This window comes from Brachyhypopomus gauderio, chromosome 15 (assembly GCF_052324685.1).
Source record: "Brachyhypopomus gauderio isolate BG-103 chromosome 15, BGAUD_0.2, whole genome shotgun sequence".
NCBI lineage: Eukaryota > Metazoa > Chordata > Actinopteri > Gymnotiformes > Hypopomidae > Brachyhypopomus > Brachyhypopomus gauderio.
The window spans coordinates 12,175,482-12,463,839 of NC_135225.1; the positions used below are offsets into that span (position 1 = coordinate 12,175,482).

At 42.5% G+C, this 288,358-nt stretch overlaps 5 protein-coding genes and 2 long non-coding RNA genes across 27 annotated transcripts; 2 read left to right on the forward strand and 5 right to left on the reverse strand.

Annotated features, from left to right (window-relative positions):
• Window positions 1–85,404: 85,404 nt before the first annotated feature.
• On the reverse strand, window positions 85,405–86,093 carry LOC143476887 (uncharacterized). The gene is made up of 3 exons (XR_013121413.1): window positions 85,911–86,093; window positions 85,636–85,762; window positions 85,405–85,543 (listed from the first exon to the last, which is right to left on the reverse strand). It is a non-coding gene; the product is annotated as an uncharacterized LOC143476887 (long non-coding RNA).
• Window positions 86,094–87,501: 1,408 nt separating this feature from the next.
• LOC143476737 (uncharacterized) lies at window positions 87,502–88,713 on the reverse strand. The gene is made up of 2 exons (XR_013121374.1): window positions 88,079–88,713; window positions 87,502–87,780 (listed from the first exon to the last, which is right to left on the reverse strand). It is a non-coding gene; the product is annotated as an uncharacterized LOC143476737 (long non-coding RNA).
• Window positions 88,714–93,353: 4,640 nt separating this feature from the next.
• LOC143476548 (uncharacterized) lies at window positions 93,354–118,091 on the reverse strand. 2 transcript variants are annotated; one of them, XM_076974779.1, is made up of 6 exons: window positions 117,580–118,091; window positions 100,945–101,024; window positions 100,691–100,802; window positions 99,773–99,843; window positions 99,227–99,308; window positions 93,354–94,645 (listed from the first exon to the last, which is right to left on the reverse strand). In XM_076974779.1, the coding sequence occupies exons 1-6, from the start codon at window positions 117,848–117,850 to the stop codon at window positions 93,864–93,866; spliced, it is 1,398 nt and encodes a 465-aa protein (XP_076830894.1). In that variant the 5' UTR covers window positions 117,851–118,091; the 3' UTR covers window positions 93,354–93,863. The 2 variants fall into 2 exon arrangements, with proteins under 2 accessions (XP_076830894.1, XP_076830893.1); XM_076974778.1 differs by having other exon boundaries at window positions 100,691–100,805; window positions 117,580–118,089.
• A 4,884-nt stretch (window positions 118,092–122,975) lies between these two features.
• gab1 (GRB2-associated binding protein 1) lies at window positions 122,976–176,730 on the reverse strand. Of its 14 annotated transcripts, none has more exons than XM_076974934.1 (14): window positions 176,038–176,730; window positions 175,818–175,944; window positions 144,647–144,944; window positions 141,940–142,156; window positions 141,562–141,648; window positions 140,126–140,772; window positions 139,403–139,497; window positions 138,934–139,237; window positions 136,694–136,786; window positions 135,192–135,285; window positions 133,643–133,802; window positions 130,386–130,514; window positions 129,852–130,003; window positions 122,976–125,184 (listed from the first exon to the last, which is right to left on the reverse strand). In XM_076974934.1, the coding sequence occupies exons 2-14, from the start codon at window positions 175,887–175,889 to the stop codon at window positions 125,037–125,039; spliced, it is 2,496 nt and encodes an 831-aa protein (XP_076831049.1). In that variant the 5' UTR covers window positions 175,890–175,944; window positions 176,038–176,730; the 3' UTR covers window positions 122,976–125,036. The 14 variants fall into 14 exon arrangements, with proteins under 14 accessions (XP_076831049.1, XP_076831051.1, XP_076831048.1 ...); XM_076974936.1 differs by lacking the exon at window positions 133,643–133,802 and adding an exon at window positions 132,616–132,691 and having other exon boundaries at window positions 129,852–130,006; window positions 176,038–176,726; XM_076974933.1 differs by having other exon boundaries at window positions 129,852–130,006; window positions 176,038–176,722.
• Window positions 176,731–179,547: 2,817 nt separating this feature from the next.
• Window positions 179,548–191,345, reverse strand: usp38 (ubiquitin specific peptidase 38). Its single transcript, XM_076974932.1, has 11 exons — window positions 191,084–191,345; window positions 189,662–190,390; window positions 188,888–189,023; window positions 188,590–188,719; window positions 188,314–188,415; window positions 187,796–187,954; window positions 183,901–184,094; window positions 183,605–183,698; window positions 182,964–183,070; window positions 181,396–182,704; window positions 179,548–180,675 (listed from the first exon to the last, which is right to left on the reverse strand). Exons 2-11 carry the CDS (start codon window positions 190,341–190,343, stop codon window positions 180,514–180,516), a joined length of 3,075 nt encoding a protein of 1,024 aa, XP_076831047.1. The 5' UTR covers window positions 190,344–190,390; window positions 191,084–191,345; the 3' UTR covers window positions 179,548–180,513.
• A 6,603-nt stretch (window positions 191,346–197,948) lies between these two features.
• smarca5 (SNF2 related chromatin remodeling ATPase 5) lies at window positions 197,949–210,191 on the forward strand. Its single transcript, XM_076974872.1, has 24 exons — window positions 197,949–198,253; window positions 199,958–200,083; window positions 200,249–200,415; window positions 200,910–201,010; window positions 202,112–202,212; window positions 202,329–202,508; window positions 202,660–202,815; window positions 203,184–203,315; window positions 203,566–203,634; window positions 203,774–203,883; window positions 204,141–204,367; window positions 204,720–204,841; window positions 205,059–205,211; window positions 205,449–205,581; window positions 205,721–205,869; window positions 206,012–206,131; window positions 206,226–206,333; window positions 206,442–206,555; window positions 206,706–206,828; window positions 207,137–207,269; window positions 207,355–207,473; window positions 207,906–208,118; window positions 208,313–208,423; window positions 208,855–210,191. The coding sequence occupies exons 1-24, from the start codon at window positions 198,179–198,181 to the stop codon at window positions 208,918–208,920; spliced, it is 3,108 nt and encodes a 1,035-aa protein (XP_076830987.1). The 5' UTR covers window positions 197,949–198,178; the 3' UTR covers window positions 208,921–210,191.
• Window positions 210,192–210,597: 406 nt separating this feature from the next.
• On the forward strand, window positions 210,598–224,445 carry LOC143476983 (uncharacterized). 7 transcript variants are annotated; one of them, XR_013121434.1, is made up of 7 exons: window positions 210,598–210,752; window positions 211,030–211,101; window positions 214,786–214,943; window positions 217,474–217,531; window positions 218,479–218,547; window positions 219,582–219,639; window positions 224,226–224,445. XR_013121434.1 is itself a non-coding variant. In XM_076975415.1 (7 exons), exons 2-7 carry the CDS (start codon window positions 212,755–212,757, stop codon window positions 224,320–224,322), a joined length of 546 nt encoding a protein of 181 aa, XP_076831530.1. In that variant the 5' UTR covers window positions 211,804–212,216; window positions 212,529–212,754; the 3' UTR covers window positions 224,323–224,445. The 7 variants fall into 7 exon arrangements, 1 of the variants encoding a protein (XP_076831530.1); XM_076975415.1 differs by lacking the exons at window positions 210,598–210,752; window positions 211,030–211,101 and adding exons at window positions 211,804–212,216; window positions 212,529–212,860; XR_013121435.1 differs by lacking the exon at window positions 211,030–211,101 and having other exon boundaries at window positions 214,745–214,943.
• Window positions 224,446–288,358: the final 63,913 nt, after the last annotated feature.

The window sequence follows — 288,358 nt, forward strand, 5'->3', positions numbered from 1 at the left end:
ATTATGTTGTCTATTATTTTATAATTTATTTCATTATTTTATTGTGTTTGTTTTCTTTTTATCTTTAATTTATTTTAATATTTTATTTTTGTCTTCTTATCTTTGCTTCCTTTTAATGTTTCTTTTTAATTTATTCTGTAAAGCACTTTGAGTTGCATGTATGTATGAAAGGTATTTTACAAATAAAGATTATTATTATTATTATTATTATTATTATTATTATTATTATTATTATTATTATTATTATTCCACAATCAAAGTACATCACATTACAGGTTCTGAGTCCATTAGTAAGCCCTCATAAGTTAATCAGAGGAAAGGTGCTCTCACACTGCAATCTGCCGTGCCACTTTCTAGCCAAAGGAGGACTTTATATACTTGATCATCCCTGGAACAAACCACTGTGACCACAGGTAGGCAAAATGCATGTTCACATACATCATTTAAAGCGTTAAATGTTCATGTTTACATATATCAACTATACATTACACACCTACATGGTCATTCAATATCACTTACATAATATGCATGGTCAACCTCACCATTTAATTCCGCTTAGTTCTTACTCCTCCCCCTTCCCCCTGGAATGTCCCGAGACTGCATGCGGTGTTGGAGCGCACCTTCCGATGCCATTTGCACTCTGTGACGTTGGTAAGGATGCATTTCTTGATATATCATGTCCAAGTCCAAGATCTATCCCTTACTGGGTCTCCAGTGAGTAGAGGAAGTATTACCAAGCATGTTAAGTCATTATGTCCTGCCTTTTAGTTCCGGTGATGACACCATACCGATACCGGCATCGCATACTTATACAGCAACAAACATCTTTTCCAACTAGTCACAGCCTGGAGAGTGGTGGCAGCCAACTGCGCACAGTGTACTCTCAACCTAAAACCACAGGTCATGGGGTCGCAGAGATCATGTGAAATAGATGTCAGGGCAGCAGGTGCTGGGCCTCGGAGCTGAAGTCCATTTCCAACAGGCTCGCCGTGTAGGCCAGGTACGTCAGTATGCACGCCTCCATGTCCTGCTCCTCTGAGGCATCCAACAGTGAGATAAATTTACTGGTATCCTGATACTCCACTTGATACCACTTTCTTGTTGGGGTACTAGATGTTGCAGGACTCTTTGTAATCCATACACGGCTTCCTGGATGAAGTGCTTGCCAAACTCCTTCAGAATGGACACGTAGTCACTGTGCAGTGTAGTGCCATTCTGAGAGTGAAAGGCTGAACTGAATGCTTGCCCACTGAATGTGGCAGACATGGGTTCAGACAGCTCCTCATGACACTGGAACTCATTGATTACTGACACCATCATCATGGCATCATCATCACCATCATCAAGTTTTTCTGTCTACAGAAAGAAGGAGTGGGAGATAGCTGAGCCTAGGAGTTGACTTTGTAGACCAACAGCTCTTCATGTCAGCTAGCACCTGTCAGCAACAAAGGACTAGATAAAGTATTACAATTGAAACATGACTGCATTTATCATGTATCCCATAACTCCATATCTAGCAAACATTGAAAAGCAACTAAATGTACTAAAAAACTTAAATGTTGTCAATATAAGGACAGAGTCAGGTGCAGAGTATGTGTGAAAGCACAAATCAATGGGACAAAAATAATGTTGTGTAATGTGTATGTCACAATTAAAGAGCAGCCTGAAGTGGACACAACATTGGGCAATAGTGACAGATGAGTCATCCTGGCAGGGGATTTCACTCAAACAATGGACTGTAGACCAGAACCACATGAGGTCAAATCCTCTACAGTAAATTTGTCAGAATGAAATCTGTGATTGAAATTGATTAATTGAAAAGTAAAATTTCCTCAGTGTGTGTACAGGTCCAAACTAAATTTTAAATTTTAAAACCTTAAATTTTAAAACTTTTAATTTTTTAACTTTTAACTTTTAACTTTTTCAAAGTTTTACACTATTTTCTGTGTGAACGTTGTTGGACCTTTATAACAAAAAATGTATGCAAGATTGGACATAAAATATAAATTGTCAAAGAAGAAATATGGATTACTTGGACTATGTCAGTGGAGATCAACGAGTATCACCAGCTAGACAAGTTCTTGCAAACTGAAATGACTCATCGCAGCATTTGATGACATTAGTATTTGAGACAATTTCAAATGCATAAATTAAATTCCATGGAGATTGTTTCACTTTTGAAACTCAGCCTTTCATATGTGACTCAGGACATTTTGTACCAGTTTGTTTCCAGAGACTCATTACCATTAAGATTTTTGGCATGTGGTACCTTTCACTCTGAAACTGGATTTATGTGGTGTCATGGAACTAACACTGTGTAAAATTAGAGTTTGCAGAGCATTTGTTAATTAAGAGAACAATACATAAACATCTCTGTCACTACAACCCAAATTACAATGTACAAGTTTGAATATGGGATGAATATTGGAACTTTGAGTCATAGGCTGCATAGACGGTGCGCATATTCCCATAACGTGTCCCTCTGCTCCAGGTGCTGGGAAATACAGGAACTTCAAGAACTGGTTTTGTATATATATCCAACATGTATGCACTCCACAGTTAGTTTTCAAATATGGATGCATGTTGGAAAGGTGCTACTCATGAATCCCAGATTTTTCCTAACTCATCCATGTATACTCAGTTTGAAAGTGGAGGTCATAATGCATTAATGCATGCTGATAGTGGATATGCTCACAGGGATGTTTTGTTGACACCATACTTCCATCCAACAAGCAGAGCAGTGGCACAACATCCAGGTGTCTAGGAGAATGCTTAGTGTTTTCGAGGAGACAGCTGCAAATAGAGAAATTTCTTGCCATGGTCAGCATACCTGCTTTGGTATATGGGCTGCATAAGTTTGATACAGCTGATTGCCCATCTTGTGACGCACAGGCCCTCAGCTGATATTTGGGAAGTCTTTGTTCCACTGATAAAGTTATGAAACCGGAACATACAGAGACTGTGCATAATCTTTAGCAAGATGATCAGTTGCTTTCATAAACAGGGTCTATGTTTGAAGTGTGAGATTTAAGCTCGCAAATAGAAATACAGCTACTAAACAAGAGATTACATATCAGATGAGTTATCTATCATGAAGAACCAGAAGAACCTGGCTCATGCCAGATTGTGCCAGTATTATGTATTATTGAGAATTGCTTTCTGTGAATAGAGTGAGAGATTGGCCATCAGCCAAAACGCTGGTAATGGGCTGAGCAAAACATAGTCTGAGCAAGGTAAATGAGATAATTCCACAAAGCCTTTGGCAGAAACAATTTCATATTATGTGCTATCAGAAAGCATCATAAATGACCCATCAGGATAGAGATTGCAAGTAGAGCTTGGGTCAGGTATGTCTTTCAGGTCAGTTTTGTAATTGTATCAAGCAATTACACGGAAGCACGGAAAACACAAGGAGAGATAGATCCATATTTTGTGTGCGAAATGTACAAATCACAAAATGTTTATTTTCAGAACAAAGATCACATAAAAGGGAAAGGGCACATAGAAGAGTCATAGAACAGTCTTGAGTATCTGTAGAGTTTAAATAATAATGCTAATGAATAGTGATGATTCAGTAAGTGTGTGACTGGGGGAGTGGCTGAGTGCTGTAATTGATGTGGGTGTGCTAAGTGTGATAAGTGACTGTTGGCTGGATACCGGCCAGGGTGTGGCAGTATGTTTTGACTGATACAAATGTTATTACGTACATCTGGCTAATATGACAGCCTTGTGCACAAGCAAGAAATATGTTATAAGATTTGTGAGAATTCCAAAAACAAGGCACCAAGGCAGTGAGTGCTGGTAGTTTACCTGATTTAGATTTTAAGGTTTTCTAACACATGACCAGGTAAAAATGGAATAAAATGGGATAAAATACACAAAAAATCAGAACTTGCTCTGAACTTTGTCAAACAGTAAAATAACAGCATTTCATAATATACATATTTTAGATTTTTAGTTAATGTGTGTTTTCTGTTTTGTGTGTTTTCTGTTTTGGGGGTTTTCTTTGAACATTTTCACATTAAGGTTATTTCTCACGGACAAATCAAGACAAGAACAATCCATGCAAGCTGACTCATTATTGTATACTCCACTGGATGATTCAAATTAAAATTGTTTACATTATTCAGCTGCCATCTTACATTTGTCATAAGAGCACCATCATTCGTTGTTATAAACTTACAGAACTGCATATTTGCCATTCACACTGTCAAAATGATCCCTGTCTTGAAATATATATCTGTTCTATTAAAATGAAATGAAAATGATAGGGCACTATAGTTGCACCTATAACCACTCCTTTTAATGCCTTTGTTTTAAGAATGTATCCTACCCGACTTATTCTGAAGACAAAACGGTGGCGAGTTATCTGCATCACATCGGTTATCTGTTAATAGCTATTGGTTAACATTGGATTGTTATGGCTTTGGAAAATAAGACAAGGTAAAATTTCATCTGTTTTTCATTTTTCTAATTGTTCAGTTTTCCAATTGTCCTTTTCTCACATGAATCAAATTTAAAGCAGTGACAAATTATGAATTTATAATGAACATTTTCAGATTGTTATCCAAGTAACATTGATAGCCACAGTGAGTAGAAATGTCAGTGATATGTGATAGGAATAAGAAACCTAAATTAATTCAGCTTACAACACCAGGCCATGTTTGCCAAGGTTTGTTTTAACAGTTGATTTTAATTGATTGTAGATATATTCACAGCAATTAAAAACAAACAGCAAAACTTTTAAATCATGTCATAAAACTAAAACATTAATCTTGTTGTATGTTTGCAGGTATGGCAGTACCAGAAAAACACACTTTACCATATGTAAGTAAAATTTTTTTACATAACTAGATGCTTATCCAATATATATGAATGATGTAAATCCTTTACCTTTAAAATGCAAACAAAATCACAAAGTAGTTTTTATCCTGTTTAATTTAACATATTGTGATGTCCAGCATGGACTTGGGCTGTAAGCTAATCAGCAAGCATAGAGTGTTACAGCACTGACTCCTGTGATGCTGTATACCTCTTCATTGTCCTTATTAGTTAAAAATCAAAAAGTTGTAAACTGTGAATTTGTGTCAGGGTTGGAAACACAAGTGGGAACAATAAAATTCCCTCGTCAGAATCCAAGTAAGGGGAAATCAAGGCAGCAAAAAGAAACAGCAAAGTAACACTAAACCAGGGGTCTCCAACCTTTTTGGAACTGGGAGCTACTTCTTGGATACCAGTTATTGCGGAGGGCTACCGGGGGGGGGGGGGGGGGGGGCGTTGAACGAAAGTTGTTGAGTTTGGGGGGTGGCGAACGAAAGTTGCGTGTGCGAGTGTCAATTGCTAAGCGGGAAGACCGCTAGCAACCACGGACAATCTATAATAGTAGCAAAAACATAAACGATGCAGCGCTTTGGTGCATGGCGCTATAGTGAGCTATTTTTAAAACAAGCCCGCGGGCGACTCATGACGTGGGTGACCCCTGGTTTATTCAATATTGATGGCAGCCTAACTTTTTGATTGACAGCTAAAGCCTGGTTCACACTACACAATTTTAGGCTGGTTTTTCAGTCGCCGACTGAAATAATAACGAAAATAATATATAATATTATAATAATATAATAATAAATAATAATAATAACGAAAATGTGGAGTACATGTACATTGTTTTTTTCTTCTACGTGGTGTTGCTGGTTCTGTGGAGAGTTTCGTTTTCGTGTTCTCGTGTTTTTGGATGGCAGCCAGATGAGTCGGCGATTCCCCAGTCGTGTAATTCGTGAGCCTGCGTCGCCATTCATGTAGTGTGGAAGCCACAACAACTGAAAGACTCCCGATTACAGCACAACCAGTCATGTAGTGCGGACGGCACAAAAACCTGACGACTGAAAAGTCGTGTAGTGTGAACCAGGCTTAATTGAGCAATAGAACACGAGAGGGAGTGTGTTATCGTGAATATATGTACATGCCGTTACTTGACAACGCGTCCGCGGAGTGATACAGAGAATGAGAATACCGTGCTGTTATCACACATATCTGAGTGTTAGAAGGGGAGGGACAACTGTAAATTTTGATTGGACATAAATTTAAGTAGATTTCTCGATGGGATCATTTAGGTTTACAAATTTATATGTAATTCATTGGCCCTTTGGCGAGCTACTCGGAAAGGGGTGGCGAGCTACTGGTAGCTCGCGAGCGAGTTGGAGACCCCTGCACTAAACTAACAAAACAGTGATAAACACAGAACTCAAACAAGGAACCAAGCTCTAGGAAAAAACTAAACTAAAACTAAACCTAGACACTACAAAATCTTTTGCGTGCCAAGTACTTCTTACATCTGTTTACAACAACAAAAAATAAATAAATCCATAACTAAATTATAACTAACATAACTAACCCTTTCATCTCCTAAATTGACCAATCTGAATCAAGACAGACCTGCCAAAAAAGTTTGGAATCAAGTTTGAAGGTCAAGAACTTCATTGCGCATGGTACATCTTTCATTTGGTACAGGAAGCAAGATCAAGAATTCACTTGCTATTTTTCCAAGGTTTTAACTCTTGTGTTCTACAAAGACATTCCAGAAAAAAATATACTAAAAAGGAGTCACCTTCCTTGACTCACATATGAGTTTAAGTGATATCCCATTCCTAATCTATAGGGTTCAATATGACAATACATGGTCCAATATGGTCTAACCTTTGCCGCTAGAACAACCGACTCTTTTGGGAAGGCTGTCCACAAGGTTTAGGAGTGTGTTTATGGGGATTTTTGACCATTATTTCAGGAGTGCATTTGTGAGGTCACATACTGATGTTGGACGAGAAGGCCTGGCTCTCAGTCTCCATTTTAATTAATTCCAAAGGTGTTCTATCGGGTTGAGGTCAGGACTCGGTGCAGTAGAGGTGTATTCAACTAAGGATTTTCATAGTCGAATCTGATTCGTCAGATTTCCCCTTTAGTCGACTAATAGTCGAATCGGGGTTTTTTTTTTAATCTAGAGCTCCTTAAACAGGATCCCATTCTCATTCAGGACTTTTTTCCACTTCAAAGTAAAAACCTAAAACACTCAGATAAATGAATAAACAAGGTGGGTTGGTTTTATTCAGCTTTTATTTATTTACTTATTTATTTTTTAATGAAATGTTAGAGAACTGTCACGGAACAGCTCCGGACCCTTCCCTGTGGGCGTGTCATTATGTCGTCTGCGTGCAGTTATGTCCATGTTTGTACTTCCGTGGGTGTGGGTTGTTTGTGAGCTTTGTTACACCTGTGCCTTGTCTCGAGGTCACGTGGGTCTGTGTAACTTACCTATTTAATGTGTGTTCGCGCAGTGTGGTGTGCTCGTCTTTGTCTAAAGCTACGTGTCAGCGTGAGTGAGTGTTTGTGTGCTACTTGCGCTCGTTATTTCGTGTTGTGTCCAATAAATGTTGATTGTGCACCGTAAACGTCGTGGTGTCTGCCTCCTGCACCCAACGTTACAAGAACATTAACAAAAAAAAGTCACCGTCAGTGCGCAGTGTGCATATCGAACTGTCAGACAGGCACTGTAGTGTGCAAAATGTCAAAAATATTTTAAATAAAATATGCTTGCCTGAAAATATAAAAACAATTGCCACACAACAGGAAAATTAATTATACGTAAAGGTTCAAGTAACGGGGTTTAAAAAGCAAACAACAACAAAAAATGTTTATAGGCCTACTTGCCGAGATGCACCGCGACGAGACGACACGACTGAAACGACAAACGGCTGATCTGTTTTTTTTTTCGCCTTACGCGTTTTAAATGGTATGCCATGTTGGTTGTTGTGCAAAATGAAAGACGTTGATGACATAACTTGCACTTGTACTTTGTTTAATTAATCTTTATCTTTTTCAAAATACTTTTGAAGTTTTTTTAGTAGCCATTATAATCTCGGTAGATGCTGTGGCATGTTCAGCTCTGCTCATTTGGATTGTGCAACTGCAGGGTGTGATTTATTAATGTGTAGTAAGGAAGATGCCTATTGTTAATGCACACATCATTTTAAAATATTTATTAACAGAAATTATGATGATTTTATTTGACAGAAGGCTATATATAACGAAAACAAAGACATTTCATGTAACAACTAATTCTTAGCAACATCCTTGGTCACCCCCATGCAGTTAGAATGGTACATTCGACTATGACTTTCCTAGTCGACTAGGGGGTATAGTCGACTATAGTCGAACCAGCGACTATTGCAGGTCACCCCTACTGTACAGGCCAGGCAAGTTTATCCACACCAGCCTCTGCCATCTATGTCTTTATGTTGGAAGAGAAAGGGGCCAGCTCCAAACTCTTCCCACATAGTTGGGAATGGAATTGCCCAAAATGTCTTGGTATACTGAAGCATTCAGAGTTCCTTTCAATGGAACTAAGGGGCCAATTATTAAATGAATAATACTGTTTAATACAGTAGTGCAATTAGAAGGATTAACAGCCTCCATAAAGGGAGCGACTGAATCATCAACATATAGAGCATAAAGTTTGAAAACTGTAACATGCTTTTTTAGAATAGTAATATATAGTATATCATTGCAAATCCCCTTATTGGAGAAATTCTTGCTTAATTCTTGCTTATTAATATGGATACTCAACAGGCTTTTTGTTAAAAAAGAGCAATGCTATTTTTTCCAATGTCTAGTGCATGGAATGTGATGAGACACACACAACCTGAATAGGGTTTGGCACACAAAGAAAATGTGTAACATACAAGAACATAAACAACAAACCATGCACAACAACAGGGGACACTGTCCTTGTCTATTTGCATTTCATCCTATGAAAGTATCACTGTATCATATGGGTTTAACAATATATGCATGTAAAGATTTCAGGTGAAAAAATGGACCTGCTCAGAATATTTAATTGTCTGTGGGTATTCTCCATCATGTAGTACATAAAGTGATACAATAATGGCATGCATACAATATGCAAGTGCTTCATAAACAATGACTTGTACAACACCACTCTCTTTTACCAACCAATATGAAATCAATTTAGTTATAAGGCTACTGGCCAATGGACACAAAAAGCTAACCACAGCAAATCTATGAATATAAATTAAAACACAAGTTAATCATAGCTTGAAATTGTTTTCATGTGCCAAATTGGGGCACACCTGTGGCAATTGCTAAATGGTTTCCATAGTCTGTGCTGGTTTCTTGTAGGTTCATGTTGTGGGCAGATTGTGCTGGTAGTGCTGTTTGCAGAATGATAGAAATGTTATAGGACACAACTATGAATTTATTGAAGGATAAAATGATATATGATGATTATATAAAATCAAGATATATAATTATACGAAAGGGTGATTTTAGTTGACTCTTAGACATTGGGTGCTGACAGCCTCAGCTTGGGTAGTAGCCCAAATTGCTTCGACAAACTGGTCACTCACGTTTGCTGAATTGTTGCCATCATTGTCTGCTGCAACTTGTGACATTTGGAAGATTTTTGTATTTCAATTTCATCATTTTTGAAATTTGAATAGCATTTTACATTGCTATTCAAATTACTATTGAACAATAGTAATATGATGTTTACTATTTATTATGAAAGTAGCAGAGGAGCTGATATTGCATTGTACTACATGTGCTGCACACTGTTGTCATTACTTTACAGGGAATTATAATCTAGAATTTATAAAAGTATAGTCAGTTCTTAGAAGATTGTATACTTTACCTTTATGTCACTATGTATATGTATATGGCTAAGCAGATGGATGGATGGCTGGATAATATAGTGAGGAGGATAGTGAGATATATGCAAGAGCCAGGTGCTAAGATGAGATGGCAGCCAAGTATACTGAGGTCCAACTAGAAACCTATGTATCAGAAGGTAGAAAGCACAGAGTTGAGCCTCCTACTGGACCACAAGTGAAGTATAAGTGTTTTGAAGCGTTTTTTTTTTTTTTTTACATAATAACATTTTGGCAGCACGCCTCGTGAAGAGATGTGGGGAAATTTCATATTCAAGTTCATGACTTGTTCATTAGCATCTTACAGTCTGCTCTGGGGGTAAACTTGCTTGGACGATTACTAGACTGGAAATAGTAGTGCGTTATATTACTTGTTACCGAAAAAAGTGGTAAGATTACTGACATCACTGAATACATGTTTAAAAATATACAAGCTTTCATGGGGTGTCCTAATTTTTTCACATGACAATGTCATTATGTGTATTTCTGTATGTACATCATTCAGAAAGATCTTACAATCTGAACAATCCCAGACATCCTGTATTAGTTTGATAAATATATTGTCTCCTTACAAAATATTACACAGAGCACATATTATACCAGCAAATTAGGTGTATCAGAAGATGCAAAATAAAAATGGGAAATCATATTTATCATATGGGCTGATCTTGAACAAAAAAATGGTAGTCTAAATTAGGGGTGACCTGCAATAGTCGCTGATTCGACTATAGTTGAGTATACCCCATAGTCGACTATGAACGTCTTTGTCGAATGTACCATTCTAACTGCATGGGGGTGCCCAAGGATGCTACTAAGCATTAGTTGTTACATGAAATGTCTTTGTTTTCGTTATATTTAGCCTTTTGTCAAATAACATCATCCTAATTTCTGTTAATACATATTTTTAAAAGATGTGTGTGCATTAACAATAGGCATCTTCCTTACTACACATTAATACATCACACCCACAGTCCAAATGAGCGGAGCTGAACCCGCTACAGAGTCATCAGCATCTGCCGAGATTATAATGGCTACTAAAAAAACTTCAAAACTGTGGGAGTATTTTGAAAAAGGTAAAGATGAATAAAACAAAGTAAAGTGCAAGTTATGTCATCAACGTCTTTCATTTCACATGACAACAACCAACATGGCATACCATTTAAAACGGGTAAGGCGAAAAAAAAAAAAGAAAAACAGTTCAGCCGTTTTTCGTTTCGGTCGTCTCGTCGCGGTGCGTCTCGGCAAGTAGGCCTATAAACATTTTTTGTTGTTGTTTGCTTTTTAAACCCCGTTACTTGAACCTTTACTTATAATTTTTTTGCTCTGGTGTGGCAAATTGTTTTTATATTTTCAGGCAGGCATATTTTATTTTAAATATTTTTGACATTTTGCACAGTGCCTGTCAAAGTTCGATATGTGCACTGACGGTGACTTTTTTTGTTAATGTTCTCTAACATTTCATTTAAAAATAAATAAATAAATAAATAAAAGCTGAATAAAGCCAACCTACCATGTTTATGCATTTATCTGAGTGTTTTAGGTTTTTCCTTTTAAGTGGAAAAAGTCCTGAAAAAGAACGGGATCCCGTTTAAGGCGCTCTAGAAAAAAAAACCTGATTCGACTAATAGTCGACTAAAGGGAAAATCTGTCAAATCAGATTCGACTAAGAAAATCCTTAGTTGAATACACCTGTAGTCTAAATAGATGATAGGTCTTGTCTACAATATGAAAAACTATTATGTACCTGTAGCCCTGAACTCTTTAAGAGAATGTAGGAGCTTGGATCTGTCATGTTCACTTGTTTACATGTAATTGACTGCTTGTGAAAAAATTCTTTATTTTTTGGCCTCTAATACATGTATATTTTTGTATTGGAATGTCGTAATAGCATCTGACATTTTGCTAAAATATCATTCTTTTTTAACAGTGTGGCTATGGGGAATATTTATTGGGATTACATCACCAACAACAGTGGCTCTAACCACAACACCAACAGCATTGATGACCGTCACAACAACCAATGCAGAGACTACTGCATCCACACCACAGTCAACAACAGTATCCACACCAATAACTCCAACAACTTTACCCACATCAACTTTATCACCAAGTACAACGTCAATAAAATCCTCTTCCAGTGAGTCCTCAACAACTACATTGAAAGCAGTTTCCACAATATCTCCTCTGACGGCATCGAAAACACAGACAACCTCTGCATCCACACCAACAGAAGCTCCAACTACATCACGGAGTAGCACATCAGAAAAACCAACAACAACGGAAAGTTCAAATTCAACCGCAAAACACATAACTACAACGTTGTCAACTTCCACTGCTTCCACATCACACACCGCAACTACCACAATGGCATCTCCAACCACATTGCCCACTTCCACTGAATCGAATCAACAGACAACCATTCTAACCACAACACCAAGACCATTGACTACCGTCACAACAACCAATGCAGAGACAACTGCATCCACACCACAGTCAACAACAGTATCCACACCAACATCTCCAACAACTTTACCCACATCAACTTCATCACCAAGTACAACGTCAATAAAATCCACTTCCAGTGAGTCCTCAACAACTACTTTGCCAGCAGCTTCCACAATATCTCCTCTGACTGCTTCGACAACACAGACAACCGCTGCATTCACAACAACAGAAGCTCCAACTACATCACAGAGTAGCACATCTGCCACACCAACAACTACGGAAAGTTCGACTCCATCCACAACACGCATAACTACAACGTTGTCAACTTCCACCGCTTCCACATCACACAGTGCAACTACCAAAATGGCATCTCCAACCACATTGCCCACTTCCACTGAATCGAATCAACAGACAACCATTCGAACCACAACACCAACACCATTGACGACCGTCACAACAAGCAATGCAGAGACTACTGCATCCACACCACAGTCAACAACAGTATCCACACCAACATCTCCAACAACTTTACCCACATCAACTTCATCACCAAGTACAACGTCAATAAAATCCACTTCCAGTGAGTCCTCAACAACTACATTGCAAGCAGTTTCGACATTATCTCCTCTGACGGAATCGACAACACAGACAACTGCTGCATTCACATCAACAGAAGCTTCAACTACATCACAGAGTAGCACATCTGCCACACCAACAACTACGGAAAGTTCGACTCCATCGACAACACGAATAACTACAACGTTGTCAACTTCAACCGCTTCCACATCACACAGCGCAACTACCAAAATGGCATCTCCAACCACATTGCCCACTTCCACTGAATCGAATCAACAGTCAACCATTCGAACCACAACACCAACACCATTGCCGACTGTCACAACAACCAATGCAGAGACTACTGCATCCACACCACAGTCAACAACAGTATCCACACCAACATCTCCAACAACTTTACCCACATCAACTTTATCACCAAGTACAACGTCAATAAAATCCACTTCCAGTGAGTCCTCAACAACTACATTGCCAGCAGCTTCCACAATATCTCCTCTGACTGCATCGACAACACAGACAACCTCTGCATCCACATCAACAGAAGCTCCAACTACATCACAGAGTAGCACATCTGCCACACCAACTACGGAAAGTTCGACTCCATCCACAACACGCATAACTACAACGTTGTCAACTTCCACCGCTTCCACATCACACAGCGCAATTACCAAAATGGCATCTCCAACCACATTGCCCACTTCCACTGAATCGAATCAACAGACAACCATTCGAACCACAACACCAACACCATTGACGACCGTCACAACAACCAATGCAGAGACTACTGCATCCACACCACAGTCAACAACAGTATCCACACCAACAACTCCAACAACTTTACCCACATCAACTTTATCACCAAGTACAACGTCAATAAAATCCACTTCCAGTGAGTCCTCAACAACTACATTGCAAGCAGTTTCGACATTATCTCCTCTGACGGCATCGACAACACAGACAACCGCTGCATTCACATCAACAGAAGCTCCAACTACATCACAGAGTAGCACATCTGCCACACCAACAACTACGGAAAGTTCGACTCCATCCACAACACGCATAACTACAACGTTGTCAACTTCAACCGCTTCCACATCACACAGCGCAACTACCACAATGGCATCTCCAACCACATTGCCCACTTCCACTGAATCGAATCAACAGACAACCATTCGAACCACAACACCAACACCATTGACGACCGTCACAACAACCAATGCAGAGACTACTGCATCCACACCACAGTCAACAACAGTATCCACACCAACAACTCCAACAACTTTACCCACATCAACTTTATCACCAAGTACAACGTCAATAAAATCCACTTCCAGTGAGTCCTCAACAACTACATTGCAAGCAGTTTCGACATTATCTCCTCTGACGGCATCGACAACACAGACAACCGCTGCATTCACATCAACAGAAGCTCCAACTACATCACAGAGTAGCACATCTGCCACACCAACAACTACGGAAAGTTCGACTCCATCCACAACACGCATAACTACAACGTTGTCAACTTCAACCGCTTCCACATCACACAGCGCAACTACCACAATGGCATCTCCAACCACATTGCCCACTTCCACTGAATCGAATCAACAGACAACCATTCGAACCACAACACCAACACCATTGCCGACCGTCACAACAACCAATGCAGAGACTACTGCATCCACACCACAGTCAACAACAGTATCCACACCAACAACTCCAACAACTTTACCCACATCAACTTCATCACCAAGTACAACGTCAATAAAATCCACTTCCAGTGAGTCCTCAACAACTACATTGCAAGCAGTTTCGACATTATCTCCTCTGACGGCATCGGCAACACAGACAACTGCTGCATTCACATCAACAGAAGCTTCAACTACATCACAGAGTAGCACATCTGCCACACCAACAACTACGGAAAGTTCGACTCCATCCACAACACGCATAACTACAACGTTGTCAACTTCAACCGCTTCCACATCACACAGCGCAACTACCACAATGGCATCTCCAACCACATTGCCCACTTCCACTGAATCGAATCAACAGACAACCATTCGAACCACAACACCAACACCATTGCCGACCGTCACAACAACCAATGCAGAGACTACTGCATCCACACCACAGTCAACAACAGTATCCACACCAACAACTCCAACAACTTTACCCACATCAACTTCATCACCAAGTACAACGTCAATAAAATCCACTTCCAGTGAGTCCTCAACAACTACATTGCAAGCAGTTTCGACATTATCTCCTCTGACGGCATCGGCAACACAGACAACTGCTGCATTCACATCAACAGAAGCTTCAACTACATCACAGAGTAGCACATCTGCCACACCAACAACTACGGAAAGTTCGACTCCATCGACAACACGCATAACTACAACGTTGTCAACTTCAACCGCTTCCACATCACACAGCGCAACTACCACAATGGCATCTCCAACCACATTGCCCACCTCCACTGAATCGAATCAACAGACAACCATTCCAACCACAACACCAACACCATTGATGACCATCACAACAACCAATGCAGAGACTACTGCATCCACACCACAGTCAACAACAGTATCCACACCAACAACTCCAACAACTTTACCCACATCAACTTCATCACCAAGTACAACGTCAATAAAATCCACTTCCAGTGAGTCCTCAACAACTACTTTGCCAGCAGCTTCCACAATATCTCCTCTGACGGCATCGACAACACAGACAACCGCTGCATTCACATCAACAGAAGCTTCAACTACATCACAGAGTAGCACATCTGCCACACCAACAACTACGGAAAGTTCGACTCCATCCACAATACGCATAACTACAACGTTGTCAACTTCAACCGCTTCCACATCACACAGCGCAACTACCAAAATGGCATCTCCAACCACATTGCCCACTTCCACTGAATCGAATCAACAGACAACCATTCGAACCACAACACCAACACCATTGCCGACCGTCACAACAACCAATGCAGAGACTACTGCATCCACACCACAGTCAACAACAGTATCCACACCAACAACTCCAACAACTTTACCCACATCAACTTCATCACCAAGTACAACGTCAATAAAATCCACTTCCAGTGAGTCCTCAACAACTACTTTGCCAGCAGCTTCCACAATATCTCCTCTGACTGCTTCGACAACACAGACAACCTCTGCATCCACACCAACAGAAGCTCCAACTACATCACAGAGTAGCACATCTGAAAAACCAACAACCGAAAATTTGACTTCAACCACAACACGCATAACTACAACGTTGTCTACTTCCACCGCTTCCACATCACACAGCGCAACTACCACAATGGCATCTCCAACCACATTGCCCACTTTCACTGAATCGAATCAACAGACAACCATTCCAACCACAACACCAACAGCATTGATGACCGTCACAACAACCAATGTAGAGACTACTGCATCCACATCACAGTCAAACACAGCATCCAAATCAAAACAATTCAAAGGATTGACCATTTATAATACATCCTCTCCACAGAACAGCACTACACGAACAAGTCCACTTTTAACTAATTCAACATCCTTCACATCACCAAAATTAACATCAACAATATCCAATTCTACAGCATCTTACTCACAGGCAACCACACTGATTGTTCCAAATGCATCCACAAGATACATAGTAGCAACAAAATTGAAAACATTTGCTGTATGCACAGTACAGAAAAAAGAAAAAACACATACAACTCTAAAGACTTTGAATGTATCCCCACCAAAAATTCCCAATACATCTCCAACAATAAACACAAACCCACTGATTGCTTCAAATACATCCATGAAATTCAAAATGGCAACAAGATTGAAAACCTCCAATATATGCAAAGTACAGAGAAAAGGAACACATTTGCAGATTTCAGTTGCAAGCACACAAAAAACATCATCCACTCATTTGTCAAATTCTATTGCATCCAAAACAAGAACACCTAAAAAAAATGAAAAAAGTGAAAAGAAAACGTCTGCTGTATGCAAAGTACAGAAAACAACTACATCCTCACAAAAGACAACCACAGCATCTACACAAAAAACATCCAAACATTTGGCAAATTCTATTACATCCAATAAAAATGTTACAGGAGAAAAAACATTTGCAGTATGCAAGGTACACAAAACAACTACATCTATAGCATCTGCACCAACAACTGCAATGTCAGTGATTGCTTCAAATACATCCACACATTACACAGAGGCAACAAGATGGGAAACAACAAATGGATCTACATCAAAGACCAAATTTATAAGTTTGCACAATGCTGAATCGACACAAGAAACATCATCCAGTCATTTTCCACACTCTCCTTCATCTTCACCAAAGATAAATGGAGAATCTACACCAACAACTACAACAGTGATTGCAGTGAATACCTTGAAATCACAAAATATGAGCCTTTCCACTTCAACTGTATCAAGAAAAAGAACAATAGCCACTTCTTTGACCATTTCCAATGCACCCACAACACAAGCATCTAAATCTATAAACACTTCAGCTTCATCTGCACCAAAAAGACCCTCAGGATCTACACCAACAACTATAACCATAGACATTGCTTCAAATCCCTTAACATTACAGACAACAGCAAGGCATTCCACATCATCTGAAACAACAAAAGAACTATCAAACAGTTTTTCGACCATTTCCACAGCAACCACAACACAAACACCTAGATCTAAGACCACTTCAGCTTCATCCTCACCAAAGCCACTCTCAGAATCTACCGTAACAGCTACAACTGCTGATATTGCTTTAAAGCCCTTAAAATCACAAACACCAAGTGTTTCCTCGTCATCTGCAACAACAAAAGAAATATCACACACTTCTTCGACCATGTCCACTGCAACCACAACACAAACACCTAGATCTAAAACCACTTCAGCTTCATCCTCACCAAAACCTCTATCAGAATATACCACAACAGCTACAACTGCTGAGATTGCTTCAAATCCCACACCAACAACTCCAACAACTTTACCCACATCAACTTCCACACCAAGTACAACTTCAATAAAATCCACTTCCAGTGAGTCCTCAACAACTACATTGCCAGCAGTTTCCACAATATCTCCTCTGACGGCATCGAAAACACAGACAACCTCTGCATCCACACCAACGGAAGCTCCAACTACATCACAGAGTAGCACATCGAAAAAACCAACAACAACGAAAAGTTCAACTTCAACCACAACACGCATAACTACACCGTTGTCAACTTCCACTGCTTCCACATCACACAGCGCAACTACCACAATGGCATCTCCAACCACATTGCCCACTTCCACTGAATCAAATCAACAGACAACCATTCCAACTACAACACCAACACCATTGATGACCGTCACAACAACCAATGCAGAGACTACTGCATCCACACCACAGTCAACAACAGTATCCACACCAACAACTCCAACAACTTTACCCACATCAACTTCATCACCAAGTACAACGTCAATAAAATCCACTTCCAGTGAGTCCTCAACAACTACATTGCAAGCAGTTTCCACAATATCTCCTCTGACGGTATCGACAACACAGACAACCGCTGCATTCACATCAACAGATGCTCCAACTACATCACAGAGTAGCACATCTGCCACACCAACAACTACGGAAAGTTCGACTCCATCCACAACACGCATAACTACAACGTTGTCAACTTCCACCGCTTCCACATCACACAGCGCAATTACCAAAATGGCATCTCCAACCACATTGCCCACTTCCACTGAATCGAATCAACAGTCAACCATTCGAACCACAACACCAACACCATTGATGACCATCACAACAACCAATGCAGAGACTACTGCATCCACACCACAGTCAACAACAGTATCCACACCAACAACTCCAACAACTTTACCCACATCAACTTCATCACCAAGTACAACGTCAATAAAATCCACTTCCAGTGAGTCCTCAACAACTACATTGCAAGCAGTTTCGACATTATCTCCTCTGACGGCATCGACAACACAGACAACCGCTGCATTCACATCAACAGAAGCTTCAACTACATCACAGAGTAGCACATCTGCCACACCAACAACTACGGAAAGTTCGACTCCATCCACAACACGCATAACTACAACGTTGTCAACTTCAACCGCTTCCACATCACACAGCGCAACTACCACAATGGCATCTCCAACCACATTGCCCACCTCCACTGAATCGAATCAACAGACAACCATTCCAACCACAACACCAACACCATTGATGACCATCACAACAACCAATGCAGAGACTACTGCATCCACACCACAGTCAACAACAGTATCCACACCAACAACTCCAACAACTTTACCCACATCAACTTCATCACCAAGTACAACGTCAATAAAATCCACTTCCAGTGAGTCCTCAACAACTACATTGCAAGCAGTTTCGACATTATCTCCTCTGACGGCATCGGCAACACAGACAACTGCTGCATTCACATCAACAGAAGCTTCAACTACATCACAGAGTAGCACATCTGCCACACCAACAACTACGGAAAGTTCGACTCCATCCACAACACGCATAACTACAACGTTGTCAACTTCAACCGCTTCCACATCACACAGCGCAACTACCACAATGGCATCTCCAACCACATTGCCCACTTCCACTGAATCGAATCAACAGACAACCATTCGAACCACAACACCAACACCATTGCCGACCGTCACAACAACCAATGCAGAGACTACTGCATCCACACCACAGTCAACAACAGTATCCACACCAACAACTCCAACAACTTTACCCACATCAACTTCATCACCAAGTACAACGTCAATAAAATCCACTTCCAGTGAGTCCTCAACAACTACATTGCAAGCAGTTTCGACATTATCTCCTCTGACGGCATCGGCAACACAGACAACTGCTGCATTCACATCAACAGAAGCTTCAACTACATCACAGAGTAGCACATCTGCCACACCAACAACTACGGAAAGTTCGACTCCATCGACAACACGCATAACTACAACGTTGTCAACTTCAACCGCTTCCACATCACACAGCGCAACTACCACAATGGCATCTCCAACCACATTGCCCACCTCCACTGAATCGAATCAACAGACAACCATTCCAACCACAACACCAACACCATTGATGACCATCACAACAACCAATGCAGAGACTACTGCATCCACACCACAGTCAACAACAGTATCCACACCAACAACTCCAACAACTTTACCCACATCAACTTCATCACCAAGTACAACGTCAATAAAATCCACTTCCAGTGAGTCCTCAACAACTACTTTGCCAGCAGCTTCCACAATATCTCCTCTGACGGCATCGACAACACAGACAACCGCTGCATTCACATCAACAGAAGCTTCAACTACATCACAGAGTAGCACATCTGCCACACCAACAACTACGGAAAGTTCGACTCCATCCACAATACGCATAACTACAACGTTGTCAACTTCAACCGCTTCCACATCACACAGCGCAACTACCAAAATGGCATCTCCAACCACATTGCCCACTTCCACTGAATCGAATCAACAGACAACCATTCGAACCACAACACCAACACCATTGCCGACCGTCACAACAACCAATGCAGAGACTACTGCATCCACACCACAGTCAACAACAGTATCCACACCAACAACTCCAACAACTTTACCCACATCAACTTCATCACCAAGTACAACGTCAATAAAATCCACTTCCAGTGAGTCCTCAACAACTACTTTGCCAGCAGCTTCCACAATATCTCCTCTGACTGCTTCGACAACACAGACAACCTCTGCATCCACACCAACAGAAGCTCCAACTACATCACAGAGTAGCACATCTGAAAAACCAACAACCGAAAATTTGACTTCAACCACAACACGCATAACTACAACGTTGTCTACTTCCACCGCTTCCACATCACACAGCGCAACTACCACAATGGCATCTCCAACCACATTGCCCACTTTCACTGAATCGAATCAACAGACAACCATTCCAACCACAACACCAACAGCATTGATGACCGTCACAACAACCAATGTAGAGACTACTGCATCCACATCACAGTCAAACACAGCATCCAAATCAAAACAATTCAAAGGATTGACCATTTATAATACATCCTCTCCACAGAACAGCACTACACGAACAAGTCCACTTTTAACTAATTCAACATCCTTCACATCACCAAAATTAACATCAACAATATCCAATTCTACAGCATCTTACTCACAGGCAACCACACTGATTGTTCCAAATGCATCCACAAGATACATAGTAGCAACAAAATTGAAAACATTTGCTGTATGCACAGTACAGAAAAAAGAAAAAACACATACAACTCTAAAGACTTTGAATGTATCCCCACCAAAAATTCCCAATACATCTCCAACAATAAACACAAACCCACTGATTGCTTCAAATACATCCATGAAATTCAAAATGGCAACAAGATTGAAAACCTCCAATATATGCAAAGTACAGAGAAAAGGAACACATTTGCAGATTTCAGTTGCAAGCACACAAAAAACATCATCCACTCATTTGTCAAATTCTATTGCATCCAAAACAAGAACACCTAAAAAAAATGAAAAAAGTGAAAAGAAAACGTCTGCTGTATGCAAAGTACAGAAAACAACTACATCCTCACAAAAGACAACCACAGCATCTACACAAAAAACATCCAAACATTTGGCAAATTCTATTACATCCAATAAAAATGTTACAGGAGAAAAAACATTTGCAGTATGCAAGGTACACAAAACAACTACATCTATAGCATCTGCACCAACAACTGCAATGTCAGTGATTGCTTCAAATACATCCACACATTACACAGAGGCAACAAGATGGGAAACAACAAATGGATCTACATCAAAGACCAAATTTATAAGTTTGCACAATGCTGAATCGACACAAGAAACATCATCCAGTCATTTTCCACACTCTCCTTCATCTTCACCAAAGATAAATGGAGAATCTACACCAACAACTACAACAGTGATTGCAGTGAATACCTTGAAATCACAAAATATGAGCCTTTCCACTTCAACTGTATCAAGAAAAAGAACAATAGCCACTTCTTTGACCATTTCCAATGCACCCACAACACAAGCATCTAAATCTATAAACACTTCAGCTTCATCTGCACCAAAAAGACCCTCAGGATCTACACCAACAACTATAACCATAGACATTGCTTCAAATCCCTTAACATTACAGACAACAGCAAGGCATTCCACATCATCTGAAACAACAAAAGAACTATCAAACAGTTTTTCGACCATTTCCACAGCAACCACAACACAAACACCTAGATCTAAGACCACTTCAGCTTCATCCTCACCAAAGCCACTCTCAGAATCTACCGTAACAGCTACAACTGCTGATATTGCTTTAAAGCCCTTAAAATCACAAACACCAAGTGTTTCCTCGTCATCTGCAACAACAAAAGAAATATCACACACTTCTTCGACCATGTCCACTGCAACCACAACACAAACACCTAGATCTAAAACCACTTCAGCTTCATCCTCACCAAAACCTCTATCAGAATATACCACAACAGCTACAACTGCTGAGATTGCTTCAAATCCCACACCAACAACTCCAACAACTTTACCCACATCAACTTCCACACCAAGTACAACTTCAATAAAATCCACTTCCAGTGAGTCCTCAACAACTACATTGCCAGCAGTTTCCACAATATCTCCTCTGACGGCATCGAAAACACAGACAACCTCTGCATCCACACCAACGGAAGCTCCAACTACATCACAGAGTAGCACATCGAAAAAACCAACAACAACGAAAAGTTCAACTTCAACCACAACACGCATAACTACACCGTTGTCAACTTCCACTGCTTCCACATCACACAGCGCAACTACCACAATGGCATCTCCAACCACATTGCCCACTTCCACTGAATCAAATCAACAGACAACCATTCCAACTACAACACCAACACCATTGATGACCGTCACAACAACCAATGCAGAGACTACTGCATCCACACCACAGTCAACAACAGTATCCACACCAACAACTCCAACAACTTTACCCACATCAACTTCATCACCAAGTACAACGTCAATAAAATCCACTTCCAGTGAGTCCTCAACAACTACATTGCAAGCAGTTTCCACAATATCTCCTCTGACGGTATCGACAACACAGACAACCGCTGCATTCACATCAACAGATGCTCCAACTACATCACAGAGTAGCACATCTGCCACACCAACAACTACGGAAAGTTCGACTCCATCCACAACACGCATAACTACAACGTTGTCAACTTCCACCGCTTCCACATCACACAGCGCAATTACCAAAATGGCATCTCCAACCACATTGCCCACTTCCACTGAATCGAATCAACAGTCAACCATTCGAACCACAACACCAACACCATTGATGACCATCACAACAACCAATGCAGAGACTACTGCATCCACACCACAGTCAACAACAGTATCCACACCAACAACTCCAACAACTTTACCCACATCAACTTCATCACCAAGTACAACGTCAATAAAATCCACTTCCAGTGAGTCCTCAACAACTACATTGCAAGCAGTTTCGACATTATCTCCTCTGACGGCATCGACAACACAGACAACCGCTGCATTCACATCAACAGAAGCTTCAACTACATCACAGAGTAGCACATCTGCCACACCAACAACTACGGAAAGTTCGACTCCATCCACAACACGCATAACTACAACGTTGTCAACTTCAACCGCTTCCACATCACACAGCGCAACTACCACAATGGCATCTCCAACCACATTGCCCACCTCCACTGAATCGAATCAACAGACAACCATTCCAACCACAACACCAACACCATTGATGACCGTCACAACAACCAATGCAGAGACTACTGCATCCACACCACAGTCAACAACAGTATCCACACCAACAACTCCAACAACTTTACCCACATCAACTTCATCACCAAGTACAACGTCAATAAAATCCACTTCCAGTGAGTCCTCAACAACTACATTGCAAGCAGTTTCGACATTATCTCCTCTGACGGCATCGACAACACAGACAACCGCTGCATTCACATCAACAGAAGCTTCAACTACATCACAGAGTAGCACATCTGCCACACCAACAACTACGGAAAGTTCGACTCCATCCACAACACGCATAACTACAACGTTGTCAACTTCAACCGCTTCCACATCACACAGCGCAACTACCACAATGGCATCTCCAACCACATTGCCCACTTCCACTGAATCGAATCAACAGACAACCATTCGAACCACAACACCAACACCATTGCCGACTGTCACAACAACCAATGCAGAGACTACTGCATCCACACCACAGTCAACAACAGTATCCACACCAACAACTCCAACAACTTTACCCACATCAACTTCATCACCAAGTACAACGTCAATAAAATCCACTTCCAGTGAGTCCTCAACAACTACATTGCAAGCAGTTTCGACATTATCTCCTCTGACGGCATCGACAACACAGACAACTGCTGCATTCACATCAACAGAAGCTTCAACTACATCACAGAGTAGCACATCTGCCACACCAACAACTACGGAAAGTTCGACTCCATCCACAACACGCATAACTACAACGTTGTCAACTTCAACCGCTTCCACATCACACAGCGCAACTACCACAATGGCATCTCCAACCACATTGCCCAACTCCACTAAATCGAATCAACAGACAACCATTCCAACCACAACACCAACACCATTGACGACCGTCACAACAACCAATGCAGAGACTACTGCATCCACACCACAGTCAACAACAGTATCCACACCAACATCTCCAACAACTTTACCCACATCAACTTCATCACCAAGTACAACTTCAATAAAATCCACTTCCAGTGAGTCCTCAACAACTACTTTGCCAGCAGCTTCCACAATATCTCCTCTGACTGCATCGACAACACAGACAACCGCTGCATTCACAACAACAGAAGCTCCAACTACATCACAGAGTAGCACATCTGCCACACCAACAACTACGGAAAGTTCGACTCCATCCACAACACGCATAACTACAACGTTGTCAACTTCCACCGCTTCCACATCACACAGTGCAACTACCAAAATGGCATCTCCAACCACATTGCCCACTTCCACTGAATCGAATCAACAGACAACCATTCGAACCACAACACCAACACCATTGACGACTGTCACAACAAGCAATGCAGAGACTACTGCATCCACACCACAGTCAACAACAGTATCCACACCAACAACTCCAACAACTTTACCCACATCAACTTCATCACCAAGTACAACGTCAATAAAATCCACTTCCAGTGAGTCCTCAACAACTACATTGCAAGCAGTTTCGACATTATCTCCTCTGACGGCATCGACAACACAGACAACTGCTGCATTCACATCAACAGAAGCTTCAACTACATCACAGAGTAGCACATCTGCCACACCAACAACTACGGAAAGTTCGACTCCATCGACAACACGCATAACTACAACGTTGTCAACTTCAACCGCTTCCACATCACACAGCGCAACTACCACAATGGCATCTCCAACCACATTGCCCACCTCCACTGAATCGAATCAACAGACAACCATTCCAACCACAACACCAACACCATTGATGAACATCACAACAACCAATGCAGAGACTACTGCATCCACACCACAGTCAACAACAGTATCCACACCAACAACTCCAACAACTTTACCCACATCAACTTCATCACCAAGTACAACGTCAATAAAATCCACTTCCAGTGAGTCCTCAACAACTACTTTGCCAGCAGCTTCCACAATATCTCCTCTGACGGCATCGACAACACAGACAACTGCTGCATTCACATCAACAGAAGCTTCAACTACATCACAGAGTAGCACATCTGCCACACCAACAACTACGGAAAGTTCGACTCCATCCACAACACGCATAACTACAACGTTGTCAACTTCAACCGCTTCCACATCACACAGCGCAATTACCAAAATGGCATCTCCAACCACATTGCCCACTTCCACTGAATCGAATCAACAGACAACCATTCGAACCACAACACCAACACCATTGCCGACCGTCACAACAACCAATGCAGAGACTACTGCATCCACACCACAGTCAACAACAGTATCCACACCAACAACTCCAACAACTTTACCCACATCAACTTCATCACCAAGTACAACGTCAATAAAATCCACTTCCAGTGAGTCCTCAACAACTACATTGCAAGCAGTTTCGACATTATCTCCTCTGACGGCATCGACAACACAGACAACTGCTGCATTCACATCAACAGAAGCTTCAACTACATCACAGAGTAGCACATCTGCCACACCAACAACTACGGAAAGTTCGACTCCATCCACAACACGCATAACTACAACGTTGTCAACTTCAACCGCTTCCACATCACACAGCGCAACTACCACAATGGCATCTCAAACCACATTGCCCAACTCCAATAAATCGAATCAACAGACAACCATTCCAACCACAACACCAACACCATTGACGACCGTCACAACAACCAATGCAGAGACTACTGCATCCACACCACAGTCAACAACAGTATCCACACCAACATCTCCAACAACTTTACCCACATCAACTTCATCACCAAGTACAACTTCAATAAAATCCACTTCCAGTGAGTCCTCAACAACTACATTGCAAGCAGTTTCCACAATATCTCCTCTGACGGCATCGACAACACAGACAACTGCTGCATTCACATCAACAGAAGCTTCAAATACATCACAGAGTAGCACATCTGCCACACCAACAACTACGGAAAGTTCGACTCCATCGACAACACGCATAACTACAACGTTGTCAACTTCAACCGCTTCCACATCACACAGCGCAACTACCACAATGGCATCTCCAACCACATTGCCCACCTCCACTGAATCGAATCAACAGACAACCATTCCAACCACAACACCAACACCATTGATGAACATCACAACAACCAATGCAGAGACTACTGCATCCACACCACAGTCAACAACAGTATCCACACCAACAACTCCAACAACTTTACCCACATCAACTTCATCACCAAGTACAACGTCAATAAAATCCACTTCCAGTGAGTCCTCAACAACTACTTTGCCAGCAGCTTCCACAATATCTCCTCTGACGGCATCGACAACACAGACAACCGCTGCATTCACATCAACAGAAGCTTCAACTACATCACAGAGTAGCACATCTGCCACACCAACAACTACGGAAAGTTCGACTCCATCCATAACACGCATAACTACAACGTTGTCAACTTCAACCGCTTCCACATCACACAGCGCAACTACCAAAATGGCATCTCCAACCACATTGCCCACTTCCACTGAATCGAATCAACAGACAACCATTCGAACCACAACACCAACACCATTGCCGACCGTCACAACAACCAATGCAGAGACTACTGCATCCACACCACAGTCAACAACAGTATCCACACCAACAACTCCAACAACTTTACCCACATCAACTTCATCACCAAGTACAACGTCAATAAAATCCACTTCCAGTGAGTCCTCAACAACTACTTTGCCAGCAGCTTCCACAATATCTCCTCTGACTGCATCGACAACACAGACAACCGCTGCATTCACAACAACAGAAGCTCCAACTACATCACAGAGTAGCACATCTGCCACACCAACAACTACGGAAAGTTCGACTCCATCCACAACACGCATAACTACAACGTTGTCAACTTCCACCGCTTCCACATCACACAGCGCAACTACCAAAATGGCATCTCCAACCACATTGCCCACTTCCACTGAATCGAATCAACAGACAACCATTCGAACCACAACACCAACACCATTGACGACTGTCACAACAAGCAATGCAGAGACTACTGCATCCACACCACAGTCAACAACAGTATCCACACCAACAACTCCAACAACTTTACCCACATCAACTTCATCACCAAGTACAACGTCAATAAAATCCACTTCCAGTGAGTCCTCAACAACTACATTGCAAGCAGTTTCGACATTATCTCCTCTGACGGCATCGGCAACACAGACAACTGCTGCATTCACATCAACAGAAGCTTCAACTACATCACAGAGTAGCACATCTGCCACACCAACAACTACGGAAAGTTCGACTCCATCGACAACACGCATAACTACAACGTTGTCAACTTCAACCGCTTCCACATCACACAGCGCAACTACCACAATGGCATCTCCAACCACATTGCCCACCTCCACTGAATCGAATCAACAGACAACCATTCCAACCACAACACCAACACCATTGATGACCGTCACAACAACCAATGCAGAGACTACTGCATCCACACCACAGTCAACAACAGTATCCACACCAACAACTCCAACAACTTTACCCACATCAACTTCATCACCAAGTACAACGTCAATAAAATCCACTTCCAGTGAGTCCTCAACAACTACATTGCAAGCAGTTTCCACAATATCTCCTCTGACGGCATCGACAACACAGACAACTGCTGCATTCACATCAACAGAAGCTTCAACTACATCACAGAGTAGCACATCTGCCACACCAACAACTACGGAAAGTTCGACTCCATCGACAACACGCATAACTACAACGTTGTCAACTTCAAGCGCTTCCACATCACACAGCGCAACTACCAAAATGGCATCTCCAACCACATTGCCCACTTCCACTGAATCGAATCAACAGACAACCATTCGAACCACAACACCAACACCATTGCCGACTGTCACAACAACCAATGCAGAGACTACTGCATCCACACCACAGTCAACAACAGTATCCACACCAACATCTCCAACAACTTTACCCACATCAACTTTATCACCAAGTACAACGTCAATAAAATCCACTTCCAGTGAGTCCTCAACAACTACATTGCCAGCAGGTTCCACAATATCTCCTCTGACTGCATCGACAACACAGACAACCTCTGCATCCACATCAACAGAAGCTCCAACTACATCACAGAGTAGCACATCTGCCACACCAACTACGGAAAGTTCGACTCCATCCACAACACGCATAACTACAACGTTGTCAACTTCCACCGCTTCCACATCACACAGCGCAATTACCAAAATGGCATCTCCAACCACATTGCCCACTTCCACTGAATCGAATCAACAGTCAACCATTCGAACCACAACACCAACACCATTGCCGACTGTCACAACAACCAATGCAGAGACTACTGCATCCACACCACAGTCAACAACAGTATCCACACCAACAACTCCAACAACTTTACCCACATCAACTTCATCACCAAGTACAACGTCAATAAAATCCACTTCCAGTGAGTCCTCAACAACTACATTGCAAGCAGTTTCGACATTATCTCCTCTGACGGCATCGACAACACAGACAACTGCTGCATTCACATCAACAGAAGCTTCAACTACATCACAGAGTAGCACATCTGCCACACCAACAACTACGGAAAGTTCGACTCCATCGACAACACGCATAACTACAACGTTGTCAACTTCAACCGCTTCCACATCACACAGCGCAACTACCACAATGGCATCTCCAACCACATTGCCCACCTCCACTGAATCGAATCAACAGACAACCATTCCAACCACAGCACCAACACCATTGATGACCATCACAACAACCAATGCAGAGACTACTGCATCCACACCACAGTCAACAACAGTATCCACACCAACAACTCCAACAACTTTACCCACATCAACTTCATCACCAAGTACAACGTCAATAAAATCCACTTCCAGTGAGTCCTCAACAACTACATTGCAAGCAGTTTCCACAATATCTCCTCTAACGGCATCGACAACACAGACAACTGCTGCATTCACATCAACAGAAGCTTCAACTACATCACAGAGTAGCACATCTGCCACACCAACAACTACGGAAAGTTCGACTCCATCCACAACACGCATAACTACAACGTTGTCAACTTCAACCGCTTCCACATCACACAGCGCAACTACCAAAATGGCATCTCCAACCACATTGCCCACTTCCACTGAATCTAATCAACAGACAACCATTCGAACCACAACACCAACACCATTGCCGACTGTCACAACAACCAATGCAGAGACTACTGCATCCACACCACAGTCAACAACAGTATCCACACCAACAACTCCAACAACTTTACCCACATCAACTTCATCACCAAGTACAACGTCAATAAAATCCACTTCCAGTGAGTCCTCAACAACTACTTTGCCAGCAGCTTCCACAATATCTCCTCTGACTGCTTCGACAACACAGACAACCGCTGCATTCACAACAACAGAAGCTCCAACAACATCACAGAGTAGCACATCTGCCACACCAACAACTACGGAAAGTTCGACTCCATCCACAACACGCATAACTACAACGTTGTCAACTTCCACCGCTTCCACATCACACAGCGCAACTACCACAATGGCATCTCCAACCACATTGCCCACTTCCACTGAATCGAATCAACAGACAACCATTCGAACCACAACACCAACACCATTGACGACTGTCACAACAAGCAATGCAGAGACTACTGCATCCACACCACAGTCAACAACAGTATCCACACCAACATCTCCAACAACTTTACCCACATCAACTTCATCACCAAGTACAACGTCAATAAAATCCACTTCCAGTGAGTCCTCAACAACTACTTTGCCAGCAGCTTCCACAATATCTCCTCTGACTGCTTCGACAACACAGACAACCGCTGCATTCACAACAACAGAAGCTCCAACTACATCACAGAGTAGCACATCTGCCACACCAACAACTACGGAAAGTTCGACTCCATCCACAACACGCATAACTACAACGTTGTCAACTTCCACCGCTTCCACATCACACAGCGCAATTACCAAAATGGCATCTCCAACCACATTGCCCACTTCCACTGAATCGAATCAACAGTCAACCATTCGAACCACAACACCAACACCATTGACGACCGTCACAACAACCAATGCAGAGACTACTGCATCCACACCACAGTCAACAACAGTATCCACACCAACAACTCCAACAACTTTACCCACATCAACTTCATCACCAAGTACAACGTCAATAAAATCCACTTCCAGTGAGTCCTCAACAACTACATTGCAAGCAGTTTCGACATTATCTCCTCTGACGGCATCGACAACACAGACAACCGCTGCATTCACAACAACAGAAGCTCCAACTACATCACAGAGTAGCACATCTGCCACACCAACAACTACGGAAAGTTCGACTCCATCCACAACACGCATAACTACAACGTTGTCAACTTCAACCACTTCCACATCACACAGCGCAACTACCAAAATGGCATCTCCAACCACATTGCCCACTTCCACTGAATCGAATCAACAGACAACCATTCGAACCACAACACCAACACCATTGCCGACTGTCACAACAACCAATGCAGAGACTACTGCATCCACACCACAGTCAACAACAGTATCCACACCAACATCTCCAACAACTTTACCCACATCAACTTTATCACCAAGTACAACGTCAATAAAATCCACTTCCAGTGAGTCCTCAACAACTACATTGCCAGCAGGTTCCACAATATCTCCTCTGACTGCATCGACAACACAGACAACCTCTGCATCCACATCAACAGAAGCTCCAACTACATCACAGAGTAGCACATCTGCCACACCAACAACTACGGAAAGTTCAACTCCATCCACAACACGCATAACTACAACGTTGTCAACTTCCACCACTTCCACATCACACAGTGCAACTACCAAAATGGCATCTCCAACCACATTGCCCACTTCCACTGAATCGAATCAACAGACAACCATTCGAACCACAACACCAACACCATTGACGACTGTCACAACAAGCAATGCAGAGACTACTGCATCCACACCACAGTCAACAACAGTATCCACACCAACATCTCCAACAACTTTACCCACATCAACTTCATCACCAAGTACAACGTCAATAAAATCCACTTCCAGTGAGTCCTCAACAACTACATTGCCAGCAGGTTCCACAATATCTCCTCTGACTGCATCGACAACACAGACAACCTCTGCATCCACATCAACAGAAGCTCCAACTACATCACAGAGTAGCACATCTGCCACACCAACTACGGAAAGTTCGACTCCATCCACAACACGCATAACTACAACGTTGTCAACTTCCACCGCTTCCACATCACACAGCGCAATTACCAAAATGGCATCTCCAACCACATTGCCCACTTCCACTGAATCGAATCAACAGTCAACCATTCGAACCACAACACCAACACCATTGCCGACTGTCACAACAACCAATGCAGAGACTACTGCATCCACACCACAGTCAACAACAGTATCCACACCAACAACTCCAACAACTTTACCCACATCAACTTCATCACCAAGTACAACGTCAATAAAATCCACTTCCAGTGAGTCCTCAACAACTACTTTGCCAGCAGCTTCCACAATATCTCCTCTGACTGCTTCGACAACACAGACAACCGCTGCATTCACAACAACAGAAGCTCCAACTACATCACAGAGTAGCACATCTGCCACACCAACAACTACGGAAAGTTCAACTCCATCCACAACACGCATAACTACAACGTTGTCAACTTCCACCACTTCCACATCACACAGTGCAACTACCAAAATGGCATCTCCAACCACATTGCCCACTTCCACTGAATCGAATCAACAGACAACCATTCGAACCACAACACCAACACCATTGACGACCGTCACAACAACCATTGTAGAGACTACTGCATCCACACCACAGTCAACAACAGTATCCACACCAACATCTCCAACAACTTTACCCACATCAACTTCATCACCAAGTACAACCTCAATAAAATCCACTTCCAGTGAGTCCTCAACAACTACATTGCCAGCACCTTCCACAATATCTCCTCTGACTGCATCGACAACACAGACAACCTCTGCATCCACATCAACAGAAGCTCCAACTACATCACAGAGTAGCACATCTGCCACACCAACAACTACGGAAAGTTCGACTCCATCGACAACACGCATAACTACATCTGCCACACCAACAACTACGGAAAGTTCGACTCCATCGACAACACGCATAACTACAACGTTGTCAACTTCAACCGCTTCCACATCACACAGCGCAACTACCAAAATGGCATCTCCAACCACATTGCCCACTTCCACTGAATCGAATCAACAGACAACCATTCGAACCACAACACCAACACCATTGCCGACTGTCACAACAACCAATGCAGAGACTACTGCATCCACACCACAGTCAACAACAGTATCCACACCAACATCTCCAACAACTTTACCCACATCAACTTTATCACCAAGTACAACGTCAATAAAATCCACTTCCAGTGAGTCCTCAACAACTACATTGCCAGCAGGTTCCACAATATCTCCTCTGACTGCATCGACAACACAGACAACCTCTGCATCCACATCAACAGAAGCTCCAACTACATCACAGAGTAGCACATCTGCCACACCAACTACGGAAAGTTCGACTCCATCCACAACACGCATAACTACAACGTTGTCAACTTCCACCGCTTCCACATCACACAGCGCAATTACCAAAATGGCATCTCCAACCACATTGCCCACTTCCACTGAATCGAATCAACAGTCAACCATTCGAACCACAACACCAACACCATTGCCGACTGTCACAACAACCAATGCAGAGACTACTGCATCCACACCACAGTCAACAACAGTATCCACACCAACAACTCCAACAACTTTACCCACATCAACTTCATCACCAAGTACAACCTCAATAAAATCCACTTCCAGTGAGTCCTCAACAACTACATTGCCAGCACCTTCCACAATATCTCCTCTGACTGCATCGACAACACAGACAACCTCTGCATCCACATCAACAGAAGCTCCAACTACATCACAGAGTAGCACATCTGCCACACCAACAACTACGGAAAGTTCGACTCCATCGACAACACGCATAACTACAACGTTGTCAACTTCAACCGCTTCCACATCACACAGCGCAACTACCAAAATGGCATCTCCAACCACATTGCCCACTTCCACTGAATCGAATCAACAGACAACCATTCGAACCACAACACCAACACCATTGCCGACTGTCACAACAACCAATGCAGAGACTACTGCATCCACACCACAGTCAACAACAGTATCCACACCAACATCTCCAACAACTTTACCCACATCAACTTTATCACCAAGTACAACGTCAATAAAATCCACTTCCAGTGAGTCCTCAACAACTACATTGCCAGCAGCTTCCACAATATCTCCTCTGACTGCATCGACAACACAGACAACCTCTGCATCCACATCAACAGAAGCTCCAACTACATCACAGAGTAGCACATCTGCCACACCAACTACGGAAAGTTCGACTCCATCCACAACACGCATAACTACAACGTTGTCAACTTCCACCGCTTCCACATCACACAGCGCAATTACCAAAATGGCATCTCCAACCACATTGCCCACTTCCACTGAATCGAATCAACAGTCAACCATTCGAACCACAACACCAACACCATTGCCGACTGTCACAACAACCAATGCAGAGACTACTGCATCCACACCACAGTCAACAACAGTATCCACACCAACAACTCCAACAACTTTACCCACATCAACTTCATCACCAAGTACAACGTCAATAAAATCCACTTCCAGTGAGTCCTCAACAACTACTTTGCCAGCAGCTTCCACAATATCTCCTCTGACTGCTTCGACAACACAGACAACCGCTGCATTCACAACAACAGAAGCTCCAACTACATCACAGAGTAGCACATCTGCCACACCAACAACTACGGAAAGTTCAACTCCATCCACAACACGCATAACTACAACGTTGTCAACTTCCACCACTTCCACATCACACAGTGCAACTACCAAAATGGCATCTCCAACCACATTGCCCACTTCCACTGAATCGAATCAACAGACAACCATTCGAACCACAACACCAACACCATTGACGACCGTCACAACAACCATTGTAGAGACTACTGCATCCACACCACAGTCAACAACAGTATCCACACCAACATCTCCAACAACTTTACCCACATCAACTTCATCACCAAGTACAACGTCAATAAAATCCACTTCCAGTGAGTCCTCAACAACTACATTGCCAGCACCTTCCACAATATCTCCTCTGACTGCATCGACAACACAGACAACCTCTGCATCCACATCAACAGAAGCTCCAACTACATCACAGAGTAGCACATCTGCCACACCAACAACTACGGAAAGTTCGACTCCATCGACAACACGCATAACTACAACGTTGTCAACTTCAACCGCTTCCACATCACACAGCGCAACTACCAAAATGGCATCTCCAACCACATTGCCCACTTCCACTGAATCGAATCAACAGACAACCATTCGAACCACAACACCAACACCATTGCCGACTGTCACAGCAACCAATGCAGAGACTACTGCATCCACACCACAGTCAACAACAGTATCCACACCAACATCTCCAACAACTTTACCCACATCAACTTTATCACCAAGTACAACGTCAATAAAATCCACTTCCAGTGAGTCCTCAACAACTACATTGCCAGCAGCTTCCACAATATCTCCTCTGACTGCATCGACAACACAGACAACCTCTGCATCCACATCAACAGAAGCTCCAACTACATCACAGAGTAGCACATCTGCCACACCAACTACGGAAAGTTCGACTCCATCCACAACACGCATAACTACAACGTTGTCAACTTCCACCGCTTCCACATCACACAGCGCAATTACCAAAATGGCATCTCCAACCACATTGCCCACTTCCACTGAATCGAATCAACAGTCAACCATTCGAACCACAACACCAACACCATTGCCGACTGTCACAACAACCAATGCAGAGACTACTGCATCCACACCACAGTCAACAACAGTATCCACACCAACAACTCCAACAACTTTACCCACATCAACTTCATCACCAAGTACAACGTCAATAAAATCCACTTCCAGTGAGTCCTCAACAACTACATTGCCAGCAGCTTCCACAATATCTCCTCTGACTGCATCGACAACACAGACAACCTCTGCATCCACATCAACAGAAGCTCCAACTACATCACAGAGTAGCACATCTGCCACATCAACAACTACGGAAAGTTCGACTCCATCGACAACACGCATAACTACAACGTTGTCAACTTCAACCGCTTCCACATCACACAGCGCAACTACCAAAATGGCATCTCCAACCACATTGCCCACTTCCACTGAATCGAATCAACAGACAACCATTCGAACCACAACACCAACACCATTGCCGACTGTCACAGCAACCAATGCAGAGACTACTGCATCCACACCACAGTCAACAACAGTATCCACACCAACATCTCCAACAACTTTACCCACATCAACTTTATCACCAAGTACAACGTCAATAGAATCCACTTCCAGTGAGTCCTCAACAACTACATTGCCAGCAGCTTCCACAATATCTCCTCTGACTGCATCGACAACACAGACAACCTCTGCATCCACATCAACAGAAGCTCCAACTACATCACAGAGTAGCACATCTGCCACACCAACTACGGAAAGTTCGACTCCATCCACAACACGCATAACTACAACGTTGTCAACTTCCACCGCTTCCACATCACACAGCGCAATTACCAAAATGGCATCTCCAACCACATTGCCCACTTCCACTGAATCGAATCAACAGACAACCATTCGAACCACAACACCAACACCATTGACGACCGTCACAACAACCATTGTAGAGACTACTGCATCCACACCACAGTCAACAACAGTATCCACACCAACATCTCCAACAACTTTACCCACATCAACTTCATCACCAAGTACAACGTCAATAAAATCCACTTCCAGTGAGTCCTCAACAACTACATTGCCAACACCTTCCACAATATCTCCTCTGACTGCATCGACAACACAGACAACCTCTGCATCCACATCAACAGAAGCTCCAACTACATCACAGAGTAGCACATCTGCCACACCAACAACTACGGAAAGTTCGACTCCATCGACAACACGCATAACTACAACGTTGTCAACTTCAACCGCTTCCACATCACACAGCGCAACTACCAAAATGGCATCTCCAACCACATTGCCCACTTCCACTGAATCGAATCAACAGACAACCATTCGAACCACAACACCAACACCATTGCCGACTGTCACAACAACCAATGCAGAGACTACTGCATCCACACCACAGTCAACAACAGTATCCACACCAACATCTCCAACAACTTTACCCACATCAACTTTATCACCAAGTACAACGTCAATAAAATCCACTTCCAGTGAGTCCTCAACAACTACATTGCCAGCAGCTTCCACAATATCTCCTCTGACTGCATCGACAACACAGACAACCTCTGCATCCACATCAACAGAAGCTCCAACTACATCACAGAGTAGCACATCTGCCACACCAACTACGGAAAGTTCGACTCCATCCACAACACGCATAACTACAACGTTGTCAACTTCCACCGCTTCCACATCACACAGCGCAATTACCAAAATGGCATCTCCAACCACATTGCCCACTTCCACTGAATCGAATCAACAGTCAACCATTCGAACCACAACACCAACACCATTGCCGACTGTCACAACAACCAATGCAGAGACTACTGCATCCACACCACAGTCAACAACAGTATCCACACCAACAACTCCAACAACTTTACCCACATCAACTTCATCACCAAGTACAACGTCAATAAAATCCACTTCCAGTGAGTCCTCAACAACTACTTTGCCAGCAGCTTCCACAATATCTCCTCTGACTGCATCGACAACACAGACAACCTCTGCATCCACATCAACAGAAGCTCCAACTACATCACAGAGTAGCACATCTGCCACACCAACTACGGAAAGTTCGACTCCATCCACAACACGCATAACTACAACGTTGTCAACTTCCACCGCTTCCACATCACACAGCGCAATTACCAAAATGGCATCTCCAACCACATTGCCCACTTCCACTGAATCGAATCAACAGACAACCATTCGAACCACAACACCAACACCATTGACGACCGTCACAACAACCATTGTAGAGACTACTGCATCCACACCACAGTCAACAACAGTATCCACACCAACATCTCCAACAACTTTACCCACATCAACTTCATCACCAAGTACAACGTCAATAAAATCCACTTCCAGTGAGTCCTCAACAACTACATTGCCAGCACCTTCCACAATATCTCCTCTGACTGCATCGACAACACAGACAACCTCTGCATCCACATCAACAGAAGCTCCAACTACATCACAGAGTAGCACATCTGCCACACCAACAACTACGGAAAGTTCGACTCCATCGACAACACGCATAACTACAACGTTGTCAACTTCAACCGCTTCCACATCACACAGCGCAACTACCAAAATGGCATCTCCAACCACATTGCCCACTTCCACTGAATCGAATCAACAGACAACCATTCGAACCACAACACCAACACCATTGCCGACTGTCACAACAACCAATGCAGAGACTACTGCATCCACACCACAGTCAACAACAGTATCCACACCAACATCTCCAACAACTTTACCCACATCAACTTTATCACCAAGTACAACGTCAATAAAATCCACTTCCAGTGAGTCCTCAACAACTACATTGCCAGCAGCTTCCACAATATCTCCTCTGACTGCATCGACAACACAGACAACCTCTGCATCCACATCAACAGAAGCTCCAACTACATCACAGAGTAGCACATCTGCCACACCAACTACGGAAAGTTCGACTCCATCCACAACACGCATAACTACAACGTTGTCAACTTCCACCGCTTCCACATCACACAGCGCAATTACCAAAATGGCATCTCCAACCACATTGCCCACTTCCACTGAATCGAATCAACAGTCAACCATTCGAACCACAACACCAACACCATTGCCGACTGTCACAACAACCAATGCAGAGACTACTGCATCCACACCACAGTCAACAACAGTATCCACACCAACAACTCCAACAACTTTACCCACATCAACTTCATCACCAAGTACAACGTCAATAAAATCCACTTCCAGTGAGTCCTCAACAACTACATTGCCAGCACCTTCCACAATATCTCCTCTGACTGCATCGACAACACAGACAACCTCTGCATCCACATCAACAGAAGCTCCAACTACATCACAGAGTAGCACATCTGCCACACCAACAACTACGGAAAGTTCGACTCCATCGACAACACGCATAACTACAACGTTGTCAACTTCAACCGCTTCCACATCACACAGCGCAACTACCAAAATGGCATCTCCAACCACATTGCCCACTTCCACTGAATCGAATCAACAGACAACCATTCGAACCACAACACCAACACCATTGACGACCGTCACAACAAGCAATGCAGAGACTACTGCATCCACACCACAGTCAACAACAGTATCCACACCAACATCTCCAACAACTTTACCCACATCAACTTCATCACCAAGTACAACGTCAATAAAATCCACTTCCAGTGAGTCCTCAACAACTACATTGCCAGCAGCTTCCACAATATCTCCTCTGACTGCATCGACAACACAGACAACCTCTGCATCCACATCAACAGAAGCTCCAACTACATCACAGAGTAGCACATCTGCCACACCAACTACGGAAAGTTCGACTCCATCCACAACACGCATAACTACAACGTTGTCAACTTCCACCGCTTCCACATCACACAGCGCAATTACCAAAATGGCATCTCCAACCACATTGCCCACTTCCACTGAATCGAATCAACAGACAACCATTCGAACCACAACACCAACACCATTGACGACCGTCACAACAACCATTGTAGAGACTACTGCATCCACACCACAGTCAACAACAGTATCCACACCAACATCTCCAACAACTTTACCCACATCAACTTCATCACCAAGTACAACGTCAATAAAATCCACTTCCAGTGAGTCCTCAACAACTACATTGCCAGCACCTTCCACAATATCTCCTCTGACTGCATCGACAACACAGACAACCTCTGCATCCACATCAACAGAAGCTCCAACTACATCACAGAGTAGCACATCTGCCACACCAACAACTACGGAAAGTTCGACTCCATCGACAACACGCATAACTACAACGTTGTCAACTTCAACCGCTTCCACATCACACAGCGCAACTACCAAAATGGCATCTCCAACCACATTGCCCACTTCCACTGAATCGAATCAACAGACAACCATTCGAACCACAACACCAACACCATTGCCGACTGTCACAACAACCAATGCAGAGACTACTGCATCCACACCACAGTCAACAACAGTATCCACACCAACATCTCCAACAACTTTACCCACATCAACTTTATCACCAAGTACAACGTCAATAAAATCCACTTCCAGTGAGTCCTCAACAACTACATTGCCAGCAGCTTCCACAATATCTCCTCTGACTGCATCGACAACACAGACAACCTCTGCATCCACATCAACAGAAGCTCCAACTACATCACAGAGTAGCACATCTGCCACACCAACTACGGAAAGTTCGACTCCATCCACAACACGCATAACTACAACGTTGTCAACTTCCACCGCTTCCACATCACACAGCGCAATTACCAAAATGGCATCTCCAACCACATTGCCCACTTCCACTGAATCGAATCAACAGTCAACCATTCGAACCACAACACCAACACCATTGCCGACTGTCACAACAACCAATGCAGAGACTACTGCATCCACACCACAGTCAACAACAGTATCCACACCAACAACTCCAACAACTTTACCCACATCAACTTCATCACCAAGTACAACGTCAATAAAATCCACTTCCAGTGAGTCCTCAACAACTACATTGCCAGCACCTTCCACAATATCTCCTCTGACTGCATCGACAACACAGACAACCTCTGCATCCACATCAACAGAAGCTCCAACTACATCACAGAGTAGCACATCTGCCACACCAACAACTACGGAAAGTTCGACTCCATCGACAACACGCATAACTACAACGTTGTCAACTTCAACCGCTTCCACATCACACAGCGCAACTACCAAAATGGCATCTCCAACCACATTGCCCACTTCCACTGAATCGAATCAACAGACAACCATTCGAACCACAACACCAACACCATTGCCGACTGTCACAACAACCAATGCAGAGACTACTGCATCCACACCACAGTCAACAACAGTATCCACACCAACATCTCCAACAACTTTACCCACATCAACTTTATCACCAAGTACAACGTCAATAAAATCCACTTCCAGTGAGTCCTCAACAACTACATTGCCAGCAGCTTCCACAATATCTCCTCTGACTGCATCGACAACACAGACAACCTCTGCATCCACATCAACAGAAGCTCCAACTACATCACAGAGTAGCACATCTGCCACACCAACTACGGAAAGTTCGACTCCATCCACAACACGCATAACTACAACGTTGTCAACTTCCACCGCTTCCACATCACACAGCGCAATTACCAAAATGGCATCTCCAACCACATTGCCCACTTCCACTGAATCGAATCAACAGTCAACCATTCGAACCACAACACCAACACCATTGCCGACTGTCACAACAACCAATGCAGAGACTACTGCATCCACACCACAGTCAACAACAGTATCCACACCAACAACTCCAACAACTTTACCCACATCAACTTCATCACCAAGTACAACGTCAATAAAATCCACTTCCAGTGAGTCCTCAACAACTACTTTGCCAGCAGCTTCCACAATATCTCCTCTGACTGCTTCGACAACACAGACAACCGCTGCATTCACAACAACAGAAGCTCCAACTACATCACAGAGTAGCACATCTGCCACACCAACAACTACGGAAAGTTCAACTCCATCCACAACACGCATAACTACAACGTTGTCAACTTCCACCACTTCCACATCACACAGTGCAACTACCAAAATGGCATCTCCAACCACATTGCCCACTTCCACTGAATCGAATCAACAGACAACCATTCGAACCACAACACCAACACCATTGACGACCGTCACAACAACCATTGTAGAGACTACTGCATCCACACCACAGTCAACAACAGTATCCACACCAACATCTCCAACAACTTTACCCACATCAACTTCATCACCAAGTACAACGTCAATAAAATCCACTTCCAGTGAGTCCTCAACAACTACATTGCCAGCAGCTTCCACAATATCTCCTCTGACTGCATCGACAACACAGACAACCTCTGCATCCACATCAACAGAAGCTCCAACTACATCACAGAGTAGCACATCTGCCACACCAACAACTACGGAAAGTTCGACTCCATCGACAACACGCATAACTACAACGTTGTCAACTTCAACCGCTTCCACATCACACAGCGCAACTACCAAAATGGCATCTCCAACCACATTGCCCACTTCCACTGAATCGAATCAACAGACAACCATTCGAACCACAACACCAACACCATTGCCGACTGTCACAGCAACCAATGCAGAGACTACTGCATCCACACCACAGTCAACAACAGTATCCACACCAACATCTCCAACAACTTTACCCACATCAACTTTATCACCAAGTACAACGTCAATAAAATCCACTTCCAGTGAGTCCTCAACAACTACATTGCCAGCAGCTTCCACAATATCTCCTCTGACTGCATCGACAACACAGACAACCTCTGCATCCACATCAACAGAAGCTCCAACTACATCACAGAGTAGCACATCTGCCACACCAACTACGGAAAGTTCGACTCCATCCACAACACGCATAACTACAACGTTGTCAACTTCCACCGCTTCCACATCACACAGCGCAATTACCAAAATGGCATCTCCAACCACATTGCCCACTTCCACTGAATCGAATCAACAGACAACCATTCGAACCACAACACCAACACCATTGACGACCGTCACAACAACCATTGTAGAGACTACTGCATCCACACCACAGTCAACAACAGTATCCACACCAACATCTCCAACAACTTTACCCACATCAACTTCATCACCAAGTACAACGTCAATAAAATCCACTTCCAGTGAGTCCTCAACAACTACATTGCCAGCACCTTCCACAATATCTCCTCTGACTGCATCGACAACACAGACAACCTCTGCATCCACATCAACAGAAGCTCCAACTACATCACAGAGTAGCACATCTGCCACACCAACAACTATGGAAAGTTCGACTCCATCGACAACACGCATAACTACAACGTTGTCAACTTCAACCGCTTCCACATCACACAGCGCAACTACCAAAATGGCATCTCCAACCACATTGCCCACTTCCACTGAATCGAATCAACAGACAACCATTCGAACCACAACACCAACACCATTGCCGACTGTCACAACAACCAATGCAGAGACTACTGCATCCACACCACAGTCAACAACAGTATCCACACCAACATCTCCAACAACTTTACCCACATCAACTTTATCACCAAGTACAACGTCAATAAAATCCACTTCCAGTGAGTCCTCAACAACTACATTGCCAGCAGCTTCCACAATATCTCCTCTGACTGCATCGACAACACAGACAACCTCTGCATCCACATCAACAGAAGCTCCAACTACATCACAGAGTAGCACATCTGCCACACCAACTACGGAAAGTTCGACTCCATCCACAACACGCATAACTACAACGTTGTCAACTTCCACCGCTTCCACATCACACAGCGCAATTACCAAAATGGCATCTCCAACCACATTGCCCACTTCCACTGAATCGAATCAACAGTCAACCATTCGAACCACAACACCAACACCATTGCCGACTGTCACAACAACCAATGCAGAGACTACTGCATCCACACCACAGTCAACAACAGTATCCACACCAACAACTCCAACAACTTTACCCACATCAACTTCATCACCAAGTACAACGTCAATAAAATCCACTTCCAGTGAGTCCTCAACAACTACATTGCAAGCAGCTTCCACAATATCTCCTCTGACTGCATCGACAACACAGACAACCTCTGCATCCACACCAACAGGAGCTCCAACTACATCACGGAGTAGCACATCGGAAAAACCAACAACAACGGAAAGTTCAACTTCAACCACAACACACATAACTACAACGTTGTCAACTTCCACTGCTTCCACATCACACAGCGCAACTACCGCTATGGCATCTCCAACCACATTGCCCACTTCCACTGAATCGAATCAACAGACAACCATTCCAACCACAACACCAACACCATTGACGACTGTCACAACAACCAATGCAGAGACTACTGCATCCACACCACAGTCAACAACAGTATCCACACCAACAACTCCAACAACTTTACCCACATCAACTTCATCACCAAGTACAACATCAATAAAATCCACTTCCAGTGAGTCCTCAACAACTACTTTGCCAGCAGCTTCCACAATATCTCCTCTGACAGCATCGAAAACACAGACAACATCTGCATCCACACCAAAAGAAGCTTCAACTACATCATGGAGTAGCACATCAGAAAAACCACCAACAACGGAAAGTTCAACTTCAACCACAACACGCATAACTACAACGTTATCAACTTCCACTGCTTCCACATCACACAGCGCAACTACCACAATGGCATCTCCAACCACATTGCCCACTTCCACTGAATTGAATCAACAGACAACCATTCCAACCACAACACCAAGACCATTGACGACCGTCACAACAACCAAACTTTCTGCATCTGCATCAACAAAAGAATTATTAGCCACGTCCTCGAACATTTTCACTGCAACCACAAGACAAACTCCAAAATCTTCATCTTCATTCTTACCAAAGACATCCTCAGAATCTACAATAACACCTGCAACAACTGAGATTGTTTTAAATAACTTACAATCAAAAACAAGTATGTCCACCTCATCTACATCAACAAAAGATTTTTTTGCCACTTCCTCGACCTTTTCCACTGCAACTACAGCACAAACACCTCAATCCAAGACCACATCAGCGTCATCATCAACAATAACACCCTCAGACTCTACACCAACAACTATGACCATTGAGATTGCGTCAAATCCCTTAAAATCACCGACAACAGCAAATGGTTCCACGTCATCTGCATTATTAAAAGAAATATCCACTTATTTGAAAATTTCTACTGCACCCACTAAACAAACACTTAAATCCACGACCACTTCAGCATCATCCTCCTCAAAGACATCCACAGAAACTACCCCAACAACTTCTAACATTGAGATTGCTTCAAATCCCTTAAAATCAGAAACAGCAAGTGTCTCCATGTCATCTGCATCAACCAAAGAAATGTCAGCCACTTCTTTGACCATTTCCACTGCATCCACAAGACAAACACCTAAATCCAATATCACGTCAGCGTCATCCTCACCAAAGACACCATCAGAATCTACACCAACAAAAACATCCATTGAGAGTCCATCAACTGCTTTAAAATCACACAAAACGAGTGTGTCCTCTTCAGCTGTTTCAAGAAACGAAACTACAGTCACTTCTTCAACCATTTCCACTGGATCCACAGCCCAAACACTTACATCTATAATCACTTCAATTTCATCCTCACCAAACACATCCTCAGCATCTCCAGCATCAACAACTACATCCATAAAATCCACAATGGCAATAAGATTGGCAACTTTAAATGCATCTCGACCACAATCACCAGTAACTTCTGTGTCCACACAAGAAACATCATCCAGTCTTTCTCAACATACATCTACATTAGCTGCATTCAGTACACAGACAACCTCAACAAAACCAACAAAAATTGCCAGTAAAGAATCATTCACATCACAAATAACCAGTTTATCATCAGCAACTGCCAAATCTACAACAATGTTGTCAACTGTCAAGGCATTTATACAAAATCTTCATACAAACACCGGCCATGCATCTGCAGAGTCAATTACGAAATACCCAAGCACCAAATCTGAGGCATCAACAACAACAGGAGGAAATCTGTTGATCAACAAAGTTGCAACAGGAACAATATCAACAGTGTATGTTTAATTTAATTTCATTGAATGATCAATAACATTAAAATTATTCAGAATGAAATGTCATCTTAAAAATGCTTTGCCTCTATAGATTTTATTCAGCCGTGGTCAACACCAAACTCGAATTCAGCTCGTCCTCTCTCATCCCGAGTGCGAGTGTGGTCCTCAAGGCTACAGACGATCTGCTAAATTCTCGACTTACAAACATCACTACTTCTTTGAAAGTGCTGAACTACACCTGTCAGCGTGGGTATCCTTTTTCAATTTGCTCAATATTAATAAAATCACTCTTTTCACTGTGCGAGCTGAATGGAATCTACATTCGTATAATTCACCCTGAATGACTTTTTTTTCCACAGCAATTACAAATACCTCCTTTGCTGTCTTCATCATATTCAGTCTCAACAATGTCAGCATGCCAGACAGCACTAACCTCACCAACAATCCATATGACATTTTGCAGAATCTTATCAACGACGCAGTGAGTATAGAATATTGTTCAAATAAGAATATTGCTGCAGTTACATTTATCAAGATTTTCTGTTGTCTTTATAAATTTCCACATGTGATTAGCGGATGCAATACAAATATTACAAATTTTATATATATTTTTTGATTATAATGTATTTTACTGCCAAAAAAACACTTTACAAGTATTAAATTGATAAAAAAAAAACATTTACAATTGTTCCAGTATTGATAACAATCTCAATTTCAAGTCGAGTGAACAGTTTTAAAACTCCAAATGTTTACAACTACCTATTATCGGAAGAATAACTCAATGAGCCATTTTTATTTATCTCCAGCTAAATACACTTCTGAATGAACCTACTGCAACACCAATTAAACCCCAGAACTCTTCCTTTGTGTAAGTTTCACTCACTGTACATTTTGAAAATAGCCTCTTTCTACTATTACCATACAGTCAATCTATATCTTTTTCCCCCATCTTCTTTTATTAGAAATTTGGGAAATGAGATTAAAGGTAACATGGAGTACAGCTTCCAAGATGGAGATACCATTGTACCTGTCAGCTTCCTGAAAGAGCTCAAGAGTCAGAGTGGTAAGTTACATGACAGTAACTTTTATCTCCACTCGTCCTCCAAGAAATCATTTATTTTTATGTACTACTTGTCAGTTAATGTTCTTTGTTTGTAGTTTCACCTACACCAGTTCCTACAACGTCCACAAGCAGTCTGGTGGTGACTTCTGTAACAGCCCCCTCACTAATGTATGCGTATATTCTTATTTTTATTTTTATTTGCAACAGAATTGTTTGTTGTGAATTATAAGTGAAAAAAATCTTTCAATGATATCTTGGCTCTGTAGAACTTATTCAGCCGTGGTCAACACCAAACTCGAATTCATCTCGTCCTCTCCCATCCCGAGTGCGAGTGTGGTCCTCAAGGCTACAGACGATCTGCTGAATTCTCGACTTGCAAACATCACTACTTCTTTGAAAGTGCTCAACTACACCTGTCAGCGTGGGTATCCTTTTTCAATTTGCTCAATATTAATAAAATCACTCTTTTCACTGTGGGAGCTGAATGGAATCTACATTCGTATAATTCACCCTGAATGACTTTTTTTTCCACAGCAATTACAAATACCTCCTTTGCTGTCTTCATCATATTCAGTCTCAACAATGTCAGCATGCCAGACAGCACTAACCTCACCAACAATCCATATGACATTTTGCAGAATCTTATCAACGACGCAGTGAGTATAGAATATTGTTCAAATAAGAATATTGCTGCAGTTACATTTATCAAGATTTTCTGTTGTCTTTATAAATTTCCACATGTGATTAGCGGATGCAATACAAATATTACAAATTTTATATATATTTTTTGATTATAATGTATTTTACTGCCAAAAAAACACTTTACAAGTATTAAATTGATAAAAAAAAAACATTTACAATTGTTCCAGTATTGATAACAATCTCAATTTCAAGTCGAGTGAACAGTTTTAAAACTCCAAATGTTTACAACTACCTATTATCGGAAGAATAACTCAATGAGCCATTTTTATTTATCTCCAGCTAAATACACTTCTGAATGAACCTACTGCAACACCAATTAAACCCCAGAACTCTTCCTTTGTGTAAGTTTCACTCACTGTACATTTTGAAAATAGCCTCTTTCTACTATTACCATACAGTCAATCTATATCTTTTTCCCCCATCTTCTTTTATTAGAAATTTGGGAAATGAGATTAAAGGTAACATGGAGTACAGCTTCCAAGATGGAGATACCATTGTACCTGTCAGCTTCCTGAAAGAGCTCAAGAGTCAGAGTGGTAAGTTACATGACAGTAACTTTTATCTCCACTCGTCCTCCAAGAAATCATTTATTTTTATGTACTACTTGTCAGTTAATGTTCTTTGTTTGTAGTTTCACCTACACCAGTTCCTACAACGTCCACAAGCAGTCTGGTGGTGACTTCTGTAACAGCCCCCTCACTAATGTATGCGTATATTCTTATTTTTATTTTTATTTGCAACAGAATTGTTTGTTGTGAATTATAAGTGAAAAAAATCTTTCAATGATATCTTGGCTCTGTAGAACTTATTCAGCCGTGGTCAACACCAAACTCGAATTCATCTCGTCCTCTCCCATCCCGAGTGCGAGTGTGGTCCTCAAGGCTACAGACGATCTGCTGAATTCTCGACTTGCAAACATCACTACTTCTTTGAAAGTGCTCAACTACACCTGTCAGCGTGGGTATCCTTTTTCAATTTGCTCAATATTAATAAAATCACTCTTTTCACTGTGGGAGCTGAATGGAATCTACATTCGTATCATTCACCCTGAATGACTTTTTTTTCCACAGCAATTACAAATACCTCCTTTGCTGTCTTCATCATATTCAGTCTCAACAATGTCAGCATGCCAGACAGCACTAACCTCACCAACAATCCATATGACATTTTGCAGAATCTTATCAACGACGCAGTGAGTATAGAATATTGTTCAAATAAGAATATTGCTGCAGTTACATTTATCAAGATTTTCTGTTGTCTTTATAAATTTCCACATGTGATTAGCGGATGCAATACAAATATTACAAATTTTATATATATTTTTTGATTATAATGTATTTTACTGCCAAAAAAACACTTTACAAGTATTAAATTGATTTAAAAAAAAACATTTACAATTGTTCCAGTATTGATAACAATCTCAATTTCAAGTCGAGTGAACAGTTTTAAAACTCCAAATGTTTACAACTACCTATTATCGGAAGAATAACTCAATGAGCGATTTTTATTTATCTCCAGCTAAATACACTTCTGAATGAACCTACTGCAACACCAATTAAACCCCAGAACTCTTCCTTCGTGTAAGTTTCACTCACTGTACATTTTGAAAATAGCCTCTTTCTACTATTACCATACAGTCAATCTATATCTTTTTCCCCCATCTTCTTTTATTAGAAATTTGGGAAATGAGATTAAAGGTAACATGGAGTACAGCTTCCAAGATGGAGATACCATTGTACCTGTCAGCTTCCTGAAAGAGCTCAAGAGTCAGAGTGGTAAGTTACATGACAGTAACTTTTATCTCCACTCGTCCTCCAAGAAATCATTTATTTTTATGTACTACTTGTCAGTTAATGTTCTTTGTTTGTAGTTTCACCTACACCAGTTCCTACAACGTCCACAAGCAGTCTGGTGGTGACTTCTGTAACAGCCCCCTCACTAATGTATGCGTATATTCTTATTTTTATTTTTATTTGCAACAGAATTGTTTGTTGTGAATTATAAGTGAAAAAAATCTTTCAATGATATCTTGGCTCTGTAGAACTTATTCAGCCGTGGTCAACACCAAACTCGAATTCATCTCGTCCTCTCCCATCCCGAGTGCGAGTGTGGTCCTCAAGGCTACAGACGATCTGCTGAATTCTCGACTTGCAAACATCACTACTTCTTTGAAAGTGCTCAACTACACCTGTCAGCGTGGGTATCCTTTTTCAATTTGCTCAATATTAATAAAATCACTCTTTTCACTGTGGGAGCTGAATGGAATCTACATTCGTATCATTCACCCTGAATGACTTTTTTTTCCACAGCAATTACAAATACCTCCTTTGCTGTCTTCATCATATTCAGTCTCAACAATGTCAGCATGCCAGACAGCACTAACCTCACCAACAATCCATATGACATTTTGCAGAATCTTATCAACGACGCAGTGAGTATAGAATATTGTTCAAATAAGAATATTGCTGCAGTTACATTTATCAAGATTTTCTGTTGTCTTTATAAATTTCCACATGTGATTAGCGGATGCAATACAAATATTACAAATTTTATATATATTTTTTGATTATAATGTATTTTACTGCCAAAAAAACACTTTACAAGTATTAAATTGATTTAAAAAAAAACATTTACAATTGTTCCAGTATTGATAACAATCTCAATTTCAAGTCGAGTGAACAGTTTTAAAACTCCAAATGTTTACAACTACCTATTATCGGAAGAATAACTCAATGAGCGATTTTTATTTATCTCCAGCTAAATACACTTCTGAATGAACCTACTGCAACACCAATTAAACCCCAGAACTCTTCCTTCGTGTAAGTTTCACTCACTGTACATTTTGAAAATAGCCTCTTTCTACTATTACCATACAGTCAATCTATATCTTTTTCCCCCATCTTCTTTTATTAGAAATTTGGGAAATGAGATTAAAGGTAACATGGAGTACAGCTTCCAAGATGGAGATACCATTGTACCTGTCAGCTTCCTGAAAGAGCTCAAGAGTCAGAGTGGTAAGTTACATGACAGTAACTTTTATCTCCACTCGTCCTCCAAGAAATCATTTATTTTTATGTACTACTTGTCAGTTAATGTTCTTTGTTTGTAGTTTCACCTACACCAGTTCCTACAACGTCCACAAGCAGTCTGGTGGTGACTTCTGTAACAGCCCCCTCACTAATGTATGTGTATATTCTTATTTTTATTTTTATTTGCAACAGAATTGTTTGTTGTGAATTATAAGTGAAAAAAATCTTTCAATGATATCTTGGCTCTGTAGAACTTATTCAGCCGTGGTCAACACCAAACTCGAATTCATCTCGTCCTCTCCCATCCCGAGTGCGAGTGTGGTCCTCAAGGCTACAGACGATCTGCTGAATTCTCGACTTGCAAACATCACTACTTCTTTGAAAGTGCTCAACTACACCTGTCAGCGTGGGTATCCTTTTTCAATTTGCTCAATATTAATAAAATCACTCTTTTCACTGTGGGAGCTGAATGGAATCTACATTCGTATCATTCACCCTGAATGACTTTTTTTTCCACAGCAATTACAAATACCTCCTTTGCTGTCTTCATCATATTCAGTCTCAACAATGTCAGCATGCCAGACAGCACTAACCTCACCAACAATCCATATGACATTTTGCAGAATCTTATCAACGACGCAGTGAGTATAGAATATTGTTCAAATAAGAATATTGCTGCAGTTACATTTATCAAGATTTTCTGTTGTGTCTTTATAAATTTCCACATGTGATTAGCGGATGCAATACAAATATTACAAATTTTATATATATTTTTTGATTATAATGTATTTTACTGCCAAAAAAACACTTTACAAGTATTAAATTGATAAAAAAAAAAACATTTACAATTGTTCCAGTATTGATAACAATCTCAATTTCAAGTCGAGTGAACAGTTTTAAAACTCCAAATGTTTACAACTACCTATTATCGGAAGAATAACTCAATGAGCCATTTTTATTTATCTCCAGCTAAATACACTTCTGAATGAACCTACTGCAACACCAATTAAACCCCAGAACTCTTCCTTCGTGTAAGTTTCACTCACTGTACATTTTGAAAATAGCCTCTTTCTACTATTACCATACAGTCAATCTATATCTTTTTCCCCCATCTTCTTTTATTAGAAATTTGGGAAATGAGATTAAAGGTAACATGGAGTACAGCTTCCAAGATGGAGATACCATTGTACCTGTCAGCTTCCTGAAAGAGCTCAAGAGTCAGAGTGGTAAGTTACATGACAGTAACTTTTATCTCCACTCGTCCTCCAAGAAATCATTTATTTTTATGTACTACCGGTCAGTAAATGTTCTTTGTTTGTAGTTTCACCTACACCAGTTCCTACAACATCCACAAGCAGTCTGGTGGTGACTTCTGTAACAGCCCCCTCACTAATGTATGCGTATATACTTATTTTTATTTTTATTTGCAACAGAATTGTTTGTTGTGAATTATAAGTGAAAAAAATCTTTCAATGATATCTTGGCTCTGTAGAACTTATTCAGCCGTGGTCAACACCAAACTCGAATTCAGCTCGTCCTCTCCCATCCCGAGTGCGAGTGTGGTCCTCAAGGCTACAGACGATCTGCTGAATTCTCGACTTGCAAACATCACTACTTCTTTGAAAGTGCTCAACTACACCTGTCAGCGTGGGTATCCTTTTTCAATTTGCTCAATATTAATAAAATCACTCTTTTCACTGTGGGAGCTGAATGGAATCTACATTCGTATCATTCACCCTGAATGACTTTTTTTTCCACAGCAATTACAAATACCTCCTTTGCTGTCTTCATCATATTCAGTCTCAACAATGTCAGCATGCCAGACAGCACTAACCTCACCAACAATCCATATGACATTTTGCAGAATCTTATCAACGACGCAGTGAGTATAGAATATTGTTCAAATAAGAATATTGCTGCAGTTACATTTATCAAGATTTTCTGTTGTGTCTTTATAAATTTCCACATGTGATTAGCGGATGCAATACAAATATTACAAATTTTATATATATTTTTTGATTATAATGTATTTTACTGCCAAAAAAACACTTTACAAGTATTAAATTGATTTAAAAAAAAACATTTACAATTGTTCCAGTATTGATAACAATCTCAATTTCAAGTCGAGTGAACAGTTTTAAAACTCCAAATGTTTACAACTACCTATTATCGGAAGAATAACTCAATGAGCCATTTTTATTTATCTCCAGCTAAATACACTTCTGAATGAACCTACTGCAACACCAATTAAACCCCAGAACTCTTCCTTCGTGTAAGTTTCACTCACTGTACATTTTGAAAATAGCCTCTTTCTACTATTACCATACAGTCAATCTATATCTTTTTCCCCCATCTTCTTTTATTAGAAATTTGGGAAATGAGATTAAAGGTAACATGGAGTACAGCTTCCAAGATGGAGATACCATTGTACCTGTCAGCTTCCTGAAAGAGCTCAAGAGTCAGAGTGGTAAGTTACATGACAGTAACTTTTATCTCCACTCGTCCTCCAAGAAATCATTTATTTTTATGTACTACCGGTCAGTAAATGTTCTTTGTTTGTAGTTTCACCTACACCAGTTCCTACAACATCCACAAGCAGTCTGGTGGTGACTTCTGTAACAGCCCCCTCACTAATGTATGCGTATATTCTTATTTTTATTTTTATTTGCAACAGAATTGTTTGTTGTGAATTATAAGTGAAAAAAATCTTTCAATGATATCTTGGCTCTGTAGAACTTATTCAGCCGTGGTCAACACCAAACTCGAATTCAGCTCGTCCTCTCCCATCCCGAGTGCGAGTGTGGTCCTCAAGGCTACAGACGATCTGCTGAATTCTCGACTTGCAAACATCACTACTTCTTTGAAAGTGCTCAACTACACCTGTCAGCGTGGGTATCCTTTTTCAATTTGCTCAATATTAATAAAATCACTCTTTTCACTGTGGGAGCTGAATGGAATCTACATTCGTATCATTCACCCTGAATGACTTTTTTTTCCACAGCAATTACAAATACCTCCTTTGCTGTCTTCATCATATTCAGTCTCAACAATGTCAGCATGCCAGACAGCACTAACCTCACCAACAATCCATATGACATTTTGCAGAATCTTATCAACGACGCAGTGAGTATAGAATATTGTTCAAATAAGAATATTGCTGCAGTTACATTTATCAAGATTTTCTGTTGTGTCTTTATAAATTTCCACATGTGATTAGCGGATGCAATACAAATATTACAAATTTTATATATATTTTTTGATTATAATGTATTTTACTGCCAAAAAAACACTTTACAAGTATTAAATTGATTTAAAAAAAAACATTTACAATTGTTCCAGTATTGATAACAATCTCAATTTCAAGTCGAGTGAACAGTTTTAAAACTCCAAATGTTTACAACTACCTATTATCGGAAGAATAACTCAATGAGCCATTTTTATTTATCTCCAGCTAAATACACTTCTGAATGAACCTACTGCAACACCAATTAAACCCCAGAACTCTTCCTTCGTGTAAGTTTCACTCACTGTACATTTTGAAAATAGCCTCTTTCTACTATTACCATACAGTCAATCTATATCTTTTTCCCCCATCTTCTTTTATTAGAAATTTGGGAAATGAGATTAAAGGTAACATGGAGTACAGCTTCCAAGATGGAGATACCATTGTACCTGTCAGCTTCCTGAAAGAGCTCAAGAGTCAGAGTGGTAAGTTACATGACAGTAACTTTTATCTCCACTCGTCTTCCAAGAAATCATTTATTTTTATGTACTACCGGTCAGTAAATGTTCTTTGTTTGTAGTTTCACCTACACCAGTTCCTACAACATCCACAAGCAGTCTGGTGGTGACTTCTGTAACAGCCCCCTCACTAATGTATGCGTATATTCTTATTTTTATTTTTATTTGCAACAGAATTGTTTGTTGTGAATTATAAGTGAAAAAAATCTTTCAATGATATCTTGGCTCTGTAGAACTTATTCAGCCGTGGTCAACACCAAACTCGAATTCAGCTCGTCCTCTCCCATCCCGAGTGCGAGTGTGGTCCTCAAGGCTACAGACGATCTGCTGAATTCTCGACTTGCAAACATCACTACTTCTTTGAAAGTGCTCAACTACACCTGTCAGCGTGGGTATCCTTTTTCAATTTGCTCAATATTAATAAAATCACTCTTTTCACTGTGGGAGCTGAATGGAATCTACATTCGTATCATTCACCCTGAATGACTTTTTTTTCCACAGCAATTACAAATACCTCCTTTGCTGTCTTCATCATATTCAGTCTCAACAATGTCAGCATGCCAGACAGCACTAACCTCACCAACAATCCATATGACATTTTGCAGAATCTTATCAACGACGCAGTGAGTGTAGAATATTGTTCAAATAAGAATATTGCTGCAGTTACATTTATTAAGATTTTCTGTTGTCTTTATAAATTTCCACATGTGATTAGCTGATGCAATACAAATATTACAAATTTTATATATTTTTTGATTATAATGTATTTTTACTGCCAAAAAAAACACTTTACAAGTATTAAATTGATTTAAAAAAAAACATTTACAATTGTTCCAGTATTGATAACAATCTCAATTTCAAGTCGAGTGAACAGTTTTAAAACTCCAAATGTTTACAACTACCTATTATCGGAAGAATAACTCAATGAGCCATTTTTATTTATCTCCAGCTAAATACACTTCTGAATGAACCTACTGCAACACCAATTAAACCCCAGAACTCTTCCTTTGTGTAAGTTTCACTCACTGTACATTTTGAAAATAGCCTCTTTCTACTATTACCATACAGTCAATCTATATCTTTTTCCCCCATCTTCTTTTATTAGAACTTTGGAAAATGAGATTAAAGGTAACATGGAGTACAGCTTCCAAGATGGAGATACCATTGTACCTGTCAGCTTCCTGAAAGAGCTCAAGAGTCAGAGTGGTAAGTTATATGACAGTAACTTTTATCTCCACTCGTCTTCCAAGAAATCATTTATTTTTATGTACTACCTGTCAGTAAATGTTCTTTGTTTGTAGTTTCACCTACACCAGTTCCTACAACGTCCACAAGCAGTCTGGTGGTGACTTCTGTAACAGCCCCCTCACTAATGTATGCGTATATTCTTATTTTTATTTTAATTTGCAACAGAATAGTTTGTTATGAATTATAAGTGAAAAAAATCTTTCAATGATATCTTGGCTCTGTAGAACTTATTCAGCCGTGGTCAACACCAAACTCGAATTCAGCTCGTCCTCTCCCATCCCGAGTGCGAGTGTGGTCCTCAAGGCTACAGACGATCTGCTGAATTCTCGACTTGCAAACATCACTACTTCTTTGAAAGTGCTCAACTACACCTGTCAGCGTGGGTATCCTTTTTCAATTTGCTCAATATTACTAAAATCACTCTTTTCACTGTGCGAGCTGAATGGAATCTATATTCGTATCATTCACCCTGAATGACTTTTTTTTCCACAGCAATTACAAATACCTCCTTTGCTGTCTTCATCATATTCAGTCTCAACAATGTCAGCATGCCAGACAGCACTAACCTCACCAACAATCCATATGACATTTTGCAGAATCTTATCAACGACGCAGTGAGTATAGAATATTGTTCAAATAAGAATATTGCTGCAGTTACATTTATCAAGATTTTCTGTTGTCTTTATAAATTTCCACATGTGATTAGCGGATGCAATACAAATATTACAAATTTTATATATTTTTTGATTATAATGTATTTTTACTGCCAAAGAAAACACTTTAGAAGTATTAAATTGATAAAAAAAACATTTACAATTGTTCCAGTATTGATAACAATCTCAATTTCAAGTCGAGTGAACAGTTTTAAAACTCCAAATGTTTACAACTACCTATTATCGGAAGAATAACTCAGTGAGTCATTTTTATTTATCTCCAGCTAAATACACTTCTGAATGAACCTACTGCAACACCAATTAAACCCCAGAACTCTTCCTTTGTGTAAGTTTCACTCACTGTACATTTTGAAAATAGCCTCTTTCTACTATTACCATACAGTCAATCTATATCTTTTTCCCCCATCTTCTTTTATTAGAACTTTGGAAAATGAGATTAAAGGTAACATGGAGTACAGCTTCCAAGATGGAGATACCATTGTACCTGTCAGCTTCCTGAAAGAGCTCAAGAGTCAGAGTGGTAAGTTATATGACAGTAACTTTTATCTCCACTCGTCTTCCAAGAAATCATTTATTTTTATGTACTACCTGTCAGTAAATGTTCTTTGTTTGTAGTTTCACCTACACCAGTTCCTACAACGTCCACAAGCAGTCTGGTGGTGACTTCTGTAACAGCCCCCTCACTAATGTATGCGTATATTCTTATTTTTATTTTAATTTGCAACAGAATAGTTTGTTATGAATTATAAGTGAAAAAAATCTTTCAATGATATCTTGGCTCTGTAGAACTTATTCAGCCGTGGTCAACACCAAACTCGAATTCAGCTCGTCCTCTCCCATCCCGAGTGCGAGTGTGGTCCTCAAGGCTACAGACGATCTGCTGAATTCTCGACTTGCAAACATCACTACTTCTTTGAAAGTGCTCAACTACACCTGTCAGCGTGGGTATCCTTTTTCAATTTGCTCAATATTACTAAAATCACTCTTTTCACTGTGCGAGCTGAATGGAATCTATATTCGTATCATTCACCCTGAATGACTTTTTTTTCCACAGCAATTACAAATACCTCCTTTGCTGTCTTCATCATATTCAGTCTCAACAATGTCAGCATGCCAGACAGCACTAACCTCACCAACAATCCATATGACATTTTGCAGAATCTTATCAACGACGCAGTGAGTATAGAATATTGTTCAAATAAGAATATTGCTGCAGTTACATTTATCAAGATTTTCTGTTGTCTTTATAAATTTCCACATGTGATTAGCGGATGCAATACAAATATTACAAATTTTATATATTTTTTGATTATAATGTATTTTTACTGCCAAAGAAAACACTTTAGAAGTATTAAATTGATAAAAAAAACATTTACAATTGTTCCAGTATTGATAACAATCTCAATTTCAAGTCGAGTGAACAGTTTTAAAACTCCAAATGTTTACAACTACCTATTATCGGAAGAATAACTCAGTGAGTCATTTTTATTTATCTCCAGCTAAATACACTTCTGAATGAACCTACTGCAACACCAATTAAACCCCAGAACTCTTCCTTTGTGTAAGTTTCACTCACTGTACATTTTGAAAATAGCCTCTTTCTACTATTACCATACAGTCAATCTATATCTTTTTCCCCCATCTTCTTTTATTAGAACTTTGGAAAATGAGATTAAAGGTAACATGGAGTACAGCTTCCAAGATGGAGATACCATTGTACCTGTCAGCTTCCTGAAAGAGCTCAAGAGTCAGAGTGGTAAGTTATATGACAGTAACTTTTATCTCCACTCGTCTTCCAAGAAATCATTTATTTTTATGTACTACCTGTCAGTAAATGTTCTTTGTTTGTAGTTTCACCTACACCAGTTCCTACAACGTCCACAAGCAGTCTGGTGGTGACTTCTGTAACAGCCCCCTCACTAATGTATGCGTATATTCTTATTTTTATTTTAATTTGCAACAGAATTGTTTGTTGTGAATTATAAGTGAAAAAAAATCTTTCAATGATATCTTGGCTCTGTAGAACTTATTCAGCCGTGGTCAACACCAAACTCGAATTCAGCTCGTCCTCTCCCATCCCGAGTGCGAGTGTGGTCCTCAAGGCTACAGACGATCTGCTGAATTCTCGACTTGCAAACATCACTACTTCTTTGAAAGTGCTCAACTACACCTGTCAGCGTGGGTATCCTTTTTCATTTTGCTCAAGATTAATAAAATCACTCTTTTCACTGTGCGAGCTGAATGGAATCTACATTCGTATCATTCACCCTGAATGACTTTTTTTTCAACAGCAATTACAAATACCTCCTTTGCTGTCTTCATCATATTCAGTCTCAACAATGTCAGCATGCCAGACAGCACTAACCTCACCAACAATCCATATGACATTTTGCAGAATCTTATCAACGACGCAGTGAGTGTAGAATATTGTTCAAATAAGAATATTGCTGCAGTTACATTTATCAAGATTTTCTGTTGTCTTTATAAATTTCCACATGTGATTAGCTGATGCAATACAAATATTACAAATTTTATATATTTTTTGATTATAATGTATTTTTACTGCCAAAAAAAACACTTTACAAGTATTAAATTGATTTAAAAAAAAACATTTACAATTGTTCCAGTATTGATAACAATCTCAATTTCAAGTCGAGTGAACAGTTTTAAAACTCCAAATGTTTACAACTACCTATTATCGGAAGAATAACTCAATGAGCCATTTTTATTTATCTCCAGCTAAATACACTTCTGAATGAACCTACTGCAACACCAATTAAACCCCAGAACTCTTCCTTTGTGTAAGTTTCACTCACTGTACATTTTGAAAATAGCCTCTTTCTACTATTACCATACAGTCAATCTATATCTTTTTCCCCCATCTTCTTTTATTAGAAATTTGGGAAATGAGATTAAAGGTAACATGGAGTACAGCTTCCAAGATGGAGATACCATTGTACCTGTCAGCTTCCTGAAAGAGCTCAAGAGTCAGAGTGGTAAGTTACATGACAGTAACTTTTATCTCCACTCGTCCTCCAAGAAATCATTTATTTTTATGTACTACCGGTCAGTAAATGTTCTTTGTTTGTAGTTTCACCTACACCAGTTCCTACAACATCCACAAGCAGTCTGGTGGTGACTTCTGTAACAGCCCCCTCACTAATGTATGCGTATATTCTTATTCTTATTTTTATTTGCAGCAGAATTGTTTGTTGTGAATTATAAGTGAAAAAAATGTTTCAATGATATCTTGGCTCTGTAGAACTTATTCAGCCGTGGTCAACACCAAACTCGAATTCAGCTCGTCCTCTCCCATCCCGAGTGCGAGTGTGGTCCTCAAGGCTACAGACGATCTGCTGAATTCTCGACTTGCAAACATCACTACTTCTTTGAAAGTGCTCAACTACACCTGTCAGCGTGGGTATCCTTTTTCATTTTGCTCAAGATTAATAAAATCACTCTTTTCACTGTGCGAGCTGAATGGAATCTATATTCGTATCATTCACCCTGAATGACTTTTTTTTCAACAGCAATTACAAATACCTCCTTTGCTGTCTTCATCATATTCAGTCTCAACAATGTCAGCATGCCAGACAGCACTAACCTCACCAACAATCCATATGACATTTTGCAGAATCTTATCAACGACGCAGTGAGTGTAGAATATTGTTCAAATAAGAATATTGCTGCAGTTACATTTATCAAGATTTTCTGTTGTCTTTATAAATTTCCACATGTGATTAGCTGATGCAATACAAATATTACAAATTTTATATATTTTTTGATTATAATGTATTTTTACTGCCAAAAAAAACACTTTACAAGTATTAAATTGATTTAAAAAAAACATTTACAATTGTTCCAGTATTGATAACAATCTCAATTTCAAGTCGAGTGAACAGTTTTAAAACTCCAAATGTTTACAACTACCTATTATCGGAAGAATAACTCAATGAGCCATTTTTATTTATCTCCAGCTAAATACACTTCTGAATGAACCTACTGCAACACCAATTAAACCCCAGAACTCTTCCTTTGTGTAAGTTTCACTCACTGTACATTTTGAAAATAGCCTCTTTCTACTATTACCATACAGTCAATCTATATCTTTTTCCCCCATCTTCTTTTATTAGAAATTTGGGAAATGAGATTAAAGGTAACATGGAGTACAGCTTCCAAGATGGAGATACCATTGTACCTGTCAGCTTCCTGAAAGAGCTCAAGAGTCAGAGTGGTAAGTTACATGACAGTAACTTTTATCTCCACTCGTCCTCCAAGAAATCATTTATTTTTATGTACTACTTGTCAGTAAATGTTCTTTGTTTGTAGTTTCACCTACACCAGTTCCTACAACATCCACAAGCAGTCTGGTGGTGACTTCTGTAACAGCCCCCTCACTAATGTATGGGTATATTCTTATTTTTATTTTAATTTGCAACAGAATAGTTTGTTATGAATTATAAGTGAAAAAAATCTTTCAATGATATCTTGGCTCTGTAGAACTTATTCAGCCGTGGTCAACACCAAACTCGAATTCAGCTCGTCCTCTCCCATCCCGAGTGCGAGTGTGGTCCTCAAGGCTACAGACGATCTGCTGAATTCTCGACTTGCAAACATCACTACTTCTTTGAAAGTGCTCAACTACACCTGTCAGCGTGGGTATCCTTTTTCAATTTGCTCAATATTAATAAAATCACTCTTTTCACTGTGCGAGCTGAATGGAATCTACATTCGTATCATTCACCCTGAATGACTTTTTTTTCCACAGCAATTACAAATACCTCCTTTGCTGTCTTCATCATATTCAGTCTCAACAATGTCAGCATGCCAGACAGCACTAACCTCACCAACAATCCATATGACATTTTGCAGAATCTTATCAACGACGCAGTGAGTATAGAATATTGTTCAAATAAGAATATTGCTGCAGTTACATTTATCAAGATTTTCTGTTGTCTTTATAAATTTCCACATGTGATTAGCGGATGCAATACAAATATTACAAATTTTATATATTTTTTGATTATAATGTATTTTTACTGCCAAAAAAAACACTTTACAAGTATTAAATTGATAAAAAAAACGTTTACAATTGTTCCAGTATTGATAACAATCTCAATTTCAAGTCGAGTGAACAGTTTTAAAACTCCAAATGTTTACAACTACCTATTATCGGAAGAATAACTCAGTGAGCCATTTTTATTTATCTCCAGCTAAATACACTTCTGAATGAACCTACTGCAACACCAATTAAACCCCAGAACTCTTCCTTCGTGTAAGTTTCACTCACTGTACATTTTGAAAATAGCCTCTTTCTACTATTACCATACAGTCAATCTATATCGTTTTCCCCCATCTTCTTTTATTAGAACTTTGGAAAATGAGATTAAAGGTAACATGGAGTACAGCTTCCAAGATGGAGATACCATTGTACCTGTCAGCTTCCTGAAAGAGCTCAAGAGTCAGAGTGGTAAGTTACATGGCAGTAACTTTTATCTCCACTCGTCCTCCAAGAAATTATTTATTTTTATGTACTACTTGTCAGTAAATGTTCTTTGTTTGTAGTTTCACCTACACCAGTTCCTACAACGTCCACAAGCAGTCTGGTGGTGACTTCTGTAACAGCCCCCTCACTAATGTATGCGTATATTCTTATTTTTATTTTAATTTGCAACAGAATTGTTTGTTGTGAATTATAAGTGAAAAAAATCTTTCAACGATATCTTGGCTCTGTAGAACTTATTCAGCCGTGGTCAACACCAAACTCGAATTCAGCTCGTCCTCTCCCATCCCGAGTGCGAGTGTGGTCCTCAAGGCTACAGACGATCTGCTGAATTCTCGACTTACAAACATCACTACTTCTTTGAAAGTGCTCAACTACACCTGTCAGCGTGGGTATCCTTTTTCAATTTGCTCAATATTACTAAAATCACTCTTTTCACTGTGCGAGCTGAATGGAATCTATATTCGTATCATTCACCCTGAATGACTTTTTTTTCCACAGCAATTACAAATACCTCCTTTGCTGTCTTCATCATATTCAGTCTCAACAATGTCAGCATGCCAGACAGCACTAACCTCACCAACAATCCATATGACATTTTGCAGAATCTTATCAACGACGCAGTGAGTATAGAATATTGTTCAAATAAGAATATTGCTGCAGTTACATTTATCAAGATTTTCTGTTGTCTTTATAAATTTCCACATGTGATTAGCGGATGCAATACAAATATTACAAATTTTATATATTTTTTGATTATAATGTATTTTTACTGCCAAAGAAAACACTTTAGAAGTATTAAATTGATAAAAAAAACATTTACAATTGTTCCAGTATTGATAACAATCTCAATTTCAAGTCGAGTGAACAGTTTTAAAACTCCAAATGTTTACAACTACCTATTATCGGAAGAATAACTCAGTGAGTCATTTTTATTTATCTCCAGCTAAATACACTTCTGAATGAACCTACTGCAACACCAATTAAACCCCAGAACTCTTCCTTTGTGTAAGTTTCACTCACTGTACATTTTGAAAATAGCCTCTTTCTACTATTACCATACAGTCAATCTATATCTTTTTCCCCCATCTTCTTTTATTAGAACTTTGGAAAATGAGATTAAAGGTAACATGGAGTACAGCTTCCAAGATGGAGATACCATTGTACCTGTCAGCTTCCTGAAAGAGCTCAAGAGTCAGAGTGGTAAGTTATATGACAGTAACTTTTATCTCCACTCGTCTTCCAAGAAATCATTTATTTTTATGTACTACCTGTCAGTAAATGTTCTTTGTTTGTAGTTTCACCTACACCAGTTCCTACAACGTCCACAAGCAGTCTGGTGGTGACTTCTGTAACAGCCCCCTCACTAATGTATGCGTATATTCTTATTTTTATTTTAATTTGCAACAGAATTGTTTGTTGTGAATTATAAGTGAAAAAAAATCTTTCAATGATATCTTGGCTCTGTAGAACTTATTCAGCCGTGGTCAACACCAAACTCGAATTCAGCTCGTCCTCTCCCATCCCGAGTGCGAGTGTGGTCCTCAAGGCTACAGACGATCTGCTGAATTCTCGACTTGCAAACATCACTACTTCTTTGAAAGTGCTCAACTACACCTGTCAGCGTGGGTATCCTTTTTCATTTTGCTCAAGATTAATAAAATCACTCTTTTCACTGTGCGAGCTGAATGGAATCTACATTCGTATCATTCACCCTGAATGACTTTTTTTTCAACAGCAATTACAAATACCTCCTTTGCTGTCTTCATCATATTCAGTCTCAACAATGTCAGCATGCCAGACAGCACTAACCTCACCAACAATCCATATGACATTTTGCAGAATCTTATCAACGACGCAGTGAGTGTAGAATATTGTTCAAATAAGAATATTGCTGCAGTTACATTTATCAAGATTTTCTGTTGTCTTTATAAATTTCCACATGTGATTAGCTGATGCAATACAAATATTACAAATTTTATATATTTTTTGATTATAATGTATTTTTACTGCCAAAAAAAACACTTTACAAGTATTAAATTGATTAAAAAAAAAACATTTACAATTGTTCCAGTATTGATAACAATCTCAATTTCAAGTCGAGTGAACAGTTTTAAAACTCCAAATGTTTACAACTACCTATTATCGGAAGAATAACTCAATGAGCCATTTTTATTTATCTCCAGCTAAATACACTTCTGAATGAACCTACTGCAACACCAATTAAACCCCAGAACTCTTCCTTTGTGTAAGTTTCACTCACTGTACATTTTGAAAATAGCCTCTTTCTACTATTACCATACAGTCAATCTATATCTTTTTCCCCCATCTTCTTTTATTAGAAATTTGGGAAATGAGATTAAAGGTAACATGGAGTACAGCTTCCAAGATGGAGATACCATTGTACCTGTCAGCTTCCTGAAAGAGCTCAAGAGTCAGAGTGGTAAGTTACATGACAGTAACTTTTATCTCCACTCGTCCTCCAAGAAATCATTTATTTTTATGTACTACTTGTCAGTAAATGTTCTTTGTTTGTAGTTTCACCTACACCAGTTCCTACAACATCCACAAGCAGTCTGGTGGTGACTTCTGTAACAGCCCCCTCACTAATGTATGCGTATATTCTTATTTTTATTTTAATTTGCAACAGAATAGTTTGTTATGAATTATAAGTGAAAAAAATCTTTCAATGATATCTTGGCTCTGTAGAACTTATTCAGCCGTGGTCAACACCAAACTCGAATTCAGCTCGTCCTCTCCCATCCCGAGTGCGAGTGTGGTCCTCAAGGCTACAGACGATCTGCTGAATTCTCGACTTGCAAACATCACTACTTCTTTGAAAGTGCTCAACTACACCTGTCAGCGTGGGTATCCTTTTTCAATTTGCTCAATATTAATAAAATCACTCTTTTCACTGTGCGAGCTGAATGGAATCTACATTCGTATCATTCACCCTGAATGACTTTTTTTTCCACAGCAATTACAAATACCTCCTTTGCTGTCTTCATCATATTCAGTCTCAACAATGTCAGCATGCCAGACAGCACTAACCTCACCAACAATCCATATGACATTTTGCAGAATCTTATCAATGACGCAGTGAGTATAGAATATTGTTCAAATAAGAATATTGCTGCAGTTACATTTATCAAGATTTTCTGTTGTCTTTATAAATTTCCACATGTGATTAGCGGATGCAATACAAATATTACAAATTTTATATATTTTTTGATTATAATATATTTTTACTGCCAAAAAAAACACTTTACAAGTATTAAATTGATTTAAAAAAAACATTTACAATTGTTCCAGTATTGATAACAATCTCAATTTCAAGTCGAGTGAACAGTTTTAAAACTCCAAATGTTTACATTTACAACTACCTATTATCGGAAGAATAACTCAATGAGCCATTTTTATTTATCTCCAGCTAAATACACTTCTGAATGAACCTACTGCAACACCAATTAAACCCCAGAACTCTTCCTTCGTGTAAGTTTCACTCACTGTACATTTTGAAAATAGCCTCTTTCTACTATTACCATACAGTCAATCTATATCTTTTTCCCCCATGTTCTTTTATTAGAACTTTGGAAAATGAGATTAAAGGTAACATGGAGTACAGCTTCCAAGATGGAGATACCATTGTACCTGTCAGCTTCCTGAAAGAGCTCAAGAGTCAGAGTGGTAAGTTATATGACAGTAACTTTTATCTCCACTCGTCTTCCAAGAAATCATTTATTTTTATGTACTACCTGTCAGTAAATGTTCTTTGTTTGTAGTTTCACCTACACCAGTTCCTACAACGTCCACAAGCAGTCTGGTGGTGACTTCTGTAACAGCCCCCTCACTAATGTATGCGTATATTCTTATTTTTATTTTAATTTGCAACAGAATTGTTTGTTGTGAATTATAAGTGAAAAAAAATCTTTCAATGATATCTTGGCTCTGTAGAACTTATTCAGCCGTGGTCAACACCAAACTCGAATTCAGCTCGTCCTCTCCCATCCCGAGTGCGAGTGTGGTCCTCAAGGCTACAGACGATCTGCTGAATTCTCGACTTACAAACATCACTACTTCTTTGAAAGTGCTCAACTACACCTGTCAGCGTGGGTATCCTTTTTCAATTTGCTCAAGATTAATAAAATCACTCTTTTCACTGTGCGAGCTGAATGGAATCTACATTCGTCTCATTCACCCTGAATGACTTTTTTTTCCACAGCAATTACAAATACCTCCTTTGCTGTCTTCATCATATTCAGTCTCAACAATGTCAGCATGCCAGACAGCACTAACCTCACCAACAATCCATATGACATTTTGCAGAATCTTATCAACGACGCAGTGAGTATAGAATATTGTTCAAATAAGAATATTGCTGCAGTTACATTTATCAAGATTTTCTGTTGTCTTTATAAATTTCCACATGTGATTAGCGGATGCAATACAAATATTACAAATTTTATATATTTTTTGATTATAATGTATTTTTACTGCCAAAAAAAACACTTTACAAGTATTAAATTGATAAAAAAAACATTTACAATTGTTCCAGTATTGATAACAATCTCAATTTCAAGTCGAGTGAACAGTTTTAAAACTCCAAATGTTTACAACTACCTATTATCGGAAGAATAACTCAGTGAGCCATTTTTATTTATCTCCAGCTAAATACACTTCTGAATGAACCTACTGCAACACCAATTAAACCCCAGAACTCTTCCTTCGTGTAAGTTTCACTCACTGTACATTTTGAAAATAGCCTCTTTCTACTATTACCATACAGTCAATCTATATCTTTTTCCCCCCATCTTCTTTTATTAGAACTTTGGAAAATGAGATTAAAGGTAACATGGAGTACAGCTTCCAAGATGGAGATACCATTGTACCTGTCAGCTTCCTGAAAGAGCTCAAGAGTCAGAGTGGTAAGTTACATGGCAGTAACTTTTATATCCACTCGTCCTCCAAGAAATCATTTATTTTTATGTACTACTTGTCAGTAAATGTTGTTTGTTTGTAGTTTCACCTACACCAGTTCCTACAACGTCCACAAGCAGTCTGGTGGTGACTTCTGTAACAGCCCCCTCACTAATGTATGCGTATATTCTTATTTTTATTTTAATTTGCAACAGAATTGTTTGTTGTGAATTATAAGTGAAAAAAATCTTTCAATGATATCTTGGCTCTGTAGAACTTATTCAGCCGTGGTCAACACCAAACTCGAATTCAGCTCGTCCTCTCCCATCCCGAGTGCGAGTGTGGTCCTCAAGGCTACAGACGATCTGCTGAATTCTCGACTTACAAACATCACTACTTCTTTGAAAGTGCTCAACTACACCTGTCAGCGTGGGTATCCTTTTTCAATTTGCTCAAGATTAATAAAATCACTCTTTTCACTGTGCGAGCTGAATGGAATCTACATTCGTCTCATTCACCCTGAATGACTTTTTTTTCCACAGCAATTACAAATACCTCCTTTGCTGTCTTCATCATATTCAGTCTCAACAATGTCAGCATGCCAGACAGCACTAACCTCACCAACAATCCATATGACATTTTGCAGAATCTTATCAACGACGCAGTGAGTATAGAATATTGTTCAAATAAGAATATTGCTGCAGTTACATTCATCAAGATTTTCTGTTGTCTTTATAAATTTCCACATGTGATTAGCGGATGCAATACAAATATTACAAATTTTATATATTTTTTGATTATAATGTATTTTTACTGCCAAAAAAAACACTTTACAAGTATTAAATTGATAAAAAAAACATTTACAATTGTTCCAGTATTGATAACAATCTCAATTTCAAGTCGAGTGAACAGTTTTAAAACTCCAAATGTTTACAACTACCTATTATCGGAAGAATAACTCAGTGAGCCATTTTTATTTATCTCCAGCTAAATACACTTCTGAATGAACCTACTGCAACACCAATTAAACCCCAGAACTCTTCCTTCGTGTAAGTTTCACTCACTGTACATTTTGAAAATAGCCTCTTTCTACTATTACCATACAGTCAATCTATATCTTTTTCCCCCCATCTTCTTTTATTAGAACTTTGGAAAATGAGATTAAAGGTAACATGGAGTACAGCTTCCAAGATGGAGATACCATTGTACCTGTCAGCTTCCTGAAAGAGCTCAAGAGTCAGAGTGGTAAGTTACATGGCAGTAACTTTTATATCCACTCGTCCTCCAAGAAATCATTTATTTTTATGTACTACTTGTCAGTAAATGTTGTTTGTTTGTAGTTTCACCTACACCAGTTCCTACAACGTCCACAAGCAGTCTGGTGGTGACTTCTGTAACAGCCCCCTCACTAATGTATGCGTATATTCTTATTTTTATTTTAATTTGCAACAGAATTGTTTGTTGTGAATTATAAGTGAAAAAAATCTTTCAATGATATCTTGGCTCTGTAGAACTTATTCAGCCGTGGTCAACACCAAACTCGAATTCAGCTCGTCCTCTCCCATCCCGAGTGCGAGTGTGGTCCTCAAGGCTACAGACGATCTGCTGAATTCTCGACTTACAAACATCACTACTTCTTTGAAAGTGCTCAACTACACCTGTCAGCGTGGGTATCCTTTTTCAATTTGCTCAAGATTAATAAAATCACTCTTTTCACTGTGCGAGCTGAATGGAATCTACATTCGTCTCATTCACCCTGAATGACTTTTTTTTCCACAGCAATTACAAATACCTCCTTTGCTGTCTTCATCATATTCAGTCTCAACAATGTCAGCATGCCAGACAGCACTAACCTCACCAACAATCCATATGACATTTTGCAGAATCTTATCAACGACGCAGTGAGTATAGAATATTGTTCAAATAAGAATATTGCTGCAGTTACATTCATCAAGATTTTCTGTTGTCTTTATAAATTTCCACATGTGATTAGCGGATGCAATACAAATATTACAAATTTTATATATTTTTTGATTATAATGTATTTTTACTGCCAAAAAAAACACTTTACAAGTATTAAATTGATAAAAAAAACATTTACAATTGTTCCAGTATTGATAACAATCTCAATTTCAAGTCGAGTGAACAGTTTTAAAACTCCAAATGTTTACAACTACCTATTATCGGAAGAATAACTCAGTGAGCCATTTTTATTTATCTCCAGCTAAATACACTTCTGAATGAACCTACTGCAACACCAATTAAACCCCAGAACTCTTCCTTCGTGTAAGTTTCACTCACTGTACATTTTGAAAATAGCCTCTTTCTACTATTACCATACAGTCAATCTATATCTTTTTCCCCCATCTTCTTTTATTAGAACTTTGGAAAATGAGATTAAAGGTAACATGGAGTACAGCTTCCAAGATGGAGATACCATTGTACCTGTCAGCTTCCTGAAAGAGCTCAAGAGTCAGAGTGGTAAGTTACATGGCAGTAACTTTTATCTCCACTCGTCCTCCAAGAAATCATTTATTTTTATGTACTACTTGTCAGTTAATGTTCTTTGTTTGTAGTTTCACCTACACCAGTTCCTACAACGTCCACAAGCAGTCTGGTGGTGACTTCTGTAACAGCCCCCTCACTAATGTATGCGTATATTCTTATTTTTATTTTAATTTGCAACAGAATTGTTTGTTGTGAATTATAAGTGAAAAAAAATCTTTCAATGATATCTTGGCTCTGTAGAACTTATTCAGCCGTGGTCAACACCAAACTCGAATTCAGCTCGTCCTCTCCCATCCCGAGTGCGAGTGTGGTCCTCAAGGCTACAGACGATCTGCTGAATTCTCGACTTACAAACATCACTACTTCTTTGAAAGTGCTCAACTACACCTGTCAGCGTTGGTATCCTTTTTCAATTTGCTCAATATTAATAAAATCACTCTTTTCACTGTGCGAGCTGAATGAAATCTACATTCGTCTCATTCACCCTGAATGACTTTTTTTTCCACAGCAATTACAAATACCTCCTTTGCTGTCTTCATCATATTCAGTCTCAACAATGTCAGCATGCCAGACAGCACTAACCTCACCAACAATCCATATGACATTTTGCAGAATCTTATCAATGACGCAGTGAGTATAGAATATTGTTCAAATAAGAATATTGCTGCAGTTACATTTATCAAGATTTTCTGTTGTCTTTATAAATTTCCACATGTGATTAGCGGATGCAATACAAATATTACAAATTTTATATATTTTTTGATTATAATATATTTTTACTGCCAAAAAAAAACACTTTACAAGTATTAAATTGATTAAAAAAAACATTTACAATTGTTCCAGTATTGATACCAATCTCAATTTCAAGTCGAGTGAACAGTTTTAAAACTCCAAATGTTTACAACTACCTATTATCGGAAGAATAACTCAATGAGCCATTTTTATTTATCTCCAGCTAAATACACTTCTGAATGAACCTACTGCAACACCAATTAAACCCCAGAACTCTTCCTTCGTGTAAGTTTCACTCACTGTACATTTTGAAAATAGCCTCTTTCTACTATTACCATACAGTCAATCTATATCTTTTTCCCCCATCTTCTTTTATTAGAACTTTGGAAAATGAGATTAAAGGTAACATGGAGTACAGCTTCCAAGATGGAGATACCATTGTACCTGTCAGCTTCCTGAAAGAGCTCAAGAGTCAGAGTGGTAAGTTATATGACAGTAACTTTTATCTCCACTCGTCTTCCAAGAAATCATTTATTTTTATGTACTACCTGTCAGTAAATGTTCTTTGTTTGTAGTTTCACCTACACCAGTTCCTACAACATCCACAAGCAGTCTGTTGGTGACTTCTGTAACAGCCCCCTCACTAATGTATGCGTATATTCCTATTTTTATTTTTATTTGCAACAGAAGTGTTTGTTGTGAATTTTAAGTGAAAAAAAAATCTTTCAATGATATCTCGGTTCTGTAGAAGTTATTCAGATGTGGTGAATACCAAACAGAAATGTTCATTCTGAATTGTCAGTGAAAATAACTTTCTGTGATATTTATGCAACATACATGTTCATTTCATGTAATTTCTGTGTAATAAATGAAGTATTGTCATTGAATTGTTTTCCCATGTTTGTTCCTCCAGGTCTGTCTTACCAGGCACTCCTTCCCCACCTACCTCAATTCCTCAGAACACTGCATTTTCGTAAGTATATTATTCCTAAACTGGATCTCCCTTTTTTCATTTTTATTTACTACATATATGAAATTAGTCTGAGATTATTTTCATTGATATGAATGTTCATTCTGAATTATCAGTGAAAATAACTTTCTGTGATATTTATGCAACATATATGTTCATTTCATGTAATTTCTGTGTAATAAATGAAGAATTGTCATTGAAATGTTTTCCCATGTTTGTTCCTCCAGGTCTGTCTTACCAGGCACTCCTTCCCCACCTACCTCAATTCCTCAGAACACTGCAATTTCGTAAGTATATTATTCCTAAACTGGATCTCCCTTTTTTCATTTTTATTTACTACATATATGAAATTAGTCTGAGATTATTTTCATTATAATATGTTATTTCATTTTATGTTTGGCATCACTTTTTTATGTATAGAATATTGAATACTAATTAATCTTGCTTTCGTCCTTCAGAAATATCAAAGTGGAGATTTATATTTCCGTGGCATTTATGAATGTACCGACTGTTCCTACTTATGATCAGATAAAAGCCGCCTATGCTAAGTTAGACTCAAGTGTCAGAGCAAAACAGGAAATCGCACCCCTAATGCTAAATGACCCTGTGATTATCCAGAACCTTACCTACGAAAGTGAGTCTCTTTCCTGTTCTACTGTGTTGTATATAAACAAAACTGTCAGTGATCCTGAATAAGTTATGTGTAGGTTCTTTGTAGACATCCATTATTTACCAATGAATGACCTCAAATAACTAATACAATTTCAGAAGTCTGGACATCTCAGCATTTGTTTATCATGTGTTGTATTAATCTTCCTCCTCCCTTTTAGACACCAGCACCTCATTCAACATCACCTTTGATTTTGGAATCCACATGATCATGTCTAAGAGCCCTGAAGTGAGAAATGAAACATATACTTTCATTAATTCAACCTGCTATGACTTGGTGAGTGTCAGCCACATCTAATAATTATTATGCATCTTGGAATTTGCTTTTCATCAAAATAAAAATATTGTTTATTGTATAAAATCATGTAATTAAATCTTACTTATTTTCAGCTGAACAAAATAATGAATGCCCGTAGTATACAGCCTACCTTTCCACAGCCCCGATACTTGTAAGTTATGCTCTATATGAATGGAATACTTCAATAACTCTATAAGAAGCTTAAAGAGATAAAAGCTTAACTGGATACTACATTCATGTGGCAGAGATTGTCCAAAATTAATCTAGCAGATTAACACTTATCAAGAGCAGGCAATTCTTCTTTCTCTGAATATACAATCTATATAGCAGCATCAGTGTTACTACAATACATGTGTAAACGGCACAAGATTTTAAAATGGCAACCACCGAGTGTAATGTTAAATGTTATTAAATGTTCTTAAAAAAGAAAAGATTACAAAAATACATAAAGGAGTGAGATAATTATGGCAAGTGGCTGAAATGCGTAAGAGATAAAGGAGCCAAGGCCAAGTGCACCGTACAGCATCCATAATTTTCTATTAGGCTAGTTACGGTGGAATTTGTGACATCAAACAGCACACATTGGGAGAAATCATAGCGAGACACTACAAAGGAGACAGGGAGAGGGAGCACACTAAAAAGTTCCTTATGCATCTAACCCAGATCTGGTTGATAGGTACCAGGGATGCTTCTTTGAAAGCTACCAATTACCTCACACAGAGAAAAGCTGAACTACAGCAAAAATTACTCAAATTACTCAAACTAGTTTTTACTACTTTGTGGAAGAAACTATCATGTTGAGTGTGTACATGCGATTTGAAATGACAATATAAGAATATTGTAACTTTCTGCGTGGCGCAGAACAGGGAGGCGGACACAAACGCTGAGAAGAGCGAGATTTATTCATGGGAATATCATACTCATCGTCACTTAACCAGTCCGGGTTCAACACGGGAGGGCAGTCCGAAAAACAAGCAAAGACGGGCATGACAAAACAGAAACATGTAACGAGCAAAGACTAAAACCGGGAAACAGACAACGGGCAATAGAACAATAAAACATCCAACATCCAAAACAACCGACGAGGGACAAGGGACACTCAGGGACTATATATACAGAACTTTAAACAGGGAACAGGTGAGGGCAATGACACGGGGGTGTGGTAACAAACAAGGAATCAAACGAGCAGGGCGGGATAAACAGGCGAGGAACACAGACACAAGGGAACCCGGAGTGACAGCTAGGAGAGGGGGCGTTGCCATACGTTACAAATATTATAAATAGAATATAAAGCAAAAACATGCCTGCAAAAGATGCCACAGTTGAGCTTATTCCAAACAGTGCCCACTTTAATACATAAACTAAACAAACACATAAAATAAATAAAATGCAGGGCACACAAACAGGACACAGGCGTTTCATGCAGTTGACAAGCGCATACACATACTCTGCTCTTGTCGATAAAACCTCACTCTGAACTGAATTCAAAACTTGAGAGCCCTGAAAGTAGTATTTATGGAAATGTAAGACAAATTTTCAAAACTTATATCCCATATTGCACGCACACACACACACACACATACAAATAGATAGATACACAGATTTTTTTTCATTTAAATTAAAATTATAATGCAGCATATTATGGTTCATACTGTATAATATAAATAGCAACATTTGCGTGTCACATAATACAGCATTTGTATATACTGTATATATGTGGTTTATTATACTTTATTATCATAAAGTGTTAAAACTATATATTTTAAATAGCCTAAATAAAACATTTTGATAATGTTCCTATGATGGTGTTCCATATGACCCATCATATTTCCTAAAGGTGAAACCCTACCATTTGCTTTTTTTAATCAGGTCTTGTAGCTGTGTTAAACCGTTAACTTTAGTTTTGTTTATTTTTCCATTGCTTCCAGGCAAATTAATTCGACGATTTTGGCTACTTTGAATTACGTCTTTAACCGGGAAGATTTCAGCTCACCAAGTCCATTTCTTGATCTAATACTTAAAGAAAGTGGTCTAGCATTTATCATCCCACCTCCTACAACTACACCTGCCGAGTTCCCATTAGTCCTCAACACCACAAACCATGGAAACAGCACTGGGGGAGCCTGGTGGGCCCTGGGCATCATTATCCCCTGTAGTATAGTCATCTTTCTTGTACCATGTTGGATTATACTCTGTGTAAGTATAATAAATAGCTTTTAAAGTCATTATCATGTAATCTATATGCAAGATAGATAATATATGGCATTAATTAAGATCTTACAAATCTTTTTTCCACAAATTTACATATGGATTAATACAAATTAAATAAACATTATTAAACAGTAATATTGAGAACCCACAGAATTGCTATGCTATATCATCTCACTGTTCTATCCTGTCTTTCTCCGTGTGTTTTTCACTGCATGTCTCAGTGTATACTGTGTGGTTGGTGTGCTGCTATAAGGAGGCGCTACAAAAGAAGACGTTCCTACAGTGTCCAGTACTCAACACGAAATGGACTCTTTTGAAAAACTGTCAGATTGCCTTTTCTTTTTCTACTAAAGCAACTATAAGAATCTCTATCTAAATTAATTACAGTTTTCCTTGTTAATTAACAACTTATCTATTTTCATTTCTCAAATCTTCAGTGCTGGTATTTAAAAAAAAGATGTAACAATGTATATTTTTCTAGGATGACATTACTATATGTAATATATTGTTTTATTCTATAAGAATACAAAATAAATTTGACTCCTCCCTTTGGGCATGTTGGTGTGAATGTCGTGTTGTTAATTTTATGTGTTGCACATGTATCTTATTTATGTTCTTATATTTAAGTTTGTGTGAAAGATACATTGTCTGCTATCTTATATGTATCACTGTATTGTCATAAATAAAGGCTTGATATAGCCTACTCTCAACTCAGTGTCCTGCTTACTCACCATTGTTAGAGATAGCTCATTTATTACACCCCAGGGCCTCATCTTGCATAGATTTAACATCAAACATCGACATGAAGCACTGAAATTATAATGAACATTTCTGATATAAAAAAAACCATGTAAATGGATAGTTCTCAACGTCATAGTGAGCATAGATGCATGTGTAGTGGAGAAAGTAAATTTTTTGTACTCCTGTAACAAATCAAGGGGTTAGGCGTGACGCAAACGCAAGTTCTTAGGTAATTTATAAAACAAAGCAAGAGACAGACTACACTGACGAGAACTACAAAGCACAGGAGAATGTACGCAACAGAACACCACCTAACACACACAACCAAACAGAGGGCGGAACTGGACGTAACAGAACCCACCCTCAGGGCGTGCAACACCGGGGCACGCCAAACAGGGAGGGAGGAACGGACACCGGGGACAGGGACAAAATGACGTACACTGGGACCAGCGGGCGAGACCGGGACAGGGACGACAGGCCCGGGGCAGGACGGACGCAACGGGCCACCGACCGGACGTAAGGGAGGACAGGGACAAGGGACGGGAGGCAACACGGGAACGGGACCAGACGGGACAGGGCAGGGAGCCGACACGGGTGGTGGGACCAAGGGCACAGGATTGGAAACAAGGGAAGACCGGGCTTCAGAAGACAACAGGCGGACGACAACGGAGATCGGGACGGGGACGAAGTGGGAACCGAGACGGGTACAGGGACCTGGAGGAAACCACAAGAAACAGACACAGGGACGGACACGTGGACGCGAACAGACACACACACAGGGACCAACAGGAAACCAGGCACGGGACAGGGCAACAAAGGGAACACAGATAAGGGCAAAACAGGATCAACAGAAGGGCCGGCACATAAACAGGATGGCACAGACTCAGTCCCAGGCCCACAGGCGGGCAAAGCAGTCACTGTGGGGACCTGCGCAGTCAGACAAGCGTTCCTGGGAGCCTGTGGGCTAGGAGTCAGGCTGGGGCCTGCGGGGACCAGCAGGACAGGCTGACGGGGCACGGGGACTTGCAGAGACTGCCCGCGGGCAACGGGAACAGGCGGGGTCCGCCCGCGGGCAGCGGGAACAGGCAGGGTCCGCCCGCGGGCAGCGGGAACAGGCGGGGTCCGCCCGCGGGCAGCGGGAACAGGCGGGGTCCGCCCGCGGGCAGCGAGAACAGGAGGCAGAGGCGCCCAGTCGGCCCTGGAAAACTCGGGGGCCGAGGCGTCAGAGGAGACGTCGTCGGGGGCCGAGGCGTCAGAGGAGACGTCGTCGGGGGCCGAGGCGGCAGAGGAGACGTCGTCGGGGGCCGAGGCCGCCGGGCGGACGTCGTCGGGGGCCGAGGCAGCCGGGCGGACGTCGTCGGGGGCCGAGGCAGCCGGGCGGACGTCGTCGGGGGCCGAGGCAGCCGGGCGGACGTCGTCGGGGGCCGAGGCAGCCGGGCGGACGTCGTCGGGGGCCGAGGCAGCCGGGGGGACGTCGTCGGGGGCCGAGGCAGCCGGGCGGACGTCGTCGGGGGCCGAGGCAGCCGGGCGGACGTCGTCGGGAGCCGAGGCAGCCGGGCAGGCCACATCAGGAGCCGGGGACGCGGCCAACGGGCAGGAGTCGTCCGGGGACGCGGCCAACGGGCCGACCTCAACAGGGGCCGGAGCCGCCAGATGGACGTCATGGGGGGGCGGAGCCTCCGGGTCGACGTCATCGGGGGGCCGAGCCTCCGGGTCGACGTCATCGGGGGGCCGAGCCTCCGGGTCGACGTCGTCTGGAGCAGGCGGGTACGCCGGGCAGGCGTCGTCTGGAGCAGGCGGGTACACCGGGCAGGCGACGTCGTCAGCAGGCAGGAACGCCGGGCAGACGACGTCGTCAGCAGGCAGAAACGCCGGGCAGACGACGTCGTCAGCAGGCAGAAACGCCGGGCAGACGACGTCGTCAGCAGGCAGAAACGCCGGGCAGACGACGTCGTCAGCAGGCAGGAACGCCGGGCAGACGACGTCGTCAGCAGGCAGGAACGCCGGGCAGGCGACGTCGGGGGCCGGGGACGCCGGGCAGGCGACGTCGGGGGCCGGGGACGCCGGGCAGGCTACGTCGGGGGCCGGGGACGCCGGGCAGGCGACGTCGGGGGCCGGGGACGCCGGGCAGGCGACGTCGGGGGCCGGGGACGCCGGGCAGGCGACGTCGGGGGCCGGGGACGCCGGGCAGGCGACGTCGGGGGCCGGGGACGCCGGGCAGGCGTCGTCTGGGGCCGGGGACGCGGCCAACGGGCAGGAGTCGTCCGGGGACGAGGCCAACGGGCCGACCTCAACAGGGGCCGGGCAGACGTCATCAGCGTAATTGGGCCCCATGGCCGCCGGAACGTTGTCATCAGAGGGCGTGGCCACCGGAACGACATCATCAGAGGGCGTGGCCACCGGAACGACATCATCAGAGGGCGTGGCCACCGGAACGACGTCATCAGGGGGCGTGGCCACCGGAACGACGTCAGCAGGGGGCGTGGCCAACGGAACGACGTCAGTAGGGGGCGTGGCCAACGGAACGATGTCAGCAGGGGGCGTGGAGACCTGGGTGATGCAGGCGGGTATGGAGACTTGAGGAACACCAGCACTAACCCCTGGGTTCACCCTCCTCCACACACTGCGCTGAAACGAGGGCCGGATGGCAGTACCAGCAAACCTAGTCCGCATTAGGTCACTGAAGCCCTTCACTGTCCATGCGTCACCCAAGCGTCTCGACAAGATTATGTCTGCCCACTCCAGTGCTTTGGACTTTAGTTGAGAGCGCATAAAAAGCACTAACACTAAAAATAAAATAATCAGCGGACATAGTTTCCCCATGGTCTATATCCGGGCACGGAGCTAGAGAAGGCAAAGCAACGCATTTGCCAAAAGCGTCCTTGGTCAGGACTGATTGTATATTATCCAGGCTAGCCCGAAAAGAATCCTCATCACGGGAAATTTCCTCTCTTTCAGGAGAACAAGTAACCTGCTGCATCACTTTAAATTGGTCGGTCATTAGGTAACGAATCAAGGGGTTAGGCGTGACGCAAACGCAAGTTCTTAGGTAATTTATTAAACAAAGCAAGAGACAGACTACACTGACGAGAACTACAAAGCACAGGAGAATGTACGCAACAGACGACAGAACCACTAAGAGACAGAACTAATCATGATAAACTACGAAGACACACACATACCATACGACAGAACTAGAAACCACGGAGTACCAAACAAACAATTAGCTACAAACGCTCATGGTACAAATACAAAACAACTGTAAAGTCAAACAGACAGCATCTATCAATAAACGGTGAACATGACAAGAAAGACAAAGCTAAAGGACTAACTAAACACAGAAGCAAACACTGGCAGGTGAAACAAAACCACAGAAGGGAACTACCAAACACAGGGAGACTGAACAGGAGGCCAGAAACAGACACAGAGCACAACTAGAACATTAGCAGAAAGGAGAACCAAGTCAGGAAAAGGGGGAAACATGGAACTAGACCACAGAGTACTCACGAAACACAATGACCGACACGGAGGACTGAAATAGATGGGATGATATACTCTGAACAGGGGAGTGAAACGAGATTCAGGTGTGGGCACTCAAGACGGGGGGGGGGGGGGGCAGACATGAGGGAAAGCACAGAAACAGGGAAACTAGGCGGGACCAGGGAGGAGGGCGGAACTGGACGTAACAACTCCCTTGATCTGAGGACCTACAGATCACAATCACAGGAAGAACATCCCAGAATAAAGTTTGAGAAAATAACCGACTCTGGTCCCTTAATGTTTCTGCAGCATGAAGTGAAAAATGCCAAGAAAGGTTTTCTACCCAGCACCCTTCTGCTGGGGAGATCCAAAATTCACAACCCCCAGAAGGACAGTTCCTCATAAAATTTGAGGAACAAATCTTATCTTGACTCTCCAGATTCACCACATACCGCCTTCTTTCTCTCTGAAATTCATTGATAACCAAGGAGATAAATTTTAGAGATTTTTACAACTATGTTCCAAGACAGACACTGGATTATAATTAGTGATGGGCAAATGAGGCCTTATGAAGCTTTGAGGCTTTACTTAGAATTGTGCCAAAAATTATTTGAAGCTTCAATGCTTCAGTATAAGTAATAACAGTGACATCTGGTGGTAATCTGAAGCCATAGCAGCCACTCAAGCATAGGACCTCACTGTAACACTGAGACGGCTTCAAAAACCATTTCAACAATAAAGGTTTTAAAAATAGTATGGTTTGTTTGTTTTTTCATCACAATACATTACACAAAATTAAAATAATTATAAGCACTCCCCCAGAAATATAATAAATGGTGTTTCTATGAGTAACACAGACAAAAGATTTAGGCAAGATTTTTATTGAGAAATAAAAACAGATGTCTGTTTCAGTCAGCTCCTTTTTTGGCTGACTGGTTCTCCAGCTTTAGAAAAAATACGTCGTCAGCAGGCAGAAACGCCGGGCAGACGACGTCGTCAGCAGGCAGGAACGCCGGGCAGACGACGTCGTCAGCAGGCAGGAACGCCGGGCAGACGACGTCGTCAGCAGGCAGGAACGCCGGGCAGGCGACGTCGGGGGCCGGGGACGCCGGGCAGGCGACGTCGGGGGCCGGGGACGCCGGGCAGGCGACGTCGGGGGCCGGGGACGCCGGGCAGGCGTCGTCTGGGGCCGGGGACGCGGCCAACGGGCAGGAGTCGTCCGGGGACGAGGCCAACGGGCCGACCTCAACAGGGGCCGGGCAGACGTCATCAGCGTAATTGGGCCCCATGGCCGCCGGAACATTGTCATCAGAGGGCGTGGCCACCGGAACGACATCATCAGAGGGCGTGGCCACCGGAACGACATCATCAGAGGGCGTGGCCACCGGAACGACATCATCAGAGGGCGTGGCCACCGGAACGACGTCATCAGGGGGCGTGGCCACCGGAACGACGTCAGCAGGGGGCGTGGCCAACGGAACGACGTCAGCAGGGGGCGTGGCCAACGGAACGATGTCAGCAGGGGGCGTGGAGACCTGGGTGATGCAGGCGGGTATGGAGACTTGAGGAACACCAGCACTAACCCCTGGGTTCACCCTCCTCCACACACTGCGCTGAAACGAGGGCCGGATGGCAGTACCAGCAAACCTAGTCCGCATTAGGTCACTGAAGCCCTTCACTGTCCATGCGTCACCCAAGCGTCTCGACAAGATTATGTCTGCCCACTCCAGTGCTTTGGACTTTAGTTGAGAGCGCATAAAAAGCACTAACACTAAAAATAAAATAATCAGCGGACATAGTTTCCCCATGGTCTATATCCGGGCACGGAGCTAGAGAAGGCAAAGCAACGCATTTGCCAAAAGCGTCCTTGGTCAGGACTGATTGTATATTATCCAGGCTAGCCCGAAAAGAATCCTCATCACGGGAAATTTCCTCTCTTTCAGGAGAACAAGTAACCTGCTGCATCACTTTAAATTGGTCGGTCATTATGTAACGAATCAAGGGGTTAGGCGTGACGCAAACGCAAGTTCTTAGGTAATTTATTAAACAAAGCAAGAGACAGACTACACTGACGAGAACTACAAAGCACAGGAGAATGTACGCAACAGACGACAGAACCACTAAGAGACAGAACTAATCATGATAAACTACGAAGACACACACATACCATACGACAGAACTAGAAACCACGGAGTACCAAACAAACAATTAGCTACAAACGCTCATGGTACAAATACAAAACAACTGTAAAGTCAAACAGACAGCATCTATCAATAAACGGTGAACATGACAAGAAAGACAAAGCTAAAGGACTAACTAAACACAGAAGCAAACACTGGCAGGTGAAACAAAACCACAGAAGGGAACTACCAAACACAGGGAGACTGAACAGGAGGCCAGAAACAGACACAGAGCACAACTAGAACATTAGCAGAAAGGAGAACCAAGTCAGGAAAAGGGGGAAACATGGAACTAGACCACAGAGTACTCACGAAACACAATGACCGACACGGAGGACTGAAATAGATGGGATGATATACTCTGAACAGGGGAGTGAAACGAGATTCAGGTGTGGGCACTCAAGACGGGGGGGGGGGGGGGGGGGGGGGGGGCAGACATGAGGGAAAGCACAGAAACAGGGAAACTAGGCGGGACCAGGGAGGAGGGCGGAACTGGACGTAACAACTCCCTTGATCTGAGGACCTACAGATCACAATCACAGGAAGAACATCCCAGAATAAAGTTTGAGAAAATAACCGACTCTGGTCCCTTAATGTTTCTGCAGCATGAAGTGAAAAATGCCAAGAAAGGTTTTCTACCCAGCACCCTTCTGCTGGGGAGATCCAAAATTCACAACCCCCAGAAGGACAGTTCCTCATAAAATTTGAGGAACAAATCTTATCTTGACTCTCCAGATTCACCACATACCGCCTTCTTTCTCTCTGAAATTCATTGATAACCAAGGAGATAAATTTTTGAGATTTTTACAACTATGTTCCAAGACAGACACTGGATTATAATTAGTGATGGGCAAATGAGGCCTTATGAAGCTTTGAGGCTTTACTTAGAATTGTGCCAAAAATTATTTGAAGCTTCAATGCTTCAGTATAAGTAATAACAGTGACATCTGGTGGTAATCTGAAGCCATAGCAGCCACTCAAGCATAGGACCTCACTGTAACACTGAGACGGCTTCAAAAACAATTTCAACAATAAAGGTTTTAAAAATAGTATGGTTTGTTTGTTTTTTCATCACAATACATTACACAAAATTAAAATAATTATAAGCACTCCCCCAGAAATATAATAAATGGTGTTTCTATGAGTAACACAGACAAAAGATTTAGGCAAGATTTTTATTGAGAAATAAAAACAGATGTCTGTTTCAGTCAGCTCCTTTTTTGGCTGACTGGTTCTCCAGCTTTAGAAAAAATACGTCGTCAGCAGGCAGAAACGCCGGGCAGACGACGTCGTCAGCAGGCAGGAACGCCGGGCAGACGACGTCGTCAGCAGGCAGGAACGCCGGGCAGACGACGTCGTCAGCAGGCAGGAACGCCGGGCAGGCGACGTCAGCAGGCAGGAACGCCGGGCAGGCGACGTCGGGGGCCGGGGACGCCGGGCAGGCGACGTCGGGGGCCGGGGACGCGGCCAACGGGCAGGAGTCGTCCGGGGACGAGGCCAACGGGCCGACCTCAACAGGGGCCGGGCAGACGTCATCAGCGTAATTGGGCCCCATGGCCGCCGGAACGTTGTCATCAGAGGGCGTGGCCACCGGAACGACATCAGAGGGCGTGGCCACCGGAACGACATCAGAGGGCGTGGCCACCGGAACGACGTCATCAGGGGGCGTGGCCACCGGAACGACGTCAGCAGGGGGCGTGGCCAACGGAACGACGTCAGCAGGGGGCGTGGCCAACGGAACGATGTCAGCAGGGGGCGTGGAGACCTGGGTGATGCAGGCGGGTATGGAGACTTGAGGAACACCAGCACTAACCCCTGGGTTCACCCTCCTCCACACACTGCGCTGAAACGAGGGCCGGATGGCAGTACCAGAAAACCTAGTCCGCATTAGGTCACTGAAGCCCTTCACTGTCCATGCGTCACCCAAGCGTCTCGACAAGATTATGTCTGCCCACTCCAGTGCTTTGGACTTTAGTTGAGAGCGCATAAAAAGCACTAACACTAAAAATAAAATAATCAGCGGACATAGTTTCCCCATGGTCTATATCCGGGCACGGAGCTAGAGAAGGCAAAGCAACGCATTTGCCAAAAGCGTCCTTGGTCAGGACTGATTGTATATTATCCAGGCTAGCCCGAAAAGAATCCTCATCACGGGAAATTTCCTCTCTTTCAGGAGAACAAGTAACCTGCTGCATCACTTTAAATTGGTCGGTCATTATGTAACGAATCAAGGGGTTAGGCGTGACGCAAACGCAAGTTCTTAGGTAATTTATTAAACAAAGCAAGAGACAGACTACACTGACGAGAACTACAAAGCACAGGAGAATGTACGCAACAGACGACAGAACCACTAAGAGACAGAACTAATCATGATAAACTACGAAGACACACACATACCATACGACAGAACTAGAAACCACGGAGTACCAAACAAACAATTAGCTACAAACGCTCATGGTACAAATACAAAACAACTGTAAAGTCAAACAGACAGCATCTATCAATAAACGGTGAACATGACAAGAAAGACAAAGCTAAAGGACTAACTAAACACAGAAGCAAACACTGGCAGGTGAAACAAAACCACAGAAGGGAACTACCAAACACAGGGAGACTGAACAGGAGGCCAGAAACAGACACAGAGCACAACTAGAACATTAGCAGAAAGGAGAACCAAGTCAGGAAAAGGGGGAAACATGGAACTAGACCACAGAGTACTCACGAAACACAATGACCGACACGGAGGACTGAAATAGATGGGATGATATACTCTGAACAGGGGAGTGAAACGAGATTCAGGTGTGGGCACTCAAGACGGGGGGGGGTGGGGGGGGGGCAGACATGAGGGAAAGCACAGAAACAGGGAAACTAGGCGGGACCAGGGAGGAGGGCAGAACTGGACGTAACAACTCCCTTGATCTGAGGACCTACAGATCACAATCACAGGAAGAACATCCCAGAATAAAGTTTGAGAAAATAACCGACTCTGGTCCCTTAATGTTTCTGCAGCATGAAGTGAAAAATGCCAAGAAAGGTTTTCTACCCAGCACCCTTCTGCTGGGGAGATCCAAAATTCACAACCCCCAGAAGGACAGTTCCTCATAAAATTTGAGGAACAAATCTTATCTTGACTCTCCAGATTCACCACATACCGCCTTCTTTCTCTCTGAAATTCATTGATAACCAAGGAGATAAATTTTAGAGATTTTTACAACTATGTTCCAAGACAGACACTGGATTATAATTAGTGATGGGCAAATGAGGCCTTATGAAGCTTTGAGGCTTTACTTAGAATTGTGCCAAAAATTATTTGAAGCTTCAATGCTTCAGTATAAGTAATAACAGTGACATCTGGTGGTAATCTGAAGCCATAGCAGCCACTCAAGCATAGGACCTCACTGTAACACTGAGACGGCTTCAAAAACCATTTCAACAATAAAGGTTTTAAAAATAGTATGGTTTGTTTGTTTTTTCATCACAATACATTACACAAAATTAAAATAATTATAAGCACTCCCCCAGAAATATAATAAATGGTGTTTCTATGAGTAACACAGACAAAAGATTTAGGCAAGATTTTTATTGAGAAATAAAAACAGATGTCTGTTTCAGTCAGCTCCTTTTTTGGCTGACTGGTTCTCCAGCTTTAGAAAAAATACGTTCACAAGGTACAGACGATGCTGGTATGCACAATATGGATTGTTTGGATATATAGTCTTTTGTGCAGCCCAATATTTTAGTGGGTCCTGTCCTCAAGCCAGATGTGGCTCTTTCAAATATATACAAGACAGAAAAAAGGTCATTGAATGACAGAAATACATTATTCTGCCGTTTCAACAGTAATTTTAACATGTAATACCTGTGGATCTCAACAGTGGCACTGGCAGATGCACTGCAAGTATGTTGCTGGGACTGAACATGATTGTCCAACAAAGCCCACAAGTTCTGTGATGGTTCTGGTTCAGGTACATTGACATTTCCTCTCCTTCTTGATCCATAAGTCCAGCACACTCCCGTGTTAGCCTGTCAACAGCGACGTGTGCATTTGTAGAGTTGGTGAAAGCTATTTTCTTGAATCGGGGATCCTTTAGTGTCACCAAAGAGAAGGAGGTGACTTTTTCCTATCCACTGAATTTATCATTCAAATTGATTCTTTAAGTGCTAGCAATGCCTGGACCCATTCTTGCACATTGTACTGCAACCAAATGCTTCAACATTTTACAGATCGGAATTGCCTTTGAACCGGACACTCTTTTCTCCTCTGACAGTTCAACAGTTTCCTGATTTAAAGGTTGCAGTAGAGTCAGGCACTGGTTGATACTGACAATCATCAGTAGTGAAATGTTCACTGTCTATGTTAAGTGATGCCAAGCCAGCCCCCAATGGTTCTCTTTGCTCATACAGCCACTGTAGCATTGCATATGTGCTGTTCCAACGTCCACTTCCTGAATCAACTTCATTTGTGGCAAACCCATGTTGATTTGAACAACTTCTCCATTGCAGTAGTGCAATTTAAAGTGTCCCACTATTTTACAGGCCCTACTTTGAATGTTTTCCAGCTCAGAGGTTTGACCAAGGGACTTTTTCACAATCAAATTCAGCATGTGGGCGAAACAATGAATATGTCGCAAATTCGGCTGGTTGATGCTTGCAACAACGTTGTGGGCCCCATCTGTAACTATGCCACAGACCTTTTCCCTGATTCCCCACACTGTCATCACATTTGCAGCAACCTCAGTGATATAATCTGCTGAATGGCTCTTTGGCAAATACGGTACCCCTAAGAGAACAGTTGCCAGATCCAAGTTCTCTGTGATATAATGGCATATTATTCTGAGGTAGACATCCATGCTAATGGAGGTCCACATATCTGCCATCAAGCTGACAGCTGAAAGCCTTTTCTTTGCCTGTGGTGTATCTGGCATCCACCGTTGCCTTAACAGCTTTGTGGCTTGGAATGATCTAGGATGGGTCAAAGATTTGGATACAATTCCTAAACTCTTCATCCTTGATCATCATGTCCACCAAGGCCTCATCCAATCTGTCTTTTCTGGACACTGTGTAGGAGAAATTTGAGAGTAAGTTTCTACATAGAGTATATAGCAACAAAGCAATTTTATATAGTATGTATACATACTCATCAGCTTACCATCAGGAATTCCAGCATTTGCAGTGGCATGTGTTCCCTCGCCATCATGCTGAGCACACAAGTGTCTCAACATGGATGACGTGTATTTGTTGTATGACAACTCTTGTGTATATAACAAACACTGTACCTATAATAATAGAAATAATAATAAATAATGTAACTGCATACTGTTTCATTATTTATACATTTTCCAGGATATTCAATGCTTTGCACACAAGTAGTAGTAATTATTTCTGGGACTTGCATTAATTGTACAATAAAAATTTGAAACATACATTGATAAGTACTGTTAGAAATTCGGCCTTCAGGAATCAGATTCAGGAGTCAGGAGACTGGACGGCTTCAGTGTTGACAAGTTTATTGACACGCAGAGCATGTAACATAAGGTGGAGCACGACCAGATCTACTGGGGTCTATGTGACAAGCCTTTTATACATTGTGGAATGAAAGAGGAGGAAGACGAGGAGTTTAAGGGGGGGTAAATTGGGGATGAAGGTGCAATCTACATTTGGTTGGGTAGTTGCACCTTAGGTTTAAGACATCAAAGCATATACAACAAAGGACATAGGATATACAAACAAAGGACAGAGGTGCTGGGCATGCAAATGTGGGTAGCCATCACACTGGTTGCCCCCACCAGGGGTTGACAGACAGGAGACAATTAAGACAAAGGGGTGAGATCTGACAGACAGGAGATGATTAAGACAAAGGGGTGAGATTTATAAGAAGCATATTTTCTCTCAGTACAAACCAGTAAAACACAAGAAAATATAATTACCTTATTTGATGGAATGAGATCAAATTGATCCCAAACCTTGGATTTCAGTTTGCCAGCAGTAGCTAGCTATCACAATCAAAACTCTACAAACTCACAAAAATGCAAACTCCTCACAACCCAACATTGCTAAGTTATAATGGTGCATCTTAAATACTGTGTTTAGTGACAAACTACTCACCTGTTGTCCAACTCTGAGCCAATGAAACGCACAGGAAGAGTGACACAATCTCTGAAGCCTCGGTATCGGTTGCCCATCATTAATTATAATCTATCCTAGAGGAAGTAATTTGCGAGACCAGTCTACAGATACCAAAATTGCCATCATTCTAACCAGGGGAAGGATCCCTATCAACAATATAAGGCTATCGAGTCTTATTCAACCGTTATCTCCTTAACAGAGTACAATTAATAACTCTGGACTGAAGTTTGATGATCAGGCTAAATCCTTTGTCTATAGCATCTGAACATTGATTTGTATTTGTTATAAATGCACATCTTAGGATACCTCATGTGTTAGGTATTAATGGGGCCTGCCTAAGTACCTTTTTCATTATATAATCATTTATGTTACCCATGCATTACCATGGGTCATATGTTAGCATGTGCTATGTTATTTTGAGATTTATCCATATCCAGGTATTACCAGCAATACCAAAGCTGGTATTGATATTGAGTGTAAAAATATCGATACTTGAGATTTTTTTTTTCTCTTGCACGCACTGACGGCTGCGCACACAGATTCACCAAAGTCTACTCTCTGTCTTTAATGGCGCATTTCCACTAGGGCCTGCTTGGCGCGGTACGGTTCGGTACGGGTCGATTCGCAACGGAACGGTACGGTCGCGTTGTGTTTCCATTACAATGGTGAACCACCCCAATGTGGGTGGAGTCGCTGTTGGCGCGCGGGTTGTAGTGTCGTGACATCATTTGTATACGACCACAACACCGGTCGACGCCCCTTAACACATAGCATTATTGTATCTTATTTATCTTTATCTTCATTATTGTATGTGGTTGCTCTAATTATTGATAATAATTTGGTATTACTCAAACAGGCTGAACACACCCTGCATAAAAAGCATCAGTCATACAATCAAATGAAATCAAACTTTATTATGAAATATAGATATTTAAAGTACAACATATGTAAATAATATAGTTATAGTTTTAAAAAAGTGCAAAAAGCAAATATATACGTATAGCTTTATATGAAATAAATATTTATAGTACTACAAGCAACATTTTGTGTGCTTTTACTGGCGTCTGTCTCGCATGGTGTTCACAAGTTCGCCAAGCACCCCGAGGAAAGCCCGGTTGAAGGAAACATTTTCCGCCAACTCCGCTCGCCTCGTCAGTGGAAGGGGAATCTTGAACGTAAAAAATAACAAATATTAAACACAAGTATTCCTGTGAAGGAACAACGATATAGCGTAACTGCACAAAATGTGTAGCACGTCATCGTTGCTCGTGCTGTGTTTATGGCTACAGCTAACTAGCAACTAGCAAGGCTAAGAGCTAGCTATTGTACAGTAGTGACTGTGGTGGTAACATTAACTACACACACAGCTCTAAATTCCTGCGTTTACAATAGATGCGTTCATATTACGTTCATATTACATCTTTTACGAGCCTAGTAGTAAAACTGTGAAATCACAATACACTCACCATTCTCCGTGGCCTCCAGCACCGACATTGCCGTGTCTGTCCAGCTCTTTCTCTTCCGTTACTGGATGGCCGGTGACCGTATATGACATCCATTTGCTGGAACCATTTCCAGTCTTTGCGGTTTGCTCCGCTGCGTCCGTTATGGTCCTTCACCACCCGGTAATCGCGTTAAGCTTTTTTAGCTTGGACCGACCGGCACTGCTGAACGGACCGCTGGTAGCCATGAGTGGCCATTAGCGCGGAAACCTCGCTAAAAACCTTTACATTTCTAGTGGCCCCGTCCAGTTCGCCCTGGATTTTTTTGATCGCTGATTATTAACAGAAAGGTTTGTACCTCGGCGTTTGACCAGGGAACAGACTTCGCTCCTTGGGTTTTAAAAATGGCTGAGGAGTCCATAGCATAGCGGAGGAGTCGCTCTCCTGACGCAACCTGTGACGACACTCCCTGGCCAATCAGTGTCATGCTGTTCCTCCACGTCACAGAACTGTACCGCTTCGGAACGGTTAGAACCTCGATCGAGTCGGTACGAAAAAAGTACCCAAAGGGGCCGGCTAAACGGGTCCTGGTACTAATGGAAACACTCACAAACCGACCCGTATCGAACCGTACCGCGCCAAGCAGGCCCTAGTGGAAATGCGCCATAAGAGTAGCGCTGCACCGTGTCTCATAGCACACAGCAGCGCACCCTCCACCTGTAAGGGAATTTGTGATTTATTGTCTGTGACTCTCAATCAGAACACTCTGACATTCAGTTTACTCCCTTATCTGTATGTCTGCTCATCAGTTAGAACTTCTCTCCTTCTCCAACTGTCAGCTGTGGCTTTTCTGTACAGGTCCTGGGTCCCAAGGTGCACCTATGGGGGAAGACCCGGTGACGATGAACCTGCAGGACTGATATTTATTAGTAAGCATACTTGGATTTAAAATCACTTAATGGGACAAAGTGATCACTTACATTTGTGGTGATAGAAGAACTGTCATGCATACACCTCACTCATAAGCTGTGTGTTTAAATGTTTCTCCTACCTATACCTGAGGTGGTAGTCCTCTGTCCATTTGAGGAGGGGCTAAAGGGTATATATGGGTGACTGGGGAAATAGAAAGGAAGCTTGATGTATAAGGGGGAGGTAATGGTCCCCTCGTTTTTAATACTCACAATGGTTTGTCTGCAAATAAAGAAAATTACTTTTGATTACTGAACAAGACTCTTGGAGACATTCTTGCGGCCCTTTCTGGGAAGGCTACTAACTACGCGTACTATTATTAAACTTTCCTGCTCTTTCCTGACACCCGTGTCTTGTGAACCGTGTTTCACAGTGCCTGTTACAAACTCTGAGGGCTGAAAAAATTTATAATCTTGATTAAGAAACCTGATGGTCTTGATCTACGTCTAGAGACAATTCCAAGAAAAACCTTAACATCTCATCTCCGCAGCACCAGCCAAACAGCCATGAAGGTTGGCTCAGCCTGGCCCGCCCACTCAGCACTCTCGACGCCACAGTACAGAGTGAGACACCACCGGAGTGTTAAAATGTCTGAGAGGATTTTGTTTTAAGTTGTGTTGAGTGATATATTTTTACACTTCTCTATTTAAGAAGAAAACATAATTGCACTGAAATTAAGAAAATTCCTTATTATTAATTTTTCCTAAGAACAATTCTAATTGAAATGAAAAAAACAAAAAAGCTTTATTTTCCTAATGTAAAGATAAATTTTGTTTTGTTACTGTTCCATTGTTTCAAAACAAAAATTGTGATAATAAAGTATTTTGTTGTCATGTACACTGTTTGGCGTAATGCTATCCAAGGTCTTTGGATCCTTTGGATCAATGAAGCTTAAATATTTAAAAAGTATCGGTGATACTTGCTCTGCATTTACTTGGATTGTATTGGATTGATAACAAAATTCCCAGTATTGCCCACCTCTAGCCAAGAGTGTCAACTAGTTCCAACAGAATTGAGACCGTGTCTGTGCCCCGGGTTAAATTCAATTATAGGAAATTTTTAAGGTTAAGGTTTTAACTAATATTCACACCTCGTATCAAATTATTAGTAGCAATGATCGATTGGAAAATTGGCTTACTCAATATTCAACTTCAAGTTCAAGAGGTTTTTATTGTCATTTCAACTACATACAAAGTACACAGTGGAACTAATCAACGTTCCACCAGGACCATGGTGCAACATAAAGACACAATGCCAACAGAACATAAGTGCAACACAAAGTGTGGACAGACAGTACAACACAATACAGACAGTACAGTACACTAGACAGTGCAGACCGACACTGTAGTGTAAGATTGTAAGTGTAAGAGGTAGGTTTTGGTTTGTGCAGATTATGCCGTGTGCAATACGCAATATATGTGCAAAAGGAGTCCCTGTCGAAGTGAGGTAGTATGTTTAGTGCAAATGCCTTCACCTTGTCACGGATAACTGGTTGGGTGTGTGTGGATGAGTCTGGTCGTGTTGGACCGGATGCTGCGGTACCTTCTTCCTGATGGGAGGAGGGAGAACAGTTTGTGTGATGGGTGGGTGGGGTCATTCACAATGCTGGTTGCTTTGCGGATGCAGCGGGTGGTGTAAATGTCCATGACGGAGGGGAGAGAGACTCCAATGATCCTCTCAGCTGTCCTCACTATTCACTGGGGGGTCTTTCGGTTGGAGAAATTGCAGTTCCCAAACCAGGCAGTGATACAGCTGCTCAGGATGCTCTCTATGGTGCCTCTGTAGAAGATGGTGAGGATGGGTGGAGGGAGACATGTGGTCTGAGAATGCGAGGTGGGGGTGGTATGCGCTGGGGATGTTTGTATAAACAACATCCAGCGCGTTTGCTCCTCTCGTTGCAAAGTCCACTTGTTAATGGAATTTAGGGAGGACTGACTTCGGCAATAATGAATAGTCCATCTGGATGTTTATTTAGCAGATCCGCCTATCCGCTCTGAACGCGGTTAGCCCTGCTAGCTGAATGGCGCTGTCTGGAATGTTGTCGCTAAAACACAGCAGTCTTTGAACTTGTGTTAGAAATTCTGAAACCCTTAAATGGTGAGCACAATAACAGTCAGAAGCAGTTGGGTTAGATAATAAAGTACAATGATTTATTTTAACAAAGCATGGATTAATCCAGAGATCTCAGTTACACACACATGGTGTCTGTTGCAGAGAGCTAATTCCCCACTCCGAACTCTCATCTTTTATACTTTCAATCATCAATACACACGGTGTCCACAAGGTGAACATGAGGTGATCAACTAAATGTGATTGGACAACACATGAAATAATTAACACTGATTTGACAGATGCATAGGAGCCTCTCCCCCCGCATGCCCTCTCCACGCTCGGCATCCACGTGATGGCGTGACAGACTGGGTGTCGACGTAGTCCCTTCCAAGTGGAGATTAGGCGTCTCCAGCGAGGTCAGTTTAGGAACACCAGAGGAACATCAGATTAGGACTAAGCCGAGGCCGTCCAGAGAGAACACAAACACATCTGAGGCCTACTGAAGCAACGAGGATGGCTTCAGTGCCATGATTAACACACGTATATGTAAAAAGATCTCTAACACCTATATCTAATGTGTTTAATGTATACTAAGAAATCCTGACCTAAATGGAAATCATCAAATTTCCATCACAAACTCACACTGGGTAGTTCGCTGGAGTCTAATGTAGTCCAGTTTGTTGTCGAGGGAGCAAATGTTCACGAGGAATAGCAATGGTATAGCCGGGCTCTCTTTGCGATGAGACTTCCGCCGGGCTTCACCATCAGGCAACGCTGCGGTCTGCAGGCCTGGGTCTCATAGCAGGCTGAGCTCTCGTAGCGTCTGCAGAACTTCATCTTGGAGCTTGTTTCCTGTCTAATTTCTCCACTGTGGAGGCGTGGAAGACTCACAGTTCGCTGTGATTGGTCAGTCCTACGCCCTACATTTGCCGCATCGGCGGGAACCAGCATTAAAAAAAAGTCATTGTGTTGATTGGCAAAGGCGATCTATACGATTTCTCTAATTTGGTAGATTGCCTGCGATTCTCCACTCGTCCTCGCCATTCACAATTTTATATCGTCAGATCTCACACTCCTAATTCAGTCAGACAGCTATTTGTTCTGAAACGAAATATAATTAAGTACTTTAGCCAAAATTCCAGCACTTTTCAAACCTGGAACACAATGCAACATAAAAATTTGTCAGGTAAATGTTCCTTCTCCTGTTTTTGAGGGGTATTTCTTTACACTACCACATATCGTTACGGAGAACACTGCAAAGAATGACGTGTAAAACGTGGTCGCTGCTCTCACAGGTTCGCGCGCAGCATGCAGATTCGAGCGCTACAGTCAGACGCAAAAGTATAACTGAGCCAAGAAGAAAGCAAAAATATATATATTTTACTAAGGAAAATAAAAATAGGATAAGTAACTTTAATCTGATTACTGGACTGGAAATAGTAACTCGTTATATTACTCGTTACTGAAAAAAGTGCTAAGATTAGAGTAACGCGTTACTAACGCTTTACAACTAACTGCAATTGTTGGGCCTTTGCACAAAGGCCCTTGCCCATAAACCTTTCAACTCCAGAGTGCTATATACTCTATGTTGGGATATGTGAAAAGAAACATTTCATTGTCCTGTACATGTACACATGCATGATCAAACATAAGCATTCCATCGGGCCTAGAGGTTTGCCAAAAACTGACCAATCAAATCAAAAGTGATGCCATATTATCAGGGATACAAATCTAGGCTGCAACACAACAATCCCAAGTACTTTTGTGCTTATATTGATCTTTTTGAAACACGTGAAAATGTTAAAATCAAGTAGCTACAAAGGTAGTGCAAAGGCCCCCTGCCGGTCGCCCCCGTCCACAGCGGCAGTTGTCCTGTTTTTGTTGCGTTGTGTTCGTGTTATCCACCTCACCTGATGGTCGTTTGTTTGTCTATATATGTCTTGTCTTTGTACCAGTTGACTGCTGGTTATTATATCCTTAATTCAGATCTAGTCACGGTTTTGTTTGTTTGCGCACGTTCTTCATTAAACCCTCCTTTTTCCCTGAGACTTGGCGTTATCGCTTCCATTTTATTTCGCAATCCCTGCCTGTCACAGGTAGAAACATTAAATATCTAATAAGTGTATTGCATCAGGGACCTTCAGATGAAACAGGCACACTATATATCATTACTAAGTATTGCTAACAATTGCTGATCTGCCTGTAATAAATTTGTGTTTGTTTCTCCAGGTACAAAAATAAATAAAAAACAAAAATAAAAAGACTAAGGATCACATGCTACCATTAAGTCATTGTTTATTGGTGCGAAAACCAAATATTCAAAAACATTTATTGAAAAACATTGATAATGGAAATTAAGTACATTATCTGTTAAAGCAGTAAAAACTATATCAAAGTTAAATTAGTCTCAGTTAAAATGTTTGACACATTGGGTTTAAATAAAAACTTTGAACATGATACTTTTGTTCTAAAAAAAAAATATTTTATTTATGTAATTTTTGTCTACGCCTCCCAAATTCCACTGTTTATATGAATGTGCTATAAAACAGACTACTGAAAAATCTATGGTAATTTCTTAAATCGATTGCAACAATAGAACATATGCACATACCTTGCATTTAATTCTTTAGCTATTATACCACCATTTCATCTGCTACAATAGCACATAATTTAATGAGCTGTCAAATGTACACAATTATTTATATACTTAATATCTAATGTAGGCTGCCATGACTTCAAAAATCTAAATCTCTTTGAAAATCCCTCTCCTCTGTTAGTAATCTGGAATCTAAAACTGTCCAACTAGATTCTGATTACTCAGACAGTTCCTCTGTTGGTGTTTCAACAAGCTGTTCTTGTATGCAAATATCTGACCACAACGTTCACAACCAAAAGGCTGCACACGCGTGTGGATCTTCATGTGTGTTTTGAGGTTGGATGATTGATTGAAGGTCTTTCCACACTGAGTGCAGGCATATGGTTTTTCACCAGTGTGAACGTTCACATGCTTCTTGAGATTGCTCTGATCTGAAAACTGCTTGCCACAATGAAGGCACCTAAAGGGTTTCTCACCCCGGTGAATGCTGTGGTGTTTCTTAAGACTAGACGACTGACTGAATCTCTTACCACAGAGGGTACAGCAGTAAGGCTTCTCCCCAGTGTGAACTCTCTGGTGTAAAATGAGAGCACTGGGATGAGGGAAGGGTTTTCCACAGTACTTACACACAAATCTCTCTTTCATCTGTGATGCAAATACTGATGTGTATGGAGTTACCTCAGAATGTGATGCCATTTTCTCAGCCCCAGTTACTTCATCACTGTGTGCAAAAGTTCCATCCACATCAGAAAGAGAGGAATTGCTTATCTGTGTCCCAAAGGGACATGCGGAGTCTTCTGTGTCACCATGCATAAAGTACTCATTGAGGGAGGCCCCTGTGTTACAGTCTGGCCCAGAATAGGAGAGGCTGTGTGTGGCTGTCTCATATCTGCTGCTGTCCCATGAAGCATTAGCAGCAGAATGTAGGTCCGTTTCAGTTTCTGGTGTAGAACCTCCATCCTTAGGACAATTGCCTGGAAACAAAACCAATTTAAAAGCATTGATAACAATATCACATAGTTTATGCAATAGGCCAGAACAGTTTTGTAGTTTTATTATTTGTAGTTCATACAACAGTGCTAAAACTGATTCTGTAAAGGCTCATGAATTCACAAAATTGACAGAAACTTCCCATGTCCACTCTGCTATCAAGTATGCCTTAAAAGGCTATGCTTGATCAGGCTAGGCACCCTGCATCCACTGTGCTACCAATAGAAAAGAAACCCCTGATTGTATGCAATTTGGGGGATTATGCTCTGAGGAAATCGATAACATGTATGTGACACTGCCTCTTTTCAGACTACAGGTACTGACATAATTTCCCAGGGACTACAGGTGCTGTCAAAATTATAACTATATCAGCCATTCCGGATACGAGCATCTGACAAATGCCATAAATGTAAACACTGCAACGCCTTAAGATTTCACAATAAAAAGACAAAAAAATTATAAACATGAACATGAAGTGTTTAAAGATATGAATTTTACTTGCATGCTAATTTGTCAATGAAAATATGTTTAAAAGCACTGTGGCTATGTTCAACGCTGTTATGCCCCTGTGCTGTATATATGTGTGTATGCGTTCTCGTTCAAGATCTAGTCCAGGAAATTGGACTTCCATCGCACCCTAGGAGGACTCTGATCTGTGAGACACACTGGATTTTGAATGTGGCCTGTCAATGATATAAAATCTCACAGTGGAGGAAGATGAAGAGAGCCGGGAGCTGAGAGAACAAGAGAGATTGATGCTGCCTTGCTCCAGGTAGTACTTGTACATTCTGCATCATACACCAATACATTTACATTTAGGGAATTTAGCTGACGCTCTTATCCAGAGCGACTTACAAAGTGCTTTGCATCTGTTCACAGAATGAATCCAAGACAGTTGCATAGATTGGTCAAATCTTGAACGACTTATTTTTGGGCTCTGATTGTGTTTTGAGCTCTTTTTTTGGTCATAACTGCTTCTGGGATGGATCGCCAAATGGGATGGGGCTGTCATGCTAATGGGAATTGGTCTTCGATTCATTCTGGTGGGTTTGATTCCCAGGTCCCAGGCCATGACTGAAGTGCTCTTGAGAAAGCCACTTAACCCCAACTGCTCCCCGGGCACTGGGCTAGGGCTGTCCACCACTCTGGGCATGCGTGTACCTCAACCCCCTAGTGATCACTAATGCTCCTTTAATCGTCATTGCAGGAATCGCCCATTCTTCTTCTGAATCCACCAACCTTTTATCTCCACCCAGAGATGACAAACTATACAAGTGGTATATGATGATCAATATTTTTCTTATTATTATTCATTATTATATGGGGCAGTCATAGCCTGGTGGTAGGGAACTGGTCTTGTGACCGGAGGTTCGTGAGTTCTATTCCCAGACCTGAGGCCATGACTGAGGTGCCCTTGAGCAAGGCACCTAACCCCAACTGCTCCCCGAGCGCCGGGCTAGGGCTGCCCACCGCTCTGGGCACGTGTGATCCACAGACCCCTAGTAATCACTAGCGTGTGTGTTCTAACTGCACAGATGGGTGAATAGCGGAGGACAAATTTCGATTGCAGTGTAAAAAATCACAATTGACAAAATATGGCACATTATTTACATGATTTTCTTGGCAAACCGATCAATGGATAATAATCCAAATCATTAAATAACTGTTCTGTCCATGAAAAAATTTGCTCTGCTTATACGACTCCAAGACTACAAATATTGGTAATGTCACGGTACGGCGGCCCCCTACTGGTCGCCCCCGTCTACAGCAGCAGCTCGTCCTGTGGGTGTGGTGTTGTGTTCGTCCCTCAGGTGGGCGGAGCCCGCGATCCGTCTCACCTGAGGGTCGTTTGTTCGTCTATATATGTCTTGTCTTTGTACCAGTTGACCGCTGGTTATTATATCCTTAATTCGGATCAGTTCACGGGTTTTGGTTTGCGCACTTTACATATTAAACCATCCTTTTTCCCTGAGACTTGGCGTGATCGCTTCCATTTATTTTCGCTCACCCTACCCGTCACAGAATAACCAGCCACTTTCGGAAGCCGCCAGTCTCCTTTACTTTCTCCTTCGTTCGTGGTCATGTCTCGTGGTAAGTGTTTGTCTGCGTGGTGTTTTGTTTGAAGAGCTCCGCCGTGCTTTTGTGTTGTGTGTGTGTGTGTGTGTGTAGTACGGCGAGGACCAGGGCAGTCTGCCCTGAGACAGCTCTTCATGTCCGTTGTTTGTCTGTCTGAAGAGTTTCGCCGTGCGTTTGTTTTGTGTGTTGCACGGCGAGGACCAGGGCGTCTTCCCTGTTATACTCTTCATGTTTTGTGTGGGTGAAGTGTACGTGTGAATGGGCGTGTGGACCAGTGTGCGTGCTCGTGGTGTTATATGTTTAGTGTTTCGTGTGTGACGCGGGTGCCGCTCGTCACTGTCGCCTCGCTCCCCTGTTGTCTTGTGTTTTGTGTGGGGGAGCGACTGCGAACCTGAGCGGCACGTCACAATACTACCGAGCGCGCATGTAAGAGTCCCGTTCGTTCATTGTTTGTACACTGTTTTTTGTTTGTCTAGTTTTTGCGTGTGTGTTGTTCTCGCGTGCCTGTGATATGTTGTATGTAATTCCACACATGCTCCTCCCCCTTGAGTGTGTGTTGGGGGTGGACCAGTGATGGTCTCGTGCCACGGGGAGTGGCACGGAGGGCATCGCTCCTGAGGGAGGCCCTGACCAGGAACGTGGGGGGTTCTCCTGAGCAGGTGAAAGTCCCCTGCTGAGAAGGAGACCCCTCCCCCATTGTAAGGGGGATCAGGGCAGTGCGCGTCTGTGTTTTGTGTTGGTGTGTGTGTGCATTTGTGTTTTATGTGCAGGTGCTTCTCCCTGGTGGTGGATCGTAGCATTCCTGGGCCTTGTGGAGGTCTCCACCAGGCAGGAGCCCCCTTATGTTGTGGGGTGACCGGAGCCCGGTCTTAAAGAGCCCCTCCCTAGAGGGTTGGGGTCCCCGGATGTTTGGGGACCATGGGGCTCCGCTCTGAAGAGCTCCTGCACAAGACGGAGACCCTTCCACGGGGTCCAGGAGGTGACGTAGCCACGCCCCAGGGAGGTAACCTGCACACATACACCCCGGACGGACAAGGAGCCGTGGCCCGTCGTCCTCGCACCTGTGGGGCTAAGCGGCTTAATGCCGGTTAGGGCGTGAGGGCCCTGTGACCGACCGGGCGTGGTTTTGTCTTGTTGACGGCCCAGTCGGTCCAGGGTCCCGCCCAGGTAGGTGAGCTAACCTGTGTTTGTGTTGTGTGTTACAGCTCCGGGACTACAGGGGGTGTCCCTTGTCCCTGCCTGCCTGTCCCTTTGTTTTGTGTGCTGCCGCTGTAGGCCGCACAGCCGGTGGAGGGGAGTGCGGCTTGGAGGGGGGATCTGTCACGGTACGGCGGCCCCCTACTGGTTGCCCCCGTCTACAGCAGCAGCTCGTCCTGTGGATGTGGTGTTGTGTTCGTCCCTCAGGTGGGACTGGTTGTATCAGTCAATATTTTGGATAAACCAATTAAAAACATTTTAAAAAGCAACAGTATTGCACATGCCCTGGACAATGGAGATTATGTTGGATTATGTTAGGCATAACAGTCTCTCACACATATACCATCAGACAAGCATTTATCTAAATGTTTCATAGATTGCCAAGATGTGAGGACACCACATAGTGAAAACTTGATAAAAATGTGACCAATCACCATCATCATTATCACTATGTCTGGTTGATATCATCTTAAAACAGCCACAGTTTCTTTAGAACTCTTAAGATTAATCTGTTGAATTAGGGTAAACATTTATTCAGCACCTCTAAAACTGTGACCATAGTATAAGGGTGTATTCGGACAAGGGTGGAATGCCCTCTCTGGGTCGGGAATGAGTCCTTGCCTCAAGTGGAGGAGTTCAAGTATCTCGGGTTCTTGTTCACGAGTGAGGGAAGGATGGAAATTGACAGGTGGATAGGTGCTGCGGCTGCAGTATTGCAGACGCTGTACCGGACTGTTGTGGTGAAGAGAGAGCTGAGCCAAAAGGCAAAGCTCTCGACTTACGGGTCAATCTACGTTTCGACTCTTACCTAATGTCACGAGTTCTGGGTAGTGACCGAAAGAATGAGATCGCGAATACAAGTGGCCGAAATTAGTTTTCTCCGCAGGGTGTCCGTGCTCTCCCTTAGAGATAAGGTACGGAGCACGATCATCCGGGAGAGGCTCGGAGTAGAGTTGCTGCTCCTCCACATAGAGAGGAGCCAGATGAGGTGGTTCGGATATCTGGTCCGGATGCCACCTGGGCGCATCCATAGGGAGGCGCTCCAGGCATGTCCAACTGGGAGGAGGTCCCAGGGAAGACCCACGACACGCTGGAGAGATTATATCTCTCGGCTGTCCTGGGAACACCTCGGTATCCTCCCAAAGGAGCTTGAAGAGGTGGCTGGGGAGAGGGAAACCTGGGCCTCTTTGCTTAGGCTACTGCCCCCGCGACTCGATCGTGGATAAGCGGATGACAATGGATGGATGGATTTATTATACATAGTAATATAACTGCTGGTAATTTAAGTTTACCGTTAAATGTCTCTGTGTTTTTGTCTTCTTCTTCAACATGCTCCTCTTCTTCCTTGAGAAAGTCATGTGTTTCTTCATCACACTGAAATTATAAGGAACACAAACATGAACAAGAGTCGATACAAGAGATACAGAGTTAAAGACAGATGCAGAGTTAGGGACAAATACAGAGTTAGTGACAGATGCAAAGTTAGCCAAGCAGCTCAGCCAGTTTAGGGACTACAGTGGGTTTTACTAAAGCGACCAGAATCTCAAAGTGTAGCTAACAGCAAACAGCCCTTTTTGTGCCCCCCAAAACCAACATCATACCTAGATGCATGGCATGCACAACTGTCATTCAGTAATAGTATAACTCAATAATTATTATTATTGTAATAGTATAATTCAAAAAGTATAATTCAAAGGTTAAGGTCAGTACCTCATGCTCCACAAACTTGGAACACAGTGGTAACAGAAAATCTGTTTAAATAAAATCTAAATATGTTGTTTCTTTTATAGATGTTATTATGCTATCAAGCATTAAATGCAACCAAAACAACTACAGACCTCTTGTTGACAGAGTTGTTTGTTCTGCTCCAAGGACTTGTCTCTCTCAGCACCTGTGTAGAGTCTCTCCTCTTCATTTGCCGGAAAACAACGATTAACAAGAAAATAACCAAAACACAAACAGGTTGCTACACAGGCACCAATGTTATTAGTGTTTATATAACGTCAAAAAAGGAGTGCAATATGCATGCACCGTGTATTCTCCGTGCGACTACACACACCTAACCATGACATTTTGGTACAAATACACAAACTGTTACACCCCTATCAAATATGATAAAAAATTCTGTGTATTCACGGTAAAGTCTGCTTCTTTTCCTCCCATAGATGGTTTTTGAGCAGTGTTAGATTTCTGTTCTGTTTTTCTAAACTGAAAATGTTAAGATTCATGTTTTTCTCAAATATGTATATGTTCAAGGAGTCTGAGTTTCGTCATGCATGGCACCGATACCTCATACCACATACAACACTCAAATCCAGAAGACAAGTAGCCTGCTTGTGTGCATAAATTGAGTAGCTATTCCCATCTTTATTAATGCAGAGATTTCTTATCCTGTACGAATGGGTCATAAATTTTACAGATGCCCTGTTGTAAAATTGAATTACTCCACTACGCCATGGCTGAAAAGAGCTCAATAAATTCCCTCACTCTAAGCAATACAAATGGCTTTTTGTTTCTCACAAACAAAAAAAATGTTTCTCTATACCTAGTACCTTAAAGTCAGATGGTAATAGTAATAATAGTAAGAATTCAAATAATAATAGTAATAATAATGATTTAAAAAACAGATCAATCCATATACTGAATGGAGAAAATAGTAAATATATTTACAATTTTAGAGGTGTCACTGTATTTCACAGGTGTACACATTTAGAATGAAATATGCACTTGTAAAGAAAGAAAATACATAAACCTACGTTCCACTCCAAGGCTCAGCTCTAGGTCCAATTCTTTGCTCCTTATGTCCACTATCTCTTCCTTAATAATGAGTATATCAGGCTCTCCATCTTCCATATTCTCCACCAAACACTGCTAAAAAAATAATAATAATAATAAAAACAAGGGAATTTTGTAGGCACAGATATTACAGATATTACACATCTTGAATGTAAATTGAATTGTATACTAAATGATAAAAAAAACATAGCTATGTCTTATTTAGAATTTAGACCTTCTGCACTTTGAGAGACTCCATATCTTCTGTGGAACGCTCATTGTCAGATGAACTGATCTTTACATGAACCATTCGCCCTGGAAACAAACAGACTGCTTAAGCATATACAGTCAGTTCTACAGATCCAGACTTAAAGGAGCAGAAAGTAATTTTTACCATGAAAAATAGCAAACAAGATTTATGGAAGTGGTTGTCTTTCATTTTTACATTTTTTTCTATAAAGTGCAGCTTACATGATGAAGACTCAGATTGCTTTGTAGTCCTCAAATAAACCAGTTTATACTCCATAGAGCAAAACTCCCACATGCCATGTTAATAACTTTAGTACAGAATCATACAAACCTCTGGGTGTCAGTATAATGGCTGTTTGATAATATGAAGAATCATCATTGGAAAAATTACATATTACTCCTTTAAGCCTTTTTTGATTTAAAATAAACTCCAATAGAAATATGCCATTGGTACTGCAATTTGATCAAAGACTATACTTAACTCATGTCTGTGTAACAAAAATAGTTGACGCTGTAAAATATTGATGAATAAAGTTTGCACACATGCAATGTAGATACAACCCAATATCATGTATTAATTGGCATTCCTGATGTGCACTGCAGCACAAAAGTACTGTATATAGATAAAGAGTTATTACTTCATTATAAGCATTTGGCAAGCTGATCCTGAACAAAAAACATGCTCAATTAATTTTACTAGCTAACCACAAAACTGGTTGCCAGATGCTCTGCTTGCCGCTAGGGTTGAGTATTGCTGCATCGTCAGAAGATGCTCACTGTTGATTAGCGGCAAGTACAAAAACTTGCATTATCCAGCAAGTCAAATGGTAAGTTCAATCTTTTGATAAACATTTGGCCATCTGTTTGCTCAGTGGATTATACAACTGACTTGTACAGGAGAACGCGTGTTTGAATCAGATTAGAGAGAAAATGTGAATGCAGCTCTACAATCTCTACTGTGACCATCACAGAGACTATTAATCTGATATATTCCACGGTGATCCTTGAGATGATCAGCTATAAAATCAGAAAAACACCGTAGAGAGGCAAGACACAGTAGTTTGTTTTTTGTTTTATTTATAGTTGTTTTATTCCCCCTGCTCTAGTTTTTTTCCTAAATGCTCAGGTGATCTTCCAGAGGCCTGGAAGCTTTGGTGTCCTGCACAGTATCTTAGCTGTTCCCAGGACAGCACTCTTATGGATGAAGATCTCTGTTGTTTCCAGGAACTGCTGGAGCCATTCTCCCAGGCTGAAGGTCACAGCCACTGTGCTATGATTAACTATGAGAACCAATGTTACCTTCACATTTTACATCTAGCTGTTCTCCCAGCCCTTGGTGTTTCCCATCTTTAAATCCAGCCTTTTCCAGCCTTTGGTAGCGTTTCTCCATATCAACTACTATTAGTATAGTTAACTATAGTAACTATTCAACTGATGGTACATACTCTACAGAGGTCTATCATCATCTGATGGTGCCCATTTCTTCTCATTCCCATCCACCTCGGGTTTGTAAGTCTGAAGTACTCACTAAGGACTTTATCATTTGGGGCCATCTTCCTGGAACACTCCTGGATCTTGAATATTTAATCCTGGATAGTGGCTTTGATAATTAATCCCCAGCCCCCCTCCTTCTGTTCAGTGTACAGTCTCATACAGCTAGATTTGTAAATTCTCAGGAATTTCCTTATTATCTGTACCTTGTGGTCTCTTGATTATTGCTATTTGCCTGTGGGATTCCAAGAAACATGTAGCTGTCCTCAACATCTTATGTTTCCTTCAGGTAGTGTTATCCTTCAGTTCTGACTACCTTCCCCTCTTCCAACCAAACATATCCAGTCTGGTGAGGTGTAGGTCTCAGTGATAACTGAGGTGTGGTGCTCTGAATTGTACACTTTCATATAGTCTATAGTCTATATGTGTAGTCTGTGTGTGTGTGTGTGTGTCCAAAGAAGATTCAAGGTGAATAACTGCAGTGTACTGTATTAAAAGATATCAAGATAGAGATGTACACAAGGTTTCCAGAGAAACCGGATGTTTTGGACCTTTTGCACTTCACTGCCATTCTATATCTACGTCTATATATATTTTTTTCTTTTTGTTGGTTATCCATAGATGAATGTTATTTTTGTAAAACATAGATCAAGCTATAAACATGCAGTTAGTTAGTGAAATATTTTGAGAAAAAATATATATTGTTTTTAAGATTTATAACAATATTGCAAGCTCTTAACAGGTGTCATCAGTTTGGTGCCTCCATTTGTCGGTGTTTTACTGAATTAATATCAACTACTAGTGTTTCACTGAATTAAGCATTCTCCCTCCAAGTGCACTTTTAAACCAAGCTATACCTGTTTAAACCCAAACTAGCCTCCCTGATGAATAAGGCTGTACCCAACCCCACTGACACTGTTAATGAAAGATCAGTGCCACCAAGTCCATGTGAGGTTTACACACTATGCTCACTGAACACAACAGTGACTTCCAAAACCATACAATCCATATCGACCTGCCCAGCAACTATGGCCGTAACCAGTCACACTGGCAGTTAACCAGATCCTGCAGAAAGAGAGGATTTATTTCTGATCCTAGCAATAGAGATTTCTATTTTAAGGCTTTCACAATGAGTCTGGTTTTAATATATGAAAAACAGGCATGTCAGAATTTGAAAATGAACGCATGTAAATTAATGGCGTCTTTCACATCCAGTGAAAGCAAGGACCTTAAAAAGCTAGGTTTATACTTTCGCGAGTGACCGTAGCGCGCGACTCCGCACACCTCGCGCGAACCTCCGCAAACGGCGGAAGTGTTCATAATTGTCACATTCTTTGCAGTGTTGTCCGAAACGATATGTGGTAGTATAAAGAAACACCCCTCAAAACAGGGGAAGGAACATTTACCTGACGAATTTTAATGTTGCTTTGACTTTCAGGTTTGAAAAGTGCTGGAATTTAGGCTAACATACTTGAAAATGCTATTCCAAGAAGCGAGCTCATGAAAGCGACACTTATTAGAGTAAGCCTCGCTTGAGTTACCCAAACATTTAACTTCCGTCTAGTTCCGTTCCACAAATGAAATCCAGACACAACCTGTTCCCGCTAATTCAAGCCAGGCTTTTTAATCAGTGATCATGCGCGTGCACACAGTAATTACACAGCCTCACTAATCGATATTCGAAAAGGCAAGAAAATGTCGAAAGAGCTGAAGGAACGAGCAGATATTTTGCTTCTTCTGCTGAACAGGAGCTACTTATACATCTGTATGAGGAATATAAATACATTATTACGAAGAAAGGCAACACGTCCTGTATTCATTAAGTCAGAGAAGCTGCGTGGCAGAATATTGCAGACAGATTAAATGCGTGAGCGTATAATTTAATCCATTCATTGGCATTTTAAAAGTGTTATAGTAAATTAATAATGTTAATTAATCATGCGGGGTGAAGAATGTGGCAGCAGGTCAAGGTGAAATATAAAAATATACTCCAGAATGGTAAGTACAGTTGATTAGTCTAATGTGCAGGAAAAGGTAAAACACCACATTAAATAACTGTATAAAATATTTTAGCAACCAGAAAGAAAACCGCTACTGCTGTTACTGGTGTTGGGCCTCCTGTAGCAGCTATCACTCCTGCAGAAGACCTTGCTTTAGAGCAAAATTGCAGACGCCGCAAAATTGCAGACACCCTCATTTATGATCCAATGAGTTACTAGTTCGCTGTTACTGGCAATCGATCGACCCCCCCCGGTCAAAAACTTACGTTCGCCACCCCAAAATTTTCTGACGCCCCCCCCCCCCCCCCCCCCCCCCCCTGTATATGTCCTGGCGCCGGCCCTGCGCCCCATCATTGTGGAATGTGATGAATATATTAAGGAAGCGCTTAAGCGCAAGGCAAACCTTTCGAATTTGGCGACAGACCGTTGCCTTACTAAGATGTTCTGCATTCCCAACGCTGTACAGAAATGCGCCACTGGCAGAGAAGCGCAAAGTGATCCAGACCGCTTGGGGTTTGGTAAGAGCTTTACTACGTCTAGTGGTCTTAATATATGGCCCCAAAACTTACAGAGATATATAATACTGTGTCTTCTGAACCTGCAGCACTCAAATAAGTAGTCATTCGGAAAGCCCAGTGGATCTGTCCTGTCCTGGAATGACCTTGGAGCTGGTAGCATGAATGCTCTGCACACTACACACGCTCCCTCATCTACTGGATTTTCTACAAATGGGCATGCCATGGTCAATCAGCCTTCAGCCTTCACTGTTAGCTGCTCTTTTTATAGCCTGCATTTTGGATTATTTGTATCACCTGTATGAAAACCTTGGTAAGGTAGTTGTCTGTATCCATTTCCTTTTTGCACCATTAAGTTAACCACACATTTATATTATTTATACTGAACATATGTGAATTGCGGAGTGATATCATTTGCTTGTAATTTGAACACAAAAGAGGAAGTATGGGGATAAATATATACCTAAAAGTATCTTCACCTAAATTACTCAGTTATTATTAATACTTAGGTACAAAGTTTTTTAAAGAATTTTATTTTTTGTGATAAAGTTTATGCTAATGTATGTTTGTGGACCATAACTGTATTCCATTTTACAATGACCTGAATTAAGATTAAACCAGTACATTGAAATGTGCAGAAACCTCACTGATTAACAATGAATATGAAGATCGAAATATAAATAGCATTTGGAAATATAATTATTAAATGTTAATAATAACCTGCAATCATTCCAAACTAATAATTACAGTACTCAATTAAATGTATAAAGATATGATATGCTACATCCACAGCAATGTAATGGATAGAACTGCAGCGGAACCTTGTTCTTCAATTTTGTTTCCCGGATGGTGAGACTGCTCAGCCAATAGAAGCGGTCCAGCTAAGCTAAGCCTCAACTCTAGCCTGGTACAGAGCAGGTTTGTACAAACGTATATGTTGCTGTAGTAACTGATCAAGGCTTAAGTCTAGCCTCTTTCGTGGAACCGAATTTGAGCAAAATGAGCCAGGCTTGTCTTAAAAAGCCCGGCTTACTGAGTTAGCTCGCTTTGTGGAATAGCCCCCAGTTCTCTTGTAATTCCAGGACGAAACATGAGAGAACGTGAAGACGTTAAGATTGGTTGTTCTGAAAATAAACAATCATTAAATAATGTGATAAAAAAGCGAATTATTTCGAATAATTTCGAGTATATGTATAAATATTTAACTTAATTAAGTTTAACATGCTGGGAAATATTGAAATGGACCTTGAAAGTGACGTACAAGTGCTTGAATTCCACCTTGTAAAGGCAAACATGACTTTGTTCATTGCGCTGAGGCGCGCAAAGTTACAAAATTTGAGAGGTGCATGACCTCGCAAATCGACAGCGCGTGAGCCCCTCGCGCACACGCGGAGCCACTGCGATTACGTCATTTTCGCCAGTGATTTTAGTTTAGCCCAGTGGTTCTTAAACTTTTTCTATCATTCCCCACCTCAGAAGAACGGGAAATTCCATGCCCCACCTGTCCCATATCACCCAAACAAAATGGTAATAAAATACAAATGGGGGTGGTGAACGCAATTTGTTGACCGGGGGGGCTGGTACAAATTCATTAAAGGGCCGAATCTAGCCCTGGTTCACACTGTCCCGCAGACATTTTAAACATCCGGGGCTTATGAAAACCGAACAGGCATTAAAACGACAGGCTTAAAAAGGTTCATTTCTTCCAATTGCTTGCGCCCCACCTGCAATACCCATGCGCCCCACTAGTGTGGCGCACCCCACACTTTGAGAAACACTGGTTTAGCCTTTTTTTAGTAAAAAAATTTGTTATGTCTGATGCACTTTCTGCCATTCTCACCGCTGTATGCTGAGTAGCTGAACCGGAGCGGAATCGCGCATGCACGGGTCAGTTTCAGTTTCTGGCTTGCCTTTAACCTATACTAAGCAAACGCACACGGTATGTTAACCGTGCATTTTAATACCGTGGTATACCGTGAAACCGGTTACCGCTGCAACCCTAATGGTGACTATGGATGACAGTAATGGGGACACTGTAGTGGCACCATCTTATAAAAACCTAGAGCAGGGGTCGCCAACCTATGGCACGCATGCCACGCTGGCACGCCGAGGCATAATCACTGGCACGCGCCACACTGGACCAGCATCAGCAAAAAAATAATAATAAAAAAAAATCTCAGACAGAGAGCACAATCCTCCAATCGAAATTGCTCCTCAACGCTCTGCACTCAACACCCGACACAGACCGATGTTTAAATTTAGCCTAATACAAATCAATTAGCCTCCGGTTAAAAAAACAAACCGAGGGCATTTCAGCCCTGGATGGAAGACTATGGTTTGGTGTATGTCAAAGATCGTGCTGTGTTTACACTGTGCTATGACATCGTTGCATGCCCAACTTCCAGCATTAAGAAGCATTTCGAGACAAAACACGACAAGACGTATAAAGACCCCGCCGAAAGAGTCGTTAAATGTGCCGTGGCTAGGTATGGCAAACAGTCCAGCTCTCAAAAAAGTCCGTATTTCACGTCCAGTCCCGGGTTTTTTTTTATATAAAGTGAGGAAATGTCCTGGTTTTTATATTACCTCCATTGAACCATTTAAATTTTAATTTACAGGCACTACGGCTGCACGGCGCTGCGTGTGACATAATCCCTGAGCCGCGTCAAGGCTGGATTATTTATTACGGATTATACTTTCACGAGTGACCGTTTATACTTCCCGCATCACATTCTTTGCAGTGTTACCTGACCAATTTTAATGTTGCTTTGTGTCCCAGGTTTGAAAAGTGCTGGAATTTAGGCTAAAGTGAGGACAGCCATGTTCTTAATCAGAATGTAAACAGCGTGACTGTCAGTACGCAACATGCAGCACCCCCCCCCCCAAAAAAAAAATTTATTTGTTGATAGTGGCTAGAAAGAAATTTCTCATTGACTAGAAATAGGAGCATTTGGACACGCACTAATTTATTATTTTTATAAATTTCAACTGAAGGTGCAAAGTTAATGAAATCGACATTTACTGGAAAAAGATAAATGGAACACTTTAAACCAGACCTGGCCAAACTACGGCCCGCGGCCCACATCCGGCCCGTTGTGCGCCCCTGTCCGGCCCGCGAGAGGCCAATCATAAATGAAACAAATATCTATGTCGTGCGTGCAATACAACTGTGACACTTTTATTTTGAAAGCGCTACGTTTGTGTTAATTCCGTGTGGACGTGTGAGCTGTGCAAGAAACACTGTAGGTGATCAGCGACAAGTTAAGGCTGAATTTACTTTCGGGAGTGAACGTTGCACCTTGCGCGAACCTCTGCAAATGGCGGAAAATTTACGTGACGAATTTTAATTGTGCATTGTGTTCCAGTGAAGTGCTGGAATTTAGGCTAAAGTACTTGAAAATGCTTGAAATTGTAACTGTATTTCGATTCACAACAAATAGATGACTGAACAGGGGGTATTCCAGAAAGCAGGTAAGTAAACTCAGAGTTAACAAAAACTCAGGTTTTCCATTCCAGATCCCGAGCTTAGAGAGAACCTGAGTCAGCTGGGAAATATTGAAATGGACCTTGAAAGTGCCGTAGAAGTGCTTTAAAGCTAGGTTTAAGCCAGGTTTGTACTTGACGCGGCGCGAGGGTTCGCTGATTATGCCTCGTCATGCCAACGGTGGCCTGCGTGCCATAGATTGCCGACCCCTGCTGTAGAGCCTTTGAATATTAAAACCATTGTAGAAATTAAGCTCAGCAAGTAAAGTAAAAGGAGGACGCGATCACACAGTCTCATTGAAAATGTAGGAGTTAATGAATAAATTGCACCAACGCAAAACCCGTGACATAATCCAAATAAAGTTTGTAGACTAGTATTGTTTTGATATAATCAAATGACGATGGAGTGTTAGAGTTATCGGACAGAGTTGATCAAATCAGAGTTAATCCAACTCAATGACTCCAGCAAAGATGTAATTAAACTCTGCCCACGAATTTCTCTTGGCGAAAGATGTACACGGTGAGCATACGATAGCTAGCTAGCTCTCCATTATTATGACGATTAAAAGCAATGCCGGATTATATAAAAAAAATACTGGTCTTCAAACTTTGGATTTGGATTATATTACGGGTTTTGCGTTGGTGCACTTTATTCATTAACTTCTACATTTTCAATGAGACTGTGTGATCGCGTCCTTCTTTTACTTGCGCTCCATTGCTGGTCACATCTGAACTTAATTTCAACAATGGTTTTAATATTCAAAGGCTCTACAGCAGGGGTCGGCAACCTATGGCACGCCGAGGCATAATCAGTGGCACGCGACACGCTGGACCAGCATCAGCAAAAAAATTAATAATAAAAAATAGAGCACGATCCTCCAATCAAAATCGCTCCTCAACGCCCTGCTCGGTGGAGGCGTTTATACTTGGCGATCGATCGCGATATAATACTTAATTTGTGTCCATTTACACCTCCCCTCCGCTAACAATTTACACTCGCCACATATATATATGATGTAAATGATGCAATACGTGCAATAAAGGAAAAAAAAACATTAAAGTGCCGTTCCAGAATAACAAGTGAGAAGTATTTTAAACTTTTATTTAAAAATGTCTAAAGTCATGGCTCTTCTAATGTTTTTATTCAGCTACTTTTGTGTAAGAGCAGCATATACTTCTGTTTAAAGAGCTTCTCCGTGCAGTTTCCGCCTTCTTTTGGCAGATCTGTTAAGATGATTGGCTGCAGTAAAAAATGATTGACAGCTAACTCTGGCTGATAATTGGCTTAATAAAAATTGATTGACAACGAAAGTCTAGTATCTGATTGGCTGCATTCGAAAATGATTGACACATGCTCCGCCCAAAGCATAATTGACCCCCCGCCATGCTTCACAGTAGGCAAGGTGTTCTTTTGTTCATAAGCCTGGTTCTTCCTTCTCCAAACATAGCGCTGGTCCATTGTCCCAAACAGTTCTAATTTAGTTTCATCTGACCACAGTACACTGTTCCAAAACCTTTGTGGCTTGTCCACATGACTTTTGGCATACTGCAGTCGACTTTTCTTGTTCTTTGGAGTCAGCAAGGGGGTGCGTCTGGGCGTTCTGGCATGGAGGTCTTCGTTATGCAGTGCGCGCCTTATTGTCTGAGCTGAAACTTCAGTGCCCACATCTGACAGGTCTTTTTTCAGTTCCTTAGCAGTCACGCGGGGATTTTTCTCCACATTACGCTTCAGGTAGCGCACAGCAGTCGCGGTCAGGATCTTCTTTCTGCCACGACCAGGTAACGTTTCCACTGTGCCCTTTAACTTGAACTTGCGAATGATACTTCCGATAGTGTCTCTTGGAATATTTAACAACTTTGCAATCTTTTTATATCCATTGCCATTCTTGTGAAGAGCAATAACCTCTTCTCTTGTCTTCTGGGACCATTCTCTTGCCTTCACCATGCTTGGAAACACACCAGTAGATGTCTAGAAGGAGCTGAGTATCACAGTCCTTTTAAATCTGCCTAATTGGTGCTTATCATGCTTGATTGCTGCTCGTTGACATCCACAGATGTTTTCAATACCTGATGGAAAACACTGGAATGAACCTCTGTTCTTAGGAGTGGTAGTCGTAAAGGGGTTGAATAATTGTGTCAATGAAGAAATCACAAAAAGGCCATTTAATACTTTATGACAAAAAAAATTGATGCCATCTTAGTTGCATTTAGTTCTTTAACAAGTCCTTGTAAGATTTCATTATGAACACAATTACAAATGTGCACTGAATTCCATAAAACCCTTCGCAGCATTGGGGGTTGAATAAATTTGATCACAACTGTATATGCCACCATTAGCGGAAGTTTGCGTGAGGTGGGCGGAGCCACTGTAATGACGTCATTATTGTTTGTGTGGCCCTCTGACACAATTCAGGTTTCTCATGTGGCCCCTTGTAAAAATTAATTGCCCACCCCTGCTTTAAACATTCAAAACAAGCTCAATAATTTCAAATTGTTTTAAACCCCACAAAATCATGGACGGATTGTCCTGAGTGATAGACTGCATTAAATATCCCGCCTGCAGCAGAAACTAGAAAGGGATCTTTAAATTGAGAGTGATGTGCTGCATGTTTATACTTGATGCGTCGGGACCGGTGAGAGGGTACGCACGCCAAAAATGACGTAATTGCAGTGGCTCCGCCCGTGCGCAAGAGCCCCGTACACCGGCGCTTCGCTAGGTTATGCACCTCTCGAATTTTGCACTTCAGCACAACGAACAAAGTCATGTTTGCATGAGTTCGTACACCTTTACAAGGTGGAATTCAGTTAAATATTTATTAGGGGTGGGACACGATTAAAAAAATTAATCGAATTAATCGGAAGCTTTGTAATTAATTAATCGAAATTAATCGCATTTTAATCGCATTTCAGTATTTAACATGAGAAATATTAATTTAAGTTTAAATGATGAATCAATCAATTAACATAATCATAAACTTCAACATCTTGTTTATTTTTCCACCAGTCTACTACGAAGACCAATATATGTGTAGTGTGCAGAAAACAGTTCAGAACATTGGAAATTCTGACCAAAAATGTTGTTTAATTTAGGGAGTTTTGCTCAGGATATTGGAAGAATTGAAGTAAATCAGAAGATGTTTTTTAATACCATTTTAGATGGTAGACTTTCTTTAATTTCCCAGGCCTCTGCCATAGGCATCTTCATAGTGCCTAGAAGTGGTCTTCTGCATGCTCAAAGCAAATGACTGGATCTTCATCATCTATAGATTCATCATCTATAATATGAGCTGTCACACCAAGATCATTCTTGTTGCTAACAGAGGTCCAGTGATCCCCAGTCAGAGCCACATTTGTGGCACTCTTCACAATAACCTGTTTTAATTCTTTCCTCATCATACAGCTGCTGGATTTTCTTCGACATTGTCTTTCTGGGGTGAGTTTCCCAAAACGTTCTTAGTGCCAAGTACTTCGTCACCTCGTTCTTACGTACAAGGTTAAGAAGTACTTGGCGCTAAGAACGTTTTGGGAAACTCACCCCTGGACGGTAGTTCGTAACTTGCATCAGTTGACGCAATTCGCAGCGCTTCTTGTAAGCATTTATCTTCGACCACAGAGAGCGGACAACACAAATAATGTGATGCATCATGTATAAACGCGTGCGGAGTCGCGCGCTACGGCCACTCGCGAAAGTTTAATCCAGTCTTAATGGTCCAATGAAGGTCATTTAAAAACCAGGACGTTTCCTCACAGGATGTGAATTACGGACGTTTGGTCACCCTATCGTACTAGGAATACATTTAGCAGCTAAATTATCATTACTGACCTGCGCGTTAAGCTGGGCGTACACTGCGATTTTTGGCCCATTTTCAGCCGATTTTTCACTCGTTTCGGCTCAATCGCGTGTCGTGCATCGTATAGTTTACACAGGTAAACGAGGAGCGATTCACACCTCACGACCAACTCCCTATCAGAAATCGCAGCGTCGCAAGAACATCAAACATGTTTGAAATTCAAATCGCTCCTCGTGAGAGTATCGCACTGTTGAAGCAGCTCCACGAGCCGACTCTCCCTGCGATTTAGTCGTACAGTTTGAGCTGGAGCTGAGTACACGATTTAAAATATTGCACAGTGTACGCCCAGCTTTAGCTGCAACATGTTTTGCATTGATGTGGTAACGAAGGGTGGAAGTGCTCCTGTGATAAGCGAACTCCTTCCTACATAAAGTGTAAATAACACTATTTTTGTTTGTACTTCCATCTGAAAGTTTCTTATATTTAAATTTCCCATCCACCAGCGTAGCCTCTTCAGTCATCTCCATCATGATCATCTTATTGTGTGTCCATAATCTGTATGCCCGGAACTCGCGCACTGAGAAACATTCCACGGTGCAAAAGTGTCTCGTCCGTTAAATGCGTTAAAATGCGTTAATTTTTTTTAGTGCGTTAATTTTCCTGTAATTAATTAATCGAAATTAACGCGTTAAAGTCCCACCACTAATATTTATACATATACTCAAAATGATTTCGAAAGAATTCATTTTATCACATTATTTAATGGTTGTTTATTTTCAAAATGCCCAATCTTAACGTCTTTACTTTCTCTCATGTTTTGCCCTGGAATTACAAGAGGCTTGTATTTGTTAACGTAATACAAGAGAACTATTCAGTCAGATAGCTATTTGTTGTGAAACAAAATACAATTTCAAGCATTTTCATGTACTTTAGCCTAAATTCCAGCACTTTTCAAACCTGGAACACAATGAAACAATAAAATTCATCAGGTAGCCTAAATGTTCCTTCCCCTGTTTTTGAGGGGTATTTCTTTATACTACCTAGGGCTGGGTATCGATTCAAATTCCAAGAATCGATCCGATTCCGATTCTGAAGATTAAGAATCGATTTATTTCGATTTAATCCGATTTAATCGATTCGATCCGATTCGATCCAATTCGGGGTTTAGTGTTATTAAAAATGTATTTATTTGAGCTGTTTCCTGACTATGTACAGAAGCAACATGTTAAAACTAGTATTATATCAATATTAATCAGCAAATAGTTACTGGTAGTTGGTAGTTACTGATGGCTGGAAGACTGGTGAAAAGGGTAATCATAAATCTACCTTCAAGAAAGGTAATCCAGGACAATAAACAGAGGACATCTTTGAGGTGTCTATATCTGCAACAGTGGACTCCTACTGGGACACTAACCAGTGCATTATTATTATGATTGAAATAATTAAGAAGTCACCCAAAAGCTGTTGCTACCAAATGCATTTTTATTTTAAAAGTGCTCACACTTAATAAACTGAAAGTATAAAATGTAAACGTGTATTTTTCTTTAAAGTAAGAATATAATAACAGAACTGTCACGTTACGGTCCCCGACCCCTCCCTGTTGAGCGTGTGTTAACGTTGTCTGCGTCTACTCGTCTGCGTATCTCCGCGGGTGCGTCTTGTGATAATCCTCAACTGTGGCTCGTCTCGTCATCACGTGGGGTTTGTGTGGTTTGTCCATTTAATGTGCGTTCGCGCAGCATCCTGTGCTCGTCGTTGTTTGAGTCACACATGTTCTATGTAAACGTGTTTTATGTGCACTGTCTGTGCTTCGGTAAATGTAATAAACATAACGATTTGGAAAGTGCAAAGGATTCTGTCTCGTCCATCGCCTTGCGCCCAACGTTACAAGAGCATTTTTAACTTTTTTAAACTGTAAAAACACTGGGTAAACTGTCAGTGACATGGACTAAATGTAAATAGTCACTGACACTGGATAAACTGTCCTTCTGTTTTTAGATTGCCGATTTGACTATCGTCGTTACCGTCACTGTCCGTCGCCATGTTGTTTTACAGTTAGTTAGACCGAGCACGCCTGCGTGAATTCAGTGACGAGGCGGGGGTAAAAGTTCACTAAAAAATCGATCTTTGGACGTACGAATCGATAATCAGATCATCATATGCGAATCGATTCTGAATCGGAAAATCGATTTTTTCAACACAGGCCTAATACTACCACATATCGTTTTGGAGAACTCTGCAAAGAACACGCCAAGTATAAAATGCTTCCGCCGTTCGTGTGAGGAGTGCGGAGTCACGTGCTACAATCACTTGCAAAAGTATAATCTAGCCTTTAATTAAGCTACTGTACCCCTGCTGTAGGGCTGAACGATTAATTGCATTTGCAATAATTTCGCGATTTTTTAAAACGCAATTGTCTAATCGCACAGGCTGCAATTTAAACTGGTCACGTGACTTGGGAGCGAGCCGAGGACGAACGGAGCAAACCCGAGCAGGAGGCAGAGAGGTGGAGAAGTGAAGTTAACACAGCGCACTTTAACTTGTTGCACAATGGCTTCAGGCTCGACAGAAGCTGACAACTGAAAGTCTAATACCAAAGAGGGGCAGCACATCAGTTGTGTGAAATTACTTTGGCTTTAAAAAAGATGCTGCTCAATGTCAGGTACTGTGCAAAACGTGCCTTGCTACTGTCGCTACGACGCGAGGTAACACTACAAACCTTCTTCAGCATAAAAAAAACACCACAAAGCCTTGTATGATATTTGTAAGGCTAAAATGCCAACGACCAGTGTTGCATCTTCAAATACGCAAAAGTGTTTCTCTGAGCTTATACAGCTTTAGTATGCGGTGAGCAGCGAAATACCGTAAAATCACGCATATAGGCGCAATAAGATTTAAAGCGCGGATGAATCGCAAAAGCGCGGATAGCTTGACCGCGGTCCAGCAGACAGCCTTCACTGACCGAACCGTTTGAAAGCGTAACTCCTTATGGATGTAATTCGAAGTGGCACGCTGAAATAACTCGGGAACTCGGGCAGTAACGGAGTTCATAGTGAAAGACATGATGCCCGTTAATGTAGTGAACAAGCCCGGCTTCATGGCTTTGTTAAACACACTGGATATGCGCTACCAAATGCCCTCACGCACATATTTTAGCCAAGTTGCTATACTTGCAGGGTTGCCAACTCTCACGCATTGAGCATCTTAGACTAAAAAGTTAGTAGTTCACTCTGGCGCCAACCACAGGCGATCGATCACGATATAATAATAATACTTAAATTTAGTCCATTTTACACCCCCCCCCCTGCAACCCTGTATCTGAGCTGTATAAAAAAATGCCGAAACAGAGTTTCCTGAAAACAGTGGAAAAAAATCGCGATTTTAAATCGCTATCGCAATTTATAGATAAAAAATTGCAATTAGATTATTTTCCAAAATCGTTCAGCCCTACCCTGCTGTGCCTAAATGCACACATTGCGCTTAATTAAAAGACGCTCCTCCAAACTTTCCATATGCATTTATTGCATAACAGTACAGAAACTGCCAACCTCTAAGCAGTAGCCGCTCGTCCTTCTGTTGATTGCTTGCTAGCGTAGTTTGCGTGCTTCGCAGTAAAGTGACGGCTGATTTTGTACTCTTTGAAACTGCAACCCTTTTTTGGCATATCAGACATACAGCTGTTAATCGGACCTTTTCTTTGGTCTGCTATTTTTTACTGAAGAGCTAAAACGGCAGCGGGAAAGTTACAATCCAACAGAGGTTAATGTGTCTGGACTAGTCCGCCATCTATTGGGGAAGCGAGGGTATTGCAGGGGAAAGGGTGAAAAGGTTAAATGAATGAGGTTTTTACCTTAATTGGGACAAGTTCGGAGGGCCGGATTAAAAAGCCTAACTGGCCCGCTATATGGCCCGCGGGCCGTAGTTTGCCCATATCTGGGCTACATCCTCATCTGTGCTGCCAAGATACTAAAGGAACACTCCACTATTCATCTTGCTCTTGATAGCTGGTAGATAAAACTAGACAATGCAAAGCTGGAACAGTAGACGCAGATGTATGCAGATGTTCTTCTAGAAGGCGTGTAGATGGCTGCAGCAGAGGTGGCTTGTATAGTTCGACACTGATGGAGAAACGGGTAGCTGAATATTGCATAAATATGAACCATAGTAAGAAACTTGCTGGTGATGGCATTACGCAGAGTGGGGAACAAAACAAACAACAACATGAAGTCGACACCATGCAACAACACAATGAATTACACCATGCAACAACACTGCAGCTACATAGCCTTCGAGATAAATTCATATCGAAACTACAATCTGTTGTGCAGTTTAGACACTGCCATGCTGGTATTTGCCTCTCCTCCATCTTGAATTTATATTTTACTTATATTAATACCTACCAATCCTTTATTCCTTTGGCTGATGTAAACTACATATTTCTAGCAGACTTTCGGGTTTGTTTCACGGCCAAACAGCCTGTACTTGCCTTTCCTTCTTGAAGTCTCTTCTGAAGACCTTATTTCAACAGTGATTTTTTACTTTAAATGTTGTTGCAATGTAAAGCAACCTTGGTTTTGTTAAATAAACTACACAAATCATTATCATATATAAATAAATAGCAAATTATTTTAATAGTGATGTTCAAGGCATGCTAGCTAATAACTTGATAATCCAAGAGGAATACCTGGAAGTATGAGAATTGATAACCAACCATATTTATAACAGTAATAGTAAATAACACAATGTTGTAATTAGTGGTTTAGGCAATTGTGCATTATAAACTAAACACTGTCAAATTCATTGACTATACTCTTGTAAATAGAAGCACCATAAACAAAAGTGTCTGTTGTATAATCATTCTTTATCTAGCTACATGCATTTTCATCGACATTTCTTGCTTCCGCCCAGCACGGGGCTTCTGGCCCTATAAGGGGCTTTGTCCAACCAGAGACTTGTCTGCGGGGCCGCTGCTATATGGAGCCGCATCCATCAATGTAGCTACTCGGAATAAACAATTTAGCTAGGTAGCTAAAAGCGACTGAAAAGTTAAACTAGCTATCGTCAGCTTAGATTGTTAGCTAGCTTGCTTAACATATTCGCCAGAATCATTACTGTACACGTAACTATGCATGCTTGCTTGTTAGCTGCAAAAGGCTTTTGTTCGACGTCAACATTGTTTCGGCACTGTCTATTTTGGTTACCTAGCTAACAATGTGAGAAACTGGTCCTGCCTTTATCTCGCATCAGTTTTTGACAGCGTCAACCATTTCGTTATGGCACTTATATACAGTAACGTTTAGTTAGATGTGTATTTGATGGCTTGGTTAGCAGCTTCGCTTACCTCCCCCCTTGCTACAACCATCTCCTTTAAGCAGTCCGTCCGATTTGTGTGCTCCTTTAAACTTATGTGCTCTTTTATAAAATGACTCTCGGACTTCGATCAATTTCAGCTTTCGTTTTAGTATATTATTCTCCTTCTGACTTTTTAGGATTTCTGTTTGCAATTCATTGTAGCTAACTTCAACAAGTTTACAGATCTCCGCTACAGCTGCGTTAGCAAATACCTCCATAACTGAAGCAATTTGAGTTTGAAATCCTAGAATGCTCGCCATGATGGTGCTGAGGTAGTTAGCTAGCTAACTAACCTAGGTAGGTAGCCAGTCGAGGTTTTTTTTTTAACCAGAAAAAATTATATCTAGGCAATATATGATGTCGATGCTAAAATAATTTTTAGAATTCGAAGATTTTTAAATCAAGTTTAGTTGACTGCTATTTCTTCCGCTCATCTTGCTAGATAACTGGCAACATCAGAAACGACAGAGGAAGCGATGTAAAACTGTGAAGACAGCAACACAAAGGAACGTAGCAGCAAGGCAGCCGGAAGTTCACTATTCAAAAGAAAAGCCTCGAATGAATAATAAAGAATAAACACATATAAAAAGTAATTACAGTAACCAGACATCCCAAGTCTCCCGGAAGCTGCTGGAGTCACATATAATCTCCCGGAATTCAGAACGAGTGACCCGCACACAGGCGACAGACTTTTTTTTCTCAAATCGCGAGTGGGAACCCAAGAGTACCTGGCTGCAGACCTCCAGCAGGAGGCAGCTCCAGGCTGGGGCAGGAAGTGACGTAACTCCAGCGTGGGGCCGGAAACGGGTGTCCATGTATGGATTTACGATTCAGATTATTCAGAATATTGTGCTTCGCGCTTATGTTGATCTATTTATCGATTTATTTTTATATATATTTTATAAAATAACTATGATATTAGCAGAGCCTAGATGAATGGAACTCAAGGCTAAAAATACAGATTAAAACAGCTAGCTAACTATCCATTGGGCAAGGACATTAATTTAATTTAGGAAAGCAGATGAACGTATTGTGCTTAAAAGCAAAAAAACAACTTTCCTCTATATTTCAATTTTTCTACAGTAAACAGGTTTAGCCAGTAAAGACGCTAGTGCAGGAGTCGGCAACCTATGGCACGCGTGCCACCGTTGGCACGCCGAGGCATAATCACTGGCACGCGACACGCTGGACCAGCATTAGCAAAAAAATGAAATAATAAAAAAATAGAGCACGATCCTCCAATCGAAATTGCTCCTCAACGCTCTGGTCGGCGGAGGCATTTAAACTTGGCGATCGATCGCGATATAATACTCTTGTGTCCATTTACACCTCCCCTCCGCTACAATTTATAACAATTTACACTCGCACCCCCCCTCAACAATTATTTAAACTCGCAACACAACTCCACCCCCTATGGGAGGTATTTCCTGCCAATAATAAAACTAAAATGAAAACACTAAAATGAAAATGAAAATACCGTTTTGCCATTTCTTTTTCCATACATGTGTGAAAATATTATGACAAAATTAAAAATAAAATGAAATCACTTAATTTGCAATTTAATTTTTCACTCGAGCACGGGTCATATGTGACAAATATAAAATGAAAATTAAAAAGGAGGACTGGCGCTACCTGCTGGTGATTTTCTTTTTCATTTTCCACTTTTCATTTTCTTTTTCCACTTTTCATTTTCGTTTTCAACTTCACCAGCATGCAAATACATGTAAATGAACAGTAGGCGGAGCTACAACTACAGTACCTCCCGTGAAATCCAGAGAGGGCAGCACACAGCGACATGGCTGACGTTTTACTAGAAACGGCAAATGAGATTGTGAGGTTGGCGAATTGCCAGATTATATATTGCTTAGATGTGAAGTAATCTTGCAGGTTAATAGTGTTGTATGTCGGAATATATGTGAAGTGGTAGAACGCTTAGGGTCTGGAACCATTTCACCTGTGTGCTTAACTACTCAATATGCCATGTTTCCAGTTAGATTTGAGGTATAAAATTATGTAGGTCAGGCTAAAATCAGGTTTCTCTTAGGGAGCGACCTGTTCTTTATGATTCATTTGTTATTTATCTGGTCCACTATAAATAAGGCCTTCAATAAGCCTCTGAACCTTCCCCTGTAAATTCGTTCACTGCTCAATATACCATGTTGTGTGCTTGTATATCTTCTTCCGATTGATTTGTGTTCTAGAACAGCATTTCTGTGTTTTTAGTTTTCAAATCTAAGAATATGTTTCCTTACGTTAGAAATACTGACGAATTCCATAATCATGTACAAATTACATACAATTGTAACGACTTGAAATATAAACCATTTTACAAAAAGGAATGCTTTCCTTATATTTTAATATTTTTTTATACATTCACAAAATCAGTATGGGAAACAATAACCTCTTAATGTATGCTCCTAGCCTCCTATGCTCGTTTGTTTAATCTATCTCTTTTAAACAAAGTGCGCAGTAAACATGCATCGTGAACCGAATAAGGAGCTGCGAATAAGTAGCCAAACGAATCTGAAACTGCGAATAAGTAACCAACTTCAGCGTCGTCTCTTCGGCAACGTCCAACCTAGGCCGACCTCGCACTGAGCGGTTTTCCATGGTCCCCGATCCAGACCCTAAGCGTTCTACCACTTCACATATATTCCGACATACAACACTATTAACCTGCAAGATTACTTCACATCTAAGCAATATATAATCTGGCAATTTGCCAACCTCACAATCTCATTTGCCGTTTCTAATAAAACGTCAGCCATGTCGCTTGTGCTGCCCTCTCTGGATTTCACGGGAGGTACTGTAGTTGTAGCTCCGCCTACTGTTCATTTACATGTATTTGCATGCTGGTGAAGTTGAAAACGAAAATGAAAAGTGGAAAAAGAAAATGAAAAGTGGAAAATGAAAAAGAAAATCACCAGCAGGTAGCGCCAATCCTCCTTTTTAATTTTCATTTTATATTTGTCACATATGACCCGTGCTCGAGTGAAAAATTAAATTGCAAATTAAGTGATTTCATTTTATTTTTAATTTTGTCATAATATTTTCACACATGTATGGAAAAAGAAATGGCAAAACGGTATTTTCATTTTCATTTTAGTGTTTTCATTTTAGTTTTATTATTGGCAGGAAATACCTCCCATACACCCCCCTCCCCGCTCCAATTTTATTTGTTGATAGTGGCACACTCATGTTAAAGTTGGCACTCCATGTCTCAAAGGTTGCCGACCCCTGCGCTAGTGTATTAGTGCTACTGTGAGCTCACTGGTTGGTGAGCTGGTGCTGGAGAGGCACCCAGATCATGTTAAGGTTTAAAACGATTAAAAACGTTAAATAATATGTTACTGAAACACTTTATATTGTTCTGTGTTGAGAAAATTGCTCAAACTAACCCATATGATTTTAAAAAGTGGGTATTCTCTTCTCTATTTAAGATTCTCTGATATTATTTTGTACATTATCTGTAATGTTGATCGGTTGTTCAATAAAACAGTATAATAAAAAGTTGTGGTTTTCATCTGTAATTTGTTTTTGTAAAACAACTATAAGTGTGTGTACATACAACAATACAACATACATACATAATTATATATACATACATAATTTATATATATATATATATATATATATATATATATATATATATATATATATATATGCTGTTCTTCCTTTAGACTTACGTTTGCACATTAGCAGGAAAACTGCAAGTGCATCTTTACAGTTTTTTTCTCACCCATCTTTATAACCTCAAGTATTTTTGGCAGTATATTTCATTAAAAAGGCCATTCAATTTACAAAACGGCAAGCAACCCCCTCACCACCCCAACAGGCACACAATCAATAATATCAAGGTTCTTTTTTTACTTTTTAAATAAATGACAAAATACAATGTGTATCAAACATTTAATAAAACCATGGCATTGACATGGAGGCCCTGTTTGTCAACACATGCTTCCAAAAACAATTCCATGTCATCTCCATATTCAGATTGAAACATGAATGGTTCCTTGGTCTCTGGGCCATCTCCCTTCAGAAGCTCAATGAGGGAATCTTTGCGGTCTTCCTCAGTCTGTATCAAATATCTTTGCATTGTTACATGCCCCCGTAACTGTGTCCGGTTCTGGCTGATCCATTTCACAAAGGTCCCTTACAACTGTTGGCTCCTTCAACAGGAAAATAATCAGTAGGCTACAGTCTTAGTGAAAATCAGAGTGTGTTGCCATAGTTACATTATGTGGAATTGTAATTCAGTTTAGAGATTCTGTAGTGCACTGACTTGATCAACTTCTGCACGCTTGTGTTGTCTAAGTTTTGAGAGCGCCACATGGTGGCCTTGCAGGACAGCACTGGATTCTTCTGTCCAATGGGCAAACACATGGTGGCCTTGCAGGACAGCACTGGATTCCTCTGTCCAATGGGCAAACACATGGTGGCCTTGCAGGACAGCACTGGATTCCTCTGTCCAATGGGCAAAAATTCTGCCAAAGCTTGAAAATAGAAAAGTCCTGATATTGGTTACACTTCTAACATTAAGGATTTTTTTTCAAAGCAATCAAATCATACCTGTCAAGTTCAAAGTTTTCCATTAAAAGCAGGCACCACCATTTTCGCAATGAGGGCAGGTCATTCTGTAAACATACAAAAGTATTTTAGTAGTAAAATTTGCTACATTTGAACATCTTTTGTACAACTGATCCTCTTTAATAATTCCAAAGGTTACTTACAATTGTGTAGTCAAAAGGGGCAAAATTGTGAAGGCCCTCCTTAAACTCCTGGTACCTGTAGATAATGTTGCATTTACAACACCTTCTACTGTATGTTGAAACATCTGTAAGACATAACCACAAAGCATATTCAAGTAAAACAGAAAATTTGAAGAAAACTGTATTTGTGATATGCATGAGTGTGTATCCAATGTATTAAGGGTTTATGGTGGCTCCTATACCATCCTAGGCGGTGGAGTGTTGAGTGTGTGGTATAAAGAGTGCAGTGTGTGTAATGTGCAGCATGTGGTGTGGAATACGATGTATGTGTAGTGTGTGTGGTTGTCCAAAACTTTTGGCTAAATGCAGAAATGCAAATATGTTTTAATAATAGTTTCTGGCTACAGTGGAGTCCAAAAACAAGCAGTGTGGGTGGTGTGGAGAATGTGTGTGTATGTGTGGAATGGCATGTGTGGTGTGTATAGCATGCTCCATGTGTGTAAGGTAGGGGTGTGTGTGTATGGACATACTCTCAATCAGACCCATCATGCTGATTCGAGCATTTCTTGTTACAAGTGCAGACTCTTCTAGCATGGGATTGCCTGGGCATAGTTGGCACATTGTTTCAATGGGCATGAAAGTCGTTGTATTCATTTTTATCCCTCTGTGCCGTGACGTATTTTGGTAGTGTAGACGGATTTTTTTTTTCTTTGAATATGTACCGCACACTCCGCTCAATGGCAATGGTGTCTGTAGATATTTAATCCTCTGTCAACAGTGGCGAGTCAGGTGTGGCGTCTTTCCCTGTCCTGAAGACATCCCTTTGTGTTTGAAACAAATGCCATTTTGCGATGCATTTATGAACACAAGAGGCCCATGGCTTAGCACAGGGACAGTGCCAGGCGTTCCTTTTCAAATTATAGGTGACAAATATTCTGCCAAGCCGGCAAAAGCTGTGTAGCTCAGCCTCATGAATAGAGAAACATATTTGTGACTGAGAACCTTCAAAATCCACCAACACAGAAAGTGGTACATGTGCCATCTCAGCAGCTTTTTGCTTATTGATACACGTCTTAACTTTGGCCTCCCCAAAAAACTTGTGTGACACCATTTCCTTTAGTACATCTTGCATAAGGTTTTCCTCAGTTGGTTTTGCATCCCAATAATTCACAGAGCGGATGTGATCACACAAGCTACCATTTAGTCTGCTCCGTTGAGCCAGCAATTGATACTGTCGACATTTCTCCATCTTACATCTGATCTGATGATCTATTCCCCAAGTTTTTCTTTGCACGTGTACTGGCACAGAAAACCCATGACCAGTTCTCTGAACAGCAAATAATCCATTTTTTTCATCCACACACAAACACTTCAAATGTGAAGCTTGTGTAATGTCTTTTGTTACATCTGTATGCTTTCTAGATATGTGTGTGTTCAAGTTCTTCTTCAGAAGAACAAGACTGCAGTGAGGACATTGTACTGTGTATAGATGTGAAACAGTCACAAGAGCTATAGGTGGATTTGCATATGAATGTTCCACATGTACTAAAAGAGGAGCAGAGGGAAGGGGGGTCACTGGAGGCACCACAGATGCAAGCTTGGTATTGGATGGGGAAGGTACATTCAAAGACTGGTGTGAAGACAGAGAAGAGATCCTTGCTGGAGAAGATAAAGGTGGAAACTGGTCCCTCTCTGGAGGAGATGCAGGCATGGACAGAAGCGATTCCTCTGAAAGAGGAGCATGCATGGAGAGACCTGAGGTACCTGCTGGTTGCGTCGCTAGAAGAGGTGTTTGCATACATGAAACTGAGGTCACTGAAGGTAGTGTGTTCAAAGACACCTCACACAAACACAAGTGTTTGTCCATATCAATCCGGCGTATTACTGTGTTCTGGCAGAAAGCACAGTGAAAATGACCCTCTGTCCGGCATGATAATCTGCATTTTAACAGATGTTTGTCTGTAAGATAAAAAAGAAACATTTTAAAGCATGATGGGAGTAAAATTAAACATCTCTGAAAACCAGAAATAATTACGGTAAATGTGTTTTGTGAAATGTAATTCAGACAATTGCTATGTAAAAAAAGCAGAGATTTTAGGGTTGTGATACATGAACATAAAATAATTTATCAAATTATTTATGAAGTCTTAATCTTGAATAGTGTACATAAGCTAAGTGGCAGAAAGTGTTATCAAATAGTATACAATCCCCTCCACGGTAGATTTTCCAGTACACATTCCATTCGGTTAGGGCATTATCTAAATACAATGTCTATAGAAAGTATTCACACCATATAGATATTTAGACACACTATACCCTGAAAATAAAAAATAAATGATGTCTTACTTTTCGAGCTGTACTTACATATTATAACCATATTCAATATTTTTGTATCCTTCGTCTAACTTTCCACAACTCTATCACAGAACTCTTGAAAGCATCTTTCCAACCTGGTGCTACTAATAGTGAAGTCAATTAGCCTGGTGTGTGATTTGGAAGGTGATTAGTTGAACCTGAGAAAGTTTATGTTTACTCTAATGGGCTGATTACTTATCTAAAAGAGGTATTTTACTAATTATATCATTTTTCAGATTATAATGTGTAAAACCATCTGGGAAGTTAGACATTTATTTACATTTTGGTATAATGTGGCAAAAGGCAAGGATTTCAGTAGAATATGAATTCTTTCTATAGGCTCTGTATGCACATTTAAAAGAACATGGATGATGATATGGCATCATATGGGCATCCACATGTCTGTTGATCTTCCCCTTTGTTGTTGGTTTGAAGGTTGGGCAAAGAGGACAGTGAAACAGTTTTCTGCAACATGTGTTGCATTCTTCGATGTCCGGTTGTACACCAGCATCACAGATAGAAGGGTGCATCTAAAACAGAGTGATTAATAAGATTAATTGGACATTTATTTTATTGAAATGTTATAACATTATCATTCTAATGTCAGCAATATATACAATATATGAAACATTTTATATTGACACCTAACAAAAAAACTACAGTACTGCAGCATACAGAGGGTAGTGCATGAGGTGTCATGAAACTGTGTCCATCAAAAACCCAAATGGATATGCATTCCCATAAATGTCAAATTCACTGACTTAATATAATCTGAAGATCCTTAAACATTTCCATTTGTAATGCCATATTATTTATATTTTTTAAAGCATGGGATAACTAGGACCTAGACCTAGAATAACTAGTGGCGCAGCGAGGTACTGCTGAAAACCTTACTATTGCGTCACTTCCTGCCCCAGCGTGGAGCTGCCTCCACCAGACCCGTCTCAGTGGGAAGGAGAGAGAGGGGGTTCTGATTGGCCTGTTCTCCGCTCAACAACTTACTTATATTGGCCGCTGCCACCCCCCCCCGCTCAGCAACTTAACCTCCGGGGGGGGGGGGGGGGGGGGGGGGGGGGGGGGGGGGGGGTAACCTCCCTGAAATCAACTTTTGCAACTTGGGATGCCTGAGTAACAGTCATGAAAAAAATACATTGAGTAGCTTAAACATATATATATATATTTAATTTAGTGGACAAAGCTTTACAAACCTTAACACGATAACTCGAATTATTGGTTCCAGAACTGTTGGTTAAAAATTTTACAGTGGGCATTCAGGCATTGGGTGGATATTGTACCATAACTGAGTGTCTTTATTATTTTTCCTTTATATATCACCTTTTCTCTTCATTTTTGGAAATAACTATAGAGCAAAAAGTGTCACACTACGATTTGATTTTTGTGTTAGCCATATAGCTAGTTAGCTAACTAGTTGGCTAGTTATATGCGGCTGGTTATAAAATCACTATCACTATAATTTAACAATGACTATTCAAGCATGTAGTTTGTATCTAAGCCAATTGTACAGTGGACTTTGTGCATGTTATACTTCAATATACTATAAACATAAATCTTTTTTTAAATGTCATGTAAATGGACAATTAGGCATGGCTAGACTGAGGCCTGCCATGGAGCTTCAAAGCTTCACGTCCCACCATTTCTGATGGCCAAAGATAACACCAGGCGCCATAATACATACAGTGTGAGCCCTTTAAATCTGACCAATCGGATCCCTCAGGCCTCTTGTTGATTAAAGTGTAAACAGAAAGGCTCTGCCACAAGGAGTAGCAGTGGAGGAGGGGTCCCTAACGATATCATACACCTCAGGATGGTAATATTGAACCAGCCCTGCAATGAGCATTTCTTCTTCTCTTTCATTAATACATTTGCATTCCTAAGTTCTGCCATTTCAGTGAACAGAATGTAAGTATGATTTACATACACTTAATTAAGATATACTGCCCACAGGCACCCTAAACATTTTCTGCTTTAAAATGTTAATTGCATACCTGCATACAAAATCAAGTCAAGATTTTTTATTGTCATTACATATGAGTACAGGTACACAGTGTAACGAAATTTTGTTCCTCCGGAACCGTGGTGCAACACAAATCAACAATACAACAGACGACATAAAGTGCGGCAAATATACATGCATGTCTATACATTGCATGTGCATCTTGCCAAATATATGGCCAAATAATGAATGTGAAAAAACAGAATTGGTAATGTTTTTTCATGTGAAACTTTGCACCTTTATTCGGTGCTGATAGTCACTGACAATGGTCAGTTAAACGTTTTTGAGAGTTAATTTAGTCTCTTGTCCTCTTTGGTGTCACACATGCAGATATATGTGCAAAATAATTACTCTGCAAAATTCCTTGTGTATGCACCATTAGGCCATCAAACTAACTGAAATGATCAAGGCTCCTGTGAATTTGGGAATGCGCGGCAAATACGTTTGTTTAGAGGACACCGAACGCAAGCCAACAGAACTTCCGCGAGCCATCACTCCATAACTGATCCGAGACAATACTGTGAGCCATCAGTAGAGTCGTGCGGCACATGCATTGCTCTTGGTTTGTGGCACGAGACAGCTAAAATCCAGCTACTCCCAATAAACTCTTCTTATCACCCTTTTGACTTGCTCACATACTAAGCTACAGTATTTTATGGTTATTACATTACAGTCAAATGTTGGGGTGGATTTTAGTTGCTATAAATTAATTTGAATGGATCTAGAACTTTTGTCAAATGGTTCACATGGATTGCAGGGCAAATCCTCAACACATTTGGTTATGTAACACGTTAGCAGGCTGAAACGTTAAGACAGGACAGTGTCTTTCACTCACATGCAAAATGCTGTTACTGCAAGATGCAAGTGAGACTTAATATTTTTGCATGGTTGTGCTAGAAAATCCTGAATTTGCTCCCTTGTGCATGCATGGCTGACTATGTTCACTTCATCTCTGCTTTTGAACTTGTTTTTGTTTAAAAATGTGAGGGCATAAGAATATGGAACCCTCACACAATCATACCTGCATATTCCATTCAATACATGTATTTTTTTTTTATCAATTATGGAATTACCAAACGCCTTCACGCTATAGCCTACACTCCACAGTAGCAATCATTCTGACGCAAAGTTGCCACAACACTCATAGTACATAATGGTGTGAAATGTCTGTTTTGCAGTATCAATATTACCCTTGACTGAAACTTTGGAGCCTAACATCAGTTAGACTGTGCCATGTTTAAAGTAATTGAGCTCCGTATGGCCCATCCTACTGCAAATGCTGTATGTTAAGAGGTGGTCATGTGCTTTGTTTTATATACCTGTCAGCAATGAGCACATTTGAAACACTTAAGTTTAATAACTGGCAGGGTTGCCCACATACTTTTGGCCTTATAGTGTATGAGTGTGTGTGCAAGAGGGCAATAACGCATTGAAATATTAAGATGCAGGACTGAAACCAGATTCACTCAGAATCACTCAAATATTGTATGTCAGCTTTTTTTTATTGAGTTTATTTTAAAATGTACATTTTTTCCGATTCATTAAAAAAGATATAAAGCATCAGGAAAATCTGAGGTTTACCTTGCCACAGAATGCTCTTGTAAAGAAAAAAAGAGACAGTATAGAGAGATCTCAATTAAAATAGAAAAGGCTTAAAATGTTTGTGCAGGTCTATACAGCAAAAGCCACTGACGATGTTGCAGCACACATCTGTGTCTCCTTGGCTTAAGAAGTTGGTAGTTAATGAAGCTTAGTCTTATGCACACAGTTAAAGTTCATATAGTCTCTAACTTTAGCTAAAATTACACAACTGATCATATGTACAACAACCAAACAGCAAAAATTGTAATATTAAGGCAATAGGTCTCCAGAAATTATGGAAATCCATCTGAAATAAATTATCAGGATTAAAGTGGAAATAAAATATCAAAAGACCAGTTACCAAAGGAATGAATTATCCATATATAACTCCTGAATCTACCTGACTGGCTTTTTTAAGAAGGCATCATGTACAGCAAAAAGCTGAGTAGCTTCTATCATTAACTTAAAAAAAAAAATGAGAACATCTGTGAATCGCAGGACCAAATTATATGTAGGGATATGTAGAAAAAAAAACAAAATAATAAATTAAACTGGAACTGATATGTTAATCACTTTAGTGAGTACCTGTCTTCTGTAGTCATCTTAAGTTTTGATACCTTGCATTGAAAGATATTAAAATAAAAAACAGAACATAGTGAGCCATCGCTCGTTGTTAAAAGCTATCACAGTTCCTCACTCCATCATTTTTGTCAGACCAATTCATTGCTCCTGACACTCTCTAAAGGTGCAGACTTCTATCCAGCAGAGGTCACACAAAGGCCTTTACATCCGAGATATTCAGTACAAACAAAGGACCCTTTCAGTATTGTACATAACACTTTGCACAGTTGGTTTTGCAGACAAACAGGCAAAATCATTTTAGTAAAATCTTCTCTCCATGTTGCTCAAAACCTTTTGATTGCGCTAGTCAGTTGCACTTGATAACCATTAGAAAAATGGATATGAAATAAACCAGGATGTACCAAAGTTTAAGATTATCATTGAAATAATCAAAAACGGATCACTTCCCACAATTGGAACGCCTACTCATGACCCGGTCATGGCAGTTTTGTGAAATGCAATACTTAAATGTAAAAAGCAGTGTTGTTAGGTTGTAAACCCAGAGAAACCGGTCAACCAGATAACATCAGATAACATTTCATTAGGTTACCCAGGATGAAAGCAAGGGTGAAAATACCCAAACAAAAAAAATCTAATAAAAAAAGATTAGTGGAAGCAGCGAGTCTCCACTTGATACAAATGAAAGTCTCTCACTGCTCTGTTAGCATAGTTTTCACAGGGTGCTCAACCAGCGAGGATTTTGAAGTTCCTTCAGCCCCAACACACAGCCCAGAACATCTTGTTCAAAACTGTCTCTCAGCTTATACACGGCGTTCTCACTGACCAGCTCTCCACCAGACACTTGACTTTCCATCACCTGGGTAGCAGCATCACCGAACGGATTTAGGGGAACTGAATCAATTTCTCTCACAGTATAATCAAGATTTAACATATGGTGGAGGAGGGGCCGGACCTCTCTACCCCTGGCCCGGCAATGCTCCCAGAGGCTGGGCTAGTGTAAGTATTGTTCAGTGTGCTCACTTGGTCCCTTTGGAGGGGGTGTCGCTTTCAGTGGACTGGCGGCCGTCACTCCAGGCCTCGCGGGTGCTCTTCAGGGCCTGTGTGCGCTGCTGGTCCACCACCACATAATCGACCCGTTCGTCCGACACTGCCACGCCAGTTCCAATGCTCTTCTTCTGCACGGCATGGAAAGAAGGCGAGTCATTCTACACCATGGCAACATACTGCATTTCAGAGATTCCAAGGTAACAACGATGATCATTCACAAATACTAACATTTAGACTTGTTTAGCTTCCCTTTTTAAAAATGAACTGTCAAAACAGATTCAACCGAGTTATTCACAGTTCGGAAAATGTGGCAGCAATTATGTGGCAAAAAAAAATATTGGAAAACTGCGCCAACCTTCCAGCATACCAACTCGTGCAAATCTCTACATACTGAGCAGCTCTGATGAAAATCATCCTGTTATACACCAACAATGAGGGGAAAAAAATATTGGAAGCCAATATTTAACCAGCGTCTGTTTTCCAGCACTGGCTGCAATTGTGCCTTACCATTCGAGGAGGAGTGGATTTGCCAGGATCCAGGTCCAAGTCCAGATACTCCACCTGCTTGTCACCTCTGGGCTTCACCATAGGACTGCTACCCCCGTCCATGCTCATGGGTGCTGCCAGTTTCAAGTTCTAAAATGCCCCCAAAAACATACCACTCACTGAAGACTCACCAGTCCACCATTTCTTTTTTTACTCAACCACATTTATTTTGAATCAATATTAAAGCTCCAATCAAGAGCTGTGACTGAGGGGTAGGATCAAATCTGAATATACTATGAGCAACTGCCAGCCACAGCTAAACTTCAGATTGGGGCTTTAATGTTGCACATTACACATAACTAATACACATATCTAATAAGTGGTTTAAGAATAGCTATGATGAGAATGGGCTAAGGAATACAAGACATTAACGATCTAGGTGAGCGTTATGTAGTGTAAGCCTAACTACAGTGGGGAAAATAAGTATTTAGTCAGTCACCAATTGTGCAAGTTCTCCCACTTAAAAAGATGAGAGAGGCCTGTAATTGACATCATAGGTAGACCTCAACTATGAGAGACAAAATGTGAAAAAAAATTGAGAAAATCATTTTGTCTGACTTTTAAAGAATTTATTTGCAAATAATGGTGGAATATAAGTATTTGGTCACCTACAAACAAGCAAGATTTCTGGCTGTCACAGACCTGTAACTTCTTTTTTAAGAGGCTCCTCTTTCCCCCACTCATTACCTGTATTAATGGCACCTGTTTGAAGTCGTTAACAGTATAAAAGACACCTGCCCGCAACCTCAAACAGTCACACTCCAAACTCCACTATGGTGAAGACGACACCAGAAACCGAATTGTAGACCTGCACCAGGCTGGGAAGACTGAATCTGCAATAGGCAAGCAGCTTGGTGTGAAGAAATCTACTGTGGGAGCAATAATCAGAAAATGGAAGACCTACAAGACCACTACTAATCTCCCTCGATCTGGGGCTCCACGCAAAATCTCAGCCCGTGGGGTCAAAATGATCACAAGAACGGTGAGGAAAAATCCCAGAACCACAAGGGGGGATCTAGTGAATGACCTGCAGAAAGCTGGGACCAACGTTACAAAGGCTACCATCAGCAACACACTACGACGCCAGGGACTCAAATCTTGCAGTGCCAGACGTGTCCCCCTGCTTAAGCCAGTCCATATCCAGGCACGTCTGAAGTTTGCTAGAGAGCATTTGGATGTTCCAGAAGAGTATTGGGAGAATGTCATATGGTCAGATGAAACCAAAGTAGAACTATTTGGTAAAAACACAACTCGTCATGTTTGGAGGACAGTGAATGCCGAGTTGCATCCAAAGATCACCATACCAACTGTCAAGCATGGGGGTGGCAACCTCATGCTTTGGGGCTGTTTCTCTGCAAAGGGACCAGGACGACTGGTCCGTGTACATGAAAGAATGAATGGGGCCATGTATTGTGAGATTTTGGGTGCAAACCTCCTTCCATCAGCAAGGGCAATGAAGATGAAACGTGGCTGGGTCTTTCAGCATGACAATGATCACAAGCACACTGCCAGGGCAACAAAGGAGTGGCTTCGTAAGAAACATTTCAAAGTCCTGGAGTGGCCTAGCCAGTCTCCCGATCTCAACCCCATCGAAAACCTTTGGAGGGAGTTAAAAGTACGTGTTGCCCGCCGACAGCCCCAAAACATCACTGCTCTAGAGGAGATCTGCATGGAGGAATCGGCCAACATACCAGCCACAATGTGTGCCAACCTTGTGAAGACTTACAGAAAACGTTTGACCTCTGTCATTGCCAACAGAGGATATACAACAAAGTATTGAGATGAACTTTTGTTATTGACCAAATACTTATTTTCCACCATTATTTGCAAATAAGTTCTTTAAAAGTCAGACAAAATGATTTTCTCAATTTTTTTTTCACATTTTGTCTCTCATAGCTGAGGTCTACCTATGATGTCAATTACCGGCCTCTCATCTTTTTAAGTGGGAGAACTTGCACAATTGGTGACTGACTAAATACTTATTTTCCCCACTGTACATGGTCATTTTTGGCTGTGGAAGGATTAAGTTGATCATATTAAACTGGGACGAACTACCACCTCTCCGGACCAAACTAGCCTGGCATCCATAGCAGCTGCTGCTAAGTACTGATGTTTTGCTGTTTTTTGTGAGGATTGTGACCTCCAGCACATCAGTTTTGAAAATGTAGAGCATGCTAACAGCCCTGCTCACCTCCTCAAAGTGCTCTAGACTTGCCACCTCCCTCTTAACAGGGGTGAGTGGCACCGTGCAGTAGAAGGACTCCTCTCTACCGAGTGGAGGGGCAGGAAGGAGGAGAAAGGAGCAGCAAGAGATGTCATGAGATAAGAAACAGAACAGCAACACAATAGATAAGGAGAGAAATCTGAAGAGAAGCAAAAGTGATAAGAAGCAAATTATTAAATGAATAAATGCACAGCAAAAATAATAAATATATAAAATGAGTGTGGGAAAAGAAAAAGTATAAAACCCAGGCCTACATGTGCCAGTCATGTGAAGGCATGATGTAGAAGAACTATGGATATAGCCATCTCTAACAATGCAGAGCACATCACGCTGCAAAGGTCTGATTATTACCAACTGTGTAGACCAACAAAACTTTCAGCTACTCGCTGTTTAGACAGAAGTATTGATTTCTGACAGATAAAAATTGCATACAGCTTCATATGATAGAGCAGGCCCATGCAAGCAAAGAAGGTACAAAAAAAACTCAACAAAAACACAGAAGAGCAAATGCAGAGAAACGCAAGGAAAACGAGGAGAGGAAGAGTGCGGTTGAGGCAATGCCAGAAGCTGCAGGGGAGAGGAGCCCTTCTGTCTGGATCAGGTGGTGACCTCCAATCACTTCCTGTTTACTGACACCATATCTGTGGACCCGCGGACGCACCTGCTTCTTTACCATGTTGGTTTACGTGGCTGTTTTTTTGCACTTTTTTTTGTCATGTAATTGTATTGTTCAGTGAGGAGGTGAGAGAGAAGCAGAATAAATGTCATCAGTTCATATCTTCTGGGAATGAGCATCTCACCCAAGACTTCAGCACCAGAGAAGACATAATTTTTATGACTCTCAATTAGTAAATAGAAACATTTCCAAAGTGCTGGAAGCAGGGAAACTATGAAGTATGCATTGTGACTGGAATTGACTTTTCAACAAATTGTCTGTTTAAGAAAGACTGTGTCTGAGGAACAGGGCAATGTCTGAGGTGCTGTGGTTACATACTGGTTCATCTGCAGACATATTAGCGAGCTGCATTGCGACATAACTCTCATCATAGTCTTCGGAGTCTGTGCTGGAAGCAGTGCTATGCACCGAGGGTGGTCTGGGAGGCATAGGGAACCTGGAGGGGCTGAGCACCATGACAAACTTTACACTGCAGCTTCTGTACACACACACACACACACACACACACACACACACACACACACACACACACACACACACAAAGCACATACAGGTGTGGCCACAAATGTGCTCTCTCTCTCTCTCTCTCTCTCTCTCTCTCTAACGCACGCACGCATGCACACACACACAGAAACCAGACATTCTCAAACACATTCACAGACAGCACTCATGCCCTTTCAAGTGTACATATAAATTGACTTTAAGCGCTCTCTCTCTCCCATAAATAAAATGTTTGGGCGGAGGGATTTTTCTGAACCTCTTTGGCTGACGTTATTCATGCCAAAAGTAGAGCCATCATAAGGCACACAGAAGAACAAGCACATGTAAACAATAACTCATTTTTAGGGGTGTAACGGTACGTATATTTGTCCTGAGCCATCACGGTGTGCACATTACGGTTCAGTCCATGCACTGTAGTGGAGAATGCGCCATAGCAGTTGTGCAAAGACTGATGAATGTAATGCGGAATGACATTTCAATGACAACCGTAAGCAATGACACACAGGAGCTAGAACACACATCTTATTCTTTCCAAATCAGCTGTGTGGGGGAAAGTTTGGGATAAACTATAACAGCAAGTGATAGACTGGACGAACTAGTTTACGAGTGCGGAAACATATTAACATATTCAATGGCATGACCCAGATGGACAATTATTTACAATTAAGTTTTATTCGACTTTTGATTGAATTTTGAAAAATATCGATCATGTTACACGGAGTCAAATGTAGTCTTAAAGAGTGATGCCCAAGGTTTCCTATTGGGAAGGCAGCAATTGGTATTTGTGCTTAAATAACATAAGAGAATCTTTTCAGATTTTACTGCTTAATACACTGCAGCCTACAAGGGGGCACTATACAACACTACGTGGAGCAAACTGTAACTTGCACTACTGTCCAAAATAAATGGACAGAAACCTAGCCTTATGCATTTGTTTTTGTTGCTGCAACCCCCCCCCCCCCCCCCCCCCCCCCCCCCCCCGTACTGAACTCATACCAACCCAATATATCCAGAATGTGGTGTGAACCGAACTGTGACTTCTATGTACCGTTACACCATTACTCATGATGAACCCTTCTGTGAAACAGTTTACATGATCCTCAGACTCCATGGTGAGTTAAGACAAGACTATAGTAGTGCATGAATGTTAGTTTTTGTGCCTCTTGTCTGAGGCCATGCAGAATGATGCCTTGATGTTAGCTCTTTCAGCAGCAGCCAGCTCTGTGGTGATAAGCAGTGCAAATCTGTTTCACTACATATAGGCGTAATGGCATTAGTCCACAGGTAACCGGCTGATGCTGAAACTAAATGGTACATTAGCTAAACCAGAGGAAAGGATTGGTCAGCTGGCACGATTGACACTTACTCCCTGGCGAAGGTCCTGGTGACAGGGGATCGCACTGGTGTAGTGAACTCCTCACATTCAGGGAGTGGTTTGATGTCCAAAGGGGCCGGCTTGACTAAAAGAGAGGCATCAACATATTGTTACACTCAAAAAAAATAGACAGGCCAAAGAATTCAAGGCACAACAAACACGTTATCTGGCAACAGTATTTTTATAATGTAAATATATTTCTCTTTTGACAAAAGTTTAAAAGGCAAAGTGATTTCTGTGGTTAATTTAGAAATCATTGTTCAGAGAAATACTCAAGTACACACAAAACCTCATCACAAAAACCTGGACATTACCTTTATTGATAAGTCATATCAGCATACTGTATACAGATTATCTGTCCAAGTAACAGAGTAGCAGAGCAATGCCAATGTAAATGTAAAGAGCTCTTCTCATTAACATCCCATTTCACTCAGTGGGCCAAACAGGTCAAGTGTGTGACATTACTGATTTTTGCCTCTAGAGGGAGCCATTGACAAAAGATGAAACGCTAGCAAGCGGTTTTGATAAAGACATATTCATAATCAATGTTTTCATAATCTCAACAATAACGACACAATAATTAAAATCTTAGTCTTCTAAAGTCTTATAACAACATGATGGAAAATGGCCAAAATTTGTTCATAGCACTTCTTAAACCAAACACAAGGCTCCCACTATGCACTGTAGCACAATCTTGAGCCCTACAGCATTAGTTAAGATTATCCAACAATAAGGTTAGGATGGAAACGAGACGCATTAAAAATAAATAAAAATCACTGTCACATGTCCCCTTCCTGTTTAATTTCATAGTATTTAACTCAGCTCGTTAAATACTATCCCAAAGCACCTCTGGGCTGAAAATTGCAAAATCTGCCAACTATTGAGCAGACCACTCTCCCACGGCTAAATGGCCCTTTCTGAATGCGGCCGCATCTGGTGTCAGTCCACCAGGACAGGGCAGGGACTGCACACAGAACCCTCCTCCACCATGTTGGAAAGGCATTAACATGGCAGAGCAATGGCATAGTAAATGTGAGAGGTGCTTATTCATGTTAGTGATTTAAGAGTGAAAGCAGTTCACTATGGTTAGACACTGGTGATGCACACATGGTGAGTGTGTGTGTGTGTGTGTGTGTGTGTGTGTGTGTGTGTGTGTGTGTGTGTGTGTGTGTGTGTGTGAGAGTGTGTAAGATAATAGTAATTAAAACATTATTAGTGTGTGTTTTCCTTTAGCTAAAAGTTGGTAATGAGTTTAGTTTCAACCAAAATCATTTAATCTTCCCGTCTTTGCTTCTGATGTGAGTTTAAAGCATTCAGTTTAAAATGACTTCAGATTTGTACCACATGTAGTTCGATATGCCTCCGAGTTTGCAAGAGGTTTAAGTTCAATACCTCACAATAGGCCGTGTACATTTCTGGGAAGAACTCAGGTGACAGGCCGGCAAGTGGGAACATGAGAGTGGGAAACAGCGGCAGTCTGTCGAGGTACCTACCCTTACGACGTCTGGAGAAATCACCTACGGTTTGAGAGTCGGTTCGCTCGAGACCGACAGTCCGATTAGCTCGGACTATTTTAGGACTCTGACCTGATTGGTGAAAGAAAACTGGGTTTTGTTATACGTCTCTCTTGAAATAACTTGCTCATTTGTGTGTATAATTGTTTTTAAATCATCCTTGTCCCCATGCAACATTGCAAAAGCTTGGCCACACACATCTCCTCTACACTTTCTTACTCTTTCACTGCAGATTTGTACTGCACTGCTGCCATGGCAACGACCCATCATGCACTGGAGTCATGCAACATGCAGGGCTTTCCCTGAAGCGGCATGCACAGTTAGACGTGAGTATACGGCTTGCACTAATGACGCACGCCAGCATCGGCTCCGATGCACGGCAGCGTTGAGGGACGTCTGATTAAATCTCAGCGCACCAAACACACCCGTGGACACGCCCCCATAGGAATGACAGGGCTCACGACAGCAGCAAAGGTCAGAGGGCACAGAGGCCTGCTAGAAATGACGCAGAGAACCAAAGGGAGAAGGTGCACTGTGGCTGTGCACAGGAAAACTTCAGATCCCTGACTGCCCAAAAGACACACACAGGAGTCACAGGAAAGCGCTGGTACAGTGGGGGGGGGAGCAAGCAAAAGAGAGAAGCAAGAATTAAAAAGAATTTTTAAAGGGTGTAGAGCCACAAAGGAGGGCCGAATGGTGTTAATAAAGAAAAACTGGGAGAAAGGAGAGAATGGAGAGATGTGAAGAGGCAGAGGGCAGCGTGAGACTGGTCAGCAGAGTGCCGCGTTTCTCCCAGCCCAGCGCATCCGAGACTGTACGGCATAGCAGCCAGTGAACAAATGCAACACACCACGGGCACACACTCTGCACATCGGCCACAAGCTTGCCAGCAACACACCAGTGCAGCAAGACAACCACCACGCTGAGAATGACGCCGTGCCTGGCCCATGGCTACACACGTGAATCACCATTTTGCAGAAATTAAACCAGAGGTAAAATAAGAGAGGGCAGCACAATATTGCAATATTTATATTTATACAATATTTATGCTGATTATAAAAGGTTGTGATTTTCAAATGAGCCCTCCAGCAAGTCACTTGTCCTATTGCGTGCGCTGTGAATCCTGGCCTCTCTCACACATTCCAGACGCATGTTCTGTGGGGGGTTGTGAAGAACATCACCCATATGACCCAACAAGGAAATCATTCTGGCCAAAGTAATGCAAGCCAGTCTTTTAGCAGGTCACAAAGATTTTCGCCAAACAGGTTTCCAGCACATTTCAATGCAGATATCAAGAAAAAAAAAACACAGCAAAACATCCCCAGTGCAGTCCATGTCATACAGCAAACAACGTTTAATGTGACCATCCAGACCAAAGACAAGCAATAGCTGACAATGTTCATTCTGTCAAAACATTCTGTGCAGGCAGATTTTTTTTTTTTAACACAGCCAGACCACTAGCAGTGACCAAGCTGGACTGAAATTCCCCTTTCTGAGTCTGGCCATCAATGAGGCCTTTGAGAAAGGGACAATGGGGAGAGAGGTGACCGCTCCAGGCCGATCCAACTGCCTCGTCCCCAGGGATCTCAGCAGGGGGGACAATGGACCCTTTCATTGGCCAGGTCAGATGCTAACAGCTAACAAAGGCTAACAGCAAACACAGTCGGGACTGGTTCCACTGTCTGAAAGGTGCCTTTCTGCAGAGAAGTTCTCTAGAGTCGAGGTAGGGAAAGAAGCTGGAGCCGATTAGTCCCACTTTACGTACTGAGAACTGAATTCAATTAGCATTGAATTGAGTTATCTCACGCTGAAATTCATTGCTTTTCTTTCACAAGAAAAGGTTGTCTAGACACTAATGAGGGAAGAGAACTTTATAAACATGGGCCAGCACAAGTTAGTAAGAGAAGTGTAATATGTTAAGATACGATGAATGGGAGAGTTAATATAGCAGTTAAAACACAATGCGGCAAGCATGTTGATAACCACTACCAGATCCAGCTACTGCATAATGACAATATGAATGCACCATGGAAAGATGTTTAAACACATGAAGAAATAATCGAATACAGTGCATCACACACCATTACCATACAATAACCATCTCTAGAATCAGGCCACATACACACAGACATTCATACAGACTCATTCTCTTCATCACACACAGGCACCCACACATCCACCAACATCCACACACCACACACGTCTCCTTCAGAGCTCACCTTTGCGGTCAGGTTTCAGGTTACGGTCGACAGGGGGTGGCTGGCAGTCCGTAATGAGCATGGGTCTGCGTGGGGGGGTTTTGGGGCTCGAGCGGAAGCCCATGTGGGCAGGAGGGGGCACCTGCTTGCCCAGGGAGGGGAACTCCACCGTGCCCGGGGTCATGGGCACATAGTTGGGCTCCTGTAGGGGCTCGGAGAGGCTCCCAGAGCGATGGTGGGATGGGGAGTTGGCACTCATGGGGACATAGTTCTCATCCATCTCCTCCGTTGATGCACTCCCAAGGGGCAGCATGCCTTTGTTTTTCTATAGCAGTTCAGGAACGAGGCAGAAAACAGTGGTTATGCACTTATTTAGACATTCATATACACTGTACGCAATTCAATTGCGTTTTTATTTATGCAAATCAAAGCCCAATAGCCCTATGACCAAGGATAAGGAAAAGCCATGTAAAAACAACAAACGACTCACAAAGTAGTTGTTGAAGTTTTCATTAAACTCAAAGGAGCAATTTCTGTCCGAGGGAAACGATCTGGGTATGTCATAACAGTCTTGAGATCCATAATCTGTCAAAATGAAAAGGCAAAAAAATGTGTCATTTGCAGCACTCCACAGAACTCACCAACGTACTGTGTCGTGATCACAACTGTACACAATAAGAAACGTGGTTCCGTGAACACCTGCGGTGAGAAAGGGGTGAAAACCTGGAAGCCTGAAGCTCTACCCTAATGTACTCCCACTAGGCCTTTACCAAAGTCTTGTGGTGGTAGTGGGAAAGCCACAAGCACTGGCGTGTACCAGCATGTGTAACTGGAAATGGAACTGCATTCCCATCCCACCACAGCCAGAGGGCGCCGTACATGACTTCACACACAGGTATTACTGGATGCATGGGTGTGGGATTTTAATTAACTGGAAAGCAAAACCTGGTTTAAGTGCTGGGAATGTACTCTAACAATCCAGTGGTAATGCATTACCACTGTTTCTCTTTCCTGACCCAATAATGCCATGTTGGGTCAGTCAACCATACTCTGACCTAGTTTTGCTACACTTGTGGGTAATATACCTGCTAAGTTTCCAGAACATTGCAGTAAAATGCAGTTTTGATTAGTAATCTAGCATGTGTTACTTCTGGACAGCTTGGTTTAGTGTGAGCTGGCTGTCCCCTCGGCCTGCGATGGCGTCACCTCTGACCTTTACGGAGACGTGAGGAGTCCGCAGTGCCTATGGTGTTGCTGCGCAGGGCTTTGCTGCTTCCTGATGATGATGGCACGCAGTAGTTGGCGTCCGCCTCAGACACTGACCTCGGCACCGCATATGTGTCCGTGGGCGACCGGTCAGGCGGCACAGCTGGTGCGCCCAGCGAGGGTTTCGGCGGGCGAGGGGGCGGAAGCACATCGGAGGGCACACCCGTAGCCGCCTCCCCCCCGGCCGCACGGGGCACCTGGTAGGTGCAGTTGCTGCCGGGTGTGGGTGGGATGTCGTAGCTCGCAGACAGATTCCGAAACTGAGCTTCGAGGGAGGGTTTTCGAACGGGCGTGTTGAACACGTAGAGGTCGCCCAGGTCACTGTCAGGTCCGGACGGCGAGGACGCAGACTTGGGCAGCAGTACGGTGTCCTGCGAGTAGCTGCGTGGCAGGTGGTAGAGACCTTGTGTGTCCGCTGACAAGCTGGCCCCGCGTGACGGAGGAGAGTCATACAGTCCCATGTGCTGCGAGGGGAAGAAGCCGTTGACCGGGCCGTGCTTGCCCGACGAGGAGGACGTAGGCGTGCGATGGGAGGGGAGGTTGTCGTTGCAGTCAGGTTCAGAGGAGGTAGACTTGGCGCAGTCTCCATGGGCCCTGTGAGAGCATGCAGGACACAAGTTACTTCAGCGCCTCCTCACAAAATGTTAGCAAAGACTCAAATTCCACAACCATGCTGTGAAGAAATAACACAGGGTCGAGTTATACAGGCAGAGCAAACAATGTTGTTTATCTGGAGAACTGCACATGCTCTGAAGATATAAAGCACTAGCCCGGCAGGATTAGTCACTCATCATGCATCATTTTCCTATCGGATGACTCCTGTTGGGATCTGGAAAGCAAGTGTCTATATGTGCAGGTCCAAAAAGGGAATAACGTAGGAGAAATGTGAAGATATTTATAATAGCTTAATATATGAATGTCAACCATGCCATTTTTATAACATCAGCTGTTATATTAATGGGTCCCTCTTAGCCTTGTAGATAATCAGACTATCATAAGGTCACCAAACCATTGCCAGCTTTATGCCATTCTGACATGTATGGATTACATTGTGGTTTTCTATGACATTTTGGATAAATGTTTAGTCAGACATTTAATAGTCTGATGGAATATTAGCATGAATGCTCTTTTCATTTCTACATTGTCTCATATAATCACCACACCTGATGTTCCAATGATCATGCGTGAACATACCTACGTGTGGCAGATGTCCGAATTAACAACCGGTATGTGTAAGGGCTTTTGATCAAGGGTTATTGTTACATGCACAGAATGTAATGTAGTTTAATGTAATTTTATTAATCGTCTCATTTGTCTGTCTCGCTCTCTCACACACACACACACACACACACACACACACACACACACATGCACTGCACTCACAGACTGTCAGCAGGAGCACTCTTGCTCTCACACTCCTCCAAGAGCAGATATTGCTGCTCCGCATCCCTTAGAGAGCGCGCTACAGGACTACATACACGTAAACACGCGCGCGCACACACACACACACACACACACACACACACACACACACCCTTACATCAGTCTATGGCAGTCACAAAAGAGTATGAAGAATAAATAAGTTCAGTGCTATTAGCAATCCATGTGTTACTAATGGAGTTCAGAGGTGCTATAGCACTTTGCCTCGCTCTAAAACGACAAACAAGACCCTTTCCAATGCCTGTTTTCCTAACGTTTACTCTCCCTCCACCCGTCCACGCAGTAATCCGCCCCACACCTGCCTCCCCCCCTCCACCTCACCTGCTGGGCTCAGGTTTCTTGCTCTCGCAGTGGAGCAGCAGCAGGTAGTCCTGGGTGTCGTCCAGGCTGGAGGAGGACTCCAGGTGTCTGAAGCTGACGGGTTGGTAAGGAGGGGGCACAGAGGCCAGTGCGGGGTGGCCCATCCCCCCAGCATGAGGGGGTGTGTCCACCACCTGGGCCCCGCCCACAGCCGCCTGGTGAGACGCTTTCGCAGAGTCTGTAAGGCCCAACCACACGCATGTACTTGTGTTAGGACGTCCTAAAATACACATCACAATACAGGAATTCCTAGAATAAATGTTCATATAACACGCAGAAAGGAAATGCAAGAAAACAACTGTAGCCTTTGTGGAATCTGATGAAATATATTCTGGTCTTTGGAGCAAAAAATCTAAAGCCAGTGATTATCTAAAATATGCATTGGTGAGAGGATTCCAGGGTATTCAGGGTAACCGCCAACCTAGATGCCCAGAGGCAGATGGTGAGGTGGTCGTGTCTGAACAGGGGGGTGAGCGGCTTGCTAGACAGCGCAATGGAAGCAAAGCATTCATGAAGAGAAGTGTCTTCTGTGTCCCTACGCCAGTCCTCAGTCCACTCTCAGAAGACAAAATTTCAGTCTATGAATAGGCATGGAATTCTCAAAGCAAGCTGCGTCTGAGAGAGAGTGTTCCTTCTGATGGCTTTCTTTGTTTTTAGGATTTTAGGTTTTAGTGTCTTTCCCCTTGGGAATAATTTAAATGTTGCACTCACTATTCAAAGTCTACACACCCACACCCACACAATCACCCACTTTGCCTTCATCCTCTATTTGCAGGCTGCCCAATAGTGACGGAGTCAGTACTCTCTCTCCCCATCCTCCTCTCCCTCCCTCGCTAATTCTCTGCCCCTCCTCTCTCTTGTTTTTGAGGTATTGCTGCTGATTCATCCCAGCACTGGGAAAATCCCCCCCCCCCCCCTCCACATTTGCCTTCCTGCCACCCACTCTATATCTCAAGCAGCTAGCTGCCCCACGCTAAGAGCTCTAGACCACAACCCAGACCCTCCTGAGTCTACTGGGGCTGCAGCTACGCTCCTGGGGCTGGGGCCAGGGAGGAGAGCCGTGTCTTTGCCTCCATGAACCAGCAGCTCTCTACTGCCACAGCACAGAGAAAATCAGTTCACATGTGACCCATTAAAGGGTAAATAAGACAAATACTAAACTACTGGACATTCCACAGGACTAACGGAATAATGCAAGTGGCATGCTTTCACAGTTCCAAATGTTTCATTCACAACACACTTACAAACGCTCTGGGTTTTCCCCAGGAGAGTCACAAACTTCAGAAATATAAAACCTCAAATTCAATACTAATGTCAGTAAACTAGAATGGCCATTTTATCCGTATTATTTTATGATTTTGATATGTAAAAAAACAAACAAACAAACCAAAAAAAAAAAAAACAGATGATGTCGCTAAATACTCTAAAGTCCCCCCGCCAGGGTTGTGAAAATCTCTCCACCACGCAGGTCTCAGAGTTGAGGAATATGCAGTACGGTTTCTTGCACTTACCTAAAATAATCTGTGTGGGTGGCCAAACAGAGAAGCTCAGCAGCGAAATTAACGCTACAGAATGTGGGGCAGGAGTGAGGATGTGGGCTCAGGTACTTCACATGGCATTACATTAATTATTCCCACTGTGCCATACATCCCTGTGCCACACATACCATACATGCCAACCTCGACCAGTAATGCTATTGTGCTAAATACATTTGGATTAATTTAATTTCAAGCCTGATATGACTGTGTGCAACCTTGTTCTGTACAAAAACAATGTGTATCTGAAATGTTTTAATTCACCCATTGCACCCCATTTCTCAGAGTTCAAAGCCTAATTCTTTACAAAGATGTAAATATAAGAATATGCATTACAAGTCTAGGACAGCTACACACCACTATGGTTGATCTTGGTGGCTGTGCCACTCCCCAGTACATGAATACCCATAGCCCCGCCACGTCCTCTCCATGCTGCCTGAAGTACGAAATAACACAACTGTCCCTCACAGTAAAGAGTGACAGATTTTCTGTGAATTTGGTGTGATGTTTGGGTAAGGCATGCAGGTGCTCAAACACTGCACATCACAGCATTTTTACAGTGTGGGACATACTCATCACTCAATAATACATTAAGAATAAAATACTATATACAGTGTGGTAATCCGCAATTTCAACACAGCTGCAGACATGTCCGTGTTTTCCAGGAATTTCTGTGCTTCATGAAAGTGTGAATAATCACATGTTCAGACTGCCTCAAACTCGTTCGGACATGATGACCTGGGCTTGGGGGCCTGAGAAGATTAAACCTCATAATGCATTCTGGGAGCCATAATAACAAGGCAACATGCATACACTATTTCAAATAAAATGATTCTTTTCTTTTTTTTTTTGGGGGGGGGGGGGGGGGGGGTCAATAGCACAACCATCGGCATTTCACCACACCTACTGAGACTGCTGGAGAAAGCTGGCAGAAGCACCCAGTACAAGGAAAAAGACGACAGCTCCGAAAGAGTAACTACATCATTTTTGACCAACCCAGTGAATATAATGAAAATGAATATAATCTTGAAAATAATTCAAAATCGCTCATTAATCTGTTAAATGAAAAATGCTTGGCAGATTGTACTGTTTTAGACTCAGGTGTGCTGGGTGCTGCGGTGGGCGTGTCCTACCGTCTGTGTCGGTGGGGTTGAAGCCACATATGTCGCAGATGCAGCGAACCCACTTGTTCATCTCCTCCTCGGTGTCGGCCACCAGGTAGAACACGCGGTCGATGGTCTTGATGTCGAAGATAAAGCTGTGCTCCAGGTCCTTCTTGTTGAAGGTTAGCCCAGCGTCCACCTGTTCGCACAGGTTCAGGTCAATCACGCGGATGGGCTTCTTCACGTGGTCATTCTTGTAGTACTCCAGCACATCGGGGTCTCCGGTCAGCCGCCCACTGCGCAGAACAAACCAGCGCTTCTTCCATGCCTGGGGATGGGAAGACATGAATATCCTTCAGGACATGTCAATCATGTCAAACCACACCCTCCGATATTAGGTACATACATCACATCAGAGGTTCTGCTGAGGTCAAACTCCATTCCCAGACACACACACACACACACACACACACACACACACACACACACACACACACACACACACACACACACACACACACACACACACACACATCTATAAAAAGTGCACACATTGTCCAGTGACTGTGGAAGGGAAGTTGAATAGCCCGGGCATGTGTACCCCGGGAATTCTGGATGTTGGACGAGGTCATGATCCTGGCTCCCCAGCAACAAAACAACCAGCTGGTATTTAACCACTAACTACAAGATTCTGCCCATTTAATGCTACTGTTTTAACTACAGGGAGAGCATTGTGAAAGGGTTCAGCTCTAGACAGGTCATTGCAGGTCAATTCAGGGCACAGTGAAAGAGCCGTTTTACCACAGTCTAGCCAGTGGGCCAAAGCGAGGAAGGAAAGAAGAATGGAGGACTTACAGAGAGAAGGAAGATGAGGGGAACAGAGAGCGAGAGAGAGAGTGGGGGAGAGAGAGCGAAATGATGGAGAAATACAATAGCAAAATAAGGAAAGAGTTAAAACAACAGGCAGAGAAAGGGTCCCTGCACACGGATGCTCACTACTGCAGCTCATCATGGACGCTGGGTTTATACAACACACCAGCAAATCCCCAAGACAGCAGCCACATGCCGACACACACCACACAGAGGGTGGGGTATGAAAACAGTGAAAGAAGGCAAGTCCGTCTCCAGACACTACAGCAGACAGACGATCACACATTGACAGTGGCAAATGAAGAGGAAGGCCAACCTGAATCTTTTTTTTTTTATTCCCGTTATGTACTGAGTGGTCTGTAAATATTAATAGGGGACTGGAACACACCAAAGGTAGAGATCATAGGTTGAAGATTATTGACAGTGGGCTATGAAAAAAGAAATGGGAAATATTTTGATCCATCCAGATGACAGAAGAGGATTGAGAAAAGCAAGATCACAGTAACTGCTGTCACAAAATTTGAAAGTTCTCAAATGATCTGCCCTGTCAGTAATTTCTGTAGACTATGGTGGTCCCGGGGGGTAGGGGGGGGGGAATCGTTTACTATCTCACGATTCGATTCGATTCCGATTTTGGGGGCCACAATTCAATTCAAAATCGATTTTTGATTCAAAACGATTTTCGATTCAAAAAACGATTTGATTTATAAAAATTTCTGCTTAAGTCTATAAAATCTGCATGATCTACTACAGTCTGCTTTGCAAGACAGAATGACAAATACAGAAAACAAAGTCTTTCACATTTAATTAACAAAAATAATGTGCTTTGGTAAAATAAAATGCTTTTTGTTGTTACCAAAATTCTTGAGCTTCATTTTACAAGCTGTCAGGGCTGGCTCGGATGCTGTTCCCCCAGCCGTGGCTAGGGGCACCAGAGTCAGTCCCAGACTATAGGTGGCGTAACCATACGTTCTCAGCCAGTCTCTGCTTTCTCTGTGGTTGCTTCTCGTTTGAAGGTGTCTCGCCACCTCTCAGTTACAGGGTTGGCAACTTTTGACGTTCGCTTAGAGTGAGATTTTAACCTGGAGCCGGTGGCGAGTGTATTTTGTTGAGCGGGGGGGGGGGGGGGCGAACGAAAGTTGTTGTGGATCTGAGGTAAATAAACTGGATATTTTTTTCGGCGTGAGATATCGGAAGTGTGGCGTGAGAGCGTGTGAAAACGGTCAAATGCGTGTGTCTCACGCTCAGTGCGTGAGAGTTGGCAACCCTGCTGTTATGCTTTCTCTTTACTTATTCGAGTATATATCTCCTGCGTCGCTTCCTGACCCATCTCAAGTTTTCCCAATCCTGCATTTCTTCCTATCCGTTTTGCCTATATTTTTGTGAAGGGTTTTATTTTGCTGCGGCGTTTTTTGCCAATTACTTCTTCTGGTGTCCTTGGTTTCCTTTTCGCGTTGCATTTATCCGCGCTGTTTTTTAGTTACTGTTGTTATTTTGTTTCTTTCTCCCGTCTCACTACGGTTAACTGTTCGTTTTCCCGCGTTGTATTTTGTTTCTATTTGCTCCATGCCCTCACGGTTTTGGTTTCTATTCGCTTGCGCGTTGAGTCTCCCGTGTTGTTTTGTTTGTTCGTTCTGGGTCGCTGTGCGCGTTTCCCTCTCGCTAATACTTGTGACGAGTGTCAAATGTATTGCTTTTGCGAGCCGGCACTCGTGTTCACCCTTCTCTATATTATTTCACGCTGTGTGTACGTTCCCGTGCTCACCGTGTTACATACGCCTTGCACACGTGTGTCAAGTTCGGTCTTCCCTGGCATTCGTAAATACCAAAATGAACCCATATTTTTGCCTTAAATGAAGACGGAACAGGTTGAATATCTCTTTCCTCCATCTGTCTTGAAACCTTTCCGCACACGAGTGTGTCCCAGAACCTGCTGCGTAAAGTCTCGCGTAATTTTGTAATTACGTAACGCGACTTAGAATCGATTTTGGGACATTTAAAATCGATTCTGAATCGTAGTAAATGAGAATCGATTTTTGATATATGAATCGATTTTTTGGCACACCTCTACCGGGGGGCATCTGGGCGTCAGAATACAGCTGGGCAGTCTCCCAGATATGGCCCATCTGGGGAAGGCATCACCAGGGGGTAGGAAGCACTCTGGTGGATATTCTGAATTAGTAGCATTAGAGTTTTCTATTGTGGTCAGGCTAAAATAGTCCCACAGTCCCCCCAATGTTCAGCAACAAGGCGGACCAGCACATACCTTGAGGCTGGAGGATTCTCTCTGCTTCAGGTCAGAAAGAGCCAAACCAAATTTACTGTAATGTGCAATTCACCTGTTAACAGTTTTTAGCACCAGGTAAAGTAGATAATAGCAACAGTTTAGACTTCAATCGAAAACGGAATAGAAAAATTGCTAGGTTTGCACATCATAACTATGTAATGTAATGTAATGTGTAATGTGCCATATTTGTCAATTGTGATTTTTTTCACCACAATTGAAATTTGTCCTCTGCTTTTACCCATCTGTGCAGTTAGAACACACACACACACACACACACACACTAGTGATTACTAGGGGGCTGTGGATCACACGTGCCCAGAGCGGTGGGCAGCCCTAACCCGGCACCCGGGGAGCAGTTGGAGTTAGGTGCCTTGCTCAAGGAGACCTCAGTCATGACATCAGGTCTGGGAACCGAACCCTCGACCCTCTGGTCACAAGACCAGTTCCCTACCACCAGACCATGACTGCCCATGTTCCCACCAATGAGTACTGCATGATAACAGTGATATAATTCATATTCTAAGACACTTTATAGTCAGCTGGGTGAGGGTACTGCTTTCTAATTTACATGCAAATCTTATATATTAAGCTTCAATAATAATGAACATAGTGCCAGCCCTAGAGCAAACAACAGAAGGGTTATTCCAGGCTTTAAGGCCATGGCATTTGACGGAAAGCCAATTATACCAAACTTCAGACAACATCACACTCTGCACAAAGGCAACATGAGCAGGGGGAATGCGGAATCTTTGTTGTTTATTTTTTTGCCATCAGGATTTAAAAGAGTTTAACAGTGCTGGCCCCCACCAGCTGTTTTATCATCCACCAGCTTCTCTTTGTAGCAGAGCCAATCTGAACTGCGCTGAGCAGTACCTACTGCTGCCCACCCAGAAGACCAGCCCCTTGCCATGCCATGTTGAAACACACACCTGTGCACACTATGCATCCAGTCTTTGAGGTACCAAAAATAAGACAGGTATTGTGAGCGGGTAACTTCATGTTGAGTGCCTGGGCTGAAGTGGCAGCTATACATGTGTTTGTCTACAGCGGTCTGACCAAACCAGAGCCACCTAGCTCAGACTCCCCCTACTGCTCCAATAACAAAGGAGATCAGATTACACACATGCATACACACACACACTCGGAGAGACAGAGAGGGCAAACACTTTGTGTGTGTGTGTTCATGTTTGTGTATGTGACAGTGTGAACAAGTGTATGTGTGAGAGAGTACTTGCACACATGCTCACATGTGTTCATATAAACACATGCACACAAGTGCGCACACGCACGCACACACACACACACACAAGCACACACAAACAAGCTTCCATGCCCTTTCTGACCAGCTGGTTCTGTCTGGCAGACAGTGGGATGTCTGGAGTATTCTGTGGGTAATTAGCTTTAGAAAATTAGTTTTTGAACTTCTCTTTTGTGTTTATAACTAAATGTGTTGTTGGAAATGGTTATTCTTTGTTGTTTGTTTATGTGTGTGCATGTGCAACATGCATGCACACAAAACCTAGTTCATCGCATTGGGCAAGAACAAGGGGACATATGGCCAGAAGACATTCCTCACAGTGCTTCAAAATGTCAGCTGAACCGCACACGTTACCAGGAATGCTACAGCACAAGAGAACAGAAATTTACGATAAGGAAAATGAAACAAAAGATCAATTTTCATCTGATCATGGCAGGCCCCTCTCAGTTCACTTTAACTTGTGCCACAAGATGAATCATGGGTACTGTAGTCCATCATGTTTTGGAGCGCACTCCAGGAGAGTTGTATGTGTGGGTGGGGAGAGGTGTTGAGCATTTTAGCTGTGCCACAGAACCACTCGCTTGCGTGGAGCAGAGCGACCAGGCATGATGGTGGGAGCGAGACACGCAGCCCCCTCCACCATCTGTGCAATCTCTCACACACACACACACACACACCCACACACACACACTTATGCAGTACAACCCACAGAAATACTTTTACATAATTAATACTAACTCTCTCTCTATTCACACACACAGGCAGGAAACCCACAGTTTACTCTAGTTCAGCTGAGCCTGTGCTGGGCTCAGGTTGCAGTGAATCTGCTCACACAGGCAGGTTTGTGCCCTTCCACTAAAGCAATCTAGCAGCCCTGCTCTGCATTGTTCCTTAATCCTCTCTGATTTACACACATGCGAGAATGCATAATTCTCTCTCACACACACACACACAGATGTATATAAGCTCTGTTCAGCTCTGATAACACAATATATCAATCCTACCTCAAGCTCTAGATCCTGAAAATTGGAGTAGATCACAGAGGGCAGTTTTTAGCCACCTGTTGCCAGTGGCTAGTCCATTCCTTTGGCTGATTTGGGGCCAGTTCGAGAGAAAACCCGTAGCCCATGGAGTAGCAGAGCTGCCCACAGGGCTGGTCCAGGATCAGAGCTCACAGGTGGCACAGAGATTGGCAGATGTCGAGAAAGCAGTGGGGTCCAGTCACGGCTGGTTGCCCAGTCAACACACACAAGTCAATTGAAGTCAAAATGACCCAAGCTTGTCAGAGTCGCAGAATCTAAAACAAACTTGGTGGTGGAGAGAGGAGGAATGAGTGTGTCCACACAGCCCAGGCGAGCAAGATACAGTCCATGGTAGCTGAAGGACAGTGGCGAGTACTCAAGCATCAAGTCCTCCAACTACAAGTGCAATGTTAAGTGTGTGTGAGTGTGAGTGTGTGTGTGTGTGTGCGTGTGCATGTGTGTATGTAAGGACTGGGAGCAGGGACGGGGTGGGACGGAGTAGAAGAGGCCCTCCCAAACGTGGCAACAGCTGTCTCCCCCCACAACACACACACACACACACCAGTGTGTGACACACAACGGAAGCTGGGGGTTGCAGTGTCAGAGGCTTGAAGTGAACAGAGATGCCATTGAGCACCAGTCTAAAGGGGAATGCCATCTGAGCTGAATCACACTGCCATCAGGCATTTTAGACCAGTACTGAAATCAGTGAACAGGAACTCAGTATGGAAAAATGTGCTGGGGTCAAGTATCCCTCTCTCATTCTGAGAGGTCAAGCAGAACCCTCAAATGATGGTTTTTCTTCTTTACCATGGAATGACTCTCTTCCATTGGTTATCTGTCCATCTTGCACCTACTTCCCTGCAACACACATGAAGCCCATCTCTCACAAAGCATCTGGCAACCCCAGAACAGATCTCAAATCAGAGTGGAAGCTGCCCTCCTTCAGTCATGAACACAGATCTGAGGTCAGCTGTTCCCCATGTGGAGAGCTTTTATGGCTCAAGGGCACAGCTCTCTGATAAGAAAGAGCAGCTAGTGTTCAACAACGCCATGCCCCACAGATCTACTTCCCCAACTGCTGCCCCAAATACACACGACCACACCGCTCAGCACAGCTCTGGCAACATAAACTGCATAGAATTCCTCTAAAGGAATTCCATCTTATTTAAACGATGATACCATCATCCAATATTGGAGCTCATTTTGAACGGCCTATGCAATTTAATAGATCTGACAGAATATGTCTGGAATATGTGGAATATGAAGTGAGAAATATGGATTTGAAACAGGATTTTCTTTTTCATTGCATTGCAAAGGATCTGATGACAAGACACATTACTCCAAAATCTTCCTGCTTGTGAACTGTAATGATGAGCATTATATATGCACTTTATACTTTTACAGTAAGAGCATGCTTACTGTTTCATCCTCCTGACGTACACTGGCTGTCAAATTAACAAACAATGTTTAAATAAATGCACAAGTACAGTCATCCACATTGGTTTCTGACTTCACATTAATCTTGTGCGTGTGTGTATTTTGCTCACCATGCTTCTTCAACAAACCTAAGCCTACAGCGTTCAGGTCCAGGTGAACAGCTGCACCTGTCTACCCTAAACTCGGTCCAGCATTACCATTTTCAACCGGTCGCTCTGTCCTGCCGGTTAATTATTAAACTGTTTGCGGAACACAAATCCTGTACATTTGTGAGTACGATTACATCGTATTTCCACAGCACAGCGGACAGCTCAACGCCAAGAGGCCCTTGCGGGGATTTGTGGTCTCTAGGATACCATTGCAGGCGAGAATGTAAGCGTACTGACAGCTGAATCATTTGTAAGTGTTAGATCTGCAAATACGTGCGCGTGCGCATGATTGTACGTGCGTGTCAGAGACCTCCTAGACACCTACCACCAGGGAGACCTCTCCAGTGTATCATAGCAATGTGCAAGACTGGTGTGTAACTTGAGTTCATGAATAAAGCTCTTTCTGTATGATTTTGGCTCAGATGTGGGTAAATGTCTAGGTTGTTTTGTTTTTGTTTTAACTGGGTGTGGTGGGGTGAGAGATCTGCTTCAACACTGAAATTCATTGTCTGCTCCACCTCTCCAGGTATCAGCCTCTCCAGGAAGGAGCAGATCACTGGTTAAACCATAATAGGAGAGGAGAAAAGCCAAGTGGGGTTTCAATATGACCCACAGGATGACAAACATTTATAATACCAGAACTGGTCTGTCAATGCAAGTGCACAGACACACTACCTCACTCTCTCATGCACATGCACACGCGCACGCGCGCACACACACACACAGACACGCCTCCCCCTGCTGCTCCATTCCTGGATGGTATGACATCACCCCTTCTCTCTGATTTCCATCGATTACTCTGCCATCCTCGCCTGACTGCTCTGGGTGTAGCGGGAGCCTGTGGCACACAGTGCTAGAGGGTATTGCTCAGCTCTACACACACACACACACACACACACACACACACACACACACACACACACACACACACACACACACACAGACACACATATGCACTACCCATCCACTCAGAGAGTATTACAGTGGCCTTCGCAAAGCATAGGAAAGCAGACTACTGCACACGCATTGCAGTTAAAGGCACAGAAACAGATTGCTGAAGGCTCAGAGTTAAGGGGGGCACAGTATGCTCATAAAATATTGCAGGTTGCCAAGAGGCTATAAAGGAAGGTACAGTGTGGAAGGTACACAGACATGACAGCACATCTGTGGGCAGAGGACAACCTCAAAACACCCAGATATGAGCACGAGAAATGTTGGTAACAAGATTGAAAAAAATCTAATTAAGTGGGTGATTCAGTCATCAGCAGGCACACACACACACACACACACACACGGAGGGCGTGTTGGGGTGCCTTTTGTGTGGAGAGAGTGTGCTGTGTAAGACATGTTGGGACAAAGTCCTGGGCTGAGTCACACCTGCCACTCTCCTGTTCAACCTCACCCCCCCCCCCCCCCCCCCCCCCCACACACACCCACCCACAACCTCACCCCCCCCCCCCCCCCCCCCCACACACACACCCACCCACACCCACACCCCCCCCCCCACACACACACACCCACCCACACCCACAACCTCTCCTCCTCCTCCCCCTCTCTTCTCAGGCAAGAAGCAGATCTGTCAGGAAGGGTTTATGGTTCATAATATCCAACAGTTCTAACCCCTGAAGTTACTGCATACATGTGAATTTTCCATCTTGTGCAACTACTGTGTCTTGTGATGTTGCTGATCTCATATGAACAATTTATCTGAACTCACTAAACAGAACTGGCTGGTGGGCTCAGGGTACACCCAGCACACAATGTCTGTAATGATTACCAAAGAGATTTCAACCAGCTCTGTTTTAACCACTGCATGCTGAGCAGGTCTTCGTCATCTACTGACAGCAACAGTGACAGGAGTCCAAGCCCAGGTGCATGTCCCATCAGGACTATGCTGGAGTCACATGTTCTCTCTCTTTCTCTCTCATTTAGAGAATTGTGGAGGACAGAGTTACAGTACACTTATCCACTAGTGGCCTCAGCAGTAATGGCTGCACTAATGTTAAAGAGAATATTGACCACATGGCTCCCATGTAGCACCACTCAAAGCTGCAGGGCACAATAAATGAAGAACTCCTAAGAGGAGACACAGCCTGTCCCCATGAGGACTGGCCGGCAGGAGGACAGGAGGCATTCATTCATTCACTCTTCACCACTTGAACAGCATTGGGAGAAATCCTTATAAAAAAATCCAGAAGACAAATACCTCTGGATATTTTGACGCACGCATGCACGCACGCACGCACACACACACACACACACACACACACACCACTCCTCAACCTTTCCTTTATCAGGGACTGTCGCAAACCACTGTGTTTTTCTGGGGCTTCAGTTCTGCTTTAAGCCCAGATCTGCATGTGTTTCCATGCGTGGAGAGACAGACAATATCTGCTTTCAACACTTCACTCTAACACACTGCTGCACTAGACATTTCTGCCCTCAAAAAAAGACAAATAAATGATAAAGAACAAATAAGACTAAAATGTCCATGTGGCATACACATTGTGCATTAAATTGATTTTTAATTGCACATATCAACACATAGACTGTGGAGAACCAGAAAAGAAACTTTTGGAAAGTTCCTAGCTTGGTATTTAAGTGCCGCTAAGTGGGGCTTCCTGGGGTGCAGGTGAGAGTTCACTCCAGCTACAAGACATTTAACGCCATTAACAGTGGACCTCACTGCTCAGATGCATTACTTCCATTAACAATGAATAACAGTGGACCAGATGAAAGAGAAAAAAAAACAGAAAGCATGTAAAATGTTTCAGGAGTTTCATGGGACTCTGAATACCACAACCTTCAACATCCCATAATAAATGACTGCACAGTGCAAGTTTAACTGCACAGTGCAGTGGTTCTCAGGCCAGACGTCAGGGACCTTCAACCAGTCCCCATGTCCTATCGGTTCCTGACGTCAGGGACCTTCAACCAGTTCCCGTGTCCTATCTGTTCCAGACTTCAGGGACCGTCAACCAGTCCCTATGGCCTCTCTGTTCCAGACATTAGGGACCGTCAACCAGTCCCCATGTTCTATCTGTTCCAGACATCAGGGATCTTCAACCAGTCCCCATGGCCTCTCTGTTGCAGATCCATTCAACAACATCCTCAGATTTGTTGCACCAGTGCTTGGTTAGTCAACACTAGGGGTGGGTATCACCACTGATTTCCCAGTTCGATTCGACTCCGATTCACAAGATCCCGATTCAATTCAATTTTCGATTAGATTCGATCCAATTCAATATCGATTCTTGTAGAGAAATTTCAGTTACAATAAAAAGTGTAGTTTGAATGTGAAATGTTGTAATGATACAAGGAACACTGAAACTTTATTAAAATGTATTAAGATATTAGTGTTTATACTGTGAACAGTTACAAATATTTTTTAATATCAATTAATCCACACACTTCCACATAGCTCCTTTACCACAAAAGGCATTGAAAGCGGTTTTGAACAGCCTTTTAAAGTGCAAATTAAATTTTCTTTTTTTAACATGTAACAAAAACATTTATGAACATAGTTCTGAATATTGTAAACATTAAGGTCCAAAAAAAAGATTTATTCATGACTGCTTTCTGACATCTTGGAGATTGTCAAATTTTTCTGCAAGAAAAGGAGCTGATCAACATGTTGAGTGAGACAGCTCCTTTGTGCAGTAACAATATTGCCAGCTGTTGAGAAAACTTCACTGCTTTATACTTGACGCGTCGCGACCGGCGTGAGGGTCCGCGCACCTAAAACGACGTAATTGTGGTGGCTCCACCCGATTACTTCGTGCACCTCTCGAATTTTGTAACTTCGCGTGCGCCACGCTTCAGTGCAATGAACAAAGTCGTGTTTGCAAGGTTCATACACCTATACAAGGTGGAATTCAAGCACGTCTCGCGATATAAAATGCGAGACGTTAAAACGGTACGCATATGCGGGGAAAATTTGCCAATTCTAAAGATCGATCTCAGGTTTAATAAATCGATATCGAATCATTGAAATGAAGATCGATATTTTAAACACACCCCTAGTCAACACTTTACAAAACATTACTAAAATTAACCAGTGTTTGAAGATACAAAATTATGTGCTAAGAAATGCTTAGGTAAATTCTAACTGATCTTGATTAAAATAACCTTGACCTTGAAAGATTCAACCTAACACATATTTAAGGATTTCGGTGTTCACTTTCACACTCTCAGTAGAAAATGTCTGAAACAGGTGCTGGTGTAGTATCTCGATATAGCCCCATCGCCTAAAAGTTTCAAGATGCATTGATGTCGTCATCACAGTCACCCTCGCCGTCAGCGTACCCATGTGCGCCCGTCACGCACTAGGTTAGGGCCCAAGTCCCACGCAACAATGCTGCCCCCAGAGCGCCCCACATGGTCCAGCAGCCAAGTAAGACCGCCAAACTCTGAGAAGGAACAATGGCTTTCTTAAAAGGATCACGCTACACTGTATGAGGCCGGGCTGGTGAGGTGCGTGGCCAACGGGGGAAGGGGCTGACGAGGACCCACAAAACCCCTCTGTGTCTTTTCCAGAGTCTGCATAAATCAGCCCCTTGTTATCCTCAACGAACAAAAAGAAGGGGAAAAAAAGCAGAAAAAAAGAAAACTAGCTGGAATCGGTGCATCTGCAGCTATTTCTGCCTCTGTGTCCGCACATCACAACCCACAGATGCAGCAGTGCTGATGGCCACCGACACACAAGGTGCCTCGACCATCCCAAGGTCATGCGGCTGCTCCTGAAACAGAGGACAGAGGCTCCGCCCCCAGATTTACAGCTGTCGCTCCCCTCAGAGCTTTAGCTCACAGTCCCGAGGTTCTGCCTCGGAATCCTCACTTTCACAAAGCCCCTGGCGACCTTGAGCACTGAATGGGCATGCAGGCACTTCATATAAACTTTATACAAAAAGAGATACAGCACTGTAAAACTGCCGAGGACAGACTGCTGAAGTCTCGAGGACAGATCATCTTTCTTCATGCATTCCAGATATAAACAAGAGGGTGAGGGGGAGGAGTCAGACTCCTCACTTTGCATTCAATTTCAAGACTTGAAAGTGATTTAAATTTTGATTTTTTTATTAAATGTAAAATTGTGGACACAAGGGCACCTGACAATTCTCTGCCCTCAGTGTATCTTTTACAAAGAATATAATAAAGCATACTAGATAACTAATGTTCTAGATGTTCTAGATAACATTAAACTTTTTTGCACCCAATAAATAACAGCAAATCCCTAGCATTCTAGATAATACGTACTAAAGAATATCAGAAAAAATTTAATATTTTTGCAGTCAATAATGAACCATTCTAACTAAAACTATACTTAACAATCTCAGAGAAATGTTCATGTGTCCAGTATGAGAGTATCACCTTTGCATAAATACTTGTGAATTTCACAAGAATTTTCACGAGAGTTGCTATTGCTGCACAGTGAAGAAGCATGTCTGATTAGCAGAATAACCAGCTCCAAGAAGTCATGAGAATCTGCAACAGAAATCCCACAAAGCATCTGGAACCACAGGTTTCCTCTCCGTGTTATTGCTCAACTTGGACAATGTCACACAAAGTCTGAAAGATGCAGAAGTGAAACTTGCAAAAGGGACCACACATTTCTAACACGCTATCTGCCATCTGTTCACTGCAAACTCAGCACTGGAAGAGTACACTGAAACCCAGATAAATTTTTTTTTATTATTTCCAAACGAATTCTTTGCTAAAGTTCAAAAAGGTCAAATCAGAACTCATGTTTATCACAAACACGCAAATTCAATGAAAAGCACTGTCCGTACAAATATACAGCATATCATGTTAAATGTTTAAAGCCTCCTTAATGGGGTAATTTCATACAAATTAACAACTTACTTATATCTTGGTGCATATACCAAGAAAATAACTATGAGGCTTTTGTCAAAGTACAGTCCAGTGCTGAAATGTCATAGTGATGAAATACTGTTCTGTGGTCCCTGGCCCTAAAAGTGCCTTTATTATGTGCTGATCCCGAACACTTAAAGCACCTCCATAATTGTCAGTGATGTGAGCACTCAGAAGGTCTTCAGAAACTCAAGGAGGTGTTTAAAAGTGGGGGCTAGTCAGAGTTCTCCAGCAGTCAGAACTGCTTCCTTTCTCTGAAACCAGCACTGCTGATCTGAGGTCAGTCTGCATCCCACACACACCCCCACAGCCTCTCACAGTGTTGGAGAGAGTGCCGAAATACTGGTACACCATGATATACCACCAAGATCTACTGACACATTCTCACCTTCCTCATCAGAGAACATTAAATTAGAGAGAGGGGTGTGTGGTGTGCACACACACCACAGCTGACCCAGCATGCTCTCAGCATGTCTTGGCAATCAAACAAGACTTTCACACATCCACCACCATCCAAGAAAGAGTGAGAGAAAAGAAACAAATCAATCAATCTGTTGCTCTAGAGTATCAGCATAAAGAAAAAAATGCATGTGGTCTTATATAACTCTAGCAAAGCATTCCAACATCCTGAAAAGATGGAAGACAGTAAGATGCAAAGATGCAGATTTCAGAGTCCAGCAATCAGGCTGTGAGGGTTCAGAGGTGTCTGCTATGCTGAAGGTGTGAGGGGCTGGAGCTTTGGTACATACAACTGACATGATTGGACCGCTCCCTCTTCCTGTGTGGAGTAATCATGTCCTCCCAGAACCTTCTAAACCACCAGAACCACAAAACCCATGGGGTGGGGGATACACAATAGGCATTTCAGACAAACAGACTCAGCAGTGTACGCACACACACACACACACACACACACACACACACACACACACGCGCGCGCGCGCACACACACACACACACACACACACACACACACACACACACACACACACACACACACACACACCCTTTATAAAACAACAGAACAAGCACAGGAGCATGGAAACTCAAGCACATGCTCATTAATACACACACATACACACCCCTCTCTCTCTGGGTTTATGTCCTAGAGTGACCAAAAATGAGTCGTTGTAGAACTCTGTTATCATGTCATGCAAACAAGCCCCATGACTTATCACAACCACAACAATGTAAAGCATTTTCATCTCTGCACTCCAGTCCTAACTGTGGTACTAATGTCTGAAGAGAGGGAGGTGGGGTGTCCAACACTCCTTCAATACCGTTAGACATTCACAGGACATTTGTCCTCTCCAAATTTCTGTCTCTACCAGCTTTGGTCAAGAGTCCACTCACCAAACCTGTTTGAGATAAGCCTACCAGCGCTCATACACAGTGCAGCTCACGTTACCATTTAGCACTGCAACACCTGCAGTTGCATGTATTCACGCATGCTGCCAGACACCAGACACCAAGACATTCAGGACTCCCCTCTAAATGCCCTTTCAAAGGAGCGCCTGCTGCAGCGGAGTCTTCTTCTGACATACACGCTTTATGAAAACCTTTCACACCAACCACTGTGTCTGGAGTAGTGAGAATTGAGCAGTATTCTTAAAACTTGCACAATACAATCTGGCTGTATAAATCCTTAAAACATCAAGAGGGACACCACTGAAGCCGTGGCAAATGAATGAATCCTCTCACCACACTCTCCACTCCTATTTTCAAAAACTTCCAATGTCAATCCAAACGTGCGTGCGCGTGTGTGTGTGTGTGTGTGTGTGTGTGGGTAGGTGGTGGTGGTGGTGGTGTGTGTGTGTGTGTGGGAGTGTGTGTGTGTGTGTGTGTGTGTGTGTGTGTGTGTGTGTGGTCCTTATGCTACCAAGCAGCCAGGTCACACACAAGCAGCCGTACGATGGGCCCAACTCCTGTGAAATGGCCCTGCTCTCTCCCGTCCTCCTGTAGTGTAGGAGTGCATGCAGAGATGTCCTTATCCAACACGCCTCCCCCAATTCAGAATACAATGACATGATATCAGTGGGGATTTGTAAGAAGGAAATTAATATTGGAACTGGATAAGAGCATTGAAAAAAAAAGTCAGCTGGACTTGGACCTCTTGCTAAATACTTGCTGTTGTTTTGGTATTTAGTGCCAGATGTTGAGTGAACAAACCACCGTGGCTACACACAGAATACCTTTGCTAACCAGAACTCGAATGAATCCTGGGAGAAACTAATGTTATGTTACAGCTCATCTCTCCACAATTTGTAGACTTACATTTATAATTACAATTGAAATATGAAATCCCAAATATTCATTTCTACATTAGCTAATACTGAAACCCAACATTTTTTCAAAATAAATGAGTCCACTGCCTACCACTTTTGAGCACCTTTGTTTTACTGTCTGTGTGAAGCACATGAGAGGAGGAAACACACACACACACACACACACACACACACACACACACACACACACACACACACACACACACACACACACACACACACACACACACACACACACACACACACACACACACACACACACACACACACACACACACACACACACACACACACACACACACACACACACACACACACACACCCCCCCCCCTCCTCCCCGGAATTCCGAACCAGGCAACCACTCCACTCCTTCAGAAACAAATTCCAGCTTCCCAACCATGCCAAATACATGACTCAGGACTTTCTTAAGGGAACCTGGAAAACTCCCCACACATTAACATGGAACATGGAATGCAGCATTGGAACATAGAAGGCAGAGAATGAGTGTGAGTGAATGAGTGAGTGAAATGTAGGGGGGGGGGGGTTTAGGAATAAAGGAATGCGCTCTGACCCTAATCCGAACAACCTTGGAGACAGCTGTGTCGTCCCACCCATAAGAACACCCAGCCTCAGAGTCTTTGTTCATTAAGAGAGGCCACTGGAACGAGACCAGCACTCTCACCCATGACGTGTGATAACACAGGTCCTGCCTACACACCAGTCCACGATCACACCCACTCTCTCAAAGACCTGCACACCCAGCTCTGGGTCAACAGGTTAAGATCATAAGGTATAAAAAGGCATCAATGAGTCCATTTTATTTATGAAATTTAAAAACCCACAGAACTGAAGAGGTGCCAAACAGAGAAACAAGAGGATAAAGTGAACCCCAGTCTAAGGAAGGTCAGCAAGGGAGTGGCTGAGCTGAAGACCATCTGCTCGGTGACGTCGGAGGGGAAGACCAGCACCCACAGCCTGAAGAGGAGCTCCAGCTGTGTAAATAGCCCACACTTTAGACAACACCAGAAACACCGGAGAGACCCGCTGTCCGCAGCAGGAGAAGGTGGCCTTACAGTAACCCAGCAGAGAACTGGGCACAACCGCTGCTGTAGTGGAGCATTGTCAGGGTCAACATAGCACTCTGACATATGCACAAGTCCAACTGGCAAGATTCAGCCAGCTAGCGCTCTGACAAAATCCAAAGCATTACTCAGCAATCAGCAGGCAGAGCTCAGCAGAAGAGTTTCCTCCTCACTTGAGTCGGGATTCATACTTTCTGTGCAAGTGTGAGCGGGAGACCAGGAGCCAGCAGCTCAGAGTGAGGGACTCTGAGTTCAGAGTTAAGAGTTCCTTGAGCCTCGGTCCTGTGCAGATCTTCAACTAGCTGGAAAGCTCCACCCAGCACAGGGGTTCAGCTCCAAGACCAGCTGCAAGTTATGAGAGGACAAATCTGGATTTGTTCAGAGACATCCAATGGGTGTAATTATGTTCAAGTCAAGAGACCCTGGATCATAAGATTCCTTAAAACATTAACAGGTAAAGAGTTGGTCCATTCGGCACGCGTCCGCTTTCACCAAGTCGTCCGGCTAATGTTTCATTCCGAATCATTGCCAGTGTGACAATGGAGCAAAATGAGGGATAAAAAGAGTGTGTGAAGGTGTCAGGAATCCTGAAGATGATAGCAGTCCCTGGAGAATGGCCGTGCCAGGTGAATGGCAGTCCCAGGACAGCGGAGGCAGGAGGATGGCATGGGCCTGTCTTCCAGCTTTCACTCCACTGCCCTCCTCTAGAAGCCCCAGCTGAGGGCACAAACACAGGGGCGCAAAGCACCTCCAGACAGCTTGCAGTGGGCTTCAAATGCAGGAGTAAGTGAGGCATTAACCGGGCAGTGGATAGGCAAGGGGGGGGGGGGGGGGGGGGTGCCAGAGGAAGAGAGAGCCGGGGTTTAAACATTAACACAGCATGCATGAAAGAAGGAGCGCAGCAGAGAGAACAGTCTAAAATGGGCACACACACATTCTCTCTCTCACACACACACACACACTCTCACAAACACAAACACTGCAGGAGACTGGAGTTCATTTCCTGCAGTTCTGTGCACAGAGCTCAGTGATGCTCCTTTGATACAGGAAAAGGGGTCTAATTTAACAGGCACACGCTCGCTGATGGGGGGGGGGGGGGGGGTGCATGGTGGGGTGATGGAAGCTGCCTGCAAGTTTCCACTTTGCTGGTGTTTTTATCTTCCTGGTCATCTGTTCCCAACACACACACTGAGAAAAAGACTTCCTGTTTTGCCTCCATTGTCACACTTGTGTGCTACATGGCTGGACACATCTAACTTTAGACCCGTGTGATTGTGTGTGCGCCCATGCATGTGTTTGTAAGGGTGTAGGAGAAAGGGCTGCTTTCTCCATACAGTGGAGCCTCTACATCCTTCAGTGTGTAGGTGCAAAAAGAGGAACACTGGAAGTTGTAAAAGCCTGTAAAAAAAACTCCAGAAACATGCATGTGCTACACCAGACCCACTGAATGGTCTAGGGTAGCCCACCACGTGGGTCACACGTGTTAGCGAGCATAGTTCTCCTTTAAGAGGACATCACAGCCCTGTTTCAGACCTGCCCCACACTGCCAAGGTGAAGCTGTTAAGAGTATGTTCATGTTGTTCACTTTGTGCAAGGAATGTTATTTTAAAATAAAAAGTCTAAACCAAACCTTTTTTTTAAATGGAAACTTAAATATCACAGCACAATGGCATTCTAATAACAGGTACAATCGTTATTCACCATTAGTCCAAAGACAAAGTCAACACCTCAAACTTCCCAAACTTATCCAGGCCCTGGACATGATTCAGATGGACACAGTGTCGCTGAAAATTAGCAGAGCAAGTTTGCATGCATGACTGAGTGGTGCAGAAGGAGCGCACACAGCACCTCAGTACGCCAACAGTCCTGGACCAACAGCACAGAGATGCAGGCGGGAGGAGCCCTCCTCCCTCCACAAGCATAACTCCAACATGGCGGTTCTCAGGAAGGTTTCATCCTACACGAGGAAGGTGTTCAAACCGATCGTGAACCCATCCTCTGTGTATCACGAGGTCGCAAACCTGAGAGAAGCACCGCACACACACACACACACACACACACACACACACACGTGCACGCACACATACTTACATGCACGCACGCCAGCGTTCTCCATGGGGGAGACAATTCTTAAGCATCGCTGGCAAACAAAATGTGCCCCGTACCAAAACAGGATAAGCTCTGGCAAGCTGGCAAACGACACAGTACACAGAGCAACATGAAGCGGATGCGTAGAACAATGTCACTGTAAGATCCCAGCAGGCATTTACCTGTTCAGAGTGGTTGCTACTCTAGAGCAGCGGAGAAAAGCGTGGCTTCGTGCTGGTGGTGCTCCAAGTCTCTCAAAGTTCTCTCCCTTACTCCTTCTCTCATTCTCTGGCTCTCCCTGTAGCCAAGCTGCAACTCCCTGCTCCAATAACCCCTGACCCACAGGAAGTAGACACAATGGACTGAAAATAACGAGGAGGGGGTGGAATGGAGGAAGGGGCAGAGTGAGAGTGAGAGAGGGAGAGTGAGAGAGAGAGAGAGAGAGAGAGAGAGAGAGCGAGAGAGAGAGAGAGAGCGAGAGAGAGCAAGAGCATGAGGCAATCCCCCACAACGATTTTTGAAATCTTTAAAGCAGGGCCGCAGTGAGTCTGCCCCAAAAATACTCACCGGCCCCTGACAGTGCCCCCTATCTTACATTCCCACCTTCATTTCCACACCCCCCTAGCAGCCTGCGGGGTGGGACACTGCCCACTTCACTGCTTGCACAATTACACACTGCTCAGAGGGAACTCCATCAAAGCAGCTGTGCAGCTGGAGTGCAAACCTAAAGGCAAACAAGCCAAAATACTCCTGTGCATAATACTAAAGTTCATTAGTGGTGTGTTCTTTGGATAGACTAACAGTTAAATACAGGCAGCACATATTAGCACAGGCTCCAGGTACTGGCAGTATAATCTGTGGCGGTCCATCATTTGGCTTTAACTAGCATGGCAGAAGCCTCAGACTAAGCCCACCAAATCACATTCTGCAGCCAGGCTCAGCTCGATCACATCCAAATCCAATTGTACCTCGAGAACTAAGGAAGAGAGAGCCACTCAGGAAATGGACAGACATGCCACGGAGAGATAAGCCAACAGACGCCGTGTCCCCGCATGTCCTCAGCACACTTCTCCTGCTCTGATTAGATAAGTGACCAACAACCCCGGTTCTGCTGCCGGGCATCCACCAGTCTACGGCCGTCCGACCACTGCGGCAAAGTCTTTGAAGGGCCGAGCGCACGTGTGGCCGGGCGTGCAGGATGCAGGACGTCGTGGGGGACGCCACTAAACAGACTTGCCTGAGCTGAGCGAGTGGCACGGCCGTCCACGCTTCGTTTGCATTAGGCGTGCCATGCCGGGACAGGCCTTTCTCGGGTGCAGGGCTAAAATCCTCTTCAAGCACCATGCTTTTCGGAGAGCTTTCAATTCCTCATGTTCGGAAGATGTCTAAATGTCCAAACTGTATGTCCAAATAGGTCAGTGTGCATGTCTGGGGTACTCAAGCAGGTGTGTAATAAGGAAGGGCCCTCTCTATTTAATCCAGATATGTCAAATTAATCAATATGGAACATAATCAGTATTATTAACCGTTAGAAGCTTTCAGGCATTACTGGTACATGGCACACATACAGTCAGAGGGGGAGAGAAAAGGAGAGAGATAGAATACGAGAAGACGTAAGCAATGGCAGGGTTGTTTCCCTTATTAAGAGCCTGTGATGTGCTACAGCATACTGACATGACCTGAATGACCAGACCAGGAATGAGACAGTATGGAGGGTCAGGCAACCTCCAGCTAGCTATGTTGGGACGTGTGGAGGAAAAACTGGTAGCATAAATGTAAATATTAAGCTGATCAGCAAAGTAGTCCAGAGCAGAGGCCCCAAATTTCACACAACAGATTCAACACAGCAATTATTGATCAAGGCTTGTCAAACTGCCCATTCTACACTCCAGAAGTGGGTAGGGTTTCACGACCATCAAATTAAACCGACTTGGCCAGAGTTTTTGCTCTTAAGTTCTTCAAAGACATGACCGTTTGGTAGTTTAATATAATGTCAGTCGCTGTGTAAACCCACAACTGAACGGCCTTCATCCTTAATCTTGCCTTTTGTAATCAGAAGGAATCCGACATGTGAAACGCCCTGTGGAAACACGATCAGCATGTGACAAAGCGCAGGTGTTAAACTGAAGCTTTGTAAAAACCTAATTCACATAACAGGAACGCTGAAAAGAGCCATCAGCTCTAATGGAGCTAAAGGCAGGCCCCAGGCCATGGGAGACAGGAGAGCCTTACTTGGAGCAGAGAGAGGTGCAGAGCAGTGCTATACATAGAGCTGCACGGCCTGGCTCCCTCCGCTGCTCCCATACATAGAGACAGACCATAATATCACTGCCTAGAGTGTCACAGCTGCCTCTTCTATGAGCTGATGGAATGCATCTCAATTCTGAACAAATGCACGCACGCGCATGCACACACACACACACACACACACACACACACACACACACACACGCACACACGCACGCACCCCAACCCATTTATAATCCCACAACAATGAGCCAGAAACACATAGCACATATTTTCCTAATAAAACCAATGAGCATTTTTACGACGCACGAGGTTGTAGATCTTTCGGATCAGTGCACGGGACTGCCTGCGCGACTATGTCTGCTCTGAGGGGACATTCTGTAAACTCCGCCCCCACCAGAGAGCTGTGCACCCTTGTGCTTCCCAGAGGTTTGTGGAATCAAACCTATCAAAGCATTCCTCAGCTGTTAGGTGCTGTTGGTCAGTGGTTATGCAGACTTCACACACCCCACAGATTCCCACTTTGAACTCTGAGTTATGGTGTATGGTATAGAACTCTTACGTAGAAACAGTGACTCAAAATAACCACTGCATGTCACCAGTTTCAATTGCTCCATAGGCAGGAGTTTGTTAAAAGAAATTCCAAAGGTCAAGGGTTACAGGCAGGATCTGCCTGGGGAGTACCCCACGGAGCGGTGCGCGTGTGGTAATCGGACCAAGATGGCAATGTGGCATTTGGAAAGAAGGATGACATCACAAATGTGAGAGATGCAGTAATGGAGAAGATACGCATGCGCCCCCCCCCACACACACACACACACACACACACACACACACACACACACACACACACAGAGTCTCTGTTGTCATCTTCTCCTGAATTTGCCCTCTCTCACTGCCCCATGACGCTACCATAGAGGCAGTTAGTCTGGTGGAAAAAGGTCAGTACTGTAGTGGTCTGACTGCACGTGCTCCCGTCGAAAGTCACATGCCTTTGTCAAAGCCGTGGCGTTTGCATTCGACACATTCCTCTGGTCTGACTCGTCTGGGTGCGCATGACCGGAGCAGCAGTCGGCTTGGAAACAATCCGCCTCTTACAGCCCATAGCCCCCACTTGCCACACCCACCAGCCAAAAACCCCCTGGTACCAAAACCTCCTGGTACCAAAACCCCCCTGGTACCAAAACCCCCCTGGTACCAAAACCCCCCTGGTACCAAAACCCCCCTGGCCCAAGATCTCACACAGGAACTTTAGTATAAAACAGCAGCAATGATGATAATAATAGCAACAGCCATATGACACATCTCGGTCAGCCACAACAAATGTACAAATAGGGTTTTTGAGGACGAAAAGAAAAAGGTTGCAAAGTACTTATTATAAAAGGTGAAGTCAAGCATTCTGATCAACTAAAAACAATTGGATTAAATAAAAAAGTTATATGCTACTGACTACTATGCTACTACATTTATGTACAGAATACAAAAATCTCAAACACTACTAATGAGATCCATATGCTTAAGTTATATATAATGTATTACACATGACTACACATAAGTGAACAAAGAAAGCTCAAAAGAACAACACTGATCTGTCAATTCTGACAGGAGCATCGAAAATCCAGTTAGCCAGTGGCACTGGGGACAAGATCATAACCGTGTATAAGACACTGATGGCCTTACCGTGAGCGGAAGCTGTGAAAATGGGTATCCTGGGAAACTCTCAGCTCATCAAATCAAATCTAGCCCATGAGTGTGGCAGCACCTGCTCTCCCTCAAATCCCCAACTGAGCGCCAGGAGACGCTGACTTGACACGCTCTGTCAAACCGGCAAACTGTCCCAGTCGAGCGCAGCCAAGAGTTTGGCCAGAACTAGGAATAAAAAAATAACACACCAGAGAGGAAAACTGACCTTGGAACAGTAGGGTTTAATCCCAGCTCTGTGAGTTGAATGGAGCCGGCTGCTGATACAAACAGTCGGAGTAAATCAGGTGGAGTCCAGCACCACCCGTCAGCAAACAGGGTAGTGTGAACCACTCCTCAGGTTCCAAAGTAGTGCGCACACAAACACTGAAAGGTCTTCACTGGAAGTGTGCAACTCTCTCTCTATTACCCGCGCATGCACAAGCGCACATGCACATTGCAAACACACACACACAAAAAGTATCTGTGTTGGCACCACGCCAGGGCAAAGCTATCGAGCCATGCTGTGCAGAAGTCCTGTAATGCAATCAGGGTGAGTGCAGCACTGTCACAGGGGACCATCACAGAGAGCCCCCCATCACCCCACCCATTTCTACACACACACACACACACACACACACACACACACACACACACACACACACACACACACACAGTTGGCTAGGTGGTAACAAAAGAGGTCAGGACTATGCAGCCTCACATTAAGCTGAGACATTGCGCAGGGCAACAGTGGCATTTCTCAGCATGTCTCTAGGCTGCCCTCTCCTCTGCACTCAAACCCTCCACATCCCTCACACGCAGCCCCAGTACACGCCAGGAACCCCTCGACCACCGGCAGCAGCCGAGCCAAGCGCCGGCCAGCTAACGGTCAAGCAGTGTGCATCTACTGCAACTGAACCACCCCCACTTTCACTCAACCCAGTCCGCATGAGAAACAGAGACTGGCAGCACATCAGCCGACAGACTCGTTTGTCTATGCTACGTCTTCCTTTTACATCCGATCACTTCACGTCGGTTTTCAAAACCCGCAGATAAGAAGGTACTAGGATGACTGGAGGACAAAATATAGGTGTGAAATGTTTTGCAAGCATTTGGAGTATTTTGCCTAGGCTGCTGTGTCCGAGAGTCTGAAGGGGAATGTAAACACAGCCCCAGAACATGGAGACTACACAATTAATCTTTATTGACTGGGATACTATAAAATTTAATGTAAACGGTTGTTTTGGAGTAAACTGCATCTGAGAAATTGACACAGATGTCTAGATTACAGATACATGCTATCTAAAATGACCAGTGAACATACATGTTTAATCATTTTTATGTCATGCTAGTAAATGGTAAAATAATACTGCATTTGTATTTTGTATAGTAGGGTAGGCGGGGTCGCAGGTGTCAACAAAACTCCTATGTGAATATTCATCAGAGCCGCAGTGACAGACCACAGTTCAGCATGGTGGTGAGCTGTGTTGTGCCAAGATACAAAAATAAATGGAGAGAAAACAGTACTGTGTGTGTCGCATACAGTTAATCGTTTTGGAAACAGGCCTCCTCAAGGTCCTTGGCATTCTCTGCTATTCTCCAAAATGTGCAACAAAACTGCAACAATAACCAATGACCCGTAAATTAAAGGTCATTAGCCTTGCTGCAAGCTAGTAGCTACAGGCCAGAAAAACAAAAACATGTTTGCTTGCACACATTAATCTGTTCTTTGTTTGAAAGGATATATGAATGAAATAGCTTATAATAAAAATACATTTCAGACATAAACAAACCACCACAAAACAATGTCAAGAGCGTCAAGAAATTTGTAACCATTTTGTGCAATAATGTAACAACATTTATAGCCATTATAGCCATGGTATGTTTCTCTCTAAATATGCATCCACTTGCACACCAACACAATTTTAATCACTTTGTTTACATCTACACCAGTGAATGATGATGTTTTGCAAAACTGGTGGAGTTTCCCTTTAACTGGGAGCACTGGGCTTTAATTAAAAAACAATGGCCTTTGGCCACTCAGCATTCCAAAGGCTCAGCAAACCTGTGCTGGGGGTGCAAAGCAGGACGTGTATGTGACAGGGGTGGAGAAGACTTGCTGGGAACAGATCACACTCAGCCAAACCAATGCTAAGCCCAGTCGCTCTTACTACAGATACAAGCTCAGGAGGACACGACATCCCAACAAGGCACGAGAGGCAGCCGAGCCCCTGGGGAAAGGTGGGGAACTCGGAACAACCTTCTCAGCCAACATAAGAGTAAAAGAGGCACGTGAAAAAAGGCAAGAGAATGAGAGAAAGAGAGAGATGGGAGAGAGTGCACTCCAGCCATCTGGTAGCCATCAGCAGAAAGAGGGGAAACGATCGCTCCACCACTCAGACACCAGAGAGCATCGGCCTTCTGCTGCACAGCTACTCGAGAGAAACAAAAGTTGAGGGGGTGGAGGGGTGGGGGGGCTGACAGGTCTGCATTCCTGTTCACTGTGGCCTACTGGGAAATGAAATTAAGGCGAGTGCATGAGGTGGACAGACACATATCAAAACAGGTGGAAACGGGTGCATAAAATAACCAATACGAGTGGGTTCAAGTCCATACATAATTAATACAGGTAGGTATGGGCACAAAGATATATGTACTTCGGGACGGGCACAAATATAATAAGTCAGTAAAACTAACAGAGAAATAAAACTACACATGCTCAAGTTGCACTGCTTAAAATGGCACTTGAGCTGTGAATGCATCTGCTAGGAGAAAAGGTCAAAGGGACGGAAAAGCAAGAGCTCCATTAAAGTCATTACTGGATGCAAAAAGTAGTGATCTTATAGTAGCTGCTCACAATTACTTCCCTTAAATAACTCCACGACTTCTCCAGCCATCAAGCCAAATTAATTCAGTCCACTTTTAACTGGAGGGCAGTCTACTCTGGACATAAATGTCCCATTATGTGCACCTAAATTGCAAGCGTTCATGTAGCTTCTGTAGCTGTGTGCTCTGCTGACAACATGGCTTGTCGCAGCCTTGTTCAATTAAAAACAAGACGAAGACAAAAAAAAATTATTACTTTGTTTTTTTACCAGATGTGTCAAAATGTAACTTTCATCTGAAGTAGCAGAGTTTCTAAAGACATATTTATTTAACTTCTGTATTAGACTGATGTAAGTAGAAACTAACGAAATGGCCTAACAGTTTCTAATTTTTGGACATGTGGAAGAAATGCATTTGTCGCCTTGCTCTGGATTCCTAAAGTCGACCAAAGGGACCATCTTTGGCCATCTGTGCATGTTTGTGGGGAGGAAGTATGCTCTGAAAATAGCACTCCTCAAAGTGCACAAATCTATTCTTACCCCATGCACACCCATGACTCCACTAACATATAACAGACTCCAGGGACAAAAAGCACTCCTGTTCTCCCTGGACTTCATCTGTGACCACACATGTAAAAGACCTCAGCATATTAGTGCTGATGTGGAACATGTTACTTCTGCACTCAAATAATTTAATTCATGAAATTATCAAAGACAAAACTGACTCTAGGTCAGCACATCATAAATCATCACAACAGCCAAAACTGGCAGTAAAATGGATCAGACAGCATTTCTCTCACTTCCTGTAATTACAAGGACAACCACATTCCCATCAATAAGAAATAACTGATTCTGATTTAACTGTTTATACAAGCAATATCTCACTTTGAATTAACTGTTTATACAAGAAATAACTGATTCTAAGTGTGTATATAAGAAATAATTGTTTCTGATTTAAACAATCTCCATCTTCGTAGACACATCCTAGTGTATCCTTTCCAGACAGCAGTTTAGTCTAATAAACGCATTATAAGTTAGTTTCCATTTCAAAAGTTTCAAGATTTATTCCTAAAACTGGGTTATTTACATTTATAGCACACCCTGAAGAATGCTACAACAAAGTGAATTCTAGTGAACAATAAAACAGGAGCCCTCTGCATGAGTTCACTGCTCCCTATTGGACCCTATACTATATCTTATCCCAGCTAGGCAAGGACAGAGGCTGAGCAAATATCCCCAGCACATAAAAGAAGACATCTGTTTACAAACTGCAGTAGGCAGAGCTTTTCACCAGATGACAACATGCAAACAGGCGCTGTTTATTCTAGGAGAAACTTAACTTTCCTGTGAGATACACCAGAGCCGATTTCAGTGGTGACTCCTGCATTTATTCAAGACTCCAGATCAGGAGTTCCCAGTTATAGAGCTCGGTGATGGCAACAGGTTTCTGAGAGGTTCAAACCATAAATAAGTACCAGCCAATGAATTCCTCTGAAAATCATGAAAGCATTTTTTAAGCGTGTGCGTAGGACGTTAAGCATAGCGATCATCATCATCGTCATCGACACATTCAGGGAACTGACCTGCTGGGCAGCTATAATTAGCAATGTTCCTCATGTGGTCAGTTTGAGGGCTTCAGATAAACACCAAGGATGACGTTGAAGTGTGACTGATCTGGACGTCAGTCCAGATGTCGCCAGGATAAAAAGTGCTACTACAATACTGAAGAAAATTCTATCGGTGTTCAGACCTGTGAATGATTAAACTGCAAATATCAAGAGATGGCCTCTTAGAAGTTGTCTACAGAATTCAGGCTTTAGCTATTACCCATTTCGTGTAATAAATATGCACAAATCCTGCACATACATAGATGGTTGTGTTTGTGTGTGTGTGTGTGTGTGTGTGTGTGTGTGTGTGTGTGTGTGTGTGTGTGTGTGTGCGCTTGTGTGAATAGCCTCAGGGGCCTGTTCCCTCACACCTGGAACTCACACCTGATACACCAGAATCCCTCTTTTCATCTGCAGGAAAGAGTGTGTGGTCAGAATTTATACCATGTCAACATAAAAGTCCCTGCAAGATGCCAAACTGTCTGCAGGTGCCTTAAAACGGCTTCAGAGGATTGCGAAGCTATTTAACAAGATGACTCGAAATCCATCAGCCCCACCATGGCCATTTGAGGTCTCTGCCACCAACAACTCGGCCATAACTGCTGCTCTGCTATTGTTTATCGGAAGGTAGATCATGTTCCCTGCTAGTAGGCTATTGTTTATGTAAACATGTGGAAATGAGAAAATCCGCAGCAATTCAGCAGAACTCCCACGGTTCTCCGGGCAGGTGCAAACGTGTGCAATGGAGCAGGCACTGTGCACTACGACCTACATACAATCAGGTAGTTAAAGGTTGTATACTGACAAACCCACAGCTCCAACTGGATGTGTTACAAGTGTAGGGGGTTGCCATTGCATTTAAAGGCAACTGATCACTTATTCAAGACACTTTAAAATCAGCTGATCCCTTTATGACTAACTGGAGCTTAGCAGTCCACTTGTACAGTTAAGTATCAATGATGGGGGTCTGTAAGGCTTTCAGCTGAGCCTTTATAACCCAATCATAAGGTTTATGTGCATTGCCCTTACGTTTCCTTTAGGATGTATTCCAACACCTACAAAATGCAACATTCTTCTATGATGATGACTTTTTTCTAACTCCATCATAGCAACACAAGTGTCAAGTGTGGTACAAATAACTAAATATATATTTAAAAAGTTGAAAAAAAGCAGTTACACCAATAGGCTAGCTGTAAATTTTGTACATTAATATTTCATTTTCTTTTCTTCGTATTTGTAACAGGCAGTTAATAATTTATTGAGAAGAGAATCCATTTCAGGATCACTACTCATCATTTCAGATCTGCACAAAACACAAATGGCTGTAAGGGGGGGGGGGGGGGGGGGTGTAGGAGGGAGGGAGAGAAACAGAACGAGAGAATGTAGTGGGGAAAGACAAAAGGAAAGAAAGAGTAAGAGCAACAAAGAAGGAAAGAAACAAATGAATACAAAAAGAGGACCCATGTAAAAAAAAAAAACTGCCTGTACCCACACCTTTCTAAGCCAATAAGTGAAGATACAAATGGCTGTTTGTCCTTGCTCTTAGCTTGCTTGTCTGAGCTAGAACAGGAAGGTTAGGAGATCCCATTTTCACTGCCTAAGCAGATTTACTAAATTCTGCCTAAAGTAAATAAATGAATTAATTAGGTAAAGAAAAACCATTCAACGTAGCGCAGTAAGCTGGTAACTGCCCAGACACCCGCTGCAGGAAGTAAAGGCACCTGCTTGCACCAACAGGAGTAATGGCTTCCGGTGTAGTGAGGTTTGTAAGTGGTTAACAGCTCCTAGTAGCTTGTTGAAAGGAATAAAAAGACAAGAGGAATTCTAGATGACTACTGAAACAGCCTGTTGTATGCCTACAGACAACCAGACATTCCTCATTTCCTTTCTCTCTTACACACAACCCTTCCCCCCACTCCTTATGCATCGTGGGAAAGCTTGATGCTAAAGTTTCAAAAGCTGCAAGAGGAGTGCACAACTGCCCCAAACGCCCTGCCTAAAAAAGTTTTCTGTCTGAGCAACAATAACAATACATCAACCAGAGAGCAACTGACCAGCTCAGAAAACCAAGGACAAAAACCACCTATAGCAGGGCCACACATGTTATATTAAGTGTAATATGTAACATCTAAGAAGGATACAGAAAGGATTTAAGATTCATTTACATTTCTGAGAATCTTTATAATAACATTTGTAATACATTTGGTATTCAAAACTACAACGTGTGGAGTTTCACTACCTCTCCATACAATTCAGAGATTGCACAATTTTTCTTTTCTTTTTTTTTTTTTTTTGGGGGGGGGGGGGGTTCAAATGAAAATAGAGGAATGAAACAACAAAATGAAGAAAAGGTTTCACACGCATGACACCGAGATCCGCTTTTCAAAACTCCACAAAGAACAAAGTGCAAAATGGGAGCTATATTATTCACTCCGCAGATTGCTGGGAGCTGTTCTATCCGGTCTGCAGATCACTTCTGCGAGTATGATTTGGCATGGCGTCGCTGCTGTGGACCTACAAGAGGCTCCGTACTGAAGCGGCGGGTGTGCACTTTGATCCTTCCGGGGTGCTCGCAGTAAACATGCCGGAGACAGAGCCGAGCAGCCAGGAAGGCAGTACACTTTTGACCCTCTGTGCTCAGCAGCATGTGGCCCGCAGCAGTAGAGCTGAGAATCTGGGCCTGGTGCCTGCACTTAAGCACTAACATCAGGCCTGGATCTCACGCTCGAGGCTCACACATGAGCCTATTGGCAGTTAAAAACAATGAAAAATAACTCGCTCAGTTTTGCTAGCGTTTAAATCTTACTGTTATGAATTATGAGAAAGCAGGAGCCCTGTGAAGGAGCCCAGTTCATGGGAGGAAGTTTATGGTGGAGGTTCTCCTGCGTTTCATTTCACCAGATGGACACAGGACATGCTGCAGAAGACTCTTCCTCCAGCTAATGAAAAGGACTGAAAAAAAAAGCTCAGCTTCCTCACAGGTCACTGTATGAGGAAGAATGCTGCACTGTGCAGTTCCAGACAGAACACCGCTGCTCATCACACTTTGCTTGCACTCTGCAGTAGCCGTTGAGGGCGGTGCGTGTCCATGCTCTGTGGGCTGGAGGGACTGTGTGAGCACGTGCACACCAGTGCTAACTGTTACACCACCAGGGCAGCAGGAGGCCCAGAAACGGGGAGCAAACTGCTGCCTTCTTCCTCCAACAGCAACTGGGACTGCAGGCATTGGTCAGATAAATCCAGATAAACAACAACAACTCCCTCCTCCTAAATATCTGGGCCACCATCAGAGCCAGATAACTGGAAAAGTACTGGTGTTAAATATGTCAAGTATGCACAATAATGAATTACACCGTCATCATGCTGCATGATATGAGTATATTCAGTTCTGAATTATTATAAGGCATGATCATGTCAGTAACAAAAGCAACTAAAGTTAAAGAAAAAACAAAACCATACAACCATTCCTTCTGACATTTGACAAGATTCGCTAAATATTGCTCTGTTGCTGGACAAACTGACATTTAATTTTTGTTTAAGGGCATAAAATATGTATGTCTTATTTCAATAACAATTAATTAATTGAATAATTAAGGCTCCTTGTAAAACTCCACCTGATTTAAGAAATGCAATAAAGTGCAGTGCTTGGGCCTACAGAACAGCAGTGACATAGTTGGCTAAGGCTTGATAGCAAGGTGAGTTGGGAGTGATTTCATTATAGATTAAGGAGTTTATTACGTCTAGGAAGCCAGAAAACCCCTTTGCCACAGGTTACAGATGACTGGTGACCATTTAGTGTTAAACACAACAAAGGATAAATAAGAGATGCTAAAATGTTCCCTGTTCACAATTTAAATAATTGATTATACTCATAGCTGGGCGTCAGACAAGACTTTCATAAGGTACAGAGTCTTTCGATTAGTTCATTTACACTTGTAAAATACAATTATTTTATGCATTTATAGTAATAAAAAGGTTACTTCATGCCCTTTTGAACGCGAATTTGAATCTGAATTTCATGTTCTGAACAGTGTTCTATGCGGTGTAACCATACAAAGTGAGCCTGGGTCATGTAACGGGAGGGGGGCAACTCTGGTCCAAGGTAGTCGCGCCTGCGTGAGGAGGCGTGTCGGTTAGGAATTTACCATGACTACACAAATAAAGACTTAGTAATGCCGCCAAAGAATGCAAGTGCCATGCCAATTGTGTGTTTGCAGGGGGTTGGGGTGGGATACAGTGTTTTCTCAAAATAGTAAAAAGACTAATGTTGACAAGTAAACAAGTCCACACACACCCAAGACAGGTTTTGGGGAATGTAACCGATGTTAAAACTATGCCACATTCGTCAGAATTTCGTAAGACAACAAGCTCTTGGGTACCATCGATCACTGACTGGGTTTTTTCTAAGCAGATATTTGCATAGATTTTGCTTGCCGCGCTTTGCGGTTTTCACAATCACAGCTCAGTGAATAAGATTGATATTTACTTACATAACGCCGCAACTTTTTTTCTGGTGGAGACTTTCTTAGCCACCCCGAACAGACCACATCCCCCCCACTCATTTTTCTGGTCTTTTCCGCCCCTTTTAGAGATTTGCTCTGCGAGTTTCAGCCTAACCTGCAAAATATCAAAAGAGAGCGGTAACAAGATCTTGAAGAAAGTTACAGGTTCACGTTTTGATCAAATCCAGCAACACAGCAGGCAAAATACCGTCACTTCCAGCACGTCCAAAGCGCTTCCCGACAGCGACGCGAAACTCTTCGGAAATAATTCCTTCCTTTCGGTGGGACGACGAGTCTGTATCAAACGAAGTGTATCCAAATCTACAATATCCGCGTATATTATCAACCTTTGCTTAGTTCACACACTTCGGAAGTGTGAATAACTCCTGCTTTTCGTTTTCCAGGCAAAACTGCAACAACGAGGCAGCGGGTGACACTCGCCAACTTCGACGTACTGAAAGGGTTGTTTAATTTGATTATTTTAAACTAAAACAAAACATTTCCTCCGAAAACGAAGACACATTTTCCTCCGTTTCCCAAAACATTGTTGTTGCAAGAGTGCTGTGGTATTATTTTAACAGAAATCCTGCTGTTTCGTCGACCTTCCCTCCAGTTTCACTCCCTACGGCTCCTTGATGATTGACATGCATAAACGTCGATACTTTCCCTAAACTCAGCCTCCTCTGGCCTATGGAGGAGGTAGGGAGAAGTCGAACAAGAAAGAGAATAAGGAGTATCACGTCATGGGAAATGTAGTCTATAAGTGTTATCCCGACAATATGGAACAGCGGTGTAATGTCTTGTGTCATTATAGAGTGTGAAACAGCGTAGGCAAATCCTGCATCGGTTGCTCCATAAGAAGCGCATTTGTATACTTAAGATAATGATACCAAGCAATGTCTCGCTGACTAAGAACTTCACACCTTTACGGTCACGTGAAGACTACACTTACCAGAATGCAGTTTGACGATCGCTTGCAGGCATCCCGACCAGAAATCCCAGCCAAACTATTAGAGATACTAACCTTTTATTTTTATCAGTCTTTGAAGACGACATCAAAGATGATATGTCTCGGGAGCTAGAGGGAACGATGATACAATTAATCAGCTGCAACAGCAATTATACTGTGATTCAAAACAAGAAAATGTATTTATTTTAAACTCTTTTTTATTCCCCTGTCATGATACATTCGTAACGATTGCATTCCTCGTAACGCAAGAAGAGAATCATTAGACTGGACTGGCCCCAAATTGCATACTAGGATTTTTCTATATGTAAGACTGGCATTTTTGGAATGGTAAACGCCTTATCCAGTGAACTCTGTCTGCTTAGTCAGTGCTTTTGAAATGTTGTCAGCACAAAGACAACTGCCTAGTAAATATTTAGCATTTTTCCTTTCAGTGAGCATATATCATCCAGTAATAGTCTCTGTGAAAATACTGGATTCCATTTACCAAATGCTCAGTGTATTTCTTATAATGGATTTTTAAAATAAAGGTAATTCCACAAACTTGATATTTTATTTGTATTTTATTTTTATTGGTGGTTGTGGCATTGTTGGGAGTAAGATGTAGAGGTATTGATAACGGCAGAATTCTGTTTATGGGAAGAGGTCCTTCCTCAGCTGTGCTTATGACAGTCTAGTTGACATATTACATAATAAATAAATAAATTACAAAAAATAAACAAAAATATATTGTTAAATAATATTAATTCCATGGAGTTCTAAAGTTCAGTGTAGCTCAGTTCATATATGATAACGCATAATGAATAGGGAAAGGTTGCCAGTATCAATAGCAGCTTACATGTCTCATGAAATTGATCTCAAACAACTTGCAGTGACACAAAGTTACTGATGAGAAAAATCATACTCCCACAAGTCTGCAGAGACATTTATAAAGATCGGGAGCAGAGTAGGTGCTGGACATGGCGAGCTCTTACTTTACTTGGTTCAGAGGTCCAAGCTTTTGCAGAAGATTAAAACATTTATGAGAAGCACATTAAAACCAGTGGCATTTTACATGGTGTGGATGAACATGTGCGAGGAGGGGAGAGTGGCCCATCTGAACCTGGCCATGCCACCCACTCAAAGATCCACTGCACACCATGTATCCTATTCTGTGGTTATGTCTCTCACACCACTAAGAAATAATACCTCACACACTGGTACCACAGAATATAAGGTCCTTGCAACCATTCTCATATTTTTTGCCATGATTGATTTTGCCAAAGCAAATAAATAAACAGACAAGAGTGTACAGAGACAGCTTCAGGTTTCTCACCACCTCCTACTACCTCTTCTACTAGACGGATTATTAAAATGTCATAGGTTAGTGGGAGTGGGCCCAAGTGTTGATGTGTCCTTGCAAAATGGCTGTGAGAAAAATGCCTGGTTCTTGGTTGTTGAATAATTGAGAGCCATTGATTTTACCAAATGGCCTGAGAGGCAGGACGAGTGGTCCTGCTCCACAGACACACACTCGGCCTGCTGGAAAGCTAATGGGTTAGAGGCCGATTTAAGGGCTAACTCCCCCTCCCCCCTCATCCCCCCACTCATCCCGTTTAAAAACCGCAAGGATGGCTTTAGTACATTATACATAATGTGCATTTCCATTAAAAAATTCACCTCAGCTATTTAGAGAGAATGAGGAAGACTGTTCATACATACATATCACGTTTGGCAAAAAGAAATACTTGAATATAAATGTACTTAAAACTCCAGGAAAGGGCTGAAAGGATCAAACGTAATTATCAAACCCAATGGTTTCCTTTACATGGCAAAGCCGCAAGGCGATACCGATGCTGGCATGGGGTATGGGGAGAGATTGCAAGCGGCATGTTCAGGTTTGTGTCAGGACACAAAGGCCATGGTTCAATCAGGAACACTGCCAGAACTCGACAGATTGCTGGCCCCGTGGTGACTCTGAAACATCTCCTAATTCAGTGACCAAAGAAAGAAAAGCCTGGTAACATTTGTCTAAGGGAACATCTGTGTCGTGCTGGGTCTAAAGTGAATTCAGTAGCCAAGTTTGGTCAGTAGTTGCTACTATAAAGCAAAAGGACATTTTTTATTACCATCTCAGATAGAATCTTATTTTTCTTACTCTGAAATGGTGTTTCTTATGTAACTGGTCATAGTGTATAGGACCTTGAGTCTGTATTAGACTGCCGAGCAATCTCCACGCAGTTTAGATTTGAGTCGGCCTTCGCAGACAAGCCGAAACCGTCCAACAGGGCCCATTCACTCTGCAGCCAGTGCTGAGACGGCTTCTTATAGATCTTAACATGAAAACTGACATGAGAAATCTTAAAACCTAGCTCCTGTGCGCTGTTAACATCTCACAACTAATTGAGTCAATGCAACATTCTATTTTTCATGTTCAACAACAATTACTGGTTCCTCTGAAAGGATTGTCTGTGAATCAAGGTGTGGGTGTTCTGGACTCTGTAAGTAGGGGACACCGTCCTTCAGCTTATGCAGCAGATGAGTATCAGCATGGCATGACGCAGTCCACCCAGACGCTGCCATTTCTCCAGCAGATCCAGGACTAATCTGGAACGAGTTGGTGCTCTGGTCTACAGAACAGCAGCACTTTAACTTCTGAAGGTTTTGCTAATATGACCCTGCTGTTTGCTTCAAAAATTGTCTGACAGTCACAGGAAACACTAAAATCATACAATCTCATATGTTCCACATATAAAATGAATCAGACATTGCTTATCCATGAACCTTTACTATTGGAGAAAAAGCATGTTGATCAAATATTAACACTGTACAGAAAGCACAAGGCTTTTTCAGTTAAATTATCCCATAAAATCTTAAATGTTTATCAAAAGGCACATAAAATTACCTTTAACTGAAAAGAAAATAAAGTTCCCGGTAAGCGGAAAATAACTTACTCAAAACAGTATAAACTAACAGTAATATTTTTTGATGACCCTGAAGCCATAACACCAATCCAATATTCCACATGCATTCTCAGAGTTGATGTTTGCCAAAATCTCTTCACACATTTGAGTCGCTTTTTAATTCTATCGAAAATTTAGTTCAATTTCTACTAATCAAACATGTAACTCAAATCCCACAATGGAACAAAAATCAGTATTGCATTCTGTGTAAATTTATTGCATCAACATTAGCTGACTAATCCATGGGTACGTTACTCCACCAATCAGAGCACAGGGGAAAACGCTGAATCAACACTTGTTCAAGTATAATTGGAGTGAGTACAGCAAGAGCATGTTTACATGTTGGGAGGAAGGTAAAGATACACAAAAGTCTCTACATTAACAATCACCAGTTCTTCAATATGTTGGCAAGGGTAGCTACTCAGGGCATGAAGCCCTTTCATGACCTGTAAAATCAAGTGCTTTAATAAACACCTTGTAAGAAGAAAACTAAAAAGACAATATTCATGCAAATCAAATACTTAAAAGACAATTGTTTTTGAGGTGGCAGAATTAATGTGAAACTCAACAAACTGGATTCAAAAGGGAGTCCAGTGTTTAAGCTTGAGCCTATGATTCCAGTGTTTTGTGTGTATGCAGAGAGATAGTGTGTGTGTGTGTGTGTGTGTGTGTGTGTGTGTGTGTGTGTGTATGTGTAGACCAGGCTGCTGACAATACTGAAGCGAAGTATTCTGTGAGCATGTAGAGAGGGAGAGTGTGAGTGTCTGTGTGTGTCTCAAAAGACCAGTCTGCTAACAGTATTGAAGCCTCCTCCCCCTCCCCCACCCGAGGGGCCACAGCTGCCCGGGGGCTCGTTGTCGTCCGAGCCATTGGGCCGGAACGAGCAGGACGCGGAGGCCGTCTGGAGAGCCCGGGTCCTGGCGCTCAGCTCTTGCTCCTGTTAAGAACACACACACAGAGGAGTAAAGACTTCCTGCTACTGCAGAACGGGTTCTCACGTATCTGTTTAAACAACAGGAACCAGTGAATGATGGAAAGGCGCTTTAATCATGCCATGCTAGCTCAAAACCAGCTGAGTGCTGGAATTAAACAATGCTCACAACAGGGACAACGTCAGTGCGGTCACATAACAAAAATCAACAACGTCATGGATCATGATTTCAGATGGACAGGCGTATATATACATTTTGATTTTATTAAAAGCCTTTACAGTGACAGAAAAAAACAGACTCTCCTTCTCCGTATTTCAACACCAAGTAGCAAAGGTTTGATATGCTTATTGTATATACTGCAGAGTGTACATCAGCCATTTTAAGTGGACAACATGATGGGATCTGCTATAATCTTTTTCCTCCTATGATAGTTGAAGGTGATCATTCTGCTTAAAACTGTCACAGGAGAAACCTACTAGGAAGGGCATAATTTATATACAGAACCCATTACCTCCCTCCGGAGGGCAAGTCATGCAACTGTCTGGTGAGGCGAGGCAAGACAGAAGGAACACAATTTTGTACTTCCTTGTAGAATCAGGTGAAAGGTCACCAGTCTCAAAACACTAAGGCAGCCCCATCATTTAAAAGTAAATTGCTAAATGAATCACTCTGAACTGCCCTTTCAATTTACTGCTAAAAATACAAACAAAGAAGAATCCTCTCACCTGTAAGAAGAGTTTGTTGTCTTTGGTGATGGCATCCATCAGGTCTTTATGAAGGGGTGGCTCCCCATTAAACCTGGAGCTGTTAACGGTGCCTCTGGGGGCACCTGGCTGTCCGTCCGCCTCCTGTTTCCTGTAGATGAGGACGTAGGCAGTGTCCTTAGGGAAACGGCTCGTGACGTTCTGCACTGACTGGAAGTTGGTAAATGTCACTCTGCTGTCATTAAACAGGAACCAGTCCCGGGAGTTTTGACCTCCGCAGTTTAGTACATCCTGTGAAGGTGCCACACCCCCCGAGAGCCTGCTGCTGTTGTGAGAGAGACTGGTCGCGGCGTTACTGTCCGTCCCGCTCACGTTCCTCCCGTATGAATAGTAATGACCACTCTCCGACGACATCCCAGAATGCATCACAACAGAACTCAGGGTATAAGGTACCAATTGCAGCCCCGATTCCTCTCCTCCCTCCCCTCCCTCTCTCCGACAGTCCGTGAATCCATCCTCTTCCTCCTCTTCCTCTTTCTGAGAGGGCTTCAGCTTCTTGGCCAGGTTTTCGCCAGCCTCAGGGGAGTCCACTCGCACTGGCGAGGAAGAGGAGGAGAGGGGCGTGGAAGATGAGGGGGTGGAGCCGGGGGGTGGGTGGAGCCTGTGGACAGGCAGCCCCATGCCCATTGGGATGCCCACGTTGTCCAGGATCTTTCGGCGCACGTGGCAGGTGGCGTCGTAGGAGAAGCGCAGCAGTGTGAGGATGAGGTACTCGGGCGCCACCACCACCCGCATCGTCCTCTCCGCCCGCTGCAAGGAACCGCAGCGCTCGCAGAAGTAGCAGTTCTCTTCCTCTAGCACCTCCGGCGCCAAGAAGTACTCCACCAGGTCGGCGAGAAACAGTGCCGGTTCTGCTCCAGGCTGCTCCGGTCCTGGACGCTCCGGCCCTGGACGTGCCCCGTCCCTCGCGGGGCCCTCCGAGCCCTCGCCGCCACCATTGACGGCACCCTGGCCCCCAGGCTGGTCCGCCGAAGTCCGCGCGCGTGGGCCGGAGGGACAGAAGGCCAGTGCCAGGTCTGTGAAGGGCTCCTCCTTCTCAGACAGGCTGTGGCAGTGCAGGCAGCGGATGCCCGTGGACAGACGCCCCCCGAACATTCGCTCCACGAGGGTTTGTCCGTCACACTCCACATCCGCATGTTCTGGATGGAAATGAGGTGACGTGTCAGTCACGTCCTGAGCCAAGCTGTCCTCAGCGGTCCCAGAGTTAGACAGGTGGGGCTTAGACTTTGCCGTCTGAAGAGCTCTGATAGTTCTTTCTTCCTCGTGCAACCTTAACATACATAAGAAAGGGTGCCAAGCTTTCAAAAATGACAGCGCTCTTTAAAAACATATAAAAAATAATAAAAATGAACTGGGGATATTCCCAACAATGCTAATTCAGTGTTGACAAAACTTTATTCCAAACGTTTACCTTGCAAATATCAATTATTTCCCTGAAGCACCAAAAGTATTTAAACACCTATGACATGGAAACTGCATGTCGAGAAGATGTTAGAAACATGACCAGAGTATGTTGGCATGACCAGTACCTGTCTAAAAGGAAGCGCAGATACTCTGAACAGTCCTGCTGGGAGCCCACCGTGAACCAGGGTGGCCGTGAGGCGTCTAGAAAACTCCTCGGTGCGTACGCTGCTCGCTGGTGGATAAGTAAATGATATCGAAATTAAGATATTAATATTACATCTACATCGCATACATTTTCTTACTGGTAACATCACCAAATATATGTGCTATAAATACATCAATATCTATATGTCTATCTATAGTATGTTGTTGTAAGAGGCATTTCTGACACCAATCTGATGATCCATTTTCTCAGGATAACGAAATCCTGTTAAATACACTGTGGGCAAATACTTATACAAAATGTACAACTTCCACACAAAAGACCAAAAGAGGAACTAACTCAAAGTGTAGCTTACGTCCGAAGTAGGTACAGCTCACGATAATCTTCTGTCCTCTTTTAAGCGTTTCCCAATGCAAAGTAATTTAATCATTTTAAGTCCCACTGATCCCCTGCCAGGGCCCCGCGGAAACACCACCACCTCTGAATTTATTGCGACATCATAGCCTCTATGGGGTGTTTACTGTCCTTCTGTACAGATGATGCTGTGGTGCCTCTAAGGACCCCCCCTGCCCCACAACCACAAATGAGAGGAGGCCTACAAACCTGTGTATGAGCCAGGAACGCAAACAGGAGCTGGAGCTTCTTCATCAAGGAGGTCGAGCCATTCAGATGCAGAGATAAGACGTGTCGTCTGAAACTGCAGAAAACAGCCACGATTCACCTGAAAGCACTCTACAAAAGAGCACCACACAGCTGCATTATGGGGGAAAAAAAACCTCAGCCAGAAATAGCAATGGAGATAAAAAAGAACGCCTGCATGAAAAGCAATAAATGAAGATCAGTATGCCACTCAAGAGAAATTACGAGTCTTTAAGTAGACAGTCCTGGGAGGCACCCACTCTGTGGCCATGAAGAGGGTCTGCAGGATGCTGTTCATGTAACATGTGTTGCCCAAGTTCACCAGACCCGTCTTGCCCGTCTCCGACTTGCCCGTGAGCACCAGCGGCCCTGAAGCGAAGGAGTTGGACAGTGACGTCCACGCACTTTGGTTCAGCACATACTTGATCTTCTCCTCGCTTGGTTTGGGCAGATCCTGCAATGGCCAGAATAATTCCAGTAAGAACAACACAAAGGCACACAAGCGGGATATCACACAAGGGCCCGCAGAGAAGGGCAGGGGGGCCACAGTGACTGGGGCTCCTATGATCACGCTTTGGGCCCTGTCTCAAACGGATGCTTTAACTTAATATACCTCACCAGCTGGGCTGTCTCCACCTAGCTTCGTTACCTTCATTTACTCATCTAATTCATGTCTCATCCATGGTCAGGGGCGGACTGGCATACATTGCTACCGGGGATTTCCCCGGTGGGCCGATGGGTTAGTGGGCTGGTGGGCCCGTGGAGGAGCCATTGCCCCGCACTGCGGCCCGTAGTCACGCTGCTGTTTAACGGTGTTATTACCTCCCCCACCGCAGTCAGACTAACCTGCTCAGCGCGCGGCCGCGGACTGATCCTGTAAACACATGAACGAGTTGGACTGGGCCGCAGACTGGGCCAGCTGATGCGGGCTGACGGTATGCAGCAGAGATCAGAAAAAAAACCAACTTGTCCCAGAAAATCCGGGCCGGACTACGAAAACATACAGCAGTTTAAATTGTGGATAACGTTATTTTAAATGTACTGCTGTCGCCTCTGCAAGGCACCATGTACAAATTACCTTAACACAGTTAACACGGATGCAAGTGGCGGTCTTAAAGGTTCCAGAGCACTGTGCACTGTTTTTTATTGAAATTCAATAAAAAATTCAGCTATTGAAATTCTTAGATTAAAACTAATGACCACAAATAGGTAAGAGGAAGAAATACCCACATTAGAGTTGTAGGTTGTTCTTTAGGATGCACTTTGCGTAAAACAACTTGTTTGGTGGTCTTATGATGGACTATTTAAAAGCCACTATGTGGCTTTGTAATCATATTATTGCTGGAATTAATATTGTCCATATGACAATAAAGGCCGTCATATACAGGGGCGCAGATGGAAATTCTGAAGTGAGGGGGACCAAGCTGTACAATATTATATATATATATATATATATATATATATATATATATATATATATATATATATATATATATATATATATATATATATATATATACACATACACAGTTGTGCTCAAAAGTTTACATACCCTGGCAGAATTTTTGCTTTCTTGGCCTTTTCTCAGAGAATATTAATGATAACACACAAACCTCATGGTTAGTGGTTGGGTGAAGCCATTTATTGTCCAACCACTGTGTTTTCGGTTTTTAAATTATAAAGACAACCAAACACATCCAAATGACCCTGATCAAAAGTTTACATACCCCAGTTCTTAATACCGTGTATTGCCCCCTCTAACATCAATGACAGCTTGAAGTCTTTTGTGGTAGTTGTGGATGAGGCTCTTTATTTTCTCAGATGGCAACGCTGCCCATTCTTCTTGGCAAAAAGCCTCCAGTTCCTGTAAATTCCTGGGCTGTCTTGCATGAACTGCATGCTTGAGATCTCCCCAGAGTGACTCAATGATGTTGAGGTCAGGAGACTGAGATGGCCACTCCAGAACCTTCACTTTGTTCTGCTGTAGCCAATGACACGTCGACTTGGCCTTGTGTTTTGGATCGTTGTCATGTTGGAACGTCCAAGTGCATCCCATGCGCAGCTTCCGGGCTGATGAGTGCAAATTTGCTTCCAGTATTGTAAACTTTTTTTTTTATGTAAACTTTTGATCAGGGTCATTTGGATGTTTTTGGTTGTCATTATAATTAAAAGAGAAAACACAGTGGTTGGACAATAAATGGCTTCACCCAACTACTAACCATGAGTGGAAAAAAGGTTTGTGTGTTATCATTAATATTCTGCCGGGGTATGTAAACTTTTGAGCACAACTGTATATATATATAAAAATCTTATAATAATAAGATATAAATAATATAAATCTGGAGGGGCCATGTCCCCAGTGCCATCTGCGCCCCTGGTCATATACACTACGTGCCATGTATAGATTCATATACAGTACACACACACACACACACACACACACACACACACACACACACACACACACACACACACACACACACACACACACACACAGTGGGCCAGTCTGTCAGGAACTCCCGGGCCACTTTTTCTCCCCAGTCCGCCCCTGTCCATGGTCAACAAATGAACAAACAGATCTTAAACTGATCTTTAAAACATGACACATTCATTATTTATAACTCCTACAAATCCTAATACATCAAAAATCAAACGGTACACCAAGACGTGTATCAAAATATGCAGGTTGCATATTAATTTCTTAGTAAAATCCTTATTTGGCCAGTAGCGTCTTAGTGAAATATTATGTACGTTTATTGTGAGCCTAACCATAAGCCTACATTTAGGTCAATGTTACAAGAGGGAAATTCAATCCCAGAAGGGGAGCAGAACCCGAGCAGCTGACATCCTACACTGGATGCTTACATGACAGACTGGGCTTGACTGCTGTCTGTCTGTCGAAAATGCCAGACACAGGAATTTGGTTTTTGTTGAGTCCAAGTCACATCACAGACATTACATACACTTACACACAGATACAGATTTCCATTTGCATCATGGCTCAGAAGATCCTAGCAATGCTACCGTGCTAACGGGGCAGTGCTAAGAGACGGGGCAGTCATGGCCTGGTGGTTAGGGAACTGGTCTTGTGACCGGAGGGTCGTGGGTTCGATTCCCAGACCTGAGGCCATGACTGAGGTGCCCTTGAGCAAGGCACCTAACCCCAACTGCTCCCCGGGCACCGGTCTAGGGCTGCCCACCACTCTGGGCATGTGTGTTCTAACTGCACAGATGGGTTAAAAGCGGAGGACAAATTTCGATTGCGGTGTAAAAAATCACAATTGACAAAATATGGCACATTTAACATTTAACGTACAATAGGGAAATGCACTGGGTAATTCAGTTATAAACTGTGGATATGCATTAGTGTCTGCTTAATACTAAAGACATTCTGTGTGTCTTCTATGATATACCTGCACTCTTTTAGAATAATGTTTTCTGTGCCCTCACACACAACTCTGCTAACCATGACAGCAATGTGATAATTCACCCTTCTGCCAATTAGCAAGCTCTCTGCGGGCAGAATAGGGTGTGACACGTGCAAAGACGATTACCCTGAAGAACATTCTGTTCACATTGGCTGGATCGCTTGTTCAACCGCCTAAGCAAAACCAGCAGTAGCATGCTACTGATGACCTTGATAGATCTGCGAGACAGAAAGGAGTTCCTCACCCCACTTCAACTAACGGTTCCAGCTCCATACTCCAAACAGCAGCCTTGTGAAGACATTCTAGCCCAATGCCATGTCTCTGCTTCACCTTCACCCTCGCTCCCGCCTCTCTTTTCCAATTAACTTACACTCTGTTGTCATTACTTCAGGCACTACTGACTGCCAGTGATACACTAGAAATATTGTGCATTAATTTGCACAGGGTTGCCTTGTACATTCATCTATCAAGTTTAACATATATTGCTTTAAAGGTTTAATGAATTGTGAATAATTCTTCTTACTATGTTTATTCAAATTACAATGTAATTATTTATAGGTGTGGTTTGCTCCGTGTTTTGGGGTTTGCTCCGTGTTTCGTGTGCCAAGACGAGATCAATCCATATGATGAACAGGTGGAAATAACCAAGCCAGTGGTGAGTGTCGTTCATATTCTAAGTTGTAGTTGGCCTGTCAGATCAGCACGAAGTCTGCTCAGACCAGCCCACCTTGATGGCTTCCAGGATGCAGTCGTAGAGGTCAGGGAAGCCAGAGTACTGGGACATCATGCAGTGGATGAGCTCGGCAAACTGCAGGAGGAAGGCACTGCTGGTGGGGAGGCCGTCGGCCTGCAGAGTGCGCACCAGAGGCACCACATGGGGGACCACCTGGGCCAGAACAAGGGCCAGAGCATCTCCGTCAATTTTAACAAAATAATTTATAATCTACCAACATCTGGCTGTGTTACATTTTTTCTGTTCTACTTAGGCTATGGAGAGAAACAACCACAGATGTAAGAGTTAAGCCCACAAGTTTAAAACACACACAAATATTTCCCAAAGGATTACTACCTAATGGATTACTAATAAATTATTTTCCCACTCTTTCTACTGTTGATTGCTCACCACCACTTTCGGTGTATTTTTGGCATTTTTACAAAGCTACTGCCAAATTCCAGTCATCACCTTGAGGGATTAGGTGCCACAGTGTAAAACACAACCAGACGGAGGTGCTATAAACATCTTACCAGATGGAAGGCTTCTGGAGAGTGCTGGAAGCTAAGTAGCATATGAGAGAGGACTGCTAATGCTCCTTGTCTCACAATAGGGTACCATAATCGACTAAAGACCTGCAGACAAACACCACACACAATTATGAGAAATGAGCATAACCGGCCACCCTCTCCAACAAGACTCAACAGCATCAACGTTTATTACATTTCCTAAATGTGTAAATTGTCCCCTATTACTGTGTGTTGCACAAGGATAACAAAAAAGCCTTTGTTTCCTGAGCACTTATTTACTAGTTCAATCTTGAGCAAGGTGACATCTATGAGGATTGTGAACTTCTGCACCGCGGCTAGTCCTTTCAGCAGAGCAATAACCCACGTGTCTACGTGATTGGCCAGTGGCCAAGACAGCCAGTCGATCATCCTGAGAGACAGACAGACAGAGAGCAAGCAAATAAGAGACACAGAGAGAGTCAACCAAGGTCAAAACAGACTATCGTGGCAACACCAGTGAAACAAAAGCTCAAACCAATAACAAGGGCAGCCTCAGAGAGAGCAGATAACCTTCTGAGGAGGGGGGGGGGAAGCTGACCTGCTGAGTGCTTGTGTCATATTGGCGTCTTTGACGTTCTGGTCAGTGGTAAGGCTCTTGATGAGGACTGTGATCATTTGCAGAGGTATGTGCTGCACCAGGCTAGCCAGGGCAATAGACGGCTCGAAGGAGGGCTCTGCAGGAAATCACAGGATGAGCAAATGCTCTTGGGTGCGACAAAGAAGACGCATTACACACTGAGGTCCTCACACAGAGCCCCTGAGAAGTCACAGCGGCCCCCCTGATCCAACTCATCGGCTTTTACTCACTTATTAACCACTGAACTGGTGTGCAAGAACATGGAGAAAACAATAAATTGATCCTGCAGTGTCAGGACTGGAACCTGAGAACTCTTATTACAGGTCCAGGCCATGAGCCACATCAAGTATCTGCAAAGATGGGTCACCAAGCCAATATGCAGTGCCTTAAGGACAAAGCACTGACCATGATGTACATGAGGAGTTATAAATCCAGTAAAAACATATCCTTACAAATAGTTTTGAAAGCACAGTTTGTGAGTATTTGACGTGTGGTGGGATGGGATCATCAGTGACACCTTTGGCATAATTTATTCCTGTTTATGTGTACAGGTTATTCGCTTTTGTTTTTAGAAGGACAATATCCAGTTTCTAACAGATGCAATTAAATGACTTGTCTGTATGTAAACTGTAATTTCAAAGAGTAACTGACTACATCAGCTACCAAATGTTAACTACACATTTCAGTTCATTTACTTTGTGCATGTAATTTTCCTTCATAAACTTCGGTCCTGACCTGTCGAGGAGATGATGGCGAACACCTCCTGCAGCGACGGCAACAGCGTGGACGGCTCCGCCTTCCAGATGCCCTGCAGCAGCGTGGCCACGCGGCTCACGTGTGCCACGTAGCGCCTCAACTCCGCCTCTTCGGCCACGGGGCACTGGAAGTGCGCGAAGGTCCGCACCAGCTGCTGGCAGAAGAGAGCAGCGGCCTTCTCGCGGGGCACGCACTGCGGGAAGTCGCCCAGGAGCGCGGCGAGCCTGGCGCACAGCGCCGGCTCTGGCCGCTCACACACCATGCGCAGTGCCTCGGCACGCACCACCGGCGCCAGCTCCAGCACAGCAGGGCAGCTGATCAGCAGACGGAGGCAGCCGTGCAGGAAGTCCAGGACGGCCGGGTCCCGCCGGTCCAGCGTCCCACAGCCCTGCTGCAAAAGCTCCAGCACATACTCCTTGCTGAGGAAGCGGGCAAACTCATCGCGATGGTAACGCGCGTAGGCCTCCTGCACCTGCACGCCCACCTGCCGCTGGAAGGGGTCCTCGCCCAGAAGGATGAGGCGCGCGGTGAGGTGGTACAGAGCCTGGCACTGCTCCTCGGTCACCTCCTTCTCTGCAGCCTCGACCACCTTCTTCACTATGGCCCTCTTGACGGGTAAGGGGTGAGAGGAGCTCACCAGGGCTTCCAGGATCTTATCCATTCTGAGTTTTTACTACAGCATGGGGTGGCCAAAACATGCAGAAACAGCTGTGCAAATAATAACAATGATCAAATTCAAGTGTTCAAATGCAAAATATGTCTTAAATAATAATTATTTTTTTTATTTACTGGCATTGGTGTGTAACAAAATAATGTCTGAGCATTTCTGAATTAAATAACAGTCATGTTATACTAATTCCCTGTACAGCATTTAAGTGTTAACAATACTGATATCACATGCATGCCACTCAGGAGACGTCACTGGTAAATAGTTTCGCTGATTGACAAGCACAACACACACGTGGGGATTAAGGAAAAATAAAACATACTAAAACACCGAATATCCAAACAGGATTTCTATTAAAGTCCCCATATAAGGAGGCCACTAGCCATGTAACTAGCTAGCTAACATGAACACAGATAACTCAACGATACGGCGCTCACACGTCAGCTAAGCGGCTAACACGGCACCGCTGCTAGCTACACCACTTCAAACAATACATACAAAAAACATTCATGCAAGAACCATTTTGGACTGCTTAGATATGTTAAGTCCATTGTCGATGTGAGTGTGAGTATTTCCGCAGCTGGTGTGCAGCTAACGCGGGTGAGGGCCACACAGGAGCGCCAGGCCGGCCCACGACGTCCGAGACGCCGCACTGACTTAACACAAATGCAGCTGTCTAGCTAACGTTCTTTGTACAGCCCCTGAACATGGACATAATAAGAAACCGGACTCACCAAAATTGGCCATTTCAATATACGTCCGTAAACGCTATCCGTTAACGAATTATTTCAAACGTTAATGTTGAAACGATTCAGTTTAACGCGGTTTCTGTTTTGATTGTAGCTACTCCTGAAACCAGCTGATGAACCACACAAACGTCATTTTCCGGGTCCGTCGATATATGCAGGACCCCATAGTGCTATTAACTTATGCCTTTCCAATATATTATGTCCTATAAGAAAATAAATGTAATTTCACTTGTGTAATTACATCCCAACATATTTTATATTTTTTAATAAACTTATCTACAAGAACAAAAACACAACACACACACGCACGCACGCACGCACACACACACACACACACACACACACACACACACACACACACACACACACACACTGTCATACCTGTCAAGTCTCCCGTTTTGGCAGGGAAACTAACGTATTTTACCCCTCTTTCCTGTTGGCCTCCTGTATTAATATTTTCCCGTAAATCTCCCGTATTATAATATAATTATTTTTAAAAAAGCATTCTATGGTGTGATTTTTGTTTCAATAGTTCCACAAAAGCAAAAGTAAATCCAAGAACAGAAAGTATATGTTATGAATGCAAAACAGAAAAATATATATCAAAAGTATATATTTTTTATATAATTGGTTATTTGAAACTTATTTTCGTTTGCATTTTGACAAGTTTTTGGTTCCATTGTTTTAGTTTTTTTGGATTTTCCCAGTAAGGTCTTTTGCTTCTGGAATCTCTCTTTGCTTCTGGTTCGTTTTTTGCTTCTGACTTTTGGAACACATTTCACGTGTGGGAGGGGCTTAGATGAAGGCGTTCCTCTGCAATCTCCATTGGTCACTGATTCCGGACTGACACAGAGCTCTGAGACCGCCTCTGGGACCAAGCCACGCCCACCCCACCAGCCTCCCAGCGTTTTCAAACATGGCGGAACGCGGTGGTTCTGTTTCACAGTAGCATGTAAACTAAGTTTTACCATAAAAGTTTATACAAAGGTTATAATTAATTGGTAAATGGTCTGTAGATATTGCAAATGTACACTGTATAATAACTACATTAAGCATGGCAGTTAATATTTAGCACACTTCACCAGCGCGAGCTTTTTAAAATTTTAGTGAACTGGATGCAGGCATGAAAATCTGTCACCTTGCGGCGAAATTCGCCGTTTTTGAAGTATTTTGCGGTAAAACAAACTCTTATGAAAAATAGGTAGATAGTAAAATAAGAAACAAGATTTTTTTGTAGTTCTAAATGATGAACCCTGGTATTTTTTACACTCATTTTTGCCGCTGATGTTATTTATTGGTTCATTAAGATGTAATGGTTTTGACTGAGCCATCTGGAATGGCGAAAGCGGCTCGCGTTTACGGATCTGGCTCCATATATTGACAAGACAGGTCAATATTTTTCAGCGCGACATTACCGTGAGAGAAGTCAACAGGGAAGAGCGTGTTTAAAGCTAGCCTTTAAATTATTTTTAATTTAATCGCTGCTGTAGCTTCTGTCACCGTTTTGCTACATTCACAATAGTAGCGACTAGTTACTCGCTCCTCCTGGATCATTCGCTAGCGTCCCCGCGGGTCTAAAGTGAGAAGGAAATTAATCCGCACTCTGCGTTTCAATGGACTACTCTTCTTACTCGCACCCCTCCAAGTTAAAATCTTTTTGTTTTTATCTCTGAGTCGGACAGTGTCTGAATGTCATGTCTGACATGTATTATGTTTAGTATCTCTATGTTCAATGGTTCAATGAATATTGTTCACTTCTTAATAAAATATGGACAGCACAAGATGCATGTGATGTGTGTTTGTGTGTGGTACCTGCAGAACACTGAAAAACAGTGTGAGTGAACAAAGCTGGTTGTATATAGGGTGGCCACTTTTCAGTATTGCTTTAATTTTTGTATTTGGCTTTAATTTTGGTATTTTTTACTATTATGGATTTTACTATATTTGGCATCACCTCTCGTACACCAGCTGCCCCCCACCCCCCGTCCGTCGCCATACCAGATATTGCAAATACTCATATTTCTTCCACACATCAATGTTCTCTCCATCCAGTTCACTAAAATTTTAAAAAGCTCGTGCTGGTGAGCATGCTTAATGTAGTTATTATACAGTGTACATTTGCAATATCTACAGACCATTTACCAATTAATTATAACCTTTGTATAAACTTTTATGGTAAAACTTAGTTTACATGCTACTGTGAAACAGAACCACCGCGTTCCGCCATGTTTGAAAACGCTGGGAGGCTGGTGGGGTGGGCGTGGCTTGGTCCCAGAGGCGGTCTCAGAGCTCTGTGTCAGTCCGGAATCAGTGACCAATGGAGATTGCAGAGGAACGCCTTCATCTAAGACCCTCCCACACGTGAAATGTGTTCCAAAAGTCAGAAGCAAAAAACGAACCAGAAGCAAAGAGAGATTCCAGAAGCAAAAGACCTTACTGGGAAAATCCAAAAAAACTAAAACAATGGAACCAAAAACTTGTCAAAATGCAAACGAAAATAAGTTTCAAATAACCAATTATATAAAAAATATATACTTTTGATATATATTTTTCTGTTTTGCATTCATAACATATACTTTCTGCTCTTGGATTTACTTTTGCTTTTGTGGAACTATTGAAACAAAAATCACACCATAGCATTCAAGTGCCTCGATCTCCAAAATGAATTGTGTCGCTATCCTCGCGAGAACTGACACTCGGGCTACTGTAGGTTGCCATTCTCGCGAGGTTAGTGCTGACAGCGGGAGCAACAAAGATGGATGAATGTAACGAGAGAGAAGGTGTTCCTACAAAAAAAGTAAAGACTCTTCGTGTAAAAAAAAAAAATATATATATATATATATATAATATTATATATATATATATATATATATATATATATATATATATATATAAAATATTATATATATATATATATATATATATATATATATATATATATATATATATATATATATATATATATATATATATTTATATATTTTATATATATAATAGATATATATAATAAACTTGTCATATATGAGATCAAAGACTAAAATAAATGAAAAAAAGCTACATTTTCTAATTCGAATCAGGGTTACAATGGTATCACCTGCTGGTTAAAATCTGAAATAGCACTAAGATTTTTTTTTTTTTTTTTTTTTTTTTTGGCCCACCTCCACCCCCCCATCTTTGGAGGACAACTTTGTTTTTATGTACAGATTTAAATGGCAATTATAACAATTCTGTATAATATATAGTGTAGTGATAACAATATATAGTGATAACAATATGCAAAGTGATAATTATTGGGGTTAGGTGGACCAAGAAAGGAGGGGGAGAGAAATAATAAAAAGGGAAAAGACAGAGGTAGGAGAAGAAAGGAGAAGAAAAAGAAAAGAAGAAGAAAAATAATAATAATAATAATAGAATAATAATAATAATAATAATAATAATAATATTAATAAAATAAAACACGCAACCAGCTCAAATGACCACTGCAAAGAAGTACAGAAAGTAAACCAAATACATATAGTGCAGATGAGTGCGATGTATGGGTGTGTGTGAGTGTGTGTTTATGTGCAACCTAGAAGTGCAACATAGGATAGATGTATGGAATGTACTTACCAGCAAGGGTGGGTAGCTGCGACAGCATTCCCCCAGAGGCCAGAGGCGGGTGGAGAGAGACCCGGGAATCCCACCCGCCCACGGCCCCCCACAGAGCGGTGGAGTACCAGAGCCGCACTTCCCAGAAACCCTCACCCGCCCGCCCCCGCAGGCGGGAGAGAGAGACCCCGGACAGCGCCCCACCAGTCAAGGAGCGCAGGTCCAGGGGAACCAGAGGGAACAGAGCGCCTCCCCCCCAGGATGCCCCCCCCCCCAGGGGCCAGCGGCAAAACCACGGCGCCACGCGCCCGGAAAGCCACCCACCACCCGGCAGGGCCCACCTCCTGCCGAGGAGCACCCGGCCGCCCCACTCCACCACCGCCCAGGGGAGCGGGCCAACCGCCCCTACGCCGGGGGGCCAAGCCGGACTCCGGAGCCCCAAGGCGCCCCCCCTCTGGAGTGGTGCAGTAGTCTCAGGGGAGTGTTCATGAGTGAACCGGGTACGACCAGCCCCGACCCAGAACCAGCTGTCCTCACCCACATAACCAAACCCACCCTACATTCGCCCCTATACACCCCCACCATGTACACACCCACCCCCACACACACACACACACACATACACTCAAATTCACCCTCACACCTCCAAACCTGGCCATATGTCCCCTCCCTCCAACACGCACTCATTCATCCACCCATTCAGAAACAAGAAGAAAACAAGGACAGAGACACACACTTATCCAGACTAGCACACCCTCTGCGGCAGGGGCAAATGGCTGGACCAGCAAGGACCGGTAGCGGTCCTAGGAAGCCACCAGCCCAGTCCCGTGCCAGCAACCCCCCCCCCACCCCCCGCCCCGGCAGGGAGCAGGAAGCGGGTGAAGGAAGGCCTTCCCACCCCTCCACCCCCAGTGTTGTGTGTAGGTGTTGGTGTATATGCATGTGTCGTAGTGTGTGATACTATGGTGCAGTTAAAATTGAGGGGACAGGTGCTAGGACAAACGAATAGCACTAAGATTTAAGATTTAAAATTCTTTATTTGCCACATGTATAAATTGTGGCGCTACAAGATTTACAGTAAAATGAATATGTGACTATTCCTAGACTATGCAGCTATTAAATAGAATTACAACTTACAATTATATATACAGATTATGTAGCAATTAAATATAATTACAAAAAATTATTATCAAATATAATCTATAGAAGTAAAAAATGAGAATAAATAAATCTACCATATACATGTAAACATGTGAGCCATGTCATGTGAGCCAATAGTGTGTGTTATAAGTATATAAATGAATCTATAGGTGACTGTGAGACTGATAAAGTTACTGCGTGTCTGATAAAGTGGTTGTGTGTCTGATGAAGAACAGAATGGACCACGTGTATTATGTGTTTAGTGTGTCTGGTGAGTTTAGTGTTCGAATTACATGAGGGTAAAGGCTCCTCCTCAGCCTCTCAGTTCTGGCCCTGATGGAGCGTAGACATTTCCCTGAGGGTAGCCATTCAAACAGAACATGCTCTGCACCACCTGGAGTAAATGTCCTGAGGTTTTAGCAGTACAGTCCTGCTGATACACTCAGAACAAGGTCTTTCTTTTCCTGGGCGTTGCAGTTACCAAACCAGGTAGTGATGTTTCCAAAAAGAACAGACCCAATGGTGGCAGAAAAGAAGAGTTTCAGCAGCACTGTGGAGATCTTGAATTTCTTCAGCCTCTTAAGATGGTACAAGTGTTGCCTTGCCTTCTTTATCTGGGTGGAGATGTGTGTGGACTATGTCAGGTCCTCAGAGATGTGGACTCCTAGGTACTTGTAGCTACTCACTTTCTCAACTGGAGTGTCATTGATCTGGAGAGGTGTGTATGAAGTCCTCCTCTTCTCCCTTCTAAAGTCAACTACCATCTCCTTGGTCTTAGATACGTTCATCCTCGTAAGGGTTTTTGAGCTGGACGTAAAATTTCCCATCTTGACCACATGTACCCAGGAACACAATGAGTGATTCAGCCCCAGATCACGAAGTTTCATGACCAGCCTTGAGGGAACAATAGTATTGAACGCTGAGCTGTAGTCCACAAACAGTAGGTGTGCATAGTTTCCTTTTCCATTGTCGAGATGGGTGAGGATGGTGTGGAGAATGTATGCAATGGCATCATCAGTACTCCTGTTGCTGCAATAGGCGAATTGAAGTGGGTCCAGTGTAGGGGGGAGGGATGAACAGACAAAGTCCTTGATCACTTTTTCAAAGCACTTCATAATCACAGAGGTGAGAGCCACTGGGCGGTGGTCATTCAGACAGGCTGGGTTGGTCTTCTTGGGAACTGGGATAGTTAGAGATTATTTGAGATGTTGGGATGACAGAATGGGACAGGGATAGTTTGATGATGGTGGTAAACACAGCTGGTCAGCGCAAGATTTTAGTACCTATGGCACTATGGCTATCACCTTTGTGGCGTGAAGCTTTATTAAAATATACAAACAAAAAAGTATGTTTTTAATTCACTTAATTCATGAATAGATCGATTTGCCATTTATATTAGACACATATACACATAAAATCTATTAGAGTATAATTGCTATATTTAGTTTGTTTTGCATGCTTTTATAAGTGCACAGTACATACAATTCAGGAAAAAACACAAAACGTTTAAATGGTCAAATGCATTTGTTTCATTTGAGTTTATATAAATTGCAATTAATGCTCCATCTCCTTTAAAAAACAGAAAACAATGTTTTTGTAAATGATCAAATCAATTGATCAGAAAATATTATTATGTTTTAAACATAAAAAACAAATAGACAAAACAAAACATTCTGTGAACTAGGGTTCTAAATCTATATTTTATTTTCCAAAATGTAACAGTGTGGGGACAGTTCCAAAAAGATGATGAACAATTTATATATCTGCAGCATGAAACTTATTTACTTATGCTAAATGAAGCGATTCATATAACTGTATTTTTTAAATAGAGGAATGCATTTGTTGAAACTCCCTATGACATATTACATGGAATGATTAAACTTGCTTTTTGAAGGCGAGGTCAGATCATAGACAGGAAATTATTTCATTATTTCATAAGAGTTTTTTTAATCATTAAACGTGGTTAGGAACGTCGAGAATACAGTAGAAAAGTTGAGAATACAGTATCTAACAATTTACTGATCCCTTCAACTGTCTTCCTCAAGAGGTCCTCACGTCTTTACTGAGTGTCAGTTTTGTACGTTGGTGCGAAACCTCGCGATATTTGCAGCGGGCCCACTTTTGCGGGAACAGTGGCAACAAAAAGCCGGGGGAAGTTGACGACGCGTGGTTTTGTTGCTACACTTGGGATATATTTTTTTGTAAAAAAAAAAAAAAAAAAACAAACCAAACAAAAAAAACTTTAGGGTTAACTATATTCGTCAGCTTCGTCTTCTGTATTGTGTGATCGGGCTTGTTGACATCGGGGATCCGGTTGCTGTGCGGTAAGATTATAGGAGGAATTATCCGAGAATGTCCGAGGCAGAAGGCGGCGTGGACAAACAGCGGGAAGACGAGCCCGAACTCGAGCAGCCCAGGACGGCAGAGGTGAGGCTGCAGACCCGCGGCGGCGCCCCGGATCGTGGCTTAACGTCGCACGACCCCGTGTACAACGAGCAACGTTTGCGGCGACGGCACCTCGGGAAGCGACCCGGCGATCCGCGGTGTGAAACTTTGAGCGAATGAATCGGTGTTAGCGCGTTAGCACGTTAGCTGCTCCGTATTGTTCCGCCTGTGTTGTTTCCCGTCGCTTAGCGCGGAACGGTAGCTAGCTAGCACATTAGCACGGGAACCCAACGGAACCCGTATATATACATATATATTCACATTTTAAAGTACCTAGTTAGCCAGCTAACATATTCCTCGTGAACTTGTGATAATTCCGCCACCCGGGCTTGTCTTGTGTCGGTAATAACCCCCCGTGGTGTGGTGAGGTTGCCCGTGTGAGGTGTGCTGACCGCCGGAGATAGATAACGAGCTAGCGCCGCTACAGCCGTTAGCGCATCCGTCGGTCGCAGCGCCTCGGTCGGGCTTATTGTGTTCTCGTGTGAAGAGCGCAACGCCAGATTAACTTTCACGACGAGCACGCCAAAGTTGTCGGACACCGAAACGAACCGGCCGGTAATTCTTGTGTGTTTCTTTAATGGCTGTATGTGTGTTCGCCTAGTTAATGGAAACCGGAACTGAACCGTGAACGGAGTTAAGACACTCGGCTGACACTGATACTGCTAGCACGAAGAATGGGAAGCAATATCGACATCATTTAAAATAAGACAACCAACTGCTTTAAGTTCCCGCTGTGTACAGATTGTCGGTTATTTCGGTATTGGAATAACGTAATTCTACGTGTGGCATCATCACAACATGCGGTATATTATATAGTATATGTACATATAGGTGAAGTGGTTATGTAGCTGCCGTCCGTTCATGTCACGAGTGAAGGTGTCCTGAAATTCCTCATTTATTCGAGATAATGATCTCGGTTGAACGCCCAAATAATGATTATACTCTTATAAATACTACTGCACTAATATTTTCAGGTTCAATAAAAACTGACCCTACATCACATGGGCGGCCGAATAGGATGCACCAAAATGTATAATGTTATGAAGTATGATTACTGAATCGGTCAGCTTTCTGGGTTACAGTGGATATGCACCATAAAAGTTTGGTTTTTAGCTAAGCAATATCCGTAGGCATATACAGTTTATAGCTCACTTCACCTGCAAGAATACCTTGATGTGCCAATTCTCTATTGCAGCTACACCGAGTTTTTGTAACGGTGTCAGAATAGTGACTAAGACATTTGTGAACTTTTTGGCTTACTTTTTTCTGTTCTGGGGTTTTTTCTTGTTCTTAAATCCGATCCACGAAAAACATTTTTATTTTGTGATTGTATTTTTTGTTTGGCCATACATGCAAGTCCTTAAAGTGTGACAATAAATGAAGGGTGTATACAGTGAATGAAGGGTAGCATACATGTTACAAGGTTGACATTTGTTCATGAAGTGTACTCATCTAGAACTTTGAGTTCACAATATATTGTTTTTTCTATTTTGCATGTTAACATTTGTGTATTTGAAAGGGTTCAATTTGTACATTAAAGTTAGATAAGAATGTTAAGTGAATGCACTTCTCTAATAGTCTTTGAGCAACATTTGTGAGCACAAAGTCTCTTATAGTTCAGAAGGGGCAATGTAAACTTTTACTTTATTTTCTTCTTTCACTGACTGTGCTATGTCTGCCTGTAAGGATGGTGGCTCGGATGTTGGCAATGATGAAACATCAGACTCCACACAGGATGGAGGTGAACAGTCCTCGTCACCACCAACTGAAAAATTAAAAGTGGAGGGGCTCGGTGGTTATGAAGAGAAAGTGGTAATGTTCCACCTCAGTCCTGCCTTGTAGCTGTTTACACTTTCCCAGTAAAAGCGTTTCATTGCACATTTCATTCTGTATGAGAAGCTCTTCTTTTTTTTTTTTGCTGAATCTCTGTAGTTGCATCTTGTGCTTTAATGAATATCCCAATGATTTCCAAATCAGAAAACGGACCGAACGAACAGATTTGAGTACCTGCTGAGGCAGACTGAGGTGTTTGCCCACTTCATCCAGCCTGCTGCACAAAAGACCCCTACCTCTCCTCTGAAGATGAAGCCAGGTCGTCCTCGCATTAAAAAGGATGAGAAACAGAACCTTCTCTCCGCTGGGGAGTAAGTCCACCCACTGAAACTTCATCCACAATATTGGTGAAGTTGCAAAATGACCTAAGCACTAAGCACTTTGTAATGTAAATATGCATCTTGCATCTGCACGTCTTGGAGTCCATTTCATTGCATCCCCTTGATCTTATGGAGTATCAGAACAATGATATAGTAGGTCAAGGTATCTGGACATGAAAAATCTTGAAGATGCTTACCCGTTTATCTGAGGGGCTTTATCCACTCAATGGAGTGGTGGGACACTCCCACTGAGTAATCCTCTAAGATGAGTGGGGAAACGTTTTCAAAATTTGACAACTTCAGTTCCCTTGATTTGCTTCAATGACACAACTCGGTGACCTGTATGAGTTAAAAACCTTTCTGGACGCGTTGACATGACCTGTTCTTTCATCGTAACTGCATGCATGAGAGTGTGTGTCCTTGGTGGTAGCTCAGGTGATGTCTCCCTGGTTCATTGACATTGATTGACACTTTGGTTGCCATAGTAATCGTCACCGTCGCACTGAACAGGAAGAGGACGAGGAGCTACTGAGTGAGAACAGTAAAGCTGCTAACGTGTGCACACGCTTTGATGATTCCCCATCTTGTAAGTCCAATATCTCCCCCTGCCCTCTTGGAGATTAGGAACAGCAAAGTTTGTTTATTTTTGTCTTTGTTCAGGTTGTTTTAGATTTTTTTTTTGTTGTTTCTTAAACTGCATTAACTAAAACATTGAGTGCTTTGTGCATGTGCATAGGGTGCACATACACATGTTCACATGTGACTAAAGACTTGGTGTTGATTTATATGGTTCTTTTCAATTGGGTTTCCAAAGTGAAAAGATTAAAATGAATGCCTAGTCAATTATGGAAATATTCTATATGTATCCATCTAGAGAATGTGTTTTTAATCTTTCCAAAACACTGTTCCAGAGTTTAAGAGCTATATAATAGAAAGAACTTCCACCAGCTGAGTTGAAGCAATGCTAAGGATTAGAAGTAAACGTCTCTCTGCTGAGTGAAGTAGTCGTAACGGCCTGTGACACTTCAAGATAGCTTTGTATTTTCCATTGCAAAAAAAAATGACAGCCACTGGGTTTTCCTTGAAGATTATCTTTAATACGAAGACAACAGCAATTAAATAAGACTGGTTTTGGCAAGAATATGGGTTGCCAAGTTCTGAACTTGTGTACTTGGAGAAATCCGGGCAGCCAGCCAGCAACCATTTGCATTAGACTTTTGTAGAGGTTATGAAAACAAGTACTAGTCTCTTAGCATTATTTTGGTTTGTCGTATGTCTTGTTTAGGACGAGGTCTGTAAATTGTAACACAATTTGAATGGGCACCATGTCTATGGTTTTTGATTGCATAACACACAACATGAAATCAGCAACCTAATTTTGAACCAGCTTGGACCCCTGGATCCAGACATTCATAATATGATTTCAGTTTTTGCTGTCTGGCCAACTTGCGGAGAAATAAAAGTATTATATTTGGGAAATGCATTTCCATAGGCATATATATGTACATATAAGTAGCCCCATTTAGGGATCTATGACAGAAGCTTATAGGGCACAATCATCTTACCATCTCCTGTCTAGGGGTTTAAAGGACTCGATTACATTCACTGAAATAAGGTGTATGTGATTTTTCTTATTGGTTGTGCACACAGGAAAATGTGTAAGACTTGTAACCTGACCTTTGTACAGATGTCAAGACAGGCAAGCTGAGAGACTATCAGGTCCGCGGCCTCAACTGGCTGATTTCACTTTACGAGAACGGAATCAACGGCATCCTGGCCGATGAAATGGTAGGCCACCACAGTGCATGCCTTAACAGGGCTTTGTCTTCCAGTGAGGTGCCTGTTGGGATCAGTAAAGGAGCAGCAAAGGTCCAATCCTGCACTCTCTGCTCTGTTGTCCCCAGGGTCTGGGGAAGACGCTACAGACCATCTCTCTGCTGGGTTATATGAAGCATTACAGGAACATCCTGGGACCTCACATGGTCCTAGTGCCCAAGTCTACCTTGTATAACTGGATGAACGAGTTCAAGCGGTGGGTGCCCTCCCTTCGTGCTGTCTGCCTCATAGGGGACCGAGACGAGAGGGTAAGACACCAGTCACATGTCACAGCATCACCCGGGTGCAGATGTGTTGATAGTTGAAACTGGTTATTCTCTCTTTTTCTCTGGTTTTGTTTTGCTTACTTTGTTTCTTTTTCTCACTCCCCCCCCCCCATTACCTCCGCTCTGTCCCTAGACGGCCTTTATCCGTGACACTCTGCTGCCTGGAGAGTGGGATGTGTGCGTCACTTCCTACGAGATGCTCATCATCGAGAGGGCTGTATTTAAAAAGTTTAACTGGAGATACTTGGTCATTGATGAGGCCCATCGTATCAAGAATGAGAAATCTAAAGTATGTGTTTATTATTTAAATTCACTATTAAAGTTTTTTGGATAGATCACTTTATTAGTCCCGGAGGGAAATTCAGTTCAATATATGTTGTTTTTGTTATTATTATTAAATTATTATTACTATATGTATTATTAGTTATTGTACAAAAGTTGCATAATTTAGCTTTTTGTACCTATCCATTCATACCAATTCTATGTCATTCCAAAATAAAAGCCAGTGTATTTCCATGAAATTTAGCTCAGATATCAGTTATGTAAAGATAATATGTCTGAACACTTAAGAGGACCACTTGCAGGGGGTCGTCTGCATTGGATCACTGTAAAGTCTTTTTGTGCATTTAATTCCGAACATGTATGTGTGCCTTTTAGCTTTCTGAGATTGTGCGAGAGTTCAAGACCACCAACCGACTGCTGCTGACGGGAACGCCGCTGCAGAACAACCTCCACGAGCTGTGGGCTCTTCTCAACTTCCTGTTGCCAGATGTCTTCAACTCCTCCGAGGTAGCCTCCTTACTCACTCAAATGCACTATCATAGATTAGGTGGAGATTTAGGAGAATGGAATGGGTTTTTTTTTTCCTTAACCCTGATGGAGTGTATTTCCCCTAAAAGAAGGGAAGTGTTCATCAGAATATTTAGTTTGCGTTTGAAATGCTATCATAAAGCCCTTGTATTTTTATTGGTCCCAGGCCTAGAGGTTATGGCTTGCTTTGTATGATTACTAGATTTCATTTTCCTGATTCTGCCTACAGGATTTTGATTCTTGGTTCGACACCAATAACTGTCTTGGAGATCAAAAATTGGTGGAGCGTCTACACACTGTAAGAAATGTCTTTATTATGACCATACACCACACATTTGTAATAAGACATCATTATGTATTTATAGTGTATGTATGTATGTGTATGTATATATAATATATATATAAAAATAAATAAATTCTGTTCTGTAATTCTGCAGGTATTGCGTCCTTTTCTCCTGAGGCGTATCAAAGCTGATGTGGAGAAATCTCTCCTCCCAAAGAAGGAGATCAAGATGTATGTGGGTCTCAGCAAAATGCAGAGAGAATGGTATGTGCGTTTCCTTCCACCATACCTCACTGTCAGCTGACCCGAACTCTGCACTGCTTATTTCTTAACGTTGGTCGACAAGCATTCAGACCCCGCTTCAGGAAACTGAAGCAATTTGTATTAATGAGCTGGCTTTTGTGTCCTGTTTCTGTTCATTCAAATTAACAAACCCTGCAGATTTATTGCAGTCAGTAAATTAAAACTGGATGTCACTGCTGGTGAAGTGCAGTTGAGGAAGTGAAGTTGTTTCCCTCCAGGTACACAAAGATCCTGATGAAGGACATTGACATCTTGAACTCGGCAGGGAAGATGGACAAGATGCGTCTGCTGAACGTGCTCATGCAGCTCAGGAAATGCTGCAACCACCCCTACCTGTTTGACGGAGCTGAACCAGGGCCGCCCTACACCACTGACCTCCACCTGGTCGTCAACGGCGGCAAAATGGTCGTCCTTGACAAGCTCCTGCCCAAGCTGAAGGAGCAAGGTTAGCTGGACCACCCAGACACCTCCCACACTTCAAACCACTCTCACAGACCTGTTGCTATTGGGAGCCTTTTAAAAATCTCTTTCTAGTTCCATAATTCACAAGATGAATTATGGAACCACAAGTGAAACAAAAAAAAAAGACCATCTAACAATGCTAATGTTGTGCAAAAGAAAAAAAATGGTGTTTAAGACTAATTAGTCTGACCTGATTTGCGTAATGCTCTCTGCTCCCCATCAGCATTCAGTAATTATTGATAAATGTTTCTTTAAGGAGCATGTTCCTTTATTTTAAGGATGTTCACATTGCCTCAGCAGAATTCATCAGTGTCGTTTTGTCTCATCTTAATTAGGTTCTCGCGTACTGATATTCAGCCAGATGACCAGGATGCTGGACATTCTGGAAGACTACTGTATGTGGCGTAACTATGGATACTGTCGCCTGGATGGGCAGACGCCCCACGAAGAGAGACAGGTATGTCAAGAGAAGCTTTTGGCAATTTCTGCATTAGTGTAATTGAGTTAATTGTGTTTGTAACTCGAATGAAATTATCATTAACACTGCAGGCAAAAAATCCTATTAATTATAGTTAATGATTTCTCACTTACAAATCATACTCTCAGAACTTGGATCACTGAGCTCAAGGCATCCTGGTGTTCTGGTTAATCTTTACTTTTTCTTCCTTCTGCAGATCTCCATAAACGCGTTCAACGAGCCCAACAGTGCCAAGTTCCTCTTCATGCTGAGCACACGGGCAGGAGGTCTGGGCATCAACCTGGCCACGGCTGACGTGGTCATCATTTACGACTCTGATTGGAACCCCCAGGTGGATCTGCAGGCCATGGTGAGTTCTCTTGATGGATCTGCAGACCTGGTTGGTTCCCCAAGGCCTTGATGGAAATTATGACCAACTGCACCCATTTCCCCAGTCTTAAACGTCTGTAAATGCTGTTGTACAAACTTAATTTGTTGCTTTTTCTAGTTAATATTTATTCATTAATTTAACACACCTTGTTTGTAACCAGTTGGGGCTAAGGGGGTTCTATGCTCTCATTGATTGTTTTTTTTTTCTGTCTATCAGGACCGTGCTCACAGGATTGGTCAGAAGAAGCAGGTGCGCGTATTCCGTTTCATCACAGAGAACACTGTGGAGGAGAGGATTGTGGAGCGTGCTGAAATGAAGCTCCGCTTGGACTCGATTGTCATCCAGCAAGGTGAGATCGCCACAGGAATGGCTTTAAGGTTATAGTTTAGACTTCCCTGCTTTGTGTTGGACCGTAACTTTTTGTTGCTTTTGTTTGTTTAACCAACTCTGAGTAGTAGTGGTAATTTTTTCTGTTTTCTGCTATCTAGGTCGCTTGGTGGACCCCAACCTGAGCAAGCTGGGAAAGGATGAGATGTTGTCCATCATTCGACACGGTGCCACTCATGTTTTCGCCTCCAAGGAGAGTGAAATCACAGATGAAGACATTGATGAAATTCTGGAGAGAGGAGAGAAGAAGGTATGCATTAAGCTCTCTGTATCTCCACTGTGTTGGTATGTAGAGCGTGTGCAGGTGATTCATCGCACCATGAAAAGGCACATCAGGGCGAGGATGTTTACACTGCTAACTGTGTCGGTGTGTCCTGTGTTGTTTATTTTAGACCATGGAGATGAAGGAGAAGTTGTCCACACTTGGTGAAACATCTCTGAGAAACTTCACAATGGACACAGAAAACAGTGTGTACAACTTTGAAGGCGAAGATTACAGGGAGAAGAAAAAGGTACCAAGCTGTGAGAGCTGCTGAGTGCACACTAGTGTGCGTATGGGTAGGCCGGAGCATCACAGTGACTTCTCTGTCGTTCATTCTTTCTCAGGTCATTACCAACTGGATTGAGCCACCCAAACGTGAGCGCAAGGCCAACTACGCCGTGGACGCATACTTCCGCGAGGCGCTGCGCGTCAGCGAGCCCAAAGCGCCCAAGGTGCTCCTCTGCAGATTCACCTCACCGTGGGCCCATGTAGGATGTTCACCCCCGACACCTGTGTTAAGATGACTCTTCACCCTAACCTTCGCCTCTCTGTCTCCTCAGGCTCCCAGACCTCCCAAACAGCCCAACGTCCAAGACTTCCAGTTCTTCCCTCCTCGGCTTTTTGAGCTACTAGAAAAGGAGATTTTGTACTACAGGAAAACGATTGGCTACAAGGTGCACTTGTCTCACTCTACCTTTTGCTGTTGTTTGCCGTCGCTGTCTAGATGGGTGGCAGGGTTTGGTGTAGAGCTTATCTGGGTGGAGAGCCACCAGTATGTTGAAGGTGGATGTCCCTGACTTGCATGCCCATGCTTCTTCCTCCAGGTGCCCAGGAACCCGGACCTGCCCAACTCTGCTCAGGTGCAGAAGGAGGAGCAGGCCAAGATCGATGAGGCAGAGCCTCTGAATGAGGAGGAGCTTGAGGAGAAGGAGAATCTCCTCACCCAGGTAACCTCATGTGACAACATGGTGGGTGTAGTGACACTGCACAGGAGCCAGGACAACAGCTAAACAATATCAGGCTAACAGCCATTAGAAATAAGTTATGAGTGCAGAAGTCCAGGTGGCGTTCCACAGCGTCTGACTTTTCACTCCCGTGGTTCAAAAACCCTGATCTCAACACCATGTAATTTCAGATTAATGTCTGTAATGTGTGGCTTTGTGAGGGTCTGAAAAAGTTCTGGTGAGCTGTCTGAATGAAACTTCCAGTCCTGCTTCCTCTGGCTTTAGTGTAATGCAACCAACATTTTAAATAGGGCTTCACCATCTGGAACAAACGAGACTTCAACCAGTTCATCAAGGCCAATGAGAAATGGGGAAGAGACGACATTGAGAACATCGCCCGTGAGGTGGAAGGAAAAACACCTGAGGAGGTCATGGAATATTCTGGTAAGTTAAACCCCTTGACATGTAAACATACGGTGTCCCTTGTGTAATGAGGGTCTTGAAGTGTGTGTGTGTGTGTGTGTCGCAGCTGTGTTCTGGGAGCGGTGCAATGAGCTGCAGGACATTGAGAAGATCATGGCACAGATTGAGAGGGGTGAGGCCAGGATTCAGAGGAGGATCAGCATCAAGAAAGCCCTGGACTCTAAGGTAGACACCAGCCCACGGTGTTGTAAATACAGTCCATTGACACCATCTGAGATACTAGGACTAAACCATATTTTATTATATTGTTTTTTTTTGTTCGTGAACGATAATAGTACCGCACCTAAATGTACCTTAATACCATTCTCTGAGATGAATGTATGAGCTTTTAATATTTTTATTATTCTCTAGTAGGAGGAGAGAGTGAACTAATTGAGACTGAGGACTCCATTATAATGGGGCCCTCTTAAAACAAATTCAAATGCATGTACATATAAATAGAGCCTGTTGCTAGTAACATGAACATTTATTAGCTACTTTCCCATTTGTTTCGCTACAGTGAGAAATCCAGTCTCTCTAGAAAAGCACATGAACCAAACACTGGAAGTAAGAGCTCTGTCCAGAGATGTGGTTTTGAACATCCCATGCCTTCCCCAGATCGGCCGTTACAAGGCCCCATTTCACCAGCTGAGGATCTCCTATGGGACCAACAAGGGGAAGAACTACACTGAGGAGGAAGACCGCTTCCTTATCTGCATGCTGCACAAGCTGGGCTTTGACAAGGAGAGCGTTTACGATGAGCTGCGGCAGTGCATCCGCAACTCGCCCCAGTTCCGCTTCGACTGGTTCCTGAAGTCCCGCACCGCAATGGTGAGTGACTGCACCATTGGCCAGAGAAGAGTAGGGTAAATGTGGGAGTAGAGATGGTCTTCGGTGGACTGAATAAATACTGGCCTTTTCAATCAGCATCATTCCTCCATAAAACTAAAGGTAGCAGCTCTTCACTGTTCATCTAAAAGTGTTTGTTTGTGTTTTTGTTTGTGCGTGTGTGTACTGGCATGCAGGAGCTACAGAGGAGGTGCAACACCCTGATCACTCTTATCGAACGTGAGAACATGGAGCTGGAAGAAAGGGAGAAAGCAGAGAAGAAGAAACGTGGTCCACGCACTTCTTCAGTAAGCTCCCTTCATAGCTTCTTACAGAAATGTTTCATCAGAAACAGCACACCATTGCTCAAAGAAATGTCTGCCTGGAGGAACCAGGCAAAGAGAAAGGGCTCAAAAGATCTGGCCTCGAACGTTTGGGACATAAGTTGTTCTAGCAGTTGGTTTTCTTGCTAGCAAGAAAATACAAGCAGTTAACTTACATTTTGCATATTTCATTTACTGTCTGGTTGGTTCTAAATGCTATGCACAATATTAATATACGAGTGACCGTGTCGACTGGAATATGAACTTATCTGTCCTCTCAAACACTTGGGAGGATACAGGCAATCTAACAAGTGCTGCTTAAGAGCTTTTTGAGACTCAGCATCCAAGACGCAACATAACTGAAAGTGAGAAGCTAAGTGTGTGTGCGCTCTCTCTCTCTCAACTCTCTCTGTCAGGCCCAGAAGCGCAAGCAGGATGGCACTTCAGATGGTCGCGGGCGTAAGAAGAAGCTGAAGCTCTAATGGGTCTTAAGACACCACCACCCACACCCCCCTCGCTGACGGACAGGAGCTTTGGTAGAGCGAAACGTGCATTTGTGTTACGGGTCCGACTCACGTACTGTACCTACTCACAGAAGCGCAGAACTGAACCTTGCCTCACTGTAGCTCATCCTTTTTAGAAAGGCGTAGTATTGTAAATTAGATCCATCTCTTAGTTATGTCGAGTTTTACGGCTGTGCTGTTTCCTTTTTTTTCTTTTTAAAAACCTCTTTTGTATCTGTAATTTGTGACTTAAATAAATGTATTTATGCCCGTTGGATAAGTACCACATTCCATTTGCTTGTATCAGAAATTAATTGCTGCATTATAAGTTTTTTTTTTTTTTAAGAGTCCTCAGTATTGTATACATACCTACTTTTGACTAGTCTTCTGGAATGTGTGTCTAATAAATGCCTTTTTGTTTTGTAAGTGTGCACTGAATTCTGTGACCATGTGTACGAGTTTGTCTGGAACAGTAATGGTGTTAAACTCTAGCAGTCCACAGTACTTTTTACTCATAAGCCAAAATTTCACCAGGAGTTTCCTTCATCAGGGGGATAAATGCTAGTTGGCACAGTTTAGCCCTAATTTGTCCTAATCTGCATTATCTGTGGATTCCAGAGTGATGTGGATTTAGTGTAGTATTTGTTTATGAGCAGAGTGTCATCCATATGTCCATATGTAGGTGGCAAAAGCAGCATCTACATCACTGTGTTTGGTTTTGGCCTCCTGGAGACTGAGCAGAGCAGTCTTGTTGACACAGCACAACAGCATCAGAGCAACTTCTCAAGATGGCTGTAATCGCGAGTTTGGAATAAGACATTTTATTGTAAACAGCCTTGCATGTTGATGTCTGGTTTTGATAGCTACATGTTTCCTTTACCTTTCTGCTCTGGGATAGAAGCAACACTGTTGTGCTACACACACACACACACCGAGGAAAGTAAGAGAATATTTACATTGCTTCTACTTTGCCCATTGATTTATGTTAAGGATGTTGACTGATACGTTCTTAGACCAAACGGATAAATGCATGGCCATGCATCTAATTCCTTAAACAGGCAGAAACAAGGCATTGATCTGAAGTAGGGCTCTAGTTGAAACAACAATGCTCCGCTGTTCAGACACCAGCAGCATGAACTAGCCGGTTTTTACTTTTGTCACTTTTTGAAAAGTGACTTATTTACATTTAGCCTGTCTATCCATCTCATTCAAGGGCCGACGAAAACTTCTCTTAAAGCTTGTCCAAGAGCAAGTTTCTGTGAAGGATTTAAATTGCAATGCTTAAAACGTAGTTTAGCCTATCCACTATGGGGCGCTGTTGCCTTTTATTTTTTATTATTATTTATTTATTTGCACTCAGCCATTTTTGTCTCATCGCTGTTTATTATGGGGTAAGAAGCGGTGAAGTAAATATTTTTAAATTTGTGTTGGCATTTAAAATTAGTGTATTCTCTCTTTGTATCTCTAACCATAATGCAATCTCAGCTGTTGACGTGTGTTACTGTGTTTAACTGAGTTTTGTTCACAAGACATCAGACAGTTTTTGTCAGACAATAAATCATATGAGAAAATGAAATTACGCAAGCACTTTCCTTTAACTGGCGACGAAACCACCTTCCTAATAGACGAAATGTGCGCTTTAGAGCTAAACTCAAAACGCTCTGCATACGTCTTGAACTTAAGCCACTACTGAGAGCTCTCGGATCCATTATAGTGATGCTGAAGTCACGGGGTGGCGGAGACAGGTGTGAGTACTGCAGCAACTCAGGGGGTTGGACACATTCACAGGAGCTTAGGAGCAGCTGCCAGAGGTACACTTGAGTTCTTTCTGCACTAGGTTACTGGTATGCACCTTTGGACTTCATCAGCAGTTTTTTTTCCATAACTGCATGAATCATTTCAAGTTCTGGGAGCTACTTAGAGATTGATGTGTTCAACACAGACTTTCAATTTGTTTCCCTGCAATAGCATATGGCATCAGTCAGACAACCAGCTTGACATCCATATTTCAAGCAATAAATCCATATTTGCTTCACATATCAAAATTCACTTGTGACTCCAGCTGTCTTCTTGTTATGTTTCCATTAGGTGCGGTGATCGCTAAATAAAAAACTTAATTGACGAGGAACGTTTGCAGAGATTGCAGTGGTTGGAGTCAAGGTAATGACTGGCAGCTTTTGTAATTGCAGTGGGATTTAGTTGCGGTTGCTTACTGTTAATTTGAAGGACAAAATAGACCCTGTATATTCTTTTTTAAAAATATGACTGGTACTCACTGGCAACATAGCCTCTGCCAGTCTGTGCATCATGAACCGGACCTCGGAATGCCTCTTTTTTTCATGACACAGTCACTTGTACAGCCCAGTCAAGTTTGCATTTGGCGTTTCCAAATGACTTACGCAAGCGTCTGAAGCTTTGCCTACTTCGTCAGGCTAATCTTCTCTACCTGAGAGGCACGCACGTGCATTGGTAAGTGCGTGGTGTGTCTTTTTCAAACGTCGCCAGTCGAGATTCGGATGTGTTCTGATCACGAGGATGTAAGGCAGGGGTGCTCACAGTTTTCAGCTTGCGAGCTACTTATAAGATGACCAAGTCAGAAAGATCTACCGGGGTGGCGGGCGAACGTAATTTGTTGAGCGGGGGGGGGGGGGGGGGGGGGGGGGAACGTAATTTGTTGAGTGGATTGCAGATTGGCTACCGTGAATGTCAATCAAAATACAACCGTCAGTGCAGATGTGCGATTCATCTACTACTATTTTATGTGACGCGATCTACGCACATTCCTTCGCGATCGACCGACACTTCCTTCGCGATCGACGTAATGAGCACCCCTGATGTAAGGTAACGTGCGAGGCTGGAAAAGTTATAAGCCACTGGGAAAGGCAGCGGGGCCTTTCGCGGCATCTCTGCCGCTGTTTGAATAATGAAGCCGCGAGTCTCTGAGTCCCGGACGCAGCCGTCAGAATAGTTATTAGCAGACGAGGCTTCTGTGATTCATCTTTTCCAGCGTGTAGTCAAACTGAGCAGGAGGCGGGTTTTCTCTTTGGTGGGATGTTTATATTGCTGTGAGGCATTACAGCAGTGTCGGAAAGACGCAAGGGCCACTTCACTAAGCTGCTCGTGATTTGGGTTCATATTAGAAGAAAATCTCTACATAAACTAGAAGGAGGCACACTGAAATGACAACTCCATGCTATCACAACCTCTCCTGCAGTAATGCATCATTTTGTTTGAGTCACGACACGGTGTCATGAAATATAGATGTACAACGTAAGGTAAGGACTGTTTTACACATTTCGAAACCATACAGAGTTTTAGATCTGTCGCCTGACTGTAGCCCCATAAACATCAATTATGGGTTTAAAAAAACACAGAGCAAGACAAATCTTTGGCATACACTGAATTTCCAAGTATACGAATGCCATGCTTGTTAAGATCGTTTGTTGTGTGGCCACCCTATGACAAAGAGTTACAGAGTTATTAATCACATCAATTCAGTGTGATTACCTGATTGTGTTAGGATGTTTCAGTCCTGAATCGCTCACATTCTTATGTAGCGTCACTCATGTGTATCCTTTTCCTGGCAGGTGATTCAAAATATGACAAGTCTCCCTCTCTCTTCCCCTCACTCACTCTTTCACTCTATCACCTTGTTGGGGCATATGGAATGTGAGGCAGGGAGTCTGAGGACAGCAAACCCATCTAGCAGGAGCTACATGACATGAGAATGCATTATTGATCTACCCCCCCATCCGACCTCCTCCTAACACCCCCACCCCACCCCTGCCCCCAGCTTCTGCAGCATCTCAGTGCATGACTGCCTCCTTTCACTGTCGTTTGCTACAATGCCTGTGCCACTGGCACAATCCTGCAGGAATCACAATCAATTCAGCCTCACTCCACAGAAGAGGCCTGACAGGTTGGTTGCAGGCCTTTTACCAGTACTGAACCATAAAACGCTGAAACAAAGCGGGCGGATACAGAAGCAGTCTGAATACACAGAGGCCAGTGGTGCTGAGAGACTGAACTATGGCAGTGATGAATGGGCCAGCTTAAACTCGCATGGGCTCTGACGGTAGAGGCATGCTGAGTTAAGGACTCTACGAATCACACCAGCCTTAGAAAGGCCTACCAGATCATTTACCAAATCAAAACACTGGAGGCTGAAAATATTGAGCATCAGTTTTTAATAACATCCTGAAACAGGCAGTGCTGTCCCCAGTCTGAATCTTTATAGATATTCTTCTGTTTCTTCTGTTGCCTTTTTGTTTTATTTTTTTGTCATCTTGTGGAATTGTGCAGACATGGCCTGAGCCAAGCAGCTCTGAAGCAAAAGGCAGTAAATTAAAGGCCGCACACCTGTAGCTAACACCACGAGCCCCAACAACGCATCCAGCTGTTCAGGGCCGAGGCGACGTGTAAGATGGTGTCTCACTAATGCTGCCCATTACAGGGTTGTGTCGATCTGCATGAGCTCTGGAGCACGTGTCTGGTGCTGAGTCAGGCAGTGCGCTACTACCCGTCCTCCCTGTGAATCAGGGAGTGAACAGCTTCACTGTGTCAAGTTTTGAATGCAGAAACAGTCAGGATAAAACTAACAGTTTTTACATAGTAGCTCACAGGGTAATCCAAAAAACATCAGTAACAGGAAGGACGATAAACCATGCAAACAAAACAGACTAGGGCATGAGTGCCTGTTATTGGCTGGATGTTATTAAAAACATGCTCAATATGTTCAGGCCAAAGGGCTAAAAACGAAAAGAAAAAACATCATAAGATCAAGAAGATACATACAAAATATTGCATACAAAAACACAGCAGCTTGGAAATACTAGACAACCATAAAGTGATTTCACAAAGACAAACAGAAACAGGTAGGTATTTGTAGACAGAGATGAAACTAATAATAAGGGATTGAGAACAGATATGAGGATTATGGGGAATGTAGTTCTATGTAGGTGGGCAGCTGCCTGCATAAATGGCACTGATTATATGACGCTTTAGACAGCAGATATAGAATGAAACCTTGCTTGAAAAGGTAGTGCAGCTGAGTTTAGCATGTTTTTTTATGTCCTTTCATTTTTTTTTACCTCCACAACACTACCATAATAAGGGTCAGCTCAGACATTTAATGTAGGTCTGGCCTGTATTTAATAATTTATATATTAATTAACTAGTTTCACTTTAATGTATGCTTTATAGTGAAAATCACAGAAGGATTGTCCAGCAGGTTAGAATCTGAGTTTCATGCTTAGGGTTAGGGGTCATCAACTGAGAACTCTCAGTTATGGAGGTGAATCACTTCAGTCAATATGCTTAAAAGGTACTGGATGAGTTTATGAATTGATTGGATACTTTGGGGTCAGGGATGTGTCCATGCAGCTGTGTATGAGAGAGAGAACACAAGAGAACATGGGGGAGTTTTTTTTCCCCTATTAGGAACCCTTGATGCTCTGCACTGCAGGAACATCTCCCAGAATAAACAGTTTTATTAAGGCTCTTATAAGGAATCTAAAGAGCAAGCTTGTGTAAGGCTTCCATATAGAGGTCAGATCATGTAATCATTCTGTGCAGATATAAAAGAGCAGGGCATGATGCCAGGCTAATCGTTCTACCGTGACCTGCTGGTCCATCTCCCATCCTGCTTGAATTGATTCACGCAGACATGTAATCAGATTTGAGTTGATTGACATGAGGGCTATGGAGATTCCTACGTGTTAACTTCTTTTTTTTTAATCTAAAGCCACAGCAGCTTGCGGGGGTGGGGGGCATACTGAAACAGAGCCATCCATCTGTGTAATAGGCCTTGTCAAAGTTAAAAGTGAATCAGCGCTTCTCTTTAAGACGACGAGTCTGCGGTTGAAAAGAAGGCGATAAGCCGTGAACGCAACGCACGAGGCCCACAGAGGCCTGGCGGCACGAAGATCCTCACCCACGAATCAACGCCATTTACGCCATCTGTCACCGCCATGGTGCCTGATGCCTTCAGTTTCCTAATCCATGTGAGTTGTTTCCTGCTTCTCAGTCAGTTTGTTTCTAGTCACCTGGGCTCATGAGTAGTGCACTGACATCCTTCCTTTCATTGATTGTGGGTCTTGCGTTGGGTGCTGGTGGAAATAACACTACTTTAGCTAAAGTGGAGATTCTATCAGAAGATAAAAGGGGGAAAAATAAAAATGATAGCTTGTGTATATACCCATATAGGACACTGTAATGGCAGGTGGCTTAAGGCAATTTTACTATTACTCTGGACAAAGTGACCTTTTTATTGCAGGATTAAGAAAATGTTTTTGTTTGCAGTTTCTGCACCTTCTCTAGGGCTGTTCGCTCCAATAATTTGGGGTTAATCCAACAAATGAGGCGCTCCTAAACTTGTCAAAATATGAACCAGAATCCACTGACACACAAAACACTAATTTTGTCACAAAATTTTCCAACCAGAGTTTTGAAGTTTAAGTGACCCTAGGCCTAGGGATATGAATCAATTTAAACAATGCTCTTAGAAGAATGTTACTTTCAAATTAGCTGTGAAAATTTAGCATATTTTCAAATCTGCTAGAACTCAAGAAGACTCATTTGTGAGTTTAAAAGATTTTGACTGCTTTGTAGTTGTTCTGAATGCTTGATGTTGACATGTAATTTTATTCGACAAATAGGCATGATTCCACAATACAAGTTGATCATTGTAGAAAATACAGCCAACTAAATTCTTATGGGTTGGTAGACCAATGGGCCAGCAAGGGCAGAACAGAAACTCAGAGATGACCAGTTTGAGAACAAGTTTGGAATATTTATTGAGACAGATGCAATGGTTCAGTGAAGGAGGACCTGTGTGTCAAAACAACTGAACTTAGAAGGATGAAGCTTTCAGCACCTTGGAGAGCACACAGCAACACTGGGACAATGCTGTTCCTTTTCTTCAGAGATGGTGTTATGAAAAACTATGCAAAGTGTGCAATTAATATGACACTGGGGGTGGAAGCCAGTGAAGCACACTGAACTCATTATCATGGTCATGGAACCATGTTTCAAATGTCTTTGCCATTGTCATGATAGAAGTAGCCATAATAAAATAGTTAAATTGTAGCAATAAAGGGATTCCCATGGTTAGGAACTGCTGTAGTAAAGGCTGTAGTATTCAAAACTGAGTTTGACTGGTATTCGGGGGTGAGGGGGATGCAGTTGGTGTAGTTGGTGCAGTTTGCCTATGGTTTATAGGCAAAAATGATTGGATCCAAAAATGTAATTCAGAATTCTGGTGCCATCATTTACACATCAAAACAAAAGTGGAGATTCATCACACTCTTTAGTGGTTTTCTATTCTTGAACTGTCTTGTTCTGGTAGGCCTGTTCCCATCCATTGTAGCTTCAGTTTCTCATTTTGGCTGACTTGATTGGAGCCCAGTAAGGTCTTCTGCTGTTCTGATTCAAGGTTTGAAGTGTTCTAAATGTTCTAAGTTTAAAGATATTTTTGTGCTTATCATAGTTGTAAAGAGTGATTATTGAAATTGCCATAGACTTCCTGTCAGCTTGGACCAGTCAGGTCATTCCAGACCCCTTTCATCAACAAGGCATTTTTGCCCTCTTTCATTTGCTGTGTGTTCTTTGTTAGTTTTCTGCACTATTGTGTATAAACTTCAGGGGGTCGTTCAGTATAAACTACCATATGTATGGAAATATCTGTTTCTGAACTAGCCACCAATACATTTTCATCTCATTTTGATGATTGATGTGAATATTTTAAACAACAACAACAATAATAATAATAACAATAGAGTAATACATTTTATTTGTATTTCACAGTTTACAAAGTGTTTTATGGAAAATAAAGATTAATCAAAGATAAATTTGAAACAACAGATATTGCACAGTACATAAGTGTAAAAAAGTACAGTAAATGAAAGAGAATGCATAATTTACACAAAACAAAAAAGTGGAACCTCTTTACCACCCTAAAAGGAAATAAAAGTGCAACTTCAGCAAGTAAAACAAAGTGCATAATTAAAAGACAGTATATGATACAGTCAAGCAGAGCAGTTTAATTAAAGGATACAGAATAAAAAGGTCTTAACTTTCTTCTTGAAAGTGTTTAAATTGTCAAGAGTCCTCAGGTCATCTGGAAGAGAATTCCAGAGTTTGGGTTCAGTACAGACAGCGAGAGGCAGACTGTGTGCTCTCTAGTGGAGTGGTAGCCAGCACCAGCATGTTTTAACAGTTGATATGAGGGCCCTTGAGGGTGCATGCCTCATAATCATACTGCTGAGGTAAAAAGGGGCAAGACTATGTAGACATTTAAAATATTAAATTTAAATCAACAGTAGGATTTTTAATTCAATTCTTGCTGACAAAGGCAGCCAGTGCAACTATTTAAGGATCAGTGCAATATTGGTGCAATATTGGTGTAAAATTATGATTCCTGCTAGAAAAAAAGTCAGTGGTAACTCAGTAGATGGTGGCTAGGAACAAGAATTGAGAGATGTCTGCATACTGTTGCAATGATGCATTATATTTACTGATGACTGTGGTCAACAGAAGCATGCAGAGAATAAAGAATGCTGGTCCCAAGATCGAGCCTTTGGAGACACCACAGGTACCACAAGTATAGATTCTGTGCTGTGATGAGCTCAATAGCCAAATGAAACGTCTTATTTAAAATAAATTGCAATTTATATGGAACATTGGTGATTAATCTGTAACTGTTGAGATTAGCAGGGTCAAATTTATATCAGCAAGTAAAGCAAAGTACACAATTAAAAGACAGAATAAAAAAAATAGCAAAGTAAATGTGTAGTCAGAACAGGGTGCCTGTTTATAGGTAGTGTCTGCATGATTTGATGCACTCTGCTAATGCTACATGATTGGCTGATTGGATAAATACATGAGTGAGCAGGTGTACAGGAGGTTCCTAATAAAGTGGGCAACAAGTGTAATATGCACTGCATTTTCAACCAGTGGTATCACCATCACACACTCGGCCCCCACACAATCATGCAGATTGTTGTGTTTGAGCTGCAAGCTGGTCAGTTAAACCCATGCAGCAACTCTCAACTTTGCTGCTGGACCAGCCCAAATGTTCTTGTCTGGCAAGCTCTCCTTCTCAGCAGTAGCCTTGCCTCAGGCAACATCCTGAGGTCCTGAATATTGACACCAGTGGCACTGACTTTGGCTGTACTACCAGAGACTTGTATGCTGCTTGTCAGTTGTGTTTTCATATTATAACTTTAAGAGCTGAACTGAGCTGAGAGAATCGAGAGTAGTTGCTAGGATGTCTGAAAGCTTTAAAATCCTGTGGCTTGCCAGACATTTGGTGTGATAGAGTAACATAAAAAAGAAACAAGTTTGTCTGCCTCATCACGAAATAGATCAAAAACAGCTTATTAAATCACAATATCTGATGAATAAATCACTTGTAGAAATGAATTTTCTACAAGTGATTTTTTTGAATTATTTTGAATTATTTCTGCTTTTCAGTGAAGAATGACACTTGGTTATAGTATGCGTGGAGAGTAACATACTGAACTGCTTTACCTTTGACAGACTCTAGAGGCATGGGGGTACATGATGACTGCTACACCATGACATCCTTGCTCAGAATTCACATTGCAGGTAGGTGCTTTGGATCACACACATTTGATGCTTTGTCAATAAGTGGTTTGGGCTTCATGATTGATATTTGAAGCAAAGTCAGGCCACAACACAAAGAATATAAAGAATGAAAGAACAAAGTTCATTAGAAATCATGAGTCAGTAGATGTTGCCCGTGACAGTTAAAATGCAAGTCCATGACATGACAGCTGCCCTGGCAGTTAAAAGGCTAGCCCAAGTGCATCAGCCCTCTTAAACACGAATGTATGCTGGCAGTCCAGCAGGCCTGTTTCAGCAGGTGCTGGGTTGGGGGCTCTTTGTGATGCCTATGCTCCTGCCCAAAGAATAAGTATGCTCATGAATTTTACACAAGATTGCATTCTCTCTCTCTCTCTCTCTCTCTCTCTCTCTCTCTCTCTCTCTCTCTCTCTCTCTCTCTCTCTCTCTCTCTCTCTCTCTCTCTCACTCACACACCTAAACCCACACACAGACACACACACTCTTGCAATCACAGTAGGCAGATATGCAGATGCAATTCCTTAAGCCCCAGTGCCTTGGAAAGTCATAGGGATGGACCTATCTCTCTCTCTCTCTCTCTCTCTCTCTCTCTCTCTCTCTCAGTTATATACAAGGGAGAGGGAAAGAAGACAGCGAGTGCCAGTGAATGCTTTGACATTAGTTGCCTTCTCTTTGCTTTAAGCTGAACTGTTTCTACTTCTACAGTACAATTTGCAACACGTTATTTTCTTTTGCTTTCTCCCTCTTTGTCTTTCCCTCCCTTGCTCCATTGGTCTCTCCTCTCTCCCCTTAATGTTCTCTCCTTTTCCACTGGCTACCGCTTCCTTGACCTTTCCAAAGTGAGGCTTTCCCTCTCGATGCCTGTTGAGAAGATCATACTAAATTCCTCCTGCCAGTGGTGGGGCTGATTGGTCTGAAATGCTGCAGTGTTTGTTCCTGGAATGCTGTTTCACCTCTGCTTTGAGTGAGAGTCTGCTAAGCTCTCTTTCTCTATTGCTTTCTCTCTTTCTTTCTCTTTCTTTCATTGGGGTATGAAGATGGAAAGAGGGATTCTGCAAAAAGAGAGAAGTGCTTACTTATGAAGATAACAGATGGGTAAGGGTGTTTATCTGGTTCACTTGGTGGTGTAATGACTTCCTGATAAAGATATGTGTTTATTTACAGGCATTAGGACAGAACTCAACAAAAGTGTGTGCATGTATGTGTGCGTATGTGTGTGTGTGTGTGTGTGTGTGTGTGTGTGTGTGTGTGTGTGTGTGTGTGTGTGTGTGTGTGTGTGTGTGTGTGTGTGTGTGTGTGTGTGTGTGTGCGCGCGTCTGTGTGTGTGTTTCTGCATGTTTTTATCGTACATCTTTGAATGCAGACATACACCCCCTGGTCTGTTTAATTTTTTTGTAAATACCATGACAAAGTGTAATAAAATGAATATACTGTGCATTTGTGTGTGTGTGTGGACGTGTGCATCTGTGGTTGCATTTACACTAGATCCCAGAACACATTTTTGTTCTATTATTATTATTCAGATTTTGACATTTTTGTTATTATTTTATTTGCATTACACTAAATGAAAATGTCAAGATTGAGAAATGTAATTGTTAAAAATCTTTTAAAACTTTGACATCAGAGTGAACAATATGCAACCATTTTTTGCACAGACAGATTAGAAGTGTACAGGTTTCTGCAGTTATATATACCATCACAGTATGTTTCAACCACATAATCGGCTTTTAAGTGTTATTAAAAAATTTTGGTTTCTGTTTTTCTTCCAGCCCTAAGCCCCATAATAACTATCTCAGAAAATGTGTAGAAAATCAGAAATCTGACATTATTCTTAGAGTGCATGGTGCTTGACCTTGACCCAAGATCATAACAACACATAGTTGTTTAATATTAATCCTGTTTAATATTAAAGGGGCATTTCATGTCAATGCCCTCATTCACTGTCATGGGTCAAGTCTATGGGTTAGCTAGATACTCCTAAACAGGTGGATAGACAATTTAACAACTCAAGAGTTTGATAGTTTCCACCTTTTACAGCATGGTCATTTATGCGAATGGCCAAAACCAAAGTCAGGTCATTTGTGTCCCATTTTAATGACTCTCTTAAGCAAAGTAAATTGGTCCTCTACAGCTCTCCGAAACCTCACATTTATCTTGTTTTACAGCCTTACAAGCTCCTCTTCTCTGTTCCCAAAGTAACTGAACCCTTCTTTCTGCCCAATTTAACCTATTTTGCCCCTTCAGTAGGTGCCTCGTGTGGTGTGATGGTAGCAGTTAGCATGGGATTTACTGCTCAGCCATTAAAGTATATGATTGCCCAAATGGCAGTGTGTGGCAATGGACTTCTGTGTGGATAAACCTCACTAACATGCTCTCCCTCTCCTCAGCCTGGCCAAAGATAGATTGGACACATTTCCCATGCCGCCTTGTCAACATGCCTCAACCATTCTCTCTCTCTCTCTCTCTCTCTCTCTCTCTCTCTCTCTCTCTCTCTCTCTCTCTCTCTCTCTCTCTGTCCTTTTCTCTTTTTTGTCTCCTATCTTCTCTCTCTCCCATCCATGTCTGTCTTGCTTAAAGAAGTGCATAAATTATTCTCACTCAGAGGATATCATGCTCACTAATATTTAATTCACAGCTGACTGATAGCAGTTCATAATTAATTGCTCTGTGCTATGCAATGCTCTAGATGGAGTCGGTTGGCACGCAAATGAAAGCCTGAATAATGAGTGTCCACCCTAACAAGACCCTGTGTCCGTAAATAGCAGATGAATAGTTGAATTCTCCTGACAAGACACGATGCAGTCGTGTTCTTGTTTAACTTCTGCATTTCAGCGTGACTAATTAGAGGTGTCACAGTGTCTCATTACAATGATCACTGGTCAGTATGCATAGGAAGTGTTATGTGTTATGATTGAGCTGAGGACAGGAGACAGCCCTTATGTGCTGAAAGGCTTAGCATGGAGTTTTAAGATTAAGCAACCTGACTAAGTTTTTTTGTTTTTGTGACGTGTTGTGGAGGAGGCAGGCACAACAACGATCGTAGTGAAACACGTACTTTTATTGAACACAAAACGGAAAGTCCAGCACTAACGGTGCAAGCACTCTGATGCTGAGGCTTGCACGGGCATGAACTTTAGACAAAGACGAGCACACGACACCGCGCGAACGCACAGTAAATAGGTGAATTACACAGACCCACGTGACCTCGAGACAAGGCACAGGTGTAACAAACGAACACGCTCACAAACAACCCACACCCACGGAACTACTAACATGGACATAACTGCACACAGACGACGTAGCGGCACGCCCACAGAGAAGGGTCCGGAGCTGTTCCGTAACAGAACCCCCCGCCAGGGGCTCGCTACTCCCGGAGCGTCCCGCGGAGCTGGAAAGCCCCGAACCAACACCGATGGGCAGGTCCGAAGCCGCCGGGATCACGAGCCTCCGAGAGCCGTCACCCCCGACGGCGGGAACCGTCGCGAACAGCTCTAGCACACCCTCCCTGGGAAGACGGGGGAAAATACATTAAACAACGGCACAGCGACAAACACACACACTGGCACATGAAACACGAAAGGCACAAGAGGGAAAAGGAGATTAGGGAATAACAACGGGACAGACAAACATATGGGAACAGGCAGCCATGGCATCGCTCCGGCTGCCTGCCAAAGCGCAAACGGTGGCGCGGCCCCTCCTGGGGGCGCAGACGTAGCGGGCGGTACAGGCGGCGGAGTCCCTCCGGTCTTCGGGTTCTGACTCCGCACGCGCGTTGCGCCGCTCGGAGCTCCCGCTGGCCGCGCTCCCGGTGGCTTCCTTCGGGGAGCTTCGGTTCTCCCTTTGGGCGCGACCGGAGTCCTGGCTTTGTGCCTTGCGCCGGCTGGTGTCCGCGGCGGCTCCAAAGGCGCATGACACACCCACCTTGGACCGCTGACTACACCAGGAACCCCCTGCGCTCCTGGGGTTGCCTTCGCCTCGCCCTCCGACGTCTCCATCTCCTCCTCGCTCTTGGCGACACTCCGACCCAGCGACATGGGTTCCTCCGGGGTCGGGCAGCGGGAACAGTCCATGCTGCTCGCCGCTGAGGGGGACCGAGGAACTTCCTTCTCCTCGTCGCTCTCTGAGAATGGTGCACAAACGGACGGAGGGCGGCTAACGTCCTCTTCCTCCGTACCGCAGCGCTCGGTGGAGTCCGAGTGAAGGGATGGAGGTGGACTGACTCCTTCCGCACCGTAGGGCTTTGTGAAGTCGGAGCGAAGGGATGGAGGTGGACTGACTTCCTCCGCACCCTCCCCGTAATACACAGTTGGTGCTGAGTACAACGAGGGCGTAGGGCTGACCCCCTCCTCATCCGACCTCCGGGGAGCCGCTCCCAAGGAGGGGTGGCCGCTAGCCCCGCCCTCGCTCTCTTCCTCCGAGTGTACTGAGAGGGGGGGACACCCCTCCGCATCGGACTCACCGCTCCCGAACTCGTTCTCGGGTGGGGACATGACGAGGGAGCCCACGCTCACAAACAGAGGCGCATCTGACTCCTCTTCGGGGTCCTCACTCCCAGACTCGTAATCGGGAGGGGTGAGGGCAAAGGTGCCTACACCCACCTCTAGGGGCTCACTGGAACCCTTCTCTTCGGGGCGTACCTGGTGCGGTGCGCTCTTCTCCTCCTCGGGGCATGCCTGGGCTGGAGCGCCGCGCCTGATGCTCCACATCCTCTCGGCGGCCAGCAGGAAGCACGCTGCCCCTGCTGCGCTTTCGGCCGCCTGAGCTTGACGCAGCAGGCGCGCACACACGGGGTCCTGCTGCATCTCCCCATCGGGTACCGGTACCGTGCAGCGACGCGCAGGGGAAGCGGCGTGACAGCGCTTGGTCTTCTTCCCCTTTTTCCTTGCTGCGGTGTACCCTGGCATTTGGTCGGCTCGTCTTTCTGTGACGTGTTGTGGAGGAGGCAGGCACAACAACGATCGTAGTGAAACACGTACTTTTATTGAACACAAAACGGAAAGTCCAGCACTAACGGTGCAAGCACTCTGATGCTGAGGCTTGCACGGGCATGAACTTTAGACAAAGACGAGCACACGACACCGCGCGAACGCACAGTAAATAGGTGAATTACACAGACCCACGTGACCTCGAGACAAGGCACAGGTGTAACAAACGAACACGCTCACAAACAACCCACACCCACGGAACTACTAACATGGACATAACTGCACGCAGACGACGTAGCGGCACGCCCACAGAGAAGGGTCCGGAGCTGTTCCGTAACAGTTTTGTTATGTTTCTCTCATTGAATTACATTGGTTTGACCCATAGTCCAAGTATAAAGATTTTTTTTCTGTGAGTTTTGTAGGATAAAGTAGCTTGTATTTTAATTTTCAGAATCACCCTGACAAATGGCCATCCTGCTGGATACCCATTTCCAAAATCAACAACATTCTGCTCAAAAGTTCTTTCCCCGAGTTAACTGTACCCCCACAAAATGATTACACTCTACATTGTGTGTGTGTGTGTGTGTGTGTGTGTGTGTGTGTGTGTGTGTGTGTGTGTGTGTGTGTGTGTGTGTGTGTGTGTTTTACCATATTTGTCTAATGACTCCCCCAAATGCCCGTCCAATTATTTCTAGAAATGAACAATTATTTTGTGCTAAAAAAATGTTCAGCTGTTCTGTTTTGTCTTCCTTGTAGTTATCATCCAGATGCCATCCAACTGTCCAAGGCCCATTCACAGTGCTGTGCACCCCTGCAAAGACATTCCAAGTATACATGCTTCATAAGGTTTTAAAAGGGCATCAATAAACAACAGTGGCTGTATTCCTTCGTGGATTCATGGCTAAGTCGATGATTAAGGATTCAGTCTGCATTGCTTGGCTGTCCTGTTTGAAACAATAACCAGAGCAATGCTCAAACCGTTACTTTATTAATAAAATATGAACACTAATAAATACTTCATGAATTGTTTTTTCTTTTGTTCTTTCTTTTTTTGATTTTGTATATGAGCCAAAATATTTCAGTTGTGAACTGATTTGCAGAAAGTGTTAAAATCATGGACCAAGCCAGCACACAGGCTGACAGTGAGGGATGCCCCAGTTCAGATGTGACTTACTGTCACCAGCATCATTCAGCATTCTACATGTCCTGTGAAGTATTCTAGTTCTTTCCATGCCTCATAACACAAGGCTATCAGTGCCCCCTTCAGCCATTTGTGCAGACCGACATTGACAGGAAGGAGCATCTGATCATGGATGCATTCCGGAAAGAGTTCCTCTCATGACTATTCATGTTGTGTAATGCAAGCTTCCGCCCCTCTCTTTCACTGGAGGTGTGCTGGTGGGTGATGGCTGTCCTCCGGGAATTGTCGAAGGGTCTAGCTGCTCTGTGTGAAATACCCACCCAATGACAAGTTGACATTAAGCACAGAGAACAGTTTCGGAGTGCTTTGCAACAATGCTAAAACTGCTCCCTCTCTTTCCTGAAATATTCTTGTACTTCATTGGTTGAAGCTTTTAAGGGATCAGTCCATAAAAGGACAAAATGGGGGTGACAATAATGTCTGGTTGCCCAAGTCAAACGAATTCTGACTTCTGATTAAACCAAAACCCTGCATTATTGGTCATGGTGATGGACGTGGTTAGCCTTTATAGTGCTTTGCCAAAGCTAGGGTCACAGTTCTGCGTTGCCCTCCAGGGGATGTCAGACAAGAACAGCGAGAAAGATTAGAGCGCTGGGACAACTCCGACACAAAGGACAGATGCTCACGTTGTTCATCGCAGTTCCAGGATGATATATCATCTGCTACATACTCCCCGCACAGCACTGCTGGATATGATCACCTCCTCTGTCTCTCTGTCACTCATTAGGATGGCAAAGATTACATTAATTGGAGATTTGAAGTTTAAGTCCCATGTTCCAGTACAAGGCTTGGACTTGGGTGTCAAAGGAATATTCTAGCATTTTTCAGCCTAATCCCTATTTATACCTCATGTTCAAACATAGGGTACCAGGAAAGAAAACCTGTTAATTCTAATCTTATAATGCAAGCCTGAGGGCAGTCGTTGAATGTTGATAAACATTTGAAATACGTGATTATAACACAAATTTAAAACTACAGCTACTACAGTAAATGGTTTTAGAGGAGACAGGCAGGAGAGAATGTGTTGCCAACACTGTTCTTGTATAATTTTATCCAACTTTCAAACTGGAGGAGTACAGTTCAAGCACTTGTGGGATCCATGCAGGATGAGAGAGAACCATATTTACTATGAGCAACATGGCAGTAGATTAGACGTATTTCATTATCACAGATTCTTCCCTTTAGATATGTATCTCTGAGAGATTTAATTATACAGATTTACAACTTCATGTACAAACACCTCTGACTAAAGATTTCTACAAAATCTGTCAATGGGAACAGCAACCACTGTCCTTTTTCTTTTACTATAGATTCACTTTGAATATATGAGTTTAGTGTTGTCTCCTAACTACATGATAGTGTGTCTAAATTGTTGTCTGTGGATTCATAGTGAATCAATGGTACAAAACTGCACAGATGCTGATCACAGGAAATAGGTCATAAACCTGGAACATTTCTTTAATGGGCAAAGTCTGTTTTGTACACTTCAATTTTGCGTAGTTGCTACTCTACAGCTGTGCTGAACAGCTGTATTGGACTGCAGTAAGTTCTGGGTTACTGGATCAGCCTTAGCTAAATGTGACTGAAGCATCAGTAAGATTGTTCTGATGGTGTTGTAGTGCCAGAAAAAACTCATCTTTAAATCTGTCAAGGTCAGTAATGCAGACCCAGTAACAAGAAAGCAAATGAAATAATTTACAGTGCATTATTGACCAGGCAAAGTAAATAAGACAATTAAAGAAGACAATTAAGACAGTAAAGTGTAAACTGCTATATGAAAACTTGTTGCCTGCAGAACATTAGATGTTCCACCTGTATTTTTCTATGGCCTGAGTACTACTTTAGCTATTACCATTTACCAGAAGGACAGGATGCAAATTTTTCAGTTCAGCTTTATTCAGTCAGTTAAGGACTTCTAACCCTTATCCAGCCTGACATGTTCATTGGTGCTGCACAGGAAATGGCTGTTTTGTTCATTCATGCTCACGTGGCTTGGGAACAAAGATGGACTGTGATTAAACTGTCCCTACGTAGTTTTCTAACACAACCCCATCATATTGACCGCAGTGGATAGCAAAGTGAATACTTAATTTCAGACATTTGCAAATTAAAAATGTTTCTGATCTTGCCTACCAAAACAACATTTAATATGAAAAACTTCTTATGGTTTGGATTCAACTAAGCACTCATGACAGGAAAGGGTACCATTACTGCTATATCACTGGCATTTCTGACAGTTGTAAAGTGAAAGCAGTTTGGAAGAGACCTTATAACATTAAGGAAATGGTGGTTCCATGTAATGCTTCCGGTCTTTAGTCTGTTTACTTTCCCTTCTAGAAATGTCACTACACTCAGATCTCATTTAATAAAATTGAAAGTTTTAAATTTTAGCTCCCATAAAGTTTCACCATATGTTGTCTGTGCACTCTGACAGAGAAATAATGTAATCTACAACTGATGGGTCTCCGTCCTTCGAAGTCTTCAAGTGTGCCTACTTTAGAAATGCAGATTCTTCAGTTTGGCGTATCCATTCCAAGGTAGTTCATTTTAATAATGTGTTTTGGGGAAACAACTGATATCAGAAAAAATTGAAGACATAACTTCCTCAGATGATATTGTCTTGTGAATAGAGCAGTAAGAAAAGAAGGTGAGAAACTGATAATGCACTTTAAAATATCCACAAAGTTCCCGAAAACCAAGTCACAAAGGCTCTAATTACCAGCAAGAAACAAAGGAAAGCTTTTGGAGGGAGAACCTAACACCTAGGAACGGCATTAATTAATCCTTCTCGGTTCTGTGTTTATTCTGCAGTCAGACATCTTTCACTGTGCACGGCCTGTCTCAGCTCTTGCTTCTTGAAAGGTCTGACGTCCGATTCCCAAGTCAATCCCACACAGCAATTTTATCATTACTGTGAATCAGCAGTTGAAAATACAGTTTTGTGAGCGTGTTTGTCTTTGGAAATGGGATGGTGCTGTCAACCCCTGAACGCACACCTCTTCGCCTGTCCTTCCCTATCAGCTCAGGGGAAATGGATTGTCTACCAGCTCCTAAAATCAATTTAAACTGTTGTCAGCACTCAGTGCCCCCCATCAGAATGGGCCAATGCAGAACGACTTGGGTATTCTCAAAATGAAGAAACACACAGCCTCATAAATACAGCTGAGGGAGCTGCTCTTTACTGCCTCTGCTGAACAGAGAGGATGCTCGGGAGACTGTCTGAATGGACAAAACTCTGAGGATGGGATTATCATGATTCAAAACATTTCCATGTTTCCCCTCATTCAGTATTTAGCATATAATTTAGCAATTATCCTTGTTCACCTTTCTCTTTGTGGTTTGTATGTGCGTAATTTAAAGAGCCATTGTGTTTTATTGAATTGTGAGACTGTGTTTACTAACCAATGCATATAAATTTATCTGAAAACATATGCTGCCAGGAGATTAATTGACTTTAACTCCTTCAACATCCCATCACATTACCTGCAGCGTTGAACAAAGGAGCTCAAATCATACTGGAAACCCTCTGAAAAGCTTAAATGTCACAATTTTTCATACACCTCTGCGCTGAAGTGTAGACAACCTTGTTGCTTATTGAAATTCATTGAAGGTGGAGGTAGTGAGGGGGAGAGAGGAGGCTAATTTTTCATGCCGTGATCGGTGGGAGCTGCGGCATTTGTAAAAACGTCTAGGTTTGAATCAATTCACGTGAAATAAATGCTAACAGTGCTGACAGGCCATTAACACAGGCCTGCGTTTCAGATTTAATGAGAGTATGCTGAAATGACAGGGGAGGCTGCCGTGTCCGGAGGGGCAGGGGGAGGTTTCTCTCGGGTTCACTGCTGTCTGCTGGTCATCTCCACTCTCCCAAGAGCTTCAGCTTTTCTTTTTTCCCCGGGCCAGCTGTGTGACTGATCTACTCTTTCTCCGTTAACCATCACAGGAAAAAATGACTTCTAAAACCTCCCACTTCCCTGTTATGGAGAAAGAGTTTCTGTGAGCAGACCGCTAATCACAGCCCGACACTCTGCAGTAGAGAGCTTGTGATTGGAGACCACGCCTTCCCTCTTTAGTTAATCGGTTATGGTTTGGAGATTGAATGTGAAACTGCGGAAATGGCGGAAGAACTCAGGGACTCAGTGCTGGAGTCAGAATGCTCTACTGGCTACAAAATAGAGTCTTTCTCCTGAAGTTGCATCATAAGATACATAAGATACATAAGATACATAAGATATCTGGCAGCAGGTGCAGTGATACAGTCCTCTTGGTGGACCATACTTCCTTGGAGGTTTCTCACTCCAAGACCTAAAACTAGACGAATTAAAATGAAATTTGGGAAATGTATCTAACGTAGGGTCTGTAGTGTAAAATCATCTGATTAATGCTAAACACTACCTCCTTTTAACAGAAGATTAGCTCGTAATGGGAGTTCACTGTACGTAAGAGACTCCCATTATGAGTTAATACTCTACTACTCTTTTTCCAGGACTCAACCCAAATGTCCTCATTTACATGAATACTTAAAGAAGGGTGGTAGTGCTGCTAAGATTGAATGACATTTGGTAAGAGCCATAGCATATGCAGAGACTATTAACAAATGCAAATTGGTTTGTGCCCACTTCCATTCCAACCACATAACCACATCCTAAAAGTCATTTATGAGAAGCTGTAGGACGTCTTCTATAAGCACGGTATTAATCCCAGTGTTTGTGTTTCCAGTGGAATGGAAATGCTCTCTAAAATCAAGGAGTGATAAACAAATATGCACTGAGCATTGCAGTGGAGTTTCTGATTTTACAGCTCAGCTATTTGTCTGTTAAGAGCAGTAAACAAGCACAGTTTGCCTCAAAGACGTTCTTTAAATATGTAACATACTCTGCTTTGGCTTTCTTAGGTGTGCGTTATTACAGTTATTTGGAAAAAGGCAAACTGCTTAGAACAGTGTGATGCTGAGAGGGAGGAAGTGTGATGCGTGCATGAAAGCTGCTTCTGTTCTCCAGTCCTGGAGGAATGTGAAGGGGCACGGCATAGAGCTGACTCAAAAAGCGCCACGATAAACAAAGCACACAGGTGCTAAGTACTAAATCTACACACAGAGGCACAGGCTCAGGGCATACCACTGGAAGAGAGCTCCTGTGGGCTAGAAATGGGGGAGAAACAGGTGCTCGTCAGGAGAGTCAGAGCGGTGAAGGAATGGTGTGTGTGTTGTGTGTGTGCGTGTGTGTGTGTGTGTGTGTGTTTGGGTGTGTGTGTGGGTGCGACGGGAGGGGCAGTGGGTGTGTCTCTAGGGCAGGGTGCCTGGCGAATCATGACAGACAGCGAGCCCTGACAATGCATGTGGAAAGTAACATCCTTGATAACTTCAGCTCCAACACCAAGACACCCATGCAGAAACATACATGCATACACACACACACACACACACACACACACACACACACACACACACACACACACACACACACACACACACACACACACACACACAAAAGCAACTTATTATTTTTTGTAATAATTAATAATGTAAACATATCAAGTGCCAATCAAGTTTGATTAAGGGCATTGTGGTGTCTTGTTTATTTTGAGGATAAATGGCTATATCGGAATTGGCCTTGCCTACCAGGCCAATGATATTTACTGCTTTTTCTTCAGCAGAATTTTTGAGGGAGAGGCTGGGGGGGGGTGCTGCTACGGTGTGAGGCTGGACTACGTGCCGCATGGTCCGTTAATGACCATCAGATCCACCCTAAGAGAGAAGCCATGGTGTGTGCTGAAATATCTCTCTCACCCTCTGCCTTTGACCTTCCCTCTCTCTTCCTCTCTCTCCCTCCCTCTCTGTCTGTCTCTCTCTCCTTCCCTCTATCTATCTCTCTCTCTCTTTCTCTTTTTGGGTGAAAGACGTGCCGCTCATTTTTTTCTGTCTTTGAAGTTTGAATAACTTTTAAAAAGTGATAATTTCAAAATAAAGCTATAATTTACTTTGAAATATCTTTTTCTTTGGGCCCCTATCTTGACATGTCTGATTTTATTACATTATGAGATAATATTGAGAGAAATAGGGCAAAACTGTCTAAATGGTGTAACCATAAAAATGCAGCACCAAGAATAATGAAAAAATGTGTAAAGACATTCTAAACAGCCTCTGAAATACACTGGCATAATCTTAAACAAGTATTTTAAGTATTACATTTACGGAATTTAGCAGAGTATTATAGAGAAACATGGCAATTCTGAATATTTCCATTAACATGGGGAAGCATGTCTGCCAAGTCAAACGTTATACCTACTGGTGTAACCACCCTTTTTGGAGCCATTTTGAACATTTTGTGCCAGAAGATCATGTAACAGAATGTGATGTCAAACAGAAGGACCTCTGAAGACCCCAACTGCTACAAGTCAAGATTAGTAACTCTCAGTAAAATTTGACAAAATAAAGCAGATTCAGGTCATGGTAAAGTATGATTAGAATACATGTCAAATGGGAAGACCTCAGTAAAATATTACAGTTTTTGACGACTGCTAACGTGCGTTTGTCCAATCTATAGTCACATTTTCAAAACTCCAAACACAGTGAACACAACATCAGTTTTCAGTGGCTATACTATTAGTTCAATTCATGTTGTTATGGCACAAAATGCAGTCATTTTACATGTTTTTATAATGCCTAAATTTTCTATACACACAAGGTTATCCAATAACAAAATTCTGGATCGTTTTTGTCTTATTTACAATTGCTTGTACACAGCATGCCAAAAATGAAAACCTAAGGTTCAAAACCTTAAATATCGTATAAAATGCAAAGTCCTGCAAAAACAAAGGCAGCTGTTATACACATTTTTTGCACATATAGATCAATGAACTAAAATGAAGTACAGTAATGTACCGGGTCAGAGAGGAGCAAATATAACAATTTGTCCTGCAATCTCAAGTGCTGGTTTGGTCCTTCACAAATGCCAGATTGGTCCCTATAATAGTGACCTCCTTCTTTCGTTTTTGAATGAACTCTACCAACAACTGGTTCCAGAAGCAGAAATGGAACAGGTGGGAGGAAACACGAGGACATTTGTGATGGGACGATGTAGCATTTTGTCATTCTCATGTCATCACAAACTGGTTTATAGACCATCCAAGAGTGATGTCCCTTTTCCTCCCGCCCTATACTCGCCTTTCCTCAACACCACTAAACTTTTTTCAGTCTGGAGGTGGAAGGTGTATGATCATCGGCCCCATGACCAAATGTCCCTCCTGGATGCAATGGTTTTTTCGGCTGCAGAGACATTTCAGCTGAAGACTGCTAGGGGTGAATAAGGCATACCAAGCTTTTCTATCCCAGGTGCATGGCAAGGGCCAACATCAGATGTGATGTGGCTGAAAACGTGGCCAACTGCTGAAGACAACGTTTAGATTACATGTAACAAGACTGTTCAGTTTTGTATCCTGTTTTTTTCCCCTTGAGTGGCTTTTTTTGTATATGTGTATTTTTACACATATGGGACCATGGCTAATTATGTTTACAATTACGGTAATTATTTTTTGGATTAGGCGAAAATTTACAGTAATGTCCGTAATACAGTAAAATATACCCTTTACTGCAAAACTGATACTGACTCAGCCTTTTTTGTCTAATCTACATTCCATATAGTACCTAACAGTAAATATCACTCATTGTGTAGACAGTATGTTGCCAAAAATGCACAAGTCCAAATGAAGTGGATTACAGAAAAAATGAACTGACTAAGAAAACAACAGATGTTACTGTAAAATGTCTGTTGTTTGCCGGGAGAGAGTAAAATATTACATGTAATACTGTTTCTGTATTGCCATCAAATGTTAGTTTTTTTACAGTGGTTGTGCAGTGTTTGACTATGTTCATCTCGAATAGAGAATCTGTGCTAGTGTTTGAAAGAATGATTGGATACTGAACCAGGTTTGCTGTGTTTTAACAAAGTTAAAACAAAGAGAAAACTTTGTTTGCGTTGTGAAATGCAGAGTTGTTATTTAGTTACAGTTTTTATTGGTTGTTTTGATGCTGCCGTCGACTCAAATTCACATTTTTCAAAACAGTTAACACAGAGACCTAAACAGTGACACAGTGTTCAAAATTACACATTTTGTTTGCAAAAGGCCAAACCTGTGTCAAAACCTTTAAAATATGCAACAAAAGCAAATTTAGCCTTCAAACATCTCACATTTGACACAAGTGTATAAACACCTCCAATCAATCATTACACATTGGGCAACAAAATACAAAATAAAGCACTCATGTGTGAATCAGTGACCGTTGCTTGTCATTGTAGTCTATATGTGACTGTATGTAGTCAAATTTACCCTCTAGCAAAAAAAAAGCATCCAGAATCAGATATGCTTTGATGCAAATTTTATTAATTAAATGCTTAATTTTTTTAGACTGTGGCTGACAAATGAAATATTCCAACAGAGAAATACATGGAAATAAAAATAAATTCCATTACTGTGTAAGAAATTATGAAAAAACACAGAATTTTACAGTAAACAACGAAAAACTATAGTAGGTCTATACTATAAGAGTATAAGCGATAGCCACAAGTGATAGTCTTCTGTCTCTTCTAGTCTCCTCTTTCTTGAAGCCTGGGCCACAAGGCCTCATCCACATCGCATTCAATATTCTCTCGTGCAATGCACCGAGGGAAAAATCGTCTAGCATGCCTGATCCATCCTTGACATGCCTCTGCATCTATATCTTGGGCAGCAGCAGTCATTGCATTGAGCAAGGGCATCTGTCCATAGGGTCGGTGATCATATACCTTCCATCTCCATGCACTAAAGAATTCCTCTATGGGATTTAAAAACGGAGAGTATGGAGGAAGAAATTGTACCATCATCCGACAGTGCACTGCAAACCACTCATTCACAATACGAGAGTGGTGGAACGCCACATTGTCCCAGATAATCACGAACCGTGGCATGCCAGGCCTCAACAGGCCTCGCTCCTGAGGTGGGATCAGGATGTCATAAAGGGCATTCAGGAATGCTATGAGACGCTCAGTGTTGTATGGGCCAATGGTAGGAATATGGCACAGGACGCCATCATTGGAGATGGCAGCACACATAGTTATATTGGCACCCCTCTGCCCTGGAACAGTAATAGTGGCCCTATTCCCAATGAGGTTCCTTCCTCGTCTCCTTACTTTACAAAGATTGAAGCCACTCCAGTTCACTCTACAGTAGCTGCATGATATAACAAGGCATACGAGTATAGTACTGTTGTGTTTCCTTACCTCCACATATTTGCATCTGGCCTCCTTCGCAGCTTCAGAGTTCCTCTGAAAAGGAACTCTATAGAGCTGTTTCATGGCCATATGATTCCTTCTGAGGACGCGGTCAATTGTGGCCTCACTCACAGTATGGATGTTCCTAAATACTCCTTGATCAGCAATCACTGCTGCCTTGATTTCACGCAGCCTAATGGCATTATTTGCCAGAACCATGTTGACAACGGCTGCCTCCTGTTCAGCATTAAAAATTCTCCCTCTACCACCACCGACTGGTAGTCTTTCGATTCTATAAAGAATACATGAAATGTGGACAAAATTACACGAAGTAATGTATATCACTGCAGATACTGTATTTCTGTATATACTGTATAGCAACATTACCTGTTCTCCTGTTGAAAAACTCTAACAATGGATGCAACAGTGTTTCTGTTGAGAACAGGTTGGACTCTCTGTCCAGCTTCTCTCAATGAAAGGCCATGATTTACAACATGATCAATCACAGTTGCCCGAATTTCATCGGTAACTTGAGCCCTTCCAGCTATACCTCTACCTCGCACACGGACTCCTCTTCCTCTGACCACTCTACCTCTTACTCTCACTCTTCCTCTCATCTGCATTAGACCTCCTCGATCCATGCTTGCAAAGAACAACACAGGCCTGCAGACTGATTGCAAATTTAAATATTCTGTGAAGAAGTGTCAACCAAGTGCTTTCAGTGATGTCATAATGATCAGGGAGTGTCTAAGAGCTTGGAGCTTATGGTTTCTGTTCTGTAACCAAAGTTAAACTCCTGAAGTTTGGACTTCTTGAATGACATCTGCGTTAACTGTTTTGCAAAAGGGTGTGAAAACTGTGTTAATCCAATGAGAATGGGTTAACACATTTGCAAGAGGTGTCTTCTGCTCTGCTGAGATGGTGATGAGGAAGACTGAGAGGTTCCCAGTTTCTTCAAACAGGTCAAAGCAATCAATAAAAACTGTAAGAAAATGTGCTTTTGAACACGATATTAACTATTTGGCTATTTGTGTGAGGTCAATGTGTTGCTGTGTTTAGAGTTTTGACAATGTATCACAAGTATTGGGAAACGCATGTTAGCAGTCGTCAAAAACTGTAATTACCTTGTTAAAATAAGGCAAATATATACTACATACACCCTCACATACACATGCTAGTGTTCCATGAGAAAGTAAAATCAGTGACGTGGGTCTTCTAAAAGGATAATTTTATTGAGAGATTTGATGTCCAAATGGAAGACTAATTAAGGCCCTGGACATTAGACTAACATTAGACTAAGTTTCAGTAATTTTCTGTACTTTAGCTATCAAAGAGAAAGAGACAGGGAAAGATCACAAATATTCAGTGACAGATATGCCCTGGGAAACACAGGTGCAGATGAGGGAAGAGTGGAAGCAGTATCAGAGGCAGTACAGAGAGAAGAAGAAAAGGGTGCTTGCTGAAGTTTTTAACCTTACTCCTCTATCACTGAATTCAACAGCAGATGAGCAGCTTTTAATGGCCCTCCAGAGCCCATAGTGTATGTTGCTGATCATGACTGTGTACAGCCAAGTTTAAAGAGACGACAGGCACTCATGTGAGGGCAGTGCAGAAAAGTACCAGCAAACATAGAGGAGTGCTGAAGAAAAGGGAGAGCTAAGGTTCATAAAAATAAGGAACAGAAGTGAAAGCAAAAAAGCTGCAATGGAAAGTTGATGAACTCAAAGCAAAGAAAAAAATGAAAGTGCGTGTGAGAAACAAAAAGAGAGACAAAAATAAAATTGCAGAGGAGAAAAAGGAGAGGATTGTCACCTTTCTCACTGAGATATGGATGTTTGGAATGTTCAAAACATCTCATATGCACAATGTATGTACAATTTGAATTGAGTTTTTCTTCTGTCTGCTAGATATCATCTTACATTTGATTGTTTTTAATGTAATATGATGAATAAGGTGTATTATTGTTCTTACTGTATTATAATTAGATATCAATCTGTTTCTTCATTGTTAAAAGTATTGTTTTATATAGTGTTAAAAAATCTATTAGATTTTGATCACATTTATTAAAACACCTAAATCACTTAACTTCATGACTTTTTATTCAACTTTAATTGTCAATTGCTTGTCGTTTGCCTGTCCTCAGTTGGTGTAACCGATGTTTCTCATAAAAATCTAATATTACACAAAAACGTTACTATGAATATCATTTCAGCACTGTACTACACTGTAAAAATGAAATTTAAAATTATTTTAAACCAACTGACCCAAGATTAGAGAGAAAACATTAATGTCTATGGCATATTGACTTGTTCAGTACACCAAAAACCCATATTATCTTAGTTTAGAAATAAAATATTTAATAAATATGTGACGTGCGGGCAGAGCGAAGGACGAGACACGGGAATCCTTCTGACTGACGTCACGGTTACGTTTATTTACATAGAAGCGCATACAGCGCACGAAGAACATATACGCATTCACACAACAACGTGTAAACCTTAGACAACGACGAGCACAGGACACTGCGCGAGCGCACATTAAATAGACAAACCACATTAGCCCCATGTGATTACGAGACGATTCACAGGTGATACACATTATCACACGACATAGCCATAACCACAGAGTTCCACAGACGCAGACAAAGCACGTGGACCACGTATACACACGCCCAAAGGGGAGGGGCCGGGGTCCTCAACGTGACAAAATAAATATAATTTGAAATGATATTTCATAATAAATCACTTATTTTCATCAGTACACTTACATAACTTCTAGAAAGCTGAATTATTTAATACTTGTCATGCTTTTGTGGTTACACCATTTGACAATTTAATGTGACTGTAATTTTTTTATTGGTTAAAAATGGTAGAAATGTCATGTAAAATGTTATGGCACTAACAGAAATGCAAACTATACATCTAAACAAGCTGTCACGTCCCTCCTCCCTAGTTTTCCAGTCTCCTTGGTTTCCCTTCTGTCTGCCCCACCCCCATCCCCCTTGTCCTCTGCTCCGCTCCGTGTTGTCTACTCCGTTTACTTCCTTGGGTTTTGTGTAAGTTTCCCTTGCCCTGTCTACCCTCGTCGGTCATTGTACGTGAGTCCCTCCTTGCTTTCCTGCTCCTCCATGCATCCCTGTTTTTCTATATGCCTGTTCATGTTCTTTGTTCCGTCATTATTGTTAGTTTATGTTTTCTCCCCCTTGTCCTCTGCTCTACTCCGCGTTGTCTACTCATTGTTTTCCTCCCGTTACCCTTCCCCTTCGCACCGCGTAGTCTTCTTGTTTATGATTTGTACTGTTATTCGTCTCTCCCTCACTCAGGCTTATTTTAGTTATGTTCTCCTGTAATGTTGTCTCGTTCTATAGTATCAGCCCTTCATTGTATAGTGTAGTCCCCATCTGTATTCTGTGTTTCTGTCTAGTGTTTTGTCATTCCCCTTTTAATAAATATTAATTTGATTAATATTAATAATAGTAGGGCGGCACGGTGGTGTGGTGGTTAGCACTGTCACCTCACAGCAAGGCGGTCTGGGTTCGATTCTCGGTCTGGGCTGCTCTGTGTGGAGTTTGCATGTTCTCCCTGTGCCTGCGTGGGTTTCCTCCGGATACTCCGGTTTCCTCCCACAGTCCAAAGACATGCGTGTTAGGTTGATTGATCATGCTAAATTGCCCATAGGTGTGAGTGCGTGCGTGTGTTGGCCATGCGGTGGACTGGCGACCTGCCCATGGTGTACCCTGCCTTCGCCCGGAGATGTTGGGATTGGCTCCAGCCCCCCCGTGACCCCGACTAGCGGGATTAAGCGGTTCAGATAATGGATGGATGGATGGATTAATAATAGTTTCCTTAGGTTCCCCTTCTGTCTACAACGCCCCCATCCTCAGTGTTACCACCTGTGTCTTGTTTACTTCCTTGGGTTTTGTGTAAGTTTCCCTTGCCCTGTCTACCCTCGTCGGTCATTGTACGTGAGTCCCTCCTTGCTTTCCTGCTCCTCCATGCATCCCTGTTTTTCTATATGCCTGTTCATGTTCTTTGTTCCGTCATTATTGTTAGTTTATGTTTTCTCCCCCTTGTCCTCTGCTCTACTCCGCGTTGTCTACTCATTGTTTTCCTCCCGTTACCCTTCCCCTTCGCACCGCGTAGTCTTCTTGTTTATGATTTGTACTGTTATTCGTCTCTCCCTCACTCAGGCTTATTTTAGTTATGTTCTCCTGTAGTTTAGTTATTTCATCCTTAGCCTGATGTTGGCATTTGTGCTCTCTCTCCCCTTTGTCATTACTCCCCTTGGTGTTATGGTTCTTCTTTCCATTCATGTAGCATGCATTGTGGTAATGTTCCTATGTGAGTTGACTTTGCTTAGTTGTCTCGTTGTCTCGTTCTATAGTGTACTAGTCCCCATCTGTATTCTGTGTTTCTGTCTAGTATTTTGTCGTTCCCCTTTTAATAAATATTAATTCCATTGCAATCGCATCACTCCTGCCTCCGACAAATGTTACACTAGCATGTTGTTTAACATGTTAAAAGCATATTTGTGATTTGGAGGTCATACCAACCCTTATTTGTCACAGAACCGTTTACATTTTCTCCTTCTAAACCTCTGTCACTCAGATGACCCTTCTTCATATTACATCATCTTTGGCAGAGATGGTTTAGTACACTGGTCCCTATCCACACAGCTGGAGTGCTACCATCATGCACACTTTGGCTCTAATGCTTATCTAACACATTCAGGTTGAACTTGTACCCAAAGTACCCTAGAACCTTGCAGCAGATTAGGGGACTATTGGCATATGTAGGTTTTCTTCTCTACTGGCTCTTGAACCCAAAAAAGCTTTCACAATAATATACAATAATATATAATAATTAGCTGTGAAACTTTATATTCTGCTTTTAAAAATAAAAAATTCAGTGCAATATAGATTCTGAACTTCCTTTGGGTAATGACATATTTTGTTAATGGAGAACAGAACTAATTTAGTTTTTATATTGGTATCATATGAAATTATTTTCTAACATAAAAATTTTATATTTACTGTGTGTGGGAATTTTTCAGAGCATTTGTGATAGAAACTTTGGGTTCATCATCTTTTTGGAACCATAGCTATGGAATATTTCACAGATTTTAAATCGTAGCTTCAGCTGTCTGCCCTCTCAGTCACCCAAACCTCTGTATATCTCAGATGCTGAAGAAATGACTACTGTCATTTCTGTTTCTCTAATGTGACACCATCTCACCACCTGTACATGCAGACAGTGCTTCAAACTCTTCTGTGGGCTTCCTTACGTTGTTCTTCAGGGCAGACTGTCTCAGTGCATGCTGGGAAACACAATCAATGGACTTTGAACTTGGCCCTTTGATAGCTCAGCTTCTCTCTGAGAGCTGTGGAATTGTTCTTACACACACGGAGTCAGACACCCACCCACCCACATAAACACATGCACACACACAACATAGTGAACCTATTAAGGTTTCCTGGAGATTGCTAACAGTATGAGATACTCTATAGTACTTAATGTCATTCAGTTTTTAGTTCAAGGTCAGTGCTGTTACTCCACCCATAATTTAGCTACTCCGCCCCTTCATTATGTATTCAGGGGGTGCAGGAAAGACTCTTTAAAAATAGGCCTAGAGTGAGTTGTGACTATGAGTCAGCATTTGTGTAGTGGAGAGTGGTGACTATGAGTCAGCATTTGTGGACCTGAGTATGAAGACTTAATAAAGTCACATTGCCTTTTGTATTATTTATACTTGAATAAAACTCTACCATCTTCTCCCTTACTTGGTCTGTGTGTGTGTCTGGTCTCAAGCCCCTGCGTGCTGTCTGGTGTGTGTGTTTCTGGTCTCCAGCCCCTCCCTGGTGTCTGATGTGTGTGTGTGTGTGTGTGTAGTCTGGAACCCCTGCCTGGTGTCTGGTGTGTGTGTATCTGGTCTCGCACCCCTCCCTGGTGTCTGGGTCAGAGTGGCATGGCTTTGCCCCAGGCATCAGAAGAGAGCAGGGGAAGAAAGAGAATGAGGAGATATGTGAGACAGATGAACTCAGCTTTGAGCCTTTTACACATGAAAACAGTCATATGCTGTTTTTTTCCCCAGCAGTTTGAGGAAAGAGGCTGGGAAACACAGAGCAGGGCCTTCTAGTGATGGATCTTCTTGGATTTGATGCAACCTAAGCAATAAGTCGTGTAAGCTGTTTTGTCTGTCTCGGTTCCTCTGACTCACTCATTCTCTCACTCTCTGATAGCATCCAAGTACTTTAAAATGCCATTAGAGTTAAATGAAGGTGTTATCTTTGAGCAGCCTGCATTCATTTAGTCATTACAGGTCTCTCCAGATCGCCAAGATGACCAAAATATCTAGCCCTTTAACTAAATTGAATATGGTTAAGGAAGTTGATATTCTGTGCTGTATGAGGACAGGTATTTTGATAACCAGAGGCATAATTACACACATAATTACATCTGTTGAATGCATTCACCAGAACGAGTATATTTGAGTATAATACCCACAACATTCATCTCAGCTTTGTAAACTGTCAATTATTATTCATGATGTGATGTTATTTCAAAGAAAACCTTTGACATGCATTTGTTGTAATCATGCAATGATTAATTGTTTGACAAACATAATCATTGTCCTTTGTTTGTCTCAATGCCAGTAAACAAGTTTATTTTGCATCCATTTGAATAAAACTGACCCCCTGGTGGGCCTCTTCTGCCTCCTCTGATAATGTATTCTAATCGAGTTGTACATAACACATGCGGACACAGTGCTCGCCAGCCCTCCACATTCTTCTGGGAGGGTCCTGGGTCTTGGGGCACACACCCAGGGCAACCCTTTCATCAGAATGCAGAAATCAAAGTCTCTGAATCTCTGGATTTGCCAGGAGAGACACCTCGACTTTGGTTTGAAACATTTGCCTGGTTGTGAAGTCCAAAGGCTGGCGAGCTTTTTCGTTTTTATCGCTTTATTTGGGCCCACATTAGATACCACTGAGGTAGCAGCTCCTCTTCCTGAGGTCTACGCACAACAAAACATATATATAAGAAAACAGAAATCTCATGTAACAGATAAAAACAGTCAGTAAAAACAAGTCAAACCAAGCCGATACATCACAACACATCAATTTACATCAAGGTTGTTCAGGTTGTTTTAATACAATACACATATTATACCATACAATACACATCGGCACACTGCATCTGTTTTGGGTTTCGGTTTAACTAGACAAACAACCCCTGCTGCCCTCCTCTTAGTGTGGCTGTCTCAATTTCTCATGTAATTTTCTTGTGCGTACAGACAAATTGGTTGTTCCCTATAGCAGATAATTCTAAAGCAACCCATGAGATTGTATGCCAACCTCTCCTCTGAGCGACAAGAGATGGTCATGCGTCTCACTCCTAACACAGCCCCCCTTCATTCTGATCTGTCTGGAGCTTCCACTGATCTTTCCTGGCTGCACCCCGATCAGACTCGAGAACAGCAATCAAGGTGAGATGAACCTAGCGCTCTCCAGATGCGGGGCCGAAGAAGAGGAACCGCTGTTAATGCATGATATTCCTCGATCCATTTTCTTTTCTATATTTTCCATATGTTTCTCCCCTTGATAACAGCCCATCAAGTGTAACACCAAGCAAATTTGCCTCTTGAACCTGTTCAGTCCCCAATTCACAGCTGATTGTCACTAACAGTGATAATATTTCAGTGATATATTTCTCAAATATCCATTCAAGTAATAGTCACAACTCAGATTGAAGTGTGTTCCTTAACTCGGTTACATTATGTCATGCGAAATATATAGCGGCATTGCCTACAAATAGCGTAGCGTAACACTGTGCTAAGCGTGTGCTAAGCCAAGACATAAGGCATGTTGTTGGTAAATGTTGGAAAACGTAGCAGCCCAGAATAGCTCCTTTAGGGCATGGCAAGCCCTTAGGAGTGGAACCATTAAAAACACAGACTGGATCCTATTGGATCTATAGCTATTCATCTAAATGATTAGCATTGGGTTATGCAATGTATTTCATTAATAGCAACCTATGGGCTACAGCAACCAATGCCACAGTAAAGTGAAGTAAAACCGTCATTTTCTTGTCAAAATAAGATAAGCATCTCTGTCAGTTATGTGCATACAGAGTAGTCTGTCTTAGAGGCCTGAGGGAAATCAGAGGTTTATTCATTAAGTGAAAAATAGTGGAGAATCTGTTCAAGAACAACTTTTCTATTAGCTTACTCAACACGGGAAGAATACTGATGAGACTGGCATTAAGAGAACTGAGAAGCTCTCGTGTTTGTTTTTAGGAAGTGGTAGAACCTTAGCAAATTTCCAATCAATAACCACTCCTTCAGACTCAAAAATATGACATATTGGCAATGAAATTATAATAAGTTAATTGTCCACCCAGATTATGCACACCATCTGGTCTATCATTGTTTACCTCAGCAAGATGTTTTTCAACCTTTCCTATTTCGAGAGGTTGAATCTCAGATGACACATGAGTGGTTTGATGTAATTGGTTCTTATTTAGACCAATTATGTAATTGGTTCTTATTTGTACCGACATACCACCGCCACTAGAGGAGCCCTTTCCTTTTTAACTGATCAACTCTGTTCATAAATGGTCATTGAAATGATTTACAATGTCCTTGTAAAATTCCATTACCCTGGCTGAAAGAAGGAGCAATAATTTTGGCTCTACACATTATTTTATTCAGGGTTTTCCCCAGTTTGTTACCATCATTCTTCCTCTCCTGAATTTGCTTTTCATAATATGCTTTTTCTGTTTAGCTGTGTAACTATTTGTTCATTGCACAGCATATATGCCACTTTTCTTTCCTTTAGTTGCACTTTCTCCTGTTTGTCTCCTTAGATCATACACTCCCTGAGATCTTCATCATCCTTGATGCTCTCTTGTTTCTTACTGTAAATATTCTTAATGAGACATGTGATCATCCACAGAGAGAAACAGTAAACAACTTGAGGGCTTTTCTACCTCATTTCCTGCCCACACTTGGTTCCACTCAACATTTTCAATATGTCTAACAAACTAAATTTGACAGCATGTTTCATGTGGCCTCTTATACAGTACTTTACTCCAAGCTTTGGGTTGTTTATTTATTTTGTTATTTTTAAGCCACAATACAGTGATTGCGGAGGCCCACAGGGACTGATAGTGCTTTACAGCATAATTCACTGTTAGTAGTAGATATGTGGTCAAAACAGGATGCAGATGTTTGTCCACAGGATGACTAAACACTGTAATAGACTCATTCACCATCTGAATGACAAATTAATCTTCACCTTTTTTTCTCAGTAGGCATGAATTTGGCAGCCAGTCTATGTTAAATTCATTAATGATAAAAAATGTCTTAACCAATACCTGTTAGCTTCCTTGGCACAGAATATAATTACACATTTGCATTCGTGGACCCATAGGTACAGCCAACAAAAATGAGTTTACAATGAGCAAGACGGAAGCCTAGATTCTAGGAACCATAGGGTCTGTCTGTTAAGTGGGAATATGGATTACTGCAAAAAGCTTGTAAGACGCCATTATTTCTGTTGTTTTAGCAATGGCATAATGACCATATATAATTACTTCTCAATCCCTTTAATCTCAGTGGAATGGTACCAGAAGATGACTTCAGAAAACATCAGCACATTCTCCATAAGAGTTCAACGTGTGCTTAGTGATAAGAGAGCACACACTACTGTAAATACTGATGTTTGCCTGTAGAAGCCATTTTGTTCAGAAAATTGTGTTAATTATTATTTTTCATGTATTTTGTGTTTGTATCTTAATAAAGATACTGTGAAACAATTGTATATGGTTATTATACCATTCGCACAGTGCCACAATACAGTACCGGCACCTCCTCCCAAAATATGTCTATAATAAGACCTCCATGTCTGATACTGAGTGAATATAAATATAAATATGTTTGAGACACCAAGTACATTTTCATTATTAATTAATATATTTAATCTGCTTTATTTCCTGACATGAATATGACATATAACAGGGGGAGTCATGGTCTGGTGGTAGGGTTCGATTCCCAGGCCTGAGGCCATGACTGAGGTGCCCTTGAGCAAGGCACCTAACCCCAACTGCTCCCCGGGCGCTGGGCTAGGGCTGTCCACCGCTCTGGGCATGTGTGCACCACAGCCCCCTAGTAATCACTAGTGTGTGTGTGTGTGTGTGTGTGTGTGTGTGGCAGCAGAATAAGCCCCAGCATAGCACTAGCAGAAACAGAATTCAAACAAATGGGGGAAATGGGGTAGGAGTCAAAGAAACACACATTACATGAAGATGACGCAACATTCTAATACACCAATCAGACTGGGGAAATGTCTAACAACACAAACATTCACTATAAACTAGTTCTAGTCTGCGGGAAGGCCCATGGCATTATGGGAGCCCTGTCCACTTCTCCTGACTGGCTCATAGCCCAAAGTCCATGGCGCATGCCACGATATATCTACACTGGGGTGATTCACTCAGCCGCTGCTCCTAGGCCTCCCAGTTAGGCAGTTAGACAGAATAATCTCCACTTGCTCTTGCAGGTAATTCTTTCAGCCTTTTCTTTCAAGTCACCTGCTTCCTCGACAGACCCCTGTAAATGCTCTCCTGCTTGCTAGTCCAGTAAGTCCTTAAGCATGTCCACCATCTCATGCCCACGATCGTCAGCTCCAACTTTTTTTCCAACTCAGATTTCCAATTCCATCAATATGCAATATTTATATATTTCACATGCTAGAGTTATTCAAATTATGTTAACAGTATTCAGCTTTAAGAGTAAAGCAGGTAATTAACTAAATCTTAATTGTTATCTGTGCAATCTCTGACCTTCTTGTGTAGTGCCATTTTAACACTTTTTGAACTCACATTAACATATAACCTTCCAACTCTTTTGGCAAGGGAGATCCAGATTGCTTTAGGAAATTAGTCTGTAAAAAAGAAGGTACAATTACAATGTGAGACAGCACATCTGTAAATGTTACTAAACCAAGAAAAGCCTTTTCAAAGCACTTTACTTGTCCTTGTATAGCTACTCCGGTTTGAACTTTTAAGACGTAACATCAGATTCTATGGTGTTGCAGTACTGCTTAAAAGTGAAATTAAACATAAAAGACGTCAAAGGCTCTTAGAGCTTCACACTATTATTTTTATATTTATATAAAAGCCTCAAAGATGGAAAGATGGAGATAAGAATGAAATTAAAATGTCATGTCAGCTCATTTTTATCTGAAGTCATTTCAAATCAGCAGCTTTTTGAAGACTTTCTGTACAAGTGCATCGCATCTGTGTCAGCGCTCAGTCTTTCTCCTTCCCTTCACTTATAGCAGTAGCATTTACATCAAATGGATAAATAAACTAAGAAAAAAGCCATTCTGCTTTAGTGTGTGTGTGTGTGTGTGTGTGTGTGTGTGTGTGTGTGTGTGTGTGTGTGTGTGTGTGTGTGTGTGTGTGTGTGTGTGTGTTCTGGCAATCTGTGTGCAATCTGTGGATGTGCTTTGACAGTGTGTTTTGGGATTGTGTACATTAAATCACCACATTTATTAGCTGTTGGCTGTCGTAGGGCAGATCTTGCTGGAGGTCAGGTGTAATGGTCTAGGTGGGAAGACACATCGAGTTATTTAGAGTGCCTGCCTGAGTCTCGTGTCTGCTATTCTGTCGCAGCCTGTCAAACCAATTCTGAATTAATTAATTATTATTAAGAAAATGCATTATTAATGAACTGTAATAACTACTGATGACTGATGGTTTGTGTAAGTGCATGCATGGCATGTCTGTGTGCACTTGAGTTCACGAGGAAGGAGGAGAATGCATGTTTGAATCCCTTGACAGCGTTAACGTGAGGAGACACCAAGTGGAGGGTGTGTTACTGTACATTTGCCATCCACACATCCCAAAGAACCTTGACAATGTTTGGTCATTTTGTTTCTGACAGAATACAGCTGTAACTGTGTATCACAAAATGGCTGGTTTGCCATTGGCTTTTAAATAGCTTATATTTACATTAAACGGCACTTCTTGCACTAGAGCAAGCATGCTGTTTTGTGATCACTGCTGTATTGATGTTAGAGTCTCTGCGCTCACATGGGGAATAGTAGAATAGTAGTTTTGATTTGACCAAGAATGCAAAAATATGCAAAGGAATATACATGATATTGAAATAATAGTTCAAGATTAATAATAGCAATTAGTATAATGACATAATAAAATTATTTTAATAATGATGATATCAATGAATATAATCAAGAGAATCAAAGTGCTCAATGTGAGGTGCTGTTATTTCTTGTTTCCTGTATTTCCACTGACAATTTTGTTAATGATTTTGAGACTCCGATAATGAATAAGCATTCTGCTTTTAACACTGTACAATATTTGAAGGCATAGCTCTGGTGGGCAGTAGTATCTCTCGTGGGCAGTAGTAGATTAAATGATTCTGATCTTATTTCAGTAGAGTGGAATGTCAAAGGAAATGATTTTACTCTTTGGTGTTTTCTTTCTTTCAATTTACAGATTCTAGCATTCGCTCCACTGCTTCTCTTATTACAGAAACCAGCCAATATATTCAGTACTTACATTCAGTACTTATTACTGGGTTCACCCAATAGCAAACTTACATTCAGTACTCCCACAGCTACTGATTTTGAGCTTGATCTTCCCTTGTTCTTTTTTAGGAGCAAAAAACTGAACCACTAGTGAAATGTATGCACTCACATACTCAGACATTATCTCCCTCTCTGTTACACTGTCTTCATTTCTCTCTCCCCCTGCCTCTCCCCCTCTTCTCCTCACTCCCTCTCTCCCTCACTCACTTGTCGTCTGAAGTCAGTGCTCCTGTGTGGAAGAATGGAGGTGATTAGGAATAAATTTGTTCCTGTTTGACTTGATTTTCTTGGAAGCTGACTGACGGCTCATCTCCTTTGAGAACTTTCAAACTTGAAGAACAAACCGTCGAAGAAAAGTGGTTTGGAATACAGTGAGAGGAAAGGAAAGTTCTAGAAAAGTGAGAATGAAAGTGTTTAGACACCTCCATGTCTGATTGCAGTGTCATTGTTGGCAAAGCGAATCCCAGAACAAGAAATGGAGTTAGACAGGTGAGCAAGACCACATGTAAATGAATCCCACAACATAAAATGTATAAAAGTTTCACCAGTTCAACTCACAATGCCATGTCACTGCTACTTGTATCACTCCTCCACAGGAAATGGGTTACAAATCAAATAATTACCTGTCCTCATCAATCCTATATTCACTCCAACTAACAGAGCCATTAGTAGAAGTGCTTTAGTGGAGATGACTTGATTTTGTAGGTGTGCTGCTCTCAGGAGATAGCTACTATATTCTGGGAATTATGGTTCAGGAATGGTTCATCATTTTACACCTTCCATTATCAAGGTACTGAAATGGAGCTATCACAGTATTTTGTCCAGCAGTCTGCATTACCCATAAATCTTGCTTCAGCACTCCTCTGCTCCTGTCACAGGGCAATGCTAGGTGTCATGCTTCCCCAGTTACCTGCCATTGTGAATTTTCCTTCACACATGTAAGGGGACTAACTGTTGTGTTCAAGGTGCTGGAGTTTGCATTAACTCCTCCTCATTAGTGCACTCTACCAATCAATTAAAATAAATGGTGGTCCTTGTGTTGCTTGTTTCCCATTGAGCTTTGCAGGGATCCTTTCCAGTATGAGACAGGACTAATGTCAGTAGTGCATTAATTATTAAGATTGTTTCTTGAAGTAGAAGGCTGCAGAGTTGTATATTTTCCTTTTATTAATTATGAGCTGCTCCATACAGAATGGTAAGGCACTTTCCATCATGTACCTTTATCCCAACATGATCTCTTTCTCTGTTTTTCTTGTTTACTTTTCATTTGAATGTGAAATACCCCTGGAACTGATTTGCTCACTCACTCACACACATTTAGCAAGTTGGTTATTCTCCTCTAGAGGAGTGTTGTCACCAACTCTGCCTCTCCTGTGAAGGACTGAGGTTCAGGTCCCGATCTGGACAAGTGCACCATGCTATACCAATAAGACTCCCTGGGCAAGACTCCTAAAGCTACATTTGTCTACATGTGTAACATAATAAAAAATTTAAGTTGCTTTGGACAAGAGTCAAATGCTGTAAGTGTTGGAATTGGGGTGCTGTGTAAGCGTTGTGCTTTGGAGCAATAGCACAGTGTCCTTGTTATAAAAGCAGAGAGCTTTGGCTGGCAGTGGAGTCAAGATGGAGACATGGTGAATGCCAACAAGTCTTGGCAGATACTGAATCCTAAATGTTTGAATTTGTCTCAGCAGTTATAGCAATGAAAGACATTTATAGTGTTTATAGATCCCTTTAAAATGTACATTTGAATCTGTGTTTTGATGTTCAACAAAGAGGCAGTAGATAACTCACAGATGACCACCATGTAATTAATGTGTCATTCATCTTAAATTCTGTACATAGTTATTTTTGTACTGGTTTGCACTCACTTGTCCATACCCTAAGGCCACTTTATTAGGTGTACAAACATAAGAGGCATATTTATTATGTGTGCAATTACAGGCTTTAGCCCATATGTTGCAGTGTTGGAAGCTGTCACTCAGGAGTCTAAATTGCTAAGCCTGCTGGTGCAGGCTCTTTGGTCTGGTGGTCAGAGCACATGTTTAGCACCTGGAGGCCCCAGGTGTGCAGCCAGTGTGGTCAGTGCTCTCTGACTTCACTACAGTTGCCAAGCACGATTTGTCGATCACCTCAAATTATTCATCACCATCCATCACTGGTCAGTTTCTGACTACAGGACCACTGTAGACCAAACATAAAACAGACTACTGGCAGACCATCCTCAATGCAGCAGTAACATTCAGGGGGTGCATTGCACTGGTGTGAGTGTGTCAGGTGGAGGATTTATAGTGGCCTCCCATCCAAATGGATGCTACTACCAGTGATCATGTGATCACAAACTGGCCAATCATGAATAGTGAGAGCATTGCTAACACAAACTGCATGGCAACAAATGAGCCACAGCACACCTGTATATCTACGAGGTATTTCACACAAGTACTGAATGCTGGTGCATTCTTCTAATCTTAAAACACTTGTTGTATGACTTGACAACTTGTTAATAATATATTTCCAGTGTGGTATGTATGTATGTAGATAGGAACAGGAACAATTCTGTATTTGTTTTAAATTTCAGGGTTGTAAAGTATATTAATAGAACCATATGGAGCTCACAGCTTTGCTAAATATGGTTTTCTCATTTCTGGTTGTCAATGAACATAAAGTGCAGTCTGTCATGTTTCATATGTTTGGGTGAGTGATGACACTGCCACCCCACTTTTCTGTTTTTAGGGTGAAGGTGAGGTGCTCCAGAGTGTTATGGTTGTTTTTAGGGTGAAGGAGAGGTGCTCCGGAGGTTTAAGATTGTTTATAGGGTGCTGTTTTTGCCTTTATGGTCATTTGCCTTTAGGTGAAGTGCTCCAGAGGGTTCTGGTTGGGCGGTTAAGAAAAACTCCATATATACTTCAGTTGTTTATTTCAAGCCATTGTTGTGCTGCAAGGTGAAGTGTGGCCCACTGAGTCTGCAGGTAAATGGCTGGAGTTGAGCAGTTAAGATGTTTCAGTACACTACAGAATTGATCGTGTTGCTGCCGTTGGCAGATACAACATCAGTAAAGACAATTGAGCCTCTCATTGGCAGTCACATACAGCCATGACACCTTGTTTCAGATATGAGGTGCTGGATAATGAGCAGGCCGTGTTTAGTCTCCAGACTTTGCTCCTTACATCACTCTGCCAGCTCATCTCATCTGCCTGCAGGCTTTTCTTAGGTTTTTTATACACTGTATTGTAGCATGAACACAGAAGATCCTGAATATGCTATTTCTGCTCAAGAACAGGTTTTTATTGCAATGCAAAGTCTTTAAAAAGACTCACTCACAGCCAACAGAAAAGAAAAAGCTAAAACTAGGAAATGACATAGACCCGACAAAGATGGCACAGCATTTTCAAATGCTAATTAACTAACAAAAGACATGTCTAACTGAACAAATAAAACACACACACACAGCTCAACTATCAATGAACAGTACAGTACATTAAGTAATGCTCACTTAACAGTAAGTAACACATAATAAAATCTACAGAGGCACACAGCATACTGGGAGTCCTAGCGATGCTCTACTCTCTATCTAGAAAAGAGAGTAGTATGCCTGTATATTACTATCTATCTATCTATCTATCTATCTATCTATCTATCTATCTATCTATCTATCTATCTATCTATCTATCTATCTATCTATCTATATACTGTATATACAAGCATGTATGTAGCTGTAGCTTGTTTTGCAACTTTGTGTTTCTTTGCTTGGTTTTGTAGATGCAATTTTGGTCTTCTTTAATGAACCACCTTGTAACAGACGGTACGCATTACTGCCTGGGGTCTGTGTTTATATTGCAACAGCAGGTGGAAGTACAGTCATAAAGAATTAACGACCAATGGTTTGTATTAAGAAAAAACATCCTTTGTTGGGTCCTACTTCGAGGTCACTATATGTTGGCAAATATGTTGGCACTATATGTTGTCTTTACCACAGAGTAACCGAGTGGCTAGTAACGTAGGCAGAAGGCAGAGATGTGTGTTTGCTCATAAATCAAACAAGGAGAAGATCTACCATTAACATGTGCACTCTGAAGGATTGCTGCCTTTTGACTAACGAAAGCAGCATCCCAGCATGCAATGCATGAAACACGGCTACGAGCAAGCTGTGAAGGCCTAACGGGCCTCGGGAGACTAATGAATCACACTCTCCGGGCTTGAACCAAGCATGACATTTTTGCATTACAAGGCATTTCGCTGGGGTACCTCTGTAGTTCCCCTCCATCTTGCCCTGTGCAGCAGACGAGGAGCTGTCCCAGGGCACCTTTGATAGCGCGATGCTGCACTGAACATGTCCAGAATGCCTCCGAGCAGAGAGCTCTGTGGGCACTTTTAAAGACCTTTTTCATAATGATGAGATTTAGAGCAGCCAGTCCTCCTAAAGACCCTGGCTAAAGTATTGCACTCGCCCACGCTCTGTTAGCCCAAGCTGCTCCGGGTCTCCGAAGAATATTACCTAGCAGTCTTTTCAGCTGCACGACACTCATGAGCTGATGGCAGAATGTAATGGCTTTCTCAGACCTCGTGAGTTTCAGCAGCGTGCAAACCAAAACTGCTAGTTGCTGAGAGGAGATTTTCAGAGACTGAACTGAGCCGAAAAAGATGTCCTTTAAAGAATTCATATAAAGAATATAAATGTTTCCAGTTATAACTGAAATCAGACAGGGGAGGAGTTACCATTATGCAAATGTGATTCTACTTCATTTAAATATTAGCTTTTTAAAATAAGGTATTAACCACTATCCACAAACAAACATTCGTGAGTTTCACTGCTATTTTGCAATTTATTTTTCCTCAGCAGGAAGGCTTGCAGACAGCCATGATTTTCATTTTTTCATTTTCATGGTTTTAATTTTGCGCTGAGCCCAAATATTGAAAGTGATGAACACTACTTTCTCTCTTCTGTTCAGTTCTGTGATTGAACCATCTTCCCCAACAGAATGAGTAAAAGAAAGAGCAAATATTGACATGTCGGGGACATGGTGAGCCCTTTTGACCAGTTGCTCATTCTCCCAAAGGTTCAGGGCTGTTGAAGGAGTTGTCTATAAGCTGTCTGAATATAGAGCTTTTAGTTTAACATTTCCTCATTTTTCTGTAGGATTAGCCAATCACAGTCTCCCATCACTATAGGGTGGCACTAATAGGCTTCTCCACACCTGCTAACTGAGACACCTGGAGCCAATTACCATGTGTTTAAGCTGGGGCCATGCAAACACTGGCCAGCACAGGCAGACGAAAAAAGGGCTGGCTGCTCTGAGTATGGCACCTAGACTGACCTGTATGTTGGGGTGTGTGTGTGTGTGTGTGTGTGTGTGTGTGTGTGTGTTAAACCTACTCAGGGACGCACTGTCAGTATTTGATTGAGTATGCCTGAAAGCGAGCAGCAGCTCCTGAGATGCTGTGGGAGCACACGTCCGACCGCCGCAGGGGAACGGCTGTGATAAGAAGCCAAGAAGGAGCTAAATGTGCTCCTCCTCTATCGGTGTGTGTTAGGGGAGAGGCTCCTTCCTTTCTGCAGCAGCGCGGGGCGGAAAGGGAAAGACTGCTGATGTACTTTCTGCGTTTTAAAGGTTGACACAGTGTTGACGTTCACCCTGTGGAATGCCAATGAGATGCTCATATCGAGTTTTAAAACAGATTCTCTGTCTTTGGGGCATTGGAGCAATGCTGGAAGAATTCTGATATCGAAAGCACGTCATTAAAGTTTAATTAACACCCTCCCCATAACATTTACTTCATGAAAAGAAAGTTTTATTGTCCTTCAACATAAAAAGAATCTGTAGGTGAAACATAGCACTGTATTTTTATAGTGTATAGAATCTCACCATACTGTTTCACAATGATTGATTGTATGAACTTATGTTTCATCCACTGACCTTCATAGTCATGAGTATTGGTTTGGTGCACGCACACACATGCACACACATGCACGCGTGCACACTCTCTCTCTCACACACACACACACACATACACACACACACACACACACACACACACACACACACACACACACACACACACACACACACACACACACACACACTTTCTCGCCAATGCTCATTCATGCTCTCTCTAGATCTCTCTCCATATATATTTATTTCTGTCTCTTTCTTCCTCTTTATCTCTTGCTTGTCTGCCACTCTCCACCCCTCATAGCCAAAATAAACACCTGAATAGAGTGAGCGAATATCACCTTCTCACCAACCAACCCACCCTGCCCTGCCCTTCCCTGCCCTACCCCACCCTACATGGCTCCGCCCCTCCCTGCCTAGCCCTGCCCATCTACGCTCCACCTGCCCTACCCTGCCATGCCCAGCCCTGCCCCACCCCACTGCACCCCACCATCCCTGCCTTGACCATTCCATCTGTGCACTCACCATAGGTCTGCATAACTCCGATTAAGCTACTCTTCATCACCAGTAGTTTTTCCAGCATACACCACCAGGTAGCACTGCTCCAACATGCCAGGCAAACCTGACATCCTAGCACAGGATATGTTGAGCACTTTCCATCCGGCCCGCTCAAGTGTGCATGCGCCTCTCAGCTCTGCGTGCAGGTTTCGAGCAGGGCTGATCAAAGCTGGGTACATCACAGATCTGGGTGCTGGGTCTTTGTGTCCGTGTGCTTAAGCATGCAGAGGCAACGGCATGCACACGGTGATAAAAAGACTTGCATGCCAAATCACCGCTCATCATTCAGAGGACAAAAACGCACTATCATGGCAAGCCTGTAAGGCTTTGACACGGGAGGAAAGAGACTCGGAAAGCTTGCACACACAGCTAAGCTTGGCTGAGTTTGAACAGCGAGGTGCTTTTGGGCTGCTACAAAACAACCTGGCAGGAGAGAGGTAAACGCGTTTCATCAAACAAACAAACAAATCAAGCAAGGGACTGACTGAAGCGCCTGTGTCTTCAGTCAAAGACAAGAACAAAGTCGAAGGCTGCTGATTTTGCAGCGGGGTTAACGGAGTTCTGTGGTTTACCCTGACTCCTTATAAACTGTCTTCTCTGATGATGCATCACTGCTTGCATATGAGTGTCTGAGCACCTGGACATTTCCTCCTCTGCAGGTTGCCCTCCACACAAGGCCTTTATCGATCTGGGTTAAAGACACAGGTGTTGAAAACTGCTGCTGATCCTTCCTACCATGGTCGGCATCTGATCGACACTTCCGGGCTGTTCAAGTAGAATCAACCCACCACTCAAACTTTTCCCCATGTGCAGCAGAAAATCTCTGACCCCCTCCAAATTGGACTCGCAGCGTGTATATCCGTGTATAGCACCTCTGTCCCCGTGCATCCCGAGATTCTTCCATGCATTTTAAAGTAGCTTCTGGCCACCTCTCACTCACCATCCTCCCTGCCCAGAATTCTTTCCCCACTCCCTCTATATGCTGATTATTTAGTGACATTGAGTAATATTAGGCCCTGCAGTCTGGCTAAGACTTTTGTTTCGTGTGTTTTCTCATGTGTTTTAGTTCGACCCCAGGGGTTGGGAGACCCTCACGAGTGCAGAGCTGCATACACGCCTCCAGCATGGGGAGAGCGGGAGGAAAATGCTGATGAAACATCTGATTGTTTCTGGACTTCTGCTTGCTGGATTAAATTAAAGCCTTTAAGATCGCATTAAATTCATTAAATGCTTTAACATCATGATGCCGATTTTCTACTGCTCGGCTTTAATGTCTTTCCAAAAATGAATCTTTTAAAAATATTGCTAATATATTCCGTGGCACATTATTGATTGGCTGCTGTAATTGGTGGAAATCCTATGAACGTTTTATTTGTGATGCATGTATATATTGACTTAGTGCTTAGCTCAGTAAACTGGTTAGATTTTTCCAGCCAGCAAAATGAGAGCTAGTGACCTGCTGTAACTTCATTAGAATGATTATTAATCAGAATCTCCAAGGAGTGCAAACTATGAGGCATAGTCCAACACCATACGCAGAGGCAGAGAGACACAAACACGTGCACATGCCCACACAGAAGCATACATGCTTTCACCATTTAAATATATTCTCCTTCATAAATGCACATATACCAAGATTATTCAGTCTCTTGTGCTTTTGCGCATACATATTGATACTCCTGTGCACTCAGGCGGCAGCCTTTCTGCGTGCGCTCATTCGCATGTGTAATGTGCTGTGGGTTTAGCGCCAAGCTCTCTGTTCTGTTTGCGGACGCTTCTGCAGCCCACCGGCCTGTGGGCGAAGCTGGACGAGGACCACAGGTGTGGCTATGATGGAAGATGGTGTTTGAGGAGGCAAAAAGCTAATAAGAAGACGCCTGAGAGCCTGGGCCGTCCGGACCTGGCACGTCTGCTCGGGCCCTGGTCCCTCCTGCGGCCCTGACCGTCTGCCCGCTGGAAGTAGGAGGGGCCGTCTGGACTCCTGGCACACATGGAACTTCCTCGGACTCTTGCAATGAGCCTCTCTCATTTCTTCTCTGCATCTGCGTCATATGCACTGTGGCATCACAGAGTCCTGTTCCTCTTATCGAACCTTAATCTTTGTGTGTGTGTGTCTCTCTCTCTCTCTCTCACTCTCTGTCTGTGTCTCTCTCTCTCTCTCTCTGTCTCTAAGCTGTCGGTGTGATCGATACTTCCCTTCATCCCTGTAATACTTAGGAAATGTATTTTCCTGCTTAAAGTTGTCCCCCCGCAACCCCATATGCCTAAACATCAAGGCATTTGACAGTGCAACGATGGCGTCTCAGTGACCATGGTGATGATGACTCTGCTCCTCTCACACAGAGAGACCCAGATGTAGAAGAGAGACACTGATGTAGGCAGGTCTGAGTGTGCACATGCCCCCCCCCCCCCCCCCCCCCCCCCAATGAAGTGCTCTAAGCTGCAAATTACATACATATAGATCACATGAAGTGCTGTAGCATAAAGGACATTTAAAATAAGTGGGATACCAGCAAGGCCAAACAGCAATGGACTGCACTGTGTGTCAGACAGGCAATTTAGTGTGTGTGTACATGTGTATGTCAGTCAAGCACTGTAGCGTGTGTGTATTATTATGTGTGTTTGTGCACGTGTGTGTGTGTGTGTGTGTGTGTGTGTGTGTGTGTGTGTGTGTGTGTGTGTGTGTCTGATTGAGAGAGTGAGAAAGTATGTGCATGTGAATATGGTTTAGCATAACATTCACAAGAATGTAGTGATTTATCGGGTCTGCTGTGTTTGCATATAAACCGTTGCAGTGCGAAAGAGGCATTCCACTCACTGAAGCTCTGTCACTGTTTACAAACCAAACACTGCTTAATTTACCACCTCATCCTACCCACCGCGGCTGCTCTTCCTGCTGGGGAGGGAGGGTGTGGGGGTTCGGCTGGGTGGCATACAGAGTGGAACTCGGGTAATTAATTGTCCCTCCATGAATTATTTAAAATGCCCTGCATCAGGAACAGTAAACCTGATTACAGCAGTTTGTGTGAAAAACATACATTCAAATGTGATATTACAATTACATTCATACACAGAGAGCTTGAGTAAAAGCACATTTCACTCTGACAGCCTGTTAATGTTTTATTCTGTTTCTTTTTCTCTCACTGGTTTTCATTGTTTGTATTCTTTCATCTCAAGTCTGTCTGTTTCTCATCTTTCTGTCTGAATGTCACACTTCTCAACTCTCACTGGTTGTTAGTTGTCAGAGTCTTGGTCGTGATCACCTGTGCACAAGTGTTGGAGTGAACATTCACTGGAGTCACTGCACACATGAACCTTTGACATTTGTGCAGTATTGATTTCCAGTCAATTACAATGTAAGCCCTAGAATTAACAGTGTAGCTATCATAGTCTGAAGAATAAAAAAATGATTTATTTAAAAAGCAGATTTATTAAAAGCAGTTGACATCCTCACCATCTTACATCTTACATCACTATTATTACTAATGTTTACACCAGAGTTGTAGGGTGAGCACGGCTGGGCAGCTCATGTGAAACCCACTCATCCCACATTAACTGCCCTAACGCCAGGCAAACCACACTCAATTCACTCCAACTGCCCTCACCTCACACCAACCATGCTCATCCCACACCAGCCACACTCACCCCACTCCAACTGCATTCACCACACACCAACTGCACTCACCACACACAAACTCTCAAAACTCTCTCTCCATGCTTACCACTTTCACCAAACTCTCACAACTTTGTCCTCATGCTGACAGCACTTGCCACACACCATCTTCTGTCTCCCCATATCGCTAGCTTTTACCAAACACCAACATTTCTCCCCACACCGAAATCTCCCACCCCACACGAACAGCTCTCACGAAACACCAACGGGCTTCTACCATGGACACTTGTTTGACACAGATACTTTTCAATTTGTGCCAAAATGGAAACCGATAGATGGAAAGTGGAGCAATAAAGGGAGGGAATGTTGGAGATGGAGAGACATAAAAGAACAGAGCAGAATAGAAAAAAAGGTTTCTTGGCAACAGAAATGGTCGGGCATTGTTACTGCATTTCAGTGCTGTAAAGCCAGAGAGACATTGTGAGTGGGAGATGGAGGTGAGGTTTCTAATCTGCCTGCTGCTCTTAGTCGGCCGGTGACGGTGTCCCTGAAGGACCGCAGGCGGGAGGAAGGGGGTGGGAGGTGGTACAGGGTGGTACAGGGTGGGGTTGGTGGCCCCTGCTGGCACTGACTGGGAGTCATTACAGGGTGGACAGCTGCACTCTGTCACTGCCAGCCCACTTTCCCTGGCCTTCACTCTCACTGCTTGTCTGCTCAACACCATACAGCATAAGTGAGAGAAACAGGGGGATGAGGGGGAAGGATAAGGAAGAGATAGAGAGGGAGAGAGAGAGTGTGAATGGCACAGGGAAATGGGGAGACAGTGAAAAGTAGAGAGAAAGAGGGATGAGAGGAAAACAGATAGGGAGGAGAGGGAGAGAGATAGAGAGGGGAGAGAGGGGGTAAAGAGGAAGGTAGGGGGACAGAGAAGTAAATGATACAGTGAGGAAAAAACAGAAGAACTGTCAGAAAGAGCAATGGAAAAAGGAGGTGTGTCGTTTCCTAGTTGTGTGACCATGTCTCAGTACGAGACCCAGCATGGCAGGAACCTAGCCCTAAGGCAGAATGTCATACTAAACAGCATAATGATTGGACTGACCTTTTTCTGTGTATTTTAAGTAGAATTCTTCACTTATTTATTAACTCACTTAGAGTTTAGACCTGAGTTTGATTGGTAGCTGCAGTGAAGCCTGCTTTGTGAAAATCACAGGAACACTTCATCACCTCCTGCAGTCACAAGTTCATCAGAACTCACTGCTTTATTCTCTCTCTCTCTCTCTCTCACACACACACACACACACACACACACACACACACACACACACACACACACACACACACACACACACCAGAACTGTGTGTAGCAATCCCATAAGACAGTTTCCCATTAAGAGCCTCGACCAAGAAGAATAGAAGGGAAACTGAAAGGCTGAAGATGGCCTTGGAGGTGCAGTGCATGGGAACAGATACGCAAAGCTTCCCATGTGTGAAATTCCCAGTGCCACTGATTGCCATGGGATTAAAGGAATTAGTGCTCTGATTTTAATTGGAGGGCAAGTGGCAGAAATTCTCCACTGCAGGACAGTGGAGAAGTGAGACCAGTCTCCCACAGAGAGGGACAAACTGCTGCTGAGGAAAGCTGCCTCCTCTCTGGCTTCCACTATTAATAAAACCCTTCCAACATAGTGTGACAGCATTTTTCATTTTAAAAGCTCATTTCATTCAGTGATTTTCCATGAGGTTTCCTCAGGCATGGTGTACTGAAGGCAAGCCCTGGCACTGGTGTGTGTGGTGAGGTTGAGATAACCCCTGTGTCCAATTGAAGAGTAATAATTTAATTTCTGTTATCTGACTAAGTGCTGACTCTTAGGAATGCAGCTAATTACATCACGTGGTCCTTCATTTTGCCTCCTTTTCCCTGGTTATAGAAACATTACCTCATTAAGGTGTTTCTGCTTATACGTATAGTGGCCATAGAGATGGACATGTGTGCCTATTACAGTGACGATGATGTCTGCCTTTGTTGTACAGTAAACACATACAAATTATTACCCATATTTTATCTGTTTTAAGACAGAGATGCATGACAGATTGTTAGAGAAATGAAAATCTCCCCCAGAACTGCCCAGTTTGTATGATCATGTTGTGCTTGTTTCAGAAAGCTCTTTTGCCTACAGGTTGGCTCGAGTTTGCATTAGCGTTAGTGTTAGCGTTAGTGGAGGAGCCATATCTGGGTCTCCCAGCAAGGGCACCAGCTCAGCTGAGGATTTCCCACAGAGCACACACTATACATGGGGCCTGGGTGCTCAGAGCTTATCCTGTCTCCTTTTACAAACAATCATATCATATCATCTCAATAAACCATTTTAGCTGTGGTCTGGTTGATCGTCACAAACATACTCAGAGAAACAAAACATAAACATACGTACACACATACACACACACACACACACACACACACACACACACACACACACACACACACACACACACACACACACACACACACACACACGTAAGGAGTTGGCCCCCATCACCAAAGGTCAACACTGAGAACAGTAATTGGCCAGACTGGAGTACCATTTGATGGTGCAAAGGCTGTCTGGTGAGTAATGGGATTTTTCCTTCAGCCAGAGACCATAGGGAGAAGAGCAGGTGAGGAAGACAGCACCTGGCAACAGTGTACTTTACTTCTGATTGCAAACAGGCAGACTGATTCTCTCAGTGCACATACACACACACACACACACACACACACACACACACACACACACACACACACACACACACACACACACACACACACACACACAAACATGCAACCATGCGTACAAATACACATACACAGATACACAAACATGCAACCATGCGTACAAATACACATACACAGATACACACATAGCTGGAAACACAGATACACAAACACAAATGTGCATATGTACACAGTGACATGCATACATGTACACACACACACACACACACACACACACACACACACACACACACACACACACACACACACACACTTCTTCCCATTTTCTTTTCTGAATGAATTTTATTAATTTATAATTTTCTTTCCTTTTGTTTGACCATGCTGTTTTTCCTAAATGGTGCGTTTACTTGTTAAAAATGAGCTTGAGTTGCTCAACTGTGTTTTGTCTGTATGCAAGAGGTTTTACTAATGAAGGTTGTGGGGACTGTTTTCTAGATCTGCACTCTGAATGGAGAGCAGTGTGCTCTTGCTTTTGCTGATTGGATGTTTGGTTCTCGTTCACACTGTCATGACTGTGGTAGCGATACTTCAAATATATGGTTTTGCATCAACAGATGGAAAGAGCTAGGTGGCAAATTCCCAGATCTCACCCTTACTGTGGGCTTATTCATTTTGGACAAGAATGTCTGCTATATGCTGCAAATGTAAATATAAATGTAAATTAATTCCATTGCGCATATGTTTCCAATCATGTTTTCACCACTAGACCCAGAAAAGCTGCATAAAACTTAGATTTCAAATGACTGGCAAAGTAATTTGCCATTTGACAGTTAACGATGACATTTATGAGCTTACTTCATTATGTGAATTATTTTTTGTTAAATCTGAAGTCACTGTAGTAAGATATTAGTAATGTTTTCTAAATGTTTACTTTTTCACCACCAACACCTCCCATGAACATGAGGCTGTGAGAGTACGCTAGACCTTTCTTCAGCTTTGAAGCCCCAGTTCTGTTGAACTTTTTTGGTGTTAATCAGCAAAGGAAGTTTGTCCATTAGAGGTGGAATGCCGAACAGAGCAGCTAGTGATGTCTATGTGAGATCTGTGTGACAGGTGTGGGTATGGAGTAGCTGACAAATGGGTGTGTGTGTTTTCTTGGTTCCCTGAGCGGAGAAAAGACTTGTGCTAGCAGGAGTGAGAGTCAGGGTGAGTTTTGATGCAGTAAGGCCGGCCGCTCCCTACTGCTGTGATGAGGCTCTGACTGTCAGTGCGGGGAGAGGGAAGAGGGGAGAAGGAAGCAGAGAGGGGTGAGAGTGGAGAGCAGAGGGGAGAGGAGGGTAGAGAGGGGAGAGTGGAGGGGAGGGGAGGGGAGAGGGGAGAGGCAAGAGTGGAGAAGGGAGAGTGGAGAGCAGAGGGGAGAGGAGGGGAGAGAGGGGAGAGGGGAGAGTGGAGAGCAGAGGGGAGGGGAGAGAGGGGAGAGGGGAGAGTGGAGAGCAGAGGGGAGGGGAGAGGGGAGAGGGCAGGTCTGTGTTCTGTAGCAGAGCACAGTGCAGAACGATGAAACACAAAATCACTCAGCAGGATTCACTAGGGTTGGCGAGATGGACATGGAACGCAGAAGATGTGGAAGAGTATGTGTCTGTGTGTGTATGAGTGAAAGAGAGAGAGAGAGAAAGGCAGGGACAAAACACCAGAGCAATTCAATGTGTTAGAGAAACAGAAACAGAGAAACAGAGCTCATGTACTTTTGTGTATGGGCCACATGAGAAAAAAATGTGTTTGTTTTTCAGAAACAGATCTTTTGAAAAAATATATTTTCTTTTAGTTACTGAGGTGTATTTTTTTAGCCTCAGTGTATATACATTGCTTGCACAGTTGATGAAGAACCTTTGTCTGTCCAAAATGTTCCTCTATGCCTGGAAACCTTCACTAAAATTTCACTAACACTTTGACACTCATGAAACAGATGGTAGGTTGGAGTTTCCCCTGGTCAAGACAGCTTCCAGTTTTGACAAAAGTGCAGGTGTTATTGGAACTACAGCTCTCTAGCCTCTGCGTATGACATTCACAAAAAAAATGACTCAAGTGTTTTACAGCACAGCTCTTATCACTGTGGCAGTGGATAACTGCACCCGTCCGGCAGGAACTATCCTTGGGTGTTTTGCTGATGTTTTAAAAATCCTCTACTACTGTCATTTTTGCTGTTCTAGAGCAAATTAAATCACACAGACATGTTCAGCACAAAGCCTTAACCTCTTTATGGTCCTACATACTCACATGATACCTTTCTTGCAAACAGCCATTCGATGAGGTTAGTCTCAGTAAATGTCATGCGCTACAGCTCGAAACCATGGCAGCGTTACCATTGGGAGTGACTGTTGCCATGTGGAGACACGGTGTGGCTAAATGGAGTATGGGTCATCTCCATCCCAGTGGCCAGGACAGCTCATGAGCAGACCGTCACATCTTAGTAATCTCCACCTTAAACGAGTGTCCACCTTAAACGAGTTTCCGTCTTAAACAAATCAATCCTATCACTGCTCTCTTTCTCCAGCTGTTGTTTATGGACAAGGGGGAATCGTTTGTCACTTCCTGGATGGTGAGGAGCAACTCTGGAGAAGCGTGGGATTAACGTCTCTGACGGCCAATTGGCGTTGTTCCCATCAAGTTAGATGCTGCATTATCAGGTTTATATGGTCCAGATCACTCTTCAACCTCTCACCTCACAATTCTGCTGAACATTAAATATTAAAAGCACAAGCATACCGCAAGGTCCACAGGCATTTAGACTCTGGTGGGGGTAAAATACAACAAGACAGCTGTTTCATGAAATTGTGTTATAGTGAAATTGCTTGCAAGGAAACTTTTAACACAGAGAGGAGTTTATCAGAGGATCTCACACTCAGATGTGAGATGGCATATTGATTCATTCCTGAAGGTACATTATCCTACCCCTACTCAGTAATGAGCCCACCAGTTCTATGCTGGCTTTCAAATGACTAAATCGTGAGATGCATTCAAACACAAATTCATTTGACTTGTAAAATATTCCTCCATCTTTGCAGACAGCCTTGTATTTTTATAACCTGGTTCTTACATCTGTTAAGGCTTCTAATGTTGTATCTTACACTTTCATTTCTCATTTCTTTTTAATATATGCATAAATATAAACTTCTGCATTTTGATATGCCCCTTTCCACCAATTAAAAGGCTTATATTTATTTCTAAGGAGCTGCCATTTGCCTGTTTTGCATGGCTGGTCCAAACAGTGGCATTCTGGATCTCCTCTTCACTCCTCCACTGCTTTGTTCTCAGCTGTCTTCTAGGCTCTTTGCAGATCACCTATGAGTTTGTGCTGCCTATCTTGCGGAGTGTGGAGACAGGTTAACACCACCACCACCCCCCCCTCCACACACACACACACACACACAGCATCATCCCCTACCGCATTATGATCCCATCCTAAATCGCCATAACATCCTGCAATCCTGCAGCTCCCCACCCCACACAGCCAATGGTAGAGGCTGCCTTTCCAGGATGATCCTGGACCACCTCCTACAATTACGCATTATGGATGAGCTATAGCATTCTAACAACTCTGCATCACTAATTCACAATTAATCTTTTAATTGTTATTAATAATTAAAAGTCACAAAAATCAATAGCTGGTATCAACAGCCAGAAGCAGTACAAGCTATGGTAAATATGAACTTATTAGTGTTAATGCTGTAAAGAACAAGTACATATATTGTTCCAAAAATGCCTGTACATTTTGTTCCCTGACTTGAACGACATTTGTTCTTTTTTGGGCTTAAGCCATTTCCTGGGCGATGCTGATTTGAATATGCTCTCTGAAAGCTATTTGAACACTAAATTTAGCTGTAGTGATGCAAATCGAACCAGTCTTAAACATCAGCTTGCACACACCGTGGCTCATACGAGAAGCCTTTTCCATACGGTGTTGTTTCAGACTTGACAGACCACGGAGCATGCTGACCGGCCAACGCCAAACCTCTCACGCGGCATGTGTGACGTGCGGTAGGAGTTGAACGTATTCAGTCTATAGGAGGACACTGTCTTTTGGCCCTTCCTCATCCACACACACACACACACACACACACCTCGACCGCGAAACACTACATTTCCTCTCAGCTTATCTCATCGCACTTTATCACTGTGTGTAAACTGACAATCTCTCTTAAAACCGAGAAACATTAACGCCGAACTAACTTCTATGTGTTAATAATTGTTCAATTAGAAGTCTTTCCCCATGATGTCAGTATTAAAGAGTTCTGCTTTTTGGGGTAATTAAATATATGAACATATTTCTGAACTGCAATAGTAAAGAATTCGTTTATGGCTGGAAAAGCCTTTTAAGCATGTCTGCATTCTGCGGTCAAAAGTGAAGCGGCTTCTCCATGTTAGCGTGACCGGAGTGCTAACTCAGCTGAACTCTGAAATTTATGCACCCCCCGCATCCCACTTTCAGCAGCAGCACGTGTTTTTGAAAGAACAGGCCTGTGATTTGTATCGATTCACAGTACCTAACACTGTCTGACAACAGAGGGTAACTCTTAAACTTGCTTATGCGCGACACAAACTAGACGAGCTGCAACGTGATCTATGAACTCGCTGCATTATTAAACGTCTCTCGCTGCACAGATAGAAACCTTTCTACTAAGAATGCATTTTCCTTTTGTGGGGTTCTGTGTTCTCTTCAAAGAGTGTAAAGGTCTCTTCGCATTTGTAGGCCAGTCTACTCCAGCAGAAACTGCAGAATCTGTTTCACCATTCTCATGCAAATTCTGTGAGAAAAGTGCAAATGCAGAGTTTTCTCTTTACTCCATTTCGTTTTCTTTTTGTTTTTCAAACCATTATCCGGGAACTCTTTTACCCTGCCGAGACCTCAACGGTGTTCCGGCACCGGTTCTGTCAGAGTCCCACCGATTCACTCGAGGCTAAGCAAGGCTGTGAAGTCACAGGTTTCCTTGCCATCACTCAGTCTGCCTCTCGAATGCTGTTTGCGCTGAATTTTGTAGGGCTGCGTCACACGCCAGCACCTGAGGCGGTAGTTGCATGCGACACAGGTGCAAAATCATCCTTGGGGTGTGAAAGAACTCAGTTCTCTTTCAGCATGGTCCAAGTAATGCAGACAAACGTCTCGGTCCAAATGAAAATGCAGACAGATAAGGAATCACGTCTCACTTCTGGTAGCGGATTAGCGGATTTGAGTACACGCTAACCTGTAAAATGCTGGCTAACAATATCAATGAAACATATGGGATAAAACCTAATGTCACTCTAATTTTGCAACTAATGACTGAATCCCATTAGGGAGCAATTAGAATTGTGTAAATAAAACACGCTAATGGATTGCAGGCACTGTTAGACACATTAGAATTGTTGTTCTTTTAAATTAACTAAATTAAACTGTACCAGTTTCAGACGCAGTTACTGCCTTCACGGTTACTGCATTACTGACACAGTTACTACATCACAAATGCAGTCACTACACCACGGACACGGTTACTACAACTCAAACATAATAAGCCATCATTAGCTCTGAAAGGCAAGATCTGATCACAAGAGGAGCACCCTGTAAACAGAGGTTAATTTAGCATACAGGGTATTATTGGCGTTTGAGCCCAGTTAATCATATATGAATGTATTTGAGTAACCGTGCATGTGTCACTTGCTAATTCTTTTTCTGTATTTTTTGTTTGTTTTTTGGAGCCCAACTCATTGCCTAGGAGCTGCTTTTGCTAAATGTATTGCTAAGGCTAACCAGCTAGAGCAGGTTGCACATACTGTTAGCAATGTCATGGGTTAGATATTGCAGCGCTTGTGAAGTGTTCTGGATCAGTGTCTGCCTGATGTAATATTGTATCTGATGAAAAGGTAAAGAAAAAACAAACTTGATATTTTAGAAAATATTTTGTCTATTGTTTGTTTGTTTTTAATTAGGCCATATACTTCAATCTTTTAGGTGGCCTATACAGTTGATCCAGCCATGAGGAACCGTGGTGACAGGATGCTTAGGATTCAGGAAATGTTTGAAAAAATACTGTGCTTGAACTTTAAACAAATGTGAAAACGATCAATCGGAAAAATCAATCATGTGCTGCCCAAGGGTGGGGAATGTCTGTGCATGGGCATGGTGATATTCACACCTTTTCAATATAGTGCTGCCTGAAGAAAGCACAACTCATAGTAGTCATGGACCCATTCAATCAGTCTGTGCGGTAATGCGTGCGATCCCTAAACAAGAAACAGTGAGGGCCGGGAGCCAAAGTTAATACTACAGCAATCTTTACCAACACCTTCTAGATTATATACTTAATTTGTTTTGGTTCTTTGTCCAAATTTTTATGTCAAGAGGAAAGTACAACATATTAATTAAATAAATGTTAATCAGTTTTCAAAGCAGTTTTTTGTTCTGTTCTTTGGTTATTGTAGTTTTTTGGAACATCTGAGATATTTCTAGGACAACTACAGAGACTGTGGCTGAGAGAACTCTTCATTACCTGTGTATGTACTAATTTAACTACAGCATGAAAACACAGGCTTCATTGGGAACATCAAAGAGAAGAGGGATTCTCTTTGATGTTCCCAATGAAGCCTGTGTTTTCATGCTGTAGTTAAATTAGTACATACACAGGTAATGAAGAGTTCTCTCAGCCACAGTCCCTCTCTATGGGTGTAGAAGAGTAAAAGGTGTCAGTGCTGTCCACTCTCTTTTGTCACTCCCTGTGTGGACGAGCCACTTAATGAGGTAATCCCTGACATACTTGACTTATTTTTTTGGTTAATTCAATTCAGATTCTTGGCAGCCAGTGCACATTAAAGTACTCTTGTGTGCAAAATGTCTGGTTTCTTTTCAGTTCTTTACATTTTACCCAATGAAAAATCGCAGTAATCTGGTTCTGATTTTCAACAGCAGTTTCTTTAACTGCAGATTTTGTGTGCAGACAGTCATAGTTCTTTCTTCACAATGAGCTCATCTGTTTCTTTGATGAAGCTGGCAAACACAGACAACAAAGACAGTCTCTCTGGCACTAAACAGAATATAATGGCAACTTATCAAAGGAGGAATAGGAAGAGAAGATTTTTTGGGTTATGTGTTCTTATCCTGTGTATCTTCTGAAGACATTTCACAATTACTGTATGTAGGTGACCTGTTTAGAGTATAGGACTCTGTGTATCAAGCCAGCAGGAAATTTTAAACAACCTGTCAGAATTTCAAACACGGTTTTGCTCAACTACATTTTATTCATTTCTGCTCCTGTTCAGTATGGCTGAAACTTAAATAGATGAAGCTGTTTATGGCAGTGCAGCCTTTCTTATGTTAACAATCTAAAACTTGGTTCCAGGAAAGATTTATTTGAGTAAGCACACAACATTGCATTCATAGCTTAGCTGGGTAATGCTCAATTTAGTCCTTAGCTTGGTTGACCTTTTTCTTTACAGAATAAGGTCACTTAGATCTGCACCTGTTTCAGTGGATCTGTGCAAGCGAACTAAAAAAATCATATATGATCCCAGATGCAATTCATTATTTGATAAAACCATTATATCTGCATCTGATTATCACCAAACTCCAGTAGTAGACCATTTTTAATATCAGATGATTCCAGATCTGCATTGTTGCACTGTTTAATATTCCAGAAGCGTGGCCGCCTGTGTAGAATGACCACTGGTTTTGTCAAATGTTCAACCTCAGCGCATTGTTTTAACTCATCCAGCTGAAATGTGGTCCTCCATCCAAAAGACTGACGGCTGTTCAAATGGAGTGGAAAATTCCTGCAGGGTAGGAAATCCTACAAAATGAGAGTGGAGGTAGTGTAAAACACACACATACACATGTGCACAAGCTACACACACACAAACACACACACACACACACACACACACACACACACACACACACACACACACACACACACACACACACGTGCACACATATACACATAAAATTTATACTCTGTCTCTCTCTATTTCACCTTCTCTCTTCAATATAGCACATATTAAACTCTTATCCATCTACAGTTCTCCGATCTCATCTTTTGCTAAGTGAAGTAAAAATTGTATTATTGTCTGAATATTCATAATCACCTCAATTGGATGCATTATGTATTTTATCAAAATCACTTTGGAGCTCTTACTGTAATTATTACACTGAGGAAATTATTAAATTGAAATTGAAAAACAGAAATTTTAATTGTCTGTGCCACAAACTTCAATATGTAGACCATATAGTACTTTTAATGCTGAATTTAGATGTTTAATAAAAATTCTATCAGGCATGGTGTATAAATAACTGTGTATTTAAATTGAACAATACGTCTATACTGTTTATTCATAAATCATTTAAAATATGTACAATCTTACTTTGCATATAAATGGCCCCAGGAGCATCCCTCTTCTGTGTCCAGCAGTAGTCCACCAGCACAGAGGAGCGTGCCACTCTCCTTGGTACTGATTTTTCTTTCTTCACTTAACTGACAGATATACTGTGACATGCACATATACTAATACAAAACCCACCCAAAAATATAGATTATAGAGATATTTGGATTCAGCATGCAAAAATGCATTATAAACAGAAATGCTTTGAAATTGACGATGTTTTTGAAGATTTATTGTGCTTAGAACCCTGCGTGTATCTTGTACTGTGCCCCTTGGTGTTAGCCCCTCTGTACCTCTGCTTGTTTCCGTATGTATCCGTATTGACCATTGCCAGTATCTGTTAACCCTCCGGAATTTCCTGGGTGTTTGTGTTCGCTCACTATTAGCTTCGACCTTGGCTTGTTTTTTTGGTTATGACTGGGCTTACACCTAGCGTTTGTAAAACCCTTCGTGCTAAACTCATCCGCATGAGTCTGAATAGTCCTGAATAGTCCTGTCACCAAGGAGCCATGAAGGTTGTTGGCGAGATCTGACTGGTTGGTGTTCTATCTGTGGTGAAGCCCTTTCTGTGGTAGACACTCAATGTTTTTCTCGCACACAAGAAATATCGAAATATGGAACAGTATGCGTTTTCTTAAAAGTCTCTGGCCAGAGTTTTAAAATCCTAGTGCATGATTGCAGTCCGTACTTGTGCCAAAAGTGTTAACTGAGGAACTGAATTTTTTCACTTGCATCAGGCTGACCCTTGACCTTTGAACCCATCTCACTGTGGAAACCGTTAACTTTCTCCTTCACACTGCAAGATATGAGCGCACTTTGATGTGTGTGCACACTGACAGTGCGGACTGAGAGGTATCGAGCGTAGCTGTAGGGAAGGTCAAAGCCCGCGTTTGAAAGCTCTCCACTGAACGCAGTGTTATCTTGGGTCCTCCTCTGCCCCAGTCTCCACTGCCCTCTGCACGCACAAATCCCCGTAAGTAGGACTGTCTGTGCTGAGTGGCAGGCTAAGTGATTGATTGTCAAGTGAAGTGCCCATCCCTTAAAAAGGTGCTAGGAGCCATCCATCACCCAGGTCTGCTCCTCAGGGGGCAGGCACAGCATGTCTCTGGGAAACACGGCAGCCAGAGCCACCGTTCACTCAGTGACCAGGGTCGGCACGATGCGGACACAGACACTGTGAAGCCAGAAACTCTCTCGCAAGCACATGTGCACACCCACACACACACGGCTGAACACAGACATGCCTGGACACAGGCGACCATGATGACCCGCACTCTAATTCTCCTTTCCTATTTACAAAGATGCATGTTTGCATACAAACTGCTGCACAGTGCTTCATCCTTCATGAAATACGGATCCCTGTTAACATCCTTGCACATGTGGCCCTCACACAGATCAGAACAATACATTAATGTCATGCACAAAAGCCAGCCCACATTGATTAATAGTGCAGATTGCCGGGTGATCTCAGGGTCAGTATCTGCTCAGACCTCCTGGATTTCTATTCTCTTCCTTTATTGTACTATTGATTAAGTAACATTTGCTTGAGCCCATGTGCAAATGCACTAAACCCTTCAATGAAATGACTCTGCGTAATATGGCGGTGGGGCAGGAGAATCGAAGTGTGAGGGGGAGGGGGAGGGGGTGCAGTAGGCTGGAAGGAGAGAGTAACTTTTCTGATGTCAGAAATGGAGCTGTTTTCTGCTAGAGAGTGACAGCATTGCTGGTTTTGTTTCACCCTCTTCTGAGCATGCAGGATGCTGGATTCTGTGTTACTGAATTAATTTGCACTCCACGCCAGCTTCCACTGTCACCTGTGCAAGAGTTATGAAAGCATCTCTGTCAAAAATCAATCATCTTCAAATACAAAGAAAGTGTGCTTGAGGGGTTTTCTAGCTGTCCATTCTACTCCCCACAAGTGTTTGTGTGTATGTGTGTGTGTGTGTGTGTGTGTTTCATACATTTTCAGAGCACAAATATCCTGATGGTGTAGGTCTAGAGAAAAATAGGGGTTACCAGTGATGACCAATAAAATTATTCTCTGACAAGTTAATTCATCATAGTTACATGTTTGACTTCTTAAAACCAAATGGACAAATCCATTTATTTTTGGTTACTTAAAGTTTCAGTTGAGGTTATAAAAGACATTTTGCGTATAGGTTATAATATATTTACATTTACATTTACGGCATTTAGCAGACGCTCTTATCCAGAGCGACATACAAAGTGCTTATGCATGATTTTTATCCATGATGTTTGCCAGACATTGCTATCCTGCACTGGAGCTCCCTGGAACACACGTGCATGTGTGAGCGTACTTGTCATTGGTGGGTCGTAGAGTGTACCTTGTTGGGACTCACTTCCCGTGCCGCAGTCATGCTGATTTGAAAGGTCAGGTTTTCTTGAGAAGCTGCAATCAGTGGCAACTACTCCACTGAATTTTTAAACCACAAGACAATTAAAAGAAAATTTTTCTTCGTATCACAGCCATTACTTAAAAATCCCTCAGTGAAACCTGAATTGCTCAATGGCACAGATGATAAATGCTAACAAAGTTTCTGCCATTCTCTGGCAACCATCCTTTTCCATTCCACATGATGGGAGAGTTAAATTTACTTAAGTAGTTACTGGTGAACAATATAATAAATTTTCATATTTTCCTTAAATTTTCACATGCACTTCATTAAGTCACTTGTCATATGTTTTATTAGCATACATGCTAAATAAATAATATTTAAAGCAGGACCGGGTATACAGTTAGACTGGAGAGTAGTCATCACCCAAGTGAGTTCCTGTTGGGATTTATATAGAAGTACAAGAGTGTGAGTGCACGTGTTTGTGTGTATATATAACCTTGAATATGAAGGGTTGTGGTAGTATCTGTGTTGGTTCTTCGATGGTGGGGGTGTGGTAGTTAGACAGCTTCTGTCTGTGTGTTTGTTAGGTAATTACAGATAGTGCACTGTTTAATTCTCAGCCTGGCATTTGTAGATTACTAGGGGAAATCTCTCCAACTTGTCTGATTATCATGCCTGGTGTCATTTAAGCTGAAGGAAAGCACAGTTATAGGAAGTGATGGCATAGACTTAAGATTAGAAGGGTCCGCTCTGTTGATGAAGTGCATTTGCATGTTGGTTTGACATTTTCCTGATGAACAAGCTTAAAGCAAAGGCCACTGCAGAATACCAACACAGCTCCTCCTGACAAGTTTGCTGTGAACTGGCAGCAACTTTCAGAGCTAGGAAGTGAGGCTGTTCACCTGTGCATACGAACCATTATGAACTGCCGAAACCATCTTCTTACTTTTACATTTACATTTGCAGCTATTAGCCGTCGTAAATATACAGAGCGACTTTGTCATCCACAGACTTGTCATTTGACTATAATCAAACTTTGAATTAATGTCACATTTGATAAGATGATACAATTATTGTGGCCTGAGATATTTATTGTATTTGTTGACTTTCATTTCTGCTCTGTTTTCAGAAAATTCCCAGATGTTTTTCTTTTTTTTTTGCTGCAGATTTGGACTATGTCTTAGAGGATTATTTTCACTGTTGTGTTGCAATCACGTCACCCATAATCTCACCTGATTTTTGGAACAACCCTGTTCCAAAGTCTCTATTATTTTGACTATGGGGGAAGTGGATGGTCTGCTCAGCGCTCAATGTGCAAAATGACATCCAAGTCTTGACAGAAGTGAGTCCGTACACGAATCAAAACTGATTCCTCTACTGTAATTGAAGTTTTCACAGATGCTTCTGGGTGTATATGAGATCTGAAACAATCTCTCCATTGACCTTTATCCTTTTGGTCAATATTATGGTTCACATGATTCAAGTTCAGAACTCAAAACAAAAACAACAACAACCAAAAGACAAAGGGAAAATGTTTTTAAATCCAGTCACGTACACTTATTTTGAAATAAACATACTCTACCTACATAGTTAATGTTTTAAGAGAAAACATGTGTACAAGAAAAAAATGCATGCTTTCTGTTACTGTTGTTTTGGTCTATAGTAGTTCTCTATTATCTGTCCTTATATACATTCTATATACACTTTTTTGTTTTTTTTTTTCCTGTACAAAAATACAATTTATAAATCCCATGGGATGTTTGGGTCTTACCCTTAAATCAATGCAAAAGTAGATGAGAGTGTTGTGCATGTATTGAACTTGAAAAATCTTTATGGTGTGAAATTAGCATGCTGTGATACACTGCGTTAGATCATAACTTTTAAGGTCAATAAAGAACAATGCCCTGAGAATGCTGTGGCCAGGGAGCCTGTGGGCTTCACTGCCACAGCCTTTGACGCTAGGAGATCACCCTGATGACGGCTCTTTAGAACTCACTTGTCTCTCTCCCTACACGCATCCATAAAGCTATACGGTAGAGAAGCCACACACAAACAGATGGCTCCCAACATCATCAGATGTGTATGAAAAATTAATCTGTTGGCTTCTATAAAGAAAAATAGGGAAAGATAGAGAGAGGCCGAGAGGTAGAGTCTTCAGATAGAGAAAAAACACAAACAAAGGCATTCATGTATGGTTGTTGAATAATGCAGGGACGGCTGGGGGAGTGGAGGCCCCGCCTTTGAACGCCAGCATACAGCGCGAGAAGGCGCACAAAGCTTGTCACAAACTTCACTGAGTGAAATCAAACAGAGGATGTGCAGGGGAGGAAAGGGTCCGCCTCCAATATCCAAGACAGAGCGGGGCACGCTTGAGAAAGAACCAGGAGGTTATGACTGTGCTGGGTGGGAGATAAGCGTGAAGTTTGAATGAGTTTTCTATTTCTGAATTCAGATGAAGTGGTTGAGGTCATTCAACCGGTGAGCAGGGGAAACCAAAATCCAAATCGTAGGCCAATAATAAAACCTCCTTCAAAAGTAATGCGAATACAAATGCTAACAAAATCGAAAAAAAAAAAAACTACAAATGTGAAGAAATTTCTTTTGCAAGGCGAGAAAACAGACAGACGTTTTCTCTTGCGTGTTTTGGCTCTGTGGGTATGCAGCTTTAATGTGGGCTGTAAATGTTTCTTACCTATGAAGCAAAATGAGCATGATTAAAAAATCTGTTCAAGAAAAAATATTTTTTTATGAGGAAATAGAGCTAAACATAAGTCATCCGCCTAACAAGTCATTTCTCAGTGTTCAGGTACTCAGTGTAAATTCAGTGAATTGGATTTAATTGCCTATACTTATCCCTTCACTTAGTGCACGTTGTACAGTTTTATTTTACAGGTTTTGTGAGGTTTACTCTCTCACATCCTGTCATGGGTTTACTGTCTATGAAATGAGAAACCTACATTTTGAGATACAGATGACACTTTATCTTGTTCTGTGCAATGGTGACAGTGGTCAACAACACCACCCAACCAGAGTGACAGGAAGCACTGGCAATACACCAAATTGATCCTCTTTAAATAGTCATACTCTGAGATCACTTGGGAAAAGGTAACTACTTTCAATTAAACCATTAAGCTGAGTTATTGCTTTACCGCCATGTGGAAAGCTCTAAGAAACCACTGGCCGTAGGCCCTAGTCCAGGCTCCCAGGTCACACACACACTCAGTAATTAGCCCCATCATCCTCCTTCCCAAGATTTTTGGTACAGCCTACCATTCTAATTGTGATCTAATCCACTGCTGGGGGCTACAGGCTGGACTAGTCGATCCCGGCTCTTGGGCTAAGGATCCAGGCCTGGTGCCACAGCCCGGTTTCTCATGCTTTAAAGCGACTCCTTTAACGATCAGGGAACGTGACTCTTGGAGAGTTCCCAGCAGCCCGTGCACTGTGGACAGTAGAGGAATGGAGGGCTATGAGAAGAGAAATAGCACATGGCCTTGCTGGAGACGGTTTGCTGTGCTCGAGCTGGAGATAAGATCAGCCGAATCTGAAGGACCAACGCCCTTTTGACCTTTCGAGGTTATTTCTGTGGGAAAATGGTCACTATGTCCCAGAGGTCTGCTCTTTCACCCTGACCTCTCACAGTGTCCAAACACTCCACGGAGAATCTGTTATGAGTGACTTTACCTCAACTCCTTACCCTGCTACACGTTTAGTAGAGCAGGAAGATGAAAAGAGAGGGTCCCTTGAGTCTGTGTGTGTGTGTGTGTGTGTGTGTGTGTGTGTGTGTGTGTGTGTTTCTAAGCAGGCATTTGTGTGTCAAGTGTTATTCTGTTCCACATTACAATTCCCAGTATAGTACATAGTGATTTAAAAACAGTGAATCACTGTTGTTCAGCTATTATTCGCATTGAGGTCACTCAGTGTGAATAGTATGTATTGTATAATGCTAGTGACACCGGTGGCTGAAAGTCCATATTCGGGTAATGGGGGACATGCCTTATGTAAACTTTGTGTATATATAACTTCATACACAAATTAAAGCTCTTAATCTGACCTTTTGTATCAGACATAGGTGCACAGTTGGGCCATGAAACATATTATGTTCACCTGGCCTCCAGGCAAAAACTAGTCGGTTTAACATTATTTGTCTATATGTTTCAATGTGAAACAAAATTAATCAAGATGGGAAAATTGCTTCAGTTCTGATGTAATATAGCAGGATCTTAAAATGTCATCAGCATAAGTGATTTCACTCTTGCTTAATAATTACAAACTGGTTGAAAAGCCAATTTCAAGCAAACTTCAACATACCCAACCAAATTTCGAGCTAATATCCACATTGAAATGAGGTCATGATTCTAGGGGGCCATCACCTCTGCACTGCCAAGCAGTGCTTTCTTCATATCTTCTGGAATGTAGGTACACAACCCTTGTGGTGAAATATGAAATACATGTGGCCATGTGAGAGAAATACTAAATAATTTCTCTTTATGATCTGTGGCTTCCAGTTCCTCATTAATAATGAAGCCCGTCTCAGAGAGGCGCAACAGCTCTGCAGGGGAGCCCATGTGACCGAGTCTATTAACAGCTCACGCTCACATTCAGAAGATAAAGAGGCCTTTCTGTTCCCACCACTGACTTTAGCCAGAGATGCTCTCAAAGCAATGTTTGAGGGATTTAGTCATACATGTATTAAATGTCATACATGGTTTAAGTGTTTTAATGTGTGTGTGTGTGTGTGTCAGTGTGTTTACAATTAGTGTTGCAATCAATAAACTAATATTTTGTTGTAGGTGCTTTTAAGTTTGTATTTTTCTGATGTAACGCCCGTAGGATAGACATACATTTGTCTCACATCTTGTTTCAAGAAAATATGCCCATTGTTATCTAATTCCCACACCTGTTGCATTGTGCACACGACGGGCTAAATACAATTAAAATGTTATGGGAATATACGGTGTCTCATAAATCGAGGAGCTTGTGCCATTGAGAAATATTTAGTCTCTTGCGCAGGCCTGCTCCACGCGGACATCTTTACAGCTGCGTTCTCATTACTGCGCAGGAGTGTTAAAGGATCGGTCCAAGCGAGATTTACCACGTCTCATTAACTACTGCGCTTACCGCAGAGCGCGAGGGGACGGCCCACTGTGTCCACGCGGGGGAGGGACCACTTTGGGTGAACGAAGGTAACCGGCACGTTTTTTTTTGCCAGTCTTTTATCCAGCTTTGTGCTGGTTTACAAAGGAAACCTGTTAAGACGGCCAAGGCTGCCGATACTCTTGATTACCTCCAGCTGAGTCGATCGGTCTTTCTAATTTAATGAGGAAAATACCAGTCGAACTTTTACATAATTAGCGGCCTGCACAGCAAGTAAGTGTGTTCCCGTGGCAACCCTTTTATGTGCTGCCTTTGTGTATATCATGTGAACGCTGAAGATGCAGGTGTATCTGGCTCACCCTCCACCGAGCGATCATTGTCGGCGACTTGCTGAACATAGGCAGCCCTCTTGATCAAAGCGTCGTCAAAATGAAATATGACACCACGAGAACTGAGCTCCCTCGTCCAGAAAAAAATGACGCAGTGGGCAGAGGATGGGGCAGGTGACATCCCAGCAGAGGCCACGGACCGCGTCCTGTTTAAGTTAAACCGCTTGTCGTGGTTTTGAACATAGGACATGCTCTTTGCTTAATATTTGCTAGTGGCGGACTAAACCTCCAGTGTGATATCTCTTGAGGGGGTGGAGGGTTAATATTTATTTCTCTTCTGTATGTAATGAGCCTATAGGCCTACAGTGTACAGTTACAGAGTGTTGTCTGATTCTGTGAAATAGTTTGTGTTCACCATCCTCCAGTTCTTCATTTGACTACAGATGAGCTGGCTGGGTATTTTTGGACTGGAGCCTCAGTCAGACACTGACACATGTAGGCCTAAAACCTCCAGCAACACTAGTGGGTCTGATTATTCCCTCAAGCCAACACCCACTAACATACCGGCACCATGTAAGTGCCACTGCGGGGGGTTACTCCTTGGCCAATGAAATAATATCCAGCCAACAGTGGTTCTGTAGTCAGAAACTGACCATACAGTAGAGGGGGTCTGATCAACACTGCAATGCAACAGACGCACTGCAGTGTGTATGTGTGCTCTTATACTACGTGCTGGCCAGAGAAGGGTCCAGGTTGGCATTTCTGATAAAGTGTAGGGTGAGGAGTGTGTTTGTGTGACTGGGTGATTGGAGAAGGAGGCCGTGTTGTGGCCTCCCTAGAGTAAGCAGGAGCAGAACACTCGAGAGCCCGGGAGCAGAGCTCCAGGGGAAGAGGAAGCTGTAGCAACTGGCTCGGCCCAAAGCCTGCCCACTTTCCAACCCCTTTACAGGTCTCACTTCAGCTGCTGATCTCACAGAAACTGGTGATGCTTTCAAAAAGACTAATGCTTTTTTTTGGCGTATTGTTGTTTATAAATTTAGGCAGCTTCATCATTGTGTGATGGTGATTTATAACTTCTTTAGTGTACCATGGTTCACCATGAGTGGCACACATATGAATTGAAGGAAATGCCCCCGCCCCCATGTGTCTCTGCATACTTGAGATTACATGGAGATTGAAGTGCTTCAGTTTGTGTTTAGCCAACACTGTCAGAGATTGCTTTTTGGTGGATCATTTGTTCGCCTCTAATTGTTTCTTGTGCAGTCTCCCCACGTTTTAAAGCAATCAGACATTTCAGATTTGATAATGTTGTGAGCAGCTGTTCCAGTTCACAGCTATTGACATCAAATAGATGGCAGATGTTTGTCAATCTACTTATTCAATTGAATTTAATAATACTGTGAAGACAGCATTTTATTTGTATTCGATGAAGTTTACTGCATGTGTTTACTTGTGTTGTTGTTGTCATTGCTGCTGTTATTAATTATAAACAGTTGCCTTGTATCAAACAGCTCATAACTTATCTGTGGAGATATGACGGTGACAAATTCATTCAAGAAAATTATGATGAAAGTGTTGGTAGACTTTGAACATTTGTAAATTTTGTTAATGGGTACACTATAATGAATTACATGCATGAGTGACCAGAAGAGCTCTTTATCTTTTAGTAGAGCAGGTTTTGGTTTTGGCCTGTGATTTCTGATTGAGGAGACAGTCTGCCAATGTTGACAAGGGCCTGAACTCCATGAAGAAGGACCTGTTCTAATTAAACCAGAGTCAGCACATTACACCACTGTCCCAGGACACTATTCCTCTGTTATTTTTATCACCTTTCTCTGCAGTCCCATTTTATACTGTGTGTGTGTGTGTGTGTGTGTGTGTGTGTGTGTGTGTGTGTGTGTGTGAGAGAGAGAGCGAGAGAGAGAGAGGGAAATTAAAAAGCCTCTATTAACTTTGGAGTTATCTTTATTTTTTCTCGGCCTCAAACCACTTGTGGAGGGCTCATAAGCATATGGCTTCTGTGATAGTAATATGTTCTCTGGTCTTCACATAATGACTTTGCTTTATCTTCAAAGGTTTTTTGATTTCCGTATTGTTGCTTTTAGGAAAATCAGAGGCCCTATGCTTCAGGCTGATGTGCTCCTAAATGTGTGGGAGAAATCCCAGACACTTAGTTTGACCTCAGATGACCTCGGGTTTCTGTTTTGTAATGGTCTTTTAAATGGATCATATCTGTCGCTTTTGTCTGTGAGCTCCAAGTTCAGATCTGTTAATTTGGTATATAACTGTAGAGTGCCATGGTATGCCATTCTAGATGTAAAACTGAGGTTGTAAGAGGTTTAAAGGCATGTGCCTGTCACAGGAAGGTCAAACACGTGTGTTCATGTGCATGCATATGTATAGATAAGCACATACATGTTGATGGTTGTTTTTCCTCTAGACTGTACGGTGAGTCCGTGAAAACGAGGCAGAAGACAACATGACTGAAACTGAAATATTAAATCATGGTGGAAGTAGATGGGATAGCTGAGAATGGTATGTTTTCCCATTCAAATATTCATTTGCCCTTCCAATAATATTTCATATTTAATGAGGGACTATACTGTGAGAGATTGAAAATGACAAATTAAAAGAACATGATTTCTGCCTAATCCAGTTTAGTTTCACCACATATGTGCTGTCTGCCCCTGCAAGCCAGCCAGGCTCCTAATGTCAACACTCAACCCTTGGTTATACTGTCCATAAATGTTGCCCATATATATTACCCATACATTTCTGTATTTCCTGATATGGGTAAAGCTCTCGCATACTTTGCGTTTTCTCAGTATAAATGAAAATAGATGATAGGATTTAAAGCATCTGGTTATGTGTGATTGAGACAAAATTAAAAAGATTTGTCTACATTGAACTGCAAATTTGATTTCAGGGGGAATTACAATATGTACTGTATAGGGAGAAAGAAATCACAGTTGGCTTTCTGTCTTAAGAAATCAGTTTCTCTAAGAAATCTAATTCAGTGCTTTAGTTTGGGGGCTAAATATTGTGCATATGATCAGAACCTTTTATTCTTCGTTTTACTAGCAAGTTTTATATAAATCCATCATATTCACCTGATGCTGGTTCATTACTAAACTATTCTGCTCACAAATATTCTTCATATTCAGGTTTATAACTCTTTGACTATACCTTACCTGCATGTTAGAAAGTAGGCATATATGTATTTATTCATGCAGGTGTGTGTATATATACATCAATAATTTGTTTACAAAATAAAAGAGAAATGAAAAAAAATAGGAAGAATGTGAGTACGGAGTTGATTGAGGTGAGATGCTTCTGTTCGATCAGAGCTGGAGACGGCGGTGCTGAATCGTTCGGGAGTGCTACTCCTGGGTTTAAATCAGAGGGAAGTTCAGCACCATGCTGGCTTAATCAGCCAGATCTCCCTGAGTGGGAGGCAGACCTCAAACCCTGAGCCCCTGTCTTATCATATTATTCCCACCACCTCAGCATTATGCTCTACTTTGATGATCTGTAGTGGAGACAAAATGAAAGGATTTCTTCTGTGCTCCTGCACTCCCCCCCCCCCCCCCCCCCCCCCCCCCAGCTCAGAGACGGGGAGGGGGCAGGGACCTGCGGTTGGGCCAGGGCTGTACGGTGGAACAGCAGGCTGCTGGCAAGGGACGAAGTGGGAAACACAGCCGCTGTGAGGCATGCAGACCAGGAAAGAGGGAAAGAAAGCAGGATGCATAAGGAGGTGTAACCTTTTAATGTGCGAGTGCTGACGAAAGCCAGAGGAAGAGCGGAAGGTGAGCGCGAGGTAGGAGGAGGTGGATGGGAGAGTTGGTGTGGAGAGGATGTGAGCTGAGACCATGAGCTGGGTGAGTGAGTTCAGGGCTGTGATATGTTGCAGCATTGAAGCATCAGGCACCGCTTGCCTGGGGCCTTTCTCCAAAGACCCAGATCTGCTGTGGTTGGGACCGGTCATAATGATGTCACTGTGCAGATCCTCCTGTGGCCCAGTCGGGATTGCCACTGTCCCTGCCTTTTTCTTAATGGTGTTATAAAGCCATCTTTAATCTTCTTTAGTTCTCGTGCTGAAGTACTGAAGATAGCTTGGTAGGAGCCAGGGATCCTCGGTACCCCCAAAGTCCTTGCATGATCCCAAGAGAACAGGTAATCCCAGATAGCTGCCACGCCTATAAAGGGTGCAGGGCTGTGTGGTCCCTAGTGAAGCCATTTGATCAGGAGAAAGAAAGGTGTGATTTGGATGAAGGAAGAAGAGAGGGAGGATGTTTGTGATGCACAGAGGGGAGCTGGCACCAGAGAGGAGCTTAGAGTCACTTCCGATACATGAGATGAGTGTACGTTCCTTGGCCCCCATCTTGGGGCCAAGAGTTCTAGTGAGTATTGATTGCAAATGTCCCTATTCATCTGGTTGTGTGATGTTTGTTTGGGTGCCTGTGTTTGTGTATGAGGAAGAAAGATGAAAAGGTTGTCATTAGCTTTGTAGAGCGAGTAGGTATGAGAAAATTGAGAAAAGTCTTTAGCTCATCTTGTGAAATATCCAAAACAAAGTGGCTTGTTATTACTCTGCTACCAGCCTGTTTTGTCATATATTTATTTTAACCACTCAAGTGTTATCATTAAATCTGGAATAATAAATAAACTAATGAGGTGAATTCTGTGTGTACACACAGAGGAATAAAGATTGCTTTGTGGTGTTGGAGCCTTGCGTTAGAATTAGAATCCAGCTGGTGGGAAAAATGACATGGATGTCCTCATTGAAATTCGCTGTAGGGATCTCTCTCTCTCTCTCTCTCTCTCTCTCTCTCTCTCTCTCTCTCTCACACGCCACTCCACATGTCATTGTCATTTAGGCCTCATATCGAACCCAAGTGATTAAAAGAGTTTCATAATTGGACATTTCAGGCTTTGACCTTTTAAGGAAATTGAATTTATTTTTCCCTTCAACTAAGCAATTAAGTGCTGGAGGATGACATCTCCTTCTGGGAGTGAAAGGTTAGCTCCTCTTCCAGAGGCTCTGGAGGACATGCAATCATGAGAGGTTGTCCTTCATCCTCCATCACACCCCCATCACTGTTACCTGGCAGCTGAACATCAGTCTTGCCAGGAAAGGAACTTGTAATAGGAAGGAAGAATCAAAACTTTAGCTCCCTCTCTTGGGGTGTGTGTGTGTGTGTGTGTGTGTGTGTGTGTGTGTGTGTGTGTGTGTGTGTGTGTGTGTGTGTGCACGTTTTTCTCCCTTTGCCATGGAAAGCACTGGTTAGAACAGCAGTGCTGTCATGGTGATACGCTGGTCTGGGTGTAACACGATTCATTAATAGGAGAGAGGAGAGAGAGCGGTGCAGGGCTTTGAAATGATTGAACAGCTCTCCAAGAAGTAAGTGTCACAGCACAAATACTGCAACATGACAAGCTGCTTGCCACGGTTCTCTCAGGCTAATTAAGCCTGGAGCAATCAAACCTGCGTGGACCCGACTCCTGCTGGGTCTCCGAAGCAAACTTTTTTTTTTTTCCCCTGCCACTCCCCAGCCAGAAACGAGTCCTCCCTCACTCTCTCCCTCCTCCTCCACTCCTTCCACATCTTCTACTTTTCCTGCAGCATCCCCTTTGTATTCTGCCTCTGCTTTGCATTTGCGGTGTGGCACTAGCAGGTCAGCGTTTCTCCTCCCTCCCCGGGATGGATGGAGTTTCTCATGCATTCTGGGGCCTCTGCCTCCATTCCGGCCGCCACGAAAACAATTGCGCTGCTTGCTGAGTGGTTGCCATGCATTTTTCATGGAGGTGCGGAAGACTGGTGGTGTAGCGAAAACTTTCGCAGCCCTCTTGAAGCTTATCTCCCTTTAAACACATTTGCAGTCTTTATTGTTGAATTGGAGGGATTGATTCACATGGGGTTTTTTTTCCCCTCACACTTGGATCACAGATGCATCTTAAACATTCGATCAGAGAGAGGCAGGTCCTCCTAATGGAGGGGAACTGAGGTGTGTGTGTGTGCGCACACGTGCACGTATGTGTGTTCCTACCAGCAGTGTTGGGATCCAGTAGGTACAGATGAAAGCCCATGTGCTCCTATGGCTTAACTAGCGTGATTGTGTAGAAAAATAGGTGTAGTGATGGAGAGATGAGGGAGGAGTGTGTGTGGATGGAAACCTCACCAGGGTGGGCCTCTCGTTCACACCTGGATCTCACTCCCATCATCGTCTGTAAAACCTTCCAAGTGTAGCTCCTGTAGGTCCTGTGTAGCTTTTTTTAAAAACACAACTTATTCATCAGATTGCTCAGCTAGGTGTTCTATATGCAGGGACAACCATGAAATGAAATGGAACTTTAAACAGAGAATTTAATAATAGCACCCTTTGTAATATGTGCAGTCTCACTTAAGTAGACATAACTTGCTTGGATTGCCTGCCTGAAGGAGTTTGCTAGAAGTTAACAATGCAATAGTTTTTAAAATTCAAATATCATTTAAAGTTAGCCAAGAAGACATTATGATCACTTGTCAACTTGTCATATCCAGAAGGAAATAGCAGTCATTAAAAAAAAAACTTTTGTTTCTTCATGAAATCACCTTTATCTTATTATATTATATTGTGTTTGAAATGGAACTACCTAGCTTTAGTTACACAGTGTTCAGTTTTGTAACAAATTGACATTCAGACATGTTGGTTTTCTTTGCTGCAGCTGACGAACATTCCTATTGAGAAAACATTAACAGTTCACCAGTATTATGATTATGTATATAGGCATCATTCTGTATGATGGTTCTACTAGGGAACAATTCAGGACCCGACAGTACAGGATGTTCAAGTGTTCGTTCGTCGCGGTCAGTCTTGCTGTACTGGGTGTCAGATGTTGCAGTGGTAGGGCTGGAGTGAGTGGTGACCTTACCACCTCATCACTTTGAAATGCACTGGCAACAGTGTGGCAGCATGTTTTTGGCTGGGAGCATGAGCGAAAAAATCCCACTACACATCTACTTTCATAAGCTTCTCTTTAGCTTGCTTTATGTTCATAAAATTAAATTTATGCAGGAAGATGTAATGAATAGACATAATGAATAGACATAATGAATCAAGTGTCAGAAATGCGCATGCATACACACAAGCAAAAATGCACGCACACACACACACGTGCACGTACACAAAGGTAATTCTGATCATTACCCACATCAACAACTTCCAGCTGTCAAACCTGCCTGCAGCCCAGTGTTTTATTATGTGGTGAAGCATTAATCAGTGGAGCAAGAAGAGTACCCCCCCAATATACGTACGGGGAAAACCCACGTCCCCAGCCGTACATGATTAATCGTGACACCTCCATAAGCGGTGAAAAGCTATTCCCAAACGGAATGTTGAGTATGTAATGGATTGTGAGAGAGGCGGTGGGGGAGGGGCAGCACTCGACACATCGTAGGCAGCTCACGCCATACGGCAACGCCACGTTTAGCGTCTGATGCAGCAGCGTTCTCTTCGGCACGTGGCGAGAAACTTTGTCGAACTACAATTGGGTTCTTTCCATCCTGGAAGGCCATGGAAGGTTCTGCACACACATATCTGTGTTTGCCGTAGAATGTTACCATTAATCTGTGATGGAATAATGACGGTGGACGTGGGGTTCTGAGCGGTTCCACTTATCGAGGGTGCATCTCCAGGTTAACAATGAACTGAGCTGTAATTTTCCAAAGTTAACTAAGTAGATGTCAAGAGTGTAGTATTGTAAAAAAAAAAAAAAGGCATAACCTTTTAGATTTACAGGTTTATATTGTGGTAGCACACAACTAATCATTGTACTGTACAGACTGGATTTCAGTCAAAACATCTACTTTGCACCTGTACTCACTGGCCACTTGAATAGGAATTATGGTCTTACAATTGCATTTGTAATTGATCTGTTACCATGAACTGTTGCCATGTCTGTCAGTCATCCTACTCTCTATTCACCAGTGGTTTAGTCCCCCCCACAAGAACATTGCTGACTGAATATTCATCTCAACACAGCTTCAATGCTGACACGGCAGTGGCGTGGTTGTGGCTGAGACTTTGTCAGGCCCAGCGGTGCTGCTGGTGTAGTTACATACATGAATGTAATGAGAGCATTACTTCTGCATTTTAAAGTAATCTGCTACTTCTTGTTTTAAGAAACTGATCATACATGGAGGATTGCTGACAAATCATGCATAGAAACAGATGGGTTAAAGTTCGTACTGCAGTAGGGTGTCACATATATATCTCTAATAAAGTGTCAGTTTAGTCAGTTGACTGTGTTCATCAGCCCACTGATAATATACTCTTCAGATGATTCATATAATACAGCAATGGAAAAAGCAGGCTGAATTTCCCCATCCTTTAAATGGTGCAAATTGTCTTTTTAAAGTAGAGACTCGGGAGAAAGCAATAGTTCACAGTTGTACAGCTCTCTAGCGGATGACAGTCATTATCGATTGCTTAATAGCCATTATGAGGCAATGAAGTGATGCAGAACTTGACGTTAACCAGTCTGGGGAAGTTGGAGTTATTCAGTGTTTTTTTTCTTCTTTTTACCTTCTTTTTTCTATGCCTGTCAGGTCTTCATGTGTTATCTTGCTTTCAGGATCCCTGGGTGCCTCATTTAAAAGGTGACAGGGCCTCCTGGTCTACCTGTGGGATCAATTAAGGGAGAGGCCTAGCCCCAGCAAGACCGTGAGCTTAAACGGAATTGAGGAGACCCTGTTGGCGGGCGGCCCTGCTCACCCTGCTGCTGCCCTGGGTCCGGCTCTGAGAGCAAGTGGTCATACCCCTCGACTCCGGGTGGACAGAACACTACTATCTGCAGCGTTGTCATTTGTTGAGCACTATTCTAAACGGTAATGGGCAAAACCTTGTTCTGGTTTGCCCCAATGGATCTAATTGAGGATGATTTGTAAGTGCATATTTCTGCAATTCCTGCTGACCAAGGCCACCAATTGGCCTTGTGTCTGTAAAATTGACTGCATAGCATCCAACACTGAACGTCTCCAACCAAAACAAATGAGCCATTTTGAGGATTTTTAGAAAAGACAGTGGCAGACCACTCAGTTCCCCAGGAGGCTCCTCTTCCTTCTGTAATGTTGGAGCAGTAACACCTGCATGTTTGGCTGTGACCAACTTCGGTTTAAAAGCAGCTGGGAAAGGTACCGTGCTGCTTCCTAGAGGAATGACCCTCAACCTCCTCTAAATGGAGATGCCGGCAAGCAGCATCTTGGAATTTGTCTCCGTGGTATTTCGCTTGGCATCTTTCATTATGCAGTGACATTTGGCCAGACTGTGTGTTGGCACGATTTTCCCGCAATGAATATTTGACAGCTCATTTGGTAGGGAGTGAGTTGTGCCAGAGCTGGAAGAGTTCCACGTGTCTGGCAAGGAGGCGGGGCAGGTCCCCGGGGGTCAGTGGGCAGGGTTCGGTGTACAGTTTGCCTCTAACCCACTTGCAGAGATGGAGAAGAGCATGGTGGAGGGGAGAGTGTTAAGACGTTACTCGCTGTTTGTCATGCTCCTTAGAGTCAGAGGTCTGAGGTGCATGAGGGGAACCAGGACACCTGCAGGGAGACCTTGAACTTTTCACCTGCAGGCAGACCATGACCTTTTCACCTGCAGGGAGCGTGCGCTCTTGAATGTCTATAATCTACTTTCAGTCTCATAATGAAGTCACAGCGTGCACTGTTTTCTGTCTTGTGATGGCGGTGCATGATTTCTAGACGTTTATTAAAAAAACCTGAGGGGCGGGCAGTGCTACGTATGTACTGTGCTTTGTCACCTTGACCTCAGACTGGAATGTGGGCTGTAATATTGGAATCTGCTGATAGAGTTGTAACATTTACAGAGAAGCTAAAAATGAGTTTTACCATACAGAAAGGAGTCTTAAAATAAGTCTTAAATGGAATCTTAAAATACACACGGGACGGTAAAAAGAGTTGCTTCATCGGTGTTATTCAGTTTTTAAGTCTTATTGTGTAGAAGCCTAGAGCATGTAATAAACTTTGTCTTTTATGGTCCAACTCTACTAAAACATTCCTCAGCTGAGTTAGAGCAGGTAGCCTTGGCTATGATGTATGTGCCCCATGTGCAGAGCCCAGGACAGGTCTGGAGCCACGCCCCCTGTGGACCACGCCCCCTGCGGGTCTGCAGAGGATGGCTGCTCATTCATTGCATGCGGGCTTCGTGGACAGCAGGACTTCTTTGCTCTGCTCCTGGCCCCTCCAAAGCCCCCTCTCCCTGCCCATGCTGCGCGACCTCCCCTGCTGGAGCCTTGGCAGGTTCTACAGGAGCACTGCCAGACATTTTCACAGACGGCCAGACAGACAGAGCTCCCTCTGCCACCCTAGACCATCCCATGCCAGGCTCCTCTGTTCCCAATGAGTGCCTGTCTGCAAGTGTGCATGTTTATTTACTTTAGCAGGGTCAAACAACCCCAACAATAAAAGAAGTGTTGTGCAAGCACATGTCATATGCGTGTGTGTGTGTGCACGTGCATACCCTTGTGTGTCTGTTTTAATATGCTTGCTAAACCCCTATCTTGGTTTAGCTTGCAAGGTTGCTATGGTGGCCCATGGGCAGCTCAGCTGAGATGAAGAGTGAAGTTCATGAATCAGTGAGTCCCCAGCCATATTCTGCCTCCTCATGAAAGCCTGAACATTCTCAATAAAATCGCATCCTCATATGCCCCCATGGCCTCAGCCTTTCCTGCACCAGATCAAAGGCGCTGCAAAGGCTCTTGGGAACTGTAGGCCCCAGCTGCAGAAGAGGGGCATGCTATTTGGAAAGTGAAGCATTATTTCTCGCTCTCTCTGATCCGAGGCTCTCCCTGTGGGCACCTGCATGGGCCGGGCCTTCCTGGGGAAGCTGAATGCCAGGCAGCCACTGCTACGGCCTGGGGCGGGGCTCGGTCCGAGAAAACCCCCACGATCGCGGGCTGAGATCAGAGGTTCCAGTGCTTTTATTTTATCCTCAGAATTGTCATGCATGAAAGAGGAGCAGCCAATTCAATTTCATCTGCTCCACCTCTACAAATAACCAAATGTATACTTTTCCAATAGCTCTGGTCAGCATTGCTAAAAGGCACACAGTACTATAGAAGGATATGGTATACATGGGACAGAGGACAAAGCTAGCTCTCAACCCCCTAGGCTAGGCAGTCTTAGAGGCACCTGAAATATCCAAAAAGGTTTCGACCCCTCAATTTGATTCCACACTTTCATCACAGCAAAAGGGCTTTTTTGGAAGACCATCATCCCATAGGGGGTGATGTGCAAGGAGGCAGAAGAGCTATTCTGTGGCCAAGTAAATGTGATTCTCTTCTCTTGGCATGAGCGAGGGCTTAAATCTGTCACCGGCCGTGTGATTAAGATATGAGTGTGCTGTAGGAATTACTTAGATAGGAAGGTCCAACCAATCAAGTAATAAACTCTGACAGACAGTTACGCATAATGACATAGCACAGCACTTACAGATGACCAGTCAAATCAAGTCAGCGAGAAATTCTGAATAAATCTTTTCCTGTTTATTAACTACAGTCATAAGCCCAGCTCAAAGCTAAGCTAAGCTAAGCGAATGTTACGCTATTATGTAAAGCTATTTTTACTGTTGTGATGGGAGACATAGGAATTTGATTATAGCCAATGCATACACCTTCACTGCACTATGTCAAAGTTCAGCACTTAATACTTCTATTAATGTGCTTCTGCCTTCATTATTTCAGCTTTAATTTGAGAAGTTGGTCCTGTAAAAGTTGTGTGACTGAAATAAGCCATGATAGGGAGGCTTCATGAGTTAGAGCTGAAGCCTTTGATGAGCTGGGCGGAGTCACGGCTGGAGCTCAGCTCCTCCATCGGAGTATAAAGGGGAAACTGACGGCTCGCTGGGGGAGATGCTTTTATTTGCTCTCCACGCTCTTAATGACATAAGCATGAAGGGGTGTCCTTGCTCCTCTTCGTTAGGGTTTTCCTTTGATATAGGGGGATGAGGGAAGAAGGGGTTTTGAAGTCTTCCACTACTGTGAGCTATCTTGGGTTTGGCTGCAGAGTAGGGAGGGATGAAGTCGGACTTCTGTGGCATGGAGAGGTTGTTTAATGCTTGCAGTGGGAGAAGCGGGCCTGCCTACATCCAAATTGCTTTTCTGTGTTGTTTTGATTATTTGCTACCGCAGAGAACAAGGAGTGAAAAAAACCCAAGAAATATGAATTCTCTCCAAATGCATCAAACAAGACCGTATAAGAGAGTGAGTGGCTGCGTGAGTGTTTGGGACTGTCTGTGTGTTGTACATCTTCATTGGTTATCCGAGCCGGCTGCTGGCCGTCCTTTCAATTATTCCTAGAGTTTAAAACGGACTTGAATGCTGGTGGAGGCTGTGCCGTCTGCTTCGTGCCTACCGGCTTCTGTTTTCTGAAAGCCGTTTGTGTGTTTAAGAACACTTCTCGCTTACAGCAGCCATCGCACTGCAGTTGCTTTGCCGTCTCTAGCACCTCTAGCTGGTCTTCCTTCAGCCCAGCCTGCACCCCCCCCCCCCCCCACACACACACACACACACTCACACACACAGCGGAGAGTAATATTAGCACCTCTGTTATCTCCACATGCCATCTGCACTCGCCTATTAGAAATTAGCCCAGGCTGCTGCGACAGGCAGAGTCCAGGTAGCCGTGGATAATGACCCCTTCTTGGACTCCTGTCTTATTTATGACCTCCACGAGCAGGAACTGGATCCGCTGGTGCCGGTGGGTCTGATGAGCGCAGGCCTGCAGAAACGGGCCAACCTCCAGAGATGGCAGGACACAGCGACTCTGCAGACTAGCAGTCTGTAGAGCTACTGATGCTCAATCGTATTA

What these genes read in the sequence shown, in the direction of transcription:
- usp38 (XM_076974932.1), bottom strand. Translation starts at nt 190,343, where the DNA reads ATGGATAAGATCCTGGAAGCCCTGGTGAGCTCCTCTCACCCCTTACCC. An exon ending in GCATCCTGGAAGCCATCAAG is followed by an intron (nt 184,095 to 187,795) that starts GTGGGCTGGTCT and finishes TGGCCATTGCAG; the next exon opens with GATCTGCCCAAACCAAGCGA. An exon ending in CGTTCCTGGCTCATACACAG is followed by an intron (nt 183,071 to 183,604) that starts GTTTGTAGGCCT and finishes CTTATCCACCAG; the next exon opens with CGAGCAGCGTACGCACCGAG.
- smarca5 (XM_076974872.1), top strand. Translation starts at nt 198,179, where the DNA reads ATGTCCGAGGCAGAAGGCGGCGTGGACAAACAGCGGGAAGACGAGCCC. An exon ending in AGCAAAATGCAGAGAGAATG is followed by an intron (nt 203,884 to 204,140) that starts GTATGTGCGTTT and finishes GTTTCCCTCCAG; the next exon opens with GTACACAAAGATCCTGATGA. An exon ending in GGAGGTCATGGAATATTCTG is followed by an intron (nt 207,270 to 207,354) that starts GTAAGTTAAACC and finishes TGTGTGTCGCAG; the next exon opens with CTGTGTTCTGGGAGCGGTGC.
- LOC143476548 (XM_076974778.1), bottom strand. Translation starts at nt 117,850, where the DNA reads ATGGCGAGCATTCTAGGATTTCAAACTCAAATTGCTTCAGTTATGGAG. An exon ending in TGGTTGTAGCAAGGGGGGAG is followed by an intron (nt 101,025 to 117,579) that starts GTAAGCGAAGCT and finishes GTTTGTTTCCAG; the next exon opens with GGCGAATGGTTCATGTAAAG. An exon ending in AAACACAGAGACATTTAACG is followed by an intron (nt 94,646 to 99,226) that starts GTAAACTTAAAT and finishes TTTTGTTTCCAG; the next exon opens with GCAATTGTCCTAAGGATGGA.
- LOC143476983 (XM_076975415.1), top strand. Translation starts at nt 212,755, where the DNA reads ATGACTGCCTCCTTTCACTGTCGTTTGCTACAATGCCTGTGCCACTGG. An exon ending in CCTTCAGTTTCCTAATCCAT is followed by an intron (nt 214,944 to 217,473) that starts GTGAGTTGTTTC and finishes TGTGGTCAACAG; the next exon opens with AAGCATGCAGAGAATAAAGA. An exon ending in GCTCAGAATTCACATTGCAG is followed by an intron (nt 218,548 to 219,581) that starts GTAGGTGCTTTG and finishes TGGGGTATGAAG; the next exon opens with ATGGAAAGAGGGATTCTGCA.
- gab1 (XM_076974933.1), bottom strand. Translation starts at nt 175,889, where the DNA reads ATGAGTGGGGGGGATGTGGTCTGTTCGGGGTGGCTAAGAAAGTCTCCA. An exon ending in TTTCTCCAGACGTCGTAAGG is followed by an intron (nt 135,286 to 136,693) that starts GTAGGTACCTCG and finishes CCTCTCTTTTAG; the next exon opens with TCAAGCCGGCCCCTTTGGAC. An exon ending in ACCAGGACCTTCGCCAGGGA is followed by an intron (nt 133,803 to 135,191) that starts GTAAGTGTCAAT and finishes GTGTGTGTACAG; the next exon opens with AAGCTGCAGTGTAAAGTTTG.